At 30.0% G+C, this 258,888-nt stretch overlaps 9 protein-coding genes across 20 annotated transcripts; 1 reads left to right on the top strand and 8 right to left on the bottom strand.

Moving 5' to 3' along the window:
- Positions 1-3,699: 3,699 nt before the first annotated feature.
- On the top strand, positions 3,700-38,016 carry LOC107457011 (epithelial sodium channel subunit beta-like). The gene is made up of 10 exons (XM_016075030.4): positions 3,700-3,999; positions 7,993-8,182; positions 20,207-20,325; positions 24,334-24,584; positions 26,727-26,862; positions 28,360-28,432; positions 29,462-29,593; positions 31,792-31,867; positions 33,405-33,559; positions 35,487-38,016. The coding sequence occupies exons 1-10, from the start codon at positions 3,732-3,734 to the stop codon at positions 35,548-35,550; spliced, it is 1,464 nt and encodes a 487-aa protein (XP_015930516.4). The 5' UTR covers positions 3,700-3,731; the 3' UTR covers positions 35,551-38,016.
- A 195-nt stretch (positions 38,017-38,211) lies between these two features.
- On the bottom strand, positions 38,212-84,848 carry LOC107457015 (C2 domain-containing protein aex-1). 6 transcript variants are annotated; one of them, XM_087160327.1, is made up of 20 exons: positions 84,572-84,848; positions 64,328-64,438; positions 64,151-64,240; positions 61,444-61,615; positions 57,904-58,025; positions 57,707-57,797; positions 56,019-56,234; positions 54,318-54,475; positions 54,101-54,221; positions 53,148-53,213; positions 49,788-49,862; positions 48,846-48,956; positions 46,955-47,230; positions 44,846-44,986; positions 44,731-44,763; positions 44,294-44,452; positions 42,811-42,898; positions 42,242-42,404; positions 40,138-40,339; positions 38,212-38,463 (listed from the first exon to the last, which is right to left on the bottom strand). In XM_087160327.1, the coding sequence occupies exons 5-20, from the start codon at positions 58,023-58,025 to the stop codon at positions 38,338-38,340; spliced, it is 2,148 nt and encodes a 715-aa protein (XP_087016453.1). In that variant the 5' UTR covers positions 61,444-61,615; positions 64,151-64,240; positions 64,328-64,438; positions 84,572-84,848; the 3' UTR covers positions 38,212-38,337. The 6 variants fall into 6 exon arrangements, with proteins under 6 accessions (XP_087016453.1, XP_015930526.2, XP_087016452.1 ...); XM_016075040.4 differs by having other exon boundaries at positions 64,151-64,245; XM_087160326.1 differs by lacking the exon at positions 84,572-84,848 and adding an exon at positions 81,092-81,287 and having other exon boundaries at positions 64,151-64,245.
- Positions 84,849-95,935: 11,087 nt separating this feature from the next.
- Positions 95,936-189,630, bottom strand: MED15 (mediator complex subunit 15). Of its 7 annotated transcripts, XM_087160330.1 has the most exons (17): positions 189,516-189,630; positions 171,846-171,982; positions 169,587-169,674; positions 168,505-168,556; positions 118,220-118,555; positions 115,903-116,027; positions 115,665-115,760; positions 112,347-112,426; positions 111,779-111,909; positions 105,364-105,492; positions 104,142-104,205; positions 104,006-104,060; positions 101,481-101,671; positions 100,172-100,335; positions 98,791-98,889; positions 97,161-97,258; positions 95,936-96,093 (listed from the first exon to the last, which is right to left on the bottom strand). In XM_087160330.1, exons 2-17 carry the CDS (start codon positions 171,917-171,919, stop codon positions 96,040-96,042), a joined length of 1,836 nt encoding a protein of 611 aa, XP_087016456.1. In that variant the 5' UTR covers positions 171,920-171,982; positions 189,516-189,630; the 3' UTR covers positions 95,936-96,039. The 7 variants fall into 7 exon arrangements, with proteins under 7 accessions (XP_087016456.1, XP_042897474.1, XP_042897475.1 ...); XM_043041540.2 differs by lacking the exon at positions 189,516-189,630 and having other exon boundaries at positions 171,846-172,086; XM_043041541.3 differs by lacking the exons at positions 115,665-115,760; positions 189,516-189,630 and having other exon boundaries at positions 171,846-172,026.
- Positions 189,631-197,422: 7,792 nt separating this feature from the next.
- On the bottom strand, positions 197,423-201,544 carry LOC147816315 (uncharacterized). The gene has a single exon (XM_087157261.1). The coding sequence runs from the start codon at positions 201,542-201,544 to the stop codon at positions 197,423-197,425; it is 4,122 nt and encodes a 1,373-aa protein (XP_087013387.1).
- Positions 201,545-204,535: 2,991 nt separating this feature from the next.
- LOC147816316 (uncharacterized) lies at positions 204,536-205,498 on the bottom strand. Its single transcript, XM_087157297.1, has one exon. It carries the CDS (start codon positions 205,496-205,498, stop codon positions 204,536-204,538), a length of 963 nt encoding a protein of 320 aa, XP_087013423.1.
- A 61-nt stretch (positions 205,499-205,559) lies between these two features.
- Positions 205,560-210,650, bottom strand: LOC107441488 (uncharacterized). Its single transcript, XM_087157342.1, has 2 exons — positions 208,272-210,650; positions 205,560-206,540 (listed from the first exon to the last, which is right to left on the bottom strand). Exons 1-2 carry the CDS (start codon positions 210,648-210,650, stop codon positions 205,560-205,562), a joined length of 3,360 nt encoding a protein of 1,119 aa, XP_087013468.1.
- A 6,264-nt stretch (positions 210,651-216,914) lies between these two features.
- LOC147816317 (uncharacterized) lies at positions 216,915-221,036 on the bottom strand. The gene has a single exon (XM_087157462.1). It carries the CDS (start codon positions 221,034-221,036, stop codon positions 216,915-216,917), a length of 4,122 nt encoding a protein of 1,373 aa, XP_087013588.1.
- A 2,992-nt stretch (positions 221,037-224,028) lies between these two features.
- Positions 224,029-224,991, bottom strand: LOC147816318 (uncharacterized). Its single transcript, XM_087157517.1, has one exon. It carries the CDS (start codon positions 224,989-224,991, stop codon positions 224,029-224,031), a length of 963 nt encoding a protein of 320 aa, XP_087013643.1.
- Positions 224,992-225,052: 61 nt separating this feature from the next.
- Positions 225,053-228,523, bottom strand: LOC147816319 (uncharacterized). Its single transcript, XM_087157582.1, has one exon. It carries the CDS (start codon positions 228,521-228,523, stop codon positions 225,053-225,055), a length of 3,471 nt encoding a protein of 1,156 aa, XP_087013708.1.
- Positions 228,524-258,888: the final 30,365 nt, after the last annotated feature.

Raw genomic sequence — 258,888 nt, forward strand, 5'->3', positions numbered from 1 at the left:
GAGTTTTGATGCTCCGGAAAAAAATCCAGATTTCCGGATTTTTCGCCAACCGCGAACCGAAAGTTTCCGGAAATCCAAAGTTCAGAAGTTTTAAGAAATCATCGATCACATTTATATATAAAAATTCTTCTATATTTTATTTAAAAATATTGGAACTAGAATTTATGCTTGGCATCTCTTTCATTTGTAAATATTTTTTCTGGTAGAATAATAAATGTGATTAGAGATAAAAGTAAGCTCACGCATAATTATTCATTTAAATTATGCTGCGTATAATTCATTTAGAATATCATGTTTTGAAAATTTTAATGATTTAGATTTATAAAGATATCAACTTTCGGAATGATTTTACTCGAGAAATTTTCAGGATTTTTGAGTAGGACCCCCAATTACCCCTGTTATTAGGAACAATAACTTATTTGGCGCAGAATTTTTATTAAACATATTGTTCATTCTCTTTTTATTATTTTGTATAAATTTAGATAAAAACAAGAGTAAAATATCATATTTAGCATTTTAAAAGGTTTTGGTTTTGAAATACAACATGAAACACCGGTGTTTTACTGCGTTAAAGGTAATATCTTCCAAACACTTATAAACAAATGTTCAAATTTGCACTTATTTGCATTTATTCAGATCCGAGAGAAACAGTTATTCATCGTTCAAATTTCTATAATTTACAAAATCAGTAGTTGATAAATTTTTGAATATGAATGAAGATAAAATTTTTCAAACTACTTTTTTTGGATTTTGCGTTTTAGTACAAATATAATTCCGATTATCTAACAGATTTTTTAGTAACTATTAGAATGTTTTTTATAATTAAAAAATATCAAAATATATATTTGCTTGCAATTAGAACAACAGAAAAAATATATAAAAGTGACACCGATGTCCCATCTGCGTCAAAAGGTGTGTGTGTGACTAATCCCCTCAGTGTCAAGCGGCAGCTAGACATTATCAATGAGTCCATACACTCTCAAAAAATCCAGGGCAAGCAAAGGGTCCGTGGCGAAAGTCTCCTTAGAAACGTGAAGACAAGCCAGAATGTGCTCCGGGGACACACTCTCCATTCCACACTTTGCACAAACCGGGAAAACCCTACTGTCATTAACTTAACATGTCATTTTTAAAACTGTTATATCATTTATCATTCTTTATTAAGCTTTTTCAATGCTTTTTGTAACTTTTGTAAAAGTAAAATAAAAATAGAAAATAGATTTTATTTCACGTGTTTAATCTTTTACAGTTAAAGTCCCTAATAAAGACAATTCGCAACAATGTAGCGCAACAATGTTCGCAACAATATAGACACTTTACTAATGTCAAAATTGCTTGAGTTTAATGGCGTGCATTAGCTATTGAATCCATTGGCAACTATAACTTTTGATTTCCACAGAAAGGTGTTGAAAAGGGAAATAAGGGAGCTTGGTAGATATGCGGTCAACATTTCGAAATCATGTAGCACGATTCCTAAAAGTCGCAGAAAATTTTTTCGTTTGTAAGTAAATAAAATGAAAGAATAACTGGTCGCCCACACATGTCTGCTTTATAAATAAAAAAGAGTTAGATTATTGGAAGGGAAAAGATGAAGTGATGTTAATTTTTCACTTTCCTAAATTAATAAAAAAACACTAGAATAAAAATGTTTCATCGCTGTCCTTTTTTTTAAACATAATATTGCTCATAAAAAACTCCTTTAAACAGCAAAAAACAAATTCTCCTCTTTTTTTCTTCTTCTCTTGTGATAACGGCAGAGAATTTTTGCTTCACTTTAAGCACAAAATTTCTTTTCCCTTAATATTAGCCTCTTGATGATCAAGTAGAAATCTCTAGTAATAGCGGACATATTAGTATGCATACTATTTACTTCGAGCTGTTACTGTTAACATTAAAAAAATGCGAAATAAATTAGCAAAAAATAACTGTGAAATAGCAATCTAAAAGCTTTGTTTTTTTTATAAAATACTAAACTTTTTCAATTTAAATTTATTTAGCTCTTTTTTAACCAATTTTTTACAGAGTTTATTCGTGCAGTCTGTGTTATGGCGATAGAGAGATAAAGGCAAAGATTAAAAACACAAATTTAATTCAGAATTCATAATTATAGGTAAAAATAGATTTCAGCTATTTATGGTATCATATAGATTAAATTAACCGATTTAGTTAATTTTTATGGTGTTGTTAATATTTTTTTAAATGTCATTTTATTTTTTTTAGATGAAAACGAAAAAGGAAGCTGAGCTTGAAGGATTTGCCAAAGATTTTGTTACGAACAATCTATCAGCCGCTGGTGTTTCATATATAGTGAAATCAAAATCTTTCATTCGGCGGTTATTGTGGTTTATTGGAATCACGATATGTATGGTTTTCATGGCATACATGACAATCAATGTAATTAGGGAATACGCCAGATATCCGAAAATGCTCATAAAAGAAGTAAGTTAGATTAAGTTGTAAGAAATAAGCAATACATAATATAAAGTAAGAAATAAAATAGAAACTAGGTCAGATCTGATGGCGGGGTTGGGGAAAACAGAGAGAGTTAAAAAGAGAGATTATTAGAAACGCCTTCTAGTTTCAAAACTTCAATTAAACTTGTATTGATTGTTGCATTAAACTTGTACTGATGATTGCATTCTCTTACTCTACTATGATTCGATAGCGAATCATATTTCAATAGAGTTTTTAACGCTTAAATATTATTAATTTTTGATCCTCCATTTGTTCACTTTCTTTTCCTTCCTTTTTGATAATGATTCTGAAAATATGTATTAAGGGTGATCTTAAAGGAACACCCTATATATTGTATAATTTATACATACTGCATGAGACTTAAAACCATAACCACAAATCGGACTTGACGAAAAACTATGAGATTTCCAAAACTCTATACACTTTTTTTTAAAAATTATTTTTATTAAATGAACTATAATAGTGAGTTAGTGTTCACAAAAAATGTATATTTTGCGCATGAAATTTTATCTTTTAAATATAGGATGTTATTCTACCAAGAATAGTTTTCCCCGCTGTCACAATATGTTCCTTGAATCCCATTGCTAAACAATTTGTAAAGGAAACTTCACTGAAAACAATGTTGGATATAAGGACGCTTTTAGAAAATACATCGAAAGTAATGTAAGTATCTTTTCAGCCCTTTATTAAAATTCAAATCAGAGTACCTGAAAACTGTAAGGTTAACCTCCCTCGTGATTTAAACCAGCTGTTTAAATTGACCTCTATTACCTAGATAGAACCATATACGTAAATAGTTCCTTACTTGCAATCCCTTCATGTCACGAGAGGATTGCAAGTAAGGAAGCTTTTAGAAAATAATGTGAATACATTTTATTGCCCCTGATTATAATTTTAATCCTAGTTTGTCACGTTAACCATCCTTGTGTAACATAATCATCAGTCTCTAGTTGACCTCAGGAAATTGTTTTTATCCCATCGAATAAAAGAGTGCAAAAATTTGTAATCTCACCACCTGTGTCTAACTCGTATGCTGATTCCGGAAATGAATGAAATTTGTCTAGAAATGTTATTGGATGATATTCTATGCCTTTTATAATATTGGAACTAAAACTTTATTAGGGAATTTTCTAAGCTGTATGTAATGCATTAAAAGTTCCCTGAATCGGTAAAATACGAGTAGAGTATTAAGAGCTAATTGATTCTTAATTTTTTATCTTAATTTTTTTTTCAGGCATGATGAAGGCTATAAAAAGATGTGCTATAGCAATCCATTATGCCAGTGGTCATTTTTCCGCGAGAAATGCAGCTGCGTAGACAATCCCTGCCTCACTGAGTTTTGCGTGGCAGAAAATTTCACTCACTGTACTTGTGCAAACATGTTCTGTGCATCTCAGCCTCATTCATCTTGTAAAAAAGTGTTTGTCACTCAAACTGAGATCAAGATCAGCTCATGTGTGTGTGAAGGACCATCTTCAAAGAAACCAGAAAATGTTGATGAGCCACTGGGTGCAGACATTGAAAGTAATAAAAAGTATTTTGTCTGCTCAAAAGTACTGTCAGCCAAAATTATTATTACGAAACTATCTATAGCTATTAGTATAAATAAATATTATAATAATAATAAATTATTATATTTTTAATTATATTATTAAATTATTATATTATTAAATTATTATATTATTAAATTATTATATTATTAATTATATTATTAAATTATTATAATATAATTTATTATATTGTAAATAAATATTAATTACAAAAGTGTCGACGAATTTTATCGAATCCTTGATGGGAAATTTATTAAGTTCTTTATGGTTTTGATACTAGATTTAGTTACTACTTGTTTAATAAACCATGCCTAATTATTTCAGCACATTTGGGTGGTATTCATTAAAATGCAGTGTTCCTTCCATGCGATATTTCCTTATGCCAATTTTTCACACAACGTCTCATACCTGCAACATATTATATTGCTGTTTTTCTTTTTGGCCAGTCGATGTAGGGACTTTAGTCTTCGTCTACCGAAGGTAAAATTCTGCCAGGTGTCTGTGATTGGATTTCATTTTCTCCAATCGTCTCACAGTGTGCTCCAAATCCACATTCTCACTAAATGAGATTCTCGCGTCTCCGATCATCGTCGTGGGAAAATAAGAACTTGATTGGTGAAAAAAATTTTTCTGAAGAAAAACTCACCAATTAAATTCTGTATTTCCCTCGATAGCATGCATTGTGAGTGGTTCCTTAATGTAATGCTCTCGGCGTCTTCAGAACAGGAGAAGTCATGTGTGACACTCCTACCTAAATTGTGGTAGTGTAGTTTTCGCTTTTTCTAGTATTGTTCTTGAGCCATTACTGAGAATGAACCCCAATCTGTCGCCCTGATGCAATGCTTACAACCAAACTTCCAGAGCAAACTTTCAATAAGAAATATCGATATCTTTTAGCGGAGTTGGGTGAAACTCTGCATATCAGAACTTAAAAATTAAAAAAGTGATTTAAATTATTAAAATAAATATTCCATGGGTATAAAATTAAGCACTGTTCGATTCAAAATGCTTATGAACGTTGAATTGGTGACTTGCACTCCAAGACGAAGACAACCAATACCCACGCATGTGACCTATGACGTCAGCACCAACTAATCCTTATGAGCAATATGGAGTATTAAAGTTGAGCTAAGTTTCTCTACATAGCTTAAAATGTTAATAAACGTTAAAATAATTCAATACAGAACGGTATAGCATATTGAATTTGTTGAAATGTAATTCTTTCCAGTCTACTTCTTTTACTTAACTTTAACAAAACATTTGGCTAAAATACAACAGAATCTACTTAATGCCATGTACCAATAATCTTATGTGAAATTACAGCGAGATAAAGGCAGAGTTTCTGTCAAAATAAAAGAAAATATTCACTGGAGACTTAGTAATTTGAAAGAACAACAGACCTCTGGTCGATGTGTCCTGTTTTTTGGAGCTGCCCAAGCTCTAAGTCTGAGTCCAAAAAATTAAGTGCTGCCCTGCTCTTAGTATTTGATCTTTTTCGACTAAGAAACCAGCTGGGACATAATATTAGACCTAGATCCGAACTATGGGCGGTATTTTCTGCACTAGGATGAGCTTCAAGCTCCTTATTGTCTATACTTCCAAGTTACTCTTTCCGGTGCATTTTAAAGCTGTTTTGCTCACAACTTGATCATTGTGTTTTGAGACTCTCTTGAGTAGCATTTCTTGTATACGTTTATTTGTTAAATGATTTATTATTTCTTTAAAAAAAATCGTCATTTGAAGACCAATCTTTTCAAGACGCTAGTATCGTCATTTGAAACAAAGAATCGTTATAAAACACTTCTTAGGGTGACCCGGGGTAATTCACGATCACTCTGTTTCTGGGGTAAATAATGATCACCTAAGTTTTATTTTAAAAAAATTATTTTTTTTAAATTTAAGACATGGACAAGAATGCTTGTACACTTTACTAGAGTATAACTACATTCACTTAATAATAATTTTTTGTTTAATCTAACAAAATAAGTATCTTTTAAACTGCTTTCTGTATTTTCCATTTCAAAGATGGGTTTCAAAATGTGCACATTTCTGCAAAGATCCCCCTCCTTCTCTTAATAATAAATATTTTGAGTCACTTTCTTTTTCTTTGATATAAAAGTAGTGTAAGCTTTTGTTTAATTGTTTCACATCTACTGTAAACATTAGAATTGATTATAGGAAACTATATCAAATGTTGCCCCCTACAGATGGGGTAATTATTGATCACTGGGGTAATTCCTGATCATTGTCATTTCCTCTTATAAATAGTATATAAAATAGCTTATAAATACCTACTTGTCTTTTCTTAAATAACAGTTCATATTTATTAAGTGGAACAACTATAAAATATATTTTAACTGTCATCACAAAATTTGTTTTTAACTGTATACAAGACTGTATTCTGATTTGCACCATTTCTGATTTGTCTTACCTTGCTTCTATCTTAATTTTATGTGTGCACATCGTTAGAATAATTTTTAAGCTTATAAATTAGCCTAGTATAATTGTTAGAATAATTTTTAAGTTTATAAATTAGCCTAGTATAAATATGGTGAGAAATTATAAGCTTAAAAAAGATACTAAGCTTCTAGAAAACAAAATTAGTGAATTTCTTTTAATGATTGAAAATGAAAATTTCAGTGTGAGAGCTGCTGCCAGAGCTGTTGACATACCTTACTTAACTTTACTTTCCCTTAATGAAGTTAAAAAATTCATCAAAAGTAACCCATGTGGGAACTCTCTTGTATTTCAGAAGAACATGAGAATGAGTTGGCTGATTGCCTAAAATGTATGGCACGATGCAAAGATTTTTGAAAATTTAAAGTGTTAATCGTTCTTCTTGCTTATAAATAAATCATTTTATTAGCTGCTTAAACATATCTTTTTGGTTTATTTGTTTGATCTTGATGTCTTATTTGTTAATTACCATTATATAATTATTTTTAAACAGCCCCTTTACAATAAAAACTGGTGATCAGTAATTACCTCAGAAGTGATCAGGAATTACCCCAGAAATGATCAAGACCAGGGGTAATTCCTGATCACTAAAAACTTTAAATCTTTTAAATTCTAATCAGATTTTCAAACAAAAGAAGGTGGCATTGGACTCATCTCATATAGCCTCAAACTTCCAGTAAATATTAAAATTCTATTTTGAATAGTTTTTTCACAAAACAGATGTTTGCGTTTTTTGATCAGGAATTACCCCAGGTCACCCTACTTTGCCAACAATATACCATCTTCGAAATTTAAAATTAAATGATAATTTGTAGAATGAACTTAATCTCGCTGCTCGAAACATGACAAAAAGTACAATAAAAAGACAATAAAAGTTCCTTCAAAAGTACAATAAAAGTTCTTTCTAAATCTAGCAACCATGTAACCTTTTTTAACAATACATCCATAAATAAGTAAAACAAAATTTCACTTCATACTCAGCAGAATTATTAAATATCATTAATATCTAATGAAATACTGCAGATTTGAGCTCATAAATTATATAATTTGTTTCCCTTATTAAAAACAAAATTATCTGTTTGAAAATATCGCCTCACAGAATTAGCTGTAGTAAGCAACTGTATACTTTCTAACCGGAAGTAGAGCAGGTTAAGAGCTTAAGATTGCTGTTGTTTACATTTATATTAAAACACCATCGTTTGAACCACGGTTGTAGAGAGTGCAATGTGATCAGTTACACACCTTTTTAACCCGGGAAATAGATTTCTACCCTAACCCGTTTTAGGTGAAAACTCTATCCACCTACTAGAACGATATTTTCTATTGAAATAAATAACAATACATTGAATTTCCCGAAAAAAAAATCAATTTAGAGAAACGAACAGAGAGAATTGGTATTTTCCATATGCGTTTAAATAATAATTCAAGCAATTTGAAACCCATTCTGGCTTCTTTTTTCTTTATTTTTACAGTGCCGGTTTTGCATTTTTACTTCGTTCTTTTATTTTAGAATTACTTTCCTTAATCGAGGATTCTAAAATTCGAGATGGAGTTCGCATCATAAAGCATTCCAAATCATATGATCTTATGGATGTTGAAGAAGGCCTGATGCCAAAAGCTGAAGAACTGGTTCGTTATGGAGTAACATTTGATAATCTGGTTGCAGCTTGCAGCTTTGAGGGAGAATATTGCTACCGAGAGTAAGACGCTATATAAGATACTAATTTTTCGTAAGAAATATGTCCTTTTTAAATAATATGAGAAGAGAGCAGGGGTCGAAAATTATTTTGCTCGACATGCCCAGCACACGTAAATACTTAATCAGAAATACACTAAAATGAATTATTTAAAAAAAATATTTAACTTACTTAATCTCTAATAAACATGCGCATTAAAGAAACTCACATAGATCAGATTAAAAATAATAAGTATACACTATCTGGCCATTAATGACCGGACACCCCTCATTTCGGATACATGAGGTGCTAGTATCAAGTCAGTAGGGCGTAGGGCCGCAACTCGCCCGAATCACAGCTTTAACCCTTCTAGGAAGGCTATCCCCTAGGTGTTGGAACACGGCGGCAGGTATTGCCCGCCATTCCACCTGTAACATGGCAAAGAGTTGAGTGGTGGTTTTGGGGCGTTGTGATCTGGCCCTCAACCGGCGCTCCAACTCCTCCCAGAGATGCTCAATTGGATTGATGTCAGGACTTTGGGATGGCCAGTCAAGCTCTTGCACCCCCATTTCATCAAACCAGTCCATGATGGCATGTGCTTTATGAATGGCAGGGTTATCGTGTTGAAACACAAACGAGCCATTACCGAACTGTTGCCACAGGGTGGGAAGCGCCGAATTGTCCAGGATGTCTCTATACCTTTTCTGAGTTCAGGGTTCCACGCACTAACACCAAGGGTCCAAGGCCAAATCATGAGAAACAGGACCACACCACAATTCCTCCATCGCCGAACTTCACAGTGGGGACAATGCACTCCGGTAGGTACCGTTCTCCGGCCATTCGCCAGGTCCAAACCCCTCCATCAGAGTGCCACAACATGTAGTGTGACTCATCACTCCCCATAACGCTTTTCCATTGCTCTGCTGTCCACTGGCGACGTGCTCTGCACCACTGAAATCGGTGGCGGGCGTTTGATGGAGAGATGTTTGGCTTATGTGTTGCTGCTCGTCCATGGAATCCTTGTGCAATCAGCTCCCGACGAATGGTACGGGTACTGGCAACACTGCCAGATGCATCCCGGAAGTTGGTAGCGACAGTGTCCAACGACATTTGTCGGTTTGCCTTCACTACACGTCGAAGAGATCGTCGATCCCTGTCGGGCATTATTTTGGGCTTGCCGGGTCGTCGGGACTGCGATTTTATTACTCCCTCCTCTCGTTCCCATTTGAACACGACGTCACCAAGTGTTGACCGTGGTATCTGAAACTTGTCGGAGAGGGCACGTATGGAATGACCAAATCGGTGGGCGCCTATAATCATGCCCCTTTCCGACTCATTCAGCTCTCGCCGTCCACTCATTTTCACTGTTAACGCTCGTATGGCCGTCGCCTGCTGGCGAATGGTCTTTCCCCCACTACAGGTTCCGTATTTATTCCGCCAGGACGAGTCCACCTGCCGTTCAAGGGGTGTCCGGTCATTAATGGCTAGATAGTGTAGATTAACCTTATAGACAAAATGTGCTTAAACTCATCATCATCTACATACACTACACACCTGAAAGTGGGAGTAGAAGGGCAGGGTTTCATTTTTACCAACACGATGAACAGCAAACGTTGTAGGCCATGCTGAAAATGGCTGGATCATACTCTACTAACTGAAAAAAAAATCAATAATTGTATTCCAAAATCAATATTTGTAATAATTTTCAACATAGACAGAAAGGATGATTAATCCGAGTTTACTTTCTAACCAAAGAAATTCCAGATCATCAAAAAACTATACTACAACATCACCAGTTATCCTTCCAAATTATTGGAATCACGAAGGTGAGCGTTATAAATAAATACAAGTGTAGCTTACAGTTTAGACATTATGAACAGGGCAAATTCCGATAATTCAAATGCAAACATGAAAATTGGAAGGATATGAACTGAGCAAACAAATGAAAGCCAATTGGAAATTTATTAGACATCAACTTAGTTTTAAAATTATCAACTTCCAATTCAAAGTTGGATTTATTGCTGAAAATACGGTTGAATCAAATAATTAGAGAAATAATAATGTCTCTGTTCTAATAACACACCCAAATACTGATGTAAGTAAAATAGTTTCGCAGACAGAGTACCTCAAATTTGTACTGAAAAATTACTTTGGTTGATTTTAACTAAATTTATAAAATTGGAATAAATTTACTGAAGTAAAAGTTGTAATTCATGAAAATTTACACAAAAAATATCATCTATATATCTGGCTTTTGTTGAAAACCAATCATTTTTAATATAGTTGTTACCTAAACAAAAGTGAAAGATATTTTTCGATGGAAAAGTTTACTTGATAGAAGGTAAATTGTACTAAATTTAAAATGACTGTAAATAAAATTTAAATTGGTAAAGTAGTTAAAAGTATAGCGAAATCATAAATACTTATATGCATATTATAGCACTACAAGTTCTTATTTTGTTTACTACCTTTCCGCTATTCTGAACTACCCAAAACAAGAAATAGTTTACCTGCATGTTGTAAACAAAAACCTCTTTTAAAAAAGATGTGAAAGTAGATGTATTTAAAATATTTTAAGTGATTGTTAAAGAGCTTTATACTCATTGAAATATTCCATTAGCAACGAAAATTTAGAAAATTTACAGAGTGAATCTGCTGCATTATATTCTTAAATTAAAATATTTTTCTGCAATCATAGCACAGGCAGGCAGACACTATTATTGTAAAAATTAGACTAAATCTAACATGTTTACAGCAAAATCAGCACATATAAGATAAATAAAATTTATACATAAAAAAAGCTGTTAAAAATTCGCTATTTTAATTAAAAAATGTTATGCATTTAAAAATAAATTGTAATGGAATGTTTGAAATTTAAAAAAATATATTTATGTAGTCTAAAAATAACTAATTATAGTTTTCGAAAATTAGGAATTTTATTTTTTAAATTTTTCTTGTCTTTTAAATTTTTTAATATTTAAGTTAGATAAAAAACATTATGAGGAATTTCTGAAACCGATCACTTTTTTTAGGCTTTATTTGCAGATCAATTGAGTAAGTTTAGGAATTAAAAAAGAATTTCTTGCTTCTTCTTTCAATAATATTTCATATTTCAGGCTTGTTTTTTTTAAATCTGAGGTGAAAAATAATTTCCAGGGTCATTTTTGTAACCCTTCACTACACATCCTTCACTCAATTTAATCCTTTTACCTCTTAAAACCCTCAATTCAACCTTCACTCAATTTAATCCTTATTTTTTTTAACTTTTCATTCAATTAAAATTTTATTTCCCAAGTTATAAAAAGTTTGTCTGACAATAATTTAAAGGTAAAAAAAGAGTGATAAAAATAACTAAAATAGAAATGTATTTATACAAGTATTTGATCTTACCTAATATACTTATGGGAATTTTAAATCTGAAATTAATCTTATTTGAAAAGCTGTAGATTTTTTTAGAAACTGTATTTTCGGTCTTGTTTAATTTTTGACTGCATATATAGATAATAGAGAGAGCGATAAAGAATTAAAAGCAATTTTTTTTTGTTTAAAATCATCTTTTAAAGCAAATTTAATTCTTTAATTTTAATTAAATTGCACTTCCTTTCATTTAAAACAAATCAGAATTTAATATTTATGTTATGTTTCTGCTCGCGTTGTAAACAATCATTTTATGGAATAAATTCATATCAGTTTAAAAATCAATAATGTATTCAATTATATAATATCTCATTATTAGTATAGTTTTGTATAACATAAGCATAAATGATTAAATATTATATACTAGTTGAATACCAATTTTCGATGAAAAATAGAACCGTTAGATGAAAAATAGAACCGTTAGATGAAAAATAGAACCGTAGGATAAAAAATAGAACCATTGGAAGAAAAGTAGAACCGTTAGATGAAAAATAGAACCATTTACCGGATGAAAAATAAAACAATCAATAAATCAGAACTAAACAACACTGCAAAATCGCGCATGAAACTGTACGAAAAATATGAACACAAATAATCAAGTTAATAAATCCAAATATTTATTTATTTATTAATATGTGTTCCCCTTCTCAGTCGCTTTACGTTATTGGATTACGCTTTACTTAGTAGTTCATCCCATCAAAATTAAGATTAACTGCATTCGGTATCATCTAGCCTCATGCTGTTGTTCTGGGCAACCATAATATTTAAAATGTACCACAATAATGTTACTTTCTCCCGTATTTATATCTCCCAGAGGCTGCTAAAACCTATTTCCTCAGTACCTAAAAATCTATCCATCTATCTATATTATGTAAAACGCTAATACGTACGTATGTATGTATCAATAAAACCGATGATATTTCTTTTCTCCTGCTGGCAACAGTTTTCATTTTTAATTGATTGGATTCTGCGCGCAAGAGCACGTAGTGAGCAACCAGATAACAATAACCAGAGTGAGCATTATCAGGTTGTTCAATTCAGATTCATGCACTAAAAACATGACAATATTTAATTTAAACTAAATTAGGAATTAATTAATTAATTGAAGTGAGAATGCTTTAAAAGGCCGCTGTTGAATTGATATTTTTCTACTGGGAGCTACCTAAACGTCTAAAAATCGTTTAAGTGTTTGTATTGAATGCATTGAATTTTTTCATATTTCGCGTTTATTTATGCATAGAATTTTCACGCTTTAAAATGCAGAATATTAGTGAAGCAATATTTGATAATTTATTTTGCTAATATGTTTCTTATTTAGCTATATATGTTTTGATTTTTTCACCATGTACAATCTAAATAGCTAATATACTTTTTTAAGGGGACACTTCATGTTCAAAATGATTTTTTTTAAATATGAACCAATTTTAATGAAAATTTCATAGATTGTGAATAAAGCATGTAGAAAGATATTCCCAAAATTTGAAGCAAAAATATTAATTTGTTGAAAAGTTATAATTTTTTTAATAATTTATCCGCAAGTTAAATTACTAAATGTTCCAATATTTCAAAATGTTTCCTGCGCATGAGTTTTTATCGTAGCTGTATGAAACTCATTTATATTACATTTTGAATAAGTATAAATAAAATTGGATATGTTTGAACAACTTAGCACTTAATTTTAAACAAATAAAAAATCAAAATATCATAGTCTTTATATAATTTTTAAAAATTGAAATTTAAATAACAATTTAAAGTAATTTAAAAAATATTCAGTGAGTATTCATCTTTTATTTATATCAAATTGGTTACGGAACATTAGACCAATCATATATATGAGAAAAAAATAAAGATTTATTCAAAACTCATGCGCAAGGAACTTTTCGAAGTTTGAATATTATCGTAAAAAACAACATTGAGAAAAAACAGTTTAACTATAAAAACCGACAGTTTACATAACCTTGTTTACAAATCTTGAAATGCTTATAACTTTGCAAAAAATGACTGAAATTGAAAAATTTTTCTTTTAAATTGTAGCTAGATATAACTATTATTTTTTGAAACAAAAATTGAAAAAAGTATAATTTGGTCGATTTTTGGGTTTTTCATCGTGAAGTGTCCCCTTAAAAGCCAATAAGAACATTGGTAGAATTCTTCTACATAAGTACAATACTATGTCTTTGATGATAAAATACTATGTCTTTGATGATAATATATTATGTCTTTGTGCTAGAACATTGTGTTCATTGGCGAGCGAGCGCAGCGAGCCATGGTTCACGGCGCGAACCACATAAGATTGCGTAGCAATTCTCGGGGGTTAGCGAGCCACGGGGCGGAGCCTCCTAGTATTATATAAAACGCTAATACGTACATATGTATCAATAAAACCGATGATATTTCTTTTCTCGCGCTGGCAACAGTTTTCATTTTTAATTGATTGGATTCGGAGCGCAAGAGCACGTAGTGAGCATCATATGGCTAATCTATATTATATAAAACGCTAATACGTTTTAATTGATAGGCTTCGGCACGCAAGAGCACGTAGTGAGCATCATATGTCTAATCGGGTGAATTGGGTATAATATAAAAAAAACACAACTACTTCCACTTAGTAGGAATAACATTTACCATGACGCAATGCTAAATTCTATGCCACTATCCACATAAATGCCACTATCCACATAAATCAATTATTAATCAAAAATCGAATATCAATTACTTTTCTTTATAATGCAATAAAATCTGGCGAGCAGCTATTTAAATGATTAAACACTTCGTTTGTTTTTTGTGGCTTGAAGTTAGGCTCGCAGAAAATGCCGGTCATGGGTTAAATTTAGTAGGAATAACACAACCTGTGACGTAGGCTATAGTATACCCAATTCTCACCGAATTATCAAAAAAATTCTCACAAAATTATCTTCATCGAAGCCGATTCGCGATCGCAACGCTCGAGTACGCCGTCTAGCGGGAGCCTGTAAATATCGGACATTAATTTATCACGTTTTCATTTAGTTCCATCAAAGTCATTGACTGAATCAGACGCCATTTTTTAGCAGCAAATAAGAAACAAAATTTCCCTAAGGAAAAGGCCGAAGAACTTGAAAAAAATCTCCAGAATATTAGTAAATCTTTCAGGAACAGAACACGCCAAGCATTTGAAGAAAAATTCCTCAATAATTTTCAATTTCTATTATCAACAAACTTGCAACTGATGACTTCCGATTTCGGATACTGTTACAGATGTGTGTATTAAGGTAAAATGAAAAATTTCTTCTGTCTTCAATTCATTACGAATTAAAGTGAAGTCAACATCGCTTTCGTCATTCCAGTGAATAAATATGAATTCAGAACATACAGAATTGTAATAGTTATAGCATATTCTTCTTCGTTATAGAATAGTATATATTTCTGTATCCATATAATTCGGAAAACAACAATAAAAAAATTATCCAAGTTACTTGAAATAGTGCCATTTGTGCTGATTCTTAATTAATTTAAATCGTTTTCTTGGTAAGTTTTTTTTAATTTTGAAAGAATAAGTTTAACTAGAATTCAGCTATTCTGTTTTTAGCTACATATTCAAATTCATATCAATTATAAAATTTTGCTGTGTAGTATGTTATCTAAAAGTAATGAAGGTATAAACTATGTATCTATTATTTGAGAATAAAGTTTTCAAACAAGGAACTTATCATTTTGGAATTCTCCGGGAATCATAAATCAGGTAAGTGCAATGATTTTTACAATAAAAAATTTGCTTGTAAATATTTTTTTTTCATTTGATGATGGTTCTCTACAGAATGGTTTTTTACGTCTGATTAAGAACTATAAGAATAATAAAAAAAGAAACAATATGAAAGTTTTTATTTCAATGTTAATAATTCTTAAAATCGTTTTTTTTATCCTAAGAATTCTTTATTTTCCGTTTTTTAGTTTATAATTTTTTGATAAAAATTGTTCTCAAAATACTTTTGAAAAATTAAATGGTATAACATTATGTGTTTATGTATACTTCTTGTATATTCCAATGTTTGAAATAATATGATTCAGAAAAGTATGGAATAAAAATTCGGTACTTACGACGTATTAACGCCACCGCCGCTACAGATTTGGCGGTTTTTAAGTGCCGCCAATCTACACTTAAAATTTTTGCGACAGTTCATAAAATAAAACACTTTATTTAAAATCAAAATAGTTAATTGGATTTCGGTGGAAAATGAGCCGATATAGAGTTTAGCATAGATTCAAAACAATCATATCGCCATATGAACTCTGATGAATAAGATTCCAAATGAAATAACATTTCCAAAACGTACGTTTGCCAAGATAAAGTTTTATGTTGTGGGAATTGGTACATTTTCGTTTTTTCGGTAAAATATTTCCCTCCTGAAAAAATAAAATTGCATCTTGTTTTGTTTTTGGCAAATCCCAAAGACGAATATTCGTAGCACTAAAAATGGCGACAAAAAAGAATTGATTTTTTGTTTCGTCAGCATTCTTTATTTTACGTTTCTTAGTTTCTAAATAATGATTTTTATTGAAACTTGAAATTTTTTGATAAAAATTGTTGTCAAAAAACTTTGTTTACAAAATTAAATTTCATAAAATTATGAGGCTTATGTATACTTTTTGTTCATTTTAATTTTTGAAGTAATATGATTCTTAGAACTATAGAATGTAAAGTTTAAATGGGCCTTTCATGTTATATCATTAAATTTAGTAATACTATTTCTCGGGCATTAGGTTTTAACTCTTATAAGAATATACATATTTTTTTCTGTTAATGTACAAATATTTTTCCGATGTGTTTTGGATGTTCCTTCTCTAATAAAAAGAGATACCATTTTGTTTTCGGTTGTACAAACAAGAAGATCAAGAATTTTTCTTTTTTAAATTTAATAAGCCACATTAAAGAAGGAACGTTGCAATGCTACACGCTACATTAACGACGTCTCCAGAGTAACTGAATGACGGTTCATATGGAAATCGCAGGTAAGCGTCTCATACAACAACGCCCCCTATAGTTCGTTGCGATCGCGAATGCTTTACATCCGGCATTCAGTACTATTTCATATTGTTTTACAACACATGGTTTTAGCCCTCTGCTGGGAAAGACTTTAAAACAAAACTTACAACAGTTACTTTTCTCAACAACTGAAATTTAGAATAGTGTGATTAAGAAAAATATGTGAACTGTTTGCAATTTCAAATTAATATTGAAATGTACAGGTTTAGAATTTTCTACAGGGAAAAGTTTTCGGAACTTCAGTGTTCAAGAAAGTATACAAAAGCTAGATGTTAAGAACGTATCCAATGAGCGAGCAAAGCGAGCATCGGATTACGAAGCAATCCGAAATGAACTGCGAAAGCAGTTCCGGGGGTTGGCGAGCGCCAGCGAGCATGGGGGGGAAGCCTCCTAGTGTACCGTGTTGATACAACTGTAAAAGACACCAAATTTACTCATAAAATACCTTTTACTACTAAAAAGTATATTTGGCACATATTTAAACTGCATCAATTTCTATAATGCCATTAGTGCTTACTACCAAAGTGAAGCTTCATTGGTGTCAATAATAGTAAGGCGACTTTTCACAGTTTTTCATCACAAATAAGTGCACTTTCTCCATTAATTTTGCTTTTTAATACATAGCTTCCTTTTTTTTATTTCAATTAGTACCTGTTAGCAGAATTAATTAAATATCAATGATGTCATTAATTGCTTGTTGATTTTTTGCGCGCTCTTAAATGAATTAGCACCACTTCTCCATTAATTTTGCCTTTCAGTACATAACCTATTATTTTACTTCAATTAGTAACTATTACCTAGAATGAATTATCATCGATGTCAATAATAATAGCACTTTTCAATGTTTATCCTTAATGAATTAGTACAATTTCTTCGACAATTTTGATTTTCAGTACAAAATATCTTTTTTTGAATTACTATTGATTTTAAATTATACAGTTTTATCAAAATACGTTAAGTTAAACTATAAATAAAATGAACACGGAGTTTCAGGTGACCTCTGAGATACCGATTTGGTCATAGTGGTCTTTGCTACAACGATGATATTGATCATTTCGCGATCGCAACGCTCGAGTACGCCGTCTAGCGGGAGCCTGTAAATATCAGACATTAATTTATCACGTTTTCATTTAGTTCCATCCAAATCATTGACAGAATCAGACGCCATTTTTTAGCAGCAAATAAGAAACAAAATTTCCCTAAGGAAAAGGCCGAAGAACTTGAAAAAAATCTCCAGAATATTAGTAAATCTTTCAGGAACAGAACACGCCAAACATTTGAAGAAAAATTCCTCGATAATTTTTAATTTCTATTATCAACAAACTTGCAACTGATGACTTCCGATTTCGGATACTGTTACCGATGTGTGTATTAAGGTAAAATGCATTTCTTCTGTCTTCAATTCATTACGAATTAAAGTGAAGTCAACATTGCTTTCGTCATTCCAGTGAATAAATATGAATTCAGAACATACAGAATTGTAATAGTTATAACATATTCTTCTTCGTTATAGAATAGTATATATTTCTGTATCCATATAATTCGGAAAACAACAATAAAAAATTATCCAAGTTACTTGAAATAGTGCCATTTATGCTGATTCTTAATTAATTTTTTTATCGTTTTCTTGGTAAGTATTTTTTAGTTTTGAAAGAATAAGTTCAACTAGAATTCAGCTATTCTGTTTTTAGCTACACATTCAAATTCATATCAATTATAAAATTTTGCTGTGTAGTATGTTATCTAAAAGTAAAGAAGGGATAAACTATGTATCTATTATTTGAGAATAAAGTTTTCAAACAAGGAACTTTTCATTTTGGAATTCTCCGGGAATTATAAATCAGGTAAGTGCAATGATTTTTACAATAAAAAATTTGCTTGTAAATATTTTTTTTTTCATTTGATGATAGTTCTCTACAGAATGCTTTTTAACGTCTGATTAAGAACTATAAGAATAATAAAAGAAACAATATTAAAGTTTTTATTTCAATGTAAAGAATTCTTAAAATCGTTTTTTTATCCTAAGAATTCTTTATTTTCCGTTTTTTAGTTTATAATTTTTTGATAAAAATTGTTGTCAAAATACTTTTTTTGTTAAATTAAATGGTATAACATTATGTGTTTATGTATACTTCTTGTATATTCCAATGTTTGAAGTAATATGATTCAGAAAAGTATGGAATAAAAATTCGGTACTTACGTATTAACGCCACCGCCGCTACAGATTTGGCGGTTTTTAAGTGCCGCCAATCTACGCTTAAAATTTTTGCGACAATTCATAAAATAAAAAACTTTATTTAAAATCAAAATAGTCAATCGGATTTCGGTGGAAAATGAGCCGATATAGAGTTTAGCATAGATTCAAAACAATCATGTCGCCATATGAACTCTGATAAATAAGATTCCAAATGAAATAACATTTCCAAAACGTACGTTTACCAAGATAAAGTTTTATGTTGTGGGAATTGGTACATTTTCGTTTTTTCGGTAAAATATTTCCCTCCTAAAAAAATACAATTGCATCTTGTTTTGTTTTTGGCAAATCCCAAAGACGAATTTTTGTAGCACTAAAAATGGCGACAAAAAAGAATTGTTTTTTTTTGTTTTTGTTTCGTCAGCATTCTTTATTTTACGTTTCTAAATAATGATTTTTATTGAAACTTGAAATTTTTTGATAAAAATTGTTGTCAAAAAACTTTGTTTACAAAATTAAATTTCATAAAATTATGAGGCTTATGTATACTTTTTGTTCATTTTAATTTCTGAAGTAATATGATTCTTAAAACTATAGAATGTAAAGTTTAAATGGGCCTTTCATGTTATATCATTAAATTTAGTAAAACTATTTCTCGGGCATTAAGTTTTAACTCTTATAAGAATATACATATTTTTTTCTGTCAATGTACAAATATTTTTCCGATGTGTTTTGGATATTCCTTTTCTAATAAAAAGAGATACCATTTTGTTTTCGTTTTAAGAAAGAATATCAAGCATTTTCTTTTTTAAATTTAATTAACCACAATAAAGAAGGAACGTTGCAATGCTACATGCTACATTAACGACGTCTCTAGAGTAACTGAATGACGGTTCATGTAGAAATCGCAGGTATGCGTCACATACAACAACGCCCCCTATAGTTCGTTGCGATCGCGAATTCAGATAACCTGGAATAGTGAATAAAAGATAATTTATGGAACGCGCAATAAACAACTTTTTTGAATGGAGCTATAAGTTAGGAAACATCACTGATGTTATTTTTAAAATATTTGACTTAACTCAATCATAGTTTAAAGCAATGGTACTAACCAAACAAATGAAAAAATTCATTTTTTAAAAACGTTTTTAAATTAAAAATATAAATTTCTAAAATCGGGCTTTGTAATTTGTTTACTGTTGTACACATTTAGCTTCACGTTGAGTGTCGTATTTTTTGCAAGTTCGGTTATCCAATATCCGGTCTGCAAACAAACATACACAAATTCTTTATTTTATTATATTTTATATTAATCATAAAACTCTAGTATTGCTTCTTGAAATTTATTTAGATTGTATATGAAGCACTATTTGGTGAATTAATTTTCATTTATATATTTCAAATATCATTCTAGAAACTTTTCTGTGTTATTTCATCCTAACTATGGAAAGTGCTATATGTTTAACTATGTAGGGAGAGAATTTCATGAATCAGAAAAACCGATAGAAGCAATGCGATATGGCAGTACTAGTGGTAAGTAGTCCTTCCTTAAATCTGAATGCAAATTCAAGTAATAGTTTACTATTGGGGATCCTGTTAAAACACGAACTAGAAGTTATTAAAACACAACTCTATTTTTAAAAATCTGTCAATAACAACGTTAAAAAACTTAACATATTTTAATTACTTTAAACATAGCAAGCAAAACAAAAAGGAACATCATACCAAAGAACAAAACAGAAAAAACATCAGTTGCGTAACTAGATCAATGGAACTAGCGTAACTTGCGTAACTAGATCAATCAATAACTAGATCAATTTTTAATCTATTATCGTTTTCAAATAAATGATCTAGTTCATCGCTTTTAATTGATGATCTAGTTCATCGCTTTTAACTGGCCCCTCTTAAATTCGGAGATTTTAAAATAAGCCAATATATATGAAAATAAATCAATCACATAACGGTAAACAAAAGTTGAAGTAATACAAAGGTGGTGTCACTGAAAGCAAAGATAGCAAAGAATATTATGGTAACTAGAAACATGGTATCAGCAAAAGCAAACGAGATTTATCACCAAATCAAGGTGCACTCGATTTCTACACCTTAATACCCGATATACAATTTAAGCAGATAATTTTGACCAGTGTACTAATTTAGTTAGCAGAAGTCAAAAATCTAGTTAATTACTTTAACGTAAAACATACATAACGACTAAGAAATACAGTGAAACCTCTAGGAAAGACGACCTCTGCAATGCGACCACTTTTGTGAGGCATGGAATTTTTTCCATAGACATTGTGTAGAAGAAAATCTTTAGGAGAGAAATATCAAAACCTCCTCCACCGACCGTGCAAACCTCTGCACTAAATGCGGAAGAGGTCAAGTATGGAAACACGAAAAAATATCGAAGAAAACGATATTAACAAAACAAATAAGTCGATTCAAATATATTCAAAATATTTGCGAGTGACTCTTATTTAATGAGTTTTTTTTTGTTTTTTTTTTTAGGCGGTCTCTGAAATTGATCAACAAAAGTCAGAGTGCAATAAAGAGGATGCGCTATCAATGATTTATTTTTAGAGTTGAAAAGTTAAATTAGAAAAAAAAAATTTGTAGAAAAACTAATCATCTCAAACAAGCAAACCTCTTCTTATTTTTTAAAGTTAACTAATTTTTATGATATAATATTAAATGCAAACTTAATCAAGAAAACATAACTGTTTATTTATTTAAAATAGTTCTATCATTAATAATTGATAAGTTTATTTTTACACATAATTATATCAATTAAGTTCATTTTTATTGGCATTAGATTTCATTCATTGATCCCATTTTCATGAAGATAGCGCAAGTGGCATTTTCGCACCAAGAAAATGAAACTGACTAAAATTAAAATTGCTTGAGAAAAATGATGTACCTTCGATATCATTTTGAAGTCAACGAAGGCAAACCCCTAGGAACGACCAAACTCCATTAACGACCATTTTATTGTGGAAGAGAGTGTGGTCGCACCCGAGAGGTTTCACTGTATTTATTTTATCAATGCTGTATATTAATTGCTTGTTACCGAATTCTATTCTCTCTATTACTACTACTCTTTCTATTAAATTTCTTCTCTATTACTATTTCAGCAATTTTTCTGAATTACGGAAAAAAATTTGAATATTAATATTTATTCATATACCTTTTTTCATAAATTTCTCATTTCTGATTTCTGCAAAAAAATTCCGAATACAAAAAACTTCTTTTGTTTGTATTTTAATTAGGTTTCCATAAATTTTGCGGGAATATTTTAAAAATTACATGGCAAGAATGTAGCAATTTTTTAAATTTTTTTGATATATTGTGGATGACGTAGAAAACAAATAAAGCAGAAAAAAATTAATTAAAAAAAAAATAAAATTTAAATTTTTTCCCTTGTTTTGAATACGGTTTTTTAAATATTACAGTATGATTTAAACAAAGTTACCTAAGGTAATCAAGGATAAGTTGTCAAAAGATAAATCGGTCCTATCGGTACTTGCTTGATATTTGTAGATATACTTTGTTGAAAACTTGCTTGATACTTGTTGATACACTTTCAAGTTAAATAATTTGAAATCTTGAAAAATAATTTAAATGACTAGTATTTTATTTAACAAAGCTGAAAAACAGCTGATTTAAATGGAAAGTGTGTCTAACATCTTCTAAATAATAGCATTTTAAAAATAAGAATGGCAAAAGTTATTTACTTACCCAAAAGTAAAATAGCATCTTCTTCCGAAATATCACTACTAATTAAATAATCTTTTAGTTTTTCGTTTTTCAAAAAAATCGACAGACATAATCACAAGTAAAAAATTAAACGTAAAATAGAAGTGAGAACATGATGCTTTAATTTAGACAAATTGTTCCATCAAATCGTCATGGCAACCTAAAATCCGCATCGTTTGCATTTCAAAATAAAACAATACAAATTTAGCTTACAGCTCATACACACTTAAACAATAAATTTAATCTACTTTTAAATCTTTATGGATGGTTGGCTGAATGTAAACAAGAACAAATTTCCTAAAACAGAAAGAAATTTTGAAAACTTCCGGTGTATCTCTCCGCTTATGTTATGATTACTAGGTGTGTTATTAAGTGTGAACAGACTTAATATTCTAGGAAGTTTTATTATAGTAATTTGTGTTTAAATTTATGCGTAAAATTTTACGATTCATAAGAGTTTTTCGCAATTTATAAATTGTAACAAGTCGTGAGCCTAAAAAAAAATTAAGGAAAATAATATTATAGCATAAATAAAGTGTAAGATAAGTCATGTTTTGAGTATTATCCCTTTTTTAGCTATATTTGTGTTAAATGGCACCGTTGGCCATTTTTTGGGTTGCATCATAGCCAGCTTGCGGAGTCTTCCGAATTTATTTGTTCTTTGTTTCGTTAAAAGTTAGATTGAAGGAACGCGTTATATTGTAAACACTACAAGTATAATAATATTGGATATGCGTTTTTTTCAAGTTAAGGCAAGTTTTTCAAGTTACAAATGAAATGAAATAAAAAATAGTTGGCGAAGGAAGAAATGTTTTTGGTGACATTAGTCTTCTACCCTGCTAACCGACGAATACCGTAACTTAATATGCGTATATTAAGTAAATTTAGCCGAACTAAACAACTCAGATTCCAAATGAAACTTTGTTCATGCTTCTATGCATTGCTTAAGTTTCCATTAAGTAACCATTAAGTAACCATTCATTACTGTTCAAAATTGTATCCAACCTTTCAGGAATTTTGATTTCATCTAACATATACCTTATATTCTTTCGTTCCATTCGATTTTATCCCATTGGCAAAGTATCGCCATTTAACAGAAGAGAAGACCTAAAATATTTTGAACGTGATGCAAACCTTATTTTAATAATTTATAGCAAATAACTCAAATAAATGTTATGAGATGTCGATTTTATCAAAAAATAAGTATTAAAAAATTAGAAACTACGGAGTAAAATTGGTGATGAAACACAAATCAAAACTTTTATAATCATTTTTTTTTCAAGCATTGTCGTTGTCAAATAAATAGCTAAGTCCATCTTTTATTCATCTCTAAATGAAACGGCGATTGTGAGCTATAAGTTCACGTGATGTCTTATAAGGGGCGGCTGTAGTTTAGTCAAAAATGCCCCGTTCCATTTTTATTCGATCACCCGATTTCGTCCAATCCTCGACTAAACAACATAACATCACCCTTTTTTGATATGATGGAATACCTACTTATGAACCTAAACAATTTTCGATGTGGGGGTACCATCTTCCATTGAACTGTTAGGCGTTGAACTGTTGATATAAGTAACTTTTTGAATGAAAAATTCCCTTGGTTTACATAGATAACGTTCGTTGTCGCTCCTTTTCGCCGTTTTTAATTAGTAGTAACAAAAGCACAGAGTAGTAACATTCAGTGCTTTATAAAACTAACAAAGTGTTGTGATTTGAGTTTGAAACGTTATGATTTGACTTTTTAAAAAAAAAATTTATGATGTGACTTTTAAACGAAATCAATTTCAGGTCTTCAACTTATACTCCGAGTTGAGGATAGCACTGTTTTAGATCTCTTGCGACGTGAGATCGGTGCCAGAATCGTTGTGCATGATCCCCGTGCCTTGCCATTTGTATCTGAATTCGGTGTAAATGTCCGGCCACATGATATGACAGCAGTGGAACTGTCTATGTCCAAGATACAACGGTTAGGAAGCCCTTGGGGTGAATGTGAAGAAAACGTGAATGGCTCACAGAATGAGGAACCATACTCGATTTTGGTAAATATAATCAATTTCTGTAGTAATGATATTTAATATCAGGAATGACTTTTTTCTATCAAAGTATCGATCTTAAATTTAAACTTTCAGGTAATTAATAAAACATTTTTATCTTCATGCTATTTTACCACGTTTATATAAACTTGCCATCGTGTATGTCTGTCCGGGTGGAATTTTGTAATCGATTTTAAACTAACTTCCCGACTAGCTACAAACTTCAAATTTGGCACATAGTTCAGAATTGGATGACAATGCATGAAAATGAAGAGAAAAAAGACATACAAAGTAAAATAAAATTAAAATTTTAAAAATAAATTATTTTTGAGATTGTCTTTTGTTGTCGATTCCATTGTTTCAAATTAGTATTACATGTCAGGTGAAAAGATTTTCATTGTCGGAGTATTTTTATTGGCTGAAAAATCACGTGGTAGGATCCAGTTTTTCCTCATTCATTTCCAGATTGTTTTGGCTGTCATCAGCATTAAAACTAATGAAAGTCGAAAAGGTATTGTTTTTCTATAAAGATTTTTGATTAATTAATTAAGATTAATTAAGATTAAATAAGATTAATTAATAAAGATTAATTAATTTAAAATGAAAGTTCTATTATTTGTAGTAGTCTTGACTACTCTTGACTAAGAAAAATAATCTAAATAAAAATATATATTTTTAAAAACCATGTTTTTTGTAGTGAAGAATAATAATTAAAAAGTAATAATTTTTAAAAAATATAAAATAAAAATTAAAAAATTTGCAATTTAAAATAAAAAAATTCAAAATAAAAAATAATATTTTTAAAAACCACGTTTTTGTAGTGGAGAATAATAATTAAAAAAAATTTGAAAAACGAAAAACGTGGGACGCATGAAATACATAACAGTACATATACACATTTTCTTACTCATACTCATGCACAGCCACATATACAAAAACATATTCCACATCAACATTCAGATACAATTACAATTACAGATATACATACACATATTCTCAAGAGCACACATACACACATTAATATAACATTACTGTTATGTATTTCATGCGCCCCACGTTTTTCGTTTTTCAAATTTTTTTTAATTATTATTCTCCACTACAAAAACGTGGTTTTTAAAAATATTATTTTTTATTTTGAATTTTTTACTTCATAATTAACAAAACTATAGATGTACTTCGTATATTTAGATGGTTTTGGACTACAGATTGCGTATTTCAACGCACATATCTATAGGTTTTACTATTTCAATGTAACATACACCGAAGAGGCATTACATTATGACCACCCTCCATCTATAACAATGGGCTCTCCCAGGAACAATGCTTTCATGGGGTACATTAGGACCCATAATCCTCATAGAACAATCCCTGACGTCTGTAGGCTACTTGAACATAGTTGCAGACCAGGTTCACCCGTTCATGGCAACAGTTTTTCCTGCGGGGGATGGTGTTTACCAACAGGATAATGCACCATGTCATAAGGGTCGAATCGTCATGGATTGGTTCGAGGAACATTCCAATGACTTTCAAGTCATGCCTTGGACCCTAAATTCACCTGACCTTAATCCAATAGAGCATTTGTAGTCCTACTTGGAAAATCAAATTCGTGCTGCCACGCTACCCCCGTCGCAATGTGAGGGAATTGCAGGAAAAGTTGGTGAGCGCTTGGTATCAGATACATTACCACCTTGTGGAATCAATGCCACGGCGGGTGCTAGCAGTTTTGAGGGCTAAAGGTGGTCCTACATGTTATTACCAGGGTGGTCATAATGTAATGGCTCTTCGGTGTACGTGCTTTGTATATTTAGATGGTTTTGGTCTATAGATTGCGTATTTCATAGCACATATCTATAGGCTTTACTATTTCAATGCAACATAAATGCTTATCAATTATAAAAACCCAAATAGAATTGCGAATTTATTCAAATTTATTTCCTGAAATTAAACTAAAGCTGTAATTAACAAATCTAATGCAATTTTGTGAGAAAATTATTCTGACCACCTAATCTAATTAAAACATTGTATGGATCAGAATCGATCAAAAGAAAATTTGTTTAGAAAGGTTCAGTGATGCATAATTTAAGATAGTTTCTAATGTAAAATGTTACATTGAATCAATTTTGAATTATTTTTTTAAAAATCTAACAGGGATGTGAAAAGAGATGTGGTTTGGAGTATATGATGCGTCTTTGCAACTGCACTATGAGACACCTTCTGCACGGATCAATTTTTACCAGAAAGCGACTTCCCTTTAAATTGTGTGATTTTAACAACTCCACAGAAAGTAAGTAAATAATTTTTATAATGCACACAGCACAGATAACATGTAAAATGCTCCCATTCCAATGCTAGAGCATATAAAAAGGCGACGCGTTATTTTCTAAGTACGCAAAATGACAACACTCTCTGCCCAAATGGTTTCAGCTCCCCACTGTGAAAAAAATTAATTATTGATTTTAGATGATGAATTTATCGTTAGCTTTTATTATTCTTAATATAATATAAAATTCCTTGCAATCATTTGGTTATTTGTTTTATTCGAATTCTGTAAAATACCTAGATGTTTTATTTAAAGACAGTGTGTGTTAATTAAGATCGTTTTGTAAAGTATATTAAGAGTTAATTTAAATATTTATCTCACCAAATATATATTTATATTATTGACATGCTCCATTATTTATTTTAAACTAACAGAAGAGTAAATACGGTTACGCGTTATTGCGTATTATTACTACATGAATGATTTACGGTAATTTATCGGAGTAAACTTTTTCTTTTCTCTATTTATAAAAGAATTTATCATACAATAGAAGAGTAAATAAAAATATGTTAATTACGCTTTTTATGAATTAAGGAACTAAAATCTAAGATGAAATATATGGAATTGATTAGAAAATATATAATGTACTGTATAAGAAAATAAATTCAAAACACTAACAAGAATTCATACAATCGCGTTTTGATTAAAACACTTTTGTTGAAATGAAGCGAATAAAAAAAACGCAACTTTATCATTGTAATTAGTTAGTTTGAAGCAAAAAAATTATTTTAATTCCAACTCGTCCTTTTTTTTTATATATACAACAAAAATTTCTATAACTTTTTGAACTCATTATGTTTTTTTACTGCTCTCAATAACTTAAAAGAAATAAGATGTTGATAACTGCCGAAATGTCAAACAATTTTGCTTTGATGAAGGTACGAACGTATTACTTAATCAAAATTACTTGACTAAAAATGTCTGGAGATCGAGTGAAGCAATCTGAAAAAGCAGGAGATGTTAGACCTCATAATATTACATGAAAGTTTTGCTAACTATATACATTATTGAACAAAATACTGCATAGTGGCAAGTATAATTTCTTTTATTCGATTCCTTATTAGTTACTTTTTAATTAGTTTTTAGTAATTGCTTTTGTTTAATTAATTAATTAAAATAAAAAAAAATCTTAACTCGGAAGAGCTTGTTTTAACTATTAAATCCATTTCAAGACAAGTTGACTCTGACCTTAAGTTATGTAAGACTTTCCAATAATTACAAAATTTTCCAATTATTTAGAATCACTTTATTTAGCATGTCAGCAAAAGAAATAAATAGAAAAATCCGCAAAAACGTTCGGTTTCGGATCGATAGTATTTGCATTGATGTTAATAAACATTTTAAATAGTTTTATTCTTTAAATATTGAAAAGCTAAATAATGTGTGCAGTTCCATAATTTAAAGCTATCGGTGTAAGTTCATATAAATAAGAGTTATTGATTTATTTTGTTTACTTTTCAGGAAATTGCGCGATCAAATCATCAGAAGATATTGAAAGACATAGTAGCTCTTGTAAATGTATACCTCCGTGCAGGTGAAAGTTCTTTTAAAATTACTTTTATATTATTATGTAACGGGAAATATTACATGTGATAGGGGCGAAATTATTTTGTCCTCTATTAACGCATTTGTTAAAAAAGACTTGATCTTAATGAAGTTTTTACTCTATAAAAGTAAATATAAACGCACCAATATTTATTCATCGTTACTTCCTTCGTTCAAAATTTTTTATTTGGAGTTTTTGATACATAAGGGGAATATCAGCGATCAGTAAACAAAATTGTCATATTTATCCAGGAGTGAAATACAGGAGTGTAAATTTTTCATAAATATTTCGAAAACTGAAAATTTTAAAAAATATTACTTTTTATTTAGAGTATTTAAAAGTGTGATAACTGCGCGTGTTCAGCTTTTTCATGAGGGTTTTGGGGACTTGAATTACTGCGCACTGGGTTTTTGTTTGTGTTTTGACGAAGTGGGAAAATGATGGAATGCTTTTTTGTTTATGTTGGTGTATGGCAAAGCTTGTATCAAGCATTTCTTTATAGATTTTTAATAAAAAAGAAGCGGGCATTTTAAATGAGTTTTCTTTAATTATCGGATTTTTATTCTAAGCAATAACACTAAATACTCGTATATATAGCAATACTAATAAAACTGCATACTAATATAACTACATAAATATTTTGAGCACTACACTATTTACGATTCCAAAGCCTAATTCATAGATCATCGAATGGAAATACTGATTCAATATGGTTACTACAGGAATTGATTGTAGGGACTCTTGTTCTATCGAGAGTAAATTAATCTACTAAAAAAGATTTTCCACTTTCACAAATAATTGGAACTGGCAACGTACTAATACGTGCATTTAAAACGTGTTTTCCGGAAAATAAGTACAAAGAACTCCGAACAATGCTGAAGATAGTTGGCTTCCCCACCATCAGATATATTTTAAAGCTATATCACCTGCAACAGAAGGCTTCTTTCTGTTAATATTTCTAAACAATAATTTTTCCTGTTATAAATTTCATTGATTATTGCGTTTGCTTTGTTTCAGAGAGACCGTTTACAGTTATACTGTTGCATCAAGTAAACTGAATGAAAACTACTTCAAGACCGTGAAAGCAATTCACACCCTCGTATTTGATAATGAAACTGAAAGTATGAAATATATAAATTATACAGATGAGTAAGTCCTCAAAAATATATTTATCATCATTTATTTAACATTCTTATAATGTTCCTGAAACCTTAACCCGTTCAGAACCTTAATCACACATACGTTAACATATGCGTCTTCCTTCACGGCCTACGGTATCACATGAGATGAGCCTTTCTGACACCAGCAGCCCAGACTTAGACGGACGTAATTTCAATTTGGAAGGCTTTATCTCAATTTTTAAACGACACTAGATGGCGGTTTAAATACGTTATAATTTATAATAATGTTTCATAGAGGATTGGATTTCAATGTGTTTTTCCATTCCGAGTTTGCTTTTTTTTCCCATTCGGATTATTTAAACGTGTAATAACTGTGAGTGTTCGACTCTTTCTAGAGGGTTTTGGGCACGTAACTACTGCGCTGCACTACTGTCTACATTTTGACGGAGTGGGAAAAGGGTGAAAAGCTTTTCCGATTATGTGGATATAGACTTGTAGTTTGGGGTTTACTATAAAATATTTTGCATGTTTTAAGTCAGTTTTGAAATTGTTTTTTTTCTCACTATTGCAAACATTTCATTTCAGTATATTCGGGTACTATTAATGATAATATGCTATAAAATTCAGTGTACTTAATTACAATAATGATTTAATACGAATTTTTGAATCAAGCTTGACTTAGCAGGGAAAATCGCTTTGCCACCTGCGTACGTAAACTCTTGGAGCATGGGGGCCTGGGAAAGCACTTTTTTCTCCTTTCGTCGGTCCTGATCAGGTTATTAAGTACCAATTTCATACAGATTGTAAAGGTATTTAATTTTTGTATTTGATCACTTGAAACTATGTTCAGCTTCAACTACATTCAACCTTAAATGAAAAAAGATAGTTAGAAAAAAATGCGAACATCCTTAATAACTTTTGATCCTAATGATCGCCTTTTCACGTATTAGTATTCAATCTTAATGGATCTGTTGCTTAACCTTAAATGTGCTACATATTTAACATATTTCTTTGTTAGAAAATTCAGTTATTTTAGTTTGATTTGAAATACCATTGCAATTTTTTTATGAATATGTGTACATTTCATAATTGGCCGATCCAACTGTGTAGTGGTCAGGCAGCTGACCTCACATCAAAGGTCCTGGTTTCGAATGCCGGACAAGGTATGGATGTTCTTTCATTCTCTGTACAATCAGTCTTTACTGTGGGAGCAAGGTTAACCCACCTAATATGGTGCCCCTGAAACAGGGGCCAGCAAATCTGCCCTACTGATACCTAAATGACGAGTATAAATTGGCTGGGCATTGGAAGAAAAAAATTTCATAATTGGTTGTATGAGAGAAATTATATTAAAAAAAAAAACTTATTCTCTCTTTTTGTCATTTTACTTTCAATAATTTTATAAAGGCAATCAGAATTAATAAGCAAATAATGGATTACTGATTTGTTCTAAATATAATTACAGATTTAAAAAGTCTTAACTCTCGGAACCCATTTAACACTATTTGGAAACCTCTGGTCAAAGTTATTTTCGGGCAAAATATCTAAACAAGAGTGAGATACACTATTTAATGCTCAAATGTCTCTAAAAACTCTTGGTTTTTACAAGCAAATTCTATGCAAAAATAAAGAGAAAGGAAGTGAAATTTTATTTGTTTCATTCATGTGTAAACAACAGCCACCTCAGTTATATTAGGTGTCATTAAGCTTCAAAGTTGGAAAGACACTTATGATTCCTCTTGAATAATATTATGGATACGAATGGTAAAATAATGTTTATAATGAAATAACTAATTTATCTGTCACTTTTTACTTTTGATTCGCATCAAAACAATATTTATTTAAATTAGCAGAAACTTTAATATTTTAAATTGACATTTCTTATAATAAGTATTAATTAAAATTTATTATACAAAGTATTTGTGTAAGGCATAATTTACGATTAATTACACGAAACATAGATATTCTACTTTCTTTCACCCATTACCTGTGAAGAATCGTATCAAACGATTAAATTACACTGTAAGAGGATTTCACAAGAAAACTTTCAGAAAAATGACTTAGCAACTATATTTTTTTCTCTACGTAGAAATAAATAGAATTTTAAAATTAAGTGCACTTTTAAAGAGAAAAATTCGGGTTCTAAAATATTAAATTTACACCTCTTGTTTTTTTTTATATTTTTCATATATATTTTTCATATATATTTTAAATAATTCTTTTTAGAAAATCCTTGCTGGGTGTGAAAGTATACTTTAACGCATTTATGGTATCCAGTCATAAGGAAGTGGCATCTTACAGCGTATGTATTAATATATTTGCCTTTTCTCTCTCAAAAATATATTATCAGTTATTTATTTAGTGATCTTTTTTTTTAAATTTTAACAATTTTTTTCATTCTTATGCTTGGAAATATGCTTGTTTTAGGAGAAAAGTTTAAAAATTTTCCTAATTGGATTTCGTACCTAAATATATAAAATAAAAAATTCAAACATTCTTTAGGTTAAAAAAACTCCAGACAAATTTCTACTTTTATGTAAACTGAAAAATATTTTTAAATTTAATAATATTTTTCAGTTTACCTAAAAGTTGAAATTTAGTGAGAGTGTTCAGCCGGAATTGAACCTGAGACATACCAGTCAGTAAACAATTAACCTAACCACTACGGCAGTATTTTCCCCCTTCTTTTCGTTATTAAAAGAACTTAAAAGTTGATGGGGGCCATATCTTATCACTGTGATGTAAAATATTTACCCCATTTTATATTTTTGATCATGCTGTTTAATTTGAACTTCTTTGATTCCAAATTAGGATGGTTATACTTTACATACCTATACTTACTGCAATTTACAAACAGAAAACCTTTAAAAAAATAATATTCATTAATAGAACTTAACAAGGAAATTTATCGATAATTTCAAATAGTTGATATATTTTGTCGACAAAGATTAATTTCGCGACGCTTTAAGTGACTCTAATGACATTTTTTTTTGTGTATGTGACACAGTATACTAAAATGCTATCTTATTCCTATCAACGTATTCGACTTATATACTTATGCACAAGTCGTTTTTGGCCTGTTAACATCATCAAATTTAAGTCTATCAAAGATCCTATTAGCTTCGATAATCGATGGAACATTTACCACATTCCTTGTCAGTGCGACCTTGGCTATATTAAACAAACTAGACGTGTTGTAAAATTTAGACTTAAGGAACACGATTGATATGTCCGTTATCACGAAATCATGTCTTGAAATCATAAATTGCTGCACATTGGTGGAATCTTGGGCATAAATTCAATTTTGACAATGCTAAATTATTTCCATCCCACTCGCATCAGCTCATCTTGATGCCCTGAAATCTTGTTTTATTCATTACGAAAGCTGACTCCCTTGTTAAGGACATTAGTACCATACAACCGCTCCAAAGAGCGTGGAAATGTATTTTACCCCGATTCGCTCCTTTCGGCCAGAGTTGTTTTTTCTTGTTCAGTTTTCCACTTTTTCTGTCTCGGCTACCGTGGTTTTTCTATTTTTGTTCCCCATCTTTATTTTTCCATTTTCCTTCGGCAACTTTACGTTTTCTCACTTACGTCTGCCAAGTCTTTAAAATGGGCTTATATTTTTGAAGAACTTAAAACATGTCGACTATTATTTGCTATTTATATCTTTTTGAAGCTATTGATCTGGTATAATCGGGTAAGTATGTTACTAGTTTCCTTTTTCTCAATGCATCAATGTAAAATATTTTTAAAAATATATTTATAATTTTATGAGTTCCTTCAAACATATATTTTTACTTTAAAATGATAATTTATGCTACCTATCTATTTTTTAGTGGGAAACCATGGTAGCAAATATTGGTGGAAACTTGGGATTCTTCATGGGGCTGACAGTAGTCACGTTCTTTGAAATTACAGAGTTCCTTTGGGATCTCGTCTCCATGATTTGTGGCCGTTTTCCTTCGGCGAAAATAAACACAGCCAATAAGATGTAAGATTTTTAAATATGTTGTTATTTGATTAACTGCATTGCTCTTCACACGTGTCCAAGAGTTCGTGGGTTCGATCCCCGCCGGCCGAAGACTCCCAGTGTAGTAAAATGGTGACTGATGCACGATAAATCTGTCGCGTCGCAAAGTCCTCCATGTTCCCATAATAAATCAATACCTCCGGAGGTACTGCTCCACGAGTTTCCTTGTCTTCTGAATTGGTTCAAAATTACAAGACTACGGAGTTGAATATAAGTAGTCGTAAACCAAAAAAATTGGTTCGGCTGTTCAACGACGACTATAAAAAAAAGTTTTTATAATCATTGTTTTCTTCGAATAGAAATAAAACATTTAAATTTAAAAAAAAGCTAAAAATTTTATAAAATTTATAAACATACATTTTAATAAAAAATTAAAAGTAAAATTCCCTTAATTAGTTTTCATAATTAAATTTAAAATAAAAAAGTTTAATTTTCTATAATAAAACATTTTGTTTAAAAGATTAAAAAGTTAAAGCTGCGAAAGAATTTTATAAATAAAGTTTATTAGTAGCCATGAATATATCTAACCAATGGAAGACTATATTTTAAAAACATTTAATGTGAGGAATGAAGCTTTTTCATTGCTTTATTAATAACAGTCTTAAAATTAAGCTTAATGTCAGACAGTTAAATTCACAGATCGTTGCAGCATCTTAATTTTGTTCTTGGAGTATGTATGAGCTGAAAATTAATAAAATAAATTAAAATATAGTTTTCGAGAAAGAGCTGCTTTAAATGTTCAGAATTATTATCAGAGATATATTATTTTTTATTCTTTAGTTTTGTTATTTTATTTTGATTTGAAAATTTCTATTGGAAATACAATTATTTTATCTATAAATACTAATCATTTTCAAATGTAAATGTATTTATGAAAATTTAATAGAATTCGAAACGTATTTTTTTAAACTTTGCTTTTTCTTTATGAGTTGACTTTTTGTTTGAATAATTTTATATAATCAACTGAAATTTAAGTAAATTATGGATTTTTGATTAAATATATTTACAAGTTTCAAACCATTTCAGACTTTACAGGTATGTCCTGAATAACTGTCTCATATTTTATTAGTTACTGAGTAATTTCTTTAATCAATTTAACATAAAAGTAAAACCTTATAGTTCTATTTGAAAACAGAACTATGGTAAATACATAGCAAAAAGGCAATTTTCTAGAACTAGTCTCTGTATTGTACCTTGAAATGAGAAAAAAAGCCCAAGTTATGACAAATCTATTTTCCTGTGAATTATGTCACCCACAATGAGTACGATTTTTATACTCTTAGTCTTGGCCAAGCTCTTAGTAAAGATATGAATTTTCGGAATATACCAAAAAATATTCTTCGGCATTACGTTTATGACTAACAGGATTTATGTTAGTCCATGAAAAATAAGTTTTAATTGCATGAATATTCAAATTCAATAAATTAACAAGTTTAGCAGAAAATATATCAAATCAATTTATGTAAGTCAAAATCAGTATTATCCGAAGAGTAATATCAAATAGTCGAAAATGCAACACCGTGCTATGTTGTACCTTGTAAAACATTCCTTATAATATATATACTTGTGAAGTGCATGAATTCAGTTGGTGAATTCAGCAAGATATATTGCTGAATTCACCAACTGTCATTATTAAAAGAGTAAAAAGATTTCTTTTAACTCCAAATTTGGTAAAAAGATTAATATCATATTTTTCATATCATTCATAAAGTATGAAAATCTTTCATCTTGAAAAAGCAAGTAAACAGGAGGACTAAATTATGCTGAGTAATATTTCTCTTCTTATTATATTTATTTTTATGCATAGTATTTTTGTGTGAATTTTTATAAAATTTTTGTGTATATATTTCTTTATTTTGTAAATATTTTTCTTCTTATTTGTTTCTAGTGATCAGAAAACTGTTTCCAGCAATCGTGCTCGAAAGAAGAAGAAACGCAGGAAATCAGTTTGAAAGAAAAAATCATATAAGTGCACACGCATTTGATAAAATGCACGAAAACACGATTATAAAGGATGATTTTTAATTTTAATATTTCGAGAGAATTTGTGACTTATTGCAAGGGATGTTTTTGTACAATGCAGTTCTGTCATGATAATTAATGTGCATCAATCTAGCTATAATATTTTTCAATTTAATTAATAAATTGCAATTAAAAAAAGCATTGACGCAACAGCCTGTAAGTAGGAAAGGGGGTCATGGAGGTCACGACTCCAAAATTTTTTGACCAACGGCATGATTGTGGAAATGTGGTCAGCACTGCGCACAAGCCGCCTTTACTTCCCAGGCAAGCTGGCACCCTTCGATATAAGACTGGGTGGGTTTAAAGCTATCCCGGGGAATCAGACCCCAGTTCTTCTTAGTGTGTTAACCACTGATCACTGGGGAATCAAATTGCAATTTATACTTTTTAATTAATTAAAATAGCTTTAATTAATAAATTTTAATAATTACCCTTACGGTATATTTTTGAATCCTTATCAAAGAAGCAAAAACGTTTAGGTTAAAAATTAGTATTTTAAAAATAAAACGTCAAGAACGAATCCGTTCAACAGCGCACTGATCGTATGACACGGTTTCCGACAGATCACCGAAGTCAAACACCACTGGCTGTGGTTAGGTGGTTGACAGCATATATCAGCCAGCGAAGCAACCGATGCTGCACGCTATCGGTCCTTGTTCAACTGTTTTACCATAAAAGACTCGACTTCACGCGCAAAGTTTCGTGCTACACTGTAAAAGATATCCCGAAACGTTTTTGAATGTATGGACCGTTACGGTGCATGTAATTTTTCAAAAACGTGTCTGAATATTTCGATGCATTCAGAAACCTCTTTCCATAATATTCTGAAACCTTTCTCATAACTTCAGATTTATAATTTTGGATTTGTTTTTTAATATGAAGCGTTTCTTTTCAGCGTTTCTTAAAATTTAGGAAATGTCTTGTGGGGCTTGGCTGCCAACAATGGCAATAGCCATTAATAAAAAAATAACTCAAGATAGATTTGAGTTGACATGATGCTAGTAAATTAGGATTTAAAAGTTGTAGGGGTAACTACGTTACAATGCAATTTAGCTTCTTTCTTTTGAGAATAAAATATATATTCCTCAATTGATATGAAGCGTGATATTAAATGAAGTTCTCTGAGATTTTCGAAACATTTTTGTTGAGTAAAAATTAGTTTCTGAAATTTTTTACTGTGTACAAAAGCGGGGAAGCCATGCCTTCGGATCATTCTCGGGGATATTTCTCTGACCGTTGCCCATTGGACAGCTCTACTGCTACGTAAAAAAACTATACGTTACATACAATCAAACGCATACAACAAATCTTATAACTATACAGAACCGGTCGCATAATGTTAGCCAGTATAATGTATGCTAGTATTGGGTCACCAGCTCATTCATAGCAACTAAGGCTGGCTTTTTGCTAGTAATTAGCAATCGGTATGTCATACGCCATTAAATTCTCTTGTAACAAAGTAAACAATCTGCGTCGAACTTTTTAAATAACGCAGATTAAACTCAGTTTTATATACTATCCATAAGAATTAAAATTTTACGCATCACTGATATCCATAGTTGGTCTGAATTTTTTATTTTATTTTCTAACCGTCGTTGAACATCCGACCCAATTTCTGGGTTTACGACTGATAATAACAAGCTTAAGCCCGTCCCGCCCCGTAAGGGGGCATCCGGGGGCACTCCGAAAGTTCGAAGTGAGCGTAACAGTTCAATTACATGAGCAAACATATTCAAAATTTTCAAATTAGAGTTTTAACAAATAGGTGGAATATTAAATATGAAATCCAGAAAACAGTGCTACTTAGAAATAAACTAAGCAAGCAAACATTACAAAGAAAATAAACAGTAACAATCAGAAGAGATATTGATGTCGCATCTTCAGTAGGAATGCAAAGTTAATAAAAGGAAACAATTTCACATGAAAAATATAGGATGTTTGTAACTCAGATTACGACTGGATAATTACGGCTGGCGCAACAGTACTAAAGGTATCAAATTCCAGTAATTTTTTTCCCTTTTTTTTTTAAACAGAAAGGACATATATATACTATAGATAAAAACTTTAGGAACACAAGCGATTAAAATTTTCAAAATGAGGAATCACATAGGGGCAGAGATTGACAAAGCATGAAACTAAAGCACAAAAAAAGGAAAACCGCGAAAACCTCCCACGGTTAACCTGACGGTAAGGGGACTCTAATCCATGATCCGTCTACCACTGAGGATAGTTTATGTCAACACTGAGGTCGGTGCAAACTGGGTGCAGAATTCGTATCGACTAGCCATCGCTGGGATTTGAACCCGGCTCACCTCATTGGAAGGGGAAAGCTCTATTTCCTGAGCCACCACGGCTTAGTTGGTTTGAATTGGAAAATTAGAAGGAAATTAGAAAATGTGTACTTTTTTTTGTACAGAAAATTTGTTTAAACATGAATTAATTGACGATCAAGATGGCGAATTTCAAGCTTCATAAAGTATAAAAAAATAATGGAAGCTTTATAAGTATGTTAAATAATGGAGGTGACACAACGAAGGAGCCGGCCCAATGATAGTATGTTTCGTCTAATTTCCCGAAATCACAGAAAAAACTACTAAAAAAAACTTTATTCAACATTCGTTTGTATTATAAAAACAATTTGTATTTCATGTATTTGCAATACCATTAATGAAAAAAATAATTTTAAAAACTCCGTTTAAGAAAAACACGTCTCAATATCACAGAAAACATGAGTTTTTTCCAGGAATACAACTCAGTAATGTTTTTTGTTGTCCTTTCGTTTTCATACGACTGTTTATGAAATGTTTGGCGCTTTTATCCCAACGACTTCGACTCTCCAGCACCTGCAAAATTTCATAAATTGTTACATACGCTGAAAAAATTTCCATAAATTTAATAATTATTTTTTAATAACAGTGTTTACAAAAATAACTATTTTTTAGCAACAAAACTGTTTACGAAATTTTAAGAATGTTAAGTAATAGAAAGTGTCAAATGGTCTGTATGGTCGTCAAGGAGCTGATCTCATGCCAGAAAGGTCCCGGGTTCGAATCCCGGACAAGGCCATAGGTGTTCTTTCCTTCTCTTCTCCGTACTATCTGCCCTTAATGTGGGAGTAACGTTAGTCCATCGCCTAATGTGATGCCCCAGAAAGAGTAATCAACAAATCTGCCTTTCAATATCCGGGTGGGCATTGGAAAAAAAAGTGTAATGGAAAGTCAGATAAAACCGATTTCTTAAGCATTCTTTCTCTTTTTCTTTTTAAGAAAGTACTTTAATAAAATAGTTTAAATTTTTATTCGAATGATAACTCACCCTATAGTTTCGAATATAGTTCATTTAATGTGAAAAAAAATATTAAGGAGAAAAAATTAGCCTTTAAAAAAAATGCTAGTACGCAATTTTAACCAAGTCTAAAACTAGGTATCTCATTTTATAAAAAAAATCCTAAGTGATGCTATCGCTCCTTTTTGTTTGTTCAACTTAATGTTATATTTTGATTTGCTGCGCAATAACTATAAGACTTTGAAACTAGAAAGTACAAAAGTATACAAAAAATATACAATAAGTTGGATGAAGAAATTTAAAGATCAATATTTTGTTCAAGAATTATTAACTGTTAAATTTGTTGTAAACTTATACAAATTTTTACTTTAATATTTTTTTCGTAATTCTAATTTATTTGAAAGTTTTTTGCAATTTTATGGGATTTTTTTAAGAATATGTCACAAGTTTTTTTACCTTAGTCAAGGTCTTTATTTCATTATCTCGCGCTTTAGTTGATTTCGGAAAACAAAATAAGTGAGATTACATGAAGCCAAATAATAGTTTTTGCAGTTATTAATTGTTATTACCTGTTGATAACTGTTAATTACTGCTAAATAAATAGTATATTTACTGTTAAATTAAGTTTTATCCATCTTCATATTGGTCATTTCAGTAAGATGCTTACGAAAATAGCGTAAAAGGTCAATATGAATAAAAAACATATAGTGAAAAATAAAACGTTTAATACCAGTTTGTTTCAAATTTTAAAAAGTCATCACAATAATGTTACAGTTATTATGTAGCGCATGGGTTACTAAAAATGTACTACAAAATAAATTATTAACTGATTTTAATAATGTTGATCAAAGAAGAAAATCTCGACAATTGCTTTTATTTAAAAAAAAAAATTTAATATTTTTTACATAAAATTTCTTCGTTTTTTTTATCAGAAAAAATACCTTTGAAAAGTCAAAACTTCTGAAAGAAATTATTTTTTGCTTTTTTATGTTTGATAACACACACATAAAAGAACATTTCCAAAAACGTATATACATTTTTAAAAAAATAACTGCCTAGATTTTATGAAATTTCTAACAAGGAATTGAATTAGAAATTAACTAATTAACTAATCAGATAATTCTAACAGATTATGTCTGATAAAGTTTTAAACAGCAGGTAATGAAAGTAAATCGAACATAGAAGAGTTCAGAAGAATTATTAGTGAAGTTTTAAGAAATATTAAATCTTACTTGAAAAGAAATTTCACTCATTTCGAACTTTTTAAGTGGCATTAAATATACAGGTAAAAATTCCAATGAAGTAAATCCACTCATGTTTTGTACTTGCTTCAATAACAGCACAGCCTCGGCACTGTATGAGCTGTCTTGGTTTAAAACATGGACCTGTACAACAGCTCCTTTCACACTCAGAACTTTCGTTGGGAGTTTTGAGCTGCAAATATCAAAGAATCAGTAAATAAAAGAATATAATATGGTTCAAAGTAAAAGGTCGAGTTTGTTGGGATATACAAAGGGTTGAAAAACACTTCACCAATGTGTGACTGCCAGGAGAATGAGAAATCGCCCTGAATCTTGTTGTTGTTGTTGATTTACGTCGCATTAGAGTTGCACAATGGGCTATTGGCGACGGTCTGGGAAGCATCCCTGAGGATGATCCGAAGACATGCAATCACAATTTTGATCCTCTGCAGAGGGGATGGCACCCCCGCTTCGATAGCCCAACGACCTACACGCGAAGTCGAGCACTTTACGGTAGCACAGTTGAACGAGGACCAATACCGCACACCCTCGGTCCCTACGCAGACTGATCCAAGTGGATCACCCACCCGCACTCTGACCGCAGCCAGTGATGCTTGACTTTGGTGATCTGATGAGAACAGTGTCTTAACGATCAATCCACTGCGGGACCCCTGAATCTTGTCGACCGAGGGAAGAAAGTGTTTCATGATGGCCCAAACAGTTAATTTTCAAGTTTTCAACACACAACGACAATTTTGTTTCTTGAACACATTTCAAACCTCCTTCTAAGGGACTCTGCTTGAAACAATTCCTCATGCTTGGACACCCTGTACTAAAATATTCACAATTTGACCAAAAATATCCGGACACCCAGTACTGAAATATTCATAATCTGACCAAAAGTGTCCGAACACTCAGTACTGAAATATTCACAATCTGACCAAAAGTATCCGGACACCCAGTACCAAAATATTCACAATCTGACCAAAAGTATCCGGATACCCATGGTAGAATAATGGCATGGTAGAGTAATGGTAGTTTTCAAGATTCGGAATGGATCCCTTAAATCGTGTTGTTGGAAACTTGAATTCTGAGATGTACCTGGACATACTGGATAATGCTATCTTTACATCTCTATTTCGATATTTTGAGGAAGGCCTAGCCGAATAACTACACCATTCACACATTGAGGTTTGCGAAATCTGTGTTCAAATACAAGATAGGCCTTTTTTTTAAACCCCAATCTAAATCCCATGAGCCGTGATGGCTTAGGGGATAGAGCGTTCGCCTTCCAATGAGGCAAACCGGGTTCGAATCCCAGTCGATACGAGTTCCGTACCCGGCTTGCACCGACCACAGTGCTGACGTGAAATATCCTCAGTGGTAGACAGATCATGGGTTAGAGTAACCTTGCCGTCAGGCTAACCGTGGGAGGTTCTCGCAGTCTTCCTCTCTATGTAACGCAAATGCGGGTTAGTTCCATCAAAATGTCCTCCACGAAGGCAAATTTCTCCCAATACGTGATTCAGGAGTTTCCGTGTCTTCTGGATTGGGTTTAAAATTACAAGGCAACGGAGTTGAACACTGGTAGTCGTAAACCCAAATATTGGGTCGGCTGTTCAACGACGGTTATAAAATAATAAAATAAAATCTAAATCCCATAGAACACCTTTGGTGTGAATTAGAGTTTAGATTAAATAGCCAGCCAAATGAACCTTCCACAGTGCCAGTAATCACCACAGTTGTGCGATGGGCGCATGGAACTTATAGCCTTCTATCAAAAACTGGTGGAGAGTCACCGCCGGATGCGTGCATCTGACTTTCATTGATGCAAAAGAGGAACCAACATGATATTATTGCATGCCTTTGAACCACTCCTTACCACTGGCTGACATTTTTTTTTTTGTTTATGTACTGGGATAAAAAAAATTTCGCTCGCAAGAAAAGGAAAATGAGGGTGGCATTTTAGTCAATTTATAACACTTATCATCTAAATATTATGTAAAAACATTTATAAAAAGGAAAAAATAAATAAATACGAAAAAAGATTAGTCCCTTAAAAATTGTTTAAAGAGTGCAAATGTTTTACCCTTACAATTGAAATAATTCGTTAAATACAGGATTGTCTAAATCTTCTGTCACGATGGCAGTTTTTAAAGGCACGTGATTTGGGAACATAGAAGACGGGCACAACGCCAATTTCACATGGAGTTCAGACATCTCGAAGCTTCTAGCTGGTAGTCGTTGACCCTTTTGCACTGCAAAAAAACACAATCTTTTTTAATAAATATGCATTTTATCTGAAATAATATAGTTTAAACTAAAAGAAACAACGTTATGCTTAATTTCTAACGAAGTTAAAAATAATTGCTTTATATTAAATTAAAAAACTGCCTTAATTTAATTATAAATTTTCAATTAGACGAAAAAAACATAATTATATTTTAATCAGGATTACACATTTATTTATTTATTTACATATTTATTTATTTATTTATGTACGTATTTATTTATTTACATATTTTTTTTATCTATTTATATTTTATCTATTTATTTACATATTTATTTATTTATATGTTTATTAATTAATTTTTTTAAATTAAGTGTTTTCTGGCTAAAAATCTGAAAGATATCTTAATATTTTCCTTGAATTAGTATAATTACCGTTAATGTATAAATCGATGGTGTCTTGTCCAGTTATCTTGTAACCAGCTTGGAATGCTATGTGACCAAGATATTCAACAGGAGAGACCTGGAAATAAATATTTCATTTTAGTTGATCTTTTAATACAGTACAGATACAGTGTAGTTTCTTTTCATTTCAAAACTAAGAATAATGAAATCACATGGCGTAAAAGATAAAAATAAATGATCAAAGGTCGCTTACATTCTTTAGACAACAATATAGTTTAAGCCTTAGAGACATGAGATTAAATCATATTCGATAACTTGCATGCATATATAATAATCAAAAGCGATTAGCAAAAGTTTTTGTATAGGGTGAACAAATAGAATTCCAAATGATAAAAATTTTTTTTTTTTTTAAATAAGAAATTTTTTTCCCATTCATTTTATAAATAGATGGTGGTGAATAAATGCAAAATCTCTGGCCTATCCCGACTTCCGTCGGATTTCGATTTCCCGTGCTCAAAGATGTATTTCTGATCAGCCAGCTGTTGTTGTTGTTTCGTATGCCTGTTAAGGTAAATGGGTGCGATTGCTTTTGTTTTCCAGTGGCGCCATCTATGACCAAGAATTCGACTGTTTTCCGAGTAGTTTCTCTGATTCGATTACAGGCTTTTCTGTAGTGTAGTATCCCCGGTGGTTTCAGCCGGTAATGATTCCGCGCAAATGAAGCGTGTGGAGATCGGGTTATGTTTGCCTTACAAAAATTTTGAGCAGTATTGTCTTCATAAGAGATGAATCTGAGACCGTCGCCAATAGCCACGTTTCAGTGCGACGCTAACAACCTTAACAAAATCCTGCTTGGAAAATAAACAAAATGGGGTACACTCGGAAAATTGTTTTCACTCCTTTTCAAATAAATAATTCAAAATAATATATAAAAATAATATATAAAAATAATAATAATGTTAATAATATAATAATAAATAATTCAAAATATTATATTATATATATAATTACCGTTAACAAAATCGTAAATCTGCAGCAAATTCATGATTCCAAACTTATGATTCCCAATTTATCTGTGATCTTAATTCACTCAGACAGAATAAAAATTTAATTTAATCTACATTTAGCAAAATTTGAAAATATAAGGTCCTTATACATACAAAACTTCATTGCCTATAAACTTGAGTTGAATTTTATACATTGATACGAAAATATTGCAATAAATAGTAACAAATAAAACCTGTAATCAAATAACAGAAATCAAATAAAGTTTTCTTTGCGGTATTCTCTTATTTCAGCTTTTCACAATTTATTCGAAACAAGTTTTAAGATGTTTTAAAGAAGTATCAGCAATATCCCCCTCGTATTTTTTTTCTTTTGCATTTTAAACCGAAGAGAAAACTTAAATGAGAAATAATCGACAGCATCCACTGCCAAGTCAAAGTGTTTCCACTACCGGGCTATTGTGTTTATGTATATAATTTATGTTATAAAAACTACAAAATATACTTACTAACGATTCGGCAATGTGTGTATAGTAATCCAGTTGCAAATCAACAGTGGATTTTGAGTTTAAATCTATTAAGGACATTATTTGTTGCCACACAGCTTTGTAAGAATCTGATTCTAACATGCCTATATATAGAAAGTATTCTCGGAAGTACTCGATATCCTGTAACAGAATAAAATCCTTGCTTGTGAGCCTTTTTTGCATGTAAATTAACAGCAGTAAATAATAAATGAAATAAAATTTTGCTTCTTATACGAAACAATATGAATTAAAGTATTACGTTGTTTTTGCAATGAAAAATTAATAAATGGAGAGACAGATTTTAAAATTATTTATTCAGCACATTTTAAATTTAGCAAAATGAGTAATTAGAAGAATAAAATGGGATCAGTTTTAGAATTAAAATCAAGAAAAAGTTTATGCAAAAATTTTGTTCTTACTTTTTTCAGAGATTCTGCATACTCAGGCGGCTCCTTTAAAATAAAAGATTAAAAATTATTAAAATATAGAATAATATGGAACAGTTCGAAAACAAGAATAGAAACAAAAACTTACACCTTCTAAAAACCTTTTTTGTGCGTAGTTCAAGACCGCTGACCACAACAAAGATAGGAACTTCGGAAATAAATTATCTCTAATTGTTTCCTTGAGATTTTCTAAATATTCATTCAGGTAAATTTGTATTCTCTCGTAGGCCTAAAAATATTTTTATGATATTATAGTATGGGTATAACAGTGGAATAAAGTTTACGGGATTTTATGCAATACATAAGTTTAGAATTCTTGGTAAAAATGAAGTAAAAAAAATGCATAATTTGGGCTAAAAACTAATTTCCAAGCAAAGAAAAACCTTAACAGGAAAAGCGAAATTAAATACATGAAGACATGCTTCATTACGAGAAGAAACTAAGAGAACATAAAATTCATGTAAATAAAGCAGAATGTTCATATGTGTTTGTATGTACCTTATATAAATCCACAATTCTGAAATCAGGTGTACAGTGCCCAAAAAGAGAAAGAAAAAAAAAAAGCGGACCATCCTGAATAACTTTTAAACTAATGATCGGATCTTCACGATAAATGACACAATGTTTCGAGGGGGTGATCTCAAATATGTTAATTAGTAAGTGCAGACGATATTTTAAGTTACGAAATCAGACATAAAAACGCACTTTCTCTGAAAAAGCAATACCTTTTTTTCGACGGATTTGGATTTCTGATCCCCAAAATATAGGAGGTAGTCACAATAGTTTAGTCAGGGGAGCGCTCCAAAGTTTGAACCCTATCATGTTAATTTTACTTTTTGCGTATTTCGCTAAATCTCGAAAATTTTTTAATCAAATTGATAAATTTTCACACACAATTATAAGATTCGTTTATTCAAAGATAATTTCAAGCAAGAAACAACTTTTCATAAATATTTTTTATTATTTAAGAATGGTCTAAAAATGGTCGAAATAGTTCCCGAGAGATCGAATTTCAAGTATCTGAATTTTTTTAAATTCAATTTCTCAGGAACTATTCAACCAATTTTGCTCAAATATTTCATTTAGTCATATAAAATTACAATCTTTAAAATAGTTGCAAAAATTTGCATATCTTAAAATTCAAAATTTTTTGATCATTCTTAAGTAAAATAACAAAAAAATAATTAATATTTACCGAAGGTTATTTTTTGCATTTGAATATTATCTTTGGATAAACTAATTTTATAATTGTGGGCAGAAAAGTTTCGATTCCCTTAAGAAATTTATTGAGATATAACGAAATACGCAAAAAGTAAAATTAGCATTTAGGGGTATATGGAACCACGGGTTTCTTGCATTAGACTTTTGAAGCACGTCTCTACAAATCTTAATGAATGAAACTCAGCAAGAACTAAAAAAATAAAATTGAGCTTATCTATTAAGCCATAGAAAAATTGCGATAAATTCCGAATCTAACATCTTAAATGACACTATATGTATAATCAATTATTCTACAGGTGAGTTGAACTCATATCATTGTAAATTTAGTATTGAATGCAACTAATAATTAAAAATTAAAGGTGTTATATTTGGTGCCATGGATTTGTAGTATTGGGATATTAGGACACTTATCCTTTAGGAGGGTGTGGTAAAAAAATCTATTTTATTTTATAACCGTCGTTAAACAGCAGATCCCATTTTTGGGTTTACGACCACTAATGTTCAACTACGTAGCCTTGTAATTTTGAACCCAATCCGGAAGACAAGGGAACTCTGTATCGAGTATTGGAAGAAATTTACCTTCGTGGAGGACTTTTTGATGGAACTAACTCACATATGCGTCACATGGACAGGAAAACCTCGAGAACCTCCCACGGTTAGCCTGACGGCAAGGGGACTCTAACCCAGAATCCGTCTACCACGGAGGATATTTCACGTCACCACTCTGGTCGGTGCAAGCCGGATGCGGAATTCGTATCGACCAGCCATTGCTGGGATTCGAACCCGGTTCACCTCGTTGGAAGGTGAACGTTCTATCCCCTGAGCCATCGCAGCTCTAAAGAAGTCTATTACTACAGTCAAATAAATCATTTAGTGAAAAGTAAATGAATAATTCAGAGTTTTTCTTTTGCGCCTATTATTTCTAGAATATATATCGCATATAAATAAAGAAGAAACAAGAAATAAGTCTCCCTACTTGTCCTGAGGAGGGGGAATTCATCCATGAACTCAACTGTTTCTCACAGACAGAAACGAGGTTGTCAGACATATCGTCCAACATTTTCATGATGACATGATCCAAGTGAATATCCATGGATTGATGCACTAAATTCAGTATCCTCAGCACTTGCTTTTTCATGGTACAGTCTAAAGCATCATTCAGCAAAGACAGTGATTCCTCCCACTGCATCTTTATGGAAAGTTCTTTGAGAAACTCTCTAACATGATCAACGCTGTTTGCTAAAATTACAGCCTACAAAACATAAAAACATTTTTATAAAATACCATAACTACATAATGCTAGACATAAATAACAAATTAATAAATGTTTCAAAATTAGTTATAAATATAATTATAGTTTATAAGTAAAATTATAATTTATAAGTAAAATTATAATTTATAAGTAAAATTGTAATTTCTAAGTATATTTATAATTTATAAATATAATTATAATTTATATATACAATTATAAGTATAATTATAAGTATAATTACAAGTATTTGTTTTGTTAAGTAGTCCGAGGTGATAGTTATTTTCTTCGTCTTGGGCACTACAGCCTATGACAGGCCAAGGTCGTCCCAATAAGCCTTTGCCATCTTGATCTATTCTGTGCCATGGCCTTCCAGTTAGTTATTCCTATTATCTTTAGGTCCCTTTCAGCTGCATCCAGCCACCTAGTCGGTGGACGACCCCTTTTTCTTGTACCTTCTGGTTTAAAGAAAGTTACTTTTTTTGGGGGGGGGGGTTGATCTTCAGATCTATAAAGGTGTTCCAGCCATCGAATGTGATTGGCCTTAATAACATGAACTATGTCTGGTTGTTTATACTTTTTATATAACTCATGATTGTAAAGGATGCGCCATTTGTTATTCTCAGAGACTGCACCAAAAATTCTCTTAAGTATCCCTCTCTCAAAAATCAGCAATTAGTTCTCATCTTTTTTTATTAAGAGTTCAGGACTCACTACCATATAGGATCACAGGCCGTAGGAGTGCTTTGTATCTGTTAATTTTTGTCTTTTGTTTAAGAAATTTACTTTTTAGCTGGTTTGAGGTGATAGTTAAGAAGTGTTAAATAGTTATAAGTTAAGTATTTATTCAGAATAATTTTGTGTATTTATAAAAATGAAAACTCAGTTATGAAGTAATTATTTAGATTTATTTTTGATCTTTTCTAAATGGTAATGGAAATTTTAAACATAAATGGTGTTATGGTGACACCAATTGTCCCACCAATTATCGACAATGGAGTTTGCTTTTTTATGCAACAGAATATCTGCAATAAACGATACTAAAGTAATGGATCTAGAGGTGCGTGAGGAAGTAGTACAGCACTAATGGAACATTGAGATGAGTTTTCTACCTTAACTGCCAGAGAGATTTTAAATTATGTTTAAAATCCAATTTATAAAGATTTTTAGCAATATCGCGAACATCTCTGGAAAATAGTTAAAATTGAAACTAAGTATTTCTTAGCAAGCGAAGCCCCGGGTAACTGTTAGACGGTAAAGAAAATTTTAAAAAGATATTGCTTAATGCTAAAAGATGCTAAAATTGGAATATTTAAATACTGTTGTGCTGTGTATTCAGCTTGGTCACCATTAAAGTTTATATGTTTTACAAGGTAATTTTTAAACATGACCAAACTGGTCGCCAAATGAGGCTAGTACCGTATACATTTAGTAAGAATTCTAACACTGCACATAAAACCTGTAGTTACGAGAATTGCATTATAAAACTACTTAAGTTTTTAAATAAATTACAAATCCTCTATTTAATAAATTTAATAAAATTAAGTTAATGTAAACATTTAAAAAATATTTTTAAGAATGTAAATTATTTAAAGTAATTCGATATTTTATTACATACCTTATTATAGACCTGAGACATTTTTACGAACTCTAACTCTTTCACTTGCAGTATTTTTTCTAATCTATCATCTAAGGATTCTGCATAAATTTTTGCTCCATCACAAATAATCTAAAATAATTAAAAACAAAACATGTATAATTTCACAGTGAAATAAAGTTAAAAAAACTATTAAATAATCAAATTTTGAATCTAAAATCTCAATATTAAACTAAAAATTGCAATTATGACTAAATACTTTATGCTAAGAAACTTCAAAGAAAAAAAATCTATCGAAACTATTCAGTTGAACTTTAGATTTTTGTTAAAAATTTATTACAGGAAACTTATAAGTTCAGTATGTTAAAATGTTAAATTAAACGCACCTAAAAGACTTGAAAGATAATTCTTTGAAAATTCTTCAAATGAAAACAAATTCCCTTTAAATAAAACATATTTTTGTGCCGCAATAACAGAAAATATTAACAGCAAAGTATTAACAAAAAAGTACTAAAAGTGTAAAAGTACAAATTACATTATTAAATTTTAAATCGTAATTTTTAAAAACATTTCTTTAATTTTTAAGGGAGATGTGAAAATGTAAGTCTGTTTATTTAATTTAAAAGAATTTTACAAATGCTCTAAAAACTCCTCTACTTTTAAATATTTAATGTAATATCAATTTTTTTTAAGATGATGAAAATATAACATCGGCTAAAATTGTGATGCCAACTGAAAGTGTAATTGATGTTTAAGAATGCATAAGTATAAGAATTTCATTTATTTACTTATTTATATTAGTTAATTCATTTATATTAGTTGATTAATTTAAATGTTTTAAAAAAAAATGGTACTTAGAAATTTTTGATGTGAAGATCTGAATTATTCTTTAAACAAGTAATAAAAGAGTAAATAGATAAAAAAGACCTTAAAATATTACTCGTGTTCAAATAATTCACTTACATCAACTATTTTAATTAAAAATGCAATTTGAAGGTCTTCATCTGAAATCTCCATGTGTTTCCACTCATCTATTACCTACTAAAAAACATGAAATATATATTTTTAAATTGTCCAAAATTAAACAAAATATTGCATTCAAGCAAATCTAGGTTAAAATATATACTTAAAAATTAGTACCTAAAGTACCATACATAACAAACGATTTGAAAAACTCTATTAACATCTTGACATTCAGCATGCAATATATTGGGCAGCATTTGGTAGAATTTTATCACTTAAAAAATATAAGTTTTAATTCTTCTTGTGTTTAGATGTCTTTACAAAGTGATTGTTCATGTAAAAAATGTAATTGAAGTCACCCTCATCAGTCGGTGTTGTTATTTACGCACGCCAACATTTAAACCCACGCCTCTGCTCTTGAGGGACATTTATCGGTTAAGTTTGGGGGAAAAGAGAGATAGAAAAAATAAAAGAAATAGCTAGTAACAATAAAAAATAAATAAATAAATTGCAAAGTTTTAAAAAATAATAATACTTACAATGAAATGTTATAAGGGAGGTAAAAAATTCGAATCAAAATATCTTATTGAGTCTAATAGATTTTTTCTATAATCAAATTGTGAAAAAATAGACCATAAAATTCCGTAACAACATTAAAAAAATACGGAAATATTAAAATTTATCATATTTATGGAAAGATTAAAAGTAACTGAAAAAAGTTAAGTATATTTATTTAATTTTTCTAAAAACGAGTATCGTATCCCATTTATGAGCTTATTTTCTTCTGCAACAAATATTTCTAAACAAATACCACATTTTTTCTGCCATTATTGAAAACACGGATTTCAGGAGATTTGAGGAAAAATCGTAGAAGAGCAAAATATACTGTGAAGGCTGTTTTCGAAGAATGCATGATAAATAAATGAATGTTCCTGAAATAACGTCAAAAAAAAGCCAGAAAAAACGTCAATAAGGAGAAGAATAAAATGAAAAGCGTTTGTGGTCTATTTTTTTTTAATATTTAAAAATTGACTGCAAATGCTGATTTATCTAGCCTCATAAAAATTTGAAAAAAAAAAGAAAAGAAATGACAATAAGACATTGATTTTGATAACTTTAATCAAGATGGTAAAATACCGCCAAATTGGCGTTTTCTAAGAAAAGATTATTGACTTTTAAAATTTTAAAATTATTCGTCTGATCAAAAGCCTAAATAAACCTTCACGGCCAGCGTGCATATATAGTTTAAAATTATAACTTTGCTTCAAGAGTAAAGCATTTAAGCTGTGATTTTTAAAAAAATATTAATTCGAAAAAGAACTTTAAAAAAAACTATAACCGTTTTCTTTTTAGGAAAGCAAGTAATTAATTCATAATATTTTTAAACATTTGCTGGAAAAGATCAAAGATGGGGCTCGTAACTGGAAAAAATAGAAAGCAAAGAAAACAATGTTTTCTCAAATGCCAGTACAGTTCGTAAAATTGCTTGTTATAATTATGTATTGTTTTTAAAAAATTAATGAACGCTTTTATTTAATTTTAGAACTATATTGACTCAATTAGTTTATATCAAAATTTCTGCAGTTTTCAATGCATTTGATGAATACTTGAAGCTTCTTTTTTTTCTACTCTTCAGAAAAAAGAAAAAAATTTTAAGTTAGCATTTTTAGAAACAAAACTTGTAGAGTAAGTTGAGCAAGTTGGGCAATTTGAAGTACTAGAAACGCTTTAGAGAATTTTCTTCATCTACCTCACTCGCTAATTGAAAAATATTTACATGCAAAATTTGAATGTACATCTTTCAATGCAAGTCAGCTAAAATTTGTGAATTTAGAATATTAGATCACAAACATTTAAGACAAATTTTAAACTAAAATGTCCTTATATTTAGTATTTTAAACAAAAATTTCTTGTGGTTTTTAACTATAAAACAGCCATTACCATTTTTGAGTTAAGTCACACAAATTTGAATACTATAACTTTATTCAAACTTATACTCGTATTTCAGAAGTGTAAAGTTTCATTCATTCATTATTATTATTATTATATATATATATATATATATATATATATATATATATATATATATATATATATATATATATATATATATATATATATATATATATATATATATATATAATATATTATGCTCCCTGTTCATTTCAAATGTACATTTGAGCAAAATAAAAAACGGATCACCCAGGGTAGCTTTTGATTTAATGATTGGATCTTGACGCTCTATGACTCAATCTTAAAGGTTCGAGAGTGTGACTCAAACATGCCAATAAATTTATGTGCAAACAATATTTTAGGTTATGAAATAAGACACAAAAACGTACTGTCTCATTGTAAACTTATCTTTTTTTTCTGGCGGATTCGTATTTTTGACCAACGACACTTAAGGAGTAGCCGGAATCAGGAAAATATGGTCCCAATAGCTTGGACCGCTCTTTGGGTTCATTTTACTTTTTGCGTAATTCACAATATCTCGAGAACTTCTTATGATTAAAAAAATTTTTGCACACAATTATAAAATTCTTTTGTAGTCTATCTACAATTGCAAAATTCCTATTCCTAACAAAATATAATTTTTTGTAAATACTTATTGTTTAAAATGTTTTATATTTTATGATAGTCGAACAAATTTTGAATAGTAAGGTAAAGAAAGTTCTGCATCGTTTTAAAAAATGCAATTTTAAATGTCAAAATGCAAAGTTTGAACGAAATCGGTTGAATAGTTTTTGAGAAAACGAATTTTGAAAAAGTCGTATTTCTGAAATCTGATTTCTCAAGAATTATTCGTCCGATTTTACTCAAATTTAGTATTTTACCATTTAAAATTTATATTCCTTAAAATGCAGTTAAAAAGTGCATACCTTTCAGCTCAAAATTCAAAAACATAAAATACTTACTAAAAGTTATTTTGCATGGGATTATGTTTGAAAAAACGAATTTGATAAATGTGTGCAATAAGTTTTTAAATAAATTTCAAAATGCTCTCGAGATATGGCAAAATACGGAAAAAGTAAAATTAATATAAACGGGTCCAAGCATTTTGGATCGCTGTCCGGACTTAACTATTAGGACCATATTTCCCTGATTTCGGTTGACCCCTATAGTTTTAGAGTCAGAAATCCGAATCCGTCGAAAAATGTATGTTTATTCAGAGAAAGTGTGTTTTTTGTGTATAAAAATTTACGCGCTTGAGGTCACCGATTTAAGCCATTAAGATAAGAGTCCTAGAACGTGAAGATCTATCTAATCATTAGATCAAAAGTTATTTAGAGTGGTCTGTTTTTTTTTTTTTTGCGCACTATACATATTTTTCTCAATATAAAATCTTGTGGATGATCTTACCGTACAGAAGCAATTCAAAACAATCACAGATGAACTTAATATGCCTTCTTCCTTATTGTAAAAATCCTAGGATAGAAGAAATATACTCGTTAAAATATCAGGATGATACCATAATATATTTATGAAATAAAAGTAAATATAATAAATTAAATTAAAAACTTCTTGTCCGACTGAATTCAGCCTTGAATTTAAAATGACATAAATTAACACCTTTTATTCTATTGTACTATACTTTTGAATTATATTTAACAGAATAGAATAGAACAATTAATTATTTATTATTAAGAAACAAAACTCTGTTTATTCATGCGAGTCTGTTTTTTATAGTCACTTCCATTCATTATTTGATTTTCTTTCAAAATGAAAATGAGGTATATTATTTATTTGCTTTGGTAGTGCTTAGGATTATTTGAAAAAAGTGCTTTTAACATGATACTTTGTTCATTGAACGAAGAACTTTGTTGAACAATTAACAATTATCAGTTTATCAACTATATAATTAAAAAAAGTCCTTATGCTGTGAAACGGTTTCGTTTCCCGGCTCAAAAAGACTTTCAGACGTAAAATATTATCAGTAGTAGACGGATCATGGGTTGAAATCCTTTTGCCGTTGTGCTAATTGTGGTAGTTTTTCGTGGTTTTCCTCTGCATGTAGCAAATATGGTTTAGTTCCATCAAAAAAATGCTCCACGAAGACTAGTTTGTCCCAATGCTTAATCCAGTATTTTCATTGTCTTTTGAATTAGGTTTAAAATTTACAAAACCATGGAATTGAATATTGAAAGTCGTAAACTCAGAATTGGGTCGGCAGTTCAACGCCGGTTTTAAAATAAAAAATAACCTCTCAGTGACCAAAATAATAGTTCAGAGCGTGTTTTCAAGCATACATTTTAAGTTCTAAGAAAGAAATGTAAGTTTCAGCAAATAAAAAAAAATAAAGTTTTAATATTTACTTTTGATTCGTCCACAGCCCTTTTAATTCTATGATGACACTCAGATTTCATTACGTGAAGTAAATTCATGAACAACTTCATAAAAATACTACTATAATTTTTGAAGTCCATATTTTCTGATCTAAAAAACAATTTAGTATCTGATTTAGTTAAAATAAATACTAAGGAATAAATAGAGACTAAAATCTTTAAATAAAAGCTTTTTTTTACAACTTACGTTTTATTTTCTATATGTAAACAGTAAACAAGGCTCTTAAGTTGTCGATATAAAGCATGCGATAGTACACAGCTATCTCGTAAGTTAACGTGAAAAGTTTTGTGATATTCTTGATAAATGTCCATTGCCTTCATAATTTTGAGACAAACTGGTCGCAACTGTAAGTAAATAAGGCGTTTTAAAAAATTAACATTGAAATTATCACTGTAAATAATAGGATGGATCAATTGAGGAATACTTCCGAAGAAACAAAAACGCAGTATAACAATAATGAACTACAAATAGAAAATTAATCTTGGCATCAATAACAAACAATCAGGTTTTTTTTTATTATCTCTGTGTGTACACTATGTTTTTTGTACTGTTTATGCATGGTTATATGCTACGTGTTTCTAGCTGGATGGTTTTTATTTGGTTCCCTCTGAATATTACTTTTTTTTGGTCAAAATATTTTCGCTTTTCTGTTAAATAATTTTTGAAAGCGAAATTAGTTTTTGTAACGTTAAAATCTACTCTACAGCATAGGTCCGATATTATAATATATAAATTTATGGAGATTTTCTTAAAAAAAAATTTTTTTAGCCTCTGACTTCTTTTTATTACATATACATAAAATTTACGAAAAAGAATTTTTGAGCTTAAAGTTGGAGAAGTATTAGATAATATTCGAGATTCACAGGTTGTCTTAAAAATGCTGCAAAATTGCTTAAAATGATGTAAAGTACAGTATAAATATTCATAATTGCGTAGTAATCCATGAACAGAAATCCCATAGTATGTCGCTAGGTGTTCTGCATCCCTCTATTTAGTAATGTTATCGCGCGACACTGCATGGGTACTGATAGGCAGCCCTTCCATGTCCATCCGTTTAATCGAGCCTTGAATTTTCACGATAGGATACTCTTAATTAAAGGTATCTTGCATTACAAATGCTCTTAGTATTTGCTATGTATTCTGTAGCGAGACTAGTCTGCGCTTCAATCATAGAAATTGGTGTGATCGACAGTGTCCGGTATGTACAGTGAGCGAAAAAATAAACAGACCATCTTAATAACTTTTGATTTAATAATCACGTTCTAGGTCTCAATCTTAACGGTTCAAGATAGTGATCTCAAATATACTAATTAATTAAAACAGAAAATAATTTAAGTTACGAAATCAGACACAAACATGTACTTTCTCTGAATAAGCATGCCTGTTTTTGGATGGATTTGGAGTTTTGACCACCTAAATATGGGAAGTAGCTGCAATTTGGGAAATATGGTCCCAAAAGTTTGACCAGGAGAGCGGTTCATAATTTTGGCTCCTTAATGTTAATTTTACTTTTTGCATATTTCGTCAGATCTCGAGAACTGTTAAAAAGAAGTGAAGAATTTTTGAGTACAGTAACAAAATTCGTTTATCCAAAGATAATCCCATGCAAAAAATAACTTTTAGTAAATATTTATATATTTTTTATTATTTCTTAACGGTCAAAAACATTTTTGTAATTGTAAGGTGTACAACTTTTTTATATTATTTCAAAAAATATAACTTTCTATGGAAAATACAAAATTTGACTGAAATCGGTTGAGTAGTTCCTGAGAAATCGAATTTTAAAAATACGACTTCATTTATCAGTTCATTAGATTAAAAGATACTTAGGGTGGTCCGTTGCGCACTGTACATTACATATATACGATATACAAACATCTACATTACCTCTTCATTGATTGTTTTGGAGACGCAGTCGAGGTAAGAACAAGACGCTGCTTCAAAAAGTGTTCCTTCGGCTGAGACGACATCGATGCATATCGTCACTTGAGATCTCAATTCCTTAATGATTTTTGTCAACGATTCCACATCTTTTAACGCCGTGTTCTTTCCAGTCAGTTTCAAACTTTGGAACTCTTTCTGCAACCAATTACGAACTTCATTCTGAAAAAGAAGTTCAAAATAAAATAAGAATTTTCATTATCGATTACGCTGAATGGAAATGTGTTAAACACCTAAAATTTGGGAGGTAAGGTTGCAACAAGAGGAACACAGCATTGTGTTGATCAGTTACCTCAATTTTGGAAATGCTCTTTAAGTTTGTAGTTTATATTCTATATAAATAAAGCAGGATGTTTATACTGGTAGGTAGCGTGTGTGTGTATTTACCTTATACGAATCCCAATTCTCATCCATTCCACAGTAAAAAAATAAATAAATAAATAAAATTTAGTTATTTTTTATTTTTGACCTAATGATCAGTTTTTCGTGAGCTAGGACTCAATTTTAATGGATCGAGGAAATAACCTCAAAAATACTAATTAATAAATGCAGACTACATTTTAAATTACTAATACATTTAATAATAATAAGCACATATTTTTTGGGCGGCTATTCCCAACACAAAAATGACTGTAATTCCTGATTCCTAAAATACAGAGGGTAGCCGCAATTTGGAAAATATGGTCTAATAGTTTGCTCGTGAGAGCGGTCGAAAGTTTGGTTGTCTTAACGTTCAGTTTACTTTTTGCGTATTTCGCCGTATCTCGAGAAATTTTTGAGCGGAGTAGAAAATTTTTGCATGCAATTATAAAATTAGTTTATACAAAAATAACTCCATGCGAAAAAAACTTTTAATTATTATTTCATATTTTTTTTATTTAAAAATAATCGAGAAATTTTGACATAATTTTAACTGGTTGAAAAAATAATCGATCGAACGGTCTCTAAAGATATCGAATTTTCATAAAATTCGACTTCCCTTCTGATCAAACATTCAATCGAACGGTAGTTTTACCACATGTTTGTTTTAAATAGCCAGAGTTTTAAATAGCTTTGGTAAGTTTTTTTTCTATCTTCTTCTTTTAGACATAGATTCTTCTTTTAGAGGATATAATTTTATTCCACAAGACTGCTAAAGGAAGAAAGGTTTATTTAATGTAACACTTTTATAAACTCTTCATTAAGCAATACTTAAAGAAAGAAAATTATTCCCGAGACATCCTGAGTGGGCCTGGGGGGTCATGGAGGTTAAGGCTTCACATTTTCATGACCAAAGGCATGATTGCGACAATGAGGTCATCATTGTGCACAGGCCTCTTTTACTTCCCAGACAATCTATAACTCATCGATCTGAATATGGGTGGGCTTCAAGTCACCACTGGGGATCGAACCCCAGTTCTCCACAATGACAGTTCAGTGACGCAATACATAGTATACAATTTAACGAAAATTTATGTTTACTTTCTATTATTTTAGTTTCCATTAACATCTATAAGTTTAAAAAGTTACAAATATTACCTATCAATAAATTTCCTTTCTTTTTTTACAAAATAAACCACAACATCGCTCTTAAACATTATTCGCTTGTTTCTGCTTTAAATTAAGAGCATGAAATTTTATCAAAACTTGATTACCTGTATCCTTTTAGTTAATTCGTCTGTTAGTTTTTGCTTGTAGATTGTTTTACGGGGAGTAATATTAATGGTTGCGATCTTCTCTAAAATTCTGCAAAATAAGATAAAAATAATTTTAAGAATAAATGACGAAGAAAGTGTCAAAAATTTGCAATTTCTTTTAAATAAACAAAATTATGAGAAAGTCGAACTGATACCTCCATTTAATGATAACTTCTGACTTTTGAAAATCTTTTAATGGAAAAAATAGCGGTTGAGTAGGATTTCCTCGCAGTAAGTCTATTAAATACATAGATAGATTTTGCTCAAGCATGTTCATCTGAAAGGATAGAAAAAAATATGAGGATTTGAAAATTTTCGATGGTACGCGCATGTCATTTTAATCTGTAAATATATAAATCCAAAATGAAGCATCACATTCTTAAAATCTAAATGAAATACTACAATACCAGCAAGGAAATACTATGTCAAAAATTTCTCGGAATAAATGGTTAAATGACAACTTATTTAACTGTTATTTTACCATATTCAAACAAAACAGTCAAATAACCATAAATAAAATGGTATTAAAACTGTTGACTGTGAGAAAATAGTTTATTAACTGCGTTTAGCTAATACGGTTAAACAACCAGAATTACACACTAACAAGGCCTACTTAACACACTAACAAGGCCTACTTAAGAAAGCAATTTAGTTCCTCGTATCTGGGTACATATTATAGCTCAGAGGGCTTATCTCTTAATCTCATGACCAACAGAACAGGGGTTCGAGTCCCAGCTTTGACACCACACTATTTTTTCAATTCCCTTCGACTGTCCTGCGCTCCCTAATTTGTGACCCAGGACTATTAGAAGACTATAGATGACAAGCATAGATGTCAGCACCATAAATCTGCTTAACCCAAAAAGAGAAGACTGGTATCAATTCCCCGTCTCTTACGATAAGTGAAACAACTAGATAAACTAATTAAACCACATTCCATGGTTAATTTGATTATAACACACAGCTCAACCACAACTTAACTCCAATCCCGATTACCTCACGAAAAGCGTAACTCCTGTGCCCGGTAAAATTTCTTTCGCGGTTTTGAAACCATGATAGTTGTAAATAGTTTTAAAAAATCGTATACTTTTGTATTCATGGTTTTTTAACCATACTTGTAAATGCTTTCAAAACAGAAAAGGTAAAAAGTAGTGCAGATTTTTATATTACACCATACATAAGGAAAACTACCCATTAGAAAGAATATTAATAAAAATGCATTTATTATTTTAATACGCTCATGAAAAATAAAGATATTTTGGTATTTTACATGCTATATAATTGTATTTAATCTCCTGAGATCAATATATCGGACAATATTTCATTCAATTTTATTACTTAAAAAAATAATATTTTAAGATTTTGTTTCTACTTGTATGATTTAAAGCAGCTGTTTGCAAATTTTATTTCTAGGAACCCTAAGTTTCCGTGAAAAGGTCACAAGGGTTCTGAGAATTTTTAATTAGCTGCAATTTTCAAATCCTGTCATTAAATTTATATTTAAATTACCATCAGTTATTTATTCAACATTTCTGTTATTTTCATGAAATTATTTAATTAAAATCCTTGTGAAGAAAGAAAAGTAAAATTAAAGAATTTATTTTCTAATAACAATATACTGAATGCTTACTGAAAAGGATTTGCTTTTATGAAAAATTGCATCAGTATTTCGCATTAAATAAAAATAATAAGGAATATAAACGTTTGTGATAACGTTAAGAAATGTTTCTCTGATAACCATTCTCAGTATTTATTTTCACCATTTATTTATTTTCGCCATATCGTACACTAAAATCAAATTATGAACTAGAGATTAGATTGAATTTGAGATATAGATTGTATTTAGATAGAGATAATTATGATAATTATGATAGAGATTGTATTTAGAGATTAGATGCCGCTCCATATCTGAAAATTAAACTGACATGAAACTCTATTTTAAAACTAGTATTGATAAAACTGTATGATAAAAAAATTTCATACTTCATACATTCATTAAATATTCCCGAAATAATTATTAGTCCTTCTTTGATTAATCTGTTCATAATTATCAATGACATTTATTCATCAAGTTTCGAGATTCCGCCAAAAAAGAAGATCGATCATTTTGGGTTCCATAGCCGAAAAAAATTGGGAATCGTTGACTTAAAGGACTAATTACAAAGCTATTGTCTAAAATATAATTGGATTTATTCTATTCTCTCAGAGTTTTTATTACAATGAAAAATTATAAAAAAAGTAAAAAATCAATTCATTTAAGTCTTTAAACAGATTTATCGCAAATAAATATCCTATTATTTGAGTTTAGCGGATTTTTTGTCGTGACAAAAACGGTCAAGAAATACACTATAAAATTATCTTACAATATGTAAAAATGATAAAAAATGCTAAATTATTATTTATGTAAAAATTAATGTAATGCAAAAAATCATGCAAAAAATAACAATTATTATCAAAATTATATCAATTATCTTATATCAATCATTATCAAAAATTATGTAAAAAATATAATCTATGTACAAAATATCAATTAACTGTAAATGTCTTAAAAAATTTATATTTTATAACACGAGTTTACCTTCCTATAAAAGTTACATATTTTTAAGTTAAAAGTTAATTTTCTGCCATCATATTGAAAATTTCACACTTACTGTTTTAGTTTCCAATCATATTTTGTAACATAAAATGAATCACAGTGAATTACAGACAAAGGTATCAACTTAAAAGAAAGAAATGCTTTGAAAGGGATTAAAACAGCGTCTCTTGTAAGATTATGCTATCTCAAAAATGTCTCATGTCAAACATAAAACTCGTTTTTATTACTTTTTATGACGTTCATCAGCGTTTAAGATGTATTCCTTAAGTACCCGAGGAATGTCCGTTTCATATTCTATAAACCACATTCAACGCCTACTACTTTTAATTTAGTACAATAAGAGATCCCCCACCTCCCTATTGCTTACCAAACCCCATAACAGTTATTCGCAATCTGGATCGTTTCTCACGCTTATTTCACATTAGCTTTTACGCTTTAATAATTTTTTTTATTAATTTAACTTTATTTACAAATATTTTTGGTCATATTAAATAGCAAACTCTTTAGAATTTATTAAGTTCAAGTCTCGGAAAAAAATTTCAATTCAAAATTTAAAAAGAAAAAAAAAACTATTTAAATTTGAGAAAACGAATCATGTCTCTTTTCAAGGAAAACGAAATTTATTACTTTCGCGTTTATTACGAGTTAAACCCACACCTCCTAGAAGAAAGAAGGCCTCAGCACGGCTGAATTTAGTAGTCTGACGAAACGAACTTAAACTGCGTAGTGGATAAAAAAAAATAAGAAAAATGTCTCTACGTTTGGACTACTAAAGGATCAAATTTCTTGTTCATGGTAACTCGTGCTGAGGCTTTCTCTTTCCTGGGAGGTATTGGTTAAACTCCGTGGAAATAATTACATTTCGTTAGACAAGTTAACATAGAATTGGAAAGTAATATCACCATGGATGTCGTACTTCCAAAGTTAAAATATCTCAAGGTAGAGAAAAGACCTAATAAAAAGGCATCATTGGGGGTAGGGGTTGTTTCTGTCAGCGTTGAGAGGGGATATGCACCTCTAAACATACGGATTATTTACAGTAACGGTACACAATAAGTTTATAAGTTGTCATGTTAAAAAGTTAAAATAAGAAATGTACCTCGAATGTCGAAATATCTATTAAAGGACCCGTGCATTCTTTCTCAAACAATTCCCAGGATGAAGTATACTTTGCAACTCTTTCCAATTGCAGCAATGAATTATAAACGGCAGAATCCTCAACTTGTGGGTTGTTTCTCTCGTTTTTCCACTCGAGAAGAGTTAATAGCTCTCTGCAAAATAACAAAAGCAAGTGAACTTTTAAATCTGATTAGTGTAATTTTCAGATTCATTTGTAATCACAAGCAATGAGAATAATCCTGTAAAAGAATGTAATTTCAGAAATGTATAGAGTGCTTAAAAAATTTCGAAGAAAAGCTAAGTAATTAAAGTAAATATTGAAATTGGATTCACCAGTATTTAATGAAAACAAAATCCTTACATAAAGTTACTTTTAATTAATTTCACCTGGTTTGTAAATTTATGAATATTAAATGAAATTATATTTCTTTATAACTCTGTCTTACATAGTTTATAATCTGGTAAGCAAAGGAACTAGTTTAAGAGCAGATAATTATGTTCGAGTAATAAAAAGGAGGTGCTCATAGAGTTAACTTACTTAATATTCGAATAAAGACACTAAAGAATGAGTAACGTAAGCTATTACAAATGTGAACTTTTCTTATTGTTAACTCTAACAAAACAAATCTGTATGATTTTTTGCGTACATGAATCTATACATTTTTTACCTTCTTGCTATCAAAGCAGTGTGTTTAACAAATAAATAGTCATAGTACTTTTAAAATGCTAATGTAGAATTGTGTACTCACTTATTCAATATAATTATTTTATCAATAGCATTTTTGTTGAATGCATCAAAGATAAAAATAATGCTTATTAGCAGCAAATGCCCTTTTTTTTTAAAAAAAAAAATGAAAGTCTTTTAAGTATTAAAGCTGATCAAGTAATTTAAACAGGTCGCTTTTTTGACCAATAATAATGACATGGCAACACTCTGACACATTTATCCTGTAAAAAGGTGAGCTCCTCCAATTTTTTTTCCAACTACAACACTGACTGTTGTTTCTATGGTAACGATCAATTGAGTAAATAAATTATACAGGAAATGTAGCCTAGATTAATGTCAATTAGAAGACGTTGTAGCTTTCTTTTATCCACTATGATATGGCAGCCTATTTTCAAGAAATTTATTTTACCTGCATTTGTAGTTTTGTAACGGGATAGAATATATGTGCCTTTATGCGCTCTCTGGTTAAAAAAAAGTCCCAGGTTGAGATACTGGCGATGGCACACTCATACTCTTTGTATTTAAAGTTGTTTTTCATAATCATTTGTGTTACCCGACATGTTTCGTTAAGCCTAATGCTATTGACGAAATTCGTATCCTTAAATAATGGAACTTAGCATGTTTTCCAATTTTGCGAAATGTTTTCTTGTTAAACGGTTTCGTAAAATTTGAGTATACATTTTCGTACAGTGCGTTTTTAAAATATCTCTTAATATGCTAATAGATTTCAGATTTCTATCTAATTTTATCTCTAATAAGGGGGTGTATTAATTAGCACGGTGTTTTTTTTAAAAAAATTCTGAGTTATACTAAACTTCTATGTTATACCTAGCAGTCATGGGTAACAGTTGCAAACTCGCAGCAGTTATAAAAATAGCATATTATTTGCACACAGAAAAAAAAACGACGCAGCCGTAGAAAAACAGCCTTAAGAACACGTTGTGGTTACTTGTAAATACAGAACACTAATTTATCTCGAGAAGTTCGTACATCAGGTGATTTGAAAATGGGGAAAAAAAATTCCTCATGCTAAAGCTAAAATATGTCACCTAATTTATTTTTGTATTAGCTTTTTATTTTACAGACAATCTAACTCTACACTTGCAGCCGACCGTAACATCATCCATGACGTCAGAAAGTTGCATGCTTTGAATATTAAACTTGACATCTCTTCAATTTAACAGTGATAATAAAGTCCTCTGAGCTACTTCATTTTTCGAGCGAAATGGCAAGATAGTTAGCCTCATTAGACTCTGTTACAGATACAATAAAAAAAGGCTTAGCGATTAGTGACTTTGAAGAAGAAAACATATTTAATGTTCATATATTTAAGTTCAAACATAATATGTTTAAGTTCAGAGAGTAAATATTTCAAGGCTAATTAAATGACCGAAATTCGAATCCTTAACATTTAATTTTGGATGTATTTTGCCATTAAATATTTTTATGCCATATCCAATTTGAAGAAATTATGTGCAATTTTCAATGAACAGTTACATTGTTGTCGTTGCCTCTAATGCGACTTGCCACACAGGCAAGCCTGCTTGGTGAAACCGAGCAAATTTAAGGCACAGTGTGCGTTTCTTGTTCTTCAGTGGCGCCATCTATGGCCAGGAATTCGACTTCTGCCACGCCATACGTCGCACCCGTTTATAGGGCGGACTATTCATACATCCATTCATTCATCCACAGATCGTAATTTTGACCTGAATCAGATAACGATCGGTCTCCAATCCAGTACCCCCTGAGGTATTGTTTTGGTATGGAAACATGGAGGACTTTGCGACTCAACAGATTCAACATGCATCAGTCAGCACAGTTACATAAATTATAGTATTGAAAGTGAAGTTTTTAGGACATCCTAAAAATTATTAGATTACAAAATTAATTTTTTTTTATGTATACTTTATAAGATGATAATAATCTAGTTTCTAGAGTAAGAATTTAAATTGATACTTACGCAAGGGATTGAGAAAATGGCGTTATTTCATGCTTCTTTGAAAAATCTACCAATAATGATGAGTACTTATCTTGTAATTTTCCATCGAAACTATTCTTTTATGGAAACAAAAACGTATGAATTATAATTGAGTTTACAGCATTCAAGATAAATCGAAAATATACAATAAATACTTACTAATTTTATGTCTTTCACAATAACACTCATTTCTGATTTCAGCATTTGATAATATATCTCCAACAGTTCACTCATGCTACAAAGTTGAATACTGTCATATTCTTCTGAGTTCTGGAAATTGAGACAAAATAGTTAAAGTTGCAGTTAAATACTGACAAATTCCTTTATTGAAAGAATTGAGCTATTTTAAATTAGTTCTTCGTTTCATATATATAATTGCTTATTATTTAAATATTTATTTATTTAATAACATTTATTCAATAATTTATTAAATAATCTATTGACTCTTTGTTTTTATTTATCATGGCTGTTGTTGACGTATGCCTGTTTAGGCAGAGGGGGCGTGATTGTTCTTGTTTTCCAGTGAAGCCATCTATGGCCAAGAATTAGACTTATGCCACACCATACGTCTCACCCGTTTATAGGGCGGACATGGCTGTAAATCTTGCGAAATAAATATCGTGAACTTTTTGACTAGCTAGATGCTAAAATCTCAACTATAGCTCCACGCCCGATAACACCGCAAGTTATAATCGTTTCCTAGCTAATGCAAGCACAATATATCGTGATGTTATCACCAAAGATAATTTATAATCCATCTAAATTCTGCCTACTTTACAATTGGCTGGGTTGACGCCCGGTGGCTGAGCGGTAGCGCTTCGCGCTGTCATGCCACAGGTCCCTGGTTCGATCCTCGGGCCGGGCAAGGTTGACTCAGCCTTTCATCCCTTCAGTGGGTCGATAAATGAGTACCAAGCATGCTTGGGAAGTAAACACTGGGAGTTCCGTGTTCGGCTGACCACCTGACCGGAACATCTGCTCCTGCACCCCAGAGCCCAATGTCAAGAAAACTGAGATGGGCACAGTAGGCCTTGGCCCTCTATGGGCTGTCGCGCCACTGAGTTTAGTTTACTTACAATTGGCTGGATCACTCAAATTTTACGTGGAGCTCTAAGCTGTATGACATCACAAGTTCCAATCTCTTTATGGTTACTAAAAACAAAATTTATCGGCGAACAAAATGCTGAAATTCAAAGTGTACACGATACTTGCTGCGTGGCAAAAACAAATTTCCATCATTTCATATTATAGTCGAATCGAAATTATAATCAAAAACATTTTTTCAAGCAATTTACGACTAGTATAGGCCGGGATAGCCTGGTCGGTAGGGTGCTGGGCCCATGTCCGAGAGTTAGTGGGTTCAAACCCCACCGGCCAAAGACTCCCCCGTGTAATAAAGTGACTGATGCACGTTAAATCTGTTGAGTCGCAAAAGACCTCCATGTTCCCATAACAAATCAGTACCTCTAGGGGTACTGGATTGGAGATCGATCGTTCTCTGATTCAGGTCAAAATTACGATCTGTGGAGGAATGAATGGGTCTACCCTATAAACGGGTGCGAGGTATGGTGTGGCAGAAGTCGAATTCTTGGCTATAGATGGCGCCACTGGAAAACAAGAACAATCGCACCCCCCTCTGTCTAAACAGGCATACGTCAACAACAACAACACGACTAGTTTAATTGATCAAGTTTCACCTGAATTTTTATGTTTCAGCATAATATAAGTTTCAGTGTTTTCATGATAGCTACAAAAGAAAAAAATCATCTCCATATTATTTTCAAACTGAATCTATTTTATTAATTAAAGGGTTCAAATTCCAATTACACCATACTACAACGCAACATTTAGTTGTTCGCTGCAAGCATAATTTATTGTAATACTACATAGAAATTATCATCAATAAAAATATCGTCCAACTCAAATTTTAACTGTAACTTTGTGCCTGATGAAGTTTCAATAGTTACTTAACCACTACATACACGATCTATCACTATATTATCACCAAAATGGAACTTTGTGCTGATGACAAACTAAGTTGAAAACATTTTCTTAAACACGACGGTAAGCAAATTTTTCGCTTTTTTTTACATAGAACCTCCTTTCGTCTAGCTAGTTAGTTTGAATTACAACTGATACTCTGTGTGCTGGATGTTAATTGCATTCTTTTCCCTAAAGGGTGCTAACAAAATGATTAGCAATTTTATTGCCAATCACAATTTCAGCGAGTTTCCGAAAACAATCTGACAGACAGATAATTAAAAAAAAAAAGGTTAATTATTTTCTTCCAGTACATTAAAGAGCAGAAAATAGTTCTGTTTTTGTTAGGCTAAAATCGAAATGGCTGACTTAAACGGAACGTATGCACAGGGCGGAAAAAAAAGAAAGAAAAAAAGAGACCACCCTGAATAACTTTTGATCTAATGTTCAGATTTTCACGTTCTAGGGCTCAATCTTAATGATTCGAGAGGGTGACCTCAAATATAGACGATATTTTAAGTTACAAAACCAGACACAAAAACGTACCTTTTTTCAGCAAATTCGAATTAATGATCTCAAAAATATAGGGACTAGCCGCAATCTGGGAAATATAGTCCCAATAGTTTGATCGGGAGAGCTTTTCAAAGTTGGGATCCTTTAATGTTAATTTCACTTTTTGCGCATTTCGCTATATCTCAAGAACTTTTAACGCGATTTTAAATATTTTTACACGTTATTTGAAATATTTTTACACGCAATTATAAAATTAATTTATCCAAAGATAACTCCATGTAAAAAATAACTTTTAGTAATTATTTATTTTTTTATTATATTATTTTAAAATGGTAGAAAATGTTTTGAACTGTAAGGTATAACATTTTTGCACCATTTTAAAGAATATAATTTTTTATAGCAAAACACAAAGTTTGATAAAAATTGGGCGAATAGTTCCTGCGAAATTTAAATTTCAAAAAAGTCAGATATTTAAAGTTTGATATCTCTAATTCTAATCTAAAAATTCTAGCCACATCTTTTAAATCAGGTTTGGCAAGTTTTTGACACATGACGGTTTTTACCGGTTTATACCATGGTTTTTACCGTCATGTCAAAAACCCCTCTGTCAAAAACGTCAAAAACTGTCAAAAACCCATAGTTTTGATAAAACTGTATTTTAATTTGAGTTTAACTGCTTATGATTTAAAATTAATTCTTTTTTGGGCAATAAAATTAGAAAAAAAGTTGTTGAAAGATATTTAAGAACAGATTTTTGCATTTTCCCAACATGATTATATCAAATCATACTATTTGAAGTAAAATATTAATGATACTAAACAAAATTTTCAACATTTCCAAGCATCATTTTGTTTGGCATATTACATTACTGAAGAATGTGAAGTCATTCCTGACTTAGAGTTTGTTAGTAGTTACAAGTTCTGAAAGTGTTTTTAGCTTATTTTTAATATTTAAGAAATACCAAATTTTAAATTCTTCTTTTTAGTTCTTGAATTTATTAATAGTTCCAAGTTTTTTTGTTTGTTTGTTTATTTCTAACAATTAGAAAGTGCAAAATTGAATCCTTTGCAAATCAAGCTATAATGATGAAAGTTAAGTATCACTATTTTCAATAAGTATATTACAATATTTCTGTATGAATGCATATCCTTCTATATGAAAACATGTATATTGTTGCAAATTCAATAGCAATCATTTACAACATTCATTTATAAAGGCAATTCAGTGAAAATAATTTATTGTCCGTTATATGCCATAAATGAAAGAAAACAGTAGGTTTTTGACGGTAAAAACACGGTTTTTACCACTGTCATGTCAAAAACCAGTTTTTGACGGCAAGAACCCAACTCTGTTTTAAATTAAACGCACACAACGTCTTTCGTTTTCAGTTTCAAATATATGGAATAAATTTTCTCTATAAATCCACTTGAAAAACACAGTTTTCAAAAATTTTTATTTCATTCCATTACTTTGAAAACTTATTTGCAATACTGTTAAAAAAATAAGCATATAGAGAATGGCTTTTGATCAAGAATGGGATTTAATACAAGTTAATGTCTATTGAACACATTAAACATGAACAAACAACTGGTTTAACGATCGTTTTAATTATTAATAGCAAACTCATAAATAAGGAGGCGATTAAACAATATTTCCGGTCTATTGTTTTAAAACACACAAGGGAAAGATATAAAAAGTATTTAATTGCTTAATGAATAATCGACTTTAAACAGCCTTGAAAATTTTATAGCATACGATAGGATTAAGTTAGACGCCCAGTCTATCTGTAGAAATTCGATAGCACTTAGCATATTCGAAAATTTTCAACACCTCTTCGCAAAATAATAATAATATTTACTAAATAAATAAAAAAAAAATAATAATATTTACTAAATAAATAAAATAAAATAATGATAATAAATAAAAAATTTTGACCTATTTTAAAACTATTTGACTATTTTTTGTTATTATGCACTTATATAAAAAAATATGCCTTTAAATTATTGAAAATATATCTGTGCATTTCTATTATAAAAAAAAATTTTTTTTACTAATTTTAATAAAATTTTTTTAAAGTATGTTCACAAAAATACATTCAAAATAACACTTTAAGTTAAATAATGAAATCTTATTTTTCTTTTAAATTATAGAAAATGAGAAATAAGTGATATAGTTTATGAATGTAACCAATAATACATAAGATGAGGTTTTTAGTACAGCCAAAACTGAGTGAATTGTTTTTTAGAATCAACTAGAGCGTCATGCTTTATAAGTTAATAATAGGACATCCAAAGTTAATTATACAAATTTACTTATTAAATAAAATAATAGTACTGCATAAAATTTGTATTTCGATAATATCCTTCTGAATAAGTCGTGGTGGATCAGGGGAAACAGCGCTCGTCTCCCAAAGAGGTGACTCGGGTTCGAATCCCAGCGGTGGCTGATCGATAGGAATTGATGGCTAACACCGACCACAGTGAAGACATAAAATATCCTCAGTGGTAGGCGGATCATGGGTTGGAAAAGCTTTGCCGTCAGGCTAACCGTGGGAGGTTTATTCCACTGCATGTAACGCAAATGCGGGTTAGTTCTATCAAAAAGTTCTCCATGAAGGCAAATTTCTCCCAATACTTAATCCAGGAATTCCATTGTCTTCTGGATTGGGTTCAAAATTACAAGGCTAAGGAGTTGAACATTGGTAGTCGTAAACTCGAAATTAAGTAGGCGGTTATAAACTAAATATCCTTCTGAATCAATTAACAGAGGATAAAACAAATAATTTGACTTAAAAACATTTTCAAAACTTCTTAAGAAAATGTGTAAAAAAGAAGATGAAAGCAAGCAAAAATGTGAATACTTCAAAATTTTTAAATAATAATGTAACGCACGGGCACAAGAGTTTTAAATTTTGGCAAAGATCATGACAACGTTTGGCGTTGAAAACGTTAAGTGGCTATTTCAGCATTAACTTGATATTGTAAAATGTGTTTATATTGTAAAAATTATTCAAAGACAATTAATTTTAATGAAACAACTGCTTTTGTAACAAATATTATATGCTGAGATAGAGATGTAAATTATTCGAAATCAAACCAAAACATTTAATATAAATTTTAGTATCAACTAATAAACATGCAAATTTTAATATCTAAATTATAATTTCATATTTAGTTTATTTCTCTCGAGAAATTCCTAACATCAATCAAATACCTATAATCTTGCGACTGCCCCCAAAAAGTCCGCCAACTGGGGAACGTTAGCACTTAGGTAGGGAACGTATGGGATAGATGAAATGTATATATATTTAACAATTCGATTCCGACAGCAGTTTTTTTCTTTACTTCAATCTTACACAATCAAAATTCGATTAAAAAACTTTAATTAAGACATTATTATTTAATATATCATCTTTAATTTAAAAAGAACCTTTATTTATTCAAACACAACTTAAATAGAAAAAAGAATGAAATGAAGTTAAAAATGAGACAAAATATTTGAAAGAAAGAAGCTATATACTACAATGGCAATATATTTCTTAAATACGACATCACAGTTTAAGTTGAAATTTGAGCACTTGTAGCTAGTTCGAAAATGGAAAAAAAAATTTCTTAATAAACTCTTATAGCTAAAAAAATTTCTTGTACCAATTAAGTTACGGTTGCAACTCAGCAGCTAGGAGCTCCAGTTAAAATTTGAGTCTTCTAGCTAGTCGAATAATGGTCAAACCCTTATCGGCGATAAATTATTATGTGACGATAAAATTCTACTTTAGCTGCGGTGGCCTATGGGATAAGTGTTCTCCAGGTGATCCAGGTACGAATCCCAGAGGTGGCTTAGTTGGCATATATTAACACTCCCGGCTGACACCAGCCACAGAGCTGACTTAAAATATCCTTGTTTATAGACGGATCATGGGTTAGAATCCCCTTGCCGTTGGATGTTATCGTGATTTTCCTCTCCATGTAAAGCAAATGCAGGTTAGTTTTATCAAAAAAGTCCTTTAAGGAGGTTAGTTTAGCCCAGAGCTTGATCAAGGTGTTCTCTTGTCATCAGGGTGGTTCAAATTGACAAGGTTACGGAGTTGAGCATTAATAGTCGTAAACTCACAATAGGGTCAGTTGCCCAACGCCGGTTATAAAGTAAAATAAAATAAATTCGACATACAGGGGTCCGGAAACGATTAAAACTTGTATAGTTATCAGACAAGGAGCTCTAGTAGATATTTGAGCCCTCTAAGCTAGATGAGCAATGGTCGAAATTTCTAACTACTACTAACTTACTACTATTTCTAACTACTAAGTTAAATAATCAATAAGGTATAAATATTTCTTGAAAGAGGAAACTATGTTTTCATACCTATTGCTTAGTTCAAACTGGTATACGACTCTTTTTTAGAAACAAGAATATCTTACATTCCAGTTTTAATTCCAACGTCAAAACAGCTGCATTTCATTGTATTTGCAGGTGTGCAATCTGTTATAAAATAGATCTCGTCCGTCAATGTTGTTGTCATAGTATCCCACGTAAAACGTTTATATGGTCTTTAACAAACACAACTTAGATATTCTTGTGCTTTCAATGCGTTACTTACGTTTTTTTACACGTCTTAATTGTTTATGAATTTTACTGCATGCAACTACCTTAAAGCCATAAAACTACATCAGAAATCAATATAAAGACCTTCGAACTGTTATTTATTCACACATACATTACACACATATTCACGCATACATTACGGTTAAAATAATAAATCTTGTTATTATTAATCAATGAAATTTCGGTCAGTGTGATGAATGAGGCACAATCTACTGAAACTTCAACTCAAAAATTAATTTTCATATGTCTATGTGCTGTGGTAATAATTTTGTCGTTGAAGAGAATAGTAAAATTAAAACAATGAAGGATTAAGTGAAATACAGATTTTTACTTATGTTTTAATTTAAAGTAATAGCTATAAAAATTAGATTTTTTGTTGTTGTTATATCACTATATGATAATTATAATAATTGAAGATTTTTGAAATCTTGAGTTCATAAATTTTAATATTGTTAAAAAAGAATAAAAAAAATATTAGTTTATGAAATACGACTATCATTAAAGTTCACTGCTTATCATTTTTAATAATCGGATTAATCAAGGGAAGTGAGTGCCTATACCCAGTATACTCTGCACTGACTTCTTAACGGTTAAGTGCCACTTTCCGGTACATATTTTCCTGGTATATCCTGTACTAGAATTTTCACATAATTGACACGACGCACATCGACACGAAATTTGATAAATACCGCAAATATTAATATCAGCTATAAGGTTAGTGAAATTTAAAAATTTTTTTTGTTGAAAAACACGACCTTAAACTTATTCAAAATCTTAGAAATTTGGATAATGATTTTTCGAGTAATAAGGCTGTTGTGGTCATCGGCCATTAAGGTAAAGGGGTTGCGATTGTTCTTGTTTTCCAGTGGCGCCATCTACGGCCAAGAATTAGACTTCTGCCACAGTTATACGTCACACTCGTTTAATAGAGCAGACCCATTCACGCATTCATTCATTCATCCACAGATCGTAATTTTGACCTGAACCAGAGAATGATCAGTTTCCAATTCAGTAGCCACAGAGGTATAATTTGTTACGGGAACATGGAGGACTTTGTGGACCGACATACTTAACGTGCACCAGTCACCATTTACTACACGGGGAGTCAACGGAAGTCTGAGTTCGAACACCTATTCTCACGAACATAAGTCCAGCGCCCAACCACTCAGGCTATCCCCGTCCCTGATAATAAGATTGAACAATCAAATTGTTTAAGTTAGGTTTGGAGAGCTTGGCGGATTTCGATAACTTTCAGGTAATTTACAGCGATAACTTTCAGGTAAAACAGTTCTTCATTGCGGCGAAAACTAATTGAACAATTTTAAAATATTTTCTGCCCGATTTTGTTCTTTTCAGCCTAGTTCGAATTCATATTAATATTCTCTCTGTAATATTTGATTATCAAATAGAACAGAAAGATATATGTATGTTTGATTATCTAACTAATTTTATTTTTAAAAAAAATTTATGAGCATCCTAAATAAATGATTCTTACTTTATATTGTATCACAAATAACTTTACTGTCCCTTATGTGTATCATATTTAATTGGGTTTATAAATTTCGATGTAACTGAATAACAAAAATTTTGGAGAATACTTTACACAAAGTAGTGTAAAAGACATTTTTTGACGCTTCACTATACCAGGAAAAATCCTATGTTGCTGTAATGAAACACCAAAATCCAAGAGTAATGTTGGATTTTCCTCTGCACATCTTTGTTATAAAGTAGTTGTTACCATTTTTGGTGTTGATGTACACTTAAAATTTCGACATTGCAGAGACAGAATTCAGCAATGGTGTACTCACTACAATTTTTGCATTGCAAAAACGTGAAGACTCTCGGCTGCAAATAATCACGCTAAGTTGCTCAATGAAATTTCGGATCACTCTACGGCAGATAAAATAAAACAGAATAAAAACAAAATGAAAAAAATTTTCTGACTTCAATTATTTTTATAAATCTGAAACCGCTTGTTTATATAGTTATACCGCATAGTTATGTTTTAAAACGTGTTACTATAAAACTAAGAATAATTTAAAACCAACCGTAATTGAAATAAAAATATTTTACTGAAAAACAAAATTAATGTGGAAATGGTATTAATTCGTTGAGGATAAACGCAAAAAAAGAACCACGATTATTATTTGATCCCAATGAATATTAATTTTGGTAATATTTACTAATCGAAGTAAAATAATAAGCTATTTACCAAAAGGTCAAATTAAAAGCGAAAATAATACTAAATCGTTTAAGAGAGCGTACAAAAAACGGCAAACTAATAATGATGTCAATGATGCTTAGCTCATTTTAGTACTAACTGAAATAAAAATAGTTTTGAACTAAAAATTAAGGGTGGAAATGTACCTGTTCTTTACGAGGAACAGTAAAGAGTCGCCATACTATTATTAACACCAATGATGTTAAATTTTGATGATAGTTACTAATGGCATCATGCTAATTAGTGCAGTTTCAATAGCTACAAAGTATTTTATAAGTAAATTTGGTGCCGAATACAGCTGCTCCAATACTATACATTTTTATGAAAGACTTTTTACGGTGCCTCGAAGATATGAGTACAGGAGAAAGTAGCTTGATTGTGGTAAATTTTAAATATCATGAGTTGCCTCGATAATGTTTATTTTGATGGGATGATCTACTAAATACGTGTTTTGCTTAACATAATAACGTAAAACCACCGAGAAGGGCAGCAAATAACAATAAATAAAAAACACTGCAATTATTTTAGCTTAATTATTTGCGTCGGTATTTCTCTTAAAAGTTTATACACTATTTTGTAGTGTGCTAACAAATTGATGCTTATTTTCTCCCCCCTTCGTAAGAAGAACAGGTATTCAGCGAGTAAAAAAATAGATCTACTTCTTAATATTGTAATTTAAAACTTTAAAATAAAAATAAAAGTAAGAAATTCTCGAGAAAAAAAAAAAACTTGCTTATGTCATATTCCAATTTTGCAATGAGAAAAATAAATTGCGAATTATACTAGAACTTCTACATTTTTCCATTGTTTTTCTGTACTGTCATGGATAAAAAATAAATCATAACATTAAGTAGACTTTTGTCAGTTCAAATAAATTCTTATAATTTTTTTTATGTCATTGTGATGCCAATGAAGTGTGACTTTCTAGCAACGTGCCATCAGTCATAATTCGTGATGTTAACCTCTTAACTGTTGAGTCATGAACGCCAATGGAAAAAAAACAATGAGACATAAACTAAACATTTAAAAAATCGCTCAATAATACTTTTTCCGCCATATGTCAAGATTTTTTTATTCCGATAAAAAAAATATTATTATAGCTTTGGATTTGGCATATACTTGAGTAGTAATATCTACAATATGAGAATCATAAAAAGGCAAATAGTTTATTTTTTAACCCTTTGCGGTTGTTTAAGCTTTATATATAGTTGCAAACCTAGTCGTTAACAACAGAAATATGAAAATTTTCAACAAAAAAAAAAGAAAAAAATAGAGCAATTTACATTTTAAAGACTAGTATCAAAAAGAGCATACGAAAAACTAAAAAAAAAATTGCTCTACTTAAGTTTAATGAGTCTAAATTTTATCACCGTAGAATAATAAAATATATTGCATTTAATCAGATGTACTTTGTTTTAAGCAGAACGTTTTGACTGCTTTGCTTTCAGTTTTAGCGCAAAGAAGGAGACTGAACAACTACTGATAATAGCGAGAGACCAATATGTAGAAAAATTTTTTAGTGCTATCTATTAGTAAAAATACCCAGTATCATTTTGTTAATATTCCGTCACACAAAAATTCAATTATAATTTAGAATCTAATTCAAGAATTCTTTTAACATTTTTCACAAAATTAATTTAGTGGATGATATCTCCATTCACCGTTTAAAAATTTCATGATTATTGCATTATTGATTGGAATCCATTATGTTTAAGAACAAAAAAAGATGAATCAATATTTGTGAAACTAAAAAATCTCTCACTACAAGATTTACTAATGTAAATTTGGTAAATGAGTTTTTTTCTCTTTATAAATAACAGAATTCATAAAAGAGTATAAAGAAATTAATCCCGCGAATCTCTGTACACCAGGATCACGTGTATAATTAGGGAAGGTCCCGAAGTTTGAACTACCGAATTTAGCGATTTTTACTTCATTATTAATCAAAATAAAAGGTTGTTAGATTGAAAATGTAGCAAATATTTCTATTCTTCTGTATGATTATTTAAAAGTTTGCATTTGTGTTCGTAGAAAATCGAATATTCTGAAGATATATACAAAAATCAGGAATATTCGGGCAAAAACATAAAAATCAAGGCAAGTTATATTTCTCAGGAAAATCAGAAATATCAGGACAACTACGAATTCCTACAACAACAATTAAATTAAGCAATTACAATTAAAACAACACTCGTATTTATATGAACATGACAAAAAATTGTTTAATGAATCTCCAGGAACTAGGAAATTAATGACACATTAAGTTCATTCGTATTTTTTTTTCAATTAAGTTAGTAACTTAGCTAAATAAATTTGGTTAAATTAAAAGAGAACTTATTAATAATCAATTTATTAATATCAGTTTTTGAATAGTTTCTATTATTTTCTGTTGTTATTTTGACAATCCAGTTAAATATAGGTTCCAAATTGTTCGAATGTGATTAAGTTTACCATAAATAGTCCTTTAAAGACTGGTCATAATATTCATTCTCGAGTAAGATTTTTCTTTACATAATTATAAATATTTGCCTAAATGATTTTTAGAAGAACAAAAACTTATTTCGTTTCTAATGTTTCGTTTCGTATTGAAAAGCGAAACTTATCTAACTTCAAATTATAAATTAATACAGTAATCAGTTAATTACAAATAAGAATACACAATAAGACGTAAGAATGTATCAGTAGATGTCAAGTGTCAATACCTACATACAAATAAGTTCAAATAAAAAATATGACACTTTTCATATAATTTCTAAACAATTAAATCTACTGACTTGTATTTTATTTTTTAAAATATAACTTTTAAAATATTTAAGTGTTTTGTCCTTTTTGAAGCCTAGATAATTCTTCACGGCAAGATGATATACTGAGTTTAAAATCATCGCTTTAATTCAAGTGTAAGACACTTAAACCTGCGGCTTTTTTTATTTTTCTTGGCTACAGAGGTTCGAAAAAATCATGGTTATAACTAAAACTTAATTGTTATGGCATATCAACTTGAAACCTAGAACCCAATATACTATTAGACAACGTTTGTTACAATTTTATTACTTAAAAAATAAAACTAAGATTTTTATTCTATTCGTAGGCCTTTATCAAACTGTTGTCTATGTAGAAATATAACTGGATTTACCCTTGTTAATTGTAGTTTTTAATTATTATGAAAAATGACGAGAAAGGGAAGGAATTCGATTGAGGTAAGCTTTTAGACAGTTTTGGGGCATATAAATATCTTATTATTTGAATCTAGTAAATTTTGTTTCTTGACCAAAATGTCACATTATATAAAAATATTCAACAATATACAAAAAATTATATAAAATTAAAAAATATTATTTTTTTGTAATATTTCAAAATTATTAAACAAAGTTAATTGAGTTTAATTAATTGAAATTTTTTTTCATCTATTTTATCGTATTTGTGTTTTTACTTTCTCCTAAGCTAAATATTTCAAACTAAAAATCAAGCCATTATTTAAAGCTCGGGCTCAAGGAGGATATTGATAAATTTAAAGTGGGTTAAATTGATAATACATATTTTCGTTCGTAATCAGCAATTCTCATTTAAAATAGGATAGGTATCATGTGACGTATATAACTCAAAAAACGGATGAGGAAACAGACATCGCCGTTTCCCTTTGATATTTAACGATAGATGTGAAAGCGGAAGATAGTCAATACAAACAGAAATATAATTGGATACATTTTATTTATTATTTTATTATTTCTTAGAAAAAAATGACTCACAAAGTAAGTATTACGTTTTGTTATAAATTCCTGTATTTTAAGTATGCTTTAAAATAAGAGACTGATAAAGAAACTTGCTGGACTCATTGGAAATAAATAGGAGTGAGATTAGGAATGACATAGGAAATGACCGGAAATGGCATCGTGCATATGATTTCCCTATTATTAACTGTTTCTACATTGCGCCTTGTAACAGGTACTTTTATTTATACAGATCATGTTAATTTCTTGTCAATCTTCATGCTTTCTATTAATTACTGCCGGAAATTGCATTCAAATTGGTTCAGTATTAGATTTTTAAAGATTTGGCGAATAATTAGACAAGAACATCAAAACATTTTATCACAATAAAACAGTTAATACTGAGCCAATATAAATGCAAAATTCGGTAATTAATAGAAAGTATAAAAATTAACAAGAAATAATCATGGTTTATATAAATAAAAGAACCTGTTCAGTTTCACTAGTAGTTTATAATAAGGAAGTGGTATAGCATTGCATATGTATAATTTAATATGATAAAGCATGTCAAGGTAAATGACGAGAAAGACATGTTTTAGATAAAAGCATTTCAGGCACGCCACTCACAGGTCAAAAAATGCCCACGACGAGTCAAATGTGATCAGCATTGACTGTGATTAGAATAAAAAAATATATATTTACATGTTGAATTAATGTAAAATGATTATATTGATATATCGCTTAAATTTATTTCAAATGTAATGTTCCTAGGGCGCATTACCCCTGCTCACTAATCCACGCAGCAGCTTTGCTCACGAGATACTGAAACAGGGCTGGCAGCCTCTTTTGGAAACAGTGTCATAATATGAAGAAAAAAAAGCTTTGAGTGCAACTTATAGCTTTTCAAACATATTTAAAAAAAGTTAGTGAAAGGTGAAAAAAAGTTAGAAAATGGCTGATTATGGAATTTTTACGTAAATAGCGCATTCTTTTTTTCCCACGTACATCTGAGAGGTGGAGATATAAAAAATATTTTCTAAACAAAATATTAAAAAAATTAGGTTTGATTGTTTTTAAATATTTTTAAAGATTCAGTCATTTAGCTTTCATATAAAATAAAATTTAGCAACTTGAAACATTTTAATATAAATAATTATTACACAGGCAATACTTAATTAATGTGGCTTTTGAATTCGCAATTTCTTTGTTAAAGAACATAACCAAAAGACCTAACTGCAACAAAATTAGCAAACTCGAACCAGTGGTTCAATCATACGTTCTACTAGTGTTGTGTACTAGTGTCAAGCAATCCCGCATTCCTGCCGTATTGTAATCAATTGATAAGAGTTCAATTTTTACGTTTTTTTTATGTAATTCCTGCAATTGACGCATTATTTTTTTTCTTTAATTTTTCTAGTAAATTTCAAATGCCGATGTTGAAACACCACCATAGTACACCTGCCGTGAATTTGCACTTAAGTTCCATTATTTAAATAAAGAAATCTAGTACTCTAGTGCAGAACCTAAATTTTCTGACATTTCGATAGAAACGCAACCTTAACTTTCAAAATTCGAATTCACACAGTTGTGAAAATAAACTTGATCTACAGACGCGATTAACCTCTTCTATACCATGATCACATATATGTGATCACGCAATTCCTCCGTCAAGACCACGGTATCATGCGAGACTAGCCTTTCTGACTCCAGAGGCCCATGATCACAAGAATGTGATCTCAATTTGGTACTCTCGTAATTGCATCTCATATTAACGCCCATACTCTAGGAGCGTGTGGAAGTGCTTTTTTTGTTCTGTAGCCAATCCTGAACGGGTTAATGTGATATTATGAATGAAATTTTTGGGAATATTTGATAGATCACACTTTTCTATCCAAATCATTTTCACATATTTCTACAAAAAATCAATAGAATGTAAAAAAAGGCTATAAAAATTATAATATATGTATTACTTGAACAGTGGTAGAGTCCTCACACGAAATAGGCTCAAACCTCTTTTTACAAATTAATTTTTTAACTTCCCGTATTATGAGGTTCTCTGATAGACTAGGTGCCTCCCAGTTCCGAGAGGTTCTCACAGCCATTACAGCCGATGGATAAAAAGATTTGCAAACATTATGCGTCATAGTGCATCATATTACTTTGCAAATCATACACGATATATCAACACTGGTTATGCCTAATTTAAAAACATGTTAAGCGATGGCATATCCTAATTCTAATACCAATTCGGTATTGCTTTATATTTGTTGATGCGTAGTTACTATCACAACTATGAAAGAGTAAAATGGGCATATTTTTTTATATCGTAAGCCAATACTGTGAAACAATAGATGTTCTCATAATGGTAATTGATTTTTCCTGTTACAGGTAATATATTTCAAATCGTTGAGTGTGCTCAATCTTTTCTTCCTTAAGTGCGTTTTTTATTCAGTTTGTGAAGAGACATGAATGAAGAGTGAAGAGACATAAATGATTGATCATTTACCAGATAATGCCATTAAATTATCTTTAGATAAAGTGAAAAACTACAATAATTGGCCTCCGACAGTCCATTCTTCAAAAACATTTCTCTCCGTCGAAAAAAAAAATATTTTAAAAAATTTATATTTTTTCAATTAATTTTCTTAGAACATTTGGAAAATGAGTAAAAAAAATAACACCAAAATTGTAAAGGTTATAAAATTAAATGGATCTTAATCGTTTCCCCACCCGATCAAGCATTATCCACATCATCATTGATTAATACACAACTGAAAATGGACACCTAGTCAAATTTTCATTTTGCGACATAACGAAGTTAACTGTTAACAGAGTTTAAATTAAAAAAGCAAATTTTCCTCGAAAACTCTAGTCCTTTTCTCTGAATCTAAACAAAAACAGGCTCTGAAAAGTACAAGAGGCTTTCCCATACCTAAATCAAAGATCGTTATGTAATAGAATCGGTTGAACCTATTTCCTTGCTTCGGAGATCACCTTACTTCCTATGTTATGAGGCAAACACACATTCATAACGAAACAGTTAACAGGTTCTGTCCGATTCGCGTTGTTTGTTTGCACAAAGACACCAGTCAAATTGCAATATTATTGGTCACATTACATGTGAAATAAAGAAGACCTAAAGGTTTCTATTTCTAAATGCGCTACTTCCTTTATACTGAGAATGCGAACAATACTTTACTTGATCGATAATACCGAAAAAGATGAATTAGGATTCGGCAAAGTTAAGCGCCAACACCAAAAGCAACACAATCAAATGACAATTTTTGTTGATAAACAAGGATCAGTAACTACAGAACTAACAGCTGGTTTCCACTGTCTTGCTCTTGAAACTGATAAAATTTTCTCTAATTGTATTTTTATACTAGCTATCATTAGATGGATTTGAATTCCAAAAACAAGTGTGTAGCACAAAATCGCAGCCATTTGACGTAGATGGGACACCGGTTTATCTTTTATATATATACTTTTTCCCTGACACTTTAATTACAAGTAAAAATATAATTTGGTATTTTTTAATTATAAAAAGCAGTCTAATAGGTGCTAAACAATCTGTTAGATTACCGAAATTATATTTGTACTAAAACATAAAATCCAAAAGAAGTAGTTTGAAAAAAAAGTTATTTTTTTCATTCATATTAAAAAATTTTGTAAATTAAGGAAATATCAATAATGTATAAATGTTTCTCTTAGATCAAAATAACTGCAAATAAGCGAAAAATTAAAAATCAATGTTAGAAAGTAAGCCGCGTTTGGAATATTTTACCTTTAAGGCAGAAAGAGACTGTGCTTCATGCTGTATTTATTCATAACCATGAATTATTAAAGTAATCGTTTGATATTGAACTATAAAGGTTGCGTTAATTTCTGATAAATCTTACTTACATTTTTTTTCCTCTTCTAAATCAGTGCTTATTAAATGAAGGTGCTCTTTTGAAGTGATAGCTCTTCTCTTAAAGCTTACGGCAGCTTTTATTTTTCTTTAATGCGGTCATCGGAAGCGTATGTTTTATTTTCATAATCTTCAGATTACGAATTGCGTATTATCATTTGGCGCGACTTCTTTAGTAAAATAAATAAAAAGAGAAGATATCTTTCTTAGGATATTTTTTTTCTTCTTTTTGTAGATCTTTATGTGCAAGATAACGTGTGGGAAGTTTCGTGGTGATGAGAAATTAGTGTTTTCATATCTTGCTGCAGTATAAATAATCTTCCACTTATGTTTCTCATTAGATAAGAATACACATGTTTTCACCACGATTCATTTAGTTTTGTTTCAAAAACAAAAATGATTCGTATGATTTCTCCTGAACGCAAATAATCACAAATGGCTTATGTTTCAATTATAATCAGTTTTCTCTCTTTCTTGAAATTTGCTACTATAATTATAAATAATATTTACTAAAACGGAATTTAAAATTGGCTTACAAAGAAACAATTCTTACGAGCCTACTAGTATCCTAGTCTCGCAGAAAGTGATAAAAGGTTTGCACAACCATGCGTTTCAGGTTTTGGCGGGAGAAGGTAAAAGAGTGGGAGATAGATTTAAATATTATTATTTAAACCAATAAAAAACTGCTTCCGATGTTTTTATTTATTTATTTTTACGCTGAAACAAATGAGATTAAGCGCGAAACTAGAGCCCCTGAATTAGACAGGCCGACTTATCATTTATTTTTGGAGCAAAGAGCTAACATAAGCACATAACATAACTAATACTAACATTCATAACGTTAACTTGCGAACTTGTTTGCTCCAATATTGCTTGATAGGTCTGCTCTGATAGTATAGGAGCCTTACGCGAAACGAAGAAATAAGTTATGATGGTTATATATGGTCGTTAAAAAAGTTCTGCAACACTTGCGAAAATTTCAATTTTTATGAATTTTAATTTTGTGTTGTTCTTTTTTGATGATCTTAGTTTAAACTTTCATCAATAAGCTCTAAATGACTTCGGGTTTCGATTCGTTATTGATATAAACGAGATCTTTTAGCAAGGGTGTTGCAAAACTTTTTTAACAGCCTACGTTCGATTCTTTATGCCGGGTAAGCCCAAGTATTGCTGGCATCTTGGTGCAACGTCTCCGAATTAGTATTTTGAAAGCTATGTGGAACAGTTGTTTATTTTTATTGTTACGTTTTTTGAAATGTATTTCTATAAACCAATGTTTCATCAACGGTAAATGAAAGGAAAGAAGTTAAATTCTTTACTAAAGTGTCAATTTATCTGGAAAATTAATCATTTGGGATTAATCTTGATTATCATGAGTCGGTGCCGAATCAAGCTGAGAATAGTTGATCTTTACTTTGATGTGAGCTAAGTCAACGGGAAAGTTAACAAATAAAATTTTTAAAAGAAACAAAATTATTTTTAAATTAAGTGTCGTGAGATATATTTTTCAGATTTGTGTATGATTGCGTAGTGTTAACTAATAGAAATTCAATAACTATTTGTCCCAGGACTAATTCTAAGACTGAATGTAAGATTGAACTGATCGTAACGACCGGTTCCCGATGGAACACTGAAGTCAAGCATCACTGACTGTGGTCAGTGTGCGGGTGGGTGACCACTTTGATCAGACTATACGAAGGGACAGTGGGTGTGCGGTATCCGTCCTCGTTAAACTGTTCGACCGTAAAGTGCTCGATTTCGCTCGTAGGTCATTGGGCTATCAAAAGGGGAGCTTTCCCCTCCGCAGAGAATCGAAATTGTGATAGCATGGCTTCGGATCATCCTCAGGGATGTTCCCCAGACAGTCGCCCACAGCCCATTGTGCAGCTGTAGTGCTGCGCAAATAAACATCTAATCTAAACTAAACTAAATAATTATTTGCGATTTTGTTTTTTCCCCCCGTACGTTCAGCCAGAGAAGAAGGGAGTAAAAATGATGAGCAATTTCTCGCACCTATGTTTTTAGATGTTCATCGGCATCTCCGCACAAAATTATGAAACACTACTCAGAACTTCCCCAAACCACAAAACAACTATTTCCGCTTATATTCATTACTGTCTGCGATGTGGAGTGGGAAAACAAATAATGAAGATTATGTAAACAATGTGGTTTGATTGTGCGGTTTGTGTTATATATATATATATATATATATATATATATATATATATATATATATATATATATATATATATATATATATATATATATATATATATATATATATATATATTCCGATTAAATTACAAAAATGTAGTTGGGTAGACTTTTTGTTGTTGTATATTTGCATATTTATATTTAATTTCAATCTACATAATACTAATCAAATATATTTTCTTTAATGTGACAATGTATTTTTCATATTATGTTATAAAAACTTATATATTTTTTGCTTGCTTAATAATAAACTATTATGTGGTAACTTATTTTTTGTTTAAATGAATTATCACATCAAAAAAAAGATCACTGAACGTATATTCGAATTAAAGTTTCTTTCATATTTTTATTAGCATGAAGGGAAATTTGGGCACAAGGAATATACGATTTCGTAAATTTTCATTTGAAATTCCTATATTCATGCCTATGATGCGTTATAAAATTAAAAATATCTATTTTTGCCTAAATTTAGTAAAAAAAAAAAAAGCCGATTTTCATATCAATGAAAGGTAGATAATGGATGCAAAATTAGTTTACATTTAGCATTTCAATTGTGTTTATTATAGCAGTTGAACCTTAATCAATTGAAAATCTATATTTAAATCTAAAACACTGGAATTGTGTGTGAGTGTTTTTTCAAAAGACAGTTAACAAAAGAAACTATTCAGTTATTTAAAACAAATTCTATTAACATTTTTTCGTTTTACCATTTTGAACTTCAAATTCAGATTTATGAAAAAATATCTTGCTATTAAAATTTAACTTTTAAATCAACTGCTTTCTTTAAGAACTGATTTTAATATTTAATTCCTCTCTTAAAATAAATATCACAATTTCAAACTATTTTACACTTATTAAATGTCTTAAAATTGAGAAATTAAAAATAATAAAAAAATTTATCCTTTTTAACTTTTTCAGTTTAAATATCTCAAATATTTAAATAGCTATATTAATTTCTACTTAATATTTCAACAATACAAACATACAAAAACATTTGAACTAACAAAAGATTAAAGTAAATCTGACCCTGCGCTTGAGATCAAGTTTAATACAATTTTAGCTTTAGAAATTTAACTTGTGTGTTAAAAGTTTGCATAATTAATAATCAAAATACATTTTTTTAAAACTATTTTTAAGTTTAAACATGTGGAATTTTTTGATAGGCATAGATATGCATTTGTAATTAATTAATGTTTTAACAATGCAAGGTTGCGATAACTGATTTGAAATGACAACAAAGAGATAAAAATAAATCTTACTGTGCGTGTGACGTTCATTTCTGCGTAAGTTGTTAGTTCAGGTAAAAGTTAATTTAGTAATTCGCCGAGGACTAGAAGGCATAAAAGTGTTTACTCACAGCACCATGCGGGTAAAAGTAGGCGTCAAAATACAATTTTCACGCGCGGAACTTCTTTATGTTTTTAGTACGCAAAGGAAGTTCAGTCGAAACGGAAAAAGTCGGTGGTAGCACTAACTCGAGTTTTCGTCATGACAGTTGATGCTTTCACTATTCACGCTGCTGGAGTTTTTTTGTTTACATCATTCTGCGCAATTCCATCCACGTTAATAGTGACCTCGAAACACTGGAATTCCCGCCTATGGGGACAAATTGGCTATTCAGAAAAATTGTGTTGCTTTTTGAAATATCAATATTTAATAATATAGAAACTGGCAGGATATGACTTTGCTAAATGCTTTGTTCCTTTTCGAAAATGTAGGTTTTTGCTTTTTAAAATACTTAATCGCTAGAATAAAGTGTTTTTTTTTTGTTAGTGTTAAGTAATAGAAAAAGGTTAAGTTGTTAATTGGGTAATGTTTAGAATAGTAAGAGCAAGAATATATACAACTCTTTTAAACACTACATGCAAAAATTATGTTTATTGTCTTTTTTTATAGTACTTCCATGCTCAGAAGGATATCAAGCTATTTAAAGTGGTACTTTCTTCATTTTCATAGTTTTATAACTAGATTTGTAGAATTTTTTTGTTTTTGTTTTTTTTTGGATCAGTCTGCGTAGGGACCGAGGGTGTGCGGTATTGGTCCTCGTTAAACTGTTCTACCGTAAAGTGCTCGACTTCGCGTGCAGTTCGTCGGGCTACCGAAAGGGAGGTGCCATCCCCTCTGCAGAGGATCAAAATTGTGATGCCATGTCTTCGGATCATCCTCAGGGATGTTTCCCAGACCGTCGCCAATAGCCCATTGTGCAGCTCTAGTGCGACGTAAATTAACAAATCAATCAAGAATATTTTTTTCAAATATTTACAATGAATTGCGGTGGCTGAGGGGATAGAGAGTTCGCCTCCCAATCAGGTGACCCATATTTGAACCCCTATGATGGCTGCTTTTTTTTTATAACCGTCGTTGAACAGCCGACCCAATTTTCGGGTTTACGACTACTGATGTTCAACTCCGTAGCCTTGCAATTTTGAACACAATCTAGAAGACAAGGAAACTCCTATATCAAGTATTGGGAGAAATTTGCCTTCGTGGAGGACTTTTTGATGGAACTAACCCTCATTTGCATTACATGGAAAGGAAGACCACGAGAACCTTCCACGGTTAGCCTGACGGCAAGGGGACTCTAACCCATGATCCGTCTACAACTGAGGATATTTCACGTCAGCACTGTGGTCGGTGCAAGCCTGATGCGGAATTCTATCGACCAGTCATCGCCTAGATCGAACCCCGGTTCACCTCATTGGAAGGCGAACACTCTATCCCCTGAGCCATCGCGGCTCATGATGGCTGCTTTAAACTAATTCTGCTCCCAGCTCGCACATGCCACAGTACAATATCTTCAGTGGTGGACGGATCATGGGGTAGAAATCCCCTTGCCACCCGTCTAACTATGGGAGGTGTCAGTGGTTTCCCTCTCCATGTAATGCAAATGCGGTTTTATTTTATCAAAAAGTCTTCCTTATACTGGTCAATCTGGTACAGTGGCGGATCCAGCAGGGGGGTCATGACCCCCAATATTGAAAAAAAGAATAATTTTTTTAATAGTTTACAAAATAAGAAACAAAATATTTTAAAAACTATCTAAGGGGGCTTATACACCTAGGTAGATCGGAAAAATCAATTTTTTTCCATCTAATTATGTTCTTCACTGTTTCAAGAATCATAATCCAAAATATTAAAACGAAATTCGTGATAGTTTCATTGTAAACATTAATAATGTTGAAGCGCGCCGAGCGCTTTAAGCCCGCTTCAACAGGTCTAACCAAAGATTGTATTTGCCAAAGTTTCTAAAAAACGCATTACATTTATTATTTAAAAATTTTGAATACTTGAATTATTTATGTATTGTTCATTATGAAAAAAATAAATGAGAAGACTAGCATTAAAAATCAAAATTTTTTTTCCTTCAAAAAAAATTTTTTTTTTATAAAAAAAATTGCGGGGGGGGGAATCTGAGTCTATGACCCCCCCCCCCCCAGGAAAAATTTCTGGATCAGCCCCTGATCTGGTAAAATTAAAAATTTCAATGTTATGGAGTTCTGCGTTATGACATTGGTTCTGCGTTCTGGTTATGACATTGCAATGACATTGGTTCTGCGTTAATTCGTCACGCACAACTCATTGAAGTGAAAATTCGTGTCGACCATAATTTCTTCCGGTTTCGATGAAGTACATCATAGTCCAATAATTGTAGCAATACAAAGAGTGTACCTTCGGGAAAATTAATACCAGAAAGAAAAAAGAAGGTTCTTCCCCGAAACTTCTTTTTGTCATTAGAAATGATACCTGAACACTCTCCTACTCTTCTCTGTACGCTTCTCCCTTTTCTGAGGAAAATGAGAGTGATTTAAGAGCAGAATTAAATTTCTTCCAAACAGATAAATGAGGCATTTTTTTAAATGTTAAATCGAATGAGGCTATATGAGAGTCAATAAAATAAATTGTTTGAAAGTTAAAAGTGATTTAAGTATAAGAAAGTACTTATATTCACATGTATTTATGTAAAATTTTTGCATTGCTAATTGAACATGCAAGATACATTTTCCTATCTAATTTTTCATGCTGAATAAAATGGGATGAAATTCAAGTCAATAGGATTAATAGCTTCGAAGCAATAAGGAATTTATTCATAATAAATACAATTCAAAAAACTGTATTTAAAAAAAAAAAAGAAAAAAAAAACGCCGGCCAGATGGCCGAGTGGTTAGCGTGCCTGACTGCGGGTTCGAATCCCGCTCTGGGCATGGATGTTTCTCTCTCTATTGTCGTCTGATGTGTGAATGTGGCCCACCCTATGAACGGGTATTTGTGGCAGTGTGGCGTGGGTAATGTTGCTCGCCTCCGTGACTTTGGTTCACAGGTGCCCACTGGGTAACGATAAATAAGCAACACTTCCGGCATCTTCTAAGGCGAAGAACGAAAGTTCAGTGCCTGCAGTTATTTAAAAAAAATTTTTTTTTCTAAGAAACAGTACAAATTTTCAACTATTACTCCTTTTGATTATTTGGCTTTGTTTTGATTAAGCAAGAAAAAAATACATAGGAAACAATACCTCACTTGTCTGCATAACAACGTGACATGCGTATGTAAGTGCAAGCACAAAAGTGTACTTTTCGTACACAAAATCCTTATAACTTCCGAAATATTTATTTTATCATTTCCTGTTTTATTTCAATTCTTTCAGCCCAAAAATTTACATTGGGAAACATACCTTATATGTTCAGATAGTTCCAAATATAAAACAATGCACACATGAAAGGAAGTAATTATAATACACCAAAACCTTTCTAAATTCATTCCCTTCACTTGTGTAGATAACAAAGTTAGTTGTGCAAATAATAAATTTTTCTACGTAAAACCCTTATTCCTTCTAAACTAAAAACGGCTCTAAGCGAAACGAAACTCTAAACGAAAAAATCCAATTTTACTGGACTATCTATTTACGAAGACAAAACTCCTGCTTGCTTGCGAAAGCTAAATAATTAATTTGTGGTTGTTCAAATATTACTAAAGCCTCGCAGGAGAGAGGGACTTGTGATTTGCTTATTGTTACATACAAGGGAGCGGGATGGTATGAGCAATGTTTGCATAAGACATAATTCCATTATTTTTCTGTTTTTTTTTTTTCAATTAAAAAAGCTTGTAATTAAAGTTAAATTTGGGTAGGGAAAAATAGAAAGATTAAGATTTTTACTATCGTTGCAAAACACTAATTTCTAAAGAATATTCTACTCAAAATTGTATAAGATAAATTAACCCTTTGTTATAGAATTTTTACTAAACATAATTTTCATATTCTTTCCATTATTTTGTATTAATTTAGCACAAAATAAGTAAAAAACATTATACTTAGCATTATAATAATTTATGGTTAAGAAATACAGCATAAAACGCCGGTGACTTTTTTTGAGTTAATTAATGGTAAAATCTTCCAAACTATTAAATTTGTACTTATTTAAATCTAAGAGAAACAATTATTCACTATTGAAATTCCTTTAATAAACAAAATCAATTATTGTTAAATTTTAATATAAATGATACGAAAAAATTTCTAGCTACTTATTTTAAATTTGGTACAAATATAACTCTGATACTCTAACTATTAGACTGTTTTTTATAACTAAAAAAATACCAAAATGCATTTTTACTTGCGATTAGAGAGTCAGAAATACATATAATAAACGTAATTTTAGTTTTATGCAAAGTTACATCATTTATTTAAATTTATTTCTAAAATTAGATTACAACAGTAAAAGTCAAAGCAAAAAACAAGGAGAGTATATTGAGAATTTTTAACATATGCATGACATAAGGGATTTTATGTTATTACCGTCGGTTGAACAGCCTATCCCAGGGGTCGGCAACCTTTTGAAATGAAAGAGCCAAAAGTTACAATTTTACAAAATTTCCCGGTTTTAAAGAGCCACTGAAAATTTTTGATTTAATAGTACTATATTTTTTTATGTATATATGATTTTTAATTAAAAAAAAACGGTTTTGTATACAGAATAATATTTATTCTTTATTTTTAAAATACGCTAATAATTTTTTTTTTAAATTTAGTTTTTATTTAATTTTTGATTTTTTTAACTTATTTCTTTTTGAGGGGGGGGGGGATAAGAATATTTGGGTCATTAAAATTCGATGAAAATTGAAAATTTTCTTGCTAATTCTTGTCAAATTTTCAACAGAAAACGCGATTTTTTTTAATTAAATGTGCAACGAAACACAATCTTATCAGACAGATTTTATATAATTCTTTTTAATTTTTCATAGCAATTCCGTAATAATATTCATTTATATTATATCAGAATTTTTTCACAATTTTCCTTTTCTAAGAAATATGTACCGTCTATTCTTGTTATTGTTAAAAACAATTTTTAAGCACTTAATTATTAAACATTTAAATAAATTTTGCATTTTTTTGTCAAGGCAAACGTTAAATCGACTTATGATGAAGTGCTAGAAACGATGGTCACGTACTTTTTCTATTTATTGTAATTTCTATTTCTATTTATTGTAAACATTTATAGAGCCTCGAGGTTTCCAACTCAAATAATTTAACATTTTTTCAAAAAATTAATTTAATAAAAGTCACTGAAAGTAACGATCTTCTATTATTTTAAATATCTTTTATACGCAAAATTACAACATTAATGTATTTGATTGCTAAATTTAATAATATGCAGGTAATTCGGAGTGACCGCTCTTAATATGCATTTAAAGAAATTTTGTTTCAAGTGAACGCGAAAACGAACGGATAGAGGTCACACGTTAGAATTTTAACAATCGAAAACAAACAAATCACTGTTGAGGAAGGCGAGTGTAAAAAGGCGATTAACGATTTTTTACCAAATTAAATAACTTTATAAATTAAAAACTTCAACATTCACCTGGCAATTAAACAGGCCTGTTATTATTACTATTATTATAAAGATCATATCAATATATTGCATTAGATATTTTTTAAATTTATATGCTTGTTTTTTCCCTTTTAAATTTTAATTTACTACATCCGCTGAAGTAGATTTTTATCTTTATTTTTGACAAGGTTTATAAAAATTTATATTAAGGGTGGTCTTTTCATTACATCATGTTTTACATGATAATAACATGTGATACACATCAAAGGCTTTAAAAAATGTAGATGAAAATTAAATTAGTATTTATTCATTAAACTGAAACATTAAACTGAAAAATTATCAGACATCAATTATGACTCGTGCATTTTTTTTAAACTCTTAATCTAAGTAGGATTCTTTCTGATGTATTTCAAATATTATATGCGTAATTATTTAATTTTAGTAATTTGATTTGCGAATAATTATTTTTAATGCTTATTTATTACTAAAATTTTATTTTTCATTTTCATTTAATAATTTTATTTATTTTTATTATTCATTTTACAATTTACATTGTTATTAATATAAGAGCTGTGACTAAAATCTTGAATGGGGATACAGAAATAGTTATTTTTTTTCTGTGGGGAGATGAACTATAGTTTTGGAAGCACAGATAAATTTTTTCACGCATTCTTGCCTTAAATTTGTAAAATGCTAAATTTTTTATCCGAATATTTCTTTATATAAAAATAATACTATATAAATAATAAATAAAACTTTTAAAAAAAATTAACTATGTATTCAAACATTGCAGCGTGATAAATCATAAATAAATATTTTTAAAATTTGATGATTTGTAAATAATGCTTTACCGAAGAATGTTTAAGTCTTTTTTTAAAATATTAAAAAAAGAAAAAATACCCTTAAATCGCAAAATAATTTTTTTTTCTAGTTAAGGTAGTTAAAGTACAATTTTGTTAATTATCGTGCCTTTTAGTACAAAACTGTGAATTGAGTTTTTACATAATCACAAAAATATTAAGTTTCTTTTTACTAATAATTAACTTAAACAAATGGAAAATTGTTAGCTTAAATCTAAAATATAAATGAAAAACATTAAATACATACGAAATACATCAACATAGTAACAAAAAAGATGAAGAAAAAAAAATATTTAAAAAAAAACTGCAGCTTTTCTATTTTAGAACACATTACATTTTTAATAAAATAAGCATTAGTATAGTTTTGTTCATAAAGGATCGCAGTTTGAACTTATTATAAAAACAACTGCTACGAACAAATATAAAATTTGATTTTTGAAATTTAAATTAAATAAGATCTGTGAAAAATAATCTCAACTGAAAAAAACTAAATTTAAAAATAAATTACTATTCTAAACACAAAATTAAAAAGATTAGTAAATAATTATTTAAAAAAAGGAAAAAGAATTCCTATCTTTAGAATTCAAATGTGATTTATCTGTTTCCATCTCAAGCTCCTACTAATGAATATAAATAACGTAAAAAAAATTTAATTGCTCTTTTTTCTTTCTTTTAATCATTTTACAGTGGAAAAGAGATTAAAAATTTTTTATCTACTTCATAAAAATTAATTTTTACCCATATATATTTTTTAAAAAAATATTTTTTTTCTTTTTTGAAAAAAGTCTTATACCTAAATTTTGAAGCAATAATTGAGGAATTAATTTAATAAGAAAATAACAACATATTTAATGAAATTTAATTTTACCTTAATATTTAAACAATAAGACTGCAAATAGTAAATATTCATAAGAAATTTATACTTGCATTCAATAATAATATTAATTTATAATAAATGCTTTGAGTAACTAAGTACTTGTAAACTGGTACTGGACAGTTAAAGACAGGTCATTGTAGTAACTGGGGAGGTGAGTGAAAAGAAACTGGACAGTCATATAGAGAAAACCACAGCTGTATGTGCATTGAGCCCTTTCCTTCCCTTTCTTAACGACATGGACAAAGATATTGTCTTTATTCTTAGAAAGAGCAAAGAGAAAATGTGAGAAAAAGACACTTCTAGATAAATACTTTTAAAGCACCCTGGATTTTTCAAGTTGACAGAAATTTCCGGGGTTTTGTCTGCTGTTTCACAAGATCAGAGTCGCAGGCATCATCCTTTTTTTGTGCCTTTTCATGGTGTCGGTAACGGCATGCTCAAACAGACAACAGACTTGCCACTTTTCCGGGTGAATACTCGGAATCGAGTCGGAATGAGACACCCCTCTAACCGGGCTTAACGACAGGCCTGAGGGTAGCGGTTTGTAATTAACGATTATAAGAATAGAAAGCTCTTGAGAAATTAGGTACTTAAAAATATTTTTTCTTTTTTTTAAGGGCTTTAGTAACAATTTATTAATTTTTTCGTATGGAACTGGAGAGCCACAACTTTACATCAAAAGAGCCACCTGTGGCTCGCGAGTCACAGGTTGCCGACCACTGGCCTATCCAATTTTTTCAGATTACGAGTACTAATGTTTAACCCCGTAGCCTTGTAATATTGAACCCAATCCAGAAGACAAGGGAACTCCTGGATCAAGTATTGGGAGAAAATTTGCCATCGTGGAAGACTTTTTGATAGAATAAACCGGGCATTAGCGTTACATGTCGAGGAAAACCACGCAAACCTCCCACTGTTAGCCTGACGCATGGGGATTTTAACTTTTGATCCGTCTACCACTGAGGATATTATACGTCAGCAAAGTGGGGGATGCGATCCGAGTGTGGAATTCATATCGACAAGTCATAGCCAGGATTTGAACCCGGTTCACCTCATTGGAAGGCGGACTCCCTATCCCCTGAGCCACCACGGATTTGTAATTTTCTTATTTTGCTGAGATGGGGTTCAAAATGGCCAATAAAAAAACTTCTTCGAATGACCCCTTTTTAGACATCACTTTAGTTTAAAAATCAAACCATTTTCAATCTTAGAACTAGATATTTTTATTTTTATTGTTAAAATGTTGTAAACTTAAAATATCTCATTTCATTCAAAATTGTCGAAAATAATTATAATTCTTCGTTTACTATACTACTACTTCAATTTTAGTAAAGAAGTAACAGCAAAAGTAGACAAACAAAAATCCAATTGATAAATAAATTTTTGAATTATTAATTGATACAAAAATTAAATTAACAGTTATTACTATATAGATTTGTTTTCAACATAAAGGAGACTTAAGTATATCTGAAAAATCTTCAGTATTACAATTATTCTTATAAGCCCATTTCTTAATTAGGCATGTGTCTTTTGACTAATCGTGACGTGTGATAAGAATGAGTCAATCTAATTAACTTTTTAATAAGGTTATTCATAATAAGGTAAAAGTCAACAGTAGTGGCTCAGTGGATACGGAATTCGCCTCTAAATGAGATGACGTAGGTTCGAAACCTAGAGATAATTGGACAACACAGCGACTACAGTGCTGACATAAAATATCCTCAACGGTATCTATTCTAAAATTCATTAAAAGTATTGAACATGTCGCTGAGCAGTATGGAAACCCAAAAAGAGAGGTATAGATACAGCTAGAGGTGTAAGCCTCTGGGTATCTTATAATTGATGTTAACACTTTTTCAACTATTTCCAGATTGTACTCGTTTTTAAGCAACTGTTTGTTATTAACAAAGTTTTAACGGTTCGTTAAAACTTTCCGGCCAGAGGTTCGCTCGATGGGCCACGGTGTGACGGACGCTCGCTGCTGTCGACTGACGTCGTCGCTTTAGACTCCGACAATTTCCTTCTTTGCCATCCGACGCGTTTCGTGTTGCTAGAAATCTTGTGTGACTTGGGGCCTTGACCCGAGTGCCTGAATCTCCTGTGCTGTACGTGGTTGACGTCATTTGGACGAGACATCCAGTTTTTGTGTATAGGCCTTAATGGCCTGGGTCGCGTGAATTCATTACTATTCTTAGTGGTAGACGGATCATGGATTACAATCCCTTGCTAACCGTGGTAGGTTTTCCTCTTAATGTAATGCAGATTATTTCCAAGAAAAAGTCCTCCGTGAAGGATATTTTGTCCCAAGGCTTGATCCATAAGTTCCCTTGCCTTCTGGTTTAAGTTCAAAATTACAAGGCTTTGTACACTGATATATCATATATAAATAACTGTCGGCGTCGTTGAGCAGCCAACCCAATAATGGGTTTACAACTACTAACGTTCAACTAGGTAGCCTTTTAATTTTAACCTAATCCAGAAGACAAGGGAACTCCTGGATCAAGTATTGGAAGAAATTTGCCTTTGTGGAGGACTTTTTTGATGGAACTAACCCACATTTGAGTTACATGGAGAGGAAAACCGCAAGTATCTCCCATGGTTAGCCTAACGGCAAGGGGATTCTAACCCATAATCCATCTACCACCGAGGATATTTTTTATTTGCACTGTGGTCGGTGCGAGCCGGGTGCGGAATTTGTATCAACGAACCATCGCTTCGAGCCTGGCTCACCTCATTGGAAGGAGAACGCTCTATCCTCTGAGCCACCACAACTCATTGTACAGGAACAGTCGTAAGCCCAAAAATGGGTCGGCTGTTCAAAGCTGGATACAAAAAAAAAAATTATGGCAAAAAAGCTCATTGTGAACTGCCTGAAATAAATCAGTCGTAATGAGCAATGAATTGTGTATTTTCGAATTACCAAAAAGTATGTAAGCTCACTGCAATTAACCTAAAATGTTTCTAGTAGATAAAAAATATTAGGCACTTGTACAATCAGCCAGGCGCATTAGCAAAGTGATGCCACTATTGTGAAAAGAACAAGATTTTTCATTTAGCTTATGATACATACATTCGGGAGCCAACAAAGCCATATGAAGGAGGAAATGAGCAGCTTATAATGGTCAAAAAGACTGGAATATCCCCCCCCCGACAATGTCCGAGGGTCGAAGTCTGTCTTACCTCCTATGCCTGCTGATTTTAGCTGGGTAAAAAGGGATGGCCTTCACGCCTAGGATGGCCCCACCAGGAGAAAATCTTCCAACATACATCACTCATTCCACCCATTGCAAAAATGCTGTGTTCAACCAACTTCGTCGGAACATACTCTGGTTTGACTTGGACTTTCTAAGGTGGATTTTAAATCAAATCATTTTTTTTCTTGCGGTCAGTGGCGACTAGGAGCTTTTTTGACGCATGTCAGATTAAGAGGATAAGCAACAACAACATTCAGGAGTCAATCAAGTGCTTTAAGGTTATAATATGTTTTTTTTTTAAATGGGAATATATTGTAAGTATAGGTAAGTACAGCATTTATTTTAAATGTTTCTAAAAATATTTTGCCTATGTCTTATAGGTCAAAATGAACAGTTGCCACTGGCCAAAGGGTGACTAAATATAAATTAATCAATTGTTACAATTATAAAATTCAATCGCCACATATTTCGTTGAAAATGCACCCCCAGTGTATTTTACTATTCATATTTTTTTAAAATAAATTTTGAACTACTATGAATATTTTACAGTATTCTGAAAATATTTTTATTTCATGCATGTTTCTTAAAATTTTTCTACATTTTGGAAATGAATTTCGTAATGTTTATAATAATTTGAAGTTAAAAATTTTCGAATTTTGTACAATACTATGCCTAATTTGGTTAGCTTTAAAACTTAATTTCCAAAAAAAAAAAATAATAAAGAAAAAATCAATAATGGAATCTTAAATTGATCTAGGATACAGTGATGTTAAACGTCCTGCTACGGTAATCTTAAACATAGTTGTGAAAATATTTAATTAATATGCTACAAAAATTATTATTTTAGGAGAATAAGTCATAAAGAACAAAATAGAATAAAATATTTTATTGTTTATACACTAATACTTTAATATACAGTTGTCAAACACAACACTTAAAATATTAAATATGTAATATTCTTTCAATAAATATGAGTTAAGATTCAACTCCAATAGGCTTAGAAGCACAGGCTTGACGTACACTCATTTCCTACAAAAGCAAAAAAAAAGAGACTTATAATTTTTTATAAATAATAATTCTTTAATTTCTACATACAGTAAAAGTGCTTAGTATAGAATAGCGAGAAAATGGTGAAACGCATGCTCGCAAAATTTATTGTGAAAGTAGGTGTGGACACAACTTAGTGCATTTTTTTAAATTTCATTTTGCAATTTGAATTTTAGAAAATGGAAAAAATTATCAATGCTTCCAAAAACATTACTTTAAAAGGATAGTATGTTATGCAGGATCTCTTTCATATGCAACATATCTTTTCTAATCCTTGTCAAAAAAGTAAACACTCAATTGGTATCAAATTAACATTCAAACGAAGGAACAAAAAATGATATTCAAATCTGTTGAATCACGAGGGATGAGGTTGGATGAAAAACTTTAAAACCAGTTTAATTGTCTGATTTAATGGAGTCGAATTTAAATAGCCTACTTCTCTCTGTTTCCAGTAGCAAGCAAACAGGTTGTGATGTTTTCAATCTCATTGTTTAATTAGTATAAAAATAGACTCTTTTTCTTTTCCTAAACTAAATATTTATTTGTTATCCCTAATGTGCATACCTTATTTCTGATAAGGATTAAAAAAAAAAAAGTTTCATATTAAGGATGGAGAATTGTCCCGAACTACGTTGATTGCTAAAAGAAATTTACACCCTTTGGTGTAAAATAGCCATGCCTCTAACCCCAACTTTTAACCACCATCTTATACCGCCATGTAATTTTTACTCTGGTTATACAATGTGCTCCAAACTTTTACTCTACAAGACATAAGAACTTTCAGCCATGACAGGTTTAACCAGCTGTTTAGTTGGCCTCCAATACAGAACACATTATCCCATGTGCTTCACCAGTGATGTGAGCAATGCCTTCACAGCTGGAGCATGAAATTATATAAACATCCAAGTAAATTGTTAAAGTTTCACTATATAAATGTAAGGAATGCTTTTTTAGCCTTTTAAGAATATTCTGAAATTAGTATAACAGCTCAATTTTACAGAATGTAATTAATACATAAATTTTACAAAATTCATAGAAATATTACATACCCATGTATCCAGCAATGATGTAATAGAATATTTTTGTGGCATTGTGCTTAACCGAGTACAAAGTACTTGCTGAATGCTTTGCAGAATCGAAGTAGATTCTAAAAGAAAATGAAAAAAAAAGCTTCAAAGCATTGCATTAGAAATAATAAAAATTGTCTAAAATCTCAGCTATTAGTTTTAATTATCCATAAACCATATAATCTGTTCATTTTTTGGTGTTTTCTGAAAATTAATGGCATGAAGAAATAATGATTCATAGATGATAAAAAATACTTCATGATGGATGCTCCAATTTCTGAATACATCATAACAGATAATTTTAGTTGGAAAACCAATACACCGTTTTGCTATAGTTTTTTCAACCCTTCTTCGTAGTTTCCAACTACAATAACAGTCAATTGCAGTAAAAGTCAAAACAAAAATGAGGGTGGCAGGTGTTGCAAATTTTTTACATAAGCATAGGTAGAGAATATAGATTAGGTTATTTTTGCTTACAAGGGGTGGAAAGGTAGTTTAAAACTGTCAAAAACAAGCTTATAAAAAATATCAATGACACCAAACGAGGAGAAAAAGTCAATCATTGAATAATTGCACCCAGAGTCTCAGGGACCCATTAAAAATACAAAAGTGGGTCCAGCAACAACAAAAAAAGAGAGGCTCACGAACAATTATGTAGTTACTGACTCTTGCACTTAAAAAGTGTCAGGTGTTTTCCTATTTTTTGTAATTTATATCTGTAATAAAAATAAAAATTAAAGCAGGATTTTAAAAAATGTGCAGAAATCCACAGCAATAACTGCCTGAAAAGTGATATAAAAACCACACGAAATTATGATGGAATGAATACTGGGCCTTAAAAATTCCTTGGTAATAAAAACAACTACTATAAAAAGAATGGTAAACCATGTGGATTCACTATAAAATTGAGGCAAAATAAGTGCATCAAAAGATATTATTTGAAATTTCGGACTTAAAATAATTCTTAAAAGTAAAATTTTAAAAAAACACATGGACTTTTGTGATGTCCTTGTGTTTGTTTCGATTTCATTTCAGCCATAATAGTAATTATTAGGAGAAAACAAATATATTGGACTTATTCATACTGTTTTTCGTTGGTCAAAACTAGTTTTATCATATAATATTTTATTAAATAAAACAGTTAAAATTAAAATAAAGAAAACCATTTTTAGAGGAATTGAGTTTTAAATATTTCGCTATCTCAGTTAGGAATTTACCTTATAACTGTTTCATATGTCAAAAAATTTTATTTCACCTAAGTTGCATTCTACTTCTACACGTATACATGGCACGTTAATGCATACTTTTCAGATAAAAATCAAGATGTTAATGCAGGGGAGATTTGTATTCAGTTTATTTTAACTTTGTCTACAAAAACAAAATGGTGCTTGATTAATTTTTGTCTGTAAGGCCAAAATAAATCTGAGTCACCTACTGCACATGTTCTGTTATCAGGTACATACAGTACTGTATATATCATTGCAATAAAAATATTACTTCAAAATGAAAATAAAAATTTCTAGATGCATATTTTACATATTGGACATAAATATAAGCTTTTGTGTACTGTATGATGCATGCATAAATAAGAATCAGTAAAACTTTGACTAACCATATTCATCTTTGGTTGTATAACATTGAGGAGGTTTTTCAGGGTAATTTTCAGGCACTGTAATACTTATTGATGGAACACAAGGCAAATTTTTATCATCTAAAGAATTAAAATATGAAGTAAATAAACATGTATATAATCTTCATTTCACAACAAACATGGTAAGAAAATTTCAGTTCTAAAAATACTAGTCAGATTAAAAAAAATTTGCACCACTATTTTACACTAAAGAAAAATATCAACAATTTTTAAAATGCTAAACAGAGATGTAGTAAAAAAAAACTTTGGTGACTGAAATCATAAAAGATCTCAGTTGAAATGCATTTCTTGCAATTGCTGAGATCGAAATAAAATTCAATGGTTAAAAAAATAGGTTTCACGAGAAGAGTTGGTAACTCAGCATTTTTAAAAAAAATAATAAAAATGTCATTGTTTGATTTCAAAACATTTTCTGGTGCCACTGGATTGATGCACGGTAATATTTGTGGGTTAATGTAGTAATCTATGCAGTTCAACAGATTAGCATAAGTAGTTTTAATTTAAAACCATGCTTTAAATGGGGTTAAGAAAATCAGAACTACATTTTTCCAAAAAATTAGGACTAGAATTGATGTTGCATTAAAAATCCAAACTTTTTGATACTTAAAATCCATAAAAATCCACATTTGCATTCTTAAAAAAATAAGATGCTCTAAACACACAAAAATCAAGAATATGAGGATCAGAACCTAATAATTAGGACAAATAAGGATAAAATATTTTTTATCAGAAAAATCCGAACATCGAACCCTGCTTAAAACTGAACAATTTAGAAGATGGAACTTGCTAGACAGTCTAAAATATTTAATCCCCCATGAGGAGCTAGCAAGTGAAAATTTCATGCTCTGCAATAAAATATTAGCAATAGTAGTTTATTTTATAATTAATTACAAGTAAGCTCAATCCAATAATATTAAAATAATGTGAACAGCATAGTTGTTTTATCTTAAAAGAGAATTTTGAACAATTTTAACCATTACAAATTTTTCAAGATAATTGTCATACTTTTCTAGCTATTATTTGGTATAATAAAAGGTCCCTTAACTACTAAACTGCGATGGCTGTCATTGTAAAAAGCTGGAGTTAGATCAGATGGATGGAAACCAGCTTGATTGGGAAGTAAAGACGGACTCTGTGCAGTGCTAAAAATATTGTTACAATCATGCTGTTGGTCACAAAATTGTGGAGCCTTATCCACCATGACTCTCCTGGCTCACAATGAGCTGTTGCGGGAATGCTTTACTTTTATAATAAAAGGAAATAAAAGCTATTATTTAGAAATTTCTTTTAATATCAATCTCATTTAAATACAGATGATAAATTAATTTAATACAAAACATACCCAGTTGACAAATGAGATTCACAGTTTTTGATCCTTGATGCTGAACAGGATCTAATTGTACTTTAAATTTTTGATCAAGACGAGCAATTTCTCCTTGCAGAACATCAGATATTTCAGCAGAATCGTCATCTGCTTTTCTGCGCTTAGGAGGTGGAGAAGGAGTTCTAAATAAATTGATAAATTAATTTATTTCAAACTAATTATAGAATTCAATTTAAAAGTTTCTTGCTCAAAAGGGAAAGACACGTTTTAAAAAATTGTTTCTTTTTAAACTGCATAACAGTTGAGATTCTATTATTAGAATTTTTTTTATTTATATAAATATAATTGATAATACATTAAGTATAACATTATTTCAAAACAAAAATATAATTACTCGATAAAGGTATTTATTTTTAACCAGGGATGATAGTGAGCCCAACTCAAAAATCCTGAAATTTTCTTGAGTAAAATCATTAATGACACATTTTAAAAAACTAATGTCTTTATAAATTAAAATCATTGATATTTTCAAAACATAAAACTCTAATGAAATTATATGCAGCATAATTTAAATGAATAATTATTTATAAGTTTACTTTCATCTCTAATCACATTTATTATTCGACCAGAAAAAATATTTACAAATGAAAGCGATGACAAGTATGAATTCTAGTTCTAATATTTTTAAATAAAATATACAAGAATTTCTATACATAAATGTGATCGATGATTTCTGGAAACTTCTGGACCTTGGATTTCCGGATTGCAGTTAGTAGAAAATCCGAAAATCCAGATTTTTTCCGCAGCACAATCATCTCTGTTTAACGTAATGAAACCAAATGCAATAACAATTTGAATTTTTAATTCCTGCGTACTAAAAAAAGTAAACAGTAATTTTGTGAAAAGAATCTGCCATAAATGTCACTTTTTTCATAATGATAAATGTGTAAATAATATGTGTCAAAATCTGCATAAATGGTTTATTTGCTTTTAAAATGTGCTATTTCATCATATAAATTTAACTTAAATAACTTAAGTTTTAAATTAATTGAAAAATCTTCATTCCAATCATTGTTATAAGAACAGAATCAAACTGAAGAAAATGAAAATTTAAGATCAATAAAATTAAAAAAAAAAAAAAAAACTATGCAATTTTTTTTGCATGTTATTTAAAAACGACAGTGTGTGTTGTAGGAGATTAGGAAGCATTTAAGATGCTATTATTATTTTTTAAATGTGTTATTATTAAAAAAATATTGATATCTAGAAGCTATGACTTTTTTTATATCTCAAACTTAAATAAAAGTGAACATTTTAAAATCAATACCTAACACTAGATCCAAAGAGTGCTGTAATAGGTGGTCCAAATGTTTTTTCCAGTATATGATTAAACATAGGAGATTTACTGATATTGTTTAATGCATCAATTAGGGGTTGACATATATTTTGTTCTTGTGATTTCATAGGGACAGTAGTAGGTTGGGCAGGCGGTGTTATACCATCCATTTGTAAAAATGACTATAAAAAGAATTTTTCAACATTTTAATGAAAATAGATTAAAAAAATTATAGTAAGAACACATAATATGCAAGTAGTAACAGTGATTTGAAAGTTCAAAATAAAAGTAAAAACAAATATTCTTCAATATATTCAGATTATAAAATGTTTACTACATGACTCATAAAAATTAAAATACAAAATTGTCATTAATTATGCAGGGAAAAAAATTTTGATTTTAGAATAATTGTAATTATTTCTTTACTATTTTATAGTACCAAGTCTGCAATTTGTAAAATCAGTAATTAGTAAAATCAGTCATTTATATTTATCAAATTTCTTCAGTTATCTGACTTAAATACCCTAATATCAAAAATAGCCAGCAACACTGCTTTATATCTAAGAAAACATCTGTTGTTCGGGGTTGTATTTATTGACTAATTATTCTCTCTGGTAAACAGCAAAAATTTTCTGGTAAGCAACTTTTTGTGAATTTCTAGCTCTTGAAAATTTAACTTTGTAAACTTATATGAAATTGCCTTCCTAAATCTTATTGCACATTTATTCTTGCACCATGAAATACTGGGAAAATTCTATCTTCTTTCTTTTATGAAGTAAATAATCAATAAATGGAAACAAAACCTTCAGACATTGATGTAATCCCATTAAACAGCATGCACTGTATATATCAAATTTGGATTCCCAACAAAAATACAATTATTCATTTGAAATCAGGAAATTTTTATTTTATCATATTAGATAAAGAAAAAAAAATATACTAATTGAGCCTTCTACTAAACAAATATTTGTAGCACAATTCTAAACTCTTTTATTACATTAAAAAATATTTAAAAAAAATTAAGCTAAAGAAAAATTTAAAATGTAATTAAAAATTTGTTAAGACTTCTTAGAGAAAGTAATTATATTTTTCTTAAAAGAAATATTTAGACAAAACAAAAAATAATTTACGAAAAAATTTAGGGGATAATCAATGTAGTAAAAATCTAATGACATACATATTACATAAAACATTACATATTGTCTAAGCATAGTTGAAAAGTCAGTGCTCCGTTTAATCAAATATGTCCACTATCATATCGAATAAGATACCATAGAATTTTTATGACAGAGTCTCTAATATGTATCTTATAAAATTAATTATGATTACATTTTAAAATTTTAGATGTCTAATTGATCTAAACACAAACAATATGAGAGGGCCACACTGGCCCCTTCAGGCTTTCTAGGTATATAACAATGTTCAGTCTTTATAGTGTTAAAGAGTGCAAAATGAGAAAAAAAAGATCTATTTTATTCAACAAGAATAAAGGCAAATTTTATTGTAAAAGGATAAAATATACTCTTTTTAATTTCAGAAATACTTCGTTTAGAATAGAAAGTTTTAACAGTTTCAGGCTAATTTTATAATTGAAGTACTGAACAACTTATATTGTAAGATCAAAACATAGAAATTTTTTCATGAAATTAATTCATGAATTGAATTTTAAAAAAAATAATTATTAGTTTATATTTCCTCAAACAAACATTTAATTAAAATTAACAATATAGTTCATGGCTTCCTCAGTCAAGTAATTTTTAAATAGGTTTTCATTAATTTTATAAAGAAAACGATATGAATATACTACTTAACATTTTTGTACAAGAGTAAATTAGTGACTGATCCCTCAATTAATCATTTAAAAATTCTTTGTTAGAATTGGTGGTTGGGGTCTATCATATTTAAAAACAGATGAAATTACAACACTTCAGCTTAGAATATTATTACTGTATTAGCTGAAAATAATAAATAAGTATTTGACCTTTGAATTTATCATCATAAAATTTGGATAAAGTGAAATTGTTAATTGACTTTCTCCTTCATAAAATAATTGAATTTTCAAACAAGTTTCAAACAATGAATCCTGCAAAATGTTGTATGCCTGAACCACGTATATAATTTGTAGACAGTCCCTAGGTTTAAACTAACAAATTTTGTTATTTTAACAAGCATTGTAAATGAAAATAAAAAGATGATAGGTCGATAATCCAAAATGTTTGATTGCTCAAAACGATCATTTTAAAATCCGCACTTGAATTTGCATAAAACAGGATGTTTTGCCCATACACAAAAATCAGTAATATTGGTACAAAGAGAAAATCTTTTTTATCAGGAAAATTAAAAACACTAGGACTACTATGAGCTCTGACTATTTTGAATGCATTAAAATGATTTTAAGTATATTTATCTATGAAAAAAAATCATACAAGATTTAAAAAAAACACAAACACAAAATTAAGACAATGTTTGATAGGTCACCAATCATATTTTAGCATGATATAAGTACTTATACTTACTGGATTCATTTTTTCAAGAACTTGTTCACATTTTATCAGAACATCCATGGGACATCTAATAAAGAGAAAAAAAAATTATTATCATTATTCAGTAAGTGACACTTTAAAGTTTAGATAGTATTAAGTAATCATCTACCTCTTGTTAGGATCAGTCAATATATCATACAGACTTTTCATTCGGCTTAAGTCTTTCTTTTTATCTAAGAAAATAATTTTAAAATTAATTTATATGTACCCCTATAAAAACTAAAACTTTTGAAAATTAACTTTATAACCATAATAATTATTAATTTTTCGAAATAGAATTGCACACAAATTATGTAAAAGAATAAAATATACTGTAAGTAGATATTGTATATAACTAACTTGTCCGGGGGGGGGGGGGGGGGAATTTCGCTTTTCAAAAAAATAATAAATAAACAAAAGAACTACAAATTTTTTAAGTTAAAATAAATAAATAGAATTTACATTTTTAAAATTTATTTTAAAATACTTTTAATTCATTATTCTATATTAACTTCCTTCTAAAAAGGAAAAGAATATTTTCTATTAAACTAACTCTCGATTAATTTAATAAGTCAAAATGTTCCTTTATTAGTTTGAAATCTATAAGTTGATAAGTGGAACCTTAAATTTAGTTTTAAATTCTTAATATATCATTATATTTTGATTTCTATTATTTTTAACATATACGTTACTTATTTTATATGTTATGCTAGTTAAAATTTGTGTGGAATCAAATAAAATTCTTTTTGTTAAAAAATATTATCAAAAACTTTTATCAATATTTGTTTCTTCTCTTCACAAATTTTAAAAAAGTTACTGATCATATTCAAATATTATATTATTATTGATATATTCAAATTATGTAAATTCAAGTTTGAATTATTTGGAATTCAAATGATACATGCTTGTATCAAAGGTGTCAATCTACATCAGTTAACTGTAGTCATTTCAAAATGAATAATTTAAACAAAAATACACATTATCTGACAAATTCCTTTTTCCTTCTGCTATGATATCTTCATTGTACTATGATCAACATTGTGCAGAGGTTTTTTTTATAGTTCTGTAAATTTTTGAGGTAGTTTTTTTACATAATCTGAAAATTAACAATTTTACCTCTTTTTGATGAAAAATGATAAAAGTGTTATACCATTGCAATGAAATTATTAAGAAACAATGCATAATCTTTATAATAAGGTAGAAAAAGAATTGAGATTACACAGTGAAGAAAAAACTATCAATGATTTAATAACTGAAAAACAATGTTAGCACATCCACACACATCTAGTTCTTAATGTTTCCAGAAATTGATACAAATATTCTACTTTTTTAAAAGCTCAAATATAACCTACTTTCATCTTTCTCAATACGACTGATCATTCTCTTCAGAGGTTCAACATATTTGGCGAGTTGCTTCCTCTTTTCTAGATAACAATCTTCTTGAGTTCTGTTTATAGGACTAGCAGTTGGCCCACTAGGAACTGAATAGAAGCAAATTTATAATAAATATGACTATCATTTTGTAAGAAAGATTTGTAAGAAAAATAAAAACAAAATAAAAATTGCAACAGATTACTTAGGTCCTTTTCTTTTATAAAGTACATTTATTGTTACCTAATATGGAATTCTTATAATGATAATAATATCCATTTAGATCATTTTTTGAAAATTACAGACCACCTTGGTTATTGTTTAGAAATTCTACCAACGCAGAAAGTTATTGCATCACAGAATAGGAGTCAACCAATTTCCTTTTAATTTGGGTGTTCATTTCTATTGGTCTAGTACTTTATTTGTAAAATATTTTATAATATATTTTTCAGTTAAATTTTTTTTTGCTTTTTTACAAAGTCAAGTAAAAGATTTACTATTTTAGAGTTGTTTAAGAAAGGAAAATTACAGTGTAAAATCGCTTGTTTGTTCTGCAAGCAATAATTGTATAAATTTTTTTTTTTACTCTCTAATACCTATTTCATATGAGAGAAAAATAAGAGCAATCATAAGCAGAACCTCCACTCTATCCGCAACTATAAAGGCAATTTCTCAGTTTGGAGTTGCCGATGAGGTTGCTAAATTGCTCCCAACGCTTGCTTGTAACTGGGTTATCATTTTTTGTTATTTATATGAGCTTTGGTGACAACTTGAGTTTTATTTCATTATTCTCGTTTCTCTTCAATTATTTTCTCATATGATTATATTTTTGTTAGTTATTTCCAGACATACTCAATACCAGAATTCTGTAATAGTGATATCCACATGGGAAAATCAAACAGCAAATGCAGTGATTGTTTCTTTAATTATTCATGGTTTAATTAAGAGGAAGAAAGAAAGAAAAACCCTTTGGTCAAAAAATGGCTGCTCAGAAGAATACAACTTTGATGTTATGAAAATCTTATGAGGGAATTAGCATAAGAGGTAAGTTAATTTTATTTTTATTAATTTGTTTTTTAATTAATCATTATCACAAATTTTGCATATTGTTTAATTTTTAAAGGATTAGTTCATTTTTCAGAAGATTTGTTTTTTATTTAATGCGTAGAATATTTGCTATTATTTTAACACTTGTAGTCCATAAATTATTTAGGTTGAAAGTGAAAACTACATTACTTTTTAAACGAAGAAGAAAATGCATTTACAAAAATAGTACTTGATTTGTTAAGTATTTATGATTAAAATATGAGTAAAATTAGATAAAACAAAAGTTTAATGTATAATTTATAAAATTTCAGGCGAATGCAATAAATGTAGCAAGCTAAAAATTTAAGTATTTTTTGTCAACATCAAATTTTGATTTGGAAGTAACAATTTTCAATATGAACTAATCAAATGATAATTCAATATGAAGCATTTCAATTAAATCAATGTTTTATTTGTTGTATAATTGTCATGTATAGTTATTTAAAATGAATAATGTACTTCATAAATAAATAGAACATATTTTAATTATTTTCTTCATAAAAGCATCTTTAATAAAACTATTTAATTAACCTTCTGTTTACGGTGTATCATTTGTACCATCACATGTGGTCCACATGTTGTACCAGCCGTAATCAAGACGTTAAACTCTACTAGCCTTTTGCAATAAAAACGACGATGGATAGTAAATGCTATAGATATCTTCGTTTTCTCAGAATGGACACAGAAACATTTGAAGTTTTGTTACAGAAAGTCGAGTCCTTCATAGTAAAACAAAATACTGTCATGAGTATAGAATGCAGCAGAACGATTAGAAATAACCTTAAGGTATTTGGCTACAGGTAAGACTTTAAAAAATGTTTCCTTAAAGAAATAATATTTATTTTCAGTAAAAAAAATTTTTAAAAAGTATTTTTTATTGAGGGTATAATTTAGTTTTACTAATCTGCAAAATCCCTCAGTGCATATTGAAGGTTAAGCAGAAATTTTAAATTTATTTATTGGGATTTTTTTTATTCTTGATACATTTACACTGTTTAGACTTAATCAAAATATTAAAAGAAAAAATGAAATAATGAATATTTAGTGAAAATAAGAGCCAGTAAAGTATACTCTTAATTGCTAAAAATTGTCAAAAGTTTTTAAAGAAAGAAAAAAAATTTTGCTTTTAACAAAAATACAAATTTGTGCATCTGTATCTTAATTACAAGGCTCATTTTTCAAAAATAATTTTAAATATTTATCAAATTGTCTTAATTTTTCAGTTCATTAGTTGAAAGAGTTATTTAATTTAATAACTGTACAAAATTTTTAATTGTGTAGTTTCCTAAATCTTTAGGAAAATGTTAATTATTAAATATTTCAACGGCATGCGCCTGTATCTTTGTTTGCAGCTAATAATATAGTTATTCTTCCATAAACATACAAAACAATGTAAAAATTTTTTTTTAAAGTATCACACAATTGAAAAAGAGCAATAATTAACTGTCAAGTCACATAGTCATGCTATGCATGGAATGTATAGTATAATTACACTACTTATAACTTAAAATTGATTTGTATTTCATAAAAATGTCAATATGAATTACACTTGATGTATATTCTATTTGTATTTAATTCAATGCATATTTTATTAGTATTTAATTTGAGGTGTATTTTATTTATACTTAATTTTATGTGTTTTTTATTCTTACTTAATTTGATGTGCTATTTATCATTTGTCTTGTCCTCATTAAAATGTTTTTTTACTATTTTTTTATTTTTAAATAAAGATAATGTATAATTAATAAGATTATTAATAAAACATGTATAAAAACTTATTTGTTTTAGGTAGAACCACTTTTATAAATGATGATACACATCTAAAACATTAGAAATATTTATTCACGAAACAAATTAGGAAAAAAACTTACATGGCATATAATCTTCCATAAAAATTTGTTCACAATTACTTAAGAAAAATAAAATAAATTAAATTATTATCTTATCAACCTCTAGGTGCTTCATTAATATATCTACTATTTCTTTCTCGCACTTATTCCTCTCGGAATCATGTTTGAATTCATCTAATTTGGAGGCAATGTAACGACCAAACGCCTCATTTCCAGGCAGCAGAGTATGGCTATTGTGTGCAGATGAGTTAATATTATTTAGTACATCATAACCTATCGAAAAAAAATTTGTTTCATAAAACCTAATTATAATAAGTTCAAATTAAATCGATTAGATTGTTGGTGTCCGATGTAAATTGCACAAAAGCAGAAATAGATTACTCATTTACAAATTATCTTAGCTCTGTGAATTTGTTTGTAATTTAAATGTAAACTTGACTGATTTCTGTAGCTCACATATAAATAAAAAATTTTGCATAGCCAGCGGTGAGCAAGAAAAAGTATATGTCCCTGGTTATAGCATTAGAGATTCACCAAATTTATGAGGAAAAAAATTTAATATGAATTCCAGAATAAATTTTTATTTCTTTTTTTAATACCCTCCTCTGCAGTTTTATTTGCTAATTGCAGGCTCATTAACGACTAACAATTTTTATCCCATTTACCTAAAAATTGAATAGAATGTGCATTATTGTGGTAGTAGGTTCATAATTTTTTTTTTTTTTTCAAAAAATTATTTTTATTCTTCACTAAGAAAAAATATAAATAAATAACTATAGAATGTTCTGAAATCTTTTTTTCCCTAAATACATTTTTCAAGCTCTAAGCAAAATGATTGATTTAAAATGTTCTAATGAAGTTAAATTGTTTCTCAAAAAATTAAAACTGAGTTGCTTAGCTCAAATAAATATATAAAATAAAAATTAAAAATATATAAAAACTTCATTGATCAATTTTAAGTTCTAATATAAATAACTTAAAGTACAGCATAGTTAAACAAATTTTATTAGGTTACAGAAGTGAAATACATTATTGTAAATTAACCTAAAGAAATATTTAGACGGTTTCCATTCCTATTTCACTTCATTTTATAAAGAAAAAGTGAAATAAGAGATATGGAAATAAATAATGTACTTAAAACAAATATTACAAAACACATAACAAATGTAATAAACAGCAGCAAAGTCTGACATAAAAATTATTTATTTACAATAAAAAAAATTTATTATTATCAAAATCTTGCTTTAAACAGAAAAAATAATTTAATTATGTTAAATCCTAGTGGCAGAGTACAATTAATTACGTATTTTGGAGTCGCACGTAAAATATCACAAATGAATCTGGAGAAAGTTTTCTGCACATCAAAATGTTAAATGTTTCTATTAATTTGCGTCAGATAACCTGTTTTGTTACAGTTCACTTTAAATATTTTTTTTTTTCCATTTTCTATTATTAGTGTGAATTTAAAAAAAAAAAAAACTACTTTGTTAGAGATTCACTTACCATGGTTACAAATACCTTCAGTTAACAGCCCTTAAGTTAATCGCCTATAACTTTTTGAAAACTTATATAAAGTCAATTTTTCTAAATCTGCAATTCTTTACCTCGGAAATTATACTATGTTTACTTAATATTAAGTTTAAAATTTTGGTAATCTAGATGCCCAACTTGAAACCTGTATAGTGAGGGGGGGGGGGAAAATACTAGTTTCGTTTTCTCTTTCGAATAAACAAATATAAATGAATTTTTCTTATATTCTATATTTTGCTGTTAGCAATTCAAGAAAATGAGCGATTAGTTGACTTTGCTGAGAAAAAATAATTCCTTGGATGCAAAAGCTTTCAGAAAAAGAATGCAAGATAAAATTTATTATTAAATTATAACCAATTATTTTTTGGAGAATTTTATAAAGTTAAAAATACAAAAACACTTTGTTAAATGAAAAAAGCACCCCAAAGTATCAGAACAAACTTGAACAATAAATGAATTCATTCAGCCCACGGACTAGAAGATTTAAAAAAAAAAAAAAAAAAAAAAAAAAAAAAACGCTTTTTATAAACAAAAGCAAATATCTTAAACCCTTCTTCGACCTCCACCACAATTTTTGCCTTTCCTAAAATGCATAGTTCCATAACCTACAAAGAGGTCAAAGATTTTTTCATTCATTTAGCAACATGGGAGAGTTTCATATGGCTTCTAGTTTAGCAGGGTAATAATGGAGAATTTGAATGCAAGCAAAGTATAGCTAAGTTGATGATATTAACTGTTTGATGATTAATTCTCATCTAAATAAAGTGGATATAACAGATTGTAAAATAATTTAAATTAAGAAAAAAATTCCAGCTTTTCTTTAAAATTCTCTGATTTTTCAATGTTTTTATCCAAATTTCCCTGATTTTTCCAGTATAAAAAAATTTCCTGATAATTCCAGGTTTTCCAGGTGGGTGGCCACCTTGTGATACATCATGCATAAGCATGTAAGTCAAAAAGAGAAATTCAAATTTGGAAATAATATAAACACTTAAGCAAAGTAAAAAAATTCTATAAAAATCTTAATCAAAAGAAGATTTTTTTTAAAACCATTATTTATAATTACTTAAACTATAAACACTCAACATACTGCAGCACCATCTGTTGAGGAAAAAGACTAGTATTTTTGCCATCAGCTGATATTTTATCCCTAACTTTTTTTTTTGCTTCAAATTTCTTCAACAAATACGGTGAAATTTGAGAATATACTGGTAAACAGGAGATAGTCGTAAATACAGGAGTCTTCATTAAAAAACAGGAGACTTGGCAGGTATGTATCATCATCCCATTCCATTTCTCTGCTGGTCGCCATATTTTACTTACGAATGAAAATTAAACGAAACGTCATAAGCTGCAAACGATTTGATTGGTTCAAGAGTGAAATTGCCTGAACAGTTGCTGATATTTCTATGCCACACGAGGATTTTCAAGCAACTTTTGGAGAAAGTGGAGGATAACAATTGCCTTGCCAGTTTCATTGCCGATAATTTTCATTATGTGATATACCCATAAAGCAATCGTTTTAGCAGGAATGGGAGAATATAAGAAAGCAGAAAACTTGCAGCACATTGCCGAAAATTTCAAAAAGTGTTTAGATCGCCATTGCATTGCTGTAAATGGTGGTCACTTTCCAACCAATTAAATTTATTTGCTAAAAAAGTCTTCTCTTATTATCATATGCTAATTTATTTTTTGTAAAGTAAGATTAAAAATTGTTTGAATGTTTTTTTTTTTTTTTTTTTTTTTTTTGCCAAAAGGTATATTAAACCTGATTTCTTAAAACTGCTTTGTAAGTGTGCATGAAGTAGAGCATCTATATTTTGTACATGTTCCATTCATTCTAACAATGCTAATTTATGTCGACTCAAAGAATTGAATTGTACAAATACACCTGATTAAATAAATGTTACAGTTGAAGTACAATTCTTACTTGGTGTGTTCAATGCACTACCAGGAGAAGGAGCTCCAGGTGTTCGAACATTGTAACTCCCTGCTGGCGATGGGGCTATCTGAGGATTAGGACTCTGCCCATAGACAGCTGGAGAAGCCACCATTTGTGGTCTAACAAAAAAAAAATTCCAAGCATAAGTTATTTTTAGTTATAACACTAGATAAAATACTTAAATAAGAATATCCTCCAAAAAAAAAAAAAAAAAAAAAAAAAAAAAAACCTAATAATTATTGTTTTATCCTTCTAAAAATATTTATGAATTTTAAAAAGTATATTTTACATTTGAAAACAAACTGCTATCTTGTAATTTTAAACAAAATTCTATTACAAAATTATTGGTATACAACATGAATTTAATTCTACGAAAATAATTATAATATCAAGAAGTAATAATTTTCAATTGGTCATCCTACATCTATTTTAAGAAGACTTATAAATTTTATAAACTATTTATCTGCATTTCATAAGAAATACTAGCATTGTTATTCATTTAACTAATAAAAAAATACTAGCATTGGAAAGAAGCTGATGAGAAATACTTCCTTACCCAAGACTTTGAGGATGATGACTAGCAGGAGATGGAACAGCTGATTGATTACTGTTAGGTCCCTGATTAGGCAAACAGCCCTATTTATAAAATACAGAAAAATATTTTAATAAGTTATGTTTTTAAAATGCTCATAAGTACAGTTATCATTACAATAAACAACAATTTGATTAGTAGTAAGTCTAATAACTAAAGCGATAAAAAAACATGAAGTTAAATAAGTATGACACTGGTCAGATAATTAATATTAGATAGCCTTGCACAATGCATAAAAAACGAACACCTAAAATAACTTTTGATTGAATGTTCAGATTTTCAGGCACAAAGACTCAATTTTAATTCATCAGAATCTAACTTTAGAGTACAGTAATTAATTAGAGCTGATATTTTAAATTACAAAATGATGCATAAAAACATACTTTCTCTGAAGAAAAATGCATTTTTATCCATGCATTTTAATTCCTGACCCACAAAATATAGGGTTAGTTGCTAACTGAAAAATATGGTCCTAATAGTTTGGAAATAGGTAGGAGGACAGTCAAAAGTTTGGGTCCCTTGATGTTAATTTCGCTTAAAGAGTATTTCGCCATTACTAGGGAACTAGTAATGGTTCCCTTTGTACAAAGAAAAGAAAATAATAGCTTTTGCAGACAATTATTAAACTTGCTTATACAAAGGTAATTTCAAGTAAAAAAAGTTTTTATATAATAATTTTTTGTTATTTAATTTATTTACAATAGAATTTTTTTTTAATTTTACTGTACATAAATTTATACTCCAACTTCTACATAATTTTAAACGATAAAATCTAAGACTTAAAGGTAATCAGTCAAATAGTTCTTGAGAAATATTACTCTAAAAATAAACTTATTTAAAATAGGATATATATAAAAAATAAAATTAATATTAAGGAGCCCAAGCCTTTGATTGCCCTCCAGCCTAAATTATTGAAACAATGTTTCCCAGATTACGGCTACTCCCTATAGTCAAGAATTAAAATGTGCCAAATATATGCATGTTTATTCAGAGAAAAAGAGTATTTGTGTTTGACTTCAAAACTTGTCTGTACTAATTAATTAGCTTAGTTATAGTGAGAAAAAATTCATATAAAATTCAATCATTATATGAAAAGTTATTATGGTGTGTGCTTTTTTTTTTTTGCACACTGTACATAGATAGTGCTCACAAAACCAACTATAATTTTATAAAGATCGGGGAAATTAAAAATTGACCACACAGGAGCATTTCTGTTGTTCTAATATGATCAGCAAATCATTAAAAATTCGATTCCAATTCAAAGATATTAAAGTTATATTTGAACAAAATGATTGTAAAAGTTTTTATCTCCAAACATAAATGACATTACAAATTAAAGGTAGTAAAATCAAATGTTGTAACAGAGTTTGACCCATGAAATAAAAGAAAACAAATGTCATTCAAGTATGTAGGGTTGTGGAACTACAGGAACCAGAGAGAGGTGTTAAAATAATAGTTATTTGCTAACACATCAAAACTGGAATTACTACATTTTTGATACGCTATTTACTAAGTGATGAATTAGATCCTCCTAATAATCACGGGTTTCACATAAATATGACAAAGTGATATTTATCACAGTATTTCAAGTATCAAAGCTCAACGGTTAGTTTAAAAAGAATAACATGTTTGGAAACTCACTGTGATAAGAACTGATAGTTAGTTTAATAATGAAATAGGGTCAGTTAAAAACAGGGCCAAAAAAGGTTTCTAGGTGAATATCACCTACTTTAACATTTTCATTTTTTTAATATAAAATTAAAATGCAGAATCACATATAAATGTCTTATAAAAACCTATAAAAATATATAATTGATGAAAAAATATTCTACAAGTTCACTTTCAGATACACACTTGCAGCAAAAATTCTCTGACCACACATTGCATTTAAGAGAAGAAAAATGTACCAGTACAAATTACAGTAAGGCATTTTACGAAAATGATTATTCAAACTCATTTTTTTCATAAACTATACACAGAAATAGCTTCATCAGAATGTAGCATAAAGAATAGTGACATGTACAAATACTTTTTCTTTTAAAATTTTTTTTACTTGTACCCACGTAACTAAGGACCAGGATGATTTAAAAATCATAATTTTTACAATCTTCAATGATAAAACATAACAAGTTAAAACCACATCAGAAAATCACTTTTATGACCATTTGTAATAATTATTCAAAAATTTTTAAGAAAAAAAAAACACATTTTTCATAATAATAGTAAAAGTAAGAATGCAGAAATTAATTATACACATTCCAAAACTATAAGAACTCATTTCTAAGAGAGATAAGGTGCATCATAAGGATTGAGATTCATAAAACAAACCATAGCAAGAAATGTCATTGCATGCCACTATGGAGAGCTCTCTCATTATTTAATGGTTGTTTGTTTTTGCACACATTTGAACTAGTATTTGTAACCGCCTAAATAATTTAAATTTTTGAATAAGGACTGTTGAAAAGCGCATACAAGCCTTAAAATAGCTGTTTCCTCATAATTTAATAATTATTTATTACATTAATTTGGCAATGGACTTACAGAATTCCACAAATTGTGATAGAACAGTAATTTCCAGGTCTGTTTGAATGCAACTTATAACAATAACTATTAATGAACCACAAAGTTAGATAAATAAAAGTATCAAATCAAATAAAGTGCTTGTGTGCCAATATTCTTATGAAATAAGATTTTCAGAATAACTTTAGTTGCTTGTAAAATTTTCTAGAAATAATAAAAACAATAATTTGCTAATCCATAAAAATGTTATAAATAAAAAATGTAAAAAAAAAATAAATAAATAAAAATAAAAAGAGAATCATTAAATTTAAAATAATAGTATAATAATTGTCAATTTGGACCTAAAAGGCTCATTATAAAGAACTGAACATAATTTCAACAACTTTTTTGGGTCTGAGGTGTGAATTTAATTACTGAAGGAAATTAGGACTGAGACCTTGCCCTGAAATAGTTTCTGATATTCATACCTGGATCAAAAGTAGATTGGATTGATTAATTATGAATTTTTGGATTGGTTAATAAGAATTTATTAGTAGAAATTGCAATATTAGACTTTTAATAAAAACTGATAACAATAATCATAAAAATAATAAACATGTTAAATTAACAAAAAGAAAATATAATAAATATTCCTTAAAATAGAGTTACAAACAAAATAAAACATTTATGAAAGGAAAGAAAAGTATAAGAAGTTTAGGACATCAGAAATTAAAAGATAATATATATTAGTTAGGAACAAAAGAAATGGTAACTAGTACTAACAGCAGCAGGTGCAGGGCTGTGACCTTGATACTGAGTTGAAAGTGGACTTTGTTGTGACTGCATGAACATAGTATCGTTGTAATTCCCTTGCATTGGCTGAAGAGACAGAATAAGTACTACTATTATAAAATTTAAGAATAATGTCAATAACACAATCAATGTTTCCGGCCAGTGTTTCATTATAAAAACAAATGATAAATAACAAAAGCAAAAAACTGCTAGCTAAATTGTAACTTACAATATTAGTGCTAGTAACGTTAGGAGGAGGGCCTTGCTGTCTGAATTTCTGTATCAACACATTTGGTGCCATCATTTGCCTAGGTTGCACAGATTGTGGATTCATTACATTGCCAGGTCCTAAAACTGTAATTAATACTCTATAAGTAAAGAGCCTGAATATTATATTTGACATCATATTTAAGATGGTATAACATTGATAAAGAAGCCACAATGGCTCAATAGTTTAGGCATTGAAAAGTCATTGCTAAGAACTAGGGTTATGACCCATGGTTTGAAGTTCATTCACAGATCTATGAGTACCAGCTTGAATGAGACATGGTGAGCAATGCTGTTCACATTACCATTATCATGGCAATGATCATGAAATTATGGAGCCTTACCCCACCATGACCTTCATGGAATACATATTGTGGGAATGCTTTACTTAATTATAACTTCAAAGGAACACAGACTAGGTCATTTACTTTTCAGTGTATTGCGTTGAACAGATTTTCTATTTAATTGCAGTGAAAAAAAAATTTTATGGAGGAAAAAAAATCCCCTCTTAATAATCCCCCTTAATAATCCCCCCTTAAATAAGTCATTTTTAATTTAAGTTTTTAAGCAAAAGTTAAAACTATTAATCTTTCCTGTTTCATTTTAGGATTTTATTTAAAGTACAGACCATATGCATATAATATAGAGTATTATTTGTTTGTATTAAGGGAAGAAAATCAGGCAGAAAAAATAAATGCAGAATAAGTAAGTTCTTGAACTCTTTTTGGAGCATTGCGCCATATTTTAATGTTTTTAAATACAGAGTAAAAAAATATATGCATAAAAATTTTATATCATTGACCAGAAGGAGCAAATGTCAAAATGGTAAATTTGGAATAAAAGTACAAGGTAACACAATGCACAATTTATATAAATTTTATAAACAGATAAAGAGATTAAGATATATAATAGTAATAGAAATAAATGCAACTCATAATAATTCAGAATAGACATTTTAGTTTAAAATAGTTGTTGATAATTAATAAAAAAAGGGTGAAAGATGCACTAATATCTAGTCTGCAAGCATTTCCTGAAAAACAAATACTTCAGCGTGTTACATTAAAAAATATTAAAAATAAATTGAAAAATTTTTCAAATAATCTTAAGAGATTTTTATTATATACTACTCTTTACATAATGAAAAAGTAAAACAGTTTTTCACAAAAAAAAAGTAAAACATTTCTTCACTATTGTAAACAACCAGTTGTTGGTCAGGTGAGGTTAAGACTCTACAATTTTGAGACTAATGATATGAAGGTGGCAATATGCTCAGCATTGCATACCAACCACATTAACTGCATAGACTATCTGACACTAGACCCTGAAACTGGGTGGGGTTCATAGAGATAAAAACAGAGTTCTACAAAATGATAGCTAATTGCCTTGTAAACTTATTTAGCTGTAAGAATTTTAATGTTACTAACAGTTTTGGAACAATTATAAATAATTTTAGGCCCAGCAGCCAAAACACTTGCTTAAAATAAAGTTGACTGCCGGGTTTTAACTCACTAAAAACATGTGACGCGTCACATGAGAGTAGATTGACAAGAAGAACTAGACTAGCCCTTGAGACTGCTAAAAATGAGGAAGAATAAGTATTTTATGGACCTGGTATTGAAGAATTATAGTTGTAGTAAAATTTTATACATGTGGATTATGATTACAAAACAATAACGCAATTTTATGAAAATTATGTTTCTCTAACTAACTAGTACAATATTAAATTGATTTACTTCACTTTGTGACACAATGTTCACAATAAATATAGTTTATGAAGGGATGTTTTTGAATTTGTTGATTGGTTCTGAGTAATCCACGATAATGTAACTATTTTCATACGGATACACTGGGCCCTGGATAGCCTGGTTGGTAGGGCGTTGGGCCCATGCCCAAGAGGTCGTGAGCTCGACTCCTGCAGGCCGAAGACTCTCCATGTAGTAAATGCTGACTGGCGCACATTAAATCTGTAGGGTCACAAAGTCCTCTATGTTCCCATTACAAATCATACATCTCAGGGTGATTGGAGATTGGTCGTTCTCTGGTTCAGGTCAAAATTACACTCTGTGGAATAATGAATGGGTCCGCCCTAAAAATGAGCTGTGACGTACGTATGCGTGTGGCAGAAGTCAAATTCTAGACAAAACATCACGCCACTGGAAAGCAAGGAAAAACTGCCTTTGTCTTAATGGCATACTACAACAGCTGATACACACTTAGAATATTGGTCCGAAAAAAGTGGGAAAAAAAAGAGTGAAAAAATTGAGCCACTATATGCTTACACCTAGTTGGCTGCATAACCATGGGATTCATCCCTTGTGGATTAATTGATTGTGGAACAACATTGGGTCCACTTGCTGGATTTATACCAGATCCCATTGACTGTACTTGAATCTGCTGTGGTTGAGGAGGAGTTGGCATTTGACTGATAGTACCACCAGAGCCTAAAAGAGATGCAGTCATTTGTGTCTGTCCCGGTTGTGATTGGATTGTAACTGTCCCACTACCTTGTCCAGCCATACTTTTAAGAGCACTCATTGGATCAGAAGGCTGTCCCACACCACCTCCAGGTCCCATGTTAGAGGATGCAACAGGTCCAGTCATTGATTTCTTAGAATCTAAAATAGAAAATGAGCATATGAATAAAAATTAAAAGAAATAAATTTTTAAATAAAAATTTTAAGTAAAATAAATTTTTAAAAATATTTTAAATTTCTATAAGCTAGTAAAAAATAAAAGTGTAAATGACACCAAGAGTTTTTATTTAATCAAAAATTATAAGAACTGTTTGACTTGCATTTCAACTAGGAAATATGACATTAGTAAAAACTGTAATTGAATGATGGTCAAATATTTTTTTAACAGTAAGTTGCATAAATTTCCATATGATTTTAAACAATGCAGTTTTAAATTTAAGGTGTAAAATTTGAACGAAATCAATGATAGATTTCTTGAGAAATAAAAATGTAAAAATATGTATTTCTAAAAATTTTCTTCATAAATTTCTAATTTTTATGAAATTACATAAAAATTAGCTCGATCGAAAAATGCAGAAGAGTTGGTAGTTATGCTTATTGATTTTGATGAAATTAAATTTTTTCAAAGCTATAAATACCTTAAAGAGGATCAAGCTTTCGAATACTTTCATGGCTAAACTGTTGATTCTATATTTTCACAACTGTATTTTCCAAAAATGAAATGTTATATTGAAAGAAGGTCAAATTTTTCAACTTATAATAGCTTATCTTAATTCATTAATGTGAGTAGGCCTTTTCTTGCCAAATCAATTAACACCATGAAACAAATATAAATCATTACCTGAAGTTCTACAAAGTTTTTGTTATTTAGTGGAGTTACAACTTATTATTAAAGAACCCTTTTTTGAAAGAAATGGGGTGATTTGGGAGAAGAATTGAATGTCTTCCATGCAGGCAAATAAAGCATTTTATTTTCATATATTTCCTATTAATTCTATACATAAGTGAGCACCCAATTGTTGAGGTGAATTTAACAAAGATCATGATAGGACTAATAGTTTAAAAGCTTTATTAGCAGTTTGACATGACACATCAGGCATTGTTATCTTGATAAGTTTATATTTTATGTGTTCACGCTGAATCATTTAATAATAGTTTAGAAGTTGGAAGGGTTTTATGTAAAAAAAAAGTCCTATTTTTGAGTTGTTCAGTATGCCTAAAAAAAAAAACATTCTCCTGAATGACTTTTGATTTAATAATCGTATTTTCACGTTCTAAGACTCAATCTTAACAGTTCGAAGAGGTAGCCTTAAATATGCTAATAGTAAGTGCCGACGATATTTTTTAAGTAAGGAAATCTGACACAAAACGTACTTTCTCTAAATAAACAGAGCTTTTTTTTTTTAATGAATTATGATTTCTGACCCCAAAAGTATGGGATAGCAGCAATCTGGAAAATATGGTCCCAATAATTTGGCCAAAAGAGCGATCGAAAGTTTAGACCCCTTTATGTTCCTTATGCTTTTTGTTTATTTCGGCGGATAACATTATTTTTTTGCCCAATTATAAACTTTGCTTATCTATAGATAATGCACATCAAAAAATAATATTTAATAATTATTTTTTATTTTATTAATTAATAATAAAAAAATTGAATTGTAAAGTATGCACTGTTTCAGATAATTTTAAAAAATGTAATTTTACATAGCAAATTATAAAATTGAAATGAAATTGGTCGAACAGTTCCTGAGAAATAAAATTTTAAATATCTGACTTTTTTAAAAATCATCGAACTTCGTCAAAAATCAAAATCTGGCGAAAAAAAATTATGTTTATTCAGAGAAATATGATTTTGTGTCTGATTTCGTATTTTAAAATATCATCTGCACTAACTAATTTGAGTCCTAGTACATGAAAATCCGATCATTAGATTAAAAATTATTCAATTCGATTCCTCCCTCCCCCCCGCACCGTTAACAATTTTGACACAGCAATCTAGTGACCATCTAGACAAGTAAGGTATTATTCTTCACTTCGAGTATTTTTTTACGAAGACAATAGAAGTTGGACATTCAAACAAACTAATTAAGAAATTATAAAAGAATAATACGAGGTTAAATCAAAAAAACAGTTGAATATTCAATGGAACTAACTAGGAGTTTCCCATTTGTAATGGTTTCATGAACAAAACGTACTATGATTGATTTGTATTTAGTCACGCATCTAATATTGCTTTCTAGACAAGTGACGTATTATTTTTTACATATTTTTACGCTAAATTGAATGAGATAAAATGTGAGTCAATAGCAATAATAGTTCACAAGTTGAAAAGAGTTTTATGTCTAAAAAGTACTATTTTGTGCTTATTTGCTCATTTCTTATAAATTATTTACACTATTGACATTGACTCTGATTTGCCTTTTTTTATTCTTTCGATTCAGTACAAAAAAAAATTTTAAAAAAATGTAAGAAACCATGCTCTATTTATTACACTATTGACTTTGATTCTGATTTGCCTTTTTTATTCTTTCGATTCAGTGCAAAGAAAAAAAAAAAAAAAAAAAAAAAGAAAAAAAAAAAAAAAAACGTAAGAAACCATGCTTTATTTATTTAGATAACTACATGACAATGTATAAATATGTATAAATCATAAACAGTACTTTTCATACATAAAATCCCTTGCAACTTCTGAACTATTCGTCTTCTTGACTTATTTTTTGGTCACAAATTCGATTCAGTAAAACAAAAAAAAAACAAAAAAAAAATACTACGGAAATAATAATAACATCCGTTTTTGTGCTAGAAGTGGATTAAATTGATTTTGCTGGTGAAGCATTCATATTTTAAGTAGACTTTGATGAATTATAAAAACCGAAATTTAGTACATGAAATTTACTCAAGCATTCAATTTATAATGATCTTATCTTTTAATGATCGCTTTTAATGATTAGCCTTTAGAAAAAAAGAATTTTTAATAACATCTGAGAATTGATGCCCTTTTAATTATCTCATAGAGGATTTTATTATGTGTGAATTATATTACAAATTCCCAGATTAATTAATTGTGGAAAAAACAGAAACACTCTCGAAATCTGATAAATTACAATAAAGGAGGGCGTAAGTAATAAATATATAAATCAGTTTAACTTGAAGTTTGTTTTTAATCGTCTTTCTGCCCCTCTCTGCTTCCTCCCGCAATCTCCAGTTAATTTCATTTGCTAGAAAAAAATCATTTATAAAAAAATTATTACTTCTATGATTTTGTAGGAATGACTTATTGTACACAACTAAACAATGAATATCTTGGTTAAAAGTGATAGTATCAAAGTCAAACAGTTTAGCCCCCCACACGCCTTCGAACCTTAGCTACACAGTCAGGGATGAGAGCAGTCAGAAAGTAAAAAAGAGGAAATCCAAGAATGTATGTATATATATATATATATATATATATATATATATATATATATATATATATATATATATATATATATATATATATATATATATATATATATATATATATATATATCACATGGTTTACAAGTTTAAAAATTACACTTTTTTTGTCAAATTTTTGTGTGTGTGTGTATATATATATATATATATATATATATATATATATATATATATATATATATATATATATATATATATATATATATACACACACACACAAAAATTTGACAAAAAAAGTGTAATTTTTAAACTTGTAAGCCATGTGATTATAAATCCCGATGATTAATTTTAAAATTGTATGAATATGAATCCCGATATGAGGCTTTTAAATCACGTGAATACAAACTCTAGATCGAGTTTAAAAAGTTTAAAAGCGAAAATACAAATCATGATGCGTAATTTTTGGATCACGTAAATACGAATCACGCTGCATAATTTTTAAATCGCGTGAATACAAATCACAATGTCTAATTTTTACAGCACGTATAATTACGAAAATCGATGTTTGATATTACAACCGCAAAAACGAATCACGACATTGGATTTTAAGTTCGCGTGAATACGAATCGCTACATAGGGTTTTAAAAGCGCGTAAATACAAATCGCGATATTGGATTTTTAAATCTCGTAAATAAGAATCGCAATGTACGATATTTAAATCGCCTGAATAAGAATCGCAACGTTCAACTTTTAAATCAGGTAAATACGAAAATCGATGTTTGATAATAAAATCGCGATTTTAAACATGTATAAATACAAAACGCGATATTGGATTTTTAAATCTCGTAAATAAGAATAATGTACCATGTTTAAATAGTGTAAATAAGAATCGCAATGAGCAACTTTTAAATCAGGTAAATACGAAAATCGATGATTGATATTAAAATCGCGTGAATAAGAATCGAGATATTTGCCGAGTCTGGACTTGGGATTTCGAAAAGGCTTGTTTGTATTGTTTTTGTTTAGACATAATAAATAAAAATTTACAAGATTAATTGAATGAGCAAATTAATATTTTAACCACAAATCCACGATTTTTTAAAATTTTTTTCGTTTGCTTTCACGCTAGACTACAGGGTCACGACGGCTGAATTGCGAAAATACGAGCTATCCGGCGGACGAATAAAAATAAGGAAAATCTTATTTTCTGTGTGTAAAAGCTGAGAAAATAGCTAAAATAAGTAAAAATACGGAAGGGTTAGCAGCTAGGACGTAGTTTGAATTTTCTGCTTATCTTTGAAAATCGTAAATAAATATAATTATTTTATTCCAAAGACTAAATTTTCAAAAAAAAAAAAAACAAAAAAAAGCGGGATATTTATTTAAAAAAAACGAAACTTTTAGAGAATCGGAGTTTTTGATAAAAAGGCTGAAATTCGAGAGGCAAAAATCTCATCCCTGTATAAAGGTCAACCAGTTTTATCCCAAGGAAACGATTTTTAGAGAAACTCCAGAGGGAGGAGTGAGGACTTCAATACTTCCGCTCCGCGGAAAATTAAATTCCTCATAAAATACTTTAACTTGTTCAAAAAAATTTTCAGCGGAAATTTGCGGTAAAAAAGGAAAAATCTGAAGAAAAAAAGTGGAAATCCGCGAATTCGCGGAAGAATCACATCCCTGCACACGGTCTTACCCCACTTTCACCTACATTTTGTATGATTTATATTCATGGACTAAGTGTAGGTTTTCTAATAAAATAGTTTAAATGTTTTAAACTATGAAATTAGAAAATGCGCTTATTTATCGCTTATCTCCCGTTATGAACAAACACCTTCATAAAATCGAAAAATTCTTGAAAGATATCAATTTAAAGTGAGCTTTGTTGCAAAAAATTAACACACAGGATGTTCCGTAAATCATGTCTTAATGATATTAGAATCCTTGACAAAATTGAAATTTTAAAAAGATAGATCCATTAAAAAAGTAAATAAATTTGACGTCTTACATACTGATGAAGATGAACATACTGAATTATCAAATATTACAAGTATCAAAACCAGTTTGATTGTTGATAGAAACAATGAGGAATTGAAAAGCAAATAAATACATTCAAGATTCTGCCAGAAAACAGGCTTTGATTTTTTTCACTCCCGCTTTTCTCAGTAATGATTAACATCATTTTTTACTTTTGATATAGCTTCTATATATATTTGGTTATGAAACGTGCTATGTATTTTTAGATTATTAGTTTTCCGGAATATTATACAAGGTCCGGCTATTAATTTCCAGGAATGACGTAACTGTAGGAGAACGAAAAGCCGGAAGATGGCGCTAATGATTGCATATTGAAGAGTGCTTTCTTGCGTATGTGCAGTGCAATCGGCACCATGCTGAAGTAAGTGGTTCTCGTAGAAAGGCGCATTAAAACGTAGCTCTTAAATTCCTGTTGTCGAAGTGAAAATGGAGCAAGAATAAACATTAAATGTTGCTTCAAATTGGGCAAGACAGCTGCGGAAACCTACAAATTGTTAAAACAAGATTACGGCGAGGAAGCATTATGTCGCTCAAGAACTTTTGAATGGTTTAAAAGCTTTCGGGACTGCGCAAAAGCGTGGAAGATGATCCACACACAGGTTGGCCGCAGTCGTTACGCACGCCCGAAGCAATTGAAAAAGTTCGCTTCCACACATTGCTCTGCCTGTGAGGCTATTCTTAACCCAGCAGCATGGTGTCGTTAAGATGCAGCATCCACCATACTCTCCAGACCTAGCACCAGCAGACTGTTTCCTAAGCTGAAAAATTCGCTGAAGGGGACAGGAATTCAAGATGTCGAAGCCATCAAGAAGACTGTAACGTCACTATTAAAGAGCATTCCGAAAGAGGACTTTAAAACTTCTTTCCGAAATTTGTACAGCCGAGCACAGACGTGCATTACGGCTGATGGGGATTACTTCGAATAATATTACATGGCTATGCGTTTAATTTTATTTTCTTCTGAGTTATTCTATGAGTCCTGGAAATTAATAGCCGGACCTTGTATGTTTTAGTTGAAACTAATATCACGGTGCTACACTTTTTTAAGCCCATCTACTAAATAGCTCATAGTCATGTAGTTTATTGCTTGTATCATTTTTTTGCCTTTTCGTTGACTTTACGTTATTAGATTTTTTAAGAAAAAACACGTTTTAGAAATTCTCTTTAGTTATATTTTATATATATATATATATATATATATATATATATATATATATATATATATATATATATATATATATATATATATATATATATATATATATATATATATATATATATATAGCGCAATAAAGGAAAGAGAGGAAAATTAAGATAATTAATTAGTTTTATTTACTGCGCATAAGCTGCAAGTAGATAGAACTCATAAAAAAATTTAAGTTAAAAATATAGAGAAAACATGGAAAATAATAAAGATTAATAAAAAGAGAAGAAGAATTATTAAAATCTCTCTCTCTCTCTATATATATATATATATATAGCATTATTCAACCCATAACAGTCAAGATTTATAGAAATAATTTTTCTGGGAAATAGCCATTTATTTCACAACTTTGACTTTGTTTTATGAATACCAGTTGATTAGTACTTAGGTTTATAAAAGCACGTTTTAAAGGAATAAGCATTAACGAAAGAAACAGTTTCATATATCTTTCATAATACGAATTCAGAGCCATTGCCCTCATATAGATTTAACTTCTGCTATTGTAACATAAGAAGCCAAAGGTAAATAATGAATAAAAAGTGGAAACTTATATTTGATTGAGAAACTGTAAAAAGTTGAATTTATGCTAAATAGGTATAACATATTATTCCTACCTAGTTTAAAAAATAGAAAGTTTTGTTTGAAAAAAGTAAAGGTTCAGGATATTTAAAAAAGAAAACTTGAAACTTAAACTTTAATATATCAGGATTAAAAAAAAAATTTAAAAAAACTGGGTTTTATTGAAAAACCCAATCCACGTAAGTTTTTTCGTAATTTTTCAAATAAAATCCCGAAACGTAGCATAGCTGTTTTTTTTAACCCAGATAATATCTGTGTTTTTCTCGTAATTTTTTTCAGAAATAATTAGGTTTTTTAAATGATTTTTTTCAGACAAATCCCAACTTTAGCTGTCTTTTTTTAATATACTTAGTTAGATAAGTCAGCTTCCAGTCACATTTTATTAAGGAAATTAATATTTTTTCATATACTCAGTATCATTAATGATAGAAAATTATATTTAAATAACTTTTGTTAATAAAAATTACAATATTTTAATTAAATAAATTGGCATCAACTACAATTTTAGTATAAACATTTCAAGCATCTGAATGTTTAAACTTGAGTGGAACAAATCAATATTTGGAGGTCCAATTAAAATTTAGAACAGGGATTAGGAAGAAAAAAAAAAGGGTTTCCGCGGCAAATTACTGAAAACAAAGCCCCCTTAAAATTAACGAAGAGATTAAATGTCCACCTTCCAACTCCAGAAAAGCATCGATCCCGAAAGAACCAGGATCACTGCGCAGTTAAAGTTCCGCGCATTACCAAGCCACTCGGGAACCTTAAAAATTAACCCCCTCAGTTTGTTCAGAACAGATTAAATAAAACATCAAAATTCAGCTATTAAAAATAAATAACATGGTACAAGGAGGAAGAAGAAGAAAAAAAAAGATTTTTTTTTCCTAGGTAAGAAAATAGCGATGAAGAGCCGTGTGTACTCCCCCTGGAACTTTATCCACACACAGGCACGAAAATTCAATCAATATACGGGACGAGACCATTTCGAGATCTTAGGGTTAAGGAAGGTGACATGACCTTAACGTGAACATTTTTTGGGAACGTTAGATATTCTGTGACATAAATTGCTTCGGATGACATAATAAATAGTTATTCGGCATTTAGGGAGGAAATGTCAAGACAAGTTAAGATAGAGGGCTTGGTTAAAAAAGGCAAACGAAAGAAGACAGTACCATTTACAAAAAAAGAAGAAAAAAAAAACATTTATACAAGTTAAAAAAAATACAAATATATACACTTCAAAATAACAAAGTTCAGGGGAAGAGTGATTTTGTCAAAATTTTATGCTGTAATCTAACAAAAAAAAAAAGGGGGGGGGGGAGAATGAAAGAAATTATCATAAGAATTAAAAAAAATCCCAGAATTATCATCATTATTTACACGTGCCTTCAACTTTTTTACAAATTCCAAGATGTACATCATGTTTATATCTGCATTTTGAATGAAAAAATAAATGTATAAATATAAGAAAAGTAAAATAGAAACATACTATTTTTATATTATTATCTTAAAGTGTTCCACAGTTTTACGGAACTGTGGAGTTGGTTTTTAGAATCCCGATCGACTCCGGACTTTCTAGTGGAAGGCAGAGCTGCCAAATCTCTGGATTGGATAGGTTTAATATTATTAATAAGTAATTGTTAACTTCAAATTACATATTTCTAGTTTTTTTGTACGGTTAAAGTAAAGGACACTTAATTTAAATTTATTTATATTTTGTATCATAACATAACAATTGAAAAAATTGATTTTAAAAAACATCATTTGCAAAACATCGAAGTTGTGCATAACCATTATAAGAAAAACACTACCTATCACTATATTTAAATGTACCAATAAAAACGCCTATGTCAAAAAAAAAAAAAAATGCCTAATTATCTCAGTAAATATTTATGAACAAGAAAACTATTACAAATGTTACATTAAATTCATTCGCGTATTTTTTTAATCAACGTGGTAACATTAATTAGCTAAACAAATATGGTTTCGGAATTTATAAATTAAACTATAACTTACACATAACTTATTCATCAATCTCAATTTTTCAGTAGTTTCGATGATTTTCTGCGTTCTTTTCAATAGTTTAGTTAAAAACACAAACTCAAAAATATTCAAATGTGATAAGTTATAACTTAAGTAATTGTCATAATATTCATTTGAGTAATCGTTTTGTTTGCATAATTATAAGCATTTGTCTAAATTTTTATGAAATCAAAATCTTTTTTTCTTTTCTTTCTCTTTTATTCTACCCCAATTTTTAACTACGGTGAGTCTGAGTCAAGGAAGTTTGTTTCCTGAATATTTTCTATGACTCCGACTCCACAACCCTATTTTTAATTTTCTTTAATGAACGACAGAGCAAAAATGGATTATATATCATATGAATATATTTCAATCTATAATTATTTTAACATAAAACGAATTAAAATAAATATGATATCATATACATGTTGTTTTTACACTTTGTTCCTGTGAACATCAATTATTAAGATATTAATTGAAGTTTTTGTTTTTGGTATCCGATACGAATTGTGAATAAAACCTGTTTAATAAGGAATGACGCACTTTATATTTCAATGCGTTACTAGTTTCATAGTAATCGCATTTTAAGTTATTTATTTGGTTATCTGTACCTGGTAAATTTACATGACAAAACAAACAAAAGATAAGGAAAAAAAACAAACATGTGCGATCAGTTGTGTAAACTTTTTCTTTCCTTTGATTAGGTGCAAAAAACTGTTTACTCGTTTTTATTTTATTTATTTTTTAATTATCATTTTTTTTTGGGGAGTATTAAAAAACCAAACATCTTTTTTTTTAAAAAATAAACTTTATTTTCAAAAAAAAAAAAAATAGTTCAACTAATTTATTTTGCTAATATTTATATAAATTCTTTCAGGGAGATCGTAACAAAATGAAAAAAAGATGAAGTTTTCTAACATTTATTCCCAATTTTGAGTTGAATTGCTATTGGGAATCTGTATTATTTCAAATAGACATATAGCTGCAACTTTTAAATGTTTACGTAAAAACGGTGTTCTAGAACAATATCTATGTTAAACAACGTTGGCATTTTGTCCGAAAGAAAATCGACAAAAAAAAAAAAAGAAACTAAAAATGACCGATGTTGTTTAACAATAACTATTACAAGAAAAATTTAAATTTAAACAAATTAAATTTAATATAGAATAAAAAAATTAAGAAATCAGAAAGTATAAAAAAATTATCACGCTTACTTTTTTTTTTAAAAAAACTTAATTACTTATTTAATTCATAGTTTTATAAAAAAATTTAAAATCTATATATATCATATTATTTTAGAGGAGGTTTGAGCATTCATACTTAACATTATTTGATCATAAAAATTAGCATGCTATTTGTAATTGAGGATTCAATACAAATAGTATCTATATTAAATATGTGACGTGATTTGTTAATTTAGTGACATTAATAAATTTGATTGTTATTTTAATAGTTCGTTAATTATAAAATTGAGTTTTAATATACTATTTAACATAAAATACTAAAAAACTAATTATTTTAACTTTTTTAAAAATTCATAAAAAAAATTTTTTTAATAGAATTTTTTCTAGGTTTTAGTTTACACATATTTAAAAATGATACATGAAATGGCTCAAAAATAGTTTGCAATTAAAATCTGTTTGAATATTTGATTCTTCTTTTTGAGAATTTCTTTCATTTGCGTTGGAAAAAACTTATTTCTTCGGGGGTGATTTTTTCCACTGTAGAAGAAACTTAGTCATCCCTTTTGTTAAATAATGTGAGCAAGTTGAATATTAAGTCAATGTCTCTTAAAAATACTTAAAGTATAGACGTAACACGTTCTGTAGTTTTCAAAATTAATTCTTCTATAGCTTTACAACCCAATGAGGGCCCTGGCTTGTTCCACAATTTTATTCTATACAGCCCTATGTTTTGACTTCACCCTCCATCTATGGATCTTCAAATTTTTAAATCAACAATAACGTCCACCTTTCCTTAGGGCGGTCTCTGGACCTGGTTCCCATAGATGTCTAGTCCAGTGTTTACCAACTGGGGGCCCGCGAACTAAATTATATTAGTTGTCATTTTTTTGCGGACAATTTTCGTAAAAAATCTATATGCGTTAAAAGTACTTTTCTTCGTTTTAAAAAAAAAACTTAATTTCTACGTTTCTGTGAAATTTAACACACCAGGGTGCAAAAAAAATTATTTCTCAGGTAAAAATATACTTCTTATTTTAACTTGTAATTCAACACTTTTGTTTTGCACAACTTGATAAAAATCTGACAGTAATATTTAATGTTCCTTCAAACATAAAAGAGTCCTATATAAAATTTTGATTAAGTTGCGGCCAGCCATTTGACTGGTGTTTTTAATTGCGGCCCCCGGCCTAAAGTAAGTTGGAAGCTCCTGCTCTAGTCGATGATCTTTTTCAAGCGGTAATTATCTCTCCTCTCTATGTGTCCAAGCTATGAGAGGCGCTGCGATTAGATCAAGTGAACAGTATCTTCTTTTATGATTTTCTCGATTTCTAGTTTCGATCTAATTCTCCTCAGGACTTTTCGTTCCAGCACCAACAACTCATTATAATAATATTCATTATAATAATATTCATTATAATAAATAGTCATGATAATATAAAAACTAACATAAAATCAGTTAAATAATGTAATTATTGAAAGAGTTCAAGTTTCTGAAAGTTTATTTTTATCTACTTGTTTAATACATTATAGTTCCTGCAATTAGAAGTATAAATGGGAACAAGATTGATTTTAAAATTTTATTTTTTCAATTTTATTTTAGAATAATTTTCTGCCACAAGTGTAAATAAATTAGTATTGTATTCATGCAGTACGTTTATATTCATTATTGTAATTCTCAAATTAAAATTTTTCATATTTACTAAAAATAAAAATCTGTTAAAAAAAATACTAAACACACTAAAAATATTTTTAAAGTGCTAGTTTTATTTATTTAATGCTGCAATACGTCAATAAGAATATCGTTAAACTTAAAGCTCCACCACGTTAAAATAAAAAATTTATTCTTTATATTTCAAACCTTTAGTACTAAAACATAGCTTTACTATTTTATATGTTTATCATTATTCTACGATTTTAAATATTTTTTACATGAAGAAATATACTGCCTTGAATATCCCACTCTCATTTATATTAAAATTTGTAGTGACTTAATAAATAAAAAATATTTGTTTATTTTAGAACAACTATCTAACAACTTACAAATTGTATGCTTCTATATATTAATGTAAACAATTCTGAACTATTATTTTTATTATATAGAAACTATTGTTTATTTATATACGTTTATTATATGCTAACTATCTTTATATACTAACAAGCAAGAAGTAAATTAACTTTTAGGTACATGATGCACTAATAAAAAAAACATTTAGATATTAAATGCTTATTTGCTTGTTAAATGAAGTTTCTTTTTATTATTATGTTCACATATTTATGTGCATAAGTGAATATTTTTGTATTCTTTATTAAAATAATATTCAATAGTTAAAAAGATTTCAGTAAAATACTTTTTCATGATTTAAATATTTTTAGTTTAGGGCTTAATATGTAAGTTAACCTTTGGTTTTAAATAAACCAATAAAAAAAAGGTTTAAATAAAATAAAATTAAAAATAGTAGTTTTTCGGATTTTTCGAAACCTTGATTTCTTGATAATAGTATATATTGATATTTCATATAAACGAACAAAAGTTTAAAATTAGAAATTGAGAAAACAGTTTGCAAAATGAGTCATTTTTGTAAATATATTTATTAAAATATATTTTTTAATATTTTTAATAAATATTAATAATTATATATCTTTTTTTTAATTTAAAAAAAAAAAATTCACAAAAATTGTACATATGCATATTTTTAGGGGATGAATAATTGCATTCCACTTTTTAATACATTTAAATAAATTTCAAAAAGTTATTAATTCGCCTTAAATTAGCTTGTACTAAAATAATTTTTATAAATACAAGCTAATTAATAAGCTCTTGTATTTATAAAATAGTTAATTTTCAAATAAGAAAAGCTTACGTAGACCTCACCAAATACCAAGTAGTATTTATGCACAAAAAAATTGCTTTTGTTTTAAAATAATACTTCTATTTACCGGGAATACTCTTAATTAAATAATAAAAAAAAGTAGCTTTTGTATTTTTAGAAGATTAAAAATTGCGTGTTTTCCAAGTGAATAGAAAATGAGAAAGCTTCAGGGAGTGGCACGCATTATTTTTTAAACCATCAATTCTATAACAGTTATCAAACAAACATCAACTAAGTTTAAACACGAATTTTGATATAAATAGAAATTCATGTTTATTAAATAATGCATCTTACCTTGCGATTTCTCCGGTAAAAGAAAGCTTACAATTGGTTGTTTGTGCGTGACGTAAAACATATTTCGTAAGAATTGTTTTTTATAAGCTGAGTACGACCTTAGCATTTGATTTTTATAGCGAAGAAAAGATCATGTAATATTATCATTAGTATTGATATGGGGTCTGGTTCATTTCATCGACAATCACTTCATCGACAGGCCATTTCATCGACACCACTTCATCGACAGGCCATTTCATCGACTAGGTCATTTCGTCGACAGGCCGTTTCATCGACAGGGTTGTTTCGTCGACAGGCCATTTCATCGACTAGGTCATTTCGTCGACAGGTCATTTCGTCGACAGGGTCATTTCGTCGACAAGTCATTTCGTCGACAGGGTCATTTCGTCGACAGGGTCATTTCGTCGACAGGGTTATTTCGTCGACAGGGTCATTTCGTCGACAAGTCATTTCGTCGCCAAGTGATTTCGTCGACAAGTGATTTCGTCGACAGGGTCATTTCGTCGACAAGTGATTTCGTCGACAGGGTCATTTCGTCGACAAGTCATTTCGTCGACAGGGTCTTTTCACTTACAGGGTCGTTTCGTCGACAAGGTCATTTCGTCGACAGGGTAATTTCGTCGACAAGTCATTTCGTTGACAGGATCTTTTCATTTACAGGGTCATTTCATCGACAGGGTCTTTTCATTTACAGGGTCATTTCGTCGACAAATCATTTCGTCGACAGGGTCATTTCGTCGACAGGGTCATTTCGTCGACAGGGTCATTTCGTCGACAGGGTCATTTAATCGACAGGGTCATTTCGTCGACAAGTCATTTCGTCGACAGGGTCATTTCGTCGACAGGGTCATTTCGTCGACAGGGTTATTTCGTCGACAGGGTCATTTCGTCGACAAGTGATTTCGTCGCCAAGTGATTTCGTCGACAAGTGATTTCGTCGACAGGGTCATTTCGTCGACAAGTCATTTCGTCGACAGGGTCTTTTCACTTACAGGGTCGTTTCGTCGACAAGGTCATTTCGTCGACAGGGTAATTTCGTCGACAAGTCATTTCGTTGACAGGATCTTTTCATTTACAGGGTCATTTCATCGACAGGGTCTTTTCATTTACAGGGTCATTTCGTCGACAAGTCATTTCGTCGACAGGGTCATTTCGTCGACAAGTCATTTCGTCGACAGGGTCATTTCGTCGACAGGGTCATTTCGTTGACAGGGTCATTTCGTCGACAAGTCATTTCGTCGACAGGGTCATTTCGTCGACAGGGTCATTTAGTCGACAGGGTCATTTCGTCGACAAGTCATTTCGTCGACAGGGTCATTTCGTCGACAGGGTCATTTCGTCGACAGGGTTATTTCGTCGACAGGGTCATTTCGTCGACAAGTGATTTCGTCGACAAGTGATTTCGTCGACAAGTGATTTCGTCGACAGGGTCATTTCGTCGACAAGTCATTTCGTCGACAGGGTCTTTTCACTTACAGGGTCGTTTCGTCGACAAGGTCATTTCGTCGACAGGGTAATTTCGTCGACAAGTCATTTCGTTGACAGGATCTTTTCATTTACAGGGTCATTTCATCGACAGGGTCTTTTCATTTACAGGGTCATTTCGTCGACAAGTCATTTCGTCGACAGGGTCATTTCGTCGACAAGTCATTTCGTCGACAGGGTCATTTCGTCGACAAGTCATTTCGTTGACAGGGTCATTTCGTCGACAAGTCATTTCGTCGACAGGGTCATTTCGTCGACAGGGTCATTTCGTCGACAGGTCATTTCGTCGACAGGGTCATTTCGTCGACAGGGTCATTTCGTCGACAGAGTCTTTTCATTTACAGGGTCATTTCGTCGACAAGTCATTTCGTCGACAGGGTCATTTCGTCGAAAAGTGATTTCGTCGACAGGGTCATTTCGTCGACAAGTGATTTTGTCGACAGGGTCATTTCGTCTACAGGGTCATTTCGTCGACAAGTTATTTCGTCGACAAGTCATTTCGTCGACAGGGTCATTTCGTCGACAAGTGATTTCGTCGACAGGGTCATTTCGTCGAAAAGTGATTTTGTCGACAGGGTCATTTCGTCGACAGATTCATTTCGTCGACAAGTTATTTCGTCGACAAGTCATTTCGTCGACAGGGTCTTTTCGTTGACAGGGTCATTTCGTCGACAGGGTCATTTCGTTGATAGTGTCATGCGTAATTCTGAAACTATTTTTGAGATTTATTCTAAATATTTCTATTATTAATTAGAAAAATGCACTTATTTAATTTTATACTAAAGTAAAATTCTTTATGGCGGTTTATTGTTCCAATTGCACTAAAAGAAGTTCGCTTTTTAAATTAATTAATAGGTAGTTGAGAAGCGTTTAAACGGTTGATGTATCGAAATCTACATTTCTATATCTAAATCGTAATAGCTCGACACTTATTTTTAGGATAGGTGAGGATTGTCTTCAGAACATTACCAAGCATGATATCCGGACCGTGGTTGCAGTTAATATAGTGTGACGTTAACAATCAAATTGTTTTTAATATCAAATTAAACTAATAAAATATATTTTTAGAATTAAAAGTAATAAAAATATATTACAATGAAAATTTAGACACCATTTCAAGGAGAGGAAAGCTAAATTTATTGCTGTAAAAATTTTCAACATTTTTACATAAATTTTAACAAAAACATAGATATCAGTCGAATTCTCACAGAAATGAAAATAATCATAGACCTAAATATTATATCTGCATAAGTAGAAAAAAAATTCTAGGTTTTTTATGATGGAAAAGTAATTTCTTAATGTTCACTTTAATTGCAATTTTAAACTTTTTGCTCAGCATCTTTAACATTAGGACAGGAATATGCTTATTCGAACGATCAAACTGAGTCTTAGTTTCGTTACTACTATTAGAGATTTCGAAGAACAATAGGAACACAAACTTGATGTTTAGGTATTTACCGAGGCGGTTGTAGATTCCCACAATATTTAAAGTGCTACTCACCTTACCAAAATTGTTTAGAAGCACGGGCGTAACGTTGCAAGCCTGTTAGTGTTTGGTCTTCACAAAATATGTTTTTTCTATGAATAGTGAATTTAATAATAGTATTAATTATTAAATTCTAATCTAATACTATCAAATTATACTATTTTTTAATTATACTATTTTTTAATTATACTATTATTATAATTAAATAATAATAGTATAATTTAATAAGAATAATAATAGTAGTAAGTAAATGATGAATTAATTCATTTTTTATTTGCAGGATTTAAGGCTACACAGTACCCTAAAATTCGCAAAAATATGCAAAAAAATATTTTTGCATTTTTGGGTGGCTAATGTGGTTGGGAAGCAAGTTGAAAAATTTTGCATCTGAGATCTAATTAGTTTTAGAGATATTAGGATTTTTCCGAGTTGTGTCAGACTCACAATTTGACAAGCGAGGGGGCGTGGTTAGTTTCGTTTTCTTTTAAATCTAATTTTAAAACTTTTTTTTTCAAAAAAAGACTTATTTTATTTCGATGACTATTAATTTTCACTTTCTCCAAAAGTTATCAAATTTCACTTTCACTTCTAGAAGCATTGTTGTTTATTTATGTTCGGTGTTTGATGGATGCGTTCTAAAGTTGTGTTTTTACTAAATTTTTATTTATAAAAAGTCTTTTTTAAGACTAATATTTTTTAATTTATAAATACATTCGTAACAGAATATTTGTTATACTTGATTGACTGAATATTTATATAATTATGCTAGCTATTTCTTTAATCCTATTGCTTTGTTTGTCTAAACCAATGTTACGTGTATTTTAGCCGATACAGGTTACACATAAATTTTAAATGTGAAAAAATATAATACTATTAATATTCAAGTAAATTAGTGTTTTTGGACCAGCAATAAGTTTGTTTATAATATATTAAGTAAGTAGGACTGTACAAGCATTTTTAGTTTTGGTTTTATGGTTCTCTTTACTTTAAATGTCATTTTCTCAGACTTTCTTTTTTGTTGATGCCACTGTTTTCGATTCCCTAAGGCTTTTTTCCCTTTAAAGATAAAGCCTTGAAATTTTTTGTAGAAACTTTTATGTATATACAGACCAAAAGTTAGTATGGATTTCAGTGTGAGATGTATACATTTTTTTTAATAAAAATTTGAAGTTGGAGTTTTTAGAATTTTCGGGTTTTCCACGTGTTTAGTAACGATAAAAATAATTAAGATTCAACTAAGTATCAGAGCATCAAATCCATACTAACTTTTGTTCCTAATAATCTAAGATACTTATATTATTTAAAATAACTGAAAAATTTTGAAAATTAAAAAAGTTATAAAAATTTAAAAAAATCTTGAATTTTTTAAAAAAATTTAAATTTTTTAAATTGTGATTTGTCGATTTCCCTTTTCTTTTTGAAAATCAGTTTAATAATATAATACAAATGAAAATCTATTATTACTTTTAATATTACAGGCCTTAAAATTTTTTTTTAAAAAAGGGTACCGTGTAGCCTTAAATTAGACACATTTTGCTTAAAAGAAAATTAACAAAAAGTCAAGCTTGGAATTTAAATGTAAGAATAAATAACTCCTACTCTACAAAAAAGAAAAAAAAAATTTGCAATTAAAATTTGACCAATTTTTTACTAGTATAATTGCTGAAATTTTTAACTGATTTTCTACACAGGATGAAAACACAATTTTCAAACACTTACTGACCACTATTAGCACGACTTATCGCCAATCAAAATTTTGATTATTTTCTGCCTGAACAAGCCAGGAGACTCAAAACTAAAATGTAGAAAAAATGAAAATAAAAAATGCATATGTATTTAAAATATCAAGTTTGTTCAATAGACTACAAATGAGAAAAACAATTTATAAAAATTTTCACGCATAGCAAAAACCACAAGGGCAAAATTTCACAAAATATTCTATCAACATTCAAAATTCCACTTTTTTCGTTTAGGTAGCAAAAATTCACATTTCTTTATCAGGACACATGTCAAACATGATATTTTAAAACATTTCCATTTACGCTTTTTAAAGGACTTATTGCTCGCCTTTAAAATATATACTCTCCCTGCAAATTTTATTAATTTAAATAAATTTTTATTCTCTTGCAAATCGAAAAGAAAAACATTTTAATATTTGAGTAAAAAAACAAGTTTGCTAAACTTATTTTAATAAAACATTAATGGGAATAAAATCAGATGCATATAGATAACTCTCCTCAATTATAAACTCAAAAGTCAATTTATTTGTTATATCGTAGTAAATTGCGTTTTTCCCCCAAATGTTTTAGATCATAAAAACCAATTAAACAGGTTTCCTCCCCTCCTCTGATTTAGAACCATTTTTTATATCATTTCGATTGCATCGCATACCGAGGATGTGCAGTCATTGTGAGTTTTTTTTTTATTTATTATTTTTTTTTACTTTAGCGAAGTTTATTTTATAAGGTAAAAGAACTTATAAATGTTTTGGGAACATATAGGATAAAATACATATTAAACGCCACAACGTTATAAATAATTAATTAAATAAGAAATAAAATAAACTGGAAATGCGAGAACAAGATTTTTGTTTCAAATAATATTTCATTTAAATTTCACAAGAATTGTCAGAAACTTCCCTCTTCAGCAGAATAGCTTAAAAAGACACGAGGAAGAGGATTAGAACAAAAAATTTATCAACATTATTTCCCAATGTGTTTCCCAAGTTGGATTTTCATTTTATTTTTCCCCTCATACATTTTTTTCCCCAAGATTTTTATAATACTAGGAAGTTCAGCCCGTTGCTCACTTCGCTCGCCAACCTTCGTAATAGCCACTCATATAACTTAGTTTGTTTTTTTCCTATATCGATCTTTCTTTTAAAGAGAAAATATATAAATATTGAAATTTCATGTAAGAAAATTTTATTAATATGTCAATAGTAACAAAATTAACGATTACTTGCATATAAAAAAAAATCAACTGAGCTTGAAAAAAATAAATATCTAAACACAGGGAATATATAAAATTTTTGATAAAACAAGAAGTAATCTTACTAGCTAACTATCTAAAAGGTTTGTGTTTTTCGGATTAAATTCTTTGTAAACATCACCATTGTTATCATTGCAAAGGTTAGTTCCTTTTCCTTCTCTTTTTTTTTGGACAAGATTTTAAACTGTATTAATGCGTTTTACTCATTGCGGGGGAACGTTATATAAGTATAATTCTTTTTTATCGACAGAAAATTTTTGCAGCTGAAATGGCCTGTTAACGAAAAAACCTTGTCATTGAAATTATCTATCGACCACATGGTTTCATTATCTCACAGATTCATTTTATACCGTCTTTTTTTCCTTCCTAATTTCACCCGTCATTCACTCCCTACATCAAGAATCATTCACAATAGTTGTTGTAATTGCTTTTGGGATGATAATCTACAATAATGTACATTAAAAATTAATCTTAGAAACAAATGTGTTAAATATGATTAGAAAAAATTGCGTATATACAACTTAAATGTGTAAAATACAATTAATGTTTCGTTTTTGCAACGTGATATGAATAGAGGAGTAGGCAATTTTCAAATGAAATGCTTTTTTCCGGCAACTTCAACATACTATTAAGATTTTGCATCAGGCTAGGCTTAAAAAATTTCTTCAGAAATATACTAAATTACAAAAAAGTGCAAGGTGCATAACGTCTATTGTAAAAGAATCATAAGACTAGTTTCAAAATTACGCATGACTTTGCCTACAAAATAATCTTCTCTTAATATTGTCGACGAAATTACCCCTGTTGACAAAATGACCCTGTCGACAAAATGACCCTGTCGACAAAACTACCCTGTCGACGAAATGACTTGTCAACGAAATGACCCTGTCGACGAAATGATTTGTCGATGAAATGACCCTGTCGACGAAATGACTTGTCGACGAAATGACCTGTTGACGAAACGGCCTGCTGACGAAATGATTTGTCGATGAAATGACCCTGTCGATGAAACGATCATGTTGATGAAATGACCCTGTCGACAAAATGACCCAGTCGACGAAATGATCCTGCTGACAAAACTACCCTGTCGATGTAATAACCTAGGTGAAGATACGACCCTGTCGATGAAATGACTTGACAACGAAATGACCCTGTCGACGAAATGACCCTGTCGATGAAATGAACCTGTCGACGAAATGACTTGTCGACGAAATGACCCTGTTGACGAAATGACCCTGTCGATGAAATGACCCTGTCTACGAAATGACCCTGTCAATGAAAAGACCCTGTCGACGAAATGACCCCGTCGACGAAATGATATGACGATGAAATGACCCTGTCGATGAAACGATCATATCGATGAAATGACCCTGTCGACGAAACGACTTGTCGATGAAATGATCCTGTCGACTAAATGACTTATCGACGAAATGACCCTGTCGATGAAATGACTTGTCGACGAAATGATCCTGTCAATGAAAAGACCCTGTCGACGAAACGACTTGTCGACGAAATGACCCTGTCGACGAAATGACTTGTCGACGAAATGACCCTGTCGACGAAATGACCCTGTCGACGAAACGACTTGTCGACGAAACGACTTGTCGACGAAATGACCCTGTCGACGAAATGACTTGTCGACGAAATGACCCTGTCGACGAAATGACTTGTCGACGAAATGACCCTGTCGACGAAATGACCCTGTCGACGAAATGACCCTGTCGACGAAACGACTTGTCGACGAAATGACCCTGTCGACGAAATGACTTGTCGACGAAATGACCCTGTCGACGAAATGACTTGTCGACGAAATGACCCTGTCGACGAAATGACCCTGTCGACGAAATGACTTGTCGACGAAATGACCCTGTCGACGAAATGGCCTGTCGACGAAGCAACCATGTCGAGGAAACGGCCTGTCGATGAAATGACCTAGTCGATGAAACGGCCTGTCGATGAAGTGGTGTCGATGAAATGGTGTGTCGATGAAGTGATTGTCGATGAAATGAATGCGACCCTTGATATGATAGTAAACGGACTATTGAGTTGTTCAAACTCTACGTTGCAAAATCAAAGTTCAAAACTTAATCTTTTAAAGCTCAGAGAAAACAACAGAAATGTGCATTGTCTACTAAGTCTTAGCAGAAGGAATTTCAGAAAATCTTGCCGTAAATTAAACATTTATCAAAAATGGATATTTCATTTTTAAATCAACAATCTCAAAATTTTTTTCATCCTTGAATTTAAATAGAGAGGGGACAGTAGACCTTTGAAATTTTCCAAAATGAACTTCTTATTTTTATTATATTTATATCTAAACAATGAACTAGATGTTAGAAATCAAATTATTTTTTGTGAATATACATTTTCAAGGTAACAAAAGCAAAGTTTATATACATATTAATTATAACATTTATTTAATGACACGTTAAGTTGTAATGTTTAAGACATTTTTTTAAAACCTTTTTTTGTCTACATTTTTAAAAAATAATTTTATTGAATTTTTTTGGCACAAATTAGATCTAGAGATAGTTTAATATGAAAAGAATATTTCAATTTTTTGTAATTTTATAAGCAAGTATTTTAATACAAAAGAATTTTTTTTTTTGTTAAATTTCACGAAAATTTTAAATTTTATCTATGTAAACATATACTTTTGAAATAATTTCAAGCAACATTTTTGAAAATCTTATTTGCTACCACAGTCCAAAAAAAATTAAAAATATTTTTAAAAATTCGTAGCGTGAAAGACTTTTTAACCGTGAAAAAAATTAAACCGCAATGACACAGTGGTTAATGTTTTAAGCTACCATTGCGAAGCATTGAGATGTGAAGCATCCTACGGATGGCTTAAAGCGCATACAGCGCTTCTGATCTATAAGCTTTTCAGGGAAGTAAAGACAGTCGATGCGCAATACTGACAGTGTAACCAAAATCAAGCCGTTGGTTCCGAAATGGCGAATCCTTAACCTCCATGATCTAGACTTTTAACGTGAATGGAACGTACAATTTTAATGCTTGTATTAATATCGAAATTTTATTGAAGTTCTTTTAAAACACTGATTTCAGAATTCACTCTTAGTAAGTTCATTTGACAGCATACATAGCTTTAGAATTTCTTTTATGTCAGTTATATTGAAATAAGTATTAAACACTGACTTTTAAGATACTCTTTGTACAATACAATGAAATTTCGTTAACAAAATTTTAAAAAAAAAAAGAAAGATGGGAACTACTCTTATGCTATTTAAGCAGTCACATTTTAAAACAAATCGGATAAAAATTTATGGAGCAATTTCGCCCGTTTTCATATCAAAAAGGAAGTCTTACATTATCGGCAATAAGGATATTTTTATTTTACACAAATTATTTTCTTAACTAATATAATTTAAATCCAAAGCATGCAAATATGGATATATATGATTTTATTTACAATACAATTTCATGAGAAAGATTAACTCCAGGTGGATCCAGTACAAAGATGAGTCGCGATGTGAGTGGTTAGCCACTCGGAAGTAAAAGCGGCCAGTGAGCAATGGTAATGCTGTAGACTGCTGTAATTACTTTATAACATATATATATATATATATATATATATATATATATATATATATATATATATATATATATATATATATATATATATATATATATATATATATATATATATATATATATATATATATATATATATTAGTGAAAACTCTCGGGAGCGACAAATCAAATCTCAGTTCCATGGTGAAATGGTCTTTAGTGGAGGTTGGTCGTTCTTCAATAAAATAATTCATAAATAATGCGTGAATAAAAATGATCCCTACCGATAGAATTATGATTAAAAACAAATTTACTAATTATGAATGATGGAACTAATTTAAATAAATGAGCAATCATATTTTTCGTTTAAATTTGCATTTAATTTTTTTAATAACTTTATTCAACTTTCGATATTAAAAATAAATCAAATAGAATCTTTTTTAGAGCACTTTGACTGTAACATGAGATCGTCAAAAAAAGCTCTCTAAATAAGAAACTAACAAATATTTTAATTACATTTTAATCAGTCACAGTCCTCGTAAGAAGGCTGTGGCAAACTTCAGACTCTCAACAGGCCATGACTGCTTGGCAGAGCACCTCAACAGAATAGGTATCCTTCCATCTAGCGAGTGCCAAATCTGCAATTCGGGAACCATGAACTCAGACCACTTGCTTGTATGCCCTTTACTGGACAAACAATCCCAAGAGCGGGGTGATCTATGTAAACTTTACTGGGACGCCAGAGATCACATAAACTCTCTGTAAAGACTACTCCTCATTCTTCACTGTATATATGTATATATATATTTTTTTCTTACTTTAATTTTTTTTCTATGTGTTCTTTTTGTATTAATATGTGTTTGTCATGTGTTTTCTTTGCTTGTTATTGTAATTTTGTTCCTTTTTACTCCTTGTTTTTAAGTCCACTTAAAGTTGAACATTGTATATGGATTAATATTTCCAATAAAGCCATATGTAACAACAACACATTTTAATCAACTTACTTGTTTTGTTAATATATATATTTTTTCGTGTTTCCTTGTTTGACCTTTTCCGCATTTACTGCAGAAGTTTGCCCGGATTCTGGGAGAGGTTTTGATTGGCTCTCCTATAGGTTTTCCTCAACATAAAGTCTATGGAAATAATTCCGTGCCTCCCGACATAAAAAATAATGGTTGCAAATAAAGAAAGTAGCTACATAGAAGAGGTTTTACCTGGAGGTTTCACTGAATATATATATATATATATATATATATATATATATATATATATATATATATATATATATATATATATATATATATATATATATATATATAGCAGGATATAAATAAAAAGTATTAAAGCGAGGAAAAATGAAATGGTCAAATAATGTATTCAAATCATTACGAAAACAGTAAGAGTAAAAATATCCATATCACTGAATATCCATATCCACATATTTATAGCTTTAAAAAATAAAAAGAATTATAAATTTTAATTACGTTTACTTTAATTATGTTATTACAACTAAAGAACGAAATAAGCAACAAAAAAAAGTTATTAATAGATATTATATCTTACCCAACGACCTGAATGCCTTTAATTTAGAAAAAGAAATCATGACAGGTTTCGTTTACTGATGCCACCACAGCAGACTCAGAGAAAATAAATATAGCTCAGACGGAAAACAATGATAAAGAGCATAAAATATTTACAAAAAAGTAAACCAGTTACTTATATATATATACATTACACAATCACGTTTTCAATAAAGAAGGATTCAAAAGCTTTGAAGAGAAAGATAAACACTCACTGAAGTGTGGAATTAAACAGGAACTTTCATTTTTAAACAGATAAGGACATTTATTTCTTAGGAATATTTGAAGGTGTGAGTAAGATAAAAAAAAAGCCTTATCGGGCACTCCCCCCTCTCCTTCTTTAAGATTAGTAAAACAGGAAGTTTCATAAAACAGAACTTTTTCCTCTTCAGTAAATAACAGCTGAAAAATGATAATAGTCCATTAACTAATATAATATTATAATTACAACCGTCGTTGAACTACTGACCAAATTTTTGAGTTCACGACTACCAATGTTCAACTCCACTGCCTTGTAACTTTGAACTCAACCCAGAAGGCAAGAGAACAGCTGGATCAAGTATTGGGAGAAATTTGCCTTCGCGGAGGGCTTTTTGATGCAACTAAGCCGCATTTGCACTACATGTTGAGCAAAATCACGAAACGACGGCGAGGAGACTCTTAATCCATGATCCGTCAACCACTGAGGATTTTTACGCTAGCACTGTGGTCGGGGCGAGCCGGGTGCAGAATTCGTATCGACCAGCTATCACTGGGATTTGAACCCGAATCAACTCATTGGGAGACGAGGGCTGTATCTCCTGCGCCACCACGATTAATAATAGATATTTAACTAAGACCAATATCATTTTAAAACAGAAATTTGTATAAAGGCGTTAAAATAGGTTGCCGGATTTTAACCAAGTCAATAAAAAGGTCTATTTTTTTAAAAAAAACCACCTAAAAAAACAGACTACAAAAAATTCGGCTTTCATTAGAACTAATATTTTGCAAAAAATTTAATAATATTATAGGGATATAATTATAGTTTATTACAGTGAAACCTCTAAGCGATCTCCTCTTTTTAAGACAACTCTTGGGAGGCACGGTTTTCCATAAACTTTTTGTTGAAGAAAACCTTTAGGAGAGACCATCAAAACCTCCTCATCAAATGTAGTCAGAGTGTACTAAAGACGATGCTATCAATGATTTTTTTTTAAGAGTTTAAAGTTAAATTAGGTAAAAAAAAAGTTTAGTTTTAAAAAAAATTGAGCATCTCAAGCAAACAAACAAACAAAACTTAAAGCTAACTAATTTTTATGACATAAAATTAAATGCAAACTTAGACAAAAATAGTCATAATTGTTTATTTATTTAAAACAGTTCTATCATTCATAATTGGTAAATTTGTTTTTACACATAATTAGGGGTCATTTTATATTGACACTAAGTTTTATTTATCGATTCTGTTTTCATGAAGCCATGCATAAGAGGCACTTCCGCACCAAGAAAATGACAGTGCGTATGATTAAAATCGTTTGCAAGAAATTAAATACGCTCGATAAAATTTTGAAATCAATGGAGGTAACCCCAAAGAACGGCCGACCTCCATTAACGACCGTTTTACTCTGGAACAGAGAGTGGCCGTAATTGCTACTGAGAAAGAGAGAGAGAGTCACTGTAATTGCTATTTTTATGTGATTGTATGCTATGGAACAATTTGGAGCAGCAACTTCGCACTTTCGAATTAGTTTGAATCAACAGCTTTAACCTTGGAAGTATAAAGAGAACAATAGTTTTTAACTACTTAGAATTAAATTAGAAATGAACTTGTTTAATGCAAAGTATATGAATGATACAGAATTAACAATAATTACTAATTGTCCAACTTTTAAATACAATATAATAATTATTTTGAACAAATTTATAGAACAGTTTTACAGAATAGGCCGAATTTATAGAAGATTTAGAACAATTTAAAAAAGAAAATAATTGTTCTGAATCAATTTAAAGCACAGTTAGGTTGAATTAGATCATGATTGAAATAGGTTTAGGACAATTTCAAGCAATTTCAAGCAAGTATGAAGCAGCAATTACATTAAAATTAATAACATTTTATCTACTTCTGGAATAAATGCCCTGAAGAAATCTCAAAACCCGCCATCTTGTATTCTAGGTTAAATTTTTAATTTCTCGATATTTTTTGTACTAAGAAACTTTTGATGATGTAGTATTATTAGACTGCACAATACCTTGCCGAAATGGTAGAAAATTAAGAGATCGCTTTATTACATCCGGAGAAAAAGCGCATGATAATTTTTAAAACTTCTAGGAATTTTCCTCAAAATTTCAAAGCAACAAAATGATACGATTTGCGGTTTTGTGCAAGTAATTTAAAAACACACGTTTCACAGTTTTTATATTTTTTTAAAATCGAATCTTATTGCAGTTTAAATTATTGAAAAGCGATTTGGATAATGCTAAAAATTTCCTATAACGTAAACTGCAAAAAAAATTAAGAACCATATTCAAAATTTAAAAACCAATAACTGTAAACAATTTAAATATCTCTCAAAAATTGTTGATGGCAAAATTGGAGTGGTATAATTTTGTATGAAAAATGAATAGAGGATCTAAAGTACCACGTACTTCTGTTTTTACTTATTTGTTTGACAGTTGAGTTCGGTTGGGAGCGGATAGAACTCTTAAGACTTAGTAAAACTAATATAACATATGTTTTATTGATATTATTTCATTTAATAGTCATTAATAAAATCAATTTAAATACGTGTATGTTAATTTTGAATAATAAAATATAAAACATTAATAAGTCAATAAGGATCAGCTTTTTTAAATGATGGCCTATCTTTTTAATATGTTTGGGTTACTCACCAGGCTTTTTGAACTTTTACTCAAAGAGTAAGCAATAAATTTAAACACTAGGTATAAATTTTAAAAGCACTCCATCAAGCTTAGAGATTATTGCTCTTTCTCCAAAAGAAGAAATATTTAAAGATTAGTATTTCAAAATTACATTAAGTAATCCTTGATTACGATACTTTTTAAAATAAACAAAACATAATATTTAAATTAAAAATTATCCCTTGAAAGCGCTAAACTAGGACAAACTTCTGTATTTTTTTTTTTTTTTAATTGACAGACAATTCTAAGTTTAAAATGAAATTTCAAATAAGTAATTCAGGTTATTTATTCTGGAAAAGTTCCTCATTACGTTTCTTCAAACACGTTGTGATTGGTTTGATATCACCTGAAATACTTAGTTTATATTTTTAACCTAAATTCCCAACAGGTTACAGAAGGTGAGGGAAATGAAATGAACTGTGGGTGATAATGTATATTATGCATGCGAGGAACACGATTTCGTTCTAATTCATTAAAAATGGTGATGAGAGAAAATGACGACCATCTTAATTTTAATAGTTTGTTTAACCACTTAAACTAAAAATTAAAATTTAATCCACAATTTAAAGATTTAACAAAAATTATAATTATACGTAAAAAAAATTAAATTTTTTTCTTCTAATTTATTGTGTGTTAAAACTATCATAAGCAATATTCGTAATAAAATGCTAATTTGAAATCAACACAGACAAAACAGTGTAAAACATTTTATAGTGTATAGTGTCTATCTAGAATTAAACAATTTGATATGTATCCTAAGTTGGATTTAATTACTCCTGATATGTTTTTAATTAATCAGACACAACGGCAATAGATTGCACAACTCGAAAATTTTCAAAGTATTAGTCTTGATGTGATATCCGCGTTTGGGCCACCAGCCCAAAACAAATCTTCAGTTCGTACATTCGTTTACATAAAGAAATATACAAACCGAAAGTTAATTATCGACTTAATACGATTAGGATTGTAAACAAATAACATACCTATTGATTATTCCTAACGAAAAAAAGGGACAAAATGGCGCTGACACAAAATGAAACATTACATAAACAAACTAGAATATATTATGTTAAAATAAAATTGATGATCAATACGTATATTTAAAATTTATCGACAATAAAAACTGTATTTAAAAAACGAACAGGAAAACTATATTCAAACAACATTTTGTCTTCAAAACGTTAACACGAAGCAAAATAGACGTTTGTTACCGTCAGTTATCAAAACAAGGCAGACGTTTAAAATGTTCTAAAATTCTTTCTCGATATTAAATAAAATAAAGCATTTATTTTCACCTAAAGTCAATATAGTCTTAGTTCACGTGAATCTCAAATAAAGTTTAGCTAACCAGTAGGGTTTTTTTTAGTAAAAGTTACCTGAAAATCAAATAAAAATATTTAAAGACAATTAAATGGAGAAAAAAAAATTACAGAAATGTTTAAAGAATTAAATAAACAATGGTAAAAATATTTATGTCAAAGTTAAATGGTTAAAATGAAATGTTTTAAAAAATTGAGAAAAAAAAGCTAACTTAAAATATAAAATCTGAAAAAGAAAAATTACAGAAACTCGCAATTTAATCAGGTAAAATCTATCTAGAAAAGCGGTTCCCAATTTTTTTCTGCAACGGAACCCAAAATAATCAACCTTCTTTCGGCGGAACCCCAATTTTATTAGCAGTTTAGGGCAATTGTGAATGTTATAACCTATAAAAGACTATATTTTAAATATTTAATTACAGGAATGAAGATTTTTCATCATTTTATCCAAAGAATATATTCTTTGCCTTGTGGTTGCTTTTCCTGCAGTGCTCACGCATCCTACAGAGGAGGGGTTTTAGATTAAGTCTATGAGAACTTTCCTTCATCTCCCCAATATTCTTTGATTTTATCATTAATAATCTTATACTAGGTTTTAATGTCCGACAGTTAAATTTACAGTCCTATATCTAGTCTAGTTATGAATTTGTTTCTGGTATGTATACATAAGTCGAAAAGGACTAAAATAAGCCGAATTATGGTTTACATCGAAATAAAAACTTAAAAGAACTGCTAAAAAGGTTGAATTTGGTTATTATAGAAACATATTTCCTTATTAAAGAATTTGATTATTTTGATTTGAAAAGAACGATAGGAAATATTAATAGATTTTTTTTTTCATAACATATTTATTTTTTTTCATAACATATTCATATAATATATATTGTTATTCGAAATTTTATACTTTCCTTAAGAAAATGCCATTTCTATTTCATTTGAAGTAATTTCATAAAGGCAGCCGTAAAATTAAATAAATTATGAATTATTGGTTTTAAAATATAATCAGAGGTTTCATAACTCCTCGCTGGTTATAAAAAGTGCTAACTCACGGAACCCCTTGAAATCTAGGGCTCCGTTGAACATCATTTGGGAACCGCTGATTTAGAGATCCTTACAGGGCATCTGCTACATTTTCGATTTTCAAATTCATGACTTTTCATGAATAATTCCAAGAATTTTTCACGACTTACCGAGGTTACTATTTTCTCTGACAAAAACGCAACAATAAATTTAAAAAGCATTACAATAACATTAATTGAAATGATAGGTATAACTAAAACTGTTATACTCTGCATCTTCATTTTTATGATTTTTAACTTAAGAAAAAAGAGTAAAGAAAGAGTTGAAGCAATAAAATAGCAGAAAAAAATACAAAAGCAAATAACTACATACAATCAGATATATGTAGTTATTTAAAGCTATATTATTTCTTCTTAAAAGTAATATAAAAAGCCTAAACTAGAATTTTAAATTGTTAAAATAAAAGATAAATTATAAATAAATTCTAAAATCACTAAAGTTTAAAAGATAATTCGCTCTAGAAATGATGTTCTTTCCTTCATTTTTTGAAAGAACGCCATAATTTTTAAAGAACAGGATAAAAACATATTTTTTCAAATAAAATATGACTGTGAGTGGGAATTTTGTTACAAATTCGAAACATCGGAACACCGTGAAAAACATTTTAAAAATTAGGTTTTTCGGCGACCTAAATCCATGACCTTCCATGATTTTTTTTAAAAAATAGTTAAAATCATGATAAATTTTGCTCAATAACGAAATACATGATTTTCCAGATGTGCAAATACGCTGCCCATATTTAAACTATTAAGAAAACACTATTAAACTCGCAATTTTAACAGTTAAAAAATATGTTTGAACTAGTAATTAACCTCTAACTCTGACAAAACACCACAGAAAGATTGAAAATAGATGGCAGCACACTCGTCTAATGAAACAAATAAACATGCGAATTGCACCGCTAAATTTAAAATAAACAAAGCTGTTGCAAGTATTCTACAAAATAAATTTTGAATTTCTAATACAATATCATTTTGTAAAATTATTCATTTAAAAAATAATAATAAACAAATTAACTTAAGTGACGCACGCACTAACAGTAGAAAGTTTACATTAAAATTTACCTATGAACACAGTCAATAAGAAAAAAAAAAAAATTATGGGTTGATTTTTAAAACTATTCTTACCATATGTAATCCTTTTTTGTAAAAAAATAATAAGTAACAATAAATCTACGGATCAAGAAGTTAAAAGAAATGTTACAGTTAGAGTAATTATATTGTCTACTACATTGTAGAATAAAATTAATTTTAAGAATAGCAATTTTTTTGTTGTTGCCTGAAAACCTGAGGCTTATAAAATTTATCAATTTAAAATAAAAAAAATTATAAATTTAAAATTATTAATTACAAAAAATTATTAATTTAGTAATTTAAAACCAAAATATTATTTTATTTAATAAGAGATAAATACAGATATAATCTGTATAAATAGTTAGTTTCCTAAAACCTAAGAAAAAAAAACAATAAAATATTTCTTAAAAATCATTTTCTTCAATCTGGGCTCAAATAAATTCTACATTTTTTATTCTTTTATTTATTTAATTATTTTTTGAACACAAAACGAAATGGTCGCAACACAATAAATAAATAATAAAATAAAAATAGCGTAATTTACCTGCACCCCAACAAACCAAAAGTTATCGAAATTTTTGATTTTCAATATTTAACGAAAAAAGTACAGACGTAACTAGAATAAATTACACGGAACATAATTTTATGAATGAAAGAATAAGTCCAATCTCTTTTACTGATGTTGAGAAAAGCATAAAAAAATTGTTACTAAGAGACACATAAAATGAAATTATTTTCTTAATAATTAAAAAAATACATACGCATTAAATTTTTTAAAGTTTTTTCTCTCATTAATATATATTTAAATAAAAATAGAAATAAAATTTAATATACTTACAAGAAAAGTAGAACATATCCACATAAACAATTTCGATTTGGAACCAAAACAAAAGCGAAATTTATCTTACATATGTTAAACAGTTTGAGTGAGAAAATAATAACAAAATCAAGTGAGATCCTTTCAAAACAGTGGCTACTCGGGGGGAGACGAAATCTGGAAACTTTCCCGCAATTCAAAAGGAGGAGCAAGAGAGGAGAAACAAAAAGTTTTTCGGATTCACGGAGTATACGATGCTCCGGCTGGAGTAAAAGGAGCGGATGCTTCAGCGAAGGAAAAGGGTTGCCACAATCGAATTACATTATCCAGGTGAAAGTTGGCGAGTTCGAGAACATTTTTCAGAAAAATTTATTTAGGTCATAATTTATATTCATTTTATCTTTATTTATCAAACAGAAAGATAATTTTCGTCTTACCGTTTCGTGCATTATCACTGGACAGAAAAATGCCTTGATATAGTCGCGGTAATAAGCATAACTTTAATAATAGTTATAAAAGTAAATACTTGTAAATTATACATTTGTCTCTTATTTCAGTATTTACCTGTAAATGCATTTATTCATCATATCTTTTAATTATTATTTATTCTCTGTTATTATTTAAATTTTGAGTATCATTAAAATCTAGCCGCATTTGGCGACCAGGTTGGTCACTTTTCAAAATGAACTAGTACAACACATAAACTTTATGGTTACCAAGCCGAATGCACAGCACAACTGCATTTATATTTTAATTCTTATAGTGTAAGGATTGGAGGGGTTGAAGAATTGTAAATATTCGAATTCTTCGACCTTTCTAATCCTAACGCCTTAATTAGTTTTAAATAATTTATTAATCAAATTTTTTTCACCCGCTACGCGGCTTTGCGAGCACGGAAGTACTTAGATTTCAATTTTAACTACTTTCAAGAAATGTCCGTGATATTGTAAAAATTTTCTATGTATTGAATTTTAGTAATAATTTGTCTGGCAGTCATTAAATCATACTAACCACCATAAGTATGAGTGCGGGACATTTCAGCACAGAAGACAGCAGAATTAATAAAATTATTTCCATCTGTGTCGTGACATTAAACAGAAATCTCATCCCAATTATCCATTATACGCTGTACTACTTCCTCGCACACCGCTCGAGTCATAACTTGAGTATCGCATAATGTATGTGCTATTTTATTTTATAACCGTCCTTGAACAGCCGACACAATTTTTTGGGTTTACGACTACTAATGTTCAACTTCGTAGCCTTGTAATTTTGAACCCAATCCAGAAGACAAGGGAACTGCTGGATCAAGTATTAGGAGAAATTTGCCTTTGCGGAGGACTTTTTGACGGAACTAACCCGCATTTGCGTCACATGGAGAGGAAGATCACGAGAACCTCCCACGCCTAGCCTGACGGCAAGGGGGCGCTAACCCATGATCCGTCAACTACTGAGGATATTTCACGTCAGCACTGTGATTGGTGCAAGCCGGATGCGTAATTCGTATCGACCAACCATCGCTGGCATTCGAACCCGGTTCACCTCATTGAAAGGCGAACGCTCTGTTGCCTGAGCCTGCTCGAAAAAGGCAAGCTCCGTCACCAAGAACTGACTAAACAGTATGATGCACCATAGTACCATTTATGTTTAAAACTTCTATAGTCATTTTAGAAGGGATGAAAAATAATGACTTCGTAACTAAGTTTTTATTTCTAAAAATTACAAAATCTAAATAAATACTCAAATTATATCATTTTATGCAATATTTAACGATGAATATATTTGGATAATATTTTACAGCTATTAAAATGTAAATTAGTTATATTTATACCTTCATAATAACTCATATGTGTGACTTCACCGTCTCAACATATGCTATTAAAATTATTGAATGTAAAATAAAATTAATAAATTAAATTAAAATTAAGTATCTGGAATTAACTTTTTGAACAATTGCTAAGTAGTCTCTTTATAACAATTAACGAGTTTTTATAGTAATGAAAATTAAATACGAATTTAATAAACAAGTTTGCATATGAAGTTGTATTGCAATGGTAACCGAGGCAAAATAATTAAGTTTGAATTTCAGCCAAAATTTTCTGTAAAACCTGTTGAATCAAATCTGTGTTAATATAATAAAAAATTTCGGGGTTTTTTAAATAAATAATTTTAATGAAACAACTGTTTATGGTCCACAAACGAAAATGATTGCGAAGCACGATAGTAACTGTTAATAACTTTTTTAACTTTAAGATGCCTTTACTAAAAAATAACCCTTTGAAGCATTAAAAGATAAAAAAAATTTAATATTAACGGAGAGGTAGAAAGTTTGTCTTTCCTTTTAATTCAATCTTGAATAATGTTTTAACCCTTGAACCGATATAAGACTAGTGTATAGTTTAAGGCATTTTTATATTTAAAAAAGGTAGAACATGATTTTTCGAAATGGGAAAAATCTTAAAGCTTATTTTAAAAGACTTCATGTAAAAAAAATAATTTTAATATGGCTGAAGAGTAAAAATAAAATACATTTTATTTTTTGATATTTTTTTCATTGGTAAGGATTAAAAAAAACAACTTTTTTTTCGTAAACTTTTTTTTGTGTTAATGTATTGATGATATTGGTATTTTTAAATTACTGGTTATGAGTGTGTAAGCAATATTTAGCATTTAGTTTGTTACAATTCAAGTTTTCAGAACTGGAACAAATAGCGGCATTAAACAAATTGTTGAACTGGTTAAATATTTAATTTTTCTACTTACAGCAATTTGGTTGAAAACGGGCAAAAAAATCTGTATTGTAAAAAGTTCACAGTAAGAATGAGAAGAAATTGGAAAAATTACAAGCAAAAGCTAAATTACATGGGAGGATAAAATCCACGGTTAATCAGTGAGAAAGTTAGGAATTTTAAAAAGGCCAAATTTTATATCTCTTTTGTTTTCCACATTCAGGTCTAGCGAGTCTTGAGAATAGGTGTCTACATTCGAGCGCTCGAAACACGTCGACTTATACCATTTTCGTAAGTTCTTGAAGTAAATGAAGTATTTACGTTATCAAATATATCATTCCACTTCCGTTTCTAGGGTTTATTAATTTAACAGGCCGGTATAGCCTGGTCGGTAGGGCACTGGGCCCATGTCCGAGAGTTTGGGGGTTCGATCTCCGCCGACCGAAGACTCCCCGTGTAGTAAAGTGACTGGTGCACGTTAAATCTGTCGAGTCGCAAAAGTCCTCCATGTTCCCATAACAAATCAAAACCTCTGGTGGTACTGGATCGATCGTTGTCTGATTAAGGTCAAAATTACGATCTGTGGACGAATGAATCGATGTATGAATGGGTCCGCCCTATAAACGGGTGCGATGTATGATGTGGCAGAGTCGAATTCTTGGCCACAGATGGCGCCACTGAAAAACAAGAAGAGCACACTCTGCCTTAAATTTGCTCGATTTCTCCAGACAGGCTTACCCGTGTGGCTAGTGGCATTAGAACCCACCAACCAACCATTAATTTAATAGAGAATAATGTTAAGAAGGGATGATCAATACAAATTACTGGTAAATACCATTAAATAAGGGATTAATAAGTACGGCCAAAACCGTTTAAACTTATATTAATTTTACGATGATGGCAGCCAAAGATATCTGTATCAAATCATGTGATTTTTCGGTCCAATGAAAATGCATGAAACGGTTTGATCATAATAATGTTTTTACGATAATAGGAAAATGAATTGATAAAATCACCTACAATTTCATATAACAAATAAAGCAAATTTGCTGTGAGTAATCAGGATTTTGCCTTGCTTTTGTTTCGGAAACTTATTTTTCCAAGAAAATTAACGTATTTCTGTCTCGAAATGTAGATCCAAAGAATTCCATTTCAATGAGGTCACTTTATGCGGATAAATCTTTTATGGTAGTGTCAAAAAACATCATTTTTAGGAAACATTTTCGAAACATTAAATACACACCAGTTGAAATTTTTTTTTCAATCAATAGTTGCACAAATTGAATTTGTTTAACAAGTTTTCTTAAAAATTCTTGATCATTAACATTTTTTAGAAAACATTCGTCCGATATAGTACTAATATTTCTGAAGAAAAAAAAATCAGAAATATAATTGATATAAAAAATTTTTGAATAAATATTAAGACTTGATTGAGAATATTAAGACTTGAATATTAGACACTTGATTGATTAATTGCTCCATAATAGCAATCAATCAAGCAATATATATACATATATAGACACATATACATATATATTGTCTTAGTTGTAAAATTGTGTTGGTTTGTATCTTTCAGAGTTGAGTTGTGTGCATAATTTCGTAGTGTTGATAAATAACGATTTAAATCATTTACTTTTTCGCACCCCCGCACGAAAATCGGGTATTTTGTTGTAGCATAAAATATTTTGCTTCTAACGACGATTCCTATACTATTAATTGAATTAACAATAAAGAATGTCAGAAAAAAAAAGTTATAAAGAAAATCTAAGATTCAATAAGTTTAATTCGGCTTTGGCTACGAAAGCACTATTCTTGAAGGTATAATCGATTAGATCCTCTTTTCATTATTTTTTCCAGTTTTTAATTTTTGTTAAAATTTTTTAAATTATAAATATTTATATAATTTAACATAATTTAAAAATTCAAGAAATAACCGTCAAAATGAAAAAGTAGCAATTTTATTAACGCGTGGCACAAAGACTACGTAACAACCAAAAAACTGGTAGTTTAATGGAATTTATTATTATTATTATTTATTTTTCAATTTAACGTTTTCGTTTTTATTCGATCAATAGATTAGAATCAAAAAGAAGCCCCCCCCCCTAAAGTTTCTTTAATTTATATTTAATCGCATAATATGATATTGATAACAATGTTTTTATAAGTTGAAAGTAAAGTAAAAAAGTTGCAATAGACACCGTGCTATGGGAATTATCACTATGAAGGATTCTTAATATGGCGAGTGAATAAAGGAAGCAAAAGACGGAAAATCAATCAGGACTTCAGTGAAAAGTTTTATCAGTTTATAAATAAATATAAAATCTTATAAACATACTTTTCGTGGTTTGGCTATAGATAACCATATTTATTATCATTAATCTAGAATTTCGAAATTAATAAAACAAAGAGGAGAAAAACAGATATTAAAATAATAATAAAAAATAAAATGCAGTGTTATTATGAATATAATTAAATGATAAAGTGATATGTATGGGTTAAGACTTTAATGTTTGAACGGAATAAAGCTGATATTGTCGAATTCGGAACTTTAACTCAAGATTTTAAGATTTGATTTACTTTTCTATAATTCGACAACGTTTACCTGAATCTGAGTTCGAGTATTTAAATTTTTAGTTTATTTATTGCTTTCCTTAACATTACCTTTCGCCAAATATTGGATGGAGATTTCGCCAAGTGCTCTTTCGTATCAGTTTATTTCAGATGCGAAGACAGAAAGAGAAAAATTGAAGCATGCGCACTATTTTCGAAATTTTGATTGGTCAGCTCTCCATAGTCTTCAACCAATCACACACGTAGCAATTCACTAAACTGATGTGAGATAGGAAACGAGGAGCAAGGATTCATGGAATGTAAGTAGAAATTTTCGGAGAAAAGAAAGGAGTAACGGAATGTAAACAAGGAAAGTAATTACGATAGCTCATTCAATTTATTAGTTTAAAATTGAAAATGTTATTCAAATACCATCAGGATTTGAGAGTTGAAATAAATTAATTGAAAGAATCAATTCTAAAAATGGATAATGTTTCGTCGATTTTAATTTTATTTTAAAATTTTTATAAGGAAAATAAATTGAAAATTATCTTGAAAACATGAAAAATATATACGTAACAAAAATATATTTACATAGATCCATTGCTTTGAACTTTTAAATAATAAAAAACTGAGCGCTTATAAAAAAAACCATAAAATTTAAATAAAAGCTATCAATCCTGTATGTATTTCTCCACAAAATATAACAACATTATGACCATATTTTTAACAAAGAAAACACAATGCTTTGACGTTCTGAAGTTAAAGCAGCAACACAGCTTAGACAGATTCTGTTAAATTCACTTTATGATTGAAATAGGCAGATTTTTGCTTTGTATTTTTGTATGTTAATACTCTTTTTAATGTGGTCTACTAAAAATAAATTTGTAATAAAAAAATAATGTTTTGAGAAAGTGCGGTAAGAGAATTAAATTTCTAGTAGAATTTAATTATTTATGTGACTTAGCACAATTTGTTTAACCTTTAAAAAACATTTGACTTTTTTATGAAACGTGACTTTTTTCTGAATTTTTTCCATTTGACTAAACTTGTTCAAATATTTTCTCAAAATCGTGCAAAAAAATTTACTTGTTGGTTTGCTTGCGTTTTATTATTATTATTTTGGAATATAAGTTATTTGTATTAAAAAGTTTTAATTGACAGTAAACATTTGCTATTGTAAAATAAACAAGTTATTAGCATTTTAAGAGTAGTCTTTAAAAAACTCTAGCTGGCTAAAAAGATTTTTTAAGTATATTTATGCATTAATTAAATTACTTCGGAGAAAACACCAATAAATCTTTTGAAAGAAAAAATATAAGCCGAATATTTCATCTTAACTACGTTTTGGCTTATATATATTGAGTTGAATTTTATTGAGAATAAACGATTTGAACTTTACGGTATAACTCAATCAATTAAATAAATCACACTTCATGTCTTCATTTCTAACCGAATAATCATAAGTCATGTATTACAAAAAGACAGCAATAAGACATTTTCGGTAAGTTTATAGATCGATCGTACTAAAACACTTTGCCAATTTCTTGCTCCGCTCACGAAACCTAGTGATTGCTTTCTCATTCATTATTGTCTTTTTTTCTACAAAAACAAAGAACAATTTGTTAAACAAAATAAACGTTTATTGTAGTTTTATACCTGCATATTTTGTCAATAAATGTAAAGAAGTGAACAATTAACTTGATTTGAAACGATAATCTTACTTGATGTACTAAATCGTACTTGCAAAAGAAAAACTAAGAAATACACAATGTTTTTCTCCTCTAGAAGTATTTTTACTCATTAACAAGACATAGCAGCTCAAATAGGGAACAGTTTTTATCCTTCTTGTTTGAAGTTTTTTTTTCTCTCTTATTTTTAAAAATTTGTATGGATGCTGTTTCCTACACTAGGGTGCATTGCTGCCTATACTTCCGGGTCACTGTTTCCGTTGTACGTTGAAGCCATTTAGTTCACAACATAATCATTGTGTTTCGCGACTAAATTGAGTAGTATTTCTTGTATACGTGTACTTGATTTATTATTTGAGTTTTAAAAAAAAGGAATCGTTATTTAAAGACCTGTCACTCCAAGACGTAAGAATCGTTATAAAACACTTCTTTACCACGTGAACAATATAATAACCTCGAAATTTAAACCTAAATGATAATTGGTAAAATGAACTTAATTTCGCTGTTCGAACAATATGCTAACACTAACGTATGATGGTGCACGGATTGCAACAAGAACAAACAGTACTAAACAAGAAAAAAAAAAGACCAAATCCAGACTGCCAAAAAAACGAGTTCTTTCTAAATATAGCCACCATGACACCGTTTTTAACAATACATCTATAAATAACTAAAACAAATTTTCACTTCAAACTCACTAGAATTATTTAATATCATTAAGATCTTATGAAATACGGCAGATTTGAGATCAAAAATTAAATAAATTATTTATTTTATTAAAAACAAAATTAGCTGTTTGAAAACATCGCCTCGCTGAATAAGCTATAGTAAACAGATGTATACTTTCTAACCGGAAGCTGAGCAGTTCAAGAGCTCGTGATTGAATGTTGTTTACATTTATATTGTTATAAGAAAATTATCTGTTTGAAAACATCGCCTCGCAGAATAAGCTACAGCAAGCAGATGTATACTTTCTAACCGGAAACAGGGCAGGTCGAGATCTCGTGATTGTTGTCTTTTACATTTATATTGAAAATACCATCCATACATATGTTAAGATTTAGATATGGTAAACCAAAATTCCCCTTTTCTCTCTTTCTTTCGTTTGTTTGTTACTTCTAACATGAATTCAACTAAATAAATAAAGAATTCGAGAGAGATGAAAACAATTTTTAACGATAATGAATAAATAGTCAATATTTAAAGAAAAAATTTAAAAATATTCACGAAAAAAAAAACACTTAAAATCACAATATCTTTCGAACAAATTTGAATTTCGAAAAAAACTCAAATTAAGTTTCAGCACGTTAAATTTCAACTCTGTAATTTCATTTCTGAGGTCTGAAGAGCGGTCCGCATGGTATATTATACTACAAATTTAGCAGTCAATAACTTTAATCGAATATTGATTTTTTTTATTTCACCGTATTACTACTCCCTGTACATTTTTCTATACATCATCGTTATTTTATATTTCTAAGTCATATAGTTTTTACGTAACAAAGCAAAAAAAATCGAACACCCAAAACAATGGAAGGCAACGGCTCTTAACAATTTTTTAGCGTTTCATCTTAGCGTTAGTTTTTTTTTCTTTTTTTTTCTGTGAAAAAACTATAAGACTTAAAAACTGGAAATTACGAAGGTGCGTAGAAAGATGTACAAGGAGCACAGTGGAGTAAAAAAAAAATCAACATTCGAGAATTAATTATTGCTAACTAGAATTATTAACTCGAGAATTATTGACTAAACTTGTAGAGGAAAATACCAGAATCAGAAGAAATTTGGAATAACCATTTATATTAGCCAAATATTAGGGAAAAGGAGGTCGGTCAAATCAAAAGAAATAAATTACCTTTTGTATTAACTTCAGAAAAATGGCGAAAATTTAGAGACTGAAAGAACTGAAAAAAGGCTTCAAAAAATCATGGGGAAAAGAGTAAACAAAAAAGTGATAAAATAATAATAATAATCATTGGATAACACAATGATAGACATTCATGATTCAGAATCTACTATCAAACTGTGAGAAAGAAAAGGGGAAAAAAATTTATTCTGTACCCCACTTTAATTTCCATTTTATGACTGAAAAAAAAAATAGCAGAAAAAAGAGAGATAGCAAGATTACGTGCTGTCAGATACAAATCTTATTATTTACATTGAAATTTCTAAAAATAAACTATTAAAAAAAATTTATAAAGAACAATAAAAATCCTATCAGAATCTTATAAGTCTTGCAATAAGTTATATTACTTCTTGTTTAATTGAATAAAACAATCTGTATACCTCGGGTAATTTTGTTTTCAAAAATTATAAGTTCAATGAAAATTTTATTTTCAAGTTTAAAAAAATTAAAAACAAATGTTTTCATTTCTGAAGCCACTCAATAATTTTTTTAGAGCTACATCTTACAAAGAATTGCTTGATAGATAATTATATAATTTTCATATTGTTTTTCATAAATGTTATCAGAGCCTGATTTATCATAAGGCCTGAGAGGCTCAGGCCTAGGGTCCCCTCATTTCTTAATGTTACAAATTTCTTTTTATGTTTTTCCTTAAGAATTGTCTGTTACTAGGGTTCACGCTAGAATAGCTAAATGTTCTACAAATGTCGCTAAAATAAGACGCGTAGGCGACAAAATTGTCATCTTGAAATATGTTTTGATATTACAAATAGTGACAAAAACATTTTTTTCTTGTTGCACTGAATTCCATGCATTTAAAATTAATTGCTGTACTTGTTCCTTATTGTTCTACTCATAGGTTAGATTTTGGTTTCAAATTTTGTTTAAACGGAATAATTAAAAGTGTCTGGTAAGAAAAGTTTAAATTTAAATGTTGATATTTCTAATTTACATATAAAATTAATTTTTATATAATTAATTTCTGATATAATATTTTGTTACTTCTCACATTTTCTGCTTTCTTCATTTATTTATTTATTTGGTCTAAGCATTTTAATCTATATGTTAAATCTGTTTATTAATACTAATTTTAGCTTTTTTTTCATTTAATTTTAATAAATATTAATCTTTAATCATGATGGGGTAATGAACCTAATTAGTTTTAGGGTATAATAGATGGCAATTACTAATTTTTTATCTATACCATAACATTAATTACGCAATTGTAAAAGTTTGTCTACCATATTAAGTTTAAGGACCACTAAATGATCACCTATGTGATCATACTGGACCACTAAATTTTCATTGCTGGTGTGAACCCTATCTATTAGAATTATGAGTTAACAAAAAATAAAATAAATATAAGCTCAAATTTTCTGATATATCGTAATTTACTTACGTAATAAATAATTTAAAAACACTTCATAATTAAAGAATTATTTATTGTTGCCCCTGAATTTCTATTTCTTTTTAATAATTAAAATTTTAAGACTTAAAAATTCTTTTTTTTTTTTAAAGTACTAGTTAAAACCAGAAATAATCATTTCAATGAGAGAATAAAATATTTTTTAAAAGCATTGCAGTTCAGTTAAATTCCCTTTGTTTAATTAACTCAAGCAACAAAAAAAATTTCTTTCAGTTATTCAGGGATCCTTCTAAGAAAAACAGTTATTTTGAGAGTTTTAATATTTTTAAACACTACAAAATAATTGGTACGTAAAAAAATATTGTATTACCAGTTTTTAATTTGTTGTCCACGCTTATAGAAGGTTTAATTAGAGGTAGTGACAAAAGTGGGAATAACCAACTTAAATAATTTTTCATTTAAATTTAAAAAATAAATTATTTTAAAACTAAACACTATAAATAAATATATAATCATAATAATTAAAAAAAATTTTTCCAAAAAACTGGAATTTTTGTTCCAAAAACTGCGATATGACAAGCAGAAAAAGGATCTTTTATTTAAAAAAAATAAACTCAATTTGTGCTACTTGAGGTGTAAATACCTTCTAAAAATATTTAAATTTATTGAACTATAAAAAATGAAATAAAACCTTTTATTTTTTATAATTTAGTAACTTAAATGATTTTTACTTTAAAGAAAGCATATATACTTTTAAAAAAAATCTCTATATATGGAAATGCTGAAGCAAGTAAGATACTACATTAGATTATATGATAGTAAATTATAAAATATTGAAGTAACGTTCACTTCAGTATAAAATAGACGAACAGCAATATCATGAATTCGAATAACAGAAATTTTTTGATATTGTGAAAAATCTGAATTCTCTATTCATTTGCTATGTTGTAAATAAAAAAAAAATAAAAAACTGTTTCAGCTGAATATATTTAATATAATTCTACATTTACTGTCTAAAATCAACGTATTTTCCATGTTTATGTCGAATTTTTTCAAAACCTCCGTTTCTCGAACTTCTAATAATAGAACACAAATGTCAAAACTTTCTTTACCAGTAGAACTTGCAGACAGAGATGAATTTCCTTAACCCCCAGGAAGTAGTGATGAACAGGTTGGGGGTGTTTTTTTGAATTCCAATCACTATTCCTGCACTTCCTTAACTAGAAAGGAATACAATGATTCGAGCAGTAAGTGAAAAACCAATGAGTAGTGACCGCCAGAGGTTAGCTTTTGAACATAGATAAGAAAGCCAAGAATAGAAATTCATTTTCACCTCAAAATTGCAAGGAATGGATCAAAGGATAATTATGAAGTTTTAAAGTGAACTATAGAAAACAATTGGTACGCAAACTTGTAGATGCCATCGATGAAAAAGTTCTCTTCCAAAAACAAAGATGTTAGATGCTAACAGAATTACTGTTTTGCCTAGGGAAATGTGTCTCTAAAAACTATCCAAAATGGTTGTGAAAAGCTGGTTTTAGGAATATCTGTGAAAATGATGAAGAAGAGGTTGAAGGCACCAGTAAAGAAGAAGGAACTGTTGACGCTGAAAATGCAGTTCCAGATTTGCCAAAATGGAATGCAATATAATCTGGATTTAATATTGATATTAATTTTGATGATTTTTACAAGTGAACAACTGCCTGGCAACATGCGGAACATTGACAGATGTGGAAATCATAGATGATGTCAAAGGAATATCAGAAGAAGAGGAAGAAGCTGAAGATCATATTCATGAACCAAAAGTAAATTCAAAAGAGGTATTCAAGAATAGTTTATTAGAAACTGTAGAATTCCAATAAACTATTCTTGAATCCCTGGAAAATGCTGACTATGTGGGATTTGCTCTCTTTCTAACCTTAAAAAGAATAATCAAAACAAATAAGGTTATACATCAAAAATCTTTGAAAAATTATTTTCAGTCTTAAATATACGCTAAATTTTTTTTTACATAAATAGATACATGTGGTATAATTAATTTGAAGAAATGCCAATATTTTTCTACTAAAAACAATTAAAGCACTTTTAATTTAACTCGAAACCTCTTTATCTCAAATTTTTCGCCTTTCCCACAAGATTCGAGATAAACAGGTTCGACTGTACCATTAACTAGGGAATTAATAAAACAATTTACATGCAAAAAGTGTTATAACTTTTATTCCCTTTATAGTGATGACAGTTAAAGATTATTGGACATTTTTTTTTTATAATTCGTCATATCATTTATATGCCTTTTTGGTTAATAAGAATTCACTAACAACAATGAGAAACAGTTTTAGACTATTACCTTTAAATGTTATAAACAGAAACAATTTTATTTTAAAAAAAAGACATTAAAATTTACCTCCAAAATGAATCTTCCTAGTAATTAGTTAATAGTAAAATTAATAATATTATGACCAATATTAATTTATTTTTTATTGAATAATTTTGAAGGAAATTTTTAAATTAGGTGAATTATTTAGCTTGTGGTCGTTTGTAAGAGACATTAAATCTGCTAGCAATTACACTTACACAAGTAACTTACAAGTAACTGGTTACAGTACATAGTAACAATGACCTTTTACAAAATACTGAGCCCTTAAAAATGACCCTTTAAAAATAAAATCCCAAAAAAGATTCTTCCAAAAAGAAAAATCCTAAACTTTAAAAATGGGATATTCTCAAAAGTAACATTCCTTTATAACATCTCAATTTCAAAAATGTATGATTAATATTTTAATATTTTGGTTTCATGAAATTAAGGGAAATAAATATTAAAAAACATTTCAATGCTATTAGAATTCACATTAGAAGAATGTCATACAATTATTGCAGTTTTTCTGCTAAACATTAATAAAAGTACAGTAAACTCTTCCTATAACAAAGTCTCATTACAGGAAATTTTTTCCTGTAACAACATTTTTAATCAAAATGATTAATAATATTAAAATTATTCTTTATGTAATGAAATGGTTGCCTTGCATGACAAATTCAGTCTTATTTTTTATTATTATTATTTTCATCATTTTTAGAAATTTTAAGAGGTTAATTTTTCGAGTTTTTATCAGTTTCAAAGGAAGTTTTAATTAAAAAAATTGAATTTTAGAATTATTGGAAACATGGAGAAATAACAGATTATGAAAGTCTTTTCAATTTTCTAAAAGAGGAAGAACTGTTAACAGCTTCATATTCAACTGACATTTTCAACAGTATAAAGGACAACAGTAAAGACCAGGAATGTGACAGAGACTGAATGAAAATTTCAATGATAGAGGACTGAAAACTATTAAAAAGAGTTTCCAAATCAAAAGAAATGCACCAGACTCACTATTTTTATCTCACAATTTTCAACTGTAAAATTAACATCAGAAAAGGCAAAGTAATGTAAAATCAAATAATTTTTCAGGGTAGAATCAATGTAAGTACACATTATTGTGTAAATTCATTCAATGTGTTTATTTTTGGCATTTTATAGATACAGTAGAACCTTGACCGACATTTCTCATGGGACTTAATGAAAGAAAATGAATATGGGTAAACTTGAAAATGCATGAAAATTAGTAAAGAAGTAATAGTCTTGAAAATCAATAAGTATATAAAATTTTAATTGAAAATATTATGAACTTATTACAAAAATATTACGATGCAAAAGGAAAAGGAACAAACACATATTAAAAACATTAGAAATTTATCTTAGAATTCTTTTCTTCTCAGCACTAACAATAAATTATTGACATTTGTAACAGATTACTGTTTATTTTCTGTAAGTTTACATGAATACAGAAAGTTCCTCGTTGTTTCAAAGGCTTTTAAGCAACATGAATTGTTGGCATTGGTTGTGACTGCGTTTTGCCATCTTCATTTTTATCAACAACTTATGAAACCATTTTTTAAACCAACAACACATCAAGTTTAAACATTTTCATCAATTGATGCATAAACATCAAACATGAGGCATTTTCCCTAAGCTGCAACAAATATTAACTTTTTTCTTAAACACTAGTTTTTTCCTATGAAAAGCAAAATAACTTCAAGAATTTTTTTTTAAAATGTCAGTAGAATTGAGTCAGTAGAATGAACACTTGATGCAGAAATCTGCTAGTTGCAAAAATGATCCAAATGGACCAATCATTATCTATATATAGACTTAATTGAAGAGTGTGGGTGCTATTAATTGTAGTTGAAATAAGTAAATAGATGCCAATGATACAGTTATGCCACATAATATGATAGAAGTTAGTTACAGTTTGTCTAAAGCAGGGATGGGCAAACTTTTTTGGTCGAGGGCCAAAAATCAAGAAAAAAAATGTTTGGTGGGCCAAATAAGATCTTCAAAATTTAAGAAATAAAAAAAAGTGATATACAAGTTTAATTTAAATATTTAGTGGGATGAAGGAAATTGCGATTTCATTTCTAAAAGTTCCTTATATTAAGGTTCGAAGTGAGATGTGCTTATTTTAAGGAACAAGGCTAAATCCTTTTCTGTTAGTCTACTTCTGAAATAATTTTTTCTAAGGTTCATAATTGAAAACTCTTGTTCACGTATATAAGATTAAGCTAACATAGCACTGATTTTCTGGGTGTGAAATTTTAAATTTTGGAAACTAGCTTTTGGTAATGATTTGTCAAACTTAGGCATATTTAGAATCAACTGCTTCAGATGATTGTTAGATTGTCCGCTCTTTGGAGCGTAAAATGCGCAGTCTGCCAAATGTGAAGTACAATTTACCAACAGGGGTCTGTTTAGAAGAAATTTGGGTCCGTAAACGGACCCTTCACAAAATATCTTTTCATAAAAACGGACCCTTCACAAAATATTTTAACTTAAAAACGGACCCTTCACAAAATGATTTTTCTTTTAATCGGACCCTTCACAAATTTGTTTACCTTCATTATTGTTTTGTTAATTGAATAAACCCTTCCTAGGACAGAAAACAAGAAAGATAAATGTAAACGAATTAGGTTTTGTCTTCGGCAGACGATTCTTCCATTATTCGTCCGAAATGAATATTCTGCGTTCAGCAGTATAGGCAAATACCAAATATTTGTGTGTTGCATCTCTAATTTAGAAGCAGCAATTGCTGTTTATTTTTGAAAAATAAATTTTTTTTATTATAATTTTACAGTGCTGAGCTAATCTTGTATCTATTTACAATTTAAAAACTCCTTGAAAAAGTTTTTTGCAATAACCGGACCCTATTTGCACAAATTCATAAAAGTGGACCCTGGCTGAAAGAATGTGAGTATTTTTTTCACAATTTCATAAAAATCGGGCCTTTCACAAAATGTCTGGACAGACCCCTGACCTATATTAGATTCCATAAGTCAGCTCCTCGAGAAAGACAAACGCTAGTTGGAGCCAATCTACGGCTATTCTATAAAGAACTTCTGCTTTCAGCATTTTACCAATAGAAGCTGTCTGTGCTAACTATTTCCATCAATTTATGTTTTGTAGAACAAAAATGGAGAAAGTAAAAATATCATCAGTACTTTGTTAAAAAAGGAAAAACAGAAATAATTTTAAACATAGTCGACAATAAAATGGATGTATATTGTTTATATTTGCCGCTGATCGACAAATAAAAATTCTATCCGCGGGCCGAATAAAATCCTCCGGTGGGTCACAGTTGGCCCGCGGGCCGTAGTTTCCCCATCCTTGGTCTAAAGTAAGAACTTCACTAGCCAATCCTCTGGACCCATGGTGGTGAGTATGGTAACAAGGTATAACTATTTCAGTAGGGGTGTGGGGTAATTTTTTAGGACAGGTTTTGGTTCAGATCAGCAAGAAAAAAGGAATCCTTTTCTTTGGTCTACTGCGTTTGCCCTAGAGTGAAGAGAAACTACCCTCCCTTAATGCTTCTTGAAATGGCCTCAGACTTTGTGACAGGGGGAGTTCTTACCATAGACAAACTATACTTCCCTATTTAGGTTATTCCTTTCCCGTATTTGTTTATTTGGGCATAAATTCAAATAAACAAAAACAGGACACAGTGCAGGGCAATTAATTTTACGAAGCTATTTGTATTCCAGTGCTCCATTTCAATTTGTAATGCACCCATTATAATATATATATTTAAAACTGTTTTCTTCCTGTTTAACAGAAGTCTATCGCCACAACTTCTGACTCATTTACAGAACTTACGTCACATGCCAAAATGCAAAAAAATATCAATCATACTTATTTCAACTTTAATACCACAATAGCCACTCATGTATTTGTTTATTTAGACATAAATTCAAATAAACAAAAACAGGAAACAGTACAGGGTAATTAATTTTACGAAGCTATTTGTATTCCTGTGTTCCATTTCAATTTGCTATGCATCCATTTTAATAGATAAATATATATATTTAAAACCGTTTTTCTCCTGTTTAACAGCAGTCTATAGCCACAACTTTTGACTCATTTACAGAAATTGCGTCACATGCCAAAATGCAAATAAAAATCAATCCTACTAAATTCAATCTTAATACCACAATAACCATTCTTCAACACACATTTCATAAATAAAATACTTTGAAATATATAAAATGTTCGCTTATACACAACAGATTTGTTAGTGATCTGCATCAAATTTGAATAAAATTACACATACTTAAAGCTATCATTTGGCATTGCTAAACATACAATTTATAAATAAAAAAGATTATCTACATTGAATATGTGCACTGTGTGCAACAGAATTGTTACTGCTATGCAAGAAATTGGATAAAAAAAAGAAATTAAAAAAAATATATATATACCAATAGACATAACCTAAACCACACATTTGTCACCCTTAATAAACAAATATGAGTAATTCCATCATTTATGAATGTCACATTTGTTGATGTCATAAATACTTATTTCAATTTTCAGAAATGTACAATTTTTTTACAAGCTAAATACTGGTTGTTACACACATAACATATTAAATTACACATATTAGATTACATCTGTAACACCTAGTTTTTTTTTAAATTTAAATTACAAAAAATAGGCTAAGAGTAAATAGATGACACAAGGACTTATTTTTCCAAACATTATTAGAAATTGATAGGAAATTTTTTTAAATAAGTTAACTATGCTTTTAAAATCTGTAAATATGACATTCATAAATGGTAGGATTCCCTGTTAATAATATGTTTGATAGAGTTAAATAATGATGAAACCAGATTTGATATATATATATACACATATGTATGTATGTATATATAAACAATACTGAAGTTTAGACCTGTCCACACTTATTGAAAAGCACACCTTTTATAAAAAATAAAGATATAATAATAAACACAAAAAATATTAAAGACATGAAAATAACTTACACAGAAAACATGTATCCTATTTCTTTTTTACAGAACAGCTCTGAAGCAATGTCATTCTATTATTGATTTTATCACCATTTTAGAGGATAGCAAGCAATAATTAATTCCACAGCCATTTTTAAAATTTTTACATAGGACAAACATATTTCTCATATCCCTCCACAACTAAAACAATATACTCAAGCACAATTTATAACAAAATGACACTAAAAATTAGACCCTTGCACTGACTCACAAAATTTCTGCACATCACCTTAAAAATTAATTAAAACAATCCTTACCTAAGCATATTAACTATGTACATTTCTATCATATTTGTACAGTATTGCAAATGAACAAGTTTTCCAAATGAATATAATTTTAGATTTGATTCTTAGATTATTAAAAAAGATTAATTTAATTTAAGACTACCTTTACATTTTACTTTCTTGTTAATTTCCTATTGTCGAAATACTTTTCTATATTTAAATACTCAAAGGCTTCAGCAAAAATATTTTTTTACAGAATAATAAAACAGGACTCTGACAAGAATTCCTGGATTGATTGAAGAGTTAAACTATTTTTTTTTTTTTGAAGTAACAATAAATTAAAAACTTGAGAATACAAGATAGAATAAGAATATATGATATAATTTTGCAGTATAAGTACTTACTCATTTCCCGGACATGTATAATCAATCTTGCCACATATCCCAAATATTCCTCCTAAAAACAGAGCATAATTAGTACATTACTCAATTTTAAATACACATTACACTACACATATCAAAATATTCCTTTAAGACACCTATATGTTACATTTATTGATTTAAATAAAAGTTGGTCTTGAAGATTGTAAAAAAGTATATACAAAAAATCTTAGAGATTTTAAATAAGATTTGCACCATTTAACGCACTTTATTTAGACGTATATAAGGGGAAATATATTCCAGACTTTTACAAATTTATCATGCAAATACAAACATGTATTTACTAATATTATTATACATTTTATTAGGGATATAATTAGCTAAAATCATTCAAAACATTTCAATCTTAAGCTTACTCATAAAGATAAATAATGATAAACATTTTGAAATTGCATGAAAATAAATTTCAATATATATATCATTCAAATTCATAGGTGGCACTCTAAAACATGTCACAAATCATAATAAAAAGATTCTTAAGGTCACTAAGATGGCTAACAATGGTTATCAAGTGCTTTTCAGGTTATTTTCGATTCTTAAAAGTCGATAAAAATCTAATATAACAGTAAAATCTCTAAATAGTTCACTTAGTATTAACTTTCTAATACTTATAACCAAGAATTGCCTTTTTGCCTGATTAATAAAATAATTTTTTGATGTAATTATATATTCCAACATGAAAAACTTTTTACAGTTAACATATTAAATCTGCGACAGACACAGTGTTTTCTGTTTAGGATGCGTCGATCACCCGTGAGTGCAGTGTAAAATACAATAAAAAAATTTACATTGTATTACGTAATTAATGAAAATTTATTTAAAATTTTTTTAATTATAACCAATCAATTTTTAATTATTATAATGAATCAGCACACTTGGTCTGTCCGAGATTTCCTTAAAAAAGTGAGTGGCGCTCATAGCAATATAGAATCAGTTCAAATTCAAACTTCAAGTTAATTTTAATTTAGCAAGAAGATAAATGAAGAACATAGATTAACTTTGATAGATAAAAAATTTGAAGACAATAAAAAATGTTAATTGCTTACTTTACTCTTTGCTTTTTGGAAAACATGAGTTTCCATTTCTGGTACACTCTTTTGAGTAGGATTTCCAGATTGGCGGATCGCTTCTTCGCTACAAAAGAAATGAAAATATTAAAACTTTAAATAAAAATAAATCAACAATTTTACTATAATCAACAAATAACAATAAATTTTAATCTCAAGGTATTTGGAATTTTTTGCATTGAAAATGAATAGTATTATTGATATTATTGATGTGCATATTAAAAGCTTTATGGAGTATATAAAGGCTGGAGTATTTTATGATTACATATATTGTGCATTCATAATTCATTAAAAATGATAAAATTTTAATACTCCTAAAATATTGTAGAATTATTTCAATATTTTTCATGACTTGAAAAATAAAATATGAATTTTTACAAGAAAAAAAAAACTTTCTTTTAAAATAATACTTTGACATGAGATAGATTTTGTGATTTCCAGAAAAATTCTGTCTTAAAGAGAATATACTATACCAGGAAGGGAAAAAAATGTTCCAACAAGATATAGTATTGCCCAATATTATTCAAAGCCATTTTTAATCCTCATGACAAAAAGTTTTTAAAGTTTAAAAAAAAAAAAAAAAAAAAAAAAAGATAAATTCAAACATACTGAAAACAAATGCTTTCAGGAAGTTTTGCACATAATTACCAACTAATCTACATTAAAATCGATGATTCTGCATACAGGATACAGCCTATTAAATTATTATATCTAGAAATGCAAGTATTGATTAGAACTAGAGAATTTATTGTCTTTTCAATATCACGGATCATTGTAATCACTTTTTTTTAATAAAAAAAAGGCTGCGTTTTAATTTTTAAAACATTGGTCAACTTTGACATTTATATTATTTCATATAGCTTTTGTAATTTATGAATAAGTTATTATTTATGAAATTTATTTAATTTATGAAGATTTCAAACTTAAGCGTTTAGTAAATATAACATCATTAAAAAATTAAATTATAAATGTACTCTTTAGGTGTATCTTTAAATTGAGCATTTATAATGTTTTTAACTGGGACCTGCTTTTGACAAAAAGGGCAATCAACTTCTTCAACAAAAAAAATTAAAGGTTAGTCCTGAATATCCATAGTTTTCAACTCTAGCAGAATCACTGTAAAATGCAATACAAAATGTATTGAAAATTGGAAAAAGCTATCTAAATTTGTCATTACAATATGATTCTAGCAATAGACATAATTAGAAAATGTCAAGATAGATATTATTTTGAATTTATATATATACATATAATAATTATATATAAAACATATTAACATAACAACTCAAGGAAAGAATTTTAAATTATTAGAAAATCTTCATTAGGGAGCGCATGACAAATATTCCAAAGAGAGAGACCTCGAAGTTAAAGGAAGATTGTGGAAATATATACATAAGATAGTAGTTTCGCCCTGTAAATAAATTTATATAGTCATCAGGGGTCTGTCCAGGCCAAATTTACTACCGTTTAGCGGTACTTTCACAAATTCAACTTTAGGAAACACAAAATACTTTTTCTTAAAATTTCATTTTTGTATCCCATATGAAACGATAAATCCATATTTTCGTGTTGATTTTTAATTAGAATTTTCACAAATTACGTCTGAATTTTCACAAAGTAGGTACCTCTCAGAAAAACCTAGACAGACCCCTGGTCATTTTCAAATAGATTCCAATACAATTTAATTCAGATTCAAACTAACTATAGAATCATCCTTAGGGAATGATTCCTAGACTGTGGCCAATATCCTGAACTACAGCTATAATGTGAGGTAAATACAATACTACTACTTCTTCTCAAACTTACTACTTTCGTTTTAACATACTCATTGACTAATACAATTTAGTATGAGATATTGAATTCGTGATGGCATTCACAAATTATGAGCTCTACTGGATTGATTTGTCTAATGTACTGACATTAAAGGTTTTGCGTTTATAATTAATGTGTTTCATTTAATAGTCATAGAAAATTTTAATATATATATACTAGATAAAACAAATAATTACACATTAAACTAAATAAATGTAGATATGTTTAATGTTAGTAATGTCTAGGTATTATCACTTATAATTAGTCAAAACTATACAGACTTATCAACGATTTTAAAAGAACACAAATATTGTCGAATTATTATCATTTTGTTTTGTTTTTTTCAAAAGTAGCACATAGTTGGTCATCCCTGTCAAATAAAAACGAATCATTGAATATATCCCATAATTGAAATAATAATCATACATTTTAGCTCTAACATTTTGCCGAAAACTTTGAGATCGCCAAGAAAGTTCCTGACTATCAGCCATGTTCTCCATCTTTATTTAATTTCAAGAACAATTTTGCTGTTATTATTTAGAAATACTTGCATAACAGAAATAAAAATATTGGGTAGTGTATAGCGTGAGGATGCCTGTGAATCCTCAGGAAACAGGATGACCCTTCAAGGCATGTTTTCAAGCATGCGCAGTATACTAATCATAATGAGTAACGCCTCCTCCCTGTCCTTCTTACAGACGTCTACAGAACAGAAAATGGCGCTCTCATTTCCAGAATCAAAGCTCATTTCCAGAATCAAAGCTTATCAAGAAATAATAAAAGATTATTAAAAGGGTATGTAATTATATTTTATTCGATGTATTGATTTTCTGCCTTTTCATTAGAAATATGTATTTCCTTAATTGTTGAATGATCATCTTTTTTAATTAATTAATGAACGTTGAATAAATAAAAAGCTTTGCAAGAATCAATGTTCAGTTTCTTTCCTATTTTCTTTATTTGATGTTAAATGTACAATGTAATGACTGGTGATTAAGACGTTAAAATGCAAAAATTCCGAACAGAAATCCAAATAAATTATTTATAGTTTGTAAGTGCAAATATATTTATACAATCCTTAGTATTTAACGATCATTCAATGTAAGGAAAAGGCAGCATTTCATGTATTGAATAAAATATATTTACTGCTCATAATAAGATCTCTTTTGTTCACTCGTTTTTCATTGACTCAAGAGTCTTCACATGATTATTTAATAAAAAATACAAAAGAAATATTGCATAATCATAACAAAATGTGACCCAAGCATACACGTGATACAATTGGTGTGACTAATATAAAGCATGTTTCCTTAATTAGACTAAGCAATAATGTAAAATTTGAGGCACTTATTTATTGAGTGTAGGTAAATTTTCCGTCATATTTGAGGGAGGTATGAATTCATGACAAAGTAATGAATTTATAAAGTTTGGGCCAATATTTTTAACTTCAATGCGAAATAGAATAGACTTGATTAAAATCATCGACAAAATAAGGAAATTTTTGCATTAAATTGACTAACATAATTCGAATTAATTAACACATAATTTTTGCATTCTTTTCCCAAACTCAATGTATTTAATTACAAATTTACACAAATCATTTTAAAAATTTCTTATATTTCAATAACGCCTCTGTAGATGGCACCACCACTATCTTTCTTTCTAAACTTTTTTTTAACTGATGCATCCCTTCCCTTCACCAACCTTTTGAGAAAGGATACGCATGAACGAAAAACTTACAAAATAGGCTGCTTACTCGGTAGCTGGTAGCAATAAATTATGAAAGATAAGATGATTGAGAGGATCCTAAATATTTCAGATTAGAGTTAAAAAAATTAAACTTATAAGCATTCAAAAATGAAAAGTATTTAGGTGCACCTAAAAAAAGCAATCACAGGACGTAGCATAAATAATTTTTGTAGTTTCATTATAAATATGTTTTGTGAAAAAATTGTTTAAGATTTTTGCCCTATTGTTCAAGTAAACAGCTGAGTTTGAAAATTGAAATGAAATACATGAACAGTAAGAATAATTAATAAGTTAGAAAATAGGTACAACAGTTACAGTTGAAATATCAATATTAAGTTTTATTGTGATAATAATGTTGTTCGACTAACACATTTATTCTTTAAACTAGATTGTATTTAATAATTATTTGCATTTTTTTCCACGTTTTATTCATTAAAATTGATTAATTCTTACACAGTTGAAAATTCAAATGTAACGTAATCTTTAAAAAAAATTTCCAATACAAATTTTACAATTTGTTTTCAACTTCAGAAATTCCATTTCCATCCATCTGTACACATGCCACATTTATATCAAAAATAATTTTTCCATTAAGTTTTGTTTTACTGATCAAAAAAAAATTCCTATTGTCCATATTTTCTTGCTTCTCAGTTACATTCATTATTTTAAAGTTTTGATGTGAAAAAATTCAAAATTGATATACTTTTCTAACAGGTATTTTTGTAATTAATATTATTCATTATGTTTTTTATGTTATTTATTATGTATGTTATGGAATTAATATTATTTTATTATGTTTTAGACTTAGGTGCGCCCCCCCCCCACAGCAAAAATTATAAATGCACTCAATCTTAGACTAAACACAATTTTTTGAAAAATATTATATGAGACAAGAACACTGTGAAGAGATAATCGGGAATTTATAGTCATTCATTTTATTTTTAATTTATAATCATTCATTTTATTCTAATTTATAAAAATTTATAGATTTTAATTTAAATTATTTTTATATGAATTAGCAAAGAATTAACAATCGCGATGAAAAGGCGAAATTTAGAAAAGCACATTGTTACTGAGTAACAACATTGAATTCATCTATAGTAGAGTGCACTACCATTCTGAATGAAGGGCTACGTTCCAAGTATTTAAATAGATTAGATATAATTTTAATGTAAACATAAGTGTTTTACACACAGCTCTTTTCATCAGTCACTAAGTGATAAATTTCTATTAAATTAAATTCTTTTAAATAATTATAATTCTTTTTTATTATCTTAATTCATTCAACTAATTCTTTCTTTTTTATCAGCTTTGTAATATATTTGCATAAAATTAAATTCTCTTAATCATTAACAACTGAAGAAAACCAAAATAATACTCTCATAAATAAAAATATTTCCTTTTTATCAAAAATAAATGAATAAATAGATAGATTTAACGAAAAATATAAAGATGGGGAAAAAGTGACGGTTTCATATCACATCAAGTAACATAAAAGTATAATTTAAACTCAATTAACTGTAATGTTCTTGAATGAAAGTAAAAAATAAAGAGATAAATATTTTTTGAGAACATAACTGCAAAGTAAATATTTTAAGTAAAAAAATCGTATGGGGTAATTTAAATTTTAAAATAAAATTTAAAAAAAAAACACGCATAATTGCTCAAAATAAGATTTAATATTAATTTGGGATTAAGTTCTATATATTCTTAACCTTAGGACATTGCTAATTAGTGAATTATAAGAGATTTCATGAATCATAAAATCATGAATCATGAATCATAAAAGTTTTTTCTTCTTATTTTTTTAAACTACCAAAAATTAGAAATTAAGCTCAAAAAATTAAAAACGCATTAAATCCTACAGTCGAATTTTGCGTTTTGTAATAATGTTATTGTATTGAAAAAATCAAAAAAGGGAAATAATGGCTATTTTAAAAGAAGAAAAAAAATATTGTAAAATAACATGCTGGATGGACGATGAAATCGGCAGTTGTAAAACACATAAAAATTAATGATTAAAATGCCTCGAAAGTTGCAAGTCGTTTTATTGCCGGATTAAAAATAACAGGATTTTTAAAACCCTGTGGAGAAGCCTAGCAATAACAGTTGAAAGAACAATAAAAAATCTCTTAGATTTTTGATGAATTTGGCACAAATCAAGTGCATATTCGCGATTTAGTGTCGTGTTAATATATATTAAAAGTATGGTATTTTCAAAACCATGAGAAAATGCGTATTGCCGAAAACAAGCAATGGAAAAATAGCCTGTTTTTACGATAAGACTGACATAAATAACGTACTTCAAAAGAGATTATTACTTGCCCGATTTGAAAGTCTCGAGCCGTTATAATATTGCATTTAAGAGATCGGACAAGAAACATTTGGAAATCCGACTGAGGAGGGTGGGGTAGCTCTTGAAAATTTTACTTCCGATAAAACGCGATCGAAAATAACTTGGATTAACTTTGAAATGGACTCAAATAAAGAGCTTTAAAAGCATTACTAAAATTCGAAATTCACGCATTAATTCTGCCGAGGTAAAATTATCGGGATTTTAAAAACTATGAAAATTTGTAGTAAAAAACAACGAAAAGAGCTATAAAAAAACTACAATGATTTAGATTTGGCGCGTTCAAAGACTCATTTGCAATTTAAAATTCCTAATCTTTTTTTCTTTCTTATTTTTTTCTTCCTTTTTTTGTGAAAAAAATGTATAGTTTTTATTTTATTCATGTTTTTATTTTATTTATATGTTTAAGAAAGACCGCAGGCCGTAGAAGGCTCATCAATATAGATGAAATTTATTAATTCTGGAATCGTGCGTCCTTTAAACCTCCTGTATTCTCTCCCCCCCCCCCCGCACCGCGGTGGTAGATGAGGTGTTATTAGTTAAAATAATTAGTATTTAAGAACATTTGTTATTTATTTCATTTACTGAAGTGTGTATTTGCATAAAACAAAAACGGTGGTTTATTTTTTTGAAGATTTGACAACTGCAAAGAAAATGCCACTTAGAATGCTTTAGAACATACAAGAGCATTTCATGTACTTTTATTTCTTCTTCTTTTTTAAATTCTCTTTGGCGCCTGGGGTCCCAGGCAATCAGGGGGAAGAGTTAGCTCTTGAAAATTTGAGTTCCAATTAATTGTATTAAAACAAAAATCTACGAAGAAGCACATTGCCTTGTAAATCTTTTAAAATAAATATATTATACTGAATAAATAGTATATATTTTTTTCTTTTTTCAAATTGTGATACTCAAAAAGTGACCGGAAACCAAATTCTCTACATTTCAATGAGGTGTTTAGGTACTCAACTTTCATTTCCTTTTCAATTTGCTCCCCTCTTTTCCTTTGATTGTTCACACTTCCAAAAACATCATGAAGCCCCAGGGGCGCCCTTGGGCAAGTAAAAGGAACACGGACCATAAATTTTACTAGTCTTTAAAAGGCTATTTATAGAAAAGCGTGTCTAATTAAAAGAGTTTTATTCGATTGGTTTCTGTTAGTTGATTTAAGACTGTTGGCATCGTTTTTAGCTATAATCTACATCCATGTTAGTTTATGGGAGAAGTAATTTTCACTTTTTCTCAAAAACTTATTACCGTCTGACATCTTAATATACGTATCATATTAAAAGATCTCATTAAAACTTAATCACCTAATGCTTCAAATTATTTTAAATTGTTATTATAAATTTTTAGAGCAATATCCATGATGTGTTTATGAAGTTATTTTTTTAGCTATTCATGAACTTGAAAAAAAAAAAAAAAACATAACACAAAAAAACATAAATACATAATTGATTTCTGTTGCCTACAATAAGAAAAAAAAAAAAACTTCTGTGACTGAAAATTACCACATGAGCACTTAGGGTGCCTTGGGTGAAGTAACTTTGGGATATCTAATTTATAGTTTTAAAATCAACTAAAATACATTCAATTCTAGAGCATAGCAAATTGTTTTGATATCAAATATAGACAAAAATTTTAAAAACATCCCTAGAGATTTCTAATAGAAATTATTTGTGAAAAACATTTTTAGAAGGGAAATAAAAAAAATCTGAAATCAATTCTTTAGCTATACTATATAGAAATTTCTAGCTAGAACTTATAATAGTCTAGCTATATTAAGTTCTAGTTATAACAGTTATAACTCAGATTCGCTGATTATTATAAAAAATGGGGACTTTAATGAGATATTTAATTCCTTTGCAGTGTTATTTTATGTATTTTTATGAAATATTTTCTTTAACATTTCTTGCAACGTAAATCATTTTAACGATAAATTTTACAATATAATAATTACTTATTTTAGTTTGGGCATTTTAATTTATCGTTTTAGTTATGTTCTAATATATTAAATGACATTAAAAATATTAAATAATGCATGAGATAATTTTAAACTATTTTGTAATAATATATTGATCAATATTTTACTTTATTCTAAATTTAATATTTGTTTTAGTTTAATTTTTATGAAATTTATTTTGCTTATAAAGTTTACTTTAGCTATAGAACGAATAGTTCAAAATTCTCAATCATGTATAAAAAAACCTACTCTTGACGTTTACTTATTCACACTTTTTGCTTTGCTATATAGGGGCTATCTGAAGACATTAGATACATTTTTCGATCTAGTTTTTCATGCTTAATTGCATGAGATAAAATTCAAGTGTGTGGCATAATTGGTTTTAAAGCTGTAAGAAGTTTCTTTTAAATAAATATACTTTATAAAAAAAACGCATTTTAAATATTAGTCCATTAGAATAAGCAAGAAAAAATGCATTGGGAACAATATTTATAATTAAATACGATTAGGAATAAGCAATGTAAAATGCATGAATAAAAACTTAAAACCCTCTATTCGATTCCTGTTACATATCTCATTCTATTCAACACACATAGGAGGGGACATCCTTTTTTTTTCTTAGAAAACTGTTAGTTTATTTTAAGTATTTATGCATATACGTATGCATACGCATTCATATTTGTATATCTATACACATGTATACATATTTATGGATACGTAATATGTTTACGAACGTAATATGTATACGTATGTATATTTATATATAAATGTGTTTATAAAACTTAAAGTAGACAAACAGTTTTCTAGAAACAAAAAGTGTGTAAAAATTTCTTAAAAAAAAAGGTCGATAGATAATGCCCTTTTACAATTAATATTTTCGGAGATATCAATAGTTCCTTCTCAATGTAAATATTTTTTAACTTTTAAATAACTATTTTTTAAAATAATTTAAAATCAAAGATCAGGAACAGATAAATTCTAAAAAAGAAAAAGCGAAACGAATGACGCCAACCGTTACCAAATATTCTAATTAAATAGCATTACATAAGCTGAAACGTAATTTGCCTTTTTCAGGCAGACACTGCAATTGTCTATCCATCGACGTTGATCATTTATGTTTTGACGTATAATGCGGTTTTCGGAATTTTATGTTATGCAATATTTAATTTAATTATTAGCATACGATTATTTTAAGAAATTTCATATTTAAAATTTTTTATAGTATTTAATTTTGTAATATTTTAGAATTTATACAAGCAGAAATTCAAATTTGAACCATTCGAATTCGTGGCTTCAAAAATTCATAATTTTACAGCTAATATTTTCACGTTCAAAGCAAATAAAAAAATAAATTTAGAGTTAAAATAACTCTTATAAAACTTATTTCCGCATCAATAACACTTTCAGAATATTCCTGATATATTTCACTAAAATGGGCAAATTTTCCTATTTTACTATACCCTTGTTTCTCTACGGGGGCTGTGAGAGTATGCTGAGGGGCAGGGAACTTGTTTTGGGCTGTAGGGGGGCGTTGGATATGTTATGGGAGGTAGGGGGGCAATGAGCATGGTTAGTCATTCAAATTTAGTTTTAAAACTCCCAAATAAAATTAAGATTAATTTAATAAGTAAAATAAATCTTAAATTAATATTAAATGAAAAAATAAAAATATTCGATACATCATTTGCACCAGCAATAAGACGAACTTGTACGACACCTTTTCTCCGTTTCGAAACAGTATTGCACAGCGCATGAGTCATTTATTTTTGCCTCTGACTTTTTCAAACCATTTGGCGTATGGTTCTAACTCATTTAAGCCGCTTGGCGAAAATTTGATTCATAAATTTCTTATTTCTGGGAACGGCTAATTTATTTTGAATAAAACTTTTTTTTTTTTTTTTTTTTTTTTGCGGTTTTATTTTCATCAAATTTAGACTGGCACAGACCTTCGAGAGTTACATATTCATTAAATCTATTTTTAGATTTTAGTGCGGGGTGACTACTGTGTTCTGAACTATTGGACGGATAGGCGTCAATTTGATATTCATATTCGCTTAATAACTTTAAATCGAAAGTGCTATGCTGTTTAGTTTTTTTTTAGAGTAAAATCATTATTAGAACGAGAGGAAATTATTATTATTTTTTTAAAATTCGAGTGTATTCCATTTTTGCTTTATTAGGATCCTCAAAAATATTAGGGGGGTTATTAATTCACAATTAAGATTTTGGCAGACAGCTGCCGTTACTGTTATCGGATTTTCTAAGACTGTCTCCTATAGCTCTGACTCATTCAAGCCATTTGGCGAAATTGAAGTGCATGCTCTTTTAGTAAGAATGTTTGATTTGATCAGTATTTCTTATGATCGTTTTCATTCACTCCTTTCAGTTTTTTCCCAGGTTTCAATTCGATTTCATTATTTCTTTGGCCAGGTACGTGTGTGAATTAGTTTTTCATAGTATATTATTCATTAATTTTAAGAAATAGTTATTTTTTTTTTCATCGTTTGCATTTTGTTACCGCCAACAATGTCATTTAACAAAAAGAAGTGTCGTCAATACAATGCCACTTACTGGAAGTTTGGATTTGTTTAATCACCGTCGAACTCTCAACTACCTATGTGTTTACTTTGTAACAAAGTTTTATCGAATGAAGCCATGAAACCTTCTCGTTTGCAGGAGCATTTGCAAAAAATTCACCCTGACAAACAGAATAAAGACTTTTCATTTTTAAAGAACATCAAGGACAAGTTTCTGAAGGCACCTTCGGTCTCGGGCTTACTAGCAGGGTTGGGTTTTTGCCGTCAAAAACTGGTTTTTGACATGACAGTGGTAAAAACCGTGTTTTTACCGGTAAAAACTGTCAAAAACCTACCGTTTCCTTTTATTTATGGCATATAGCGGACAATATATTATTTTCACATAATTGCCTTTATAAATTAATGTTGTAAATGATTGCTATTGATTTTGCAACTATATGCACGTATTCTTATAGAAGGATATACATTCATACAGAAATATTGTAGTATACTTATTGAAAATAGTGATACTTACTTTTATCATTATAGCTTGATTTGCAAAGGATTCAAAATTTTGCACTTCTTAATTGTTAGAAATAAACAAACAAACAAAAAAGCTTGGAACTATTAATAAATTCAGGAACTAAAATGAAGAATTTAAAATTTGGCATTTCTTAAATATTAGAAATAAGCTAAACAAAACTTCTAACTACTAACAAACTCTATGTCAAGAATTACTGCTATTTTGTCAAGTTAAAAGCTTTTATTCAGTTGAAAAAGCACATTAAACAAAACTTAATTACAAACAAAATTATATGTTCAGTAGTCGGGGTCACTGTGCCGAAGCATACGATAGCAAGTGACTAATTTTGCACATTTTTCATTGCCCAGTCGATTTCTGAGTTTAGTATGAATGAGTCTGAAATTCAAGAATAATGAGGATTCGAGATCATTGAGGATAATGATAACAAAAGGTTAGTGCAATGTTGCAAGGAAACTCTAAAAGGATTTCCCAGGCTTTTTCATGTCTCATTTCTGTGTAAAATATTGAAAACAAAAATGATAAGAAAAGTTTTTTTTTGATGAGGCTTTCTTTTTATGTGTACATGTGTTTCTCACAGCAAGATTTTATGAATGAAAGTAATCAATCTTGACATTCTTCAGTAACGTAATATGCCAAACAAAATGATGCTTGGAAATGTTGAAAATTTTGATTAGTATCCTAATATTTTACTTCAAATAGTATGTTTTGATATAATCATGTTGGGGAAAATGCAGAAATCTGTTCTTAAATATCTTTTAGCAACTTTATTTTAAATTTTATTGCCAAAAAAATGAATTAATTTTAAATTATAAGCAGTTAAACCCAAATAAAAATACAGTTTTATCCAAACTATGGGTTTTTGACAGTTTTTGACAGAGGGGTTTTTGACATGACGGTAAAAACCATGGTAATAACCGGTAAAAACCGTCATGTGTCAAAAACTTGCCAACCCTGCTTACTAGCAACCTCGTACCAAAAATGCGACGATGGTCTGATAGCCTCTTATAATATATCAAAATTAATTGCCAAATCTGGCCAAGGCTCATACCATAGGCGAAGAGTTGATACTTCCATCTATTAAGGAAGTCTTAGAAACAGTTTTACATCATCCAGCCGCATCTAATGCAATAAAAAATATCCCATTAAGCAACGATACAGTGCGGCGACGAATTGATGAGATGACGAAAGACGTTGAGGATTCCTTATGCAAACTTTTGATATCGAATGAATTTTCCCTGCAAGTTGATGAATCAACTTTGCCAAGTAATGAGGCTTTATTGTTGGCGTATGTCCGGTTTGTTGAGGAAGGAGAATTTTTTCTAGATAGGCTCTTTGCACGAAGCTTGATTATAGATACCAAAGGAGAATCTATTTTTAACACTGTCAAAGATTATTTTAAAGAGAAAAACATTACTTTTACGAATATTATGTCTGTTGCCACTGATGGAGCTCCAGCAATGGTGGGTTTATCGCCTTTTTGAAGAGGGAGGTACCAGATATTTTAGCTGTTCTCTGCGTGATTCACAGACAGCATTTAGTTGGAAAAAATCTCAGTGACCGCTTGCATCAGTCACTGCAATACGTTATCTCTGCTGTGAACGAAATTCGCAATAATGCTCTTAACGATCGATTATTCAGACAGCTATGACCTGTCTCAATAGGTTTTGAAATCTTTTCGACTCTGTGCTTGAGTTCCTGGAAGACAAAGATGTAGCTCTGACCTGAGAGACAGATTGCTAGAATTTAAGATAGACGTTGCCTACATGACGGATTTATTTGCAAAATTTAATGGTGTTAATTTAAAATTTCAAGGCAACGAACTCAATTTGATCACTTCAAAATCAGTTATTTCTGCCTTTCTAAAAAAACTCATTTTGTGGAAGCAGAATTTTGGTAGGAATGAGTTTAGCCAATTTCCGATCTTATCGGATCTTAAAAAGAATGGTGAAATTTCCTCTGGTGATATACAGGAATATTGTCAACATCTAGAGTCTTTTTACATGGGCTTTTCTAATCGTTTTAAAGATGTGTTGACCCTGGAAGTCCCTCAACAGGTTATGAACCCTTACGTGAATATTGAAGCAGCAGAGGTTCATATTCAGGAGGAATTGGTCGAACTTTCAACTTATGAAACTTTGAAAGCTAGCTTCCAGAATGGTGATCGTCTCACAGAATTTTGGCTTCAAGATAACATAAGTCGTCTCTATCCTGGACTGTGCTGTGACGGATCTAGTCACAAAAAAGAGAAATCGACTCGAAATCGAGCAACGAGGGGACTTGCGTCTTCACCTCACTGAAAATATTGAACCGAATGTTAAGAAACTAGCTCTGAACCATCAAGCAAAATCATCCCACTGACATAGTTACTTGATTGCTTGGTTGATACCACGTTTCAGTGTAAAAAATTATTTTTGATGTTTTTTTAATTATCTAATTAAGTTTAAATAACTCTTTTTAGCATAGATTTCTTTGTTTGTTTTCTCATTACCTTATTTATTTTGATTATAATAAATAGATTACCTGTCGGGAGAAAAGTATCGAGTTAACGTTCACACTATTTTTTTTTAAAAAACCAAACAATGTTAACGCGTAAGAATATTGCTTAAAAATGTTACCTCTTATAATTCAGCTCACCCTATGCTCCAAATAACTGAATTTTCACAAAAGGGGCGTTTAAACTTTTTTTTTGCTCCTTATGGGGGCGGCAGCGTTAAAAAGGTTGAGAACCTATGTACTATACCATAGTTTATTGCTTTTGACATGAAGAAGAGTTAGATATTCCTCTATGGGCTGTAGCGCCACTGAGTTCAGTTTTTAGTACATCGTGTAACATATCATGTAAACAAGAAAAAGAAAAAAAACCGAGAGCAATATTATTTTTTACCAGATAACGGCCTAATTGCGAGGACATTATGGTCATGGATATAGATCCATAATGTTCGTTGCGACTCAGTCTTCATATTTCCCTTCTACAAAACAAGCATGAATTTAATGATGGAGCCTAAGTGGAGTAATAGTTATTTAAAAAAGCAGTTAATAAGTAAAATTATATGCAATTTTTTAAGTAATAGTAATTATTGAAAAATAATAGAGCAATAGTTAATCACAATTTAATTAAAAAGCAATAGTTAGAAGTTATTTAAAATTTTTATAGAAATATTTAAGGTTGTCAGGAAAAAAGGAGAATGTAATACATTGTAAAACATCCCTTTCTGTGATCTTGCTTTTTATTGATCATAAAATGAAAATAGTGGAGATAATGATCATGAGAGTAATAATTTTCTCGCTTTTTCGCTGCATTAATTTGAATTTATTCAGCCCCTAACTGAAAATACTGTGGAATGACTCTTCCAGGTGACAATACTGAATACAAGCAATATCTTTGCTGTGCAATCAATATTTTGCTTACACCATAATTAACAAGCATTTTAGCTGACTAATTTATTGTGCTTATTCACATACTTTAAAAGAGCTAAATAAAATAACTTTTTTTAATACAGTTTCAATAAACGTTTTTTCGTTATATAAACATTGCTGTTTGATCAAAAACGAGAATTCGCAACTGGTGCTGGAAAAATCGCATCTAATTTTACAGCAGAATTGATAGCCATTTCTACGGCTATCGAAACGTACATCAATCTTGAACCTTCGGAGCAGCTTAGTGGTATCACCATCTTCAGCGACTGCAGGTCTGCCTTACAGGCCCTCAGCAAAGGTACCTCAAGCCTTGTCCCGAATATCATAGAACAACTTGGACAACTTCAGCGTCTCCGGAAAAATTGCTTCTTGCAGTGGATTCCCGCCCATGTGAACATAGAGTTCAATGAAATAGCTGATTCCTTGGCTAAAATGCCAGAGATCTAAATCAAAATTCAATCCCAACCACGTTGGCAGATGCAAATGCTTATGCAAAGTCAAGACTATTCACCCCTTTAAAAATCAAAGCCCACGATCAAATAACTAATCTTGACATCGATAGGAAGACAGCCACTACTCTCATCAGACTAAGAACAAAACATCATAAAAACATGAAAATTTCTACAGATAAGACTAGAAAATATCAAAACTGTGGCAACTGTCTTAATGTGGAACTGACACCATATCATGTTTTTAACTGCCCTGCAGTCGCTGCAGGCCTTCACCTCTTAAACCATCCCACAGAAGAGGATTTGTATTCTTTTAATGCCATAGAAATAACGAAAACTATTCAAGCACACCATGAAATATGATTCTATAGAGGATACGACACCAACCAACCATTGCTGTTCTATATTTAAATTTGCAGATTTCATTTACAATAGGAATTTTAAATTACATTTGAACAAACCAGTTATTAAAGAATAATAATGAAATTGAAAAAAAATATTTTGCTGGAACTTTCCAAAGATATCATTTAATTTTGTAAGCAATACAAAATAGATAACAAAAGAAACACAGAAATGCAAAAGAGATAATATTCCACGGCAGATAACAGTCAGGTGAAGAGTAGAAGGTTAAACCCTTTGACGCAGAATTTTCATTCAAAATATTTTTTATTATTTCGTAATAATTAAAGTCAAAATAAGTAAAAAACTTAATATTTTGAATTATAATAATTTATGGTTATGAAATAGAGAAAACTAAATGTAGATAAAGATACAAGTGTCCATTGCGAAGCATGGACTGACGGCGCACTTCCAAACAATGCCTTTCCAAATTTGCACTTATTTGTAATCATTTAAACATAAGGGAACATAAGTAATTCAACATGTAAATTTCTTTAATTTTCAAAATTAATTATTGATAAATTTTTGAATGTAAATAAAAAAACATTTTTTCAAACTACTTTTTTTTGGATTTTAATAGAAATATAATTCCGATAATCTAACAGATTTTTTTAGTAACTATTAGACGGTTTCTTATGTATTTAAAAAATAAAAAAAACCATGTTTCTATTAGTAATTAAACTGTCTGAAAAAATATATAAAAGGGACGTCGCTCTTTCTTTTAATCTGTGTGCATCTTTGACGACAAATGAAGAATCATAACTTAAAAAGTGTATTTAAAAACCAACAAAAAACATATTTATAACAAGATAACATGCTAGCAATTAAGTAACAAAAGATTAGCTGTAAACATCTATTAGTAAAGTCTTTATAAGGGAACATAAGTAAAGTCTGGATCGGTGAGGCAGCGCCGCTGTTCGACTGTCGTCATTGATTTGTTCAGAGCCGTTTTTATGTTTTTCGGGGCCCTGCTGGGCCTGTCGTTATTTGGGAGTCCTTTATGATTAATTTTAGTATAAAAATTTTTTAGCTTAAATCATTTTTAAAAAATTATTTTACTTTAAGGTTGAAAAACAAATACATTATTATAAAAGCGTTAATACATAATTAGTATTGAAAGTTTAAAGTAACAGTACTTTTCATGGTTTTTGAGAGTCTTCTGTCACATCATTAAAATTCATTTCCTGCCAGACATCATATTCAATGCTCATGATTGACAAATAATTAAATCTTTTTTAAATCAAAAAAAAAAAAAAAAGAAGTGTATGAAGAAGAAAATATAAAGGGATAATAGCTCAATGCCCTGAAACGTTTTGTTTTCGAAGCACTACTCAAGTATTTCGTTCAAGCACTTTTTTCACATTGAAAATGAAAATTTTAAAACTAATTGTACTACTGAACTCCAAATTATCTTTTTCAGTTAAAAGTAGAGAGAGTGAGAAAGAGAAGCTAGATGATTTTTCGTGGGAAAATTAAAAAAAAAAAAAAAAAAAAATTAAGAATTTGAATCAAGATTGAAGCTTTAATTTTTTATAAAGGATAGGTTGGGATCGAATTTTTGTTGTTTACAATACAAAATTACTTCATAATTTTCTTACAAAAACTAGTTTTTCATTCACCTGTTATACCATCTATTTACATGGAAGTATTTGTTTTAAATTTTTTTTTAGTGTTTCAGTCTCATAATTCATTCATTATTATTCTTTGAATTTACACTAGGGAGAATTTCATTTAACAATAATAATAATATATTTTCTAAGCAAACAATGTCATCGTAAAGGAATTTGTTTTATTTAATAATAATATATTTATTAGTAGCTGTGAATTTTGATTTCATAAATTAATTTTTGCAATATAAATTTAGAATTATCGTTAATATTTTTTTATTCGCTAAATTTAAAAATTTTAAATTTATAATTACATATTCATAATAATTATTTTAATTGTCCAAATAATAATTTTGTATTATTTTTATATAAAAGAAAAATATCAATTTACTAATTTCGTTTCTTAAACTTGCTTCTCAAAAAACAGGTGTGGTCAATACATTTAAGAAAACAAGTTTTTTTAGAAACACAAAATTCAAATTTTCTGTCATATAAAAATTTTAATTTTTTAAAAATAAAAAGAAACATAAAGTATGTTCTAGTATGTATGCATAGAAAGAAACATTTGTATTGTTCTACTGTTGTTGGCTGGCATACAAAAATCCCCTTTCCAAGAATTGTATAGCTGGTGCAGAATTGAGTAAAACAAACCACCCCTTTAGAAATCAAGTTTCGAGTCCCCTTCTACAAGAACGTATTAATTCAATCATTTGCCACATGCCTTGGGCCAGGCCCATGGATAGGCCCATCCTTAAAAACGGCTCTGGATTTGTTAATAATGACGGAAAGTGGCGTCGGCTGGCATCACTACAGCTTCGCCAGCGCCAGGGGGTTAATGATTTCTCTCTTGATGGGGAATTAGGGAAACAGAGAGCATCTCTGAATTATCCATATTTCAAGCAAGAACCATATTTCAAGTTTCAATATTATATGTGCAGTTGATTTTTATATATATAAAAAAATAATAAATAAATAAAACGTTATAATATAAAATTTTTTTAACAGTTTGAAATACGTTTTACTGTTAAAGTTACAATGAGTACTATAGATAATGAAAAGAGTAAGCAAAACATTTATCCAAAGTTCCTAAATCAGATTTTTTTCTCAGTTTGCATTATTATAATAGTAAAAAGTAAAATTATGGAAATAAAATCACTACAGACTATTTTAAGAAATTTTTTTCGTGACTCATCGAATTTCGGTAGAAGAAAGAATGCAAAAAAAAAAAAAAAAAAAAAAAAAAACGAAAAAATAATAATAATAATAATGAATAAATAATAAATGAAAGTACTACGTGCAACATCAAATGTTTTCAATTGGAGAAAATTGTGAAATATTTTCTTAAATAAAATAAACAAAGGTTTTAACTCTACGATGAATATTTATGATACACTGATGTGAAACAAACATTTGCTGTGGGTGGACTAATTCTCATGCATGTTAATTAAAAAAGTATAACAAACATAAAGAATAATTTTATTAATAAAAGGTTCATTTTCCAGTTAATGATCCTTTACATCATTATCTATTAATTTTATAACCAAAAGATAATATGCTAGTGCTTTTATTAATGAAAAATCATAGCAAAAATCTAAGGACAGAAACATGTGAAATGAGAAATCTTAAAAATTTAGATACAAAAAGTACGGGAAATCATTCTTATATCCTTGCGAAGTGTTCCGAAAGGAGTAAGAGGGAAAAACGGAGAGAAAAAAAAAGAAGAAAAAACTATTCCCACTAATTTAGGAGCATCCGTCAAACATCCCCTCCCCTCCCACTAGATTTGACAGTCCAGACAAAAAGTAAAATTCCAATGTATCTCAGTGCCATCTTTTGGCGATATACGTCTCCACTAACTAAAAAGAAACTATTATTATTTATTTTAAATAACTGGTGCAGCCATCTATTAACAGAATAAAAAATATATAATCCACACTAGCAAAGACTCTGTTTTATGATTTAATTCAACTAAATCTTTATATTGTAACATATTTTGTTATCAACTGAATGAAAGAGTATAAAAACAAAATATGAAATGAAATTGATAAATTTGAGTAAAAAACAAATGCATTATGAAGATTGAAACATTTTTAAGTACTTGAATTAAAATTTCAAATGTCTCTTAAGAAGTTATATTTTTAGATTAAGGTAAAATTAAAAGGTATTTTTTTTCAATATTTATTTGGATTTTTTGTTTTCGGAATGCTTTTAGTAATAAAGAATGGGAACGTCACCTTAATTGTAATAGCAATAAAAAAAAATTGAAGTTTAAAGTAAAAATTTTAAAGACATCAATTTGCATATTTTAAAGTTTTATGAAGTAAAATTAATGAAAAAAAAACCCCTATATTTTTATATATAAATATTTAATTTCAAACGAATTTTTGGGAATAAGAAATAAACTCTGAAAATTTAATGTTTTTTATAAGAAAATAAAGTATTTTTTTATAACAGTGAGTAGAAGTTCATTATTGCTTAAATAATATATTGCTTTGATGAAATGTTTTTTTATTTATTTTTCTTATGTCATTTATGGCAATCTTATGAATATTCTATTGAGTCAATGAGTGAACAAAAGGGAACACAGTATTATGAGTAGTAAATATATTTTATTCTATATATTTATTGCTGCCTTTTCTCTATATATTATTAAATGCTCGTTAAATACTATTACAAAGGATTGCATAAACATATTTAAATTTAAAAATCATTCTCTATTCGGGTTTCCTCTGGTAATCCACCAGTCATTGCACATTTTGACATCAAATAAAGATTTTCGTTAGTCAAATATTTTAAAGAAATGATCATTCAACTCTTAAGGAGGTATAAATTTCTAGTGAAAAGGCAGATAATAAATATTTTGAATAAAGTATAGTCACATACCCTTTATGTAATCCTTGATTAGTTTTGGATAAATTTGAAGTAGTCACATTTTTGAAATGCCATTTCTCGACATTTTCTATCGCGTAGTCATCTGACTAGGAAGAACAGGGAGGAGGCGTTACTCATTATGATTAGTATACTGCGCATGCTTGAAAACATGCCTTGAGGGATCATCCTGTTTCCTGAGGATTCACAGGCAACCTCACGCTATACACTACCAAAATATTGACGTCCGGACGTCTTCTAAATAATGCGCTACTTCATTTCCGATCGTGTTGTGTTTGCTGTTGCCATAGAAGAGCTTTAAATATAGTGCCATGGAGAAGGGATTAAGTGCTATTCTCTCTGGAGGGGATCTTTTCGTAGCGAGCTTTTCGACAAATCGCTAGCACGAGCGACAAAAAGTATAACCAGTGAGAATGATCGCTTAGAGATGTATTTTTAATGCCGTTACTACTATATTTAACCATTCTTGAAAAAATTAAAGCAATGAGTCCTATCTCGCTATTTGAATTGTGGTTCAACAATTGACGCAATTGTGTTGTGGTTCTTTAAACACTTTTATAAACACTTTTTTTACAAGCACCGACAAACACTTTTACAGGCAGCTGCCACGATTATTCAACCGATATGATTATTTCACCGGCATGTTCATTTCACGGACACGATTTCTCCAACCACAGCTCATTTCGCCGCCAAGATCATTTTGCCAATACAATCGATTCAAATAACTTTTCTACTCGAAATTTTAATTACTGCTGGGACGTTGGAAGTACAATTATTAAGTATTATAGTTCTGTAGAGAAGTTCCAAAATTGAAATAAATATTTTAATTGAAAAATGATGTAGTATACTCCATCATTTTACATTCAGTATACTGAATGTAAACAATAACAAACTACTTCCAAAAACGAACTTACTTTGCGAACACTTCAACAATTTTGTACATATTTAAGTCATTCTTCTGTCATCCAATATTCTCATCAGTGCTTATAAAATCATCCCCGTTGAAAACACTCTCTCCAGTCAAGCGAACAAAATTTGTTGCTTAATTTGTTATGACATCTGCATAAGGAGATCGCTAATTTGTGTATTCTATCTGAAGTTTACCTCAATGGAACAGTTTAAAAGGACTGGGCGTTTTACGTTTTTCCAGACAGCAATGACCAATTGCCAACAAAGAAGCTAAGAAGCTTTGTAAGATAGCAGTTTATGCGTTTCCTTTATTTGGTCCTCCTAAGCTCGCAAATCAAGTGCTTTAAAATTAGTTGCCTATAAACACTCTGAAGTTTTTATAAGGCTTTGATCAGGTGGTTAGTAAGCAAACGTTACATTTGGAGTGAAAGGAAAGAATACTATTTTCATCAGTCAGTCATCTATGCTCTTTGACTAGCTTTCCATTGTACTCCCAAACTAAATTTTTGAAAAAAGAAGTAGATTTAGCCGTAACAAACTCAATATTAATTTCATGCCTAATTTTGCCAGTTTGTGAATAAAATTAAATCAGCATGAAAAAAAATTTAAAATAAAAATTTTTATTTTAAAATTACTTGTCCACTGTTTGAATTCGCAGAATCAAAGGGATTTGTTCTAGCCATCCCCTCCCCAATATTTTAAAAGACACGTCATTTTCATCGGGGCAAAATTTTGTATGTGTCCTTTGATAATCATAAGCAAAAATATTTCCATAAGTTAAACAAAAAAAGTTGAGAGTCGAGCTTTTCTGAAATACCAAGATATGCTTAAAATTTATTATTAGAAAATTTCAAAAAATCATTTTGTCAAAGTCTATATCATAGGTAGCATTTAAATGACTTATAATGAAAAGATCACATCAGACGGTGTTTTAAAGTGATGCGTAATCCTATATTTGATTGTTCTTTTCCGAATTTTGCTTATATACACATGTCCATGCTTAATTGCATAATTTTATTGTTTGAGGCTCTTTTTGGAATTCATCTGGAGGGTTCCCCATTAATTTTTTTTTTAAATTAGTTTTAAGTATGTAAGAGTTCTTTGATGAACTAATCCCAACTAAAAGAGTGTTCAATTTTTCAAAAATACCTAAATATGCTTAAAATTCATCATATAATATTTTTAATGAAGATTATGTTGTCCTCGATGATCAAGATGTGTAGCGTCCCTTCTCCCGTGTCGTTGTTGTTGTTGTCGTGTCTATGCTAGTGCAAAGATTAGAGTCCTCCAAAAGTCTTGATAACAAGGTTTGCAAGTTCTGAAGCACGATGGCCATGCTTGATTAATTTTGGTAATAGATAATACTTGAAATAAAAAAAAAATAAGCTACGTACTGAAGGAAAAAATTAATGGAGAAATTGAAATACTGACTCTTTTAGGAGAAAAGTAAAAAATTGCCATACTGATTTCGTCGTCAAGGATGCTCAAATAATGCTGCTATTTATTGATGTAGATGTGTTAATAAGAAAGAAAAAACATTGGTATTTACATATTTAGGAAATCTGGGAACACATCAGCACTACTAATTTAACTTTCACCTATGAAGCCCGTGCTCTTTATTAATTTTTTATATATATTACGATCGTCGTTCCATTTTGTTTCTTTTTTGTAGTATACTGAATAAATAGTTAATTTAACTTAAAGTTGTCATGTTCAGTCAATACTTGCGTAACTCAATAATTTCTACAGGTTATGGACTCCAGCAAGCTATTTATGCGAAGTTAAAATAATGAAATAATTGAGTTTGGCGATAGTTAAGCGGAAGTGTTAGTGCTAATTTAATTCATATTCCGAAAGTCAGCAATTGCAGTTAGTTTTAAGTAATGGATCAAGGAAAAATCCAAGTGAAACCATTAAGTGGTAAAAGTGATTGGGTAATTTGGAAATACAGAATTAAGTTTGTTTTGAATTATCACGCAGATGCTCTGGAAGTTGTTGAAGGAAAGATGTACAAGCCAGAACTTCCTGAGCCAACAGCTTCTGAAACTATCAAAAAGAAATATAAGGATGATCTCAGAGAATTTAATAAGGCAAATAATTGTGCTATGATGGTGTTAACCAACTCTATGGCAGAAGACACATTACAAAAGGTAATGAGATTTAATAGCGCAAGAGAAGTTTGGCTGGAACTTCAGAAAATTTTTGAAGATTCTTCTGACAATCAGCTCTATAACATTTGTCTTCAATTCTTTAAATTTAGTTGGTCGGATGATGATATGACAGCTCATTTATCAAAGCTCAAAAATTTATGGAATGATTTGAATAGTGGTCTTGAGAGTAAAAGTGAAAACCGGCTACCAGAAATGTTGCTAATTTGCAAAATTTTGGGCACTCTTCCTCTCAATTATCGTACCTTTAAATCAAGTTGGCTACTTTTGAATGATGAAAAAAGAACTCTAGATGAACTAACAACACAGTTGTGTACTCATGAAAGAGAGATAAAGAAAGATTCAAGATTCAAGTTTTAGTGAATCATTAAATCAAGAAGCATTAGAAGCAAAAGTAACTAGAGCCAAACCGATTTTTAAAAGTAGAAGACAAATTGGAAAGTGCAACTACTGTCATCAAAATGGTCACTGGGTGAAAAATTGTCGAAAGTGGATTGCCGATGGTAGGCCAGCTAAGCCAAAGCAAAATGAGAAATTTCAAGATAGAGATAATGTTGTAGCAAATAATTCATTATTAGCTCTTCACGAAGAAGTTTTTTCATTTGAAGAAAGCAACTACGATTGGTTTATAGATAATGGTGCTTCAAAACATGTCACCAATAATAGTAAATTTTTCGCCAGTTTTGAAGTTTTTGAATCCCCGCATGGGATTACTGCTGCAAGTGGTAAGGTACTACCAGCTATAGGCAGAGGCACTTTAAAGATTATGACAAAAGTTAATGGTGAGAGGCAATTTAAAGAACTTAAAGAAGTTTGGTTAGTTCCAGATATTAAGAAAAATTTATTTTCAGTACTAGCAGCACAGGATAGAAACGAAAACAGTAAATTCGTATCAACAACGGAAGAATGTTGGTTAAAAATTGGTAACAAAACTGTACTTTATGGTACAAGAAATGTAAGAGGTGGTTTATATAAAGCACATATGCAAGTTCTTATTCCAAACAATCCAGTGGAAGTGAACTTAGTTACCACAAGTGATTCTATTCTGCAATTATATCATGAGCGCTGGGGACACCAAGACAAACGCCATGTAAAGAATGTTCTTGAAAAGCAAATGGAACTTAAAGTTGAATTCAACAATCAACTCTGTGAAGCATGCATCTACGGTAAAGCTCATCGATTAAAATTTGGTAATAGACAGAAGACCAAGAGCCCAGGAGAGCTTATCTCAACAGATGTTTGTGGACCTTTTGATCAATCATTTAAAAAGTATCGTTATTTTGTAATTTTTAAAGATCATTTTACTAAATTTCGCTATGTATTTTATCTTCATAAGAAATCAGAAGTTACCCAAGCTCTTGAAAATATGTTAGCACATGCCAAAAATCTAGGGCACAATATCAAGGAGATCTTAAGTGATAATGGGGGAGAATTCGATAATGAAAATGTGAGAAGAATCTTGCATAAAGGTGGAATTATTCAAAGATTAACAGCTCCTTATACGCCTCAGCAGAATGGCGGCAGTGAACGAGAGAATAGGACTTTAGTAGAAATGACAAGAACTTTGAAGAATTCCAATTCAGAAATGAATTTTCCTTCATCATTATGGGCAGAACTGATAAATACGTCTGTGTACATATTAAACAGAACAGGAAAAAGTTCATTACCAAACATAAGTCCTTATGAATTATGGATGGGGCAAAGACCCAGAATAAAACATATGCGAATAGTAGGATCATCATGCTATGTCCATATACCAAGACAGAAGCGTAGAAAAATGGATAAGAAAGCAATAAAAGGTTATCTATTGGGATATGATGGTGATGAAAGATATCGTATCTGGATAAAGGAAAACAATAATGTTATCTGTTCTCGAGATGTATTATTTGATGAGAAACCTCTAACTAATTGTGAAGATTCTGCAGTAATACCTTTGATTGATACAATGAGTAAGTTACCTACAGAAGCTGAAAATGAGGGAAAGCTTGATCAAAATTACTTAAAAGAGAAAATGAGTTCAGAAAATGAAAGTGAAGATATAGAAAATTTATTTACCATGAAACTGAGAAATTGCAGTGAACTAAAACAGCCAAAAAGTTTTGAAGATTATGTGATGGCAGCTGAAAGTTTCATGCCAGATTCAAATGAGCCAGAGTCATACGAAGAAGCTATCAATTGTAAAGAACACAATTGTTGGATAAAAGCAATGGATGCTGAAATGAAATCACTAAAAGAAAACCAAACATGGATATTAACACCTTTACCAGAGAAAGCTAAGGCTTTGCCTTGTAAGTGGGTGTTTCGTATCAAGAAAAATCCTGACGGTACTATAGATAAGTATAAAGCAAGACTTGTAATTAAAGGCTTTAGTCAAAGAAAGGGCATTGATTACAATCAAACTTTTAGTCCAGTTACTAAGTCAGGAACTGTACGTTCAATTGTAAGTATTGCAGCTTGTGAGAACATGCATCTTACACAATTTGATGTATCAACTGCCTTTTATATGGTGAATTAGAGGAAACCATTTACATGCATCAACCTGAAGGTTACACTAATGGCACCAACGATGTATGCAAACTCAAGAAAGTTTGTATGGCCTTAAACAAGCTCCTCGTTGTTGGCATAAGTGTTTAGGTAGATTCCTGTTAAACCTTGGCTTTAAAGCTAATGAAGCGGATCAGTGTTTGTTCATTCGGGAGAAAGAAGATAAAAAGCTACTCGTAGCTCTCTATGTAGATGATGGACTAGTTGCTGCTACTCACGAAGAAGAGTCAAGAGACTTCATAAATCAGTTGAAAGCTCAGTTCAAAATTACAAGCAAGCCACCATCATATTTTTTAGGAGTAGAAATTTATAGACGTGATGATGGAAGCATTAAACTTGGACAAGAAGCTTACGCCACAAAGATACTACAGCGGTTTGGTATGAGTAATTGTAGACCAGTCATACACCTATTTTGAAAGAGGAAAAATCATGCTCAAGTGAAGAAGAGGATAAAACAGTATTTCCTTATCGTGAGGCTGTCGGTGCATTAATGTATCTTATGATGGGCACTAGACTTGACTTGGCATACGCTATTAGCGTTTTGTCACGTAAGTTAGAAAATCCTGCCAAAGAAGATTTTATCAAAGTAAAACGTGTATTTCGATACATTGCGAGTTCCAAGCAAAAATGTATTATCTATAAATCAGGCTATAAACCAGGAATTCTAGAATGTTTTAGTGATGCTGACTTTGGAGGCTGCATGAAGACAGGAAGATCGACGAGTGGAGTTTTAGTTTTGCATGCAGGTGGGGCTATATCTTGGTTAAGTCAGCGTGAACCTATGGTTGCAATATCAACCACAGAGGCTGAGATAGTTGCTGCAAATGAAGCCGCGAAAGAATTAATTTGGCTAAAAAGACTCTTCAATGGAATTTCCTCCTTGAAAGAAGTGCCAACAATTTTTGTTGATAATAGTGCAGCGGTCAGATTGGCTCAAAATCCCGAGTTTCATCGTAGAACGAAGCACATCAGTGTAAAACATTTCTTCATTCGTGAAAAGGTTTTAGAAGAAGAAATTAGTGTGCAGCAAATCTCAACGGAGGTGCAAACTGCAGATATATTGACGAAGCCCTTGCCTAAGCTAAGACTTTTAAAGCTATGTGAAAAGATGGGACTCTTATGAACTCTTAACATTTAAGTGTTACTTAGAAATTAGTAGTTTATTTTTTTCCCTTTTTAACAAGGGAAAGTATTGATGTAGATGTGTTAATAAGAAAGAAAAAACATTGGTATTGTAACGTATCATAAGCTATATCAAGAACTATTCAGTTTTTCTTTTAAATAAAAACTTTTATTAACAAACACAAACATTAAGAAATATGCAATACCCGTAACGGGATAGTGAAAACATCATAAACAACTGGAAAACCCGTAACGGGATATAAGGAAACTCAAATTCCACAATAAAACTAATCTAAAAAGAATCAACAACTCTGTCGTTCTAAATATTGACTTCTAATTTAATCGTCTGCTTTTATTTTAAGTTTATCTCTTTATGCGTTTACTTTATTTTAATTATGATTTTGCAAACCCATTATTTCTTTAATATTTTTAGACTTTACAATCGTCTGCTTTTATAAATTCTTTAATATTTTTAAACTTTACAACTCCTCTCCCCTTGGAAGAACTTTTCCATAGAAAACAGGGGAAAAGTTTATTATGAACTTTTTTGTGTCCTCTAAAACTTTAGGTTGAAACCAATGCATTATGTTATAATCAAAACATTTCACTTTTAAATTTAAATTTTCTAATTGTCAAATTAAATGCAAGATACAATTTTTACATTAGAAGTGATGTACAATAATTAACTTTAAAACTTAAAATTTCTAAATTATTTTTAGACTCTTGCAGTAAACATTAATAGACAATTCACTTGTAACTCAATTTTGATATCAAAGTAAAATATTCGAAATAAAATTAGAATGTAAATAAATATTATAATTTAACTTCACACAAAATAAATACAAATTTACATAACTATTTACATATATACAACAATATCTAAAAACTGAAGCTAACCAGATTTTTTTTCAAAGTGCTTATTTTTTTTTTATCTTGGTATAACTATTTATTTTTTTTAATCCAAACAATATACTTAAGATTTTTAAGCTTCACATAATTAGATTCTACTCAATCTTGTTAATATTTATATGCATAAAAAAATAACATATTTAAGAACACTAGCACTTTTCTCTACAAACAAATTCGCTTAACACCTATGTTTCATTTTCAATATAATCATTTTTAAACACTTTCTTAAATTAAATTTAACTGGTTCAATTTCAAAAACATCAATGCATTTTTATTTTATATTTTCACCTTAATTAGAGCTTTAATTCAAACTTTAATAGCAACTACTTTCTTTACGAGTTAGTTTTTTAAAATAAATAAATCATACATATGAATAAGGAAATAAGACTAATCTGTATCAATATCAATAAGAAAAACAAACATTATTTACATATTCCTCCCCCTCAATTAACTTTTGTCTAATTCAAATCAAGAACTTAAAGATACTCTACTGAGACAATCTGCATTCTTGTTCTTAGTACCAGCTCTATGCACAATTTTAAAATTAAACGGTTGTAATGCTAAAGCCCAACGCATAAGTCTGGCATTTGAATTAGCATTTGTTTTAAGCCAGGTTAGCGGATGATGATCAGTCTGGATAGTAAACTTTTGCCCATCTAAATAGTGTCGTAATTTTTTGATGGCAAAAATTATACTGGCGCATTCTTTTTCCGTAGTACAATATTTTTTTTCGGACTCATTAAACTTTTTACTCAGATATATTATGTGGTGTTCATGGCCTTCATTATCTAGTTGTGTTAATACCACACCCATACCAATTTCCGAAGCATCTGTTTGCAAGATAAATTCCTTTTCATAGTTGGGAGAGAAGAGTATAGGTTGGCTCGTTAATTTTTGTTTTAGTTTCTTAAAGGCTTCTTCGCATTCGATCGTCCAGGTAATTTCTCCCTTTTTTGTTTTGCCTTTTAAAGAGTCTGTTAATGGTGCAACCAGAACAGAGAACATTGGTATATATCGACTGTAATAGCCCGCTAGTCCCAAAAATGCTCTGATCTCAGTTTTGGTCTTAGGTACAGGAAATTCGGCAACTGCTCGTGTTTTTATATCAGAGGGTTTTCTATAGCCTTGTCCGACAATATGTCCTAGATAAAGAACATGATCTTGCGCAAAACGGCATTTTGAAGGTTTCATTGTAAGTTCTGCTTCTTTGATACGCTGCAATACACAATTAAGATGTTCTAAATGAAGATCCCAGGTATCTGAGAAAATTGCTATATCATCAAGGTATGGCACTGCAAATTCTTCTAAACCCTTTAGTAGTCGTGCCATTAATTTGCTAAGAAAATAGGGGGCATTCTTCAACCCAAATGGAAGTCGTAATGGCCTATAAGTTCCGAAACTGGTAACAAAAGTAGCTAATCTTTGAGCGTTTGGACTAAGCTTAATTTGCCAATATCCCTTGGCGAAATCTAAAAGACTGATAAATTTTGCCTTGGCTACCTCTTCAACTCGGTCTTCTATGTTCGGAAGTGGGAAATATTGTGTTACCGTTATTTCGTTGAGACGACGGTAATCAATGCAGGGCCTTGGATCTTTATTTGGTGCTTCTACTAGGATCATAGGAGAAGTATAATCACTCTCACCTAAATCAATAATTTTTAAGTCCAACATTTTCTGTACTTCAGTTTTTAAAATTTCTGTTTGTCTGGGTGAAGTTCGGTAAGGCTTGGAAATAATTGGCTTATTTGTACTAAGTTGAATGTCATGCTCAATTAAGTTAGTTTTTCCTGGGTTATTTGAAAAACTTTTCGAATATCTTCTTAAAATATTCCTCAATTGGTTGATTTCATGTCCGTTAAGGCGATTATCTAGGTGACTGTCTTTAATCATTTCAGATACATCAAATTCATCTGGTGAAATATACACTTGTGGAAAGTCAATATCTTGTTCTAAAGATGAAGAATCGTTTTCTGCACATGATAGAAAATTAATTATTGCAGGCCGTTTATAATATGGTTTAAGCATATTTACGTGATAAATCTGTGAACTCTCTCTTTTTCCTGGAATATTCACTAAATAATTAGTTTCAGACATTTTGCTTTCTATCTTCCCCGGCCCAATCCATTGAGCAGACAATTTATTAGCTCTAGATGTAGCCAAAACAAGAACCAAATCTCCGGCACTAAACTCTCTCCTAATACTATTTTTATCGTAATACGATTTCCTTTTTAACGCTGCATCTTCCATCTTGTTAACTGCAATTTCTTGGCATCTTTTTAAACGGTTTATTAGGTGAAAAACGTATTCCGTCGCAGGAGATTCGTCTATTTCTCTTTTGGTCCACTGTTCATACAACAAAGTTTCAGGAGTACGCAAATTTTTTCCGTGTACTAACTCTGCTGGCGAAAATCCTGTACTTTCATGTGTTATAGTTCTCAAAGCCAAAAGGGCAAATGGTAAAAACTTCTCCCAGTCAGAACTAGACTCCAAACAAAGTACCCGCAAAATCCGCTTGATAGTTCTATGAAATCTTTCTACGGGATTCGACTGTGGGTGATGAACGGAACTATGCCGAACCTTTATGCCAAATCGATCAAAAAACTCAGTTGTTAGCATGCTCATAAAAGAAGTTCCTTGATCGCATTGGACTTCTCGTGGAAAACCAGTTTTACAAAAAATATTAAGTAGGGCATCAGTCACCGACACAGATCCTATATCATTCACTGGGATTGCTTCTGGATATTTTGACGACATACAAATGGCTGTAATCAAGTATCTTTTTCCACTTGGCGTGGTGGGAAGAGGACCAACTGCATCAACGTTTAGTTTTGAGAATATTTCCTGTATGACCGGTACAATTTTTAAAGGAGCCTTTTTTTTATCATTTGGTTTCCCCGCTTTTTGACAACTATCGCAGGTTCGTACGAATTCTTCCATCTCTTTATAGCATTTTGGCCAAAAATAATATCGCGCCAATCTATCTTTGGATTTGATTACACCAAGGTGTCCGGAAGTACTTTCATGACATAACTTTAAAATTCGGCTTCTAAATTTCTCAGGTATAACTAAAAGTTTTTTTTCTTCTCCTAATCGTCCTTCTTGGCATTTAAAAAGAAGTTTTCTTTCAACCAGATAGCGATGCTTACTGTTTTGATTCTGAATAACTTCTTCCACAGTTTTAAAAACTGATTTTAACTCGGCACTTTCCTGTTGAGCTTTAACGAATTCATCGTGATCTACCTGTATTAAAGAAAGTTCATCAGAGTTGGCATTTAGAGTTGGTAATATCTCTTCCATTTCTGAACTGACGGCATCCGTTTCTAAAACTGGCTTGTCATCTTTTTCATCTAAAATAATTTCTTGATTTTTATTATCTTGTTCGGAAGAGTTTTCGGTATCGTTCGAATTTTGTTGCTCATATTCTTCATTTTCTGCTTTTAAACGAGCTTGCGATCTGGTACTAACTGCGTTTAACTCTGAAATTTGCATTGGCGTCATTTGCAGATTTGGCAATCTAGCCGCTGTTCTATTCCCAAGGAGATATCGACCTTTATCCAACTCACTTCTAACCACAGCCGCTTTGGTTACAATGTTGCCAAACTGACCAGATAACGAAACTTTTGCTAATGGTAAACAAGTTGGGCCTTCATCTAATGGTTGTTGTACCCACACAGTTTCGCCAGTAAACATATCTGGAGTCACATATTTTCTGCATATGATATCAATAGTTGCACCTGAATCTCGAAGAACTAGCATCCTAATTCCATTTACTTTCGCCATAAGAGTGTACGGAGTTAGTAATTTGTCTTCTTCGTGTCCTGCTCCGATTCGATTAACTTGAGCGGGTGGCTTTTGGCACTTAAGCTTCGGGCACTGAGGTCGTAAGTGATTAGTAGATCCACATTCGTAACATTTTAAAGGCGTACGTCTATCAAATTGATCATAATTTGCTTGCTTGTACTCATATTTTCTTTTATTTTCTTCCTTTCGACTATTCTTTGAAGTAGCTCCCTGTGAATTTTTCCGTGTGGCATTTTCTTCTCGCCAATTGAATCTCCGATTTTCAGAATTTACCTGCAAGTCAATTCGTTTGCGACTTCCACGTACATTCTCGTACTCGTCAAGTATTTCTGCCAGCTTTGTAGATGAAGTTATTTTTGACCAAGTGTCTATAAAATGATCACGCACTTCATTGGGAACTCTTCGTTTAGTTTGATCAGTAACCATTAGATCCAGCAAGGTTTCAAAATCTTTTACTTCCAATCTTTGAACCCATTCGTTTAAATAGTTCCTTAATTCAAAAACGAAATCTTTCCAACTATTATCGAACTTCTTTTGGTGCTGAATAAATTTGATCCTAAATTTTTCTGGACTTAGCTTAAACCTCTTCATTAAAATTTCCTTAACATGATCATAGTTGTACGTTTGTTCTTCAGATTCTCTTGCTATTAATTTTGTTATGTCAGGTGAAAGAAAGGATAATAAATGAGTAACCCACTCTTCTTTTGGTATTTCTGATCGTTTTGCTTGACGCTCAAAAATTACTAAATAAAGACTGATTTCATCTTCCTTAGGATCAAAATTCTGCATTAACTTATGAATATCTAACTTATTCCGCAGAGTAGTGCCAATATTTTGATTTGAAGGGCCACTTAATTGGGCACTAAGCCTTAATTTCTCGAGTTCAAATTGGCGTTCTTCTTGTTTTTGCCGTTCTTGGCGTAGTTTTTCTTCCTCTTCTTCTTGGCGTTTTCTTTCTTCTTTTCTTCTTGGCGTTTTCTTTCTTCTTTTTCTTCTTGGCGTTTTCTTTCTTCTTTTTCTTCTTTTTCGATACGATTTTCTTTAATTGCTTCTAATATTTCTTTAACTAGATTCACTTCGTAATTTTCAGATTTTTTTATAAGATTTATCAACTCACATACTGTAACATTTTCAATAATAGTTTCGCCCAATTCCTTGCATAATTCTACCAAATCACACTTTTTTGCTCGTCCCAAGAAAGCCATAAGGAATAATATTTGGAACACAATTCCTTTAAATCAAATGGTAAATCGATCCCGACGCTGCCACCAATTAAATATAGCTGTAACGTATCATAAGCTATATCAAGAACTATTCAGTTTTTCTTTTAAATAAAAACTTTTATTAACAAACACAAACATTAAGAAATATGCAATACCCGTAACGGGATAGTGAAAACATCATAAACAACTGGAAAACCCGTAACGGGATATAAGGAAACTCAAATTCCACAATAAAACTAATCTAAAAAGAATCAACAACTCTGTCGTTCTAAATATTGACTTCTAATTTAATCGTCTGCTTTTATTTTAAGTTTATCTCTTTATGCGTTTACTTTATTTTAATTATGATTTTGCAAACCCATTATTTCTTTAATATTTTTAGACTTTACAATCGTCTGCTTTTATAAATTCTTTAATATTTTTAAACTTTACAGTATTTACATATTTAGGAAATCTGGGAACACATCAGCACTACTAATTTAACTTTCACCTATGAAGCCCGTGCTCTTTATTATTTTTTTATATATATTACGATCGTCGTTCCATTTTGTTTCTTTTTTGTAGTTAACTGAATAAATAGTTAATTTAACTTAAAGATGTCATGTTCAGTCAATACTTGCATAACTCAATAATTTCTACACTATTAAGTACTATTTGAACTAAAAAATAAACTATTGAACTAAAAGCCATAAGAAATGAACTAATTGAAAAGACTATTTCATTTAAGAGAAGCGTAAGAAATAGTCAACTATAATGTAATTGACGCCAATGCTTTTCTTAACTTTTCTATTACATATTAATTGAAACAAAAAATAACCTACTAAAGAGCAAAAGAAACAGAGAAATGGTTCTAGTTTACTTAGAAGAAAAGTCAAAAATCGCTATACTCTTTTTGATGTCAGTGATGTCTTATTACTTTAGGTAATAGGAACGAACTGAAATTAAAAGAAATTATATTAATAAGTTTTGTAATGTAACGCAAAATTAATGAAGCAAAGGTACTAATTGTGAGAAAAGTAAAAAATCGCTATGCAATTTTTGACTCCAGTAATGCTCAAATAATTATGGTAATAAGTGCTGAGTGAAATATAAAATTAAGCTACGTATTATAAAGCCAAATTGATGGAGAAATGCTATTAATCAATTTAGGAGAAGCATAAAAGAAAACTTGCATACTTTTATTGATGCAAAAGATAATTAATTATTTTTGGTAATATACACTAATGGTATTATGGTAATTGGCGCAGTTTTAATAAGTACCAAATAGACTAATATTGGTACAAAGTATTTCATGAGTAATTACGTTCGTAAATTTGGTGCTTATTAAAACTTCACCAATACCGTGCCTTTTTATTATATATATACTGTGTAAATAGATTTATTATGGCCCCTCGAAGGTATAAGTACAGAAGAAAATTCATCGATTGTTTTAAATTTAAAATATTATGAGTTTAGGAGCAACAGAATTATGCCAGATGATACTGAATAACGATTATCTTTATTTTGGTGGTATGAGATACTAAAAACATGTTTTGCTAAATTATTAACGTAAAGTCACCAAAAAGGGCGACGAATAACTAATAATAGAGAAGATATTGAAATTTTTTTTAGCTTAATTAATTGTGTAGGTATTTTGTATTTCAGTTTTATGCATGATTTCGTATTGTTCAGTACAGATTTTAATTAATAGATTTTTTCTCAACCTGTACAAAGAACGGATATTTTTTTCTAGTATTTGATTAATGTTTGGCATGAGAGAAATTTTGATATTATTATCAAGCGAATTAATAGACGTGAAACTTTTCACAAAATTTTCAGTTGCAGTTAGCATTACAATTTTAAAAAATATATTTTGATATAGACCCCCAAAGTTAATAGCACATGTGGCGCTTAAATCGCTTATGTTGCAATGCTTTGTTCTACTTCAGATTCTGATTACTGCTAGTTTTTTTGCGTTTCAGCAAAATTTTAATATTGGTGGTAATTTTTGGAATTCATATGAAGGACTCATCAAATTTCTTGATTGCGTTTTGGTATGATGGAGTTATTTTATACAATCATATGAATGAATGAAAATCAATTTAAAAAAGCCAAAAAAAAAGAAAAAAAAGGCGTGTTAAAATATGTAGTATATAGAACATTTTTTTTAAACTAATTTATTTTGTCCCAGATGCTTTACATCTAAAGCATAGGTGTCGCCAAAATAGCTTATTATATAAATATGATTGTTGAGTACGGCAAGAAATATACCCTATTTCTTCCACTCCTATATTTTATTAAACAAAAATTCTTAAAAGAAAATACAAAATTTCAACATATTTCTAAAACATAAACTCGAGTTCCATTGTATAAGTCAAAAGTTATTTGGAGACAAATAAAAACGTTTACACCCAACTCTCCATTATACAAAACCTATCCAATTCTTATTTCAAAACGTAACAATCCTCCCACCGTTTTGATTGGAGGTTTACTTTACTAATCAAAACTAATTATATTTCTATGAGTAAAATGAATGAAAATTATAATGTTAAAATACTGTTCCGAAAGTCCAAGTTTTTCAGCTCAAAAATTTAATTGGCACTTTAATAAGTCTTCCACTTCTCGTTCTTACTGTTTTTCCAACTACCTGCAAGTCCTTCTCTGGTTTATTCTTGCATGCGTCATTATTCATTAGATTAGGTCCAGTGGGTGAGGAAATTTCGAGTGGGAAAATCTTCTGCGCAGGCCTGACGAGTTCACAGGATGAAGTTTTAAGGCGAACCTCTCGTACTTGCCCATCTTTACCAGGAAAAACATCTAGTATTTTAGCCATTGGCCATAAAGTTCTTTTTTTACCGTCAGTTTCGATTAAAACAATATCTCCTACTTTCAAAGGTTCAATCGGTTTACTCTTTGATGGTCGTTGTAATAATTGCCCAAGGTACTCACTTCTAAATCTTTCTCTTAAAGCATTGCACAAATTTTGCTGGTACCTTAATATTTTATTCAAATTTACTTGATCAAGCTGATCTAAATCTGGCACTCCGACATCATATATTTCTTTCAAGAACATAGCTGGCGTCAATGGAATGAGTTCATCCCCTTGTTCTGAGACATAAGTGAGAGGTCTAGAATTTATTGTTGTCTCACAATCACAAAGGACGCTCGTCATTTCTTCATAATTTAAAGCTGATTGACCTAAAACCCTACGAAGAAGTTTTTTAACCATCTGCACCATTCTTTCCCAAAATCCTCCCCACCATGGGGAAGCAGGAGGATTAAAGTTCCATAGAATCATATTCACAGATGCTTCAATTTCGATCATTTTCCAATCTAACGATTTAAATAGGTTGTTAGCTCCTGTAAAATTAGTGCCATTATCGCTATAAATAACTTTCAGTTTTCCTCGTCTGGCTATAAATCGTCGTAAACCAAGCAAAAAACTTTGTGTTGATTGAGAAGTTATCAATTCCAAATGGATGGCTCTGTAGACAGCACATGTAAATATAATTATCCATGCTTTGCATTTTTCTCTAAGCATCAAAGGTCCCACCAAATCTATTCCTGTTATTTCAAACACCAATGCATCTTTGACTCTGTTTTCAGGTAACACTCCTGGATTGCATTCGATCCTCGTACGAGGAATCGTGTCTTTTACATCTCACGCAACGAGCTAAAACTTTGCGAATCGTCTTACGAGATCTTATAATCCAGAATCGTTCTCTTAATTTAGACATCAATATCTGAATCCCCGCATGGCACATACTTTTGTGCATGTAAAAAATCATTAATTCCACGAGTTTATGCGTGCTTGGCAGCAGTATAGGACTGATAAAGCTTTCAAGGTCTTTTCTTTCAGTTAACTTGGTGCTTACTCTTAAGATACCTTCTTCGTCTTCAAAGACGCATAAAGATTTTAATCTTGTGATATCTTTGTCATTAAATGACTTTTGCTGAATCTGCTTCATTAATACCTTTTCAGCCTCATTCAATTCGTACAATTTCAGCTCGCCAATCTCTCGTTCAGTTCTTGTTTTCTGAGCATTTTTGAGGAATCCTAGAATCCATGCCATCATTCTTAAAATTTTTAAGTAACTCGAAAAATATGCTAGCATCCATGAATTTTCAGTGTTCTCGCAGGTAAGAGTTGCCACAACGGTTTTTCTCTGTTCTAAGTATATTTCCTCTTCATTTTCGATTGGGGTTGAATTAGGCCACTCTTCTTTAGACTTGGACAACCAAAGTGGGCCCTCCCACCATTTAGTTTCCAGAAGCTTTGAAACAGTGCATCCCCTAGATGGCAAGTCAGCAGGATTACTAATACCAGGAACATGTCTCCAATCCTTGGGATCACTACATTCACGTATTTTCTTCACTCTGTTACAAACGAATGTTCCCCAGGGTAGGTCATTCTTCTTAATCCAGAACAAGGCAGTTGTTGAATCCGTCCAATAATATGTTTCATTTATTTCCAGAGTTAAACTTTTCGTGACGAATTCAAATAACTTAGCGCCAATATAACAAGCTAATAATTCAAGTCTTGGAATCGTAATTTTTCGCAGTGGAGAAACTCTTGACTTCACCTGTAAAAGTTGCACTTTTATTTCATCTTGCGATTCATTTCTCAGAAAAATGGCAGTTGCGTACGAATATTTTGAAGCGTCAGCAAAATCATGCAAACTACTGGAAATTCTATTAAGGCGACTGCCTGGGTACGATGAAATTTTTTTTAAAAATTAATTTTTTTTAAAAAACATATGTGTTATTGGTTCATGTGTGACATAAAATGATATAAGCAAGAAGAAATATTTTTGAATATCGCATAGTTTTTAAAATATTTGAAAAATTAAGCCTAAAATGAGCGAAATTTAGAGCTTACGCCAGACACCATACACTTAATTTAAATGAATAAAATACAATTTCTTTTTCTGTACAGATTATTTTGACCCTTATCTGTGTTCTGAACTAAAGGTTTATGAAAATTTTAAAAATTACCCAAATTAAGTGGTAAAATCTAGAAAAACAGCAATTTTTTCATTTTTTTCAATAGTTTTTTATGTTTATATACCTGTAACATGACCAAATATTTAAATTGAAACTTAGTTGTAGTTCAAAACACAGTATATATAGTTTATAACATTTTTACCAAATTTCATAAGAAAATTTCCATTAGTTTTGGAGTATGAGTGTCTGGCGTGAATCAAAATATTGAAAAATACAGTTTTTCAGAAAACGCTTTTAAAGATTTACTTATACAAAAATAGTTACATAGACTTATTCAACAAGCTTTAATTTAATAATTTGTAGTTCAGCCCTTTATGTAGCTCTTGCTTTTTACAGTTTGCATTTTAATCCATTATCTTTTTTTTATGACCAATTTTCTATTGAGCGACAAACAGTAACTCGAGCCCGCGATTTTCTTTTTTTCAAATTGTTAGTTATGTATGCAATAATTCACAGCAAATTACCACCAAACTCTTTCTAAAACAGTTTTAGGTTGTTAGAATCAATTGGCAAACAATACCTAAGTCATTTTAGAATGTAGTATAGTTAAATATTTATATTTTTTCATAAAACAGGCAAAAATGACGCGTTAATTTTCGCTGTATTTTGTATACACAACTACATGATTAAAAATATTAACTTCATACTACACACTAATATTATTTTTAACTTTATTTCAAGCAAAAACTGTATTATTTTAAAATAAACATTATAAGATATGCCTTTCATATGAAAACACAAAATTTTACAGTACATAATTTTGAAAAAAGATTTACTATGTTAGCATATTCGTTTACTATAACTAAACAGTGAAATAAAAGTACTTAAATAACAATAAAAAGTACTTAAATAACAACTAAAACTACCGTCAATTTAATATTAAAGCTTTTTTAATAAGATCGTGGCAAATTTGAACGCTGAATAAATCATAGTATAAATATCAAAATTGATGCCATTCAATTTCACTTCCTTTAAAAAGTTTATACATAATTTGTAGCCACATGCGTTTAAATAATATTATATAAAAAAAATTAACAAATATTAATATTTTTAATAGCGTTACAAGCAAAAAAAAATTCTTATTGGCTCAAAACTACATTGTTTAAAATTAATTTTGACGTTTTCAGTGCACTTCCGGTGTTTCGGAATCTCACTTCCGGTTTCAAAATCAGCTATAACTTTGCTTCTAATTATCGAAATTTTAAAAACAAAGCATTTTTAGAATCCTAAGAGTTCATTCTTTTCAAAAATGCAAAAAACAGAAATTCGAATTATTTGATGAAATCGGTCATTTTAAGGCAGGCAGATACCTTAACTGCTGTTGCTTGGCGAGGAATTCTCACTGATGATAATAAAGATAAATCCTCAAGCCAAACTAAGAATTCCTTTTTCAAATCTTCTGTTAATCTGGTATCCCAACTTAGTTTTTCTTGCCAACTTTTTTGCAGAATCAATTTTGGTATCAATGTGACTGGACAACTAAATCCAATTGGATCAAACATTCTTTGAGCCACAGATAACACTGTACGCCGTGTGATTGGCATATCTTTCATCTTCATTTTTGGTACATCACAAAACAAGGAATCTTCTCGTTTGTTCCACAGTAATCCAAGTACTTTAGTTACTTCCTCTTTTTCTTCATCTTCATCATTATGTATTTTCGTATGCTCCCAGCATCTTAAGTCAAATTTTCCTTTGCCCATTATTTCGGTCGATTTATTGATGAAGTTCCGCAATTCCTCTTCAGTATCCGCAGAAGTGACACAATTATCCACATAAAAAGAATATAATAACTTCTCGGCAATTTCAGAGTCAAACTGTCTCAAATGAAATTTGATAACTGCTCCAAGCAGAAACGGACTGCAGTTTACTCCGAACACTACACGACAATGTCTGAAAAGTTTTATTTCTGTTTTATTATCATCCTTCCACCACAAAAAACGTAAGTAGTCACGATCTTTATCATTTACTGAAATTTGAAGAAAGGCACCTTTTATATCGGAAATTACCCCAATGCTGTTTTCTCTAAATTTTAGAATTATCACGGGTATCAGTTCCAGCAAATTTGGCCCCTTGGCTAAGCAATCATTTAATGAAAAGGATCCTTTCTGTTTGGCAGATGCATCAAAAACGGGTCTCACCGGAGTTGTCAAGCTGTTTTTAAAAACTGCTCGGTGAGGAAGGTAATGTGCACTGTTGCCTTTAAGTTGTTCAGGGACTTCTTCTATAACACCTTCCTTACACCAATTTTCAAAAATTGCATTGTAGTCGAAAAATTTATTAGCTTCATTAAGTTTTGTTGTAGTTGATAGTAATCTTTTTTCGGCTACTTTTCTATTGTCGGGCAAGATGTTGGCTTCTTTGATCCATGGCAAATAAATTTCATACCGTCCTTCAGAATTCAATTTAACTGTTCTTTCGAAGTGCACTTGGACTGTGTCCTCTATTTCCCTTTGATCTTTTATTTCACATGCATCTGTTATACCTATTGCTTCAAGCTTCCAAAGGTTTTCTATGTCAGTGGTCTGAGTTAATAGAGAAATCAAAACATTCGAAAGATTGGCGTCAATTACTGAGGGTTTCATTTTCCCCATAATGACCCATCCTAAATAAGTCTCTACTGCAGTTAAACCACACGCCAAATTGCACACTTTCCCATTGTAAAGTTTTCCTGCTTCATCGGCTCCAATTAATAACTCAATAGGCTGTCGATGATTCCCAATATCACTAAGTGAGATGCCCTTCAGTACCATTTCCTGCATCCAAGGTCCATCATGAAGTCGTGGAACAAAACTGCAAATTTTATGTTGATCCAAAACATACATATTACAACTATAACTATTTTTCAAATCAGTAACTTTAATAGAAAAAAGATTATGAATTTCGCTGCTTGATTTTGACCCTCCAAATAAGCTATGAATCAATGTTTGAGTATCAATTTGGCGAAATTTCAGTTCCTCAACAGTGCTCTTCAGAATATATGAGCGTTGAGAGCCCGTGTCAATTAATGCTCTTATAGCACGCTTTCCTTCTTTACTCTCAATATTTACCATTAAAGTTTGAAGGAATATCTCTCCAGAACAGCAAGAATTCGCAAGTATTACATTTTGGCATTCACTCGAATCAATTACTTTTTCATCTTTTACTTCGTGCTTGTTTGGCGATAATTCTGCACACATGATCGACCAATGTCTCTTAGCACAAATTAGACATTTAACACTTGATTTGCAATATTTTGCTTTATGTCCAAACTTAAGACATATAAAGCAAGCTTTTTTATTCTTAATTAGTTCTTGCTTCTGATGGTAAGCCAATTTGGCTGCCGTAAAACAATCTTTACTCTCGTGGTTTTTGTCGCAAAATACACACCTTTTATCTACCACAGTCCTCGAGCTTTTACTTCCAGAAAATAACTCAATTGCTGTTGGTATAAATATATCAGTTTCAGTCTTCTTTTCTTTCTTAGTACCAGCAGCAATAAATTTGAATCCAGTTCTCACTAAAGAAATTCGTTGTTCTCCTTCTCCTTCGTTTCTCAGAAACAATAGCAGTTGCTTCAATTTTTCACAATACGTATTTTCTTGAACCTTTGTTGTTGAATAACTCCTTAACCAAACTCTTAAAATCTCTTCAGGAATGCACGATTCAACCAAAGGGAATAACATTGCTGCGTATTTGTCACTGGTCATTCCTATTGACTCTAAAGAACAAAGGTAGGATTCCAATTTATCGTATAAATGAGTTACATTTATTCTTCTCGGTTGTTCTGTGGCACTTTTAATAACTAGACTCAATAATTCTCTGACATAAAATTCAATTAACAATTCTTCACCACCAAATCTATTTTTTTAGCATTCAATAACCTTATCATAATTGTCAGCAGTGGCGGGGAAACTCTCCACGATTTCTCTAGCTCTGGAACCAACTACGGTTGCTTGATATAAATAATGGAATTTATCTTCTTTTTCCATTTCTAGGTCATCGTGGATACGCTTAAACTGATTCCAGAATGTAAGCCAATCCTTAATGTCACCTCCGAATTGTTTCAATTCAATCTTGGATAACTTTAATTTTCGTCTGCTTAGCTTTGGCGACGAACTAAAGGAAGCCAAGGAAGGTTCAACTTTTTTATTGAAATGGTCTGCAATTTTCACGCGAGCGAGATCCATTTTTTCATTATACTCTTCTGTACTAGTAAGTTCCATTTCAAATTCTTCATCAGTTTCAAACTTTTTTTCTAGTACTTTTGAATCGAAATCATTTAATATTCCATAGAGTCGTTCTAACGTGGCACTTTTAAATTTTAATACTTCATCATCTGGTAAATCTTTATTTAATTCTTCAAATAAAGTATTAAACGTTTTGGTAAAGGAAGCTCTAGTAGCTCTGCGTTTCTTTTGTTTCTTTTTTGTAGTATACTGAATAAATAGTTAATTTAACTTAAAGTTGTCATGTTCAGTCAATACTTGCGTAACTCAATAATTTCTACAGGTTATGGACTCCAGCAAGCTATTTATGCGAAGTTAAAATAATGAAATAATTGAGTTTGGCGATAGTTAAGCGGAAGTGTTAGTGCTAATTTAATTCATATTCCGAAAGTCAGCAATTGCAGTTAGTTTTAAGTAATGGATCAAGGAAAAATCCAAGTGAAACCATTAAGTGGTAAAAGTGATTGGGTAATTTGGAAATACAGAATTAAGTTTGTTTTGAATTATCACGCAGATGCTCTGGAAGTTGTTGAAGGAAAGATGTACAAGCCAGAACTTCCTGAGCCAACAGCTTCTGAAACTATCAAAAAGAAATATAAGGATGATCTCAGAGAATTTAATAAGGCAAATAATTGTGCTATGATGGTGTTAACCAACTCTATGGCAGAAGACACATTACAAAAGGTAATGAGATTTAATAGCGCAAGAGAAGTTTGGCTGGAACTTCAGAAAATTTTTGAAGATTCTTCTGACAATCAGCTCTATAACATTTGTCTTCAATTCTTTAAATTTAGTTGGTCGGATGATGATATGACAGCTCATTTATCAAAGCTCAAAAATTTATGGAATGATTTGAATAGTGGTCTTGAGAGTAAAAGTGAAAACCGGCTACCAGAAATGTTGCTAATTTGCAAAATTTTGGGCACTCTTCCTCTCAATTATCGTACCTTTAAATCAAGTTGGCTACTTTTGAATGATGAAAAAAGAACTCTAGATGAACTAACAACACAGTTGTGTACTCATGAAAGAGAGATAAAGAAAGATTCAAGATTCAAGTTTTAGTGAATCATTAAATCAAGAAGCATTAGAAGCAAAAGTAACTAGAGCCAAACCGATTTTTAAAAGTAGAAGACAAATTGGAAAGTGCAACTACTGTCATCAAAATGGTCACTGGGTGAAAAATTGTCGAAAGTGGATTGCCGATGGTAGGCCAGCTAAGCCAAAGCAAAATGAGAAATTTCAAGATAGAGATAATGTTGTAGCAAATAATTCATTATTAGCTCTTCACGAAGAAGTTTTTTCATTTGAAGAAAGCAACTACGATTGGTTTATAGATAATGGTGCTTCAAAACATGTCACCAATAATAGTAAATTTTTCGCCAGTTTTGAAGTTTTTGAATCCCCGCATGGGATTACTGCTGCAAGTGGTAAGGTACTACCAGCTATAGGCAGAGGCACTTTAAAGATTATGACAAAAGTTAATGGTGAGAGGCAATTTAAAGAACTTAAAGAAGTTTGGTTAGTTCCAGATATTAAGAAAAATTTATTTTCAGTACTAGCAGCACAGGATAGAAACGAAAACAGTAAATTCGTATCAACAACGGAAGAATGTTGGTTAAAAATTGGTAACAAAACTGTACTTTATGGTACAAGAAATGTAAGAGGTGGTTTATATAAAGCACATATGCAAGTTCTTATTCCAAACAATCCAGTGGAAGTGAACTTAGTTACCACAAGTGATTCTATTCTGCAATTATATCATGAGCGCTGGGGACACCAAGACAAACGCCATGTAAAGAATGTTCTTGAAAAGCAAATGGAACTTAAAGTTGAATTCAACAATCAACTCTGTGAAGCATGCATCTACGGTAAAGCTCATCGATTAAAATTTGGTAATAGACAGAAGACCAAGAGCCCAGGAGAGCTTATCTCAACAGATGTTTGTGGACCTTTTGATCAATCATTTAAAAAGTATCGTTATTTTGTAATTTTTAAAGATCATTTTACTAAATTTCGCTATGTATTTTATCTTCATAAGAAATCAGAAGTTACCCAAGCTCTTGAAAATATGTTAGCACATGCCAAAAATCTAGGGCACAATATCAAGGAGATCTTAAGTGATAATGGGGGAGAATTCGATAATGAAAATGTGAGAAGAATCTTGCATAAAGGTGGAATTATTCAAAGATTAACAGCTCCTTATACGCCTCAGCAGAATGGCGGCAGTGAACGAGAGAATAGGACTTTAGTAGAAATGACAAGAACTTTGAAGAATTCCAATTCAGAAATGAATTTTCCTTCATCATTATGGGCAGAACTGATAAATACGTCTGTGTACATATTAAACAGAACAGGAAAAAGTTCATTACCAAACATAAGTCCTTATGAATTATGGATGGGGCAAAGACCCAGAATAAAACATATGCGAATAGTAGGATCATCATGCTATGTCCATATACCAAGACAGAAGCGTAGAAAAATGGATAAGAAAGCAATAAAAGGTTATCTATTGGGATATGATGGTGATGAAAGATATCGTATCTGGATAAAGGAAAACAATAATGTTATCTGTTCTCGAGATGTATTATTTGATGAGAAACCTCTAACTAATTGTGAAGATTCTGCAGTAATACCTTTGATTGATACAATGAGTAAGTTACCTACAGAAGCTGAAAATGAGGGAAAGCTTGATCAAAATTACTTAAAAGAGAAAATGAGTTCAGAAAATGAAAGTGAAGATATAGAAAATTTATTTACCATGAAACTGAGAAATTGCAGTGAACTAAAACAGCCAAAAAGTTTTGAAGATTATGTGATGGCAGCTGAAAGTTTCATGCCAGATTCAAATGAGCCAGAGTCATACGAAGAAGCTATCAATTGTAAAGAACACAATTGTTGGATAAAAGCAATGGATGCTGAAATGAAATCACTAAAAGAAAACCAAACATGGATATTAACACCTTTACCAGAGAAAGCTAAGGCTTTGCCTTGTAAGTGGGTGTTTCGTATCAAGAAAAATCCTGACGGTACTATAGATAAGTATAAAGCAAGACTTGTAATTAAAGGCTTTAGTCAAAGAAAGGGCATTGATTACAATCAAACTTTTAGTCCAGTTACTAAGTCAGGAACTGTACGTTCAATTGTAAGTATTGCAGCTTGTGAGAACATGCATCTTACACAATTTGATGTATCAACTGCCTTTTATATGGTGAATTAGAGGAAACCATTTACATGCATCAACCTGAAGGTTACACTAATGGCACCAACGATGTATGCAAACTCAAGAAAGTTTGTATGGCCTTAAACAAGCTCCTCGTTGTTGGCATAAGTGTTTAGGTAGATTCCTGTTAAACCTTGGCTTTAAAGCTAATGAAGCGGATCAGTGTTTGTTCATTCGGGAGAAAGAAGATAAAAAGCTACTCGTAGCTCTCTATGTAGATGATGGACTAGTTGCTGCTACTCACGAAGAAGAGTCAAGAGACTTCATAAATCAGTTGAAAGCTCAGTTCAAAATTACAAGCAAGCCACCATCATATTTTTTAGGAGTAGAAATTTATAGACGTGATGATGGAAGCATTAAACTTGGACAAGAAGCTTACGCCACAAAGATACTACAGCGGTTTGGTATGAGTAATTGTAGACCAGTCATACACCTATTTTGAAAGAGGAAAAATCATGCTCAAGTGAAGAAGAGGATAAAACAGTATTTCCTTATCGTGAGGCTGTCGGTGCATTAATGTATCTTATGATGGGCACTAGACTTGACTTGGCATACGCTATTAGCGTTTTGTCACGTAAGTTAGAAAATCCTGCCAAAGAAGATTTTATCAAAGTAAAACGTGTATTTCGATACATTGCGAGTTCCAAGCAAAAATGTATTATCTATAAATCAGGCTATAAACCAGGAATTCTAGAATGTTTTAGTGATGCTGACTTTGGAGGCTGCATGAAGACAGGAAGATCGACGAGTGGAGTTTTAGTTTTGCATGCAGGTGGGGCTATATCTTGGTTAAGTCAGCGTGAACCTATGGTTGCAATATCAACCACAGAGGCTGAGATAGTTGCTGCAAATGAAGCCGCGAAAGAATTAATTTGGCTAAAAAGACTCTTCAATGGAATTTAATCCTTGAAAGAAGTGCCAACAATTTTTGTTGATAATAGTGCAGCGGTCAGATTGGCTCAAAATCCCGAGTTTCATCGTAGAACGAAGCACATCAGTGTAAAACATTTCTTCATTCGTGAAAAGGTTTTAGAAGAAGAAATTAGTGTGCAGCAAATCTCAACGGAGGTGCAAACTGCAGATATATTGACGAAGCCCTTGCCTAAGCTAAGACTTTTAAAGCTATGTGAAAAGATGGGACTCTTATGAACTCTTAACATTTAAGTGTTACTTAGAAATTAGTAGTTTATTTTTTTCCCTTTTTAACAAGGGAAAGTATTGATGTAGATGTGTTAATAAGAAAGAAAAAACATTGGTATTGTAACGTATCATAAGCTATATCAAGAACTATTCAGTTTTTCTTTTAAATAAAAACTTTTATTAACAAACACAAACATTAAGAAATATGCAATACCCGTAACGGGATAGTGAAAACATCATAAACAACTGGAAAACCCGTAACGGGATATAAGGAAACTCAAATTCCACAATAAAACTAATCTAAAAAGAATCAACAACTCTGTCGTTCTAAATATTGACTTCTAATTTAATCGTCTGCTTTTATTTTAAGTTTATCTCTTTATGCGTTTACTTTATTTTAATTATGATTTTGCAAACCCATTATTTCTTTAATATTTTTAGACTTTACAATCGTCTGCTTTTATAAATTCTTTAATATTTTTAAACTTTACAACTCCTCTCCCCTTGGAAGAACTTTTCCATAGAAAACAGGGGAAAAGTTTATTATGAACTTTTTTGTGTCCTCTAAAACTTTAGGTTGAAACCAATGCATTATGTTATAATCAAAACATTTCACTTTAAAATTTAAATTTTCTAATTGTCAAATTAAATGCAAGATACAATTTTTACATTAGAAGTGATGTACAATAATTAACTTTAAAACTTAAAATTTCTAAATTATTTTTAGACTCTTGCAGTAAACATTAATAGACAATTCACTTGTAACTCAATTTTGATATCAAAGTAAAATATTCGAAATAAAATTAGAATGTAAATAAATATTATAATTTAACTTCACACAAAATAAATACAAATTAACATAACTATTTACATATATACAACAATATCTAAAAACTGAAGCTAACCAGATTTTTTTTCAAAGTGCTTATTTTTTTTTTATCTTGGTATAACTATTTATTTTTTTTAATCCAAACAATATACTTAAGATTTTTAAGCTTCACATAATTAGATTCTACTCAATCTTGTTAATATTTATATGCATAAAAAAATAACATATTTAAGAACACTAGCACTTTTCTCTACAAACAAATTCGCTTAACACCTATGTTTCATTTTCAATATAATCATTTTTAAACACTTTCTTAAATTAAATTTAACTGGTTCAATTTCAAAAACATCAATGCATTTTTATTTTATATTTTCACCTTAATTAGAGCTTTAATTCAAACTTTAATAGCAACTACTTTCTTTACGAGTTAGTTTTTTAAAATAAATAAATCATACATATGAATAAGGAAATAAGACTAATCTGTATCAATATCAATAAGAAAAACAAACATTATTTACATATTCCTCCCCCTCAATTAACTTTTGTCTAATTCAAATCAAGAACTTAAAGATACTCTACTGAGACAATCTGCATTCTTGTTCTTAGTACCAGCTCTATGCACAATTTTAAAATTAAACGGTTGTAATGCTAAAGCCCAACGCATAAGTCTGGAATTTGAATTAGCATTTGTTTTAAGCCAGGTTAGCGGATGATGATCAGTCTGGATAGTAAACTTTTGCCCATCTAAATAGTGTCGTAATTTTTTGATGGCAAAAATTATACTGGCGCATTCTTTTTCCGTAGTACAATATTTTTTTTCGGACTCATTAAACTTTTTACTCAGATATATTATGTGGTGTTCATGGCCTTCATTATCTAGTTGTGTTAATACCACACCCATACCAATTTCCGAAGCATCTGTTTGCAAGATAAATTCCTTTTCATAGTTGGGAGAGAAGAGTATAGGTTGGCTCGTTAATTTTTGTTTTAGTTTCTTAAAGGCTTCTTCGCATTCGATCGTCCAGGTAATTTCTCCCTTTTTTGTTTTGCCTTTTAAAGAGTCTGTTAATGGTGCAACCAGAACAGAGAACATTGGTATATATCGACTGTAATAGCCCGCTAGTCCCAAAAATGCTCTGATCTCAGTTTTGGTCTTAGGTACAGGAAATTCGGCAACTGCTCGTGTTTTTATATCAGAGGGTTTTCTATAGCCTTGTCCGACAATATGTCCTAGATAAAGAACATGATCTTGCGCAAAACGGCATTTTGAAGGTTTCATTGTAAGTTCTGCTTCTTTGATACGCTGCAATACACAATTAAGATGTTCTAAATGAAGATCCCAGGTATCTGAGAAAATTGCTATATCATCAAGGTATGGCACTGCAAATTCTTCTAAACCCTTTAGTAGTCGTGCCATTAATTTGCTAAGAAAATAGGGGGCATTCTTCAACCCAAATGGAAGTCGTAATGGCCTATAAGTTCCGAAACTGGTAACAAAAGTAGCTAATCTTTGAGCGTTTGGACTAAGCTTAATTTGCCAATATCCCTTGGCGAAATCTAAAAGACTGATAAATTTTGCCTTGGCTACCTCTTCAACTCGGTCTTCTATGTTCGGAAGTGGGAAATATTGTGTTACCGTTATTTCGTTGAGACGACGGTAATCAATACAGGGCCTTGGATCTTTATTTGGTGCTTCTACTAGGATCATAGGAGAAGTATAATCACTCTCACCTAAATCAATAATTTTTAAGTCCAACATTTTCTGTACTTCAGTTTTTAAAATTTCTGTTTGTCTGGGTGAAGTTCGGTAAGGCTTGGAAATAATTGGCTTATTTGTACTAAGTTGAATGTCATGCTCAATTAAGTTAGTTTTTCCTGGGTTATTTGAAAAACTTTTCGAATATCTTCTTAAAATATTCCTCAATTGGTTGATTTCATGTCCGTTAAGGCGATTATCTAGGTGACTGTCTTTAATCATTTCAGATACATCAAATTCATCTGGTGAAATATACACTTGTGGAAAGTCAATATCTTGTTCTAAAGATGAAGAATCGTTTTCTGCACATGATAGAAAATTAATTATTGCAGGCCGTTTATAATATGGTTTAAGCATATTTACGTGATAAATCTGTGAACTCTCTCTTTTTCCTGGAATATTCACTAAATAATTAGTTTCAGACATTTTGCTTTCTATCTTCCCCGGCCCAATCCATTGAGCAGACAATTTATTAGCTCTAGATGTAGCCAAAACAAGAACCAAATCTCCGGCACTAAACTCTCTCCTAATACTATTTTTATCGTAATACGATTTCCTTTTTAACGCTGCATCTTCCATCTTGTTAACTGCAATTTCTTGGCATCTTTTTAAACGGTTTATTAGGTGAAAAACGTATTCCGTCGCAGGAGATTCGTCTATTTCTCTTTTGGTCCACTGTTCATACAACAAAGTTTCAGGAGTACGCAAATTTTTTCCGTGTACTAACTCTGCTGGCGAAAATCCTGTACTTTCATGTGTTATAGTTCTCAAAGCCAAAAGGGCAAATGGTAAAAACTTCTCCCAGTCAGAACTAGACTCCAAACAAAGTACCCGCAAAATCCGCTTGATAGTTCTATGAAATCCTTCTACGGGATTCGACTGTGGGTGATGAACGGAACTATGCCGAACCTTTATGCCAAATCGATCAAAAAACTCAGTTGTTAGCATGCTCATAAAAGAAGTTCCTTGATCGCATTGGACTTCTCGTGGAAAACCAGTTTTACAAAAAATATTAAGTAGGGCATCAGTCACCGACACAGATCCTATATCATTCACTGGGATTGCTTCTGGATATTTTGACGACATACAAATGGCTGTAATCAAGTATCTTTTTCCACTTGGCGTGGTGGGAAGAGGACCAACTGCATCAACGTTTAGTTTTGAGAATATTTCCTGTATGACCGGTACAATTTTTAAAGGAGCCTTTTTTTTATCATTTGGTTTCCCCGCTTTTTGACAACTATCGCAGGTTCGTACGAATTCTTCCATCTCTTTATAGCATTTTGGCCAAAAATAATATCGCGCCAATCTATCTTTGGATTTGATTACACCAAGGTGTCCGGAAGTACTTTCATGACATAACTTTAAAATTCGGCTTCTAAATTTCTCAGGTATAACTAAAAGTTTTTTTTCTTCTCCTAATCGTCCTTCTTGGCATTTAAAAAGAAGTTTTCTTTCAACCAGATAGCGATGCTTACTGTTTTGATTCTGAATAACTTCTTCCACAGTTTTAAAAACTGATTTTAACTCGGCACTTTCCTGTTGAGCTTTAACGAATTCATCGTGATCTACCTGTATTAAAGAAAGTTCATCAGAGTTGGCATTTAGAGTTGGTAATATCTCTTCCATTTCTGAACTGACGGCATCCGTTTCTAAAACTGGCTTGTCATCTTTTTCATCTAAAATAATTTCTTGATTTTTATTATCTTGTTCGGAAGAGTTTTCGGTATCGTTCGAATTTTGTTGCTCATATTCTTCATTTTCTGCTTTTAAACGAGCTTGCGATCTGGTACTAACTGCGTTTAACTCTGAAATTTGCATTGGCGTCATTTGCAGATTTGGCAATCTAGCCGCTGTTCTATTCCCAAGGAGATATCGACCTTTATCCAACTCACTTCTAACCACAGCCGCTTTGGTTACAATGTTGCCAAACTGACCAGATAACGAAACTTTTGCTAATGGTAAACAAGTTGGGCCTTCATCTAATGGTTGTTGTACCCACACAGTTTCGCCAGTAAACATATCTGGAGTCACATATTTTCTGCATATGATATCAATAGTTGCACCTGAATCTCGAAGAACTAGCATCCTAATTCCATTTACTTTCGCCATAAGAGTGTACGGAGTTAGTAATTTGTCTTCTTCGTGTCCTGCTCCGATTCGATTAACTTGAGCGGGTGGCTTTTGGCACTTAAGCTTCGGGCACTGAGGTCGTAAGTGATTAGTAGATCCACATTCGTAACATTTTAAAGGCGTACGTCTATCAAATTGATCATAATTTGCTTGCTTGTACTCATATTTTCTTTTATTTTCTTCCTTTCGACTATTCTTTGAAGTAGCTCCCTGTGAATTTTTCCGTGTGGCATTTTCTTCTCGCCAATTGAATCTCCGATTTTCAGAATTTACCTGCAAGTCAATTCGTTTGCGACTTCCACGTACATTCTCGTACTCGTCAAGTATTTCTGCCAGCTTTGTAGATGAAGTTATTTTTGACCAAGTGTCTATAAAATGATCACGCACTTCATTGGGAACTCTTCGTTTAGTTTGATCAGTAACCATTAGATCCAGCAAGGTTTCAAAATCTTTTACTTCCAATCTTTGAACCCATTCGTTTAAATAGTTCCTTAATTCAAAAACGAAATCTTTCCAACTATTATCGAACTTCTTTTGGTGCTGAATAAATTTGATCCTAAATTTTTCTGGACTTAGCTTAAACCTCTTCATTAAAATTTCCTTAACATGATCATAGTTGTACGTTTGTTCTTCAGATTCTCTTGCTATTAATTTTGTTATGTCAGGTGAAAGAAAGGATAATAAATGAGTAACCCACTCTTCTTTTGGTATTTCTGCTCGTTTTGCTTGACGCTCAAAAATTACTAAATAAAGACTGATTTCATCTTCCTTAGGATCAAAATTCTGCATTAACTTATGAATATCTAACTTATTCCGCAGAGTAGTGCCAATATTTTGATTTGAAGGGCCACTTAATTGGGCACTAAGCCTTAATTTCTCGAGTTCAAATTGGCGTTCTTCTTGTTTTTGCCGTTCTTGGCGTAGTTTTTCTTCCTCTTCTTCTTGGCGTTTTCTTTCTTCTTTTTCTTCTTGGCGTTTTCTTTCTTCTTTTTCTTCTTGGCGTTTTCTTTCTTCTTTTTCTTCTTTTTCGATACGATTTTCTTTAATTGCTTCTAATATTTCTTTAACTAGATTCACTTCGTAATTTTCAGATTTTTTTATAAGATTTATCAACTCACATACTGTAACATTTTCAATAATAGTTTCGCCCAATTCCTTGCATAATTCTACCAAATCACACTTTTTTGCTCGTCCCAAGAAAGCCATAAGGAATAATATTTGGAACACAATTCCTTTAAATCAAATGGTAAATCGATCCCGACGCTGCCACCAATTAAATATAGCTGTAACGTATCATAAGCTATATCAAGAACTATTCAGTTTTTCTTTTAAATAAAAACTTTTATTAACAAACACAAACATTAAGAAATATGCAATACCCGTAACGGGATAGTGAAAACATCATAAACAACTGGAAAACCCGTAACGGGATATAAGGAAACTCAAATTCCACAATAAAACTAATCTAAAAAGAATCAACAACTCTGTCGTTCTAAATATTGACTTCTAATTTAATCGTCTGCTTTTATTTTAAGTTTATCTCTTTATGCGTTTACTTTATTTTAATTATGATTTTGCAAACCCATTATTTCTTTAATATTTTTAGACTTTACAATCGTCTGCTCTTATAAATTCTTTAATATTTTTAAACTTTACAGTATTTACATATTTAGGAAATCTGGGAACACATCAGCACTACTAATTTAACTTTCACCTATGAAGCCCGTGCTCTTTATTATTTTTTTATATATATTACGATCGTCGTTCCATTTTGTTTCTTTTTTGTAGTTAACTGAATAAATAGTTAATTTAACTTAAAGATGTCATGTTCAGTCAATACTTGCATAACTCAATAATTTCTACACTATTAAGTACTATTTGAACTAAAAAATAAACTATTGAACTAAAAGCCATAAGAAATGAACTAATTGAAAAGACTATTTCATTTAAGAGAAGCGTAAGAAATAGTCAACTATAATGTAATTGACGCCAATGCTTTTCTTAACTTTTCTATTACATATTAATTGAAACAAAAAATAACCTACTAAAGAGCAAAAGAAACAGAGAAATGGTTCTAGTTTACTTAGAAGAAAAGTCAAAAATCGCTATACTCTTTTTGATGTCAGTGATGTCTTATTACTTTAGGTAATAGGAACGAACTGAAATTAAAAGAAATTATATTAATAAGTTTTGTAATGTAACGCAAAATTAATGAAGCAAAGGTACTAATTGTGAGAAAAGTAAAAAATCGCTATGCAATTTTTGACTCCAGTAATGCTCAAATAATTATGGTAATAAGTGCTGAGTGAAATATAAAATTAAGCTACGTATTATAAAGCCAAATTGATGGAGAAATGCTATTAATCAATTTAGGAGAAGCATAAAAGAAAACTTGCATACTTTTATTGATGCAAAAGATAATTAATTATTTTTGGTAATATACACTAATGGTATTATGGTAATTGGCGCAGTTTTAATAAGTACCAAATAGACTAATATTGGTACAAAGTATTTCATGAGTAATTACGTTCGTAAATTTGGTGCTTATTAAAACTTCACCAATACCGTGCCTTTTTATTATATATATACTGTGTAAATAGATTTATTATGGCCCCTCGAAGGTATAAGTACAGAAGAAAATTCATCGATTGTTTTAAATTTAAAATATTATGAGTTTAGGAGCAACAGAATTATGCCAGATGATACTGAATAACGATTATCTTTATTTTGGTGGTATGAGATACTAAAAACATGTTTTGCTAAATTATTAACGTAAAGTCACCAAAAAGGGCGACGAATAACTAATAATAGAGAAGATATTGAAATTTTTTTTAGCTTAATTAATTGTGTAGGTATTTTGTATTTCAGTTTTATGCATGATTTCGTATTGTTCAGTACAGATTTTAATTAATAGATTTTTTCTCAACCTGTACAAAGAACGGATATTTTTTTCTAGTATTTGATTAATGTTTGGCATGAGAGAAATTTTGATATTATTATCAAGCGAATTAATAGACGTGAAACTTTTCACAAAATTTTCAGTTGCAGTTAGCATTACAATTTTAAAAAATATATTTTGATATAGACCCCCAAAGTTAATAGCACATGTGGCGCTTAAATCGCTTATGTTGCAATGCTTTGTTCTACTTCAGATTCTGATTACTGCTAGTTTTTTTGCGTTTCAGCAAAATTTTAATATTGGTGGTAATTTTTGGAATTCATATGAAGGACTCATCAAATTTCTTGATTGCGTTTTGGTATGATGGAGTTATTTTATACAATCATATGAATGAATGAAAATCAATTTAAAAAAGCCAAAAAAAAAGAAAAAAAAGGCGTGTTAAAATATGTAGTATATAGAACATTTTTTTTAAACTAATTTATTTTGTCCCAGATGCTTTACATCTAAAGCATAGGTGTCGCCAAAATAGCTTATTATATAAATATGATTGTTGAGTACGGCAAGAAATATACCCTATTTCTTCCACTCCTATATTTTATTAAACAAAAATTCTTAAAAGAAAATACAAAATTTCAACATATTTCTAAAACATAAACTCGAGTTCCATTGTATAAGTCAAAAGTTATTTGGAGACAAATAAAAACGTTTACACCCAACTCTCCATTATACAAAACCTATCCAATTCTTATTTCAAAACGTAACAATCCTCCCACCGTTTTGATTGGAGGTTTACTTTACTAATCAAAACTAATTATATTTCTATGAGTAAAATGAATGAAAATTATAATGTTAAAATACTGTTCCGAAAGTCCAAGTTTTTCAGCTCAAAAATTTAATTGGCACTTTAATAAGTCTTCCACTTCTCGTTCTTACTGTTTTTCCAACTACCTGCAAGTCCTTCTCTGGTTTATTCTTGCATGCGTCATTATTCATTAGATTAGGTCCAGTGGGTGAGGAAATTTCGAGTGGGAAAATCTTCTGCGCAGGCCTGACGAGTTCACAGGATGAAGTTTTAAGGCGAACCTCTCGTACTTGCCCATCTTTACCAGGAAAAACATCTAGTATTTTAGCCATTGGCCATAAAGTTCTTTTTTTACCGTCAGTTTCGATTAAAACAATATCTCCTACTTTCAAAGGTTCAATCGGTTTACTCTTTGATGGTCGTTGTAATAATTGCCCAAGGTACTCACTTCTAAATCTTTCTCTTAAAGCATTGCACAAATTTTGCTGGTACCTTAATATTTTATTCAAATTTACTTGATCAAGCTGATCTAAATCTGGCACTCCGACATCATATATTTCTTTCAAGAACATAGCTGGCGTCAATGGAATGAGTTCATCCCCTTGTTCTGAGACATAAGTGAGAGGTCTAGAATTTATTGTTGTCTCACAATCACAAAGGACGCTCGTCATTTCTTCATAATTTAAAGCTGATTGACCTAAAACCCTACGAAGAAGTTTTTTAACCATCTGCACCATTCTTTCCCAAAATCCTCCCCACCATGGGGAAGCAGGAGGATTAAAGTTCCATAGAATCCTATTCACAGATGCTTCAATTTCGATCATTTTCCAATCTAACGATTTAAATAGGTTGTTAGCTCCTGTAAAATTAGTGCCATTATCGCTATAAATAACTTTCAGTTTTCCTCGTCTGGCTATAAATCGTCGTAAACCAAGCAAAAAACTTTGTGTTGATTGAGAAGTTATCAATTCCAAATGGATGGCTCTGTAGACAGCACATGTAAATATAATTATCCATGCTTTGCATTTTTCTCTAAGCATCAAAGGTCCCACCAAATCTATTCCTGTTATTTCAAACACCAATGCATCTTTGACTCTGTTTTCAGGTAACACTCCTGGATTGCATTCGATCCTCGTACGAGGAATCGTGTCTTTTACATCTCACGCAACGAGCTAAAACTTTGCGAATCGTCTTACGAGATCTTATAATCCAGAATCGTTCTCTTAATTTAGACATCAATATCTGAATCCCCGCATGGCACATACTTTTGTGCATGTAAAAAATCATTAATTCCACGAGTTTATGCGTGCTTGGCAGCAGTATAGGACTGATAAAGCTTTCAAGGTCTTTTCTTTCAGTTAACTTGGTGCTTACTCTTAAGATACCTTCTTCGTCTTCGAAGACGCATAAAGATTTTAATCTTGTGATATCTTTGTCATTAAATGACTTTTGCTGAATCTGCTTCATTAATACCTTTTCAGCCTCATTCAATTCGTACAATTTCAGCTCGCCAATCTCTCGTTCAGTTCTTGTTTTCTGAGCATTTTTGAGGAATCCTAGAATCCATGCCATCATTCTTAAAATTTTTAAGTAACTCGAAAAATATGCTAGCATCCATGAATTTTCAGTGTTCTCGCAGGTAAGAGTTGCCACAACGGTTTTTCTCTGTTCTAAGTATATTTCCTCTTCATTTTCGATTGGGGTTGAATTAGGCCACTCTTCTTTAGACTTGGACAACCAAAGTGGGCCCTCCCACCATTTAGTTTCCAGAAGCTTTGAAACAGTGCATCCCCTAGATGGCAAGTCAGCAGGATTACTAATACCAGGAACATGTCTCCAATCCTTGGGATCACTACATTCACGTATTTTCTTCACTCTGTTACAAACGAATGTTCCCCAGGGTAGGTCATTCTTCTTAATCCAGAACAAGGCAGTTGTTGAATCCGTCCAATAATATGTTTCATTTATTTCCAGAGTTAAACTTTTCGTGACGAATTCAAATAACTTAGCGCCAATATAACAAGCTAATAATTCAAGTCTTGGAATCGTAATTTTTCGCAGTGGAGAAACTCTTGACTTCACCTGTAAAAGTTGCACTTTTATTTCATCTTGCGATTCATTTCTCAGAAAAATGGCAGTTGCGTACGAATATTTTGAAGCGTCAGCAAAATCATGCAAACTACTGGAAATTCTATTAACTGCTGTTGCTTGGCGAGGAATTCTCACTGATGATAATAAAGATAAATCCTCAAGCCAAACTAAGAATTCCTTTTTCAAATCTTCTGTTAATCTGGTATCCCAACTTAGTTTTTCTTGCCAACTTTTTTGCAGAATCAATTTTGGTATCAATGTGACTGGACAACTAAATCCAATTGGATCAAACATTCTTTGAGCCACAGATAACACTGTACGCCGTGTGATTGGCATATCTTTCATCTTCATTTTTGGTACATCACAAAACAAGGAATCTTCTCGTTTGTTCCACAGTAATCCAAGTACTTTAGTTACTTCCTCTTTTTCTTCATCTTCATCATTATGTATTTTCGTATGCTCCCAGCATCTTAAGTCAAATTTTCCTTTGCCCATTATTTCGGTCGATTTATTGATGAAGTTCCGCAATTCCTCTTCAGTATCCGCAGAAGTGACACAATTATCCACATAAAAAGAATATAATAACTTCTCGGCAATTTCAGAGTCAAACTGTCTCAAATGAAATTTGATAACTGCTCCAAGCAGAAACGGACTGCAGTTTACTCCGAACACTACACGACAATGTCTGAAAAGTTTTATTTCTGTTTTATTATCATCCTTCCACCACAAAAAACGTAAGTAGTCACGATCTTTATCATTTACTGAAATTTGAAGAAAGGCACCTTTTATATCGGAAATTACCCCAATGCTGTTTTCTCTAAATTTTAGAATTATCACGGGTATCAGTTCCAGCAAATTTGGCCCCTTGGCTAAGCAATCATTTAATGAAAAGGATCCTTTCTGTTTGGCAGATGCATCAAAAACGGGTCTCACCGGAGTTGTCAAGCTGTTTTTAAAAACTGCTCGGTGAGGAAGGTAATGTGCACTGTTGCCTTTAAGTTGTTCAGGGACTTCTTCTATAACACCTTCCTTACACCAATTTTCAAAAATTGCATTGTAGTCGAAAAATTTATTAGCTTCATTAAGTTTTGTTGTAGTTGATAGTAATCTTTTTTCGGCTACTTTTCTATTGTCGGGCAAGATGTTGGCTTCTTTGATCCATGGCAAATAAATTTCATACCGTCCTTCAGAATTCAATTTAACTGTTCTTTCGAAGTGCACTTGGACTGTGTCCTCTATTTCCCTTTGATCTTTTATTTCACATGCATCTGTTATACCTATTGCTTCAAGCTTCCAAAGGTTTTCTATGTCAGTGGTCTGAGTTAATAGAGAAATCAAAACATTCGAAAGATTGGCGTCAATTACTGAGGGTTTCATTTTCCCCATAATGACCCATCCTAAATAAGTCTCTACTGCAGTTAAACCACACGCCAAATTGCACACTTTCCCATTGTAAAGTTTTCCTGCTTCATCGGCTCCAATTAATAACTCAATAGGCTGTCGATGATTCCCAATATCACTAAGTGAGATGCCCTTCAGTACCATTTCCTGCATCCAAGGTCCATCATGAAGTCGTGGAACAAAACTGCAAATTTTATGTTGATCCAAAACATACATATTACAACTATAACTATTTTTCAAATCAGTAACTTTAATAGAAAAAAGATTATGAATTTCGCTGCTTGATTTTGACCCTCCAAATAAGCTATGAATCAATGTTTGAGTATCAATTTGGCGAAATTTCAGTTCCTCAACAGTGCTCTTCAGAATATATGAGCGTTGAGAGCCCGTGTCAATTAATGCTCTTATAGCACGCTTTCCTTCTTTACTCTCAATATTTACCATTAAAGTTTGAAGGAATATCTCTCCAGAACAGCAAGAATTCGCAAGTATTACATTTTGGCATTCACTCGAATCAATTACTTTTTCATCTTTTACTTCGTGCTTGTTTGGCGATAATTCTGCACACATGATCGACCAATGTCTCTTAGCACAAATTAGACATTTAACACTTGATTTGCAATATTTTGCTTTATGTCCAAACTTAAGACATATAAAGCAAGCTTTTTTATTCTTAATTAGTTCTTGCTTCTGATGGTAAGCCAATTTGGCTGCCGTAAAACAATCTTTACTCTCGTGGTTTTTGTCGCAAAATACACACCTTTTATCTACCACAGTCCTCGAGCTTTTACTTCCAGAAAATAACTCAATTGCTGTTGGTATAAATATATCAGTTTCAGTCTTCTTTTCTTTCTTAGTACCAGCAGCAATAAATTTGAATCCAGTTCTCACTAAAGAAATTCGTTGTTCTCCTTCTCCTTCGTTTCTCAGAAACAATAGCAGTTGCTTCAATTTTTCACAATACGTATTTTCTTGAACCTTTGTTGTTGAATAACTCCTTAACCAAACTCTTAAAATCTCTTCAGGAATGCACGATTCAACCAAAGGGAATAACATTGCTGCGTATTTGTCACTGGTCATTCCTATTGACTCTAAAGAACAAAGGTAGGATTCCAATTTATCGTATAAATGAGTTACATTTATTCTTCTCGGTTGTTCTGTGGCACTTTTAATAACTAGACTCAATAATTCTCTGACATAAAATTCAATTAACAATTCTTCACCACCAAATCTATTTTTTTAGCATTCAATAACCTTATCATAATTGTCAGCAGTGGCGGGGAAACTCTCCACGATTTCTCTAGCTCTGGAACCAACTACGGTTGCTTGATATAAATAATGGAATTTATCTTCTTTTTCCATTTCTAGGTCATCGTGGATACGCTTAAACTGATTCCAGAATGTAAGCCAATCCTTAATGTCACCTCCGAATTGTTTCAATTCAATCTTGGGTAACTTTAATTTTCGTCTGCTTAGCTTTGGCGACGAACTAAAGGAAGCCAAGGAAGGTTCAACTTTTTTATTGAAATGGTCTGCAATTTTCACGCGAGCGAGATCCATTTTTTCATTATACTCTTCTGTACTAGTAAGTTCCATTTCAAATTCTTCATCAGTTTCAAACTTTTTTTCTAGTACTTTTGAATCGAAATCATTTAATATTCCATAGAGTCGTTCTAACGTGGCACTTTTAAATTTTAATACTTCATCATCTGGTAAATCTTTATTTAATTCTTCAAATAAAGTATTAAACGTTTTGGTAAAGGAAGCTCTAGTAGCTCTGCGTTTTCTTAATATTGCATCCATTCCTTTATCACGTCCGGGTCACCACAATGTTGAGTACGGCAAGAAATATACCCTATTTCTTCCACTCCTATGTTTTATTAAACAAAAATTCTTAAAAGAAAATACAAAATTTCAACATATTTCTAAAACATAAACTCGAGTTCCATTGTATAAGTCAAAAGTTATTTGGAGACAAATAAAAACGCTTTCACCCAACTCTCCATTATACAAAACCTATCCAATTCTTATTTCAAAACGTAACAATGATATCAATGATATGTTATCGTGAAATGTGGCGTTACATCATTTTTATCGAAAAAATTAAAACTTTCGTTCGGTGTCTATACAAGGTGTTCCATGACTCTGGCATTGACTGCATACTTACACAAAGAAAAGAACTGCAAAATCCTGGTAAAAATAAAATAAAGTTATATCATGCGTTTTAAATTAGTTTCTGAATGAGAAAGCGCTTTAAAAAAATTTTTAAATCATTTTTTTTAAAATCATTATGGAAGGCGATTATAGCCGAAGAAAGATTAAAATTATAAAAAATAAGTCTATGATGGTAGGATAAGAATGTATGTACGTTTCATTACGAGCTAATAGCGTTCATCTTCAAACTGGATCTGTTTTTTACGGCTTACATTCCCTCCTTTTCGGCACCCTGATCGGCCTTGATAATCATTCGTTATTAATTGAAACCAGTTTAGTTTTTCTTTTCTTATTTACATATTGATTTATGATGTTAAATATTGATCTTAGTTATTCTTAAAACTATTACTACATGTATAGTCTCAAAGAAACTCTCTGTATAAATATACAAATTGTTCCGTTATGGCAAATATCAATATATATTGTAAATTTCTTGTAAAAAATAAAAATATAAGTGGATAGTAAGTGTTATTAAGCGAAGAAATATAAAAAAATATCGCAATCTAACATATCATAAGTGGTGAAGCGAAACTGAAAATTTCTATACTTGTTTGATTATGAAACTTGGGGGCGTTTCTAATCATTACTTTTTAACTCCTCCCCTTTTCGTTGGGCACTCAAATAGGTTTTGATGTTTTCATTCTAATCTTTCGCAATAAGCCAAATTATACTATAATTGTTTGTTTTCGTTCTGACATAAATATTAATTTACTACCCTTAATGTGAATACATTCTGATTTTATTTTTAATGAAGATTCTAAAAATATGTATTAAAGGTGGTCAGTAGGGATTGTCTTATTGTGCAAAATTAGGAAATTTAACTACTGACCAGTGGCTATGTGTAACATAATTAAAAGTGGTCATTTTTTAAAATATTGAAAATTTATGCAGATAAGAAACAAGAAACTGTTGATATTAATAATTTAAAGCATTTTTTTTGTATCGTTTTTCCACATGTGTAACATTACGTAACATTGCAAGATTCATTTTTAAAGTGAAGAAAAGATTTTATAAACAAGCGTGAAATAAAGTAATTTTCAAAATATTATAAAATATTCGTAATTTGATATTTGTTAAAAAAAATTATTGCAAAATACGCATGGGGTGCATTTTTGAGGAACAAAGCGGCGCTTTTTTATTATATTTAGCCACCCTGTTGCCAAGGGCGAGGGGTGTTGCTTTGTAGCAACGGAGTTCCTGTGCTACTAAGGCTCGCACCTCCGATTGAAATAAAATAAGGGAATTACAATAGCTGGGAATGTTAATCGAAAATAAATGAAAATGAGAAAATAGAAAATTGGGGAGAGGTCTAACTGGACCCTGCTGCCACCGACAACAGTTAATTTTGCCTTATAGAACATCTTGTGTACTGTAATCTACACAGAGCGTCAATGAAGCCTTTTAATATATTTATAAGATACAAACATAATTTTTATAAAACATGATTAAATATGCACATATTTAATACTAATTCCAAAAATTTCCCTAATAATTAATTAATAAGTAATAATTTAATAAGTATTACCTTTTTTGTTCTTCTTTATTGACAACTAAACAGCAAATGCCTTAATTTGACATGGATTAATTAAAATTCTGTAAGTTCTTTCAGAAATTAATTACTGCATTGCAATTTGTAAACAAATTCTTCTACTCGCGAAACATTATCATGGACGTGTCAAATCTTAACAATATGTGAACAACATTCCAGCTGAGAAAGTAAGGCATGATAATTATAGAAGGCGTCATTTAATTATCTACTCGAAAATTAAGAGAAAATAATTGTACTAATAAAGGGGAATTACTTTGATTTGCTTACTAAGACTGAGTGGTAAAAAGTTATTTTATCGAAACTAGCTGCTGAAATGTATTCAAAGAAAATTATTTCATTCAAATACAGAATATTTTTTTAGTAATTAAGGGTAATTTTTTTACTTCATTCGTGAAAATAGATAAAATATCTTGAAAATTATAGGTAAAGGGAATGAGCATGCATAATACAATTTCTAAAATGCCAAGTAGTTTCATAAAAAGCAATAATTTACTTATAAAAATGATTTTATAGTGAAATTGATTGTTGAGTTTTACAGTGAAAAACAATAATCGAGTGGGGTAAAAAAGTATCAATTCGTAACTGACTATATTAACATTCACGTATACAAATTATTATTTGAAGTGTTATTGTTTTTGCAACTCGAGAAGAGGTATGCAAGATGGCGTGTTATAGTCGAGCGAAGTATCTCCACGCTTCTCCACATTTTCATTAACGTGAAGTTAATTAAATATTAGAAGGACCGGAAAGTAATGTCGTTACGGTGTATTTGATATTTGTTGTCAAGATTTTATTTTTAATCAGTAGTGTATTCACCCTCGTTAGCAACAACCTTTCAATGCCGGATCGAAAATTAATCGAAACGGATCGAAAAAAATGAGTTGGTTTTTAAGAATAACGAATAATTAATGTACCGAAACGACATTACTTTCCGGTCCCCTGAATACAATCCTGTATCGAACATTGAATTTGTTAAAATATAATACTTTCTCGTCTATGCCTTTCACTTAACTTAGATTTATCTTTTTCTTTTGTATTTTATTATAAGCATGATATATTTTTGTTCTCTGCACCTGGCAACTGCGATGTTTAATTAGTTTGTTTATGTTCTACACGACTTCGTGTTTTCCTGTCTTTGTATTAAGTAAGAAATATATAATGGAAGATTTGAATTATTTTGAAAGAATATTTGCGAAGGAATATAGAATGAGTCACTTAAAAGAATTAATACTTCACAAGTTTGGCATACTCAAAATAGAATCGAAGTAATTGATGTTTACGTAAGCAAATGTAACGTTTCAACAACCAATCAGGATCGTGATACCCACACTACGTCACTTGCAGGTATCCCATTACAAATTACTTAAGCGTTTTGAAAACCAAAATATCGTTCAAATTTGCCCCAATAAATTTGAACCATTGTGTTGTATAACCATGTTTAAGCAATGCAAATTATATTACCGCAGTACGTCTTAAATTTGATAAAACGATACTCTGTCTTAACATGAACAATAAAGAGGTACAATTTAGCAGTTAGTTAAAATGCCCATAAAACTTCACCACATTATATGGTTTAAGATAACTATAACGTTGGTTTAACGTTGAACCGATTTTTCTTAGAGTGAATTATCTTTACACTTTCTTAAAGATCATAAGAGCACAATAAAATAACAAAACGTTGTTTTTGAATCCCAAAAATATGAAGATAAAATTTGAATGTATTGAACATAAAGAATTTGAATATGAAATGAGGAGTTTGTCTCCGGGTTTCTTAAAGCTCCAGATTCGTTTGTTCTAAGCTATTAAATTAGGATAGCGCGTTCAATTTTAAAATTTGATCAAAAATTTCAATTAACCCGTTTAGGAGGGCATGTTTAAAAAAAAATTTTTCTCAGAGGTTTAACATTAGGCATTGTTATAAATTAAACACGCTGTTTTTTTTTCTTTCAAATTTAGTAAAAGATAACACCAGTGGTATTTGCTAATATACAGCTCTGTACAATTGAAAAAACAAATTTTGATTCAAAGAATCAAAAAAAAAAAAAAAGAAATTAGAAAGGAAAGGAATATTTCTACTTCTCAAACCGTTGCCACAATTTATTGCTTAATTTGGCAACGCTAACGGAATGGCAACGCTAGAAAATCGACCAATGATTGCCGCTAAAAATGTCACATGCCAAATCTAGCTCAGGTGGCTCAACATATAGCCCTTTTAAAAACGGAAACTGGAATAACCAGAGAGAGCATCAGCAGGTTGTTCAATTCAGCTGCGGCAATTTCATACTATTAAGCTAGGCAGAAGTGAGTAGTCTTTGTCGATAGATCTTAATTTTAATATTTTGTCGGAAGCGCTTTTTTTCACGAATTTATATAGACTAAACCAGTTTTTAGTCATGGGCAACTTTATGTTGGCCTCTCTAGGGTTAGATCATTTGACAGCCTAACAGTGATAGCTCCAAGTCCAGAAATTTATAATTGTGTGATTAAGGAAGTTCTTAATCTTTAATAGTAATTATTTTTTGTTATTAACAAAGCCCTTAATCTTTCTCAGTATTTGTTCGTATTTAGTATTTATTGCAAATTAATGTTAAGTATCTGCAAGTTTTTCTTATGTATGTCAAAGTTCAAAGATTTATTCTTATGTTTTTAACAAAGTTGTGAATCGTTCATGGTTATTATTTTTTAAAAACATAATGTTTTGTTTATGCAGGTTTTTCTATTGCAATTCACTCATTTCAATTTTTAATAGACTTAATTATAGTCAAAATTTTAATCTTTTTAAAGAGATATCAGCTTTAGAAATTTTATCTTAAGATTTTATACTATAGCACATTTCTAATGGGCTTAACGAATTACATATCATTTATTTGAATTCAAATTTATTTTAATGACTTAGTATTTACTAAAAAGATGCAATTTTTTTTAAAAAAAAAGTTGTTATATGGATTTGAATGATTGTTTTGAGTTCTTAGAAATTTGCGCATTTGCAATGTACCTAAGTTAGTAGCGAGAGAAGCGAGCTTGGCTTGAGAAGCAAACCATATAAGATTGCGTAGCAATTTTCGGGGGTTGGCGAGCGTTAGCGAGCAGGGGGCGCAGCCCACTAGTATTATTGAATTGAGTATTTTAATTTCTATTGTTATTTATCAAAATTTGTTCTTATTTTCTCATGACATAAAGTATTACATTTATATAAAACGAAAATTATAGTCTCGATTCAGAAAAAAAATAGAAATGGACGATGTATTACAATAGATTCTATTGCTTGAACTTTCAATAAAATAAATGCGCTAAATATGTGAGAACTGCTGAAAAAATATATGCATTTGTCTTTTTCAATTACGATGAATCGGAGATTATTTGATAAAATTCTTTAAACTGTTTGTCGACGAAGTGTAAAGATTAAATTGTCAAAAGATTTTTACTAGAATGACTTTTGTAAAATAAGAGTTTTTAAAAAAAAGTATTACTAATAAAGGTACAGTTTGGCAATTCAGAGAATTATCGATCTTAACTTTAGTTAAAAAAAGGAAAAATGAATTTCTCAGAAGCAAATAGTAATAGAAATAATTCAAATGTTTTTTTGTTCTTTTTAAAAGATTTTGTAAAAAAATTTTGGCTCCCTTTTTTTAATGTTAGAAGCATTTGTATTGAAAAAAAGAACTTAAAAACAATTTTGAAAATTTTTAACGGCAAATATAAGAACATTTTGATGCTTAATAAATACTTAAGGAAAAAAAAAACAAAGCAATCTGAAGTTAAAATATATTTACTTAACTTTTTATTATTACTATATTCATAATTACTGTCGAATACTGATCATACTGGAATTGAAAACCAAACCACTACAAATAGGCTAAACATCAATTGATGCTGGTTTTGAAACCCATGATGTTATGGCGTTTATAAAAATTTATCCAGAAAAAAAATTATTAATGGGTAACCAGTGATCGTAATGCTTTCCTTAATAATTTAACATTCAACTTCGTAAATGTGTTTAAATTTATTAATAAACTAACATAGGTGTATACACTTATGTTCATTTATTATAAATAAATAAAAATTAACAATTTGATACTGATGATTTATTATTTGCTATTATTCTCTCTTATTAGGTATTTTTTTACCCTCAATTTTAAAACCGTTCTACCAATATCAATTTTTAAGTAATTCCGGCCTTATTATAGAAACTAAATCAGAAATAAGGACCTCATTTTAAAAAAAAATCGTGATCCGCTCTCATTATTCCAAATCCATAACGAGTAAAAATTTTGATTTCATGAATAAAAGATCACTTTTTTCCGATTATTAGAAAGTGTTTGCTAAATATTTACTTACATATTTTCTATGCTCATCCCGATGTAATTATTCGTTACACTTCAAAGATTAAGTCTTTTAATTCCAAAGATTTTGAGGGTTCTTTTTTAATTCTATGAAACGATAAAAATATTTTTATGCAATTTTTTAAAATTAAAGATCAATGGTGGGTATTGATAGGATAATTATTTATGATGAAGTAGCAATCGCCTCACCATTTTTGTCAATTAAGTGCTTTTCACAAAAGTGTTATTTGAAAGATAATTATAACAATTCTCTAATCTGTAAAGTAATAAGCGGACGAATAATTAAAGAGAATTTTCATTAATTAATGAAAATAAGGCAGAGATAATTGTATTTGTTGTACTAAATATTGTAATAAGTAATAAGTTTTTTTGCATTGTTGGAAATAATTATACAAATGCATGGAAATATATTAGAGAAACAGAGCATGCTTTAAGATACGGGTCTCATTGAAAATAATGGCGTAAAATTGGTGTCTCTATCATTTTGAGAATTTAGCTTAGACGATGATTTGAGTAAACTTTACGTGTTGACAATAATTTTTTTAAAGTCTTATTATTAGAAATCAACGCAAACGTTTTGCTTTGAATTCAATCGAAAATGGTTTATTATGATAATTTTGCAGAAAAATATTTTTATTATAAAAAATCTGATATACCGTAATTTTTTTATAATGTAATTTACCGTGAAATCACTGAATCACTCTGAAATAAATATTACGGTAAAAATTACGATATAATATTTTACGGTAAAAATGGATTTCAGGGTAAATTGGATTTTACCGGTGATTTACCCAAAGTGCCGGTACTTTATACTGTAATTTGATCCGGAATTTTACGGTACAATGAACCAAAGCAGAAGTTTTTAAAACAAAATAAATTTTATCAAACATTTATTGGAAAATTACGTTTAGTAGAACATTATTTATTAGAGCATTATGTTTGAATTATTTATAAGCATGCTGGACAAATTTCTTTAATTTATTGAAATATTAAGAGATTACCTTTGCTACCATGAGTAAAGAAAATATTTGAAGCAACAAACTTTCCGCAGCATTTGGAGGGCATGTTTTCCGCTCTTAGTCCAGTTGTTTAAAAGGGTTGACTTCAAATATGCTAATTAATTCCCGTTAACAAGTAATCAAGGTATGAAATCAGGCATAAAGAAATAAATTGTGTGAGAAATAAATATGCAAACTAACGTAAGCTATCAAAAATTGAAGATATATTATATTTCAACATCAGTGGTAATGTTAAATGTAAATATGCTTATTCCTGTTCGTTCAAACGGCATTTCAATTTCAAAGGCTTTCAAATTTATTAAATTTTAATGCTAAAACATTTTTATAGCAACTATTAATGTTAATAATTTATTGTATGGTGTAACTACCACTACAAATAGTAAATACCAATTCCCTAGTATATAAACGCATGTTAACTTGATTCCATCTTGTGGTAACTTTTGATAAATGAAAGTTGACACAACCTCTTTTTCGATCACGAATTTTAAATTCCCGAACTTTATATTACTTTCCTTGAAATGAAAATATAAGCATTATAAAAGAAATCTATATTTTTCGGTTATTGGTACCATAAAACCAAGTTCGCCAACAAGTAGAACATCGCCACGTTCTGATTTACACAGGTCACCATCCACCGATAATACACATCCCTTAGGAAAATTTGCCATAGGTTTGCCATAAAAAATGCCATAGGATATTCCTATGGGGTTTTGCCTATGGCAAAATTTTGCCATACACTTTTGCCATACATGTATGGCAAAATATTGCCATACGTACATGGCAAAAGTGTATGGCAAAATTTTACCATAGGCAAAACCCCATAGAAATATCCTATGGCAAATCTTTGCCATACATGTATGGCAGAATTTTGCCATACGTGTATGGCAAAAGTGTATGGCAAAATTTAGCCATAGGCAAAACCCCATAGTAATATCCTATGGCATTTTTTTGTATGGCAAATTTTTGCCATACGTATATGGCAAAATTTTGCCATAGGCAAAACCCCATAGGAATATCCTATGGCATTTTTTATGGCAAATTTTTGCCATACGTATACGGCAAAATTTTACCATAGGCAAAACCCCATAGGAATATCCTATGGCATTTTTTTATATGGCAAATTTTTGCCATAAAACTAAGATGTGCTACAGTTTATGACGAAATATTTTTCCATAGGCTATGGTACACCTTTGCCATACAGCGATGGCAACATTTCTCGTTGATATTTTACCATACATCAAAAAATAGTTTCTTACAAGAATCTTTCGCAATGGATATTAAAAATGCAAAACTTAATAATTGTAGAATAAATATACATCCAGAAAGCTTTTTTTTTCTAAATTTCTTTGATAAACTTTCCCTGTTTCACTTGCAGAATCCTTTCTGAGTGCTGTTCTTATTCAAATAAATTTTAAACGGTTAGTACTAACCGTTAGAAAATGGGTCCGGGGGTCGGAGCGAGTGGGGAAAATATTGGTTATGTTGATTAGGAACAAAATATATTGAGTACAGGCAATCAATATTTGCTAAAACTGTGAAAAACAAGAAAATAGAAAGTGGGACTGGAGGTCGGAGCGAGTATAAAAGACGTTAATTTTATTGATTGGCATCATAATTAGTTAGATAAGCGTCAGATATTAGAGGAACCTAAAAGAAAGCGAATTTAAATAATGGTCCGATGGTCGGAGCGAGTATGAAAATTTTTTAAATTTTGATATGTGATACTGAGCTAAAAATTAAAGACTACTAAAGCCATAAAATACTATGAAAACTCAAAAGATAAAGAGTGGCGCCGGTGGTCGAAGCGAAATTATTTTAAAATAAACCAAACGGGACAAAAGCCGAATATGTAACGGTGCAACCAGTGGTGGCATTTGAGCAAAATTTTATCTATAAAAAAGATGGTATTAGACTATGAAAAGCTAAGAATAGAAAACAGGCTAAATTAGTTGATCCCCTACTAGTGAGGGATATAAAACTCAGAAAATTTATGGTGAGTTGTGTTAAGCACAGTTAGAAAAGAGAACGCAATATAGAAGCATTGGTAAATACAAAACATGTTTAAGACATGATTAAAATTGGTAAAATTAATAATTGCTATTGACACTTGGTCAGGGATAGTAAATAAAAATTAATTGGATATAGGGATTCGCTATGACGAAAAAGTTGTAAACTTAAGGAAAGATTAAATTGTTAAAAGCATTTTTGGTAACAGCAGCAGATGATATGGCCAGGGACTGTCCCGTTGATGATATTGAAGCAAAACAATTGTCAACCAGTAATCCAGCAAATCTAGTTAAGTGATGACCCTAAGCTATGTATAAATATGTAACAGAACATTGTACAAATATATGTGGATACTTAAGAAATATTGTAAGATAGTAAAACACAGAGACATGATAAAAAAAAAAACAATTTAATGGCAAGCAAAAATTAAACACAAAATAAAAATATAAAGCCCTAACATATGTAAGAAAATGCAAAAAAGTATTGCAAGAACCCAAGTGGAATTAAAATCAAAAACTAATAAGAATGTAAACACTGACTTTGATATTGATAAATGACAGCAATAAAATGAAATTGTCACCGAACAAGTTAAAAGAATTAAAAAATTTAATTATTAAAGGTATGATGAATCTGGCTTAATGATAAGCACTTAACTGCTTTTTTCATCACGAGATTGTTTACAAATTGCTATGGGGAATAGAACACCATTAATAATGGAAAAGTGATGCGACATTAAAAAATTATATAAAATCAGAGGGAGGGGATAAAACAAAAAGAAAGATGTCGTTTAATCAGAAACAGTTGGGAGAAAGAAATATAAAAATTTTAGATAAAAATATAAACAGCAAGATATTAATTAAGTGTACAAAGTCAGCTTTAACAAATGGCAAAATTTAACATAACGAAAACCTATACCCAATCGCGTTATATTTTGAAAAGATACAGATAATAAAAGTACCAGACCGCCGGAAATTAAAAACTTAATAAATTCAGATAGATAATCACATAGACGTTTGCAATAGAATTTTTTTTGACCAAGAATGAGATCGAAAAAACATTAAAAAAAGTAGCCAAAGTTAGCGAAAGATTCCACTTGTAGTGGATGACACGTTAATATGGCGGTCTGATACTCTAAGCCTAAATCAATGGAACATCAGATTTCAAACACTCAAAAATGGGAAAATTGGCCAACCGGAGGCCGGAAAAGACTCACCAGGGATGCCTTGCGGGATTACAAGTTGAATTTAATTAACTTCGTGGTGAAAAAATGGATATTTATTTCTTTTAGAAGATGTTTTTGAGGACTCCATAGGAGTTGTTGTTTCGTTGGTGGGGATCTAGATCAGCTTTTCCCTATGGTATACTGCCATACAAATCTTTATGATTACCATTGGCCTATGGTATACTGCCATACAAATTTCTATGGTTGCCATAGGCCAATGGTGAAGCGCTATACAAATCCTCATAGTTACCATTGGCCTATGGTATACTGCCATACAAATCTTTATGGTTACCATTGGCCTATGGTATCTTGCCATACAAATTTCTATGGTAGCCATAGGCTTATGGGGTTTTGCCATACAAATCTCTATGGTAACCATAGGTGTATGGTATCTTGCCATACAAATTTCTATGGTAGCCATAGGCTTATGGGGTTGTGCCATACAAATCTCTATGGTAACCATAGGCGTATGGTATCTTGCCATACAAATTTCTATGGTAGCCATAGGTTGCCATAGATTACCAAAGGCTTCTCTATGGCAAATTTTCCTAAGGGATAGATGAATAGAATATGACAATATCGTGAATATTATTCTAAGTGATTATTATTGAATACGATATTATTGTGAATGTAGCTGAATTTTATTTGTGAACCGAAAATATTGTCACCAATATAGAAATTAGATTAAGGAAAATATCGCGATATATTTTTGACAATGCATCACGATATTAAAGTTTGTACTCATTAGTCATGGGTGTCAATGTTTGCGTGGTTGACAACTCGAAAAAGCAGTTGCCAGCACACAGTCCTTATACTCATTAAGTAGAAGATGAGAAGTTGAGTACCAACAGCGGAGAGACTCTCCAAACGTAGTATTTGAGATGACACATTTAAGATGCAGATCAGTTGAATCTCAATTCCTGGGTCTCAAAAGAAGAAAAGAAAAAATTTTAACAGCAAAAATATTTAATCTAGTTCAGGGGTCGCCAAACTTTTTTGATCATCGACCCCTATATAATTTTTCGAAATCTCCATCGACCCCCACAAAAGTAATTTTCTGTTAATTAAAATAATACTCTATTAGATACTGTGTTTGTACATTTATTTTATGATTTTAAACATTTATTGAAGTAATAGTACATTGTGTAACAATAGTTTTATGAAAAATATATTAATATTGAAATTTAAATACCTTATTATTAAATAATAAGTAATTATGCATAAGTATTTAGATATAATAAGTAAAGTAACTAAAGGCTTACTGCTTCTTGATCAATGACATGGGTGTGCCTGGTGTTTTTTTGCAAGGTTCGCTATATTAGGTTCAGAATTGGTCAATTTTAATTTTCGTCAAAATTGGACAATTTTGTAATTTTCGTAAAAAAATACAAAGTGTGCTATAATTTTGTCGCGGGCTGTACTAATCCATATCATTAATGCTTACCTTCTTTTTTGTGCATTGATAATTAAAATTGATATCTAAACCAAATGAATGGTTTTATCGAAACAATAACTAATTATCCAAAACTATAAAAGTTTTTATAATGACACTGCAAATATTCAACACAGTTTGCAAAGATAGCTGAAACTGCGTATGATATTTGCATTTGTAACGTCAATGCTCGTCACACGTGACATTTGGACAAGCGCACATATGCATATGACTTATAAACTGCGCTGAGTTCGTGCCACTGCGCGGTGGTACGTAAATACTTGTTTCACCCCAATAAATATACGTTTATTAATTTATGTTTTATAAAGAAACTGATGTTTATGTTTTATAAAGAAACGCAAATTTTGCATACTTAATTAGGTATGTGTGATTTGCGTATTGAGAACTGTTTTTTTTCCGACCTACAATTGACCCTTCCGATTCGGATCGACCCCCATTCGCCCCCCCTGTCTCAGATCGATCCCCGCTTTTGTTAAATAGACCCCTGGGGGTCTATATAGACCACTTTGGCGACCTCTGATCTAGTTATAAAAATGTTTAACAAAGCGAACTAAGTGGCAATCAAAAATCCTCTATAATTACCAATCAAACGCATCTAATAAATGTAATGACTGATTTTAACTTTTTTAACGTAAATGCCAATTTACGTTGTTACTATGTTGTCTTTTAGTTCTTGAACAGTATCATTAAGCTAAATTATTAACTTTTATAGGGCTCATATTTTGGTTTAGAAAGTATTATTTAATGTTTTTGATCTGTGTATTCGTTTAACACTCTTCAAAACAGTTAAAGTTCGTTTCGTTTTGGCGAAGAACCCTTATAGATAAAATACATTAGCTCGTTTAATTTATTACAACAAATAAGTGCACAGTTTGATTTCGGCTAAGTTGGTATTTAGATTTGTTAGCATGCTCATAATTAGCATTTTTTTAATTGCTAGCTTGGGTAGTACTAACCATTTTAATAACAAATTCACCACCATCCCCATGATACAATGCAAACATGTGAGAGACAAAAATTAAATCTATTCTCACTTGAGCACTATGAATCCTAATTTTTGACTGAACAATTTTAAATCTCGAAATATTTAAAATTCTCTTCATTTAAAAAGGCTGATCAGCTGGTTACCGGTTTCTAGTATGATAAAATTAGTAACTAAACAATATTTCATTATTGCTAACTTAATGAGAAAAAATGTATTTAATAAGTTTGCGTAATTTCCTTGCAAGTAATTCTCAAAACAGGCCTATTTTTTCCAAAAACAATTCTATATTTTTTAAAGATTGCATAGAGTAATTATAATTTTAAATTAACGTAATTTTTAGTTAAAGATTAGTTCCGATCATCTAATTCTGATGATTTAATTCTGATCATTTAATTCTGATGACAAATTTCTGATCATGTCACTACGTTTTTTTTTCCATGAAGGATTTCTTAGTGTGATTCATATTCTTCTTGGAATCTTTTACATACTTGATTCGTTTTTGTTGCTGAAAATGTCTACGAAAGAGAAATAACAAATAAAAATGCATGCAAATTTGATAGAAATGAAATTGACAAATATTTTTTATCAGATTGGGGATGTTAAAATGTTTTTAATTCAGTTTTTTCTGACAGCTAAAACTAAATAAACTCAACTTCATCTCTTAAAGCATAAAACACTTTTTTTATTGCAAGAAAATGTTATTTTTTATTCATTTTATGGTACTGATAAAAAAAACTGCCATCAGATTCTAATGATTAAACAAATGACACTAAATATGCATCATTTAGTGAAGCATTTGAAAATAAAAATTATTTGCTTGGCAAATCACGAAAAAGAAATAAACATTAATATGAGATTAATTGGTTCAATCACTTCAACGCCCCTTTTAAGTTTATATTGAATGTTTACCCTGACCTAAAATAAAATATCAATAATTGAAATCGTTTTAATCCGAAAACTAATTTTTTTAAAGTAAATGTGCTTGATAGAGAACACACAACATTATATTTATTTTGCGTTTTTTATAATTCCAACGTTTTTTGCACGCAGTTTTTTATTAGCAAATTAAACTTTGATTTTTTTCCTGGGTTATTTGAAACTCAATTAAAAAACAGATTTATCTTAACAGGAATTATTTATCTCCACCCGTGTTATCATTCATTTCTTTCTATTAGCTTTAAGACTCCCCTTTAAAACTTTTTTTCTAGAAAGAAATTAACGTTTTTTTCTAAATGCAAGTTTAGTTTGACATTTGAACATTTTTTTGTAATCTTATCAAGTTTTTTTTTTTAAGATGGGGATAATTTTCCAAGCTGTTACATGAAATTAGGACAAGGAGAATGAATTAATTTTTAATGTAAGTAGGATTTTATTTTGATTCTATTTTTGTACTCTTTAAGTTTCTTGGCTTTTCGGATAGATTTTCTTGTTATGTTTAAGGGTGATCTATAAAGCTCTTTCTCCAAATAAAGCAGTTTAAGTGAACAATATTTCTTATTTATATCTTGAGTATAAAACTTTGAAAGGGCGAGTTTTACCCTTGAAACAAATATATATTACCGGGAAAAATCTTGATCACGAGTTTAGGATTATTTTTTATTTTTAATATAAATTTTAAATATAAATTTTTAAAAGATTACTGACTTGAAATAAAATCTATTTTTATTGATAGATCATTTTTCTCGCTCTCTTTGTGCTGTCCTCTGTTGTGCGTGTGTATGATGTGTGAATGTGGCCCACCCTATAAACGGGTTTGTAGCAGTGTGACGTGGGCAATGTTGCTCGCCTCCGTGACTTTGGTTCACAGGTGCCCACTGGGTAACGCGAAATGAGCAACAATTCTTGCATAGTATAGGCAAGATACAAATTCAGTGCCTGCCATTGGAAAAGAAAGAAGATATATATATATATATTTAAAAAAATTGTCCAGTTTGGAGAGAATTTTCAGGATGTTTTTCGAAATAGTTTTGCCAAGGAAAGTAAAAAAAATAACCATATTTGAGCCGAAAGACGAATAAAGAAATATAAGTACAAAATTATATTTTTTATACCTTTTAAACTAATTATCTTATTAATTTGAGGTTAGTTTCATTCGATTTAGCATCCAAAATGTAATCGGAAACACTAGCTCAGTTGGCTAGATTGAAAAATTTAACGATTGTTATTCCATATACTCTTCCCTTAGTATAGATACAGGTGGATAATAAAATATCCCAATAACATAAAATCATATTCAGATCCTGTGTTATTAATAATAAAAAAAATATGCTTTCAACACAAAATGCCCAATTATCTATATATTTATTTTTCGTACCGGGTGCCCAAAACATAGGCATTTCTCTATCTAAATTAACAACACTCTAGTCATTTATAATAATTTTTTTGTTTTGTTAGGTCATAACTTGTCATAATTTATATACTGTTATTTGGTTAGTTATGCATTAGGTGTTTATATAGATTCATTCAATTAGATAGTCTCATGTGATAGTTCAAGTAATATTGAATAGTTAGTTAAAATTTTATATTTTTGTGGAATTAAAAACTTTGTCACTGGAATTAACAAACTTTGCTGAATTTCATTGTCGAACTATAACTTAGACGCGTAATTTTTTCCACCTAAGATATTGGCTAAATTTTAAAGACGATCAACAAAAGCCAAGTACAAACTTATGACAAAATTGTTCTGGATTTGGAAAAACCTGTTTTTTGATATCGTCGGATATATGTTGGTTTTTCCAGAGTCAAGTATTTTGAGTCGGCGATCATTGTGTCACCCACTTCAGAAAGAAAATCTGTCTCTCAAGAGATTCTAATCACTACAACATTTAGCAGTGTAATTAGATCCGATTTCACTAATACTTTTTATTCCCATGTATACATTTTAATCATTCTATTTCATTGTCCAATTGAAAGTTAATTTTTAGTTGTTTATTTTACACTTATATTTTTTTGTTCAAGTGCTGGAATATTTAAATATAATTGTGTAGTGCATTCGGCTTGATTACCGTTAATGTTTTTATGTTGTTCAAGATTATTTTAAAAGGTGAACAAGCTGGTCGCCAAAGGTGACTAGTTATACATTCATATACCATGCCGCTCTATTATAACCATACATACAATTTTATTACCGGCATCGAACAGCTGACCCATTTTTGGGTTTACAGCTATTAATGTTAAGCTTCATAGCTTTGTAACGTTGAACAATGGCTGACAAGGTAACACAAAGAAGACAAGGGAATTCCAGACAAACTAGTCTTCATGGAGAATTGTTTAATGGACTGATCCCGCATTTGCGTGGCATGCTGAGAAAAACCACGAAAACCTCTCGCAGCCTGCTCGACTGCAATAAGATTCTAACCCATGCTCTGCCGAACACTGAGGGTGTGTTGTGTTAGTACTAAGTCAGAAGCACGATTCGTATGCTGGGATTCAAACATGGATCACGTCATTGGCAAGTCAGCTCTTTATACGTGGTTCTACTGTTACTTAATAGTCATGTACAACTGTTACTAACTAAGGATAGTTAAATAAAGACCATATAATTAATTTTAAAAGCGTTGCAAGAAACAACGCTCACCGTCTCACACGCTGCTTCTTTCAAAAGGAAACTTCATGATTTGTTCATTCTCTTTATTCGTACAGTCATTATACGCCCTTAATTCAGAATATCTAATATATATAATTCTCTTACGTGGCTCCCAAATTTTGGCTGTATTTTTTTTCCGCCGGGGGCAACGTTTGCTTTGTTTTGTTTACGTTACTATATCTCTTACACGGCGAATCGACCAATGATTGCCGCTGAAAAGGTCACATGCCAAATCTAACTGAGGTGGCTCAACATAAAGCGCTTTTAAAAACGGAAACTGAAATAACCAGAGAGCATCAGCTGCGACAATCTCATACTTTTAAGCTAGGCAGAAGTGAGTAGTCTTTGTCGATAGATCTCTATTTTAGTATTTTGTCGAAAGCGCTTTTTTTCACGAATTTATATATTACGAATTTATTTGACGATTTTTGATTTATATCACGAATTATACTATAGCACATTTCTAATAGGTTTAAAGAATTACATGTCATTTATTTGAATTCAAATTTATTTTAATGACTTAGTATTTACTAAAAAGATGTAATTTTTTTTTAAAAAAAAAAGTTGTTATATGGATTTGAATGATTGTTTTGAATTCTTAGAATTTTGTGCATTTGCAATGTACCTAAGTTAGTAGTGAGCGAAGCGACCTTGGTTTGCGAAGCAAACCATATAAGATGGCGTAGCAATTTTCGGGGGTTGGCGAGCGTTAGCGAGCAGGGGGCGCAGCCCACTAGTCTTTAGAAAACGGAACATGATAAAAAAACTATTAACGGGACGAGATTAGAAAATAATATTACGATAACATTCTGTGAAGCATCAAATCACTTACCGATAGTCTCACGTGGCTTAGTACATTAGACAGATCTAATTAGAATCCTAAAGTTTTGTATGCAAATCGTCTTGTCTGCAATCTAACGCTATATTTTTTAATGGTTTTAAGTTATTACAAAATGTTTCTTTTTTTTTCAAAAAAAAAATATTATTTAACTATTTAAGACAACCAAACGTTTCGTTTATCATTTTTTATTTACCAAAAATAAATTGATAAAATATTTACTTAACTCAAAAAAATAATTTTCTTATTTAAAAAACTGCATTGAATTTCAAAAGTGACTGTGTTACTACTATTATAAAAACAACGGTTTGATAGGGAAAAACCACCGAATCATAATTTATAATTTTTCACACATTTATAAATGCATATTTAATTTACGAGGCTTACTAAACGAAAGTTAGTTTGTAAAAGTATGACTTAGATTATTTAGAAAATAAATGAATCATTATTTATGAGCTACGCTAATAATAATAAATTTATTGTGTATGTACATTTAGTTTAAATTTTCTGTTAATAAATTCCGATTATTTCTTTTGTCTTTTGATTCCCCAGAAAGTTAAATACATGTATCATCAATAATAAAGTGTTATAATACAATATTAATGCAAATTTTAAGAGACAACTTTAGTTGTTTTCCTCCCTTTTCTAACTTATTTTCTAACCATTTTTGATTCTCTAAATAATGCTAATTAGAGTGCTTTTGAAACTAAATGAAAAAAAACTTATTATTGTTGACAGTTATGAGAAAAATGACTTTAATTGCTATTTTCAGTATTTAATAAACTTATTAAAGTAAACGTTGCATAAAATTTTTCATACTAATTCGATTAGTGTTTGAATAAAATGTCGTTTATTCCAAGACAATTGTCAGACAAATTTTAAAATAATTTTGCTTTATAGTTTTTATTTACCCTCTTTGTTAAGTTAGATGTTAATTCCTTTCCGTTTATCACTCAGGACTTAGTACTTTTGACAACTATTTTTGTTAAAGAATATTATTTAGAATTGAGCTTTAACGTCTTTAATCATTTTAATCTCAAACTTATGAGACAATTAATTATAAATTAACGAATTTGGTTCATTCTTTGTTTTCAAAAATCATTTCTCGTTTTAGACGCAAATTAAAGTCCTATTTTTTGAAAATTAAATTGAAGAGATCATCTGTCTAATAATTTAAATAACTTCAATACTTTTTATTTATATTTCTGCCTAATTTGTTTTGGTTGTTTTAATGATTGTACTTTTTCAACCTTTCAAAAAAAATTCATTTGTAAAAGTAGAATGCAGAGAACCTAAAAAAATGTGAATTAGATCTAGATCAAGGAAATTAAATTTGCTCTTTGCATTAAAAAAAACGAAACATAAAATTATTTATAAGGTTTAATGTTTGAGTTTTCATACTTTTTAGTAACATTATTTTATAAATTATGCGATTTTTGAATGAAATTCTAAATTTAGCTTAATAAATTAGAATATTATTCAAAAATTATATTTAAGTTCTAATTAGTACTAATTGAATTAGTACTAATGCCAATTTTTCAAAACTATTCATTTTAATTATAAATAAAACTATGTTGGTATTAATACTAAGTAGAACTATGCATAATCATAATATAGTTCAAAATTTTGTTCTTGCATTTTTAATTTGGAAAAAGTTTAAAGTCATATGATTTAATAAAACCTAGCGTGTAACTACTAACCTTATAACTACTGACCTTAATAAGAGCCTTATAATACATGATGGAAATGTGTACCTTACATATTTATATAAGTATTGTGGCAAAAGAGTTACCTAATATACTACTATAGGTACTGTGGTAATAGGTTTTTCTGGATTAATACCTTTTTCTTTTGTTTCACAATTGGAAAAAAAAAACATAAAGGTTATCAAACTCTGACAAATTTTTTATTTAGATTTATTGTTGCAAAGGTAAGAGAACTATAAGTAAACCAAGTTTCATTGACAGGTTAGACTGGAGAACATGAAAAAGAACGTATTTCAACTTCACTCTTGGCAGGATTTTATAAATCCGCATTAATGACGATGATTGTTGAACACCCTATCTGTATTGTAATTACCGTAAGAAGCACAACTAATTGCTAGTAAAAAAACAAGTAAAGCAATGTTTTTAAATAAAAAGTGCAAAAGTAAAACATTATTTTCTTTGCACTCTCTAGATATTTGTAAAGGAGACAATAATGCAATTTCTTATGCAGTAGATCTCTACAAAATCAAATTAATATTTAATTATTATTATTATATAATATATTATATAATATATTATATTAATAGCATATTATATATTATTATATATTTATATATATATATATATATATATATAAATAAATAAATACAAGAAAACACTAAGAAAGTTAAGAAAAACAATAAGTTTCATTTATTGCGCTTAAGCTGCAAGAAAACAGCACTCATTAGATAAGTTCAAAATGAAGAATAAAACAAAGAAAAATTATAGACATATGAAAAAAAGGGGGGTGGGAAATAATAAGTAAAAAAATAACAAACAAAATTTTATTTAAAAAAAAAAAATGAAATGTTAGTTAAAAAACCGGAAAAAAAGCCGGAAAAAAAGATATAATCTTTTCTTCAGCCCACACGATTATATCCGCAAAACAGAGTGCTTTCTGATATTGTATCAATAAAGCCAAAGCAAAATATATTAATACAGTAGTGTGAGGAGCACTCAAAAAAATTTTTTATAAAATAACTACAAATAAAATAGATCATAAAAAGTAAAAATAACATGTAAAAACAGATAATAAAATAAAATAAAAAGAAAAAACATTAAAATGGGGGGACTATAAAGCGAGTAGCAAAATCATAACAACTTACATGGACGGATATTTTTCAAGAATGATTTAAAAATGTTTTCGCAGAAAGATTGCCAGATTACAAAATATGAAAACAAAAGATGAAAACAAAAGCGCAAATTGAGTGTAACAAGAGGGTTTTAAAGTGTCGTTCTTACTGCACTGCTGAAGTGATTTGTTATTCTGAGTTTTGATTTGTTAGTTACCAAGGATGGGCCCGAAATGGATGTGCGCAAGGTAATATTATACTGGATAATTTTAAAAATTGATCATAAATAGTTTTAGAAGATAGATGTTTATTTAAGAAAAAATATAAAATAGAAAAGAGAAACATAAATTGCCTGTGCTAATCCATATCGTGCAAATCCGCGGCTAAAATTATTTGCAAAGCAGGCAATTCATGTTTCTCTTTTCTATTTTATATTTTATATTTATTATATATATATATATATATATATATATATATATATATATATATATATATATATATATATATATATATATATATATATATATATATATATATATATATATATATATATATATATATATATATATATATATATATATATATATATATATATATATATATATATATATATATATATATATATATATATATATATATATATATATATATATATATATATATATATATATATATATATATATATATATATATATATATATATATATATATAAGGGTATTTGATGGTGTTCCTTTGAAACAGTCCGATGAACGTGATGGTGTAATGAGCGGTGCTACACACTCTCCTTCGCCGATTTTGGAATGATCCTTACGTTCCATTTTGCTTTTTATGTGATTTTTATAGTTTCAATTAGTGTTTCGGTACGTCATTGTTTCGTGATACCAACAGGCACAATGTGATATCGATTTTAATAAATATGATAGATAATAATGAGTGAATATTGATTGTTAATGTAATATCGATCTTCTAACATAAACGATTTTGCTCAACCAACGAGTTGGTAAAAAATGGTTAAACATATTCTCAAGAGCATTGGGAAGAACTCGGTGGGTCCATTATGCAAAAACTGTCTTAAGGTCTACAAAAATAAAGCGATTAATTTGGTTAGTATGTAAAGCAAGTATGCAAACATAAAAAGCTCAAATAATATTCATAAAATAATGGTAGACAGAACGAGTTTTAATGAGAAATATTTGGCTCATAAATGCAATAAAATATTTTTTCTAAAAATTCAATTAATGAAACTTAATTCAGGTTTTTTAAAATTATTATATAAAAAATTATCAATTTTAATTTTTAGCAATTTTTGCATATTGTAGAATAGTTTTAGAGTGTGTTTCTTTGCATTTTAACCATGAAGCAAAATTCACTAGTCTTAAATAATGCAATATTTATCTGACATAAAAATGTCTAAAAGTACTGCACAAAATGAATGTTCAAATTTCATGAAACTTTCTCCTTTTTTTTATGAATCCGTTTCCTGGTACATGCTCCGGACAAAAATTACGCCTGAGTGACGAAATAACTATCGTCACTTCTTCATATTTCTAATAAGCACTTTATCGTGGTCACGCTACAGGCGAATCATTGTCGCTCAAACAACGCTAGAAGGACAGATAGAACAGAGATAAAGTGCACACATTCTCAAATCGGGATTCGAACCTGGGATCTTCCTGGTTCAAACTCCTTGACACCATACATACTGTTTGTCTTGCTTCGTCACTTTTTTTCGATCGTCTAGTCTCCATTCTAGTTTCGTCATTCTAGTATACAATCTCTCACAATGCACTGCGATAAGCTTCGGAGTTGAGGAAACGTTTTCGTCGTACATTTGACAGTTCGAGTTTTGTCACAAATCACGTGGTTTTTTTTAACGAAATGATTCCTAAAATTAACGAAGTACAACTAAAGGATTGCTGAATCGTCAAAGGGTGAGAGTTTTATTTCTGAGAGCGAGATTATTTAAATCGAATTTCTTACCTTTCTTAATTTTTCATTCTAATTAATTCCGACCAGCAATATAAGAGGTTAAAATGATGAGCAAGAGAAGACGAGAGAGAGAGAGAGGTTACAAGAGGTTATTATGGAACTGTATTTGCGTTTCTAAAATGTATTAGATTATATTTTTTGATTGCCCTTGTAATTCAATTTAATTTAAATGCTTTTTTTTCCTCTTTTTTTAGTTTACTTTCAATGTTGACCTTGTTTATGAATAAACTTAACATGTTGAAATTTTATCTTTGAAGATCGCAATACTTCTTTAATAGCACATCTGCTTTCATTTATTTATCTAAATGAAAATTTTGCTTAGTTAGACATCATAGTGTAACAATTTTTACATATAGTTCAAATAAACTAATAGTTAGATTCTGCCCAGAAAATGGCACGTTTAATACTGAATTTTTCGATTTTGAAGACTTTTTATTTATAAGGTTTTCCACCTTCGAATAGTTTAATACACTCCCAAAATAAACAAATTCGAGTTTGGTAAAATTAATGTTTGAAAATAAACACGTTAGGGAAAAATAACGATCGCAAGATATTTTTTCCTCCAGGAGAGTTGCACATTTTATCTAATATTAGGAAATACTGATCTTAAAATGAAAATTTATAAGTTATTTTACTGCTATTCTTTAATATAATTTTTATGGTAAAAATCAAGGCATGATTAACTTGATAAAAATAAAATTTGAGAAAATCAAAAAAGTTTTTAAGTGTTTCTGTAAATTGCAAATAAACGAATCAATAAATTCTAATCTTTAAGCCATGATAAACAAATAAATAACTATAGCACTTAAAGTTTTTAATACTTTTATATCTTAGATTATTTAGTGAAATTAAACTTATTGCTATACAATTCGAAATAAATATACATTAAATACTTGAATCCCAGATGATCTTTTATGCACTTGGTTTTAAATTTTAAATAAAAGTTACTAGTAAAACATTTAATAAACTTCTCAGTGAATTTAATTTAGTTTAATAAAAAAAGAAATTTTGCAAGCTTGAGAGGCAGGACTACGTCTGGTAATAAAATAAAATTTAGAATTAGCGCAATGCGATAAAATTAAACAAAGTGATGTTGAATAATTAAGTTATAACAATTTATTGATTAAGTGACTGGGCCTTACATCATACTCATTAGAGTGTGCCTCCTAAGTGTATTAGTTTTCAAAATCTGTGAAAATGGGGCAAAAGTTTGCGACAGGTAAAAGTTTCCAGTTTATCAATAAAGTTTGAATTACAGGCATTGTGCGCAGATTTCTTAAGCACCTGACCGATTTTTAAATTTATTTATTCACATACTTATGTTTTTCGTGTGTTCATTTCTATATAAAAATGACTTATAAATCCCTTACAAGTTGAAAAAGGAACAAATAAGTGATGGAAAATACAGAGATACTCACTCTGGCCAAAGAAATAAAAGCCTTAGCTAAATATCTTATTAGACCTTTTTTGTACTGTTTACAGGCCGAATTCATGTAGGCATAGATTCTACAAGTTTCTAGAGAGCATTTATATCCAGGGAATTATGCATTGGTTACGCAGACTTAAACATGGAGTATATTTTATGGAAGACGAGATTGTTGTCTGAAGTGTCTTATCAACATGCCCAAACATTTTCTGATAAATTAAGATCCGGGCTAGCGGCAGTAAGAGGAGCCGTTTAGAGCCAGATGGGCTTTCATTGAATCAATTGTCAACGCTTCTGACAATATGCAAAGCTGCATTACTGTCCAAGAAATATCTGTTTGTCACTTTCGGAGTAAGAATGTAGCATTACAGGAAGCTCTTTATCTGGCATTATATATATATATATATATATATATATATATATATATATATATATATATATATATATATATATATATATATATATATAAGTTTCAAGTTATATATGTGTATACAATATTATTATGTATGTATATTATATATGTATATAATATATATGTTTCACGGTGATCCAACGGCAAATACTACTTCCACACTATCTTCATGACAATGCCTTCCTGATGGCGCTCTCATGTTTGCCAGTGCCTCCATTTCAATTTCAATTTTCATTTTTGTAAATATTTTCTTCTGTGAAGTTTTAGATGCTATTTCTTGCTTCTATCGCTTTCATTTTCATGTCAGGTAACAATTTTATTTCGATTTATATTTTCTTTATATATATATATATATATATATATATATATATATATATATATATATATATATATATATATATATATATATATATATATATATATATATATATATATATATATATATATATATATATATATATATATATATATATATATATATATATATATATATATATATATATATATATATATATATATATATATATATATATATATATATATATATATATATATATATATATATATATATATATATATATATATATATATATATATATATATATATATATATATATATATATATATATATATATAGCACAATAAAAACAAAGAGAAAAACGAAGAAAGTTAATAAGTTTTATTAACTGTGCATAAGCTGCAAGTATATAGAACTCATAAAATAAGCTGAAGTATTGAGAAAATATGGAAAATAATAAAAAATAATGACCAGAGAAGAAAATTATTAAGAATAATTAACGAGAGAATTATTAAGAATAATTAATCAGTCCACACGATTATATCTGATGAAGAGATTATATCTTTTCCTTGTTTTGTTTTCCGGATTTTTAATTTCTGTCCTTTTTTTTTAAGATATCAAAAATTATATTTTTTTAAATACTTTCGAAAAATTATTCTTAATAATTTTCTTCTCTTGTCATTATTTTTTTATCATTTTCCATATTTTCTCAATATTTTAGCTTATTTTATGAGTTCTATATACTTGCAGCTTATGCGCAGTTAAGCTTATTAATTTTCTTCGTTTTTCTCTTTGTTTTTATTGTGCTATATATATATATATATATACAGTCAATTCGCTATAACTCGAAGTACGATAACTCGAATATTACTATAACTCGATTTTTTTATGAGGTCCCGTTCCTTTTATCTTCAATTTCATAATAATTATTCTCTATGACTCGAATTTTACTCCCTTTAACTCGATTTTTTTGGGATCTTTTAAAGCAAGAAAAAAAATCTTCCTTTGCAACACGCACACAATGTCTTTCGCACTCTTCATGTAGAAGCTAAAGCTGTCCCTCCTGAAGTATGTGAACAGTGGTTAAATGAAACGTTAGCAAATTTACTTCAAGGATACTGTTAAAATGATGTTTTCAATATTGATGAAATGGGTTTAATTTTTAAATGTCTTCCAAATAAGACTATGATGTTTAAGGATGAAAACTGCTCAGGGGGTAAAATGAGCAAGGAAAGTTTGACTGTCCTAGTTGGAGGAAATGCGTCTTGGATAGAGAAATTGCCCTTACTTGTTATCGGAAAATACCGAAATCCCCGATGTTTCAAGAATGTAAAAACATATCCTTTGGATTACAAGTCTAACAAAAAGTTTTGGATGACATCAGTTTTATTTGAAGACTATGTAAGAAAATTGGATCAAAAATTCTCCGCTAAAAACAAAAGTGATACTCTTTATGGTTAAATGCACAGCGCATTGTGATCTACTTAATGTGAAAGCAGTAAACTTGCAGTTTCTCCCGCCAAACACAACAGCAAAGTTGCAGCCGATGGACCAGGGTATCATAAAGTGCTTCAAACAGTCTTATCGAAAATGGCTTGTCAGAAAAATGATCTTAAATATTGTAAGCAATTGGAAGATTTGCAATTAATAAGCATTAATTAAATAATCCGACAATATTTTGAAAGTCCAAAACCGAAACTAACGGTAAGTCGAACTTCCGATATGTCGAAGTTTTTCGTCAGTCCCATCAGATTCGAGTTATCACGAATTCACTGTATATATATATATATATATATATATATATATATATATATATATATATATATATATATATACAGTGAAACCTCCTGTTATGGACACTCCTACAAAACGGACACCTCTAAATACGGACATATTTTTAATTCCCCGAAAATTTTCTATGAAAAAACCATTATGTATGGTCTCCGCAATGCGGACACTCCCTTAACAGGACGCGGACAGTCATTTTTGCCCTGAAACGTTATTTTCTACCTCTTCAAATCGGACACTACTTTTTTTTAAACTAGAAAAAAAAATTTACAATTAAATTTAAGATAAAAATGCCTCTCTCCACCATTTTGTAAATTTCTTGCCTTATCCATAACTAAAATCTTTAAGCTATTCTAGTTCTAAAGACTATAATTCTCCTGTCACCTTTCTTTATCTTTTTGATTTCATCTTTGGCTAGAAAGAAAGGAAAATGATTCTGCTCATGTAAAATATTTCTGACATCGGCATCTTTGGATCTTTTTATCTGGACTACACAGTTGTGACCCCACATGCTCAGTCTTGAGACCCCACAAGTTAAAGTGACACATTAATTGTTATCAATTCCTCTTCCCCACTGATATTCCCTTTCTACTTCTAATCAGTTAGTACCCTGCACTCATCTCATCTGGGTTAAAAGAATAGAATAGAAATCTTAGTCATGGAGGTGTTCCTGTAAATCAAACGCTTATTCAAACTTTTGACAAATGATCGATTGTGAATACAACTCCATAGACCTGGTGTCATATAGGTAAGCATTGTCTTGTTCCTTTTTCTTTGCCTTACTGGAGATTTACTTTCAATAGGTATTACCACGTTCCTTATCAAGTGATGGGGGAATAAACGTATTGATTGAAACCGAGTGTGGTCGTGACGTAGAAATATAAGTGTCCATTCCGTATCATATGACTAACCTGATTATCTGCGTAATTATGAAAAACATTTTTATTTCTTTGTAACTAACATCTGTTGAAAGTGTATTTGAGATAAAGCTTTTAAAAGATCTTCATTCTTGAGAAAGTCTCTTCTTGTTCAACTATGCCTCGTAAAGTTTTAACTTTAAAGGAAAAAATTGAACTTTTAGAATATTTCAAGCATCAAAAAAGCAGTGTTCGAAAATTGGCCGAACACTTTAAAATTGGAAAGACTCAGGCAGCAGACATCATTAAAAATAGAGAAAAACTTATGAAACTCTGGTGCGAAAATGGAAATATGAACCAAATTAGAATATCTTCGGCAAACGGACCTGGATTTAAAATTGATAGATGCGTTTTTGAATGGTTTTCTCAAGTTAGAAGCAAAAAATATCCAGTATCTGGACCAATGTTACAGGAAAAGGCTAGAGAGGCAGCTGAGAAATTGGGGATAAAGGATTTTAAAGCTTCTAATGGATGGTTGGAAAAGTTCAGAAAGAGACATATGATTTCTTTTAAATCAATAAGTGGAGAGTCCGCTTCTGTGGACACTGACATGGTTAAGGATTGGTTGGAAAAGCTGCCTTCTTTATTGGAGGACTATGCACCCGATGACGTATTAAATGCTGATGAGACAGGTCTTTTTTTTCGGGCATTACCGGAAAAAACTTTGTGTTTAAAAGGTGAAAAGTGTGAAGGAGGTAAAATGTCAAAAGAAAGATTGACGATTTTACTTTGCGCAAGTATGACCGGAGAACAAGAGCCCCCGTTGATTATAGGGAAATCAAATAAGCCCAGGTGTTTTAAAGGAATGGATTTAATTAGGCTTGGAATAAAATGGAAAGCAAATCGACGAGCATGGATGACCCAGGATTTAATGACTGAGTGGTTGCTTGAACTTGATAGAAAAATGGGCCGCAAAAACAGGAAAGTTCTTCTTTTCCTTGATAATGCAGCGTCTCACCCTAACATTAATCTAAAGAATGTAAAAATTGCATTCTTTCCTCCAAATGTAACATCTGTTTGCCAGCCACTTGATCAAGGTGTTATTAAAAACTTCAAAGTGTTTTATCGGCAACTAATTTTAAAACACTTGATTACGAGCTTAGATGGGCCAAATAAAGAAAACGTCAAAATTGATGTCTTACAAGCTTCTTTGTGGGTAATAGCAGCCTGGAAAAAAGTAAAAAGTTCAACCATTTTAAACTGTTTCACTAAGGCAGGTTTCAAAAAAGATACATCAGAATGCAATATCCTTACAGATGGCGTGGATGACACAAATTCTGATGATTCCTTTTCTGAATTAACAAATTTGATTCGCTTGACTGGAGAAAGTGTTGTCAACGGTAATGATTTTGTAAACATAGACGAAAATATTGAATATCAAAAGAATGATTTAAATATAGACGAAATTGTTGAGATGGTTACAAATATTGATGCCGAGAGTGAAAATGAAGACGATGATACTCAACTGCTTTCAGAATACGAACCGAAAGTGAAAACTTTAAATGATGCTCAAACTTATATTGAGGAACTGAGACATTTTTATTTATCGAAAAATGATGAAATTGGTGTAAAGATGCTAAATGATTTAAAAATGTACCATGAAGATATGGTGAGTCGCAGTCACTTAAAACAAACTTCTATCACATCTTTCTTTTCAACTGGATAATAGTATGGAACAAAGACATGTATATTGGATTTCTTAATCTTCTCTTTTTGTATCATAAATATTATAATTTTGTTACGTTTAAATAAATGTCAATGTGAATAGTTCTTATATATTATTTAATTATTTCTAAATCATTTCAATTATTCTAAAAGCAATTTATGGCTTGAGTATTCTTTATTAATGTATACCCTTCCCCTAAACGGACAACTCTCGTAAACGGACAATTTTTTTGGTCCCGAGAGTGTCCGCTCAACGGAGGTTTCACTGTATATATATATATATATATATATATATATATATATATTTCTATAAAGAATTAGGTATTAAAAAAACCATAAAGTATTAAATATCTTGAAATGATCAATCTCTAAAAACAGATTTTACTTCAAATCAGTAATCTTTTCAAAAAAATTTCTCAGAAATGGTAGAACATAATTATTTATATTAAAAATAACAAATAATCCTAAACTCGTGATTAAGATTTTCCCCAGTAATATACATCTGTTTCAAGGGTAAGACTCGCCCCTTTAAAGCTTTATACTCAAGATCTAAGTGAGAAATATTGTTTTGTTTCTCTTAACAACTCTCGTCCGCAACTTCAAAATCACCTTACGCTGTTATAGCACTATACATAGGTATATAATTATTTATAATAAAGGTAAATTTACCAGTTAATATCCATACTCTCTGTTAAATTTTACGTCAAAATTACGCAATAATTCCTTAATTGTTATTCTGTATCTTGACTTTTGATGAGTGGCGGTCAAAAGAGGAAAATGATAAGAAAAATGTGGTACCACATATTTATTTAAATCAATTGGATATTTCTGATTGATATCGAACACTTAAATTTCAAAATAGCACTGTGTTTTGATTTTAGGACTGAAAATAAGTATTTATGTTAATTATTTATT

The sequence above is a fragment of the Parasteatoda tepidariorum genome, chromosome 1 (genome assembly GCF_982258835.1).
Source record: "Parasteatoda tepidariorum strain Cologne lab strain chromosome 1, Ptep-v5.0, whole genome shotgun sequence".
NCBI lineage: Eukaryota > Metazoa > Arthropoda > Arachnida > Araneae > Theridiidae > Parasteatoda > Parasteatoda tepidariorum.

Bases quoted from the DNA above. Each gene is read 5' to 3' on its own strand.
- LOC147816316 (XM_087157297.1), bottom strand. From the start codon at position 205,498: ATGCTTAGAGAAAAATGCAAAGCATGGATAATTATATTTACATGTGCT.
- LOC147816317 (XM_087157462.1), bottom strand. From the start codon at position 221,036: ATGCAGAATTTTGATCCTAAGGAAGATGAAATCAGTCTTTATTTAGTA.
- LOC147816315 (XM_087157261.1), bottom strand. From the start codon at position 201,544: ATGCAGAATTTTGATCCTAAGGAAGATGAAATCAGTCTTTATTTAGTA.
- LOC107457015 (XM_016075040.4), bottom strand. The intron at 61,616-64,150 runs GTAAGTATCAAT...GTTATTTTGCAG, and splicing joins CCATTTTCTCAATCCCTTGC to AGAGCTATTAACTCTTCTCG. The intron at 47,231-48,845 runs GTATGTAATAAA...TATGTTTTGTAG, and splicing joins TGTCTCAGGTCTATAATAAG to GCTGTAATTTTAGCAAACAG.
- LOC107441488 (XM_087157342.1), bottom strand. From the start codon at position 210,650: ATGACCAGTGACAAATACGCAGCAATGTTATTCCCTTTGGTTGAATCG. The intron at 206,541-208,271 runs GTATCTGCCTGC...CAACTTTTACAG, and splicing joins GCCAAGCAACAGCAGTTAAG to GTGAAGTCAAGAGTTTCTCC.
- LOC147816319 (XM_087157582.1), bottom strand. From the start codon at position 228,523: ATGACCAGTGACAAATACGCAGCAATGTTATTCCCTTTGGTTGAATCG.
- LOC147816318 (XM_087157517.1), bottom strand. From the start codon at position 224,991: ATGCTTAGAGAAAAATGCAAAGCATGGATAATTATATTTACATGTGCT.
- LOC107457011 (XM_016075030.4), top strand. From the start codon at position 3,732: ATGTGCTATAGCAATCCATTATGCCAGTGGTCATTTTTCCGCGAGAAA. The intron at 20,326-24,333 runs GTAAGTAGTCCT...AATCAATTTCAG, and splicing joins GCGATATGGCAGTACTAGTG to GTCTTCAACTTATACTCCGA. The intron at 33,560-35,486 runs GTAAGATTTTTA...ATTTGTTTCTAG, and splicing joins ATAAACACAGCCAATAAGAT to TGATCAGAAAACTGTTTCCA.
- MED15 (XM_087160330.1), bottom strand. From the start codon at position 171,919: ATGGAGAACATGGCTGATAGTCAGGAACTTTCTTGGCGATCTCAAAGT. The intron at 116,028-118,219 runs GTAAGCATATAG...TATTAATTACAG, and splicing joins GGTTATGCAGCCAACTAGGT to TTTTAGGACCTGGCAATGTA. The intron at 105,493-111,778 runs GTAAGAATTGTA...GCTTCTATTCAG, and splicing joins TAGTGCATTGAACACACCAA to TTCCTAGTGGGCCAACTGCT.